This window comes from Xyrauchen texanus, chromosome 47, assembly GCF_025860055.1.
Source record: "Xyrauchen texanus isolate HMW12.3.18 chromosome 47, RBS_HiC_50CHRs, whole genome shotgun sequence".
Classification (NCBI taxonomy): Eukaryota; Metazoa; Chordata; class Actinopteri; order Cypriniformes; family Catostomidae; genus Xyrauchen; species Xyrauchen texanus.
The window spans coordinates 9805522-10022151 of record NC_068322.1 but is presented as its reverse complement, the minus strand read 5'-3'; the positions used below and the strand labels follow the sequence as shown (position 1 = coordinate 10022151).

At 38.1% G+C, this 216630-nt stretch overlaps 7 protein-coding genes across 8 annotated transcripts; 4 read left to right on the top strand and 3 right to left on the bottom strand.

The window, feature by feature from the left end:
- The first annotated feature begins 2496 nt into the window (after positions 1-2496).
- Positions 2497-7268, top strand: LOC127639216 (ras-related and estrogen-regulated growth inhibitor-like protein). The gene is made up of 5 exons (XM_052121123.1): positions 2497-2725; positions 2830-2886; positions 3479-3552; positions 4805-4953; positions 5853-7268. Exons 1-5 carry the CDS (start codon positions 2674-2676, stop codon positions 6136-6138), a joined length of 618 nt encoding a protein of 205 aa, XP_051977083.1. The 5' UTR covers positions 2497-2673; the 3' UTR covers positions 6139-7268.
- A 13074-nt stretch (positions 7269-20342) lies between these two features.
- On the top strand, positions 20343-28399 carry LOC127638998 (interleukin-17 receptor A-like). Its single transcript, XM_052120794.1, has 11 exons — positions 20343-20846; positions 21022-21046; positions 21236-21382; positions 23251-23375; positions 23479-23605; positions 23696-23743; positions 23910-24064; positions 24258-24332; positions 24485-24557; positions 24661-24780; positions 24949-28399. The coding sequence occupies exons 1-11, from the start codon at positions 20742-20744 to the stop codon at positions 26451-26453; spliced, it is 2505 nt and encodes an 834-aa protein (XP_051976754.1). The 5' UTR covers positions 20343-20741; the 3' UTR covers positions 26454-28399.
- Positions 28400-30552: 2153 nt separating this feature from the next.
- Positions 30553-31884, bottom strand: LOC127638850 (transmembrane protein 121B-like). Its single transcript, XM_052120589.1, has one exon. The coding sequence runs from the start codon at positions 31882-31884 to the stop codon at positions 30691-30693; it is 1194 nt and encodes a 397-aa protein (XP_051976549.1). The 3' UTR covers positions 30553-30690.
- Positions 31885-35346: 3462 nt separating this feature from the next.
- LOC127639013 (probable E3 ubiquitin-protein ligase makorin-1) lies at positions 35347-44969 on the bottom strand. The gene is made up of 8 exons (XM_052120820.1): positions 44874-44969; positions 43858-43986; positions 40069-40280; positions 37920-38140; positions 37609-37823; positions 37309-37419; positions 36725-36869; positions 35347-36562 (listed from the first exon to the last, which is right to left on the bottom strand). Exons 1-8 carry the CDS (start codon positions 44945-44947, stop codon positions 36350-36352), a joined length of 1320 nt encoding a protein of 439 aa, XP_051976780.1. The 5' UTR covers positions 44948-44969; the 3' UTR covers positions 35347-36349.
- Positions 44970-48700: 3731 nt separating this feature from the next.
- On the top strand, positions 48701-51538 carry LOC127639210 (toll-like receptor 1). Its single transcript, XM_052121114.1, has 2 exons — positions 48701-48788; positions 49053-51538. Exon 2 carries the CDS (start codon positions 49054-49056, stop codon positions 51511-51513), a length of 2460 nt encoding a protein of 819 aa, XP_051977074.1. The 5' UTR covers positions 48701-48788; position 49053; the 3' UTR covers positions 51514-51538.
- Positions 51539-52645: 1107 nt separating this feature from the next.
- LOC127639249 (CCR4-NOT transcription complex subunit 4-like) lies at positions 52646-85552 on the top strand. Of its 2 annotated transcripts, XM_052121161.1 has the most exons (13): positions 52646-52831; positions 62169-62397; positions 64664-64861; positions 68809-68895; positions 69136-69237; positions 69343-69468; positions 69551-69675; positions 70067-70252; positions 70788-70842; positions 71049-71304; positions 71869-72402; positions 80767-80973; positions 83188-85552. In XM_052121161.1, the coding sequence occupies exons 2-13, from the start codon at positions 62224-62226 to the stop codon at positions 83499-83501; spliced, it is 2364 nt and encodes a 787-aa protein (XP_051977121.1). In that variant the 5' UTR covers positions 52646-52831; positions 62169-62223; the 3' UTR covers positions 83502-85552. The 2 variants fall into 2 exon arrangements, with proteins under 2 accessions (XP_051977121.1, XP_051977122.1); XM_052121162.1 differs by lacking the exon at positions 70067-70252.
- Positions 85553-95571: 10019 nt separating this feature from the next.
- Positions 95572-208683, bottom strand: LOC127639219 (transmembrane protein 178B). The gene is made up of 4 exons (XM_052121127.1): positions 208282-208683; positions 146679-146792; positions 98096-98233; positions 95572-95822 (listed from the first exon to the last, which is right to left on the bottom strand). Exons 1-4 carry the CDS (start codon positions 208661-208663, stop codon positions 95572-95574), a joined length of 885 nt encoding a protein of 294 aa, XP_051977087.1. The 5' UTR covers positions 208664-208683.
- Between the last annotated feature and the right edge of the window lie 7947 nt (positions 208684-216630).

Sequence of the window (216630 nt, the reverse complement as noted above, 5' to 3'; positions counted from 1 at the left end):
TTCACGTCATCCAACCATTCTTTAAATTTTGATGGGCAAGGCACTATGGAGTCAAATGCTTTTTTGAAAAATGCTTTACACATTTATTATGCTAAATATCACATTATCCGCTAAGAACATACGCCAATGCCAGTGAAAACACTGGAGACCAGAAATTGAAAACAGGTGTCTGTTAAGAATAGTGGAAAACTTCTGCATTCAGGAAAAATGTGCATAGCACTTAATAAGTACCATTTGGGCCACTTTTTGTGGCTATTTCTAACATACAACAAACAGTAGTTATGCCAACACAGGAAATGTAAGTGTAAGCGTAGTTCTAGTAGGAAGATCTCTGGATTCATTCATCAGGCATCACATCCAATCACAATACAGCCTCCACTTTTAAGCCTACCAGGTGCTTCTGTATTTTCACCCCCCACCACCAGGTGTCCACCAGTTTAGGTCCCGCCTGGGCAGTGGTAAGCTCCGATCCCCTGCCGTCATAACCTCCGGGCAGGATCTGACAGTTCAAGCAACATCAGAGCACTGAACTATTGCACGGGGCTTACGCCAAATGATAGAAGTATCTTTTCGTTCATATTATTCAAATAACCTCAAGTCTTTCTGATAGAACTTTATAATACTCTATTTCCTTTCATTAATGTGCACATGTTCTGAACCGCACATGAATGTTTCAGAAGACTGCTGCAAGGCTTTTGACTGGTGTTCGAAAATGTGAACACATCACCCCTATTTTAATTTCTCTGCAATTATTGCGATCCGTTACAGAATTTATTTGAAAGTGTCACTCCTTGATTTTAAACCCGTAAATGGATTAGCACCTTCTTACCTCTCTGATGTATTGTCTGAACACCATCCAATCCCTTAGGTCATCCAACCAGAGATTACTTATTGTCCCAAAATCTAGATTGAAACTAAGTGACCGTGCTTTTGCTGTTGCTTCACCCAAGCTCTAGAATAGTCTACCTGTTCTTATTAGAACCACCCCAAGTTAAAAACATATCTCTTTTCCTTATAATCAATGCTTATACACTGTGTTATGTTTTATGTTGTTATAAATTTGCTATTTTGTGTATGTTCTTATATTTTTTTACTTGAAATTGTTGTACAGCATATTAGTCAACTGATGATGTTTTAAAATGTGCTTTATAAAAAACTGACCATGACATGTTGCAGGAAGTACATTTGCATATTTCTCTCAAAATCTATCAGAAATCTATAAATTTGCTGATACGAGAACATTTGTATGAGATTATGCCACAGCTATGCTTTGAGCTGCATTCGACTGGTAAATGTTGATTATTATGTGTGTGACTCATAATGTGGGGGATAAGCTTATGTAACTGATTCAAATACACTCCATTAATGGTGTAAAATCAACACCCACAGACTATGGACAGAGCATTTCTGAACTAATAATACAGTAACTGTATGAACATTTGCTGCTAGCAGTATGGGGTTCCTCTTGGGTGAAATATTAAAATGTGATGTACTTGAAATATGAATGATTTTGCAGGCAATACTGTTATAGAATATACGAGGAGTATATATTTTGCGTCTGCTCTTTTCCTGTGCTTGCACAATTGGCAGAGAAAAAAAATCCTGTTTTATTTATTTATTCATTTTTATGTCTATGCAAATTAATTGTGCAGCATGACATCACATTATCATGCACTGATCTCATAGGTATTCATTGATTATTTGATCATTCTTTCTTAAAGACTATGTGACTTTAGTGCAGTTTTCTTTGCTGTGCATTTCTTACTGAAACAGCAAATTGAACAGAACATATCGACGTGTGCTTCCCTTTATTTTAAATTGCCAGTAGCCTTTTGTTTACATCATACCCAAGAACCACGATTAGCTACTTGCTATTGCTAGTCAGAGGCAGGTTGTAGCTACCAGGAGGAATTGGTATTCTTATTCTAGAGAATTTGATTGGACAAACTTTGGATACACCCCTGAGTAAAAAAATGAGTTATCGATATTTTTAGGCCTGTGAATTTTATTTTTGTAAAGCTGCTAAAAGTTCATTTTAACAAAGGACTGCTTTGTTGTAGGTAAAGTGACACCTCATACAGAAATCTGATGTAAACATGTAGCCTACTGTATGTATAATTATAGTTCACATATTTAACCACATAATTCAAATTGTACTAGGCTATTATTTGGGAAAATATGTTACATACAGTAGCTATATGAAAAATGTTGTAGGGAATGAAAGGCTCTTTTAAGGATTGTGCGTTGTGTTTCTCTCAAATCTCTTTGAGGAGCAAAGTCTTGGTAAACCTTGTCATATAACCAAATTTAGACGTCCAGTCCTACGCAAGAGCAGATTGAGAAAAAAATAGAAACAAAGATCAAGACCTTTCAAACATCCGCATAAATAGACCACTCATTCATTAATATTTTGCTCCACCTGTGGCTGTCGTCACTGCCGAGGATGCTCGAACAGTGCTGCGCTCGCGCCGAGCCGCGCAGTGGTGAGTCGGACAAACACCTGCACGAGATCAACAAGCGAAACGCGTCAGTCCATTTTGCCTCTCCATCCGCACTATTATTAAAAGCGTGCCCGACATAGACGCTAAATGTGGAGCATGCATTGAACTGAGAAGACGTATTTGAGTTTCATTCCTTTGCGATATTTTTCAAGACGTGTTTCAACGAAGGATAATGAACGATATAAAAGTTACCGTTCTGGGATCAGAGGGTGTCGGAAAATCAGGTATGTTTTCTTTTACTTTTCATTCCTTTTGTTCGTTGAGCAATGCAACTTACAAAAATGTGTTTTAATTCAACATTGTCCACTTTTACGCTTTACTTCCACAGCGCTTATTGTTCGATTTCTAACCAGACGATTTATTGGAGAATATGCATCATCATCTGGTATTTGTGATGTTTTTATCTTCCATTCATATGTCATTTATCATGCATTCACTGGGTAACACTTCATTGGAAGGTTCTATTCGTTAATATTCGTTCATGCATGGGCATCATAATCTAACAATGAACATTGATTTGTTATAGCATTTATGATTATTCGTATCTAATGTTCATTTATCAATATGCTATTGCTCATGTTAGTTCATAGTGCATTAACTAATGTTAATGTATATACATTATAATATAAAAATGTTAAGATATGCATTGATTAACATTTAACCCAGATTCATATTAGATTACTTATTCTTTTGAAGAGTTTTGTTAGGGGTTGAAGAGATATTCAGGAACATTTGATGTGTAATGTTTTGAGTTATTAAATTTGTATAGCAAGTATGACTACCTGTTTTAAAATATGATGCAATGTTTTTTTATATCTGCATGTCTTTTATTTGTGAGACCACCCAGCAGTCCTTCACAGTACAGAACTATGGCACTAATGTGTGCTGTACCAAGTAGGCTACTGTACACCAATTGTGCTAATGAATGTGAATTTACCTGTGTGAATCTTACATGTGATCTGTTTTTGCCTTTACAGAGTGCATTTATAGAAAACGCATGTCTATTGATGGAAGGCAGCTTAATCTTGAACTTTACGATCCCTGTTCACAGGTAGGTGTTTGAGCATGTAAAAACTCAGAATATGGTTTTATAAAATGAACTCCCTACAATGTGGACTTGTTTAGTGTGTCGATGTATGGCTGTGTGAGTGCAGTTCCCTGTTCATTGTAGCTATATTCCAGTGTTAAATTGTTACATAATGTATCTTTCCTCATGAGTATTCAACATTCGTCTGTTTGCACAGGAAGATCAAGTTTTATTACAAACACATGGATTTGAGTTGAAACCATTGTATGTGTATACATACATCTTATCTGATCTCATTAGGTTACATTATGCTTATAAAGGAGTTGCATTATTTTGCAGTGGTTTTTACTGTATGCAGCCTCCTTTTCATATTGCTGATTTAGAGGTTTTTTCAGAGAGCCTGGCCTAATCAAAAGCAAACGAGTTGACCTACTAACCATTAGTGCATGCCCAGGAGAAAGCCAGTATCATGTGTGTCTTGCTGGCATTAGTAAGTATTGCAGACCTGCATGTCTTATATAATCATCCCACAAGCTCCCAGACACAGCCAGCAGTGTTTAATTCACCAATCAGCACTGCTCAGTATCCCATTTGCCCTGTAAGGCTATATTATGTTGCCTGTGCACTTCTATTATTCCTAAGATACACCTCTTACATAGCCATGCTAAAAATGCACAAGAGTGAGTTTGAGGGTTGTTTTGACTTTAAATGCACATGTATTATGTTTATAAAACATATATTTGATATGTATATGTATCCTTGTATAAGTGTATTTCAAAACCAGGTAAATACTGTCAACAGTTAGACTGGTCATTGGGGAAACCCAAGGGGTTTGAGATGGAACTGCATGGTATTCTTGAGATTGTAAATTAAATGTATAGTATTTACAACATATATGTATATAACTAAAACTTTCAAAATAAAACATTTGAAGAAAATTAATTATATGTATTAATAGGTTAGCATTACTTTAAACTCGGTCGGGGGGGGGGTACTTCAATTAAATCCTTTATGTCATAGGGGATGGGCTGGCTAAAATGTTTTAGGAACCCCTGGTCTAAGAGGATCACCATGTTTTCAGTTTGGATAGAATCCAATTATTTCATCAAATCTGCTGGCCATTATGTGATTGGATACCATCTGTGCATTAGTCTCTTGGGGGTCCAGTTGAAAAGCTTGTTTTTCCTCTCAATCCCATATTGTCTAATCAGTGATGTTTACTGTAGTTCAGGACCATCAAGAATGTTTGGATGTCAGATTTTTTTTTTTTGTGCAGCCATGTGAGGGGAAGTCCAATCTTAAGGAGCAGATCCACTGGGCTGATGGTTTTGTGGTCATTTACGACATCAGCGATCGTTCCTCCTTCCTTACGGCCACAGCTATCGTGCACCTGATCAGAGATCTTCACTTGGGAGTGGCTAAAAGGTACCCATCTTTCTCTGTACATGCTGTTCACAAAAATAGCCGTGGGCATGAAATGGAAAGTGGAGAGGAAATGGCTATTTCTGTCCACATACAAGTGTTTCTCTTATGTTGGTGTCCATAATTGACCAGCTTCAGTTCAGTGAGGATGATGGGTGGATGAGCTGGTGGCTTAAGGACTAAGCTCTTTATTTATTTATTTTTTCATTGGAAACTATCTTAAATTTTTCAGTCTGTAGTTTAGCCTTGAATATTGAGAAATCCTATTTGAGGGATTTTGTGGAAATCAAATAAATGCACTGTGGATAAATCTGACTGAATAGCAGAAATAAGTGGAATATTGAGTGCCCTCTGTTTTCAGTTAAGATGTTTTTTATTCATCATCTAAATGGATTGGGCTTGCAGACTTTTCTTGCTGGTCCTTTTTCAAAACTGTTTACTTTGGTCTTAGTAAATCAATCCAAGTGTTGCCAGACGGAGCCAAACACAAGGAGAAATATCACCCAATCAAATTAAACATCTCTTAATCTGATCAACAGAAACATTCCACTGCATTCTGAATTTGGTGGCTCTTTAGAGGAAATTTAGATATCCACTTAAATACCTAATTTAATGTGTTCTGTAGTCCATGTCTATTAGCATTGAATCAATCTATATGCTTGTGTACACCTTAAATTTGAAAGTGTAAAATGGAGCAATAATGTTTTTGACTCATCTTGCACTACAGCAATTTTTGTCCAATCAGATACTCTCAAGAATGAGAATGTCCCTCTCCCTAATTCCACCTGACAGTCACTAGCAAGTAGCAAATCTTAATTCATGGCTGTGATGTAACTGAAGCCTATTTGAAAAACTAAATCCTGTTGAATGTTGTTTTGATGTTTTTACCTCTGTGACTACAGGGACACAGACTCTGTGATTTTCTTGGTGGGCAATAAGCAAGACTTGTGCCACATGAGGGAGGTCGATAGGGAGGAAGGCCAGAGGCTGGCATCCGAGTGCCGATGCCAGTTTTACGAGTTGTCTGCGGCAGAGCACTACCAGGAGGTTGTGCTCATGTTTTCCAAGATTGTGCGCAATGCCAGTCTGGGAGTCAAGGGCAAGGAGCGTCGCCGGCGCCCCAGTGGCTCCAAGTCCATGGCTAAGCTCATCAACAATGTCTTTGGAAAACGGCGGAAATCCGTTTGATGCAAACCTGAAAATGGACAATGGTAGCAGGATGCACATGAGATGGCAGGTGGCAGCACGTCAAACATGTTTAAATGGATGAATCTCACAACACCTGTGAAGAACATTTCCAAGTCATACTGCACCCCAAAATCAAAGGAACGAAATAAGAATATATATTATGCTTAAAGAAAATGAAGCCTTGGGACCATTAATATCTTTTCCATTGTGGAATTATTTTCAGTTCAGCACCCCAACAATTATTATTACTACCATAATGCTAAATAAAATATTATTTGAATGAATGTAATGTGAATTGTTTTTAAATTGTAAAATATTTAAATATAATGGTAGTATTTGTTGAACTGCCTTTAATCTAAATAGAAAATGTAAAGTCATTAATGCAATGTTATTTTTTTACTGTAGTATGCAACAAAAAAGTACTGTATTTTAATAATGTGAATCTAATGAGAATCACCATTTAGAATAATGGCAATTATAAATAATACAAATAAAAAAGCTCTAAAGTGAAATGTCAGGACACATTATGGTAATTTGGGGCAAAAATGTGCTTAATTGTCATGAAAAGAATCTCATAGAGCAAAAAATAAAATAAAAATAATTAAATAAATGTAATGGTCCCAAAATAAACTTCAGTTTCTTCTTGCAAAATATATTTTATTTTTATATGGGACATGTTTTCATGAAATTCACAAAAATAGTTCTTCACTGCTTAGTGTTCTCAAAGAGAGTCTTTGCCATGCATTACTGGAGGACTGTGTGCAACTGTGCTTTCTGTTCCTGTACATCTCTTCTATTTGCCTTAAATGTTTCTTTGATCACTTCTTTGGATGTTTCAAAAACAGCTCATGTTAAAGCTGAGGACACCACTTCAGTTTGAGGAATGACAAAAAGACTTAAAGCCAAAGTCAACTCTGAACTTGTGAAATATGGATTAGCTTACTATGTAATCATAGAGAAACTCTTTCATGTGGTTCACTTACAATTTTTGTAAGAAACTATTCACTCACTGTTTCATGTAAAATCATCACTTTCAACATATATGATGACAATGACTGTCTAATGGCGTCATTCGGGGTTTTGGTATATAAAATCTGTCAGAGAACTTCAAAATAATGTAAATAAAAATCTGTGCATTAAAATTATACAAGAATGTTGATAAAGCATCTTTTTATCTTCTTGGAATTCACATCTGTATAGGGATTTATTTCCTCAAAATTAGGCAACGACTGAGCTATACAGGAAAATGTGATCAGTATGTAGTATTGAACACTTTATCTGAAACTCTGGCCAGAAATGCCATTACCGTTAATGCTGTGCAAGAGTTTTAGGAAGCAAGTAAATTCAGGAGATCATTTTGAACAGACTAAAAGCATTGATGGTAAAAGAGATAGAAAACAAAATTAATTAAACTGGCCTACAAATGGAAATATGCAAACAAGCCTAGTTAAAACATATTATATTGTTGTTACATGACCTTACTACTTTATGGCATCCAGTAATCATCTAAAAAATAAATACAGTTTATTTGCATTTCTTATATAATTTTGTGTCAAAATTTATAATTTTTTGTCAGTCATTTAATAATGGGTTAAGAAAATGATGAACATGTTAAAATATAAAAATATTGTAGTTGACCCCAAAGTGCCTTCTGTTTGTCTTCTCCATGCCATAAAAAAAAACATAAGTGTCCAACTCCACCTCTAATTTAAAGACACTAGATATTTAGATTCACTTAAATTAGTTAAAAGTGGAGGTGTAGCACTTCAGATAAGATAATAATGGCATGCTTAAGGCCGAACCTTAAAAATAAAAAATCCTAAAATTGGTTGATAGTAACGTTGCTCCTGGCAAAATTAGGATGTTGATCCAGGAATATGTGCTACTCTGCTAAAGTGGTCACCATGTAGACATGTACAGTACCTTTCTGTTTATCATGATTTCACCAAGTAGTTGTAGTTTACTAGATCAACATCCTTGATACTGGAACAATACATATTCCTATCAACCAAACAGATATTAGAGTTTGGTTAGGCTTAGGGCAGGGGTTTTGTGTTGGGGCTTACAAAAAATATCTCGAGCTACCCTTTACCTTTAGTCTACTGATAAACATCCAAAATAATGTGTATAATTACTGTGCCACTAACGACACCAAACAGAATTGAAATCGGTTTGTTGGAGTGGCTCAACTGGTCACACAACAACATAGGTGCAACCAGTGGCATGAGTTTGGGGTAGAACCACCTGTTTGGCGAACAATGGAAGATGAGGGGAGTGTTTGAAAATAGTTTGCTAATATTATTACTTTATTTTAATATATATATATATATATATATATATATATATATATATATATATATATATTTTTATATATATATTATTATTATTATTGTGGTGCTAGTGGCACAGTAATTACACAAATTACTTCAATCTTGATGTTTAGTGTGAGTGTCGGCTATAGATATAGGACTATAAGAACTTTTCCACCATCTAGTAGCATTTCCACTTGAGCACGGTTCAGTACAGTATGGTTCCAAACCATTCCTGGCCCGGATTTCTCATCACGGTTAGCTAACATTCTTAAGACAGTGAACCATGCTGGTGACATGCTGACTCCTGATTGGTAACTGCCCTCGTCAGTCCATTCTAATCCAAATTTCACAGAACCACATTGGAAAAAGAAACTGTGACAAGAAAATGAGTCCAGATCAGTACACTAAACATTTACGCCATTGATGGAAAATCACTTTGTTTGTTTGACAGGAATGTTGTTCAAGCACCAACAAAAAAAAAATCTAGGGACACATGTCCTAATCACGGTCACCGTATGTGTACGCCAGCACTCATTTTAGATTTTGTTGATTTTTCACTGGTTTGAGTAATCTTCATAAAGTTCCAGATGGGATTTTTTTTTTCTCATGGCAGGTTAGTCCACCGTGACCTAGCTCTATATTGTTTATGTCTTTAGTTTAAAGTGTTACCTGGAGAGCAGCTTAACAGGCACATTTGATAAGAGTTGCCATCAACCCATATTTCTTTGTTAATCACAGCTGTCATGTCAGACAGTCTTAGCTATGGGGATTAAAACTCCATGGCCAGCCATCTAATACTCTATTTTTGCTTTGTTGTAAAATGAACGAGGTAGAAAGAAAACAAAGCTTTCTGTTAAACCTTCTCCAACCTAGACCTCCCACCTTAAGCTCTTGCTAAATTGGCCCATGAGACAGAATGAATAAAATTGTTTACCACACTATGTTCTTGTATCATCATTCACCCAGAAAAGGCACTGAAAGCATCTGAAAGCAGTGGATGGGTGGGTTGGTATATGCATGTGTGTTTACATGTGCAAACAAGCGGAAGAATAATCCATAGACAGAGGTATTGATGGATAGCAAAAGACTGGCTGTGAGAGTTGGATTCTATGCATCAGATGTGAACGCACTTTTGACCTGTCTTCAGGTGTTCTTGGCAAACGTTGTATCTTCAGCAATCACAACACCTGACCAAAGCAAAGTATGATCTTGTCCGGCATGCAGAATTACCTAACTGCAGCAGACCGTATACACATCAGTATACACATAAAAAAAGTGTGTTGATGTGAGCAGGAGACTGATATAAGATTGATTCTCATATTTCCATTTAGTGCTTCCAAATGAATGAATGATGAGCATCTGATCAAACAATTGTTGAATACATTAATGCTTAAGTGTTTTTACAAAGCTTTCTAGCTTTTACATGGTATGATATATACCAGTGTTTCTCAACTGGTTTTGCTTCAAGACCCAGATTTTACATTGGAAATAAAGTGGTGACCCAACATAATACAAAACCCATACCCCAAATTTAATGTAGCCTGGATAGTACGTTCTTTTCAACCTCAACATGTTGGCATCTAATCTGGCTAGCTTCTACCAAGTAACAGAGGAAGTTGCGCCAAAATACAGAAGAGTTTTATTGGACCCTCAGCCTTTAATGTAGCAAACAGTCTATAAGCCAATTTATTTTCTATTATAAATGCATTTTATAATATTCATTTTATTATTTGCATCCTAACATTTGTTTTTTTATGAAATAATTTTTGTGACCCAACAATTGAGAACCACTCTTTGTACCAGTGCCATATATTCTGCCCCCATTTTCAGACGTTTCTTGTGTTGTCGTGTTAGCATGAATACTTTAGTTCATCTGTTCCATTTAGTCTTCCATTTACCACCCACTACCCACAACTGGTAGCCCATGGGATACTTAGTTGCCGATTAGCTAACAGATAATGTACTGTATGTATGTTGACTTATTCCACAATGACATTTACAGAATGCAAATGTATAAACATATAGTTGTGAGGCACATTCTAAATTGGATGCAAAAGCAAAAGTGTCTAATTTTGTAATTCTGAATTACCCCCTTCTTTTAGAGTTTTGTATTTTCTTTCGAAGTAGTGGTTTCATTTTCCACTTGAATTAATCTAATTTAGTTTGGTCATGCAGGAAAATACATTTTTACATGATAATAAAATCATCTTTATGCTTAGACATGTAATCAGTGCTGTCTAGCCATACATACTGAATATAGTATATCCACTGAAATTCAGACAGAGGTGAGTTGGTTGCCATGAGAAATCATATACTGCTAGAGATTTATTGCAAGGAGAGACATGAAATTATATTATTGTTTCCACAGTTGTTTTTACAAAAACAACACATTGCCTGAGAAGGAGATCCAGGGAAAGTGGCATGCACTCCATAAACCATAATAACCGAAAGCTAACCCATATCTGGGCCAAGGGATTGTCTTGCGGCAGCACACTGGAATCTCTTTGATGAGGCCAGGAATGAGCAAAAGGCCTAACATATGGATGTGATTAGCAGAGCAAAAATTTGATTAATTACTGTAAACAAGACCAGTGTCTGGATGTTGTAGGTTGTGATCCTAATGTTACACATAGTCTTAATCTTTGCACTATGTGTTTAAACTCATTCAGACTATCAACTAAACTATGGTGCGCACTTTGTGATTTTTTTCCATCCTTTACCATTGTTGCTTCTGACATTGTATATGACCCAGTGAGATCTTGGTAAAAGTCAAGGCAGAATGTACAGTATGACATCCATTGTCAGTTGGACTAGACAGCATTGGCAAAAAATTGTCACATTCTGACATCCTTATTGACACATAAAAAAATGGTACTGCACAAATCCAAACAAACCCTAGCGCTAATGTTGGCAATGTTGCTGAGTGTAAAAAGTCTTATTATTGCTCAGAGCGGACTTGAGTTCATTTTAATAGTATGATCATGATGTCACAACTTCATCTGAGACTAAGATTGAATACAAAGGCAATTAGTTGACTATCAGTGACCCTTTCACACTGACTACGACAAATTAAATTTTTCCAATTCTTGAAATTTGCCCCATATGGCAAAATTGTGGCCAAAATCACATGTGTGCAACCAGCAATATGCTAAAGGGGGCGACAGATTTTGGCCTCCACTTCAAAAAGATTGGACTTGGGTGTAAACTTCTATTGACCCACAAGTATTTGGCATGAATATATGACATTTACGAATATTACAGTGCAGTTGATATATTTTAAGTTTAGTGGGAGGGAGATTTGTTTAAGACACATTATCACATTAGCACACATGTATGGAACGCACAGAGGAGACAAGGATATGTGCATTTGTGCATGCTCACATGTCAAGAAGAAGATATAGAGGTTGGTGAGGAATACCCGAGGAGATTACATATTCTCTCACTACATAGCACTGTTTAATTTATAGCCTAATGGCACTAATATGCTTCACAAAATGAAATATGCTTCACAAAGTGTATATTTTCACAAAATATGTTACACTCAAAAATTTACATTGCTCAGAATTTGCCATCCAGTCAGACACACCAACTTTGGCTCAACCAATGTCGTAAGTTTGGGATAGGACTATCTGTTTGTCCAACCATGGAAGACAGGGAGATTGTCTTAAAACAGGATGAAAACTGTCATATGTTTTGCAGTTCCATTTTTAAATACATCTATAATTCTGCTTCAGTGGGCAGAACACATGGAGTTGGATGCATGGTGTTTTTTGGGCAAAATGACACCATCAGAAGTGTTTGTTATAAACACAAACTTGTGGTGTGATGGTCTAGTAGTTTGTCTATTGAGCATACCATTCCTGTTAAATCAGACCGATTACACAACATATTTATACAGTATCTGCTCTATTGTACTGAAAAGGGAGGTTTGAATACCCTGCTATAAAAGGCACCTCCAAAAACCTTCTTTCTAGTTATTCTTTGGTGTATCAGGAGGACATATCTCAACAATTTATCACCATTTTGACATACTGTATACTGTATCACAGTGGCTTATAATGCTGAAGACCCTTATGAAATTAAAGTTTTGTGGCTATTAATGCATGTGTCAAATAAGCCCATCTATATGTGTCTATATGAACAAAATTCACTTTTAGTAGATAATGCATTTAAAATAAATTGTAAATGAACACTTTTTCCTCTTTTGAGAAAAATACCACCTACAACCTACTAGCAAGTAACAAATCATCGTTCGTAGCTGTAACAAATCTAAGGCCTATTAGCTATATTAAGGCCTTCAAAATTACCCATAAAAGCTTCATGTTTCAATAGAAAATACGTCAACAATTTTGCCAGCGATTTCATGGGATCTTTAATAGATCTGGTCTTACAAACACAAAAAGACCATGAACCTCCCAGCTGGAAGAATCTCAGCCCCATTTTACGGCACTCAGATTTAAAGGGAAAGACTTGGCACCTAGCTGTGTTTAAGCTACCTCACTGATGGGAACTGAGCACAGAGATGGCACAGATATCCCACTGCCATTCAGGCCCAGTCGAAAGTGGAGCATACTGGCAGAGCCGAACATTCAGACTGCAGATATCTGAGCAGTGATAAGGAGCAGTGGCTTTCGTCCCAGCGCTATTGGCCCTGCCATTTCAGCAGTACCATTGAGGGTTTAACCCAGCTCAGGTATGTTGGAAATATACCAGAGCGTTCCTTTAAGTAGTTAGTCTGGTGCAACTTCACTAACTGGGAATGGCAAAAACACATGTAAGGAAAGTAAATCCAACAAAACTTGTTGATTGTAGAGATTTATTTAAACCAAACAATGCATTTACATGGATTGCAACATATAAAATAGCTAAAACGTCTATGAATTCTTAATGACAACTATTCAAATGCCCCCACATGTCCTCTTCAACCAAGGAAACAATGAAATAATTCAAGAGTAAGGCATTGTGGGTATTCCCCATAGCCTCAATTTTGTACTCAATTGTTTGAGATATTAACACTTAAAATCTAAAGTCTAGGGATTTTTAAGAAGAAAAAAAAGGAACTTCAAGTAATGTTTAATTAAGACAGCTTGATTTTACCACTTATTGGAGACCTTTGAGAAACTTTCTGTATTTGCTTTGATTTATGTCTGAAAGAATAAAAATTACACATAATTTATTTTCCCTTCAAATGTCGCAACATGCTTTCAATGTTGTGTTGTTTTTTTTATGCCAGCGTTGCCCACAATATTATGTCACAAAAACAGTCTGATAATCACTAAATATTCCAAAAGGTCTTAGCTGCAACTTGGGTCAAGATGAAGTTGTTTGAAAACACTTGCGTACAATATGGTGCCAGCGGTAACGTTATAGCTCGACACTTTGCTTGGATTAGTTCAATGTATTGGGAAACATTGACTTAAATCATGTCAAAGGGCCTAAAAGGTCAAAAGTAATTTATAAAGCTTTTTCCTGACAACTCCCCCTGTATTTCATTGGTTTGACAAACAAGTAGTACTATCCTAAACTCTCGCAATTGGCTGAATGAATGAGCTATTATGAATGAGTTGTTTCAAACAAACAGCAATGTTTTGAAAGTGCCACTGTGTTAAGACTATTTGGAGAAATCAACCTATGGCTTACTTGTAAATGTTGCTGCATATTAAGATGGGATAGGAGAAAATACAGTAGATAAATCATCATTTGATAGAGCCTCAGGTGTGATGGCATAAAACAGACTTTTTTTTTTTTAATTCATCATTTTGATATTTGTCCATTACTTTGCCCCCTAAACTAGGGAAGGAATTATGTAAGCTTGTGTGTGTGTTGAAGGGCCATAGAGTTTACTGGAGCTGTGTGAGCTGTCCTATCCAATTCTGCCATCACTGCCAAGTCTCCTTCAAGAGACAAGGTTTACTTTCAGAAGACCTTGTGGGTCTCCATTCTTCTCTAGCCCCTGAGCAGAGTCAGGGGGGAGGCAACAATTCAGAGATTACAGCAGTCCACTCTGACCCATCATGAAAATATTCAGTTCTGTTCCAGGTGAAAATGAGCATGCAAACAACTGTACAGAGGAAATAGCAGTGATGTACCTGACAGTATTGAGACTTTTTCCTGGAATTTAGTGCTATTTCACATAAATGAAAAATGCATGTAGTGTATTTGATTTGATTGTAGCACATTAATCAGATAATTAGAATAACTGTGACTTGTTTTTGATTAAACAAATATCTGACATATTTCTGGTTGCATAACGGAGTGTACTGATGGAAATCAGGAAACTAGCTTTGGCTCCTCAACCCCTTGTTTTGTTCTAATTTCTTGTCCTTCCTAGAAAAAGAACAGAGTTATAAACAATTTATATAACATAATTAACATAAATGATGTCTTCATTCTCTCTCTCTCTCTCTCGTGTGCTCTTTACTCTGAATATAAATGTTATTTTGAGATAAAAGTTAAGGATATGTTCCACTTTGGCAACCAGAAAGTGTCCAAATACTAAAAGTTCTTCTTTATTTTGAATATTTTTTAGAATTTCGAACTTTAAATAATTACTTGTAAAGTGAACTTGTGATATATATAAATGCTATTTTGTTTGATATTTTGTTAGCTAATGCAATGACATTTACATTTTAATTTGTGGCTTAAGTGTCCAAATACATTTGGGGTCAGTTTATGTGTACAGTATATGTGTGAATGTGTCAGAATGAGTCAGTTGCTATTTTTACACTCAGTTGTGTCATTCAATGAAATTAAATTTATTTTAAACTGAGTATTTTTTTTTTTTCTGTGGTGTGCAGGCACAGATTCAACCTATTAAGGTTTTGTGATAAATTCACTGCTCCTATGGCATTATTCATACTTATCACCCAATATAACAATTAACCTTATCTTTGACACATGAAGTCATGGCATATGCATCTAGAAAATAATCACAGCTACATTTTTCATACTTCATCTACACCTTTCAGAGGTAAAATCACTGTTGGCACTGTTTTGAACATGCAAGGGTACTTAGAAAGAAAATGGAAAATGGAAAGCTTCCATTTTGTCTGAGTGCCAGTGACACTCTAAGTGCACTTCTGGCATTACTGAACAATCACAGCATCTGTGATTCTGACATTTTCCACATCTCATCTGTACAATGCTGAGCTGGAGCAGAAGTTTACAAATCTGTGGTCAACTCCTTTGACAGATGAAACTATTGTTCACCCAAAAATGAACACAATCAGAATCAGCTTTATTGCCAAGTATGCTTACACATACAAGGAATTTGTCTTGGTGACAGAAGCTTCCAGTGCATAAACAAAACAACAAGACAGAGATAAGAATAAACAAAAAAAATGATAAAATAAAGAAGACACATTTAGCAGATTGTTGACACTGCTCTTTTCCATACATTGAAATGTAATGGTGACAAGAGGCAAGGGTGTAGATTTGGCTTGAACATTTGGGGGGGTTGCAGCGTGAAGCTTTTACATACTTCCCATTGATCATGGTATAAATAATGGGGGTGTATTTGCTTGTTTTAATTATTGGGGGGGGAACCTACCCCCCATCCCTCCTGGAATCCATACACGTGACAAGAGGCTTTCAATCTCAAAAAAAGAAAACAACAAAACATTCCTTTTCTCCTTAAAATTACGTGGCTGTAGCAAAATCTTTGCAAAAGGAAATTACGTGGTTCATCAAACGTATTACGGCAGATCCGAGGTAAAATATCTACTGCATAGTTCTAAAAGCGAGTTTAATGTTCTCCAAAACAATTGCGTTTTTAAAGGTAAGTGCTCTATTGAGTTTTAAATAAACAAAGCCAATGTCCCAACTCTAAACCTTAAACCTAAACTAACTTATAGTGTCATAAAAAGCAAATGTGTGGTGAAAGATGCAATTACTGAAGCACCCACGTTATTTTATGATGCTTCTATGAAAATTTTGGTTCACGTGTCGACTTTCATGCTCTTCTGGGCTCATAAAACACTCGATCGGTTGAGCTACAGTGCAACTTGATCATAATTGAATTAAAATGTATCAAGGCATGCGCTGTAGTCAACATTTTTGATGTCATGAAATAGCATTGCGAGAGGAACAGGAAGTAAAGTGAACTTATAATCTGCCATCTTACTCGCGATTTATGTGAAAAGGAATAAAAGTCGTTGTTTTAGAGCCTCTAGTGATTATTTTACAAGGGAACTGCCAGGATACATAGAACAAGCCATGTACAATAATTTTTCCAAAATGACGTATTGTAACGTGATTTTATGAGACGATGTTGGAGAAAACAGCATAAAAGCACCATAAAATTAGTCAAGCATATATTCCAAGTCTTCTGAAGACACAAGATAGTTTTGTGTGTGGAAAAGCTCTAAATGTAGGTAAATATTTCAGCCTGGTCTCATGAAATTTAAGTGAGCATAGCAATGTTTTTGCAAAACTAAAATTACATGCTTCATTACACGTTTGGATGCCATTTCCGCAGTTCAATGTCCAGCAGGGGGCCCTAAAACCAAACACTTTGTTTTAACAACATAGCAATACATTAGTGTAATTTAGTAGCGCCCTGAGCTAGAACTGTTTTTGCAATTATTGTGGGATTTTCTTGAAATTCTTTTCGGCTTTAAAAAGTCCAAGTTTACTATGTTCACGCCCTTGCTACTCCCACAAGATGACCTTGCTCTTAACCTTAACCATAAGAGTAACCTTAACCATTACTCATATGGTTCAGGTTAAGACCCTGTTGACATACCACTGGAAAATATTTAGTCATTGGTCAGATTCAGTTTTCTGGTGTTGTGTTGGTTGTGTCATTTTCCAAAATGTCTTTGAACCCAGCTACAGTCATTTGACTTTCAAGAAACCCTTATTTCAGAAAGATAAGCATGAAATGGTTTCACCAGTGTTTGACATGACTTGTCTTTGCTCCGTTTTCAGACAGGTTTGGTATATATGCCATGCTGTTGGATATGTGCTAGGAAAGTCTCGTTCTGTTCGACTTGTCAGCCCTAATGACTTTTAGTGTTTCCTCAATATTCTGCCTCAATCTCTCCACTATTCTCTCTCTCTCTCTCTCTCTCTCTCTCTCTCTCTCTCTCTCTCTCTCTCTCTCTCTCTCTCTATTTATCAAAACAAGTGATCTCATTCCTGACAAGTGATATATCTGACCTGCTTTAACCAGACGTTTTTAAAAGGTGCAATATTTTACAGAGCAGATATAGTAATCATTGCATCCATAGCGGTTATAATATAGCAAAGTCTGGTTATTTGTTGATGTTTGGAAAATATGTTTTATCTCTGATGCTGCAGTGTTACGCTTGGTCACTTGGTGAAATAGTGTAGAATCTAACATAGTGCTCTATACATTTCAAAATAAATGTTATTTGTCTTTGTTTTCAGTACTACAATTTTATTTTTGACTTGTTCAAATGACATTTTGAATCCCAGATTTTCAATGTGGAGCCCTTGTGTAACAGTTCAACTTCAGCCACAATTATTTAATGGTGAATCCGTTTCCTTCAGTGTAGCTATAATGAGATTGTATAGGTAGATATGTGTTTTTTGAGATTACCGCAAAGTTTGATTAGAACCTTTGAGCTGGTGATGGATGAGACCGTATTCTTCTTTCATTTATTATAAAAGTCAACATCTTTGTCCATCTTTAAACCCTGGAAGTGTCCAAACAATTCACTTTAAATCCTCTGATACAAATGTTAGCACCCTAGATTCCTCTAATCTCTGTCCAGGACGTGAAAACAAGAGAGTGAACACCTGGGCTAGGTGTGGGTAGCCCTCATTTTGTCATGCAACTGTTCATGTGAGGATTTTGATACTGGGACCATGTGTTGTCTGACCCTCATAGACTGAGAGATCTGTACTGTGGGTCTGCATCATTAGCTTAGTATGGAGTACAGAGATCTGTCACTGTGACTGTTATAGATCACCTGAGCAGATGCTTTTTCCTTCTCATTTCAGTTCATTTGTTTCTCTTCATCATATAGAGACATTGAAATACCTTCTATCCTTCTATGTCAAACATTTGCATGCCTAAGTGTACTTGTTTTAAATAGCCAACACTATTTCATAATCAGGTGCCTTGTAGACTTAGTTGACATGCTGGTTTGATAATAGTGTTGCACTTGTTGTCTGTCTTTGTTTCAACAACGAATCTATAAGACTTTTTTTCAAAAACATTTGTGTATAGATTTAAAGTCTGCAAAAACCTACACATAAAAACACTTATATAGACACTCATATTGCTACAAAAATATTGATAGACATGTAATGCGCATAAGGGAAGGTGAAGGACCTGTAGTGTGAGGATTGGAAGGGGGGAAATCAAACATAAAAATACTGCCACCATGTGGAAACAGACAGAATGCTACAATATGAAGCAGTTCTATGTAATATTATTTTCATGCATACGTTTCCTAAGAAGGAATAATAGCCAAATTACTCATAATTAAATAGTGATATATATATATATATATATATATATATATATATATATATATATATATATATATATATATATATATATATAAACATTTATTCAAATCAATAAATACGTAATTGTGAATGTACCATTATGTGTTTAAAATTAACATAAATTTTGAGAAATTTGGCCCTTTATCAGGATTTACAGGATATATCTGACGGTGCATACTTAAGAATGCCACTGCCTGAACCTTGGATTAAGGATGGACCCCACCGAACCCAACAGAAATGACCTGCTGGTTGAACTGTGATGCACCTCATTAATCTCTGCCTGCGTCATCTTTGTTTATTGATGGACTACACTCTTGAAATGTATTACAGAGACTATAAATGAATTGCCAACACAAGCCTTCATCAGTCAACTAACAAAGGACAATACATCTATGTGAACTTCTGCAGTTAATCGAGGATACACTTCAAAGACATTAGTCATTAATCTTACAGTTCATACAAAATCGATGTTTAAACACTGACCCTTAACACTTACTTAGTTTACTCATTTTAAACCATGACCTGCACAGCACATAAATAACTAACATTGGCATTATATTTATGCTGGTTAGTCAGAGGGGAACTGGCCCCCACAGTGAGTCTGGTTTCTCCCAAAGTTATTTTTCTCCATTAATCAACATCTTATGGAGTTTTGTGTTCCTTACCACAGTCACCATCGGCTTGCTCACTGGGGATCTAAATACAATTATTATTTAATTACATATTTTTAAACACAATTCACAATCATATTTTTATCAAACTACACATTGATGACGAAGACTTTATAGATATTACAGTTTCATTTTCTGTTAATGCCTGATCTTCTGTAAAGCTGCTTTGAAACGATGTGTGTTGTGAAAAGAACTATATAAATAAAAATGACTTGACTTGATATCTATATAGGCTATTACTATTGATCTAAAATATAAACCAAAATAACTAGCGCCCTCCTGTGGAAAACAAGGGAAAGCAGGTTTCGGGGAAAGAAGGAAGACGGTGCAAAAGCCCCTTGTGATGAAATTATGTTAAAGTTTATGACGTCATCGTATGGCTTAGATCGGGTTGTTTTTAAGTGCCTGACATTCAGTGTCAGTCAGTGGAAGATGTTCAAACATTTTCCGTCTGGAACTAAATTATTTTATTAATTTTTTACAGTCAAAACAGTCACCTTGCAAGTACTGCAACTAACTATAACTAAACCCAAGAGGCACTTTCGTGTTTTTGTTCTGACTCCTAAAAACGTCTCAAATTTCTTAACACTAATTTGAGGACTCACTCGAAGTTTACAGCACTACTTTATTCACGTTAGTGGTCGTTCACAAAGAACACGTTATTACGTCAGTCGACTGCGAGACGCAGCGCAACGGATGGAACTGAAGCATTCGTTCCATCCGTTGCGCTGCGTCTCGCGGGTAATGGAGCCGCGTTTTTAAGACGCTGTGTTAGGTTAAAAGAACTACAACCGTAAAAACGCGTCTCTTTTCGTCTAAAACTGCGTCTAGACTTTTTAGCGCAAAAACGCGTTCCGTGTGAACAGACCCTACTAATGTTTAACAAAGACGCGACGCAATAAAACCAGGCGGCTGATTATAATGCCAGCGTTGTTTTCCATTGAAGAGGTGTGAGTCAGGCTGCTTTACATATTACCATCATTCCAGGAAGTTTTCTTTTTTATGTTCGCTGTTTCCTGCACCTACGCCACCTTGCTTACCGTACTTTGTTGCCGTCGATCTTACCTTTTCATTACAAAAGTGGCTTAAAACAAATATTTATCGACCTGTATTGAGATTTATGTAGGATTAAACGCGAATCATGAGTTTCTTGTACCTGAGAGGTGCGTTGATTTTCACCTTAGTACCTGTAGTGCTGAATCTGCGCGTTCTGGATGATGGACTTTCTCTAAACTGTACACAAGAGGTAAGATTCTGTTGTAAATAATAAACATAATTAGATATCCACACAAGTGTTTAATGTTATATGGGATCTGTGTGTTTTTCTATAACTTACATTTGTCACCTTTGTGGGTTTGAAACTTTAAATCACAGTGATAAATCTTCTCGTTGTTTTTGACTCTTTCTTTCTCTGTCAACAGGAAGTGCAATGTCAAGCAAACATTAGTAAGTGCTTTGTGTAGGCTATTATTGATTTGCAATAATGTATTTTTATACATTTGATGAAATATATATGATTAAAATGAATATGTGTGTAATTTTTAACCAGTTGTATTATTATTATTTTTTTTACTTTGTTGTTATTAAAAATGTGGGTTATATTTTTAACTGATTGTTTGATTGTTTTCCCTAAAGATAACTGCATGTATGATGGATGGCTCAAGCCTTCAAATTTCACTCCTAGTGGGCCAGATAATTTAACAGTTCGTGTTGATGTAAGAAATAATATGAAAGGTGATTTGGAGCCAGTGATTGTAGCGGAATCGACAGCAAAGGATGATGGTGGGTAAAGCTACACTAACACCGCAGCTGAATGTGGACCAAATCTGATTTTTTTCACTCACATGTGACACAGACCTGTTAATTGAATGACCATGTGAGCAGCCAAAAGTGCTTTGAATCTGACACTTTTAAGTCCGATTTGGGCCACTTTCATATGTGGAAATAAATTGGATACGTATCAAATTTTTTCCAAAGTGTCTTTCCATTAAAGGGTCTATTAAATCTGACCTGGCTGTTGAGACTGAAAGCACATCGGAAAAAATAAGATACATATCCGATTTATTTCCACATGTGAAAGTGGTCATCTTTTACACAAATCTACCTGAACGTTGCATGCTTAATTTATATTCTGACGTTTTTAATCATGGAATCGGTCGATCAATTTTCTGGTTTGGACGATTTTTTACTAGAGGGCGCCAAAAATTGCCTGCTTGCATGTGAAATGTCTGAGACATGTAAACGACCAGTCATGGTTAATTTTGCTGTAACATGCCATCGTGTTTCTACAATAATTGACCAATGTGCACACAGTTTCATTTAAACTGTCCGCATATCAGAGCCGCCCGCAGCAGTTGTGTTTGAGCACATAATGTTAAAGTGCTCACCTGTTTCATTCTCCCTCTCTTTCCTCAACAGTTCCCTGTAACTTTAAACTGTCTTGTCTAATGATAAAAAGTAATATCATATACCATCTGCAAATATGCTCATATCTCGTTTAAACAAACCTCACACAACTTCAGCAGATCCAGTGTCCTGTGGAATGCTCATATATCTTCCTCTGAAGCACGTATTCTAACAGTCTCTCCTCAACAGTTCCCTGTAATGTTTTTAAAATTTCTATGATATACCATTCACAAACCTCACAAAAATCCATCGTTTTCATTCATTCAAAGCAGTTGTCAGTTAAGCCATTAACTGATTAGGCAGCAAGGTAGCAAGTCAGCAGCCTACATTTTCGGATGCATCCCAAGGTCAAAGCGCTTCACATGTGCTATTAGTAAATGTCTTATTCACCATACGCTTTATGTACAATTGGTTTTATTCTGTATTTATTGAGTATATTCATTTATAGAATATATATATATATATAATATTTTAGCAATTTTATTTTTGTTATTTACTATATTAAATTGTGTGATATATCAGCATTGTATCTGCCTATCTGCCACCCTGCTCGCTGAATATCGACTTTGGCCATTAAAAAACCCACATCGGTAGACCACTACTTAATTTACAATGTGATATGCCTGTTATGAATTAAAACCTTTAATTTCAAATCATATCTTTTCTAGTTAATGCATTTAGTTCCTTTTTAAGAAAAGAAAGAAAATTATAGGCTTTAACAGATGGGTCTTTATCCATCTGGTCTTCCATGACTTGCTGATATTTCATTAAATAGTCATGAAGTGTCCTATTTGGAATAAAAAATGCTTATGTTTTCCTCTTTTGTAAGTCGCTTTGGATAAAAGCATCTGCCAAATGAATAAATGTAAATGTAACAATATTAATACATTAATTAATTACACATGTATTAAAGTAATGAACGTGGTATTTGTTATATGCATGCTCGGGGAGTGTTATACGCATGCAGGTCAGTTATCGACCATCCGCTGTTCAGACCAGTGACTGATATGGACTACATTTAAAGTGTTGTGTCTTACAAAAAAATCAGATTTGAGCAGAAAATCTGATTTGGGCCACATTCAGCTGCAGTGTGAATGTTTAAGCAGTGTCATGTGTTTCCTGTTTTTATGTAGAATTGTAGAATTTTGATTGGCATTAGATATGTATGTTATAGTTTGTGAACTTGAAAGATACACATAAACATGTCCTGTTGTCATCAAAGTTTAATTGTCCACTTGTTACAGGGAGCATCTTTTTTTTGAGTGGAACAGAGTTTAGTGTGATGAAGTCGTCTACCAATGAACACCTGTGTGTGCATTACAAGTTCCTCCAACAATTTAAGACCATGAGAAAAACTGATGATGAAAAGGTAAGATTCATTATTATTGATAATATTATTATAATTATATATACCCAAATGGGAATTTCTATCCATTTCACAAATACTTGATATATGATCTATTTTATTTTAGTGGTCTTTTTCTCTGGATAAAGTTGTGGTAGATCCAGGCAGTTCATATGTAGTGACAGTCTCCAACCTTCCAAAGCCGAATTTACAGCACACCGGTTACAACATAAACAAAATGGTTATTGTTCCAGGTTTGTGTCAAATGCACACTGAAATAGCTCAAGTGATGCTACATGATAATTGATATACAGATTGATATCTCACTTTTTCTGTAACCACAGGTTGTGAAGATCCTTTGATGCGACAAACTAAAATCTGTTTTGAGAGAGGTGAGAGAATAGGTTATGTAAGGTTATGTTATGTAATATATTATATATATATTCACATAGAAATAAGGAACCAGCCTGGTTAAGAATTTAATAGTGTGTTAACAATAACTTTTGTTGTTGTATGCACTAAACCTTTGAGATTCATTTGGCTTGACTTGAATCCTAGGGGAGACATGGCATCCCGATATTTCGTTGGAGAAATCCAAAGGTTTAGATGACAAGGATATTCTGCTTGTTGCATTTAAACCAGGAGAGAACGCACAAAAATACAACGTGTTTGTGATGTGCAAAAGGGACAACCAAATGCAGACTGTTTATAATGTAAGCTATTTTTTTCATGTTTGTTTGAATGTAATCATATCCGAATTAACATGGCTAAATAATTAAATTTTTCTGATAAAGCTGTGCTAAATTATTAGTCCCCCAAATAGACATAATGGAAAAGTTAAAGCAGACTTCACATCAAACTAAACAACTGTCTTCAGTGGGCAAAATATGTTTTCTTTGGATTTAGGAGAGCAAGACAATACTAAATTTGACATATGACCTGGAGCTCTGGCCAGTTACATGCTGCCATTTTGATGTTCAGGTGTGTAACATTATAATTACTTCTAAAAGAAAAAACTGTCATTAGCTACACTGTTAATGCAGTAATATTGTTGTAAAGGATTAGTATTTTATATTTAACTTACACAAAGAATCTTGATTTAAATAATGCTTTTTTAACCTCTTCTAATTTAGATCCAGCCATTTTTCCAAAGGTGTGCCAATGACTGTCTTCGAAAGCAACAGAATTTTAACATATGCTCAACTGGTGTGTATGGAAACAATTTCATACAGTTTTTGGCCACCATTTGTAGTACTTATACAGTAAAATACATAATGCTAATTTTCAAATACCCCCATTTGTTCCATAGAATCACCACCTCTTTCTGAGAAAAACACAATATTTTGGATCATTTGTGTTGGTTTATGCCTCCTTATTTGTGGCATCAGCCTTTGTGCCATTTATTTGTGCTGCAGGAAACCAAAAAAAGGTGAGCGATGATATTTAAGATGGATATTTATCTTTAAAGACTGCAATCTTTATAATATTTTACACAACAGTGGTACCTGTAGTTACCTTTTTTTAGGAAAACTTCCTGTTTTCAAGGTGTAATCCTGTTCCTGTTTTTTTTTTTTTTTATTTATTTGTTTTTTTTTAGGTCCAGAAATGCCAGCAAAAGACCATGTTGAGCAGCATGTACTAAGTGGCTCACGGTCTGTACTGATCATCTACTCCAGAGATCATCCCCTATACACAGACATAGTCCTGAAGCTCTGTGCCTTTCTGCGGGCCAAATGTGGTACTGAGGTTGTGCTGGACCTACTTGACACTGCTTGGCTAGGCACTATTGGCCAGCTAGCGTGGATTGAACAACAAAAGCGACGTATTGAGCAGTCTTCAGACAAGATCCTGGTCCTCTGCTCCCGAGGAGTGCAAGCCAAGTGGGGGGCCATCTGTGGCGAGCCTCCAATTCTTTTAAGGGAAGACGTGCGCTCTCCAGAGGGTGACATGCTAACCCTTGCCCTTCAGCTAATTACACCTGATATGCAGCGTCCGGCTTCCTACGGGAAGTATTTGGTGGCATACTTTGATGACATAAGCAGAGAAGGTGATGTGCCATCAATGTTTGACATTGCAGTCAAGTACAAGCTGATGAAGCATTTCGAAGAGCTCTACTTCCGAATCCTTGATATGGAGAAATATCAACAGGGGATGGTGCATTGTATCGAAGGTATCGGCAAGGATGAGTACTTTTGTTGCCCCTCAGGCAAGGCCTTGAGGGATGCAATAGAAACCTTCCAGGCCTATCAAATAGAGAATCCAGACTGGTTTGATAAAGAGTGCGTAAACAGTGAAGAGGAGGTGAGAGGAGAAACAAGCACACTTCTTGATATTCCCATGGCACCAATCTATGAGTTACAACCGTTATGTAATGACGGACTCCAAATCTTTGTGAACGAGGTGGAAATCCATCAAGAGTCCCAGAGTGTTTGTGCCGTAATTCCCCAAATTCATGACAAGCCCGAGGAGTCTTCTGTGATGATTGTTAATCCCAGGGTCCAACCAGAGCACAGCTCAGTACTTTCTCTTTATCCAACAGTGGTACCCCCTATTAAAACATCCACAGTTGGTATGATACCAGTTGGCCCAGAAAGCTACCCTTATCTGCTTGTAGAACCTGTACCAGTGCAACTCACACATCCTTCAATTGAGTCAAGATGGAATGAAGCATTTCCAATGGGAGAACTGTCAGAAAATTGTCTGACAGCAAGCAATGAATGCCAGACTCAAGCATCCTTTTCCATGCCTTCTGAAAATGCTGTCCAACAACTGGTGGCCCTGCAGCGTTATTTGACTCCTTTTGAGATCATAGCACCTCCTCCTTCAATGGAAGATAGCTTAGATTTTGACCAGGAGATGGACATGTCTCAGCCAGTGGAGATGGACGAAAATGAAATGGAGGGAGCCTCTGAGACAAGACCATCACGAGGGTCAGATCAGGGATACAGTTCCAGGTATTCCATTGTAAGGGAAGTGCCCCAAGTCTCCACAGTGCCCAAGAAGGAAGAACTGAATTCTCTAGCCAAGTTGCAAATGGATCTCTACCTGAACAGTCCAGTCTCTTCGGGTTTTTGCACTCAAACAATAGAGAATGGATTTTGACTGTGTTAATCAGCTTCACCAGAAAGACCATGGGTCCCTGCTAAATGCGAAGTCACATTTACATTCGCATTGGGAAATTTCTGCAGGCGAAATACAGTTATCTCAATGGGATTCCTTGCAAAAGTGAATTTCTTGAGATGGACATCCGGTGGCAAATAATTTCCCCTTGCTATTTCGTGTGAAGTTCATGTTTGTTGAACTTTGACTGATGACTTTGCCACATTGACCAATATAAAGTTGCTTGGTTTGGCAGTGACCTCTGTGTGGGCAGTGCTTCCTACATGGCTACACTAAATATTCACAATATAAAAGGATATCATTTCAGCGGCGAGTATCTTTTTAAGCTTCACTCTCCTGGAGTAAAAAGTACAGCTTTTAAAACAGGCTGCTTGGCAATTCGTTTTTTGCTAGTTTTGACACACTCAACATCCGCCTACACCTTCTTCACCTGCTAAATTTCGCTGTGCAGAGGTAAATGTGACTACGTCTAAAGACATAAATTATTTGTATGTCAGTGACACTGGAGAATATCATCTGGCATTTGTCATTACAATTAGCAACAGGAAACAGACCAAATGAATAATTTTCCAGACATGGTTATGAGGTAAATGATCAACTGTTTTATAAATGAGGTCAAGGAACAATGCTAACAATTTAGTCATCTGAAATGCAAGCTTGCAGCTTTAACACAACCTCAGGAATGGGAATTACTGTGCCAGTACTTACTTCAAACAACAATTTTTGTCAAGTCAATGTAGATATTTATAACCAGTAATTACACATTAGCTCAAGGGTGTAATAAGTTCACTTTTACTGTGGAGAAGCACAAGTGCCTTGTTAATAAGCTTGATGTAGAACAGCACAGTGCACAATTTCTAAGCAATTCAAAGTAAATTGATTGGGCTTGTAATGTTATGTGTTGTATCATATTGCACTAGAATTGTTTTTATATTTGTAGTTTATTAATGTTTATCATCTATCATAACCCTCTACTATATGGGGCCTTGTATATAATGTTAGTTGAGTTGGCCTTTATTTCAGAATTCATAAAGCAGCATTTTTCTTTGGTAATTATCTGTTATGTGCTTTTACTCAGGAATGTTTGTAAATGTTTGTCAATAAGAATGAATTAACTTGTATTTAATTTCATCCAGCTTTGGACCTTTAACTATACTGTGTATATATAGTGTGTGTGTGTGTGTGTGTATACAGTATATGCACAAATTTTAGCAGGATATATTGAGTGCAAGTCTTATGTAAACATAACAGTAACACAACTTGCAAATTAAAGCCCTTGTAATAAAATTCTCTGTAAAACATGAATGTGGATAAATAGAGATATGTGGGGTTGGAAATAGCTTACCTTATCAAAAGATTATGTACATACACTAAAACCTCTTTTAAAAAGCATGTAGTGGTGTTATATATATATATATATTTGTTGGGTTATACATTTTGCAATGAGGCACAAAAATCCCATAATGCACTTTCGGCCTGCATATTTAACACATTTAGGTCAACCTGTACCTCATCCTCAAAGCATTATAATATGTTAGCCTAAGGATGCACAGTTGTTAGTACATAGTTATTTCTAAGTTACTCTAGAATATATAATACTCTGCTCTTACAACAATACTGAAACTGTATTTCTATCCTTGATGACTAAGTGTTAGGACAAGTTTGCCTCACAGATAAGCTGGAGAATTGGAGCCAGATATGAATAGAAAGCAAATGGCTATGTTGACATGATATGTTAGAATTCTTGCTGTAATTCCTAGTGTAACGATTTTGACCCTGCAATATACATATATGAATTCTCATTTAGACACATCTGCACTGCATGTAGAGGTGAATTAATGGATAATGGCCTCTTACATTCTAGCAATGCTAGCAAAATGGTCACAGCCAGTCAAAATGTTATGAACTGTGATAATATCTTTTCTTAACCACACCTCATTTACTGGCATTAATGATAAAGCATCTGGATTGGTTCAAAATGATCTGTAAGGTGTAAAGAGAGGTAGCCTTGTACAAACTGATGAGACTCCACTGTGGCCTGGTTGAAGCCATGCATGTTTGATTTTTAAAGGTGGAAAACAGTTCATAGATTCTATACTTAAAGTGGTTCTATACCTAAAGTATTAACATTTCCTAACCTCATCAATCCACATGATAACACTTTGTAGCAGTTTCCATTCCTAAGTACCACTGCCAATGACAAGTATTTAAAATAGGAAAGGATCACAACACATTCACGATTTGAAGTGTACACCAAGCTTAACAAGTACAAGGCATATTTACACTTTTGACAAGTGCATTTAGGAACATCTTTTGATAAGGTGTCTGAAAACACCAAATACACCATTCTATATCGTTCTATACATTAAATTTATACCAGAAAGGACATTTCTTACATAGAAAAAATATATATACTGTACAACATTGCACTTATAACATTTCCTTAGTTGAACAGATCTCACATACTGTAATTAAAGTGCCTCACAAAACAAGTGCAAATAAAAGATTCTTGTATCATAATAAAAGCACTAGTTTACAGTTACACCCAGTACATTAAGTATATACCACAGAGGTCAACGGCGGGAAGGTTTTTCATCGGCACTGTGAGCGGTTTTGTTGTAGCACCTGTTAAGAGTGGAGGAGAATGACAGATCATCCTTTAGGGAAGGTACAACAGGCATAAATGAGGATTTTGCTTGAATTTAATAATTTCTAGTTTTTTTTTTTATTATTATGAAATGGGCTATATTTGGGGGCGGCACGGTGGTGCAGCGGTTAGCACTGTCGCCTCACAGCAAGAAGGTCGTGGGTTCAAACCCTGGTTGCCCCGGCCTTTCTGTGTGGAGTTTGCATGTTCTCCCTGTGTCTGCGTGGGTTCTCTCTGGGTACTCTGACTTCCTCCCACCATCCAAAAGACATGCAGGCTAGGTTAATTGGTGTCTCCAAAAAAAAAATTGCCCTAGGTGTGGATGTGGAGGTGAGTGTGAGTGTGTGAGTGTGAGTGTATGTCTGTCTATGTGTGGCCCTGCGATGGACTGGCGACCTGTCCAGGGTGTCCCCCGCCTTTCGCCCAATGTTAGCTGGGATAGGCTCCAGCCCCCCGCGACCCTGTACACAGGATAAGCGGTTGACGATGGATGGATGGATGGATGGATGGATGGGCTATATTTGGCAACTTCAAACTTTTAGAATACTAACTAACCAAAAAAATATCCAACAACATTTTGAAACTTTTCATTTTACAGATCATTTCACATCACCTAAGTCAAGTAAACAAAGTATTTAATTTGCATCAGTTGGCATCTTTCAACTGCCATCTTTAGGTGACATTTTGCATACAGTAACAAATACAAAGTCTCATGTTTCTTAATATGCAGAGACCCCAAAATGATTGATTGATTGATTGATCAATTGATTGATTGGGTTTTGTTGCCTAAATAATATTGCTGTTTTTGAAAATCCTACACACTTTGTTGAACAACCTTTTGAACAAAAGAGGCTGACGATTACCAACCACTGAGTTTATCATTTAAAAGATGTTATGAAAATTTCTGTGGAGTCTGTAGACTATCACTTTTGTTATAATATGCCAATTAGTGCATATTTAGGTGATGCCTACTTTTCATCATTTAAAACTGAAACGGGTAGCCACACAACCCTACAGAAATCGGATAATGCAGCCATTAAACTAAATATATAGTTTTCTTTCATTTAAAATAATAATGTTTACATTTTAAAATAACAATACAAATTGAGTGTGTATGAACATCAAGCAATCTATCTATCTATCTATCTATCTATCTATGTCTGTCTCATCAATCTAATATTTTTCCAAACATGTAACATGTAGGAATTCACAGAATGTTCACATATGTGTTACTGATTAAAAATGATGTATATGAAAACTTTATTTTTCTTGTAGTATTTGGAAATATATGTTGCATGTAGGCCTATGCGTGTGCGATGTGACATTTTTTGTATTAAAACCATACATGAACATACATATTCAAGGCCTATATGTGTATTGCATGTCTATTATTTCAGATGTCTGTATAGGATTAAGATTATTATTGTTGCTTCGTGTATTTTCATTTATGTCAAGTAAGTTTTTTTATAAAAAGGAAGGTGTTTAACATTTGCACCTGTAGTACCTCCCCTTAAAAGGACTGATGCACTGATGTAAGTGGCCTCCGGTAAACGCCTGTCCTAATGAGCGCATCTAAGACTGATTATTTACTGCCAGCGTGTTCACATAGCCGTGAGGACACATGTCGTTTTCCGAAACGCAATGGGAGAACTGGGCTGGGTTGCCCCCCCGTCCACGTGCGAACCTCCGGACACCTTTTAAGGACACGCACTGCTCAATTAGCTCTAGGCACTTGCACACCAAAAAAAACATGTTTTTGAACATGAAAACCGATATGGGCGTTTTGTAAACGAAGACGGTGAAACATCTGACCACCAGCAACGGTGCGTTGACCAGCACGCCGGTGAAGAACCTCGCCCAGATCCAGCGACAGTTCATCTCCGAGGCCGTCAACTCGTAAAGCCATATAACGGGAACGCCCAGTGCGATGAAATACACAGATATCACCGTGTACTTGAGGTAAAGGTTGGGTATCTCGTTCTTAAGGAGCAGTTCCACCAGGGTGAAGCTGTCGAGGAGGTCTATGCAGGTGCTCATGAAGCAGCCTTGGGAGTGGAAGCGCGTGGCACCGTTGGGATCTTCAATGATAGAGTTGATGAGACAGAAAAGCAAAGGCGCGCAGAGCAGCATTGTTATTTTGAAACCGGTGATGCCGAACGGCACCTTCAGTGCGATGAGGTCCAGGATGGATGTTTCCAAAACGAGCACCACTTTCGGGGTAGAGGCGATAACGTAGATGAGCCAAGCCAGGTATGCGAAGGTGAACTCTCCAAGATTGCAACCGAAGATGGAGCTCTTCTGGTGGAAGCCACATGCTCGTTCTCGTTTGCTCCTGGCGTTTTTCACGAAGAAGATCCCCCATCCCGATATAACCACCAAATCCGTGGCTATCCACGAGCACCAGTAGAGATCTGTGAAGACGATGAGGTAGAAATCCAGCATGCCACCTTGGAGGACGAGCACGAGGAAACACAGGATCTTATAAAATAGGTTCTTCTTTGACCTCTGCACGAACAGAGGCGTGGATTGCATGAATTCGCCCGATGTCATGGTGTACGACTGGGGTTCAGCTGTGGTTGAAGAGGATACCAGGGGCTGGGAGCTGCCCTCCTCGAGGTTGGCACTGCCGCTTGTGGTCTGTGTGTCCCTCCTGGCCGCGACGTTTCGGATGAATAACAGCTGTCCGTTTTCTGGTGCTGACGAGACAGGTGAGTCGGGTTGGGGGAAGCTGGACACGGAGATGTCTTTTATGATTTCAGCAGTCATTGTATTCATGCCTTCGCCACCAGAATTGTTTCTGCTTTGCTAGTGTAATGATAGCGGCTCAGGAGGGCAGAGGAAGAATCCCGTTATGGAGTTACACTGGAATGGAATGTGCACTTGGAGGAGGGAGGTTGCAAGCAGTCAAAATGAAAAATAAAAATAAATAGAAAACACTTATTATTTTAAACCCCCTTTTACAAATGTAGATTGCTCCATTTAAATCTTTTTTTAGAATAAAAAAAATAGTATTTTCATTTGCCATTTTCGTAATAATAGACACATTCTTTACACGTTTCCAAATATTATGCTGATTTTTTTTTTCTTTCATAGTATTAAATGTTTTCAGGATATATGTGTTGATTGCATGTGGAGTACTTTGGTCATTCATATACTTAAAGAGTGATTATTTATTGAATGTAATTCGCCATCAATTAAATAAAACTGTATATATAAATACTTGTAATTTACAGCCTATATAATAATACAAATATATGCAATGCATTTGAACACAATGTCGTCCATAAATATATTAAACAAAATCTGAAAATGCATTGTCAAAAATGTTTCTATTGTTAGCAATCTGCATGTAGTCTGTCCAACTACACATTTGTTCTTAAGATTCTGTGCATTCAAGCATGATTACTTACAGAAGCCTAATGTAGGACATCAGTTGCCTAGTTTCAACATGATGAGTATCATTATTATTTATAATGGGCCTGGAGATGAGAGCTCTTTTGTAATGTACTTTTATAATACAAAAAAAGTTTGCAGTATTATATACAAGTTGTATATGATTGTTAGGATTTGGGAAGTCAGGAGAAGGCAGACGGGAGGTGCGGATCCAACTGCGGTTTTATTTAACGAGCATAGACAAATAAACAAACACGGGAACAAAAGAAAAGTCCACGATGGGAAAATAAACGAAAACACGGAAGAACATTAAGGGGCTACACAGGTTGGGGAAACATCCATGAAGGGCAAGGAAACCTCGAACGAACACGGAAAACCTAAGGGACATGAATAGCGAACATGAAACGATAATGATTGACCAAGGAAGGGGGAAACAGCGGAGTTTAAATAAACAGACACGATGATGACAAAATAACAATCAGGTGTGGACAATAACGCAGTGCTAGCAGTGAGGGCCGGGAATGATGGGAAATGTAGTTTTTACAAGGACAGTGAAACACGGGGCGGACAACACGGAAAACATGACATGGAACGTGATCAGTGACGAGTGAATCAGAAAACACGGGGCAGACAACAAGGGATCATAACATAGCCCCCCCTCAAAAGGACCGGATTCCAGACGGTCCTAAATAACGAAACAATAACAAAAACGACAAAACAACAACTAAAATGTTCAAAGAGAGAGGGGCTAGAACCGACAGACAAAAGGGAGCACAAGGGGCAATTAGGCAGTCCACGGAGGCACAAGGGGCGGACAGGGAGGCCGAGGGGGCAGACAGGCAGTCCACGGAGGCACAAGGGGCAGACAGGTAGACCAGGGAGGCCGAGAGGACAGGCAGGCAGTCTATGGGGGTGTGAGACGGGGCCAGGGTCAGGTGGCCTGGGGGGCATCCACCAGGTAAGGACAGCTTTAGGAGGCCAGGGAGGTGGCCACAAGGCAAGGACCGGTTCAGGGGAACTGGGAGGAGGAGTGGCCACTGGGGGAGCTGGTGGAGCCAAGGAGGACTTCTGAGGCGGAGCAGTCGAAGACTTGGGTGGCGGCGCCGAAGGAGGCGTAGGCAAGGCCGCAAGAGACCCTGGGGGCGGAGCAAAGACAGGCAGAGCTGTGGGAGACACTGAGGGCAGAGCAGAGGCAGGCTGAGCCATGGCGGGCTCTGGAGACGGGGACGAAGGTGGCTCAATAGACGGAGCCGTGGTAGGCGGAGCCGAGGGAGGCTCGGGAGGCAGAGCTGAGGGAGGCAATGGCGTAGAAGCCTCAGAAGGCGGAGCTGAGAGAGCCACTGGAGGCGGAGCTGAGGGAGGCTCAGGAGGTGGAGCTGAAGGAGGCTCTGGAGGCGGAGCCGAGGGAAGTTCAGGAGGCGGAGCCGAAGGAGGCGAGGGCGTAGAAGGCTCCAAAAGGTGGAGCCAGGAGAGGCTCCGGAGGCGGAGCCGTGGTTGGCGGAACCATAGAAGGCTCTGTAGGCAGGGCCGAGGGAGGCTCCGGGGGCGGAGCTGTGGTTGACGGAGCCGTGGGAGGCTCAGGAGGCGGAACTGAGGGGGGCTCTGAAGGCAGAGCTGAGGGAGGCTCCGGAGACAGAGCTGTGGGAGGCTCAGGAGGCGGAGCCGGGAGAGGCTCGGGAGGCTCCGGAGGCGGAGCCGTAGTTGGCGGAACCATAGAAGGCTCATAAAGTATATATGCATACTCGATATACCTGCAAACCTCAGCAAGGCTAATTATCAGGGTTGGGGAGTAATGGAATACATGTAATGGGATTATGTATTTACTGACATCTTTAAACGGATCAGGTATCGGTCCGACGAGCCTATGCAATCCTTGATTAGACGCTAATGATATGAAGGTGCATGTAGAGAGTGAGCGCTGTGACGGCAGTGAGGGAGAGAGAGAGACCGGTGGATCCGTGACAAAAGGTTTGAATGATTGAGCTATATTACTATATAATAGACTATTATTATAATTAAACAAATTTGAATGTTGAAAGTTGAATGGTTTCCAAAAAATAACAGTGTGAATGAAAAGTGAGCTGATATCTTACAACTAAATTGAACAAAAGAGAGATCTACTTTAAAATCCAGATACAAGCTGAAAATCTTTGGAGAAAAAAAAAAGAAAAAAAGGCTTCTTTTCTACTGATGACTTGGAATTACTGTTAAATTTGCTGCTACATTATCCAGTATGCTAGTTAATAATAAAGTGCTTCTTAAGCTATACATTTATATTAAAATAATGCGTAGTTTGAGGTTTGTGTTTCTTTACATATTAAAAGAGCACACCCAATTAGTTCCACACAATAATGTAAAAATATTCTAAACAGACTATGCAAAAAAACACTGGTATCGGATCGGCCGATACTTAGATGTCCGATATAGGAATCGGAAGAGAAAGTGGTACCAGTGCATGTTGTTTGATAAAATAAAATATTATTATTTTCCTGTCAAAATATCAAAGAAATTCTTAAAACAAGATCAGTTTGATTGATCTCGTTTTAGAAACAACACTGTCAGTACAGTAAGACAAAATACGGAATATGCAGAGCTTTTATAGTCAATTCAATTGAAAACAAATCTACCAGTTCTGAACCTGTTCTGAAGAAGTAATCCAAAGTATTTAGAATACATTACTGACCTTGAGTATTATGTTACAAATGACATTTTACAGCATATATTGCTAATCTGTCATGCATTTATAAAGTAACCCTCCCAACCCTGATAATTATGAATATGTAAGTGATACAGTTCAGATTAAATGCCACACAAACTGAATATTTTGATAATAAACTTTAATTTCAAGTTACATTGGATGGTTCTGAACCATAGAAAATGAGCACATCTGTATAAACATATGCATATCAACCAAGTTCGACAAGAACTGAATAACAATTGGGTGTTTGTGGTTTGACTACATCCAGCTGAGCTTAATATGCAATACTTACTGAAGCAAAACAGATTTACAATGAATAGACAGTTAAACCGATGAAACATTCAGCTTCATATTCAAATGCATTTAAGTCTGCTTTTGGAGTCCAGATTCACAAAACTATCGGTGCAATTTCCTAGGTGGGACTTCCATTGGATACCACAGCTAATCAGGTACAGCTAAACAAGTACAAAACAACTTGGTGGATAATTTAATAAAAAGGAATAAAAGGACATTACATTAAGGATGTGGAGTTGCCCCTGTGTACATTAACAAGTGCATTTGTGACATCAAGGAAGCTCACCACCACGTCCCACCCAGTAAGAATCAGTGCATGAGAATAAGGGATATTTCTGAAATATCACAAGCATCTACAGCCACCAGTAAGTTAACTCATATACAGTTGCTGTATCCTCACAATCAATGATAAACATTTCAAACCCACACATGATAATAAACTCAGTGAGGTTCATTAGCTATATCTTTTTCAATTTTATATATAACTTAGTGTCCTTTCTTGCAATTTTTAAATTACATACTATTTTGTTGCTCTTTTATATGTTATTTCTAGCACATTAACCAGACATGGACTGACTCACAGAATTGAGAAGGCGTTCTAGAAAAAAATTTAGCACATACCTTTATGTCTTTTGACTTCGGTTTTATATTCATTAATTGAATTTGAAATGAATTCATTGTTTTTAATGGCCTGTTGAAAGGCACTGCCACAACAGAGGGGAAAAAGACACTACTGCCCATCAGACACACAAGACAGTCCTGTCTAGTTTCTATTAGGGATAGAAATAGAGTAAACAGGGAAAGGTTAGTCTAGGAGACAGTCAGGGAAATTTAGAGAAAGGGGTGCTATAGGTAAAGCTCGTAGTAATCGTCCAGCTCTTCGTGGAACAAGTCCCACTCATCTTCAGAGTCGGTGACATCATCGTCGGTACCGGCAGCCAGAAGCATGAGAAGCATCTCGCTAAGCTCAAATGTCACCATCTCCTCGTCTTCATTGTCAAAGGAGTCACTGTGCTCCCGCCCGTCCAAAAGATCCCAGAGTGGCGTCCTTCTTGAGTTCTGCATACATGGACAGATTTTGTTAATGGCTCAATAGAGTTCCCTTGATCAAATACTTTTTACGTCATTGCACATTTTAGTAAAATGATATGCTTTCACAAACGCCAAGACTGAATCTGGCACTAATGTCAAAAGACTGTTAGACTTCAGTAGAAGCTTTACCCGGTTTCTTCCACTGGAGCCAGTCTTTCTCCGCTGGGGTTGAGGTTCCTCCAGACGTCCATCAGGAAACGCATGCTTATAAAAGCAGTTGGCCCCAAATGGACATGTCCCACGGCCTTCATCAAAATATCGACATGGTTTAGTCCTGGTAAGGACACAGATAAAAATTATTTAGCTAACTGATCACTACATAAACATGCACGTTTTGGCCACTCTCACAACAGTGCTTCGGCCTTAAGGCAATAGTCATTATATACCCTCAGTCTCTCACCAATGTTGTCCTCCATCAAAGCACTGAAATGGACTACAAAAATGGTGTGTTGACACTATTTGATGGCAAACATCATCGGTTCTTGCATGACTCATGACCAAACGTCACTGATGTCAACTGCGATGCACTTCGTTTAATAGTGCCATATTTTATTTTAAAACTAAAGATTAACAACAACTTACACTTCTGTCGGTGCATCACACAAAGCTACGAATTGTCATATGGTACACTTTTATGATACATTTGTTGCTTTTTTGTCATTTGGCAGTCAAATTTAATTATTTGTGTTAAAAATGAATCCTCATTCATGTACCCCATGCCATCCTTGTACTTCTGAATGAGTTGCTTCTTCTCCTCCTTGTCTTCCACCCAGTATTCGCTTGGTATGACAAAGTTGGATGTGATTCGACACTCTGGGCAGGACCTGACAAAGAAAAAAATTAAGTGAACCCTCAAATGTCTCTTCAAAGGAATTTTCCATGTCCAAGACAAATTAAACTCAATCTAAGTTTAATAAAATTAGTACAATAATCGTACAATTATTTTTTTTAAGAGCCTCCCCAGAGTCCCTTTCATCTTAATACACGTTTAATTATCCTAAGGATAGACTTACTTTATGATCTTGCTCTCGAACTGCTTGGCGCTCCGCCATTTCCTGATGCACTTGAGGCAATAACAGTGGCTGCAGTTGGAGAGAATGCCGAAACGGCGTTCACTGGGATTGGTTTTCTCGAACACCACCTCCATGCACACACCACACATCATGTCCTTACTACGCTGGATGGCAAACGAGATCTCCATGTCCTTCTCGTGAGCCTCAATGCAAGCCTGCCGTTTATAAATAGTACAGCACATTTTTACTCTTAAATGCTGTGCAGACTTAAAAAAAAAATTCACAAAATGGGAATTTAATCCACGACTCACCCTGATGTGTTGCGAGCGCTGAGAGGTGTCGGTAGGGTGGAGCACCTGCAGACCGCACATGTCGCAAACGTCACCGTGGAGATAGGCACAGTTAAGGCCATAGCGACATTCGCCAACGGCGGCATATGGGCAAAGCTGTTTCTTCAGTTCTTTGTTAGCTAGTTCTTTCTCATACTCCTCTTCAATGAGGGGACCAGGCACCTCGAACAGCTCTGGGTCAGCTAAGGGGTAACCAAAAGGAAAAGATGTTAGGGTTTTGTGACCACTTTTCAAACCAGGTGCAACGCAACAAAACTCTAGCGGCAAGCAATTTGTTTGTCCACACTAAACTTAAAACTTCTGTGTGACATGACTCAATTCCACCTAATTGGAAGATATTTGATGTTGTTTAATGTATTGTTATGAGGAGCAGGATCTTTGACTAATGAGTTTTCAAAATGGGCAAGGCTACCATTTGTTGCCACGGCCGTGGCTGGGTAGGTCAAAAACTAATTAACATAGAAGACATACAGTACTGTGCAAAAGTTTTAGGCACTTGGTAAAAATGTTGCATAATGAGGATGTCTTAAAAAATAATGCCATAAATAGTTTTAATTTATCAATTAACATCATACAAAGAAAAAGCTAAATCAATATTTGGCGTGACCATCTTTGCCTTCAAAACAGCACCAATTCTCCTAGGTACACCTGGACACAGTTTTTCTTGGTTGTAGGCAGATAGGATGTTCCAAGCTTTTTGGAGGATGTTCCAAGCTTTTTGGTGAATTTGCCACAGTTCTTCCAACTATTTTGACTGTCTCAACTGCTTCTGTCTCTTCATGTGATCTCAGACTGACTCAATATTCAGAGGGGGGCTCTGTTATTCTATTATATTTGCAAAAGAAATGAACGAGAGTCTAAAATGTATATTTCCTATTGACACACCAAGCTGAAAATATAATTAACCATCTTAAGACAAATGTTTTTGTGAAGCATCTTATGTGTCTAAGACTTTTGCACAGTACTGTAGCTTTTATCGTTTAGTTTTTATATTGTTTTATGTTGCATTTTGGTAAGATATGGTGCAAGGCATATAGATGGGAAACAACCGTTTAAAGATGTATGGTTTGAGGCATATCATATTTATCGTTTAAGTGCCTTTAAGCATGAATTCATATACTTTTGAATTCATATCCTGTGATATGGTGCTACTATCTCCGAGACGATAGCACCAAATCACAGGATATGAATCCAAAGAGCGTTAAGGTCACAATTTAGATACGGTTGCGATTTCTGCAATTCAGTCCCTCCTTTTTTAAAGGTATCAATTACCTGAAAGTGAACTGAACTATATAGTAAGATTTATTGATGTATTTGGCTGCAGTCACATTCGGTTTCTGAATATACTCTGGTTTACTGCAGTAAAGCTGAAAAAAAAGCACCTGCTTGCCTGCTCATGTAGAAGCTTTTGGCTGCCATCCAAAGACTATAAAAAACAATAGTATTCCTTCAGCTCTTCGCTGATTAAGTCACCACTTAAGATGAATTTAAGTGGGTCTGGGCCAGCATGAACAAGAGAATACACTTGTAGAGCACAGCCTGAGATTTGCTTTGAGTGCCGGGTCAGTCTAATTTTAGGATGGAAACCATTAAAGTGTGTTAATCCAAATATCAAGGAAAAAGGTGACTTTTTCACCACTTTATTTCAAGTTAAAAAAGCTCAATCAGATTAGAGTCAGAGAATCCAAACAGATATTTTGTCATTAATGTTTCAAGAAGTGAGAATACAGTAAGCCCCTTTGGCTCTTGTGTACAACAAACAAAAAGCATGCCACCAAAACAGAATACCATTATAATAAGAAACCAGAAAACACTGACTACAAGCACAATACAATTTATTTTCAGTTTTTCTTAAGAAAATGTGAATGATGTATGCAAAGAATGCTTGCCTTAATAAGCACCAACAACAAACCTGAATGTCTAAATTACAATGTGTGATTGGTCAGACAAATTAATTATAAAATGGTAGTCAAATTAAAAGCTTTATCGTAAAACAGTATCCATGCCCATTTTAAACATTGAATGCTTAGCTCAGCCACTGGCAACATGTGCTTAAATTCACAGATTTTCTTTGCAATGAGAACTGCACATCTTTGTCTGCCACACTCACCCCTCCCACAGTAGGGCTGCCCTGGCACAAACTCTGCAGCATTCACCCAGTCCACTGCCCCCGAGCTTTGGGGCTTCTCCTGGGTGCCAGTCGTGCCACCTGTCCCATCAGACACAGGGTCAGGAGTGCTAGCAAGGGGAGCAGCGGTCAGCGGCACCGACGGCTTTGAACTGGGGACTTCGTCTTGCTTGGCAGGTTTGGTATGTTCGTACCTGGGGCACAATGCAAATGTATTTTTTAATTTAATAAAACGTACACTGCTGTAACTACTAGACATTCTATGCTTACCTACAGTTTTATAATATTCTAATATTTACATCGTCTTATACATGCAGTTTTTATTATTTAAGGACCGACTACATGGACTATTTGTACTTTTCATTTGTCACACCACATGGTCACTAACGTGAGCTACAAAAATCTAAAAGGTGAAAAACTGAGAAAACTGTTTTGTAAATGATGTTGAAAAAAAATTTATGGTTTATTTGGGTTATTAATGAGTTACTTGTCAACTAGCCTGTTGCAAATCTCAATTATGAGTAAAAGTACTTTACGAGGGAACACACACTACAAAACAGTACTGCTTGGTTTAGATCTTTGCTTTATATTTTATATACTGGGAGACAGTTTTGAAAGTTTCTGATGTCTGTAATAGAAATGCAACTAAGTTCAAACTGCAAACATTAATACCCAGACACAACATAGTCAAATGGCTGAGGTTAAGCAAGTAGTTGATTATATGAATACACAGTCAAAGTATTAGTTATGCTGCTAAGTGTTTCTTCTCTGTCTTAGGTGTTTGAGCATCTCCCACTGGTGATATTTTTCAACAGCTGATGGTCACAAACTTCCAGTTTATGGTTACCATGGTGAGTATATCTTGTTCACAGTAATGAAGCAATTAGCTTCTTACAGAAGAGATGCAATTTGCTTACAATAGAGACCAGGCTACTTCCTGTACAAGAAATGGTTTTAATGTATCTCAGGGTGATATTCCACAGAACACAGAAGTTGCTTTGTTTAATCTGTTACTATGGAACAGGTTAGTTCTCAGGTTTTTCTCATTATCGTTTTAGAAAACATTTGATCAGGCAAAAGTCTGTGTAGTGCAATACGAGACGTCAATATTTTTGGTCTGTTATGGTCTGACCTGTCATTTTATGTTATATAATATATAAAGGCTGACTATGTAAAGGATTAATTAAGTGTGGTTGAATACAAATAAAAACCACACAAAAAATGCAATGAATCATCCCCCCTGATCTGTATGTAAATTCCATAATACAGAATTTTCCTACCAGAGATGATCAAAGTACCACTTTTATTTTTTTGCATTTCCTTTTCAGCAGGGGGCTGTCAGTGCAACTCCAGTTGTGCAGATAATGCACAGCTGTACAGGAGACAAACCGACAGCTGTTTAAAAACAGCTGGACAGAGCAGAGTGCAGGTGTCTTGAGACGTGATTTTCAAAGTTTAAACAACAATTAATTTGACAAAGCATCTGAAAAAAACATGGTGTTTATGACTAGAGATGCTGAAAACTAGTGAAACGCACATTATACTACTGATATTTAAAGTGGAGTTGCACCTGTAAAGGGGTATTATTTAGGGAGCATATTATTATTATATTATTGTGTTACAATGCAGTTACAGAAATACTCAAACCAGTCTGTCTGGCACCAACAATCATTCCATGATCCAAATTACTGAGATTACATTTTTCCCCCATTCTGATGGTTGATGTGAACGTTAACTGAAGCTCCGGACCCATATCTGCAGCCACACAATTGGCTGATAAGATAATCGCACAGATGATTGTTGGTGCCAGACAGGCTGGTTTGAGTATTTCTGTAACTGCTGATTTCCTGGGATTTTCACACACAACAGTCTCTAGAATTTACTCGAATGGTGCCAAAAACAAAAAACATCCAGTGAGCAGCAGTTCTGTGGACGGAAAAGCCTTGTTTATTAGAGAGGTCAACAGAGAATGGCCAGACTGGTTTGAACTAACAAAGTCTACGGTAACTCATATAACCACTCTGTACAATTGTTATGAGAAGAATATAATCTCAGAAAGGTATTCTGACATGCGGGTTGGTGCTGTTTTGGCAGCATGATGGAGACCTACCCAATATTAGGCAGGTGGTTTTAATGTTGTGGCTGATTGGTTGGTTGGTCGGTCTGTCTTTCTATCTATCCATCCATCCATCCAATTTAAAGCTAACAACACACATGGAATTAATGCCAATTACAGATAAAAATATTACAAGACACCCACACCCCCTTTACACATTATCACTAACAAGCCTGATTGAATTGCCTTAGTGTATATTTTTGTATTTTAAGCTTATCCTTTCCATTATACCCAAACACGCTTGAAATCATGCCTCAATGCTTTCCTTCAGCATCCACAGACCCTCCATCCTCAAACACCTTGAGTCACTCCGTCGTGTTCCAGCCTAGTGCGTATTTGACGGTCTTTATGTGGGTGTGGGGGTCGCATAAATAAATGACACAGTGGTGGAAGCATAAGTGAACATGCTGCAGAATGGCAGTGTGAACTGAATGAACCTGACGGCAGTAGCAACAGCAGCAAGAGAGTGGGGAGGGGAGAGAGAGAGAGAGAGAGAGAGAGAATGCATGTTAACACACTGGGGTTATGTAATTGCAGCTGCAGTGTGCTCTGTTTGGCCCCCAGAGTGGTGGTGGTGGGGGGCACATAGTAGAAAGTGAGAAGATAGACACAAAGCAGCAATGAGGAATCCATACATAATGAAGCATACATTGAGGCCCTTTCTATGGACACTTAATGAAAGCTGGATGACCCCTCCCCTCCCATAGCAACAATAATGCCATAAAGCCCCCATATGGGGACAAAAGCCCCTCAGACAGGCGCAACAATCTCTACAATAACAATACAGCTCTGTCAGCCATCAATCCAGATTCCAGACGTCAGATATTTAATCTCAAGCCGGTGAAACCCCAGGAACCGTCTTCTCAATCCGAGCAAGAGGGAGCTCTTAATGAGATGTAATGCTGTCATAGAACAGGCTTCACAAACAAAGACATTCCCATACTGCTGAGCTGGGGGCAACAGTTACTACGGGGATACACTTGACTGCAGACAGATATGAGACAAACATTGTCTGCACTCTCTGGCTCGCAGGCTGATTTTTACACTGCTTCAAGCACTTGACTACAATGGCTTTTGCAAAGTCGTCTAAAGGTGGCCCTTGTAGCCCATTTTGTTTAGATTATATTTGTTGTATCTATATGTATGGCCATACTTTCCAGGAAATAACAACATGAACTAGATTAAAAAAAAGTGTTCCTAGCTCAACTGTCATAGCATGGCATGTACTTATAAAATGCACTGTCTAGCTTGAATTCTTTGGATGAAAGTATGTACAATCAGCAAATACATAATAAATTGTATTTCCTTGAAATAAAGAATAAAAAAAAATAACAAAAAGACATCAAAAGACACAGACACTCAAAAACTTCTTTACAGAAAATTGAGTGTCTCTATCATCACGGGTGATGAAGCAACTCACAACACAACAGTTCTCAGAAGCCCTGCTGCTACTACATTTAAAGAAACTCCCATGTTACAGTCCCAAACATGGAAAATACAGATTACATTACAATTGACATTGTTATATCAGTATAGATCTAGTCAAGAGTCAGTGGTTGTTTTAAGTATATTCTGAGGACAAAGGCCTAGTCCTATTCCAATAGCAGTTATCACATAATGTTTCTTCATTATATAGCTACTGTATTTTTTTTTACCTGCAACGGTCCCCAAAAGCACAGTATCCTTTTTGGAAGAACTTGCAGGTCATGGTTGGCTTGCAGCTGCTGAGGTCATGTAAATATCGACAGTTGTCACCCTCTTTGCAAAGGCCGTGCATGAAATACCTACAAATGAAGTAAACGGGTCAACCAACTTGTTTTGCGCTTATCAAAACAGTTGTTTGCTATTTGACAAAACCCAGACAGATTCATTTGCAGGCTTTTATAAATTAACCAAACACCCAGAAGCTTTGGTTATCCGTTTATAGCTTGAATAAATGTAGGTATATAACTATCCTAATATGCAGTCAATCCTAAACAAAAATAATTGTTATGCATTTCATGGTAGACACAGACATACTAGAGGTTATTGTTTTTTTTTTTTTAAAGCATATTCTTAATGATGCAGGTAACAGCATGTCCTAAATAACCGATTATAAGCGCATGTTATTCTTGACAACAATGCAAATGTCAACTGTGCATACTATACGTGTCTGAAATTCCCCCATAATCTCTGCTTTCAACAATTTGAGCCTAAAGTGTGTGTGTGTGTGTGTGTGTGTGTGTGTGTGTGTGTGTATATATATATATATATATATATATTTTTTATTATTATTATTATTTTTTTTAAGTCATGAGTAGACCAGCAATAAAGACTGTTAAATTAATTCCTAGATACATAAATAATCAAATGGAAAAATTGGCTGGTACCAAGACTGATAAACTCGCTTCCCTGAACATTTCCTGCTGTCAAACTGAATGTCAGATGTGGTGCCTTACTGCTTTTAATAAACACGGATGTTGCAGTGAAACAATCACAGAGAGAGAAAAACAAAAGATCGCAAATAGCAACCACAGTCTTGCTGATCGCTGGTCGGAATATTACAACAACAAACACAAAGACAGCAGCGGTGCTCAGTGTCTCTCGGTCGACGAACAGACAGGCGTTTAAGCTTTAAATTTATGGACACTTGATATTGGGGGGAAATGTTCTTATATTAATTTTCACTAACCTGCAGGTTACGTGCTTCGTCCAGCCTCCGATAACTGCTGGAGCCGCTGTTGACGCTGCCGCTGCCTCCGCCATTGCTGTTTATGTTGAAGCCGCAGCACCCGGATCTTCCGGAAAGCGGCCGTTTGCACTCGGGGGTTTTCGTGGAAAACCGAAGGTGCTTCCGTGATTGAGTGTTTTCGGAAAGCAAAAGACGCATCGTAATCGGGTGTTTTCGGAAAACCGAAGTAGTACTAACAAAAATGTAAAAACTCACTGCCAGAGGACAAGCGTGTACTGCTTCACTCAACTACAACTACAACATTTCAAACAATTTTTAGACTGTTAATTACATAAATAAATAATAAATAAAATTGAACACCACGTTTCACCTAATGACTGTTTAATACAATTTTGAAAGTTGTGATCTCCCTTACTTTGTTTGGTATGTCTTGTGGAAAGATTTTAATCATCGGATGACTAAATTGACAAATGGATAAATAAAAAGTTGTCACTGAAAAGTGTCATGCCATGCACTGTATTGTTTTTGGACACCTTTTTAAATGTTGGTGCCCCCAACTAACAATGACAACTGTGCGAACTTCTGCAGTTAATCCAGGATAAACTTCAAAGACATTAGTCATTAATCTTACAGTTCATACAAAATCGATGTTTAAACACTGACCCTTAACACTTACTTAGTTTAACAATTGTAAACCATGACTTGCACTATACATAACTAATATTGGCATTATAATCATGATGTTAGCCAGAGGGGAACTGGCCCCCACAGTGAGTCTGGTTTCTCACAAGGTTATTTTTCTACATTAATCAACATCATGAGTTTTGTGTTCCTTGCCATAGTCGCCTTCTGCTTGCTCACTGGGGATCTAAATACAATTATTATTTAATTACTTATTTTTAAACACAATTCACAATCGTATTTTATCAAACTACACAATGATGATTCATCGACATTATAGACTTCACAGTTTCATTTTCTGTTGCAAAAGATATGTGTTGCGAAAGGCACTAAAAATGACTTGAATTGACTTACCCTTGGGAACAGATTGTAAACCTAACTAAAACAAAACATTAATGTCTGTTGTTTTTGCTTTTAATGTGATAATATTTTATGATTATTTTTTTCCCTGAATAGCAACTACTCAAACAACTATTCAAAAATGCATTACTCTTAGATATCACTAAATTAAAGTAAACAGTTTATAAGATCATACCCAAATTACTGGCAGCTTTTAGAATAATCAGACCCACTAATTTAGCTAAACATTTTGAAAGATGATCACAGAATTTGGTAGATTAACAAGTTTAGTTTGAACTAGGTTTAATCAGTGCCCTTAAAATGAGTAATTTGTTATTTTCTCTCTCAAATATATACAGTAAGTGATATCATCTGTTCCATATTTAAGCTACATATTGATGTTTCATTAGCTCTTATAAGAGTGAGATGCCACCTTTCCTTGTTTCATGTTTATCAACCAAACCTCTCTGCCACCACTTCCCCTTAAACTGAAGGGAAATATCAAAGGCAACAACCTAGTGCTTGGTTACCAAATATTACACACTTCAAACAGAAAGAGTAAAGACAAGAGCAGGGTTAAAGCAGACAGACACTGTAATGTTTTGCTGGGATTTCTTGAAAAGAACTGAGAGACTTTAATTCCAAAATGAACAGATACAATGTCATGTGTGTGGAATTCAACTTTTTAAGAAATATTCCTAGTCTTTATTGTTTTTAATGACTGTCACTAAGGGGGATCATACTCATCAATATTTACTCAAATATAGTGTCATTTATGGCAACTAATAATCCTGCACGGTTTTGTGTTTTTAAAACACAGAGGTATGGCCATCTATAAATAATCAAAGAGCAAAACCAACATGATGAAAGTTAGACAGTGGTTATCCCTTATAAGCAGCTGGTTGAGAAGGTCTCTGTGCTCTTGCAGGGGTTTTAGGAGTATGAACTAATCAATTATGAAACACATCTGGATACTTTTTCTTCTTCTGTCACAAACAACTAAGATTAAGATTCAACTTTATTGTCATTGTGCAGAGTACAGGTACAAAGCCAATGAAATGCAGTTGTTTTCACATATCCCAACTAAGCTGGGGTCAGAGCGCAGGGTCAGCCATGAAACAGCACCCCTTGGCCTTGCTCAAGGGCCCAACAGTGGTATCTTGGCAGTGCTGGAACCCTTTCGGTCAGTAACCCAGAGCGTTAACCGCTGAGCTTCTTAGGAATGAAATTTAGAAAAGTTGGTAGAGTCTGGAGTATTGATAATGCAAAGAAAACATGTGCCACACAACTTGAATAACCTGAATAACAATGAATTTGAGAGTAGTGGAATATTTGTCCCTGATTCTTTTGGAGGTTTCCGCTCAGGGCTTAATGATGTTTATCAGCAACTCAGATACATAAGAAATTTGATAAATGTGTGTGATTGTCTTTGGAAATCACAATAATCTTAACAAAAACCTTGTGTTATTATTTCATTCTGTTATTCATTTACAAATAATTGTTTATAGAACTTTTTGCTGAATTCTTATTTTGTCTACAGTCTGGCTGCAGTGCTATTGAGTCAAGGAAATGTAGTAACCAGGTGCACTTCACAGGGTGTCTGGGATTGTATTCCTGCAATGGTTCCCTTGGTAAGTGTTGAAAGGACTGTCAAAGTAACCATGTGTGTCAACAGCTTACGCTAAATGTTCAGGGGTCGGATACATACATTTGCTGAATTATATTTAAACGATTTAAAGCTATAGTCACAATAAACAATTACATTCTACTGAATGTCTAAATCTGTTGATTGCTGAAGTTTTATTTATGTATTTACATCACAGTTGAGCAGTGAATGGACAGTTTTATAATATACTGTTTATGACATGCTGCTCATACATAGCACTACTAGACAGTACAACAATATACTTTATCATTGCATGTGGATTCCACTGGAGTCTTATAGATGCCTGATAGTACAAAAAAAAGAAGCTTTTTTTAAGTATTTAACATGTTCTTTTGCTATTAGCCAATATCATATTTTTAAACAAAAGTGCTTAATCACCAGCTTTTCTTGTAAGGATGTGGGGAGGAAAGTCCCTCTGCCCTGACCTTAAAAAATTTGTCATTGCCCACAGCACCTCAAAGTGAAAGACTGGGTATTCCTCCCTCCTAAAACCATTGACATTGTGACTTCTGTTAAATACTCCTTAAATCTTACTAACAAAACAAATCCCTGACATTCCCTGTTATGTTTTTTATTTTATTTTATGAATCGCAGTGATATTGAGACATGACTCATTTGTGTATTCGAATTTTCTGTAAAATGTTTGTTTTGTGGTGTTCTATGTTTATCTTTATTATTAATAATTGTCATACTGGAATGTAGCATTCTAACTGTTAGAGAACTAACAGAGCAAACTTAACTTGACCATAAACTATTGCTTGATAAACTTAACTTTTCATTCAAATGTATGATTTCTTATTCTCGTCATTAAAAGCATGAAATGCAGTGCTGTCAAAAAGATTAAATAATAAACAGTTTAAACTAAAAGAGGTTACTGCAAAAATAAATTATGAATACAATATTTTTCAATGCATTAATACTTATTAAAGAGTCATATAGCTTTGAACACTATTCTCTATATTAGGAATTCCCCTCTAGGCATTAAAGTTCAGAATTGCACATTTAGAGAAGTTCAGGTGCTAAGAAAAAAATAACTTGGCCATTGTGTAAATTTTTATGGTGATTACCATGTGAAGGGCTGTCTTAATAAGGCTATATAATCATGCACACAGTGGAGCTCAAGCTGCTTAAATGCACAGACGGAGATTCAGTGAATTCGTTATTGTGCATGATATTGAGTGATTTTCATGTTTTATTTTCACATCTAAGGCAGACGAGTGAAAGTGAAGGTAAATGACCATTTTCTTGTCAAAGAAGAAGTACTGTACAACAATAGTGAAATAGATTTCAATAGTGTTATGATGGTAACTGTAAAAATAAATACAGTACATTCTGAAAAAAAAACATTGTAAGATACAAGCAACATAACATATTTGTTTTATTTATTTAGCTGTTTAGGCAAAATAATAATGACCAATTAACTATTTCTGAAATGCCAGCTGAAATTCAGCACATATACATTCAGTTGATTCTTAACATTTTCATTTTCACAGGATGTCAACCAATACCTGGCCTATTGCAATTTCATATCTCTTAGTGTTTCTGTTTAAAGCACATGGTGAAGATGGAAAATTTGGATTTTGTTCCATGCTGACAGAGAACACAAAAGATCTTTCCTATAGTAACCTAAGAAGGATACCATCAGATTTACCAGATGGCACAGTATACTTAGATGTTTCACACAACAATATCTCCAGCATTGTTCGTAATGACTTGAATGGTCTAACCCATCTCTGCTTCCTGAAAGTTTCACATTGTGGACTTCAATACATCTCTTCTGATGCCTTCAGCGGCAACTCTGAAATCAAAGTTCTGAACATCTCTTACAACCATCTAACAACCATTCCTAATTTACCATTGCCCCAGCTTAGGATCCTGGACCTTTCCAGCAATCTGTATCCTAGTTATGCTCTCCCCGATTTTTTTGGTAACTTAAGTTACCTTTCTGTCCTTGCGATTGGCAGTCAAAATGCTACATCTGTTAGTGTGAAAGACTTTGTTCCTCTTCAAAATGTCCTTTTGAAGAAAATCATATTTGGAGATGGCACTGAATTGCAAAACTATGAAAACGGCTCCTTTTCGCAACTAAAATCAATACAGGAAGTGGTTCTGAAAGTTACTTTTTGTGAACGTTTTGACATTTTCAAAAACATGATTATGGACTTTGACCAAATCCAAACAAAACAAATTCAGCTCATTAAATTATTTCCAGATCAGTGTTCTATCACAAGTGACCCATTTGAGACCTTTACAGATTTGCATGTCCTCCGTAATCTAAGCATTATAGACACCTGGATAAACAGCTCAGTGGTTGTAAAACTTTTCAAAAATGTCTGGAAGTCATCAGTGGAAGAAATTGCTTTTTTAAATATCACATATAATGAGGACACCCCTGATGGCTTCCAGTTACCAATGCAGAACCACACAACAAATCTACGAGCATTTATACTTGATGGCGTGCACCACTACCAGTACCGGTACCCCATTATTAATGCAAGCATGGAATTAATCAATCAGCTAACTTATCTGAAGTTTTCTGGCACAGGGATGAATATCCTACCATGTAATCTCATTTCAGCCATAAAATCGCTACAGATCTTGGATCTGTCAAACAATCTCTTGGATGATACTGGTTTCTGGTGGAGTTTTTGTTCATCACAAAAAGTGTTTCCAGCCTTGAGGCATCTTTCACTAAGCCATAATCGATTTGGTGACCTTGCCTTCATTGCGAAAAATGTTAATGAAATGAAGTTCTTAGAGTCTCTTGACTTGAGTTTCAACTCCATATTCATAGACAATCCATGTTTTTGGCCTTCCCACTTGACTGAGTTGAGTCTTAGCCACAACAATCTAGGAAATACCGTATTCAGCTACTTGTCGCCTCACTTCAAGAAAATTGACCTCTCAAAAACAGGCATAAGTGTTATTCCCCAAGATATTACATCACAGTTTCCTAGACTAACACACCTCTATCTAAGTTTCAATAGCATACAGGCCATCCCAGCAGATCTCCATGCACCTACATTGGTAAGCCTGTACACTGACCAGAATGCAATTACTTTCATTAGCCAGCGTGCAATGGAAGGTCTCCCCAACCTGAAGACTTTAAAAGCAGGACACAATCCATTTAGCTGTGACTGTGATTCATTTTGGTTCATGACAGCGTTAAATAAGTCACTTCTCCCTGATTGGCCCCAGGGTTACACTTGCAGTACACCTCCACCATTTTCCGGGAAGCTCTTGGAGAGATATGAGCTTGGGTGGCTGTCTTGTCAACAAGGCCTGCAGGCTGCTGTGGTTCTGCCATTATTATTAACTGTTGTAGCTGCTCTGGTCATCACCTTCTATGCTTGTGATGGTATGTGGTACACTAAAATGCTTTGGGTGTGGATAAGAGTAAAAAGGAGAGGCTACAAAAGGGTTGATAGATTGATGAATGCCACCTTCCGCTATCATGCCTTCATTTCCTACAGTCAACATGACTCAACTTGGGTGGAATCACAGCTGGTACCAAAATTAGAAGGGTCAGGTCTGTCCCTTTGCGTCCACGAGCGAGACTTTGAACCTGGAAAGTGGATTGTGGACAATATAATCAATTGCGTGGAGGGTAGCTACAAGAGCCTCTTTATCCTATCCAAAAACTTTGTTCAAAGTGAATGGTGCAACTATGAACTTTTCTTTGCTCAACACAGGGCTATCAGTGTGAATGATGACTCTTTGGTCTTCATTTTGTTGGAGCCCGTACCAACAGACTCTCTTCCCAAGAAGTTCCTAAAGTTAAGAACATTGCTGAGGCGGAAAACTTACCTGGAGTGGCCCACAGATGAGCGCAAGAAGCAAATATTCTGGTGTAATCTTAGAACAATTCTGCAGACGGTGGACCAGAGCAAGATTCTAAAGGATGTGGCCACAGACATTGCTGAAATATGTCCTCTATTGTCTGTTAAGAAATGAGGATCTGCTTATCACATTGGAAGTTTGATTGCACCATAACCATGTAAATAAAAATATGATTTAAAAATAATCTTCATTTACTGTGTTTCATTAACCAATAATAGATACAGAACAAATTAGATAGCATTAGCGGCATTTCTATTACTCTATTTAGTGCTTGGATATTTAGAGTGTATATATATATATATATATATATATATATATATATATATATATAATTTTATTTTATTTTTTTTAAACGTTAATTTGTTTTCAGTTTAGCCTGGAAAAGACACCCCTGTTAATGTGTACATGAGATTTATTCTTTTTGAAAACCTTGGCCTATGTCTCCATCTACTGTCAAACGACAGGATTGGTAAGGTCACGTGCACTGATTTTTAAGGTCTTTTTAGAAGCTTATATGAGAATTTCTACATGTTTGGAAATGCATCTCAATCTTACTGGCCTGTAATGTCTAAATATAATAATAACATTGTAGAGTTATGTGTGGATGCTCAGGAAATCAGTTGAGAATTTAGTCCAGTGCACAATCAATGTTATAATTTTAAACTGAAAAGTGGAATTTACCGATAGTGCACCCTCAAGTACAACCTCCTTACATCCTGTGGCTGATATATTTGTAGTGGAATAATTTTTGAAAATCAGATATTTTTGACCAGATAATACATTTTACTTTACACTTTTGCTTTATAAATTTGTGTGATTTTGGTTAAGCCTAACTGAATGATCAAAAAGGTACCTTAAAGGACAAATCGCAGATTTGCTTACAAATTTACGTCACGGTTGAAAAGCTTGACCTTATTCATAGTAGCGCCAAATTAATATTATTATTTTGACAGGCTTGAACACAAGGATCTGGGGGACAGAAATAGGCTTGCAGTCGTTTCCATGAGTTGGTACTGTTGTTTAAATTGCTTTTGAAAAGCATCTAATTCCCGTCAAACATGTTTTTGGCGCTACTTAGAATAGTGTCTATATATATATATATCACATTCTCTAAGTTCTTAAAACCTAACGAAGTGACATGAGAACTGAGTTACAGTGCAAAAAACAATAATAATAATAAAAATACAAATACTCAATCCCAAAATCATCTGCGCCTGCGCTGAAAAGTCACTAGTTGACGCGCCCCCTCCCTATTTCTATGTAAGATGGTGGTTTAGGAGGCACTCTCGCTATCCAAAGAGGCAATAAGAAAAAAAGGCTTGGTGTTTTCGCATCAAATCACCCGGGAAACAATTCAAAGCACCAATTTTGCTAGATCTGGGACGTTTAGATTGATTTTATTGGAGTAAATCAGTCTTTACAGATAGACAAGGTGAGTATCACACTAAAGGCCTCTTCTCTCCACCGCCTCCACATTCAATTGTCTTTAATCATTAAGTCACCTCTATATAACATAGCTCATCTCTGTTTCAATCTTACACATCAATTTCATGTGAACATATCTGTTTTGTCCAGGTTTTGTGTCTCTTATGTCAGTCTGACAGACGCATTACAGTTAGCCGACTAGCAGCTAGCCGCTCTGTTTGACCGGCTTTTGGTAAAATACTTGAATATTAATCACCAGATTGCCAAACACTGACTTCTTTGTTGTTATTGACACTTTAGGACAGGTTTTAGAGTATGTACGCTGTTTTAAGTGTATTATTCTGACTGGGGTAAAAACTTCCATATGCGTTAGCTTAGCAGGTATTCTTAAAGGCAATAACAAGGAAACATCTAATTTCTCCACAAGCGTTCTTGCTGATCATGCTTTGAATCAAGAGGGAATTTCCAACTCATTGGAGTAGGAAGTGCTGTTAGTTTGCTCTCTGAGCTTCATCACCCTTAATTGACAAAGAAGCTTAGTATTCCGTTTACATTACTAAAGCACAGTTACAGGCACTGTCATTGCAGTTCAATTCCTTAACTTTGTCCAAACTCTTTAAAACCATGTGTGATGTATGCTTCAGAATGCATAGCTCTGTTATTATGTGCTTGGTACAGGTTGTGATGTAGCAGATTAACATCTTTCTTTTGTTAAAATTCTGTATCTCCAAAGAGTATTTTTGTGTTTGGTTGCAGTATTGTGTTCCTGTACTGTGCAGTTACTGTTGTCACTGTGTTGAGTGTGCAATTTTAATACTGTTTTGTCAGCATCCTTTTGCGCTTACCATCTGCTTTCCCCATCAAATGTGAGCATAATATTTACTGTATTCGTTATGCTGTTATGTTGCATGGCATGATTTGACAGCTTACCCCTTTATCGGTCCTGTTTGTTGATAGATTAAAGTGATATCAGTGTTGTAACAGCTATAAAAGGGCCATATTTATACAGTTGTGTATTAAATATTCTTCTAAACTTTAGAATCTAAAGGGAACACAAGGTGAGTTTTAGGAAAATCTGCTTTGATTGTCATTGTTGTTTGGGAGCAATATCAAGTGCTTGGCAGGAAAATGATTAAGTGGTCCAGACCGAAGGGGGGAGAGCTGGGGAGAGTAAATAGACTGGGATTTCTAGGCCTGGTTCCAGTGCACTGTCAGGCATTGTTTTGTATGTGCCAGACACAACGTTTGCGAGACAATTTTCTGGTAAAGGGCACCACTGCTATATGATACTATTACAAAAAGGCATTTGCTTTGGTGTTAGGTTGCATAGAAATGACTCTCTTATGGCTGCATGCTTGTTGCATAAATGTATTTGGCTTGAAAAGTTAAATTGCTCCCGTACATTTTGTTAGAACAGGTCAGCCAAAATCCGGCCAGTGTGCGAAGAAAAACATATTTTCTTTAATTTATTCAAATTCAGCTCTGAAATGACCGGAAAGACTCCTTCGACCATGGTTAGGACTGCGTTTAATCCGTGATTTGAATCCCTTGATTAAAAAGTTATCCTCATTCACTGAAAAATTATAATTCTCTCATAATTTACTTGCCGTCATGCCATTCCAGATGTATGATTTCCTTTCTTCTGCAGAACACAAACAAAGGGTTTTAGAGTATGTCAGCTCTGTGGGTCCATATTACAATACAAATGAATGGTGAAAACAGCAGATACAAGGAGCATTAAAGTAATTCAAAAGACTCCAGTGGTTTAATCAAGGTATTCTGAAGCAATCCAATTGGTTTTGGGTGAGAACAGACCAAAATATAACTCCTTTTTCACACTAAATCTTGACAGCAGTCTCCTTGGTGATTGTGATTTAAAGCTCGTTTGCACTCTCTATAGTGCCATCTATCTATCTATATGTCAAGCACTAGGAAATGTGATCGTGCTTGAAATCATGATCGTGCCTATTGACTGCAATAGCAAAATGTACAGTGAAAAGGTGTATTTTTTTTGGTTCTCACCTAAAACCAACTGGATTGCTTCAGAAGACATTGATTAAACTACTGGAGACGTATGGATTACCTTTATGATGCCTTCATCTGCTTTCTGGAGCTTCAAAGGTCTGGTCACCGTTCACTTGCATTGAAATGACCTACAGAGCTGAGATATTATTCTAAAAATATTTGTTTGTGTTCTTCAGAAGAAAGTCAGACACATCTGGCATGAGGGTGAGTAAATTATGAGAGACTTTAAAAACTGTCAGTATTATATATTAGCTAATCATGTCGGCATACTGCACACACATAGGCTAAATGTTTGGGAACTGTTTTTGCAATTCATTATTACAGTTCTGATTTATTAGAAATTGAATTTCAGTCTGTTTTTACAAACCTTTCAAGCTTAAATTAGCGCAGCTGTTTCTTTGGTGTTACTATGTTTAATTGGAGTGAATTGACCGTTGTTGCATGTAAGGGTGTTTAACTGATATTAGGGATGCCACTGTGTGCGTTTTTGATGGCTCAATTACATCAAAGAAAGAAAAAAAAAAAAGAAACCTGGTTAACTAGTTTTACAATTATTTGCTGTTTGGAGCCCTGAACAGGGTCTAAAATGTTTTGTGATTGAATCAGAGAAAGGAGACAAAAAAACCCATGTGACCACATTGTATTTGAGGTGTAAATGCTTATCCATTCTGAATGTGTCCCATGCAGGCAGCAGTGAGATGTCATTGTCTGATTGAGGTATATTTGCAAAATTGTGACATTGGTCTCCGTCGCTCTGTTTTCAGGGCTTTAGGATTTGTGTTTTTGTTGAAAAGCAAAATGGCAGTTTATAGTGTTGCACATGGTTGTTATTTTCACCCTCTCAGTTTTGTGAGGGTCACCATAAAGTGCTACTCTGTAGTAATATGACTTTAACAGCCCATACAATTGAAACGCATAGATCTTGTTGCTAGATTGCACAAATTAATTTCTGAGAGCACTGAGTATTTGGACTTTAAAACGGAGGTTTTAAATTTTCTGAATTATTTCGACCAGCAAAAATGAATATTTGAAGAGTTAAAAAATATATATATGCTTGCTCTGGCACTGTAAGTTCACTTTTATTGAAATTACATTTTTTTTGTGTCCAAGGCGAATAATGCATTATGGTGAAATGATTGGTATTCCATTGATTATGTTTCATGTTTCTGTGCTTTGAAAGGGTGTGCCAGGGATTTTGAGGTGCAGAAAACATTGACAACCCTTCTGTTAATTCTGGTTTCTCGAATCATGTTTGATATCAGGAAACAAACCATCCATACATCAAATATTTTATGTTATTTATATAGATTACTAAAAACACAAAGCCTAATTAAGTGTTTTGTGTATGGATAATTTTTGTATTTATATGCTATTTAACTTTTTGCATTGTTTGAGAAGATGTTTAGTTTCTTGTGGAAAGTTATAATTCTGAAAATAATAATAAAAATAAAATTGGTGCACATCATCAGACTGAAATGCAGCATTTTTTTTTTTTACTTTGACTATGTTTGTCAAGTTAAAAAAAAAAGAGAAACTGTTAGAAGATGAAGTTTTCATTTATAAAGTATTTAATTCACTGACTGGATTACTCAAAATTACACATTACGACATAGCTTAATATATAATAAAATTGTATATATTTTTCAGAAAAATTTAACTAGGAGGTTATCTCTGACTGTATTTATCCTAGCTGGTTTGACAATCTTAAAGTCTTATACTGATGTCAATTTGCTGTCAGTATGAGCCTGTTAATGTATACTATTTACATTCATTACTATACTTTATTTAGATGGCAATTGCACCAGTCCCCTATTTATATAGTGCCAAACTAATGTTAAGTAAATGTCAGCCCGTTAAAATGTATGCACATTAGTCACATTCTACATTATCTTTTTTACAATTTTGAGACATTTACCGTAGTATTTAACCTCTTGATGGTAGTTCAAATATAAACCGTGGAAAGTTAGTAAGTTAGTTTGTATATATTGATATCTACACCTAAAATTATCATGTTCTGTTGAGTTAAGCTTTTATCTAGTAGTTTCCCTATTATAAGCACATTGCGCAGATGTTGTTACATTGGAGAGAAGGTCCAACCCAGTTAGGATGGATAGGAAGCTTCTTCCCTTCATTTGGAATAAACCGTGCCCCCTTACACGCAAAGCGATACTACAGAGTCCACACCAGCAGCAAATATTTGGCTTATTTGACTCTTGAGCAGATTGTTCAAAAATGCAATATCCCCCAGTCACACTTCTTTAGATATCTACAAATTTTCAGCTTCATATAAAATATCACAAATTTCCTTTCACAGCCCCCAGACACACTCCTAGACTCAATCAGTGACATCACATCATCCAGAAGGATAGGTGACTCTATTAATGAGAGTAAACATGATAAGTCTTATTTCCCTTAAAAGCCAGTGGGAGGGAGATCTGGGCATTGACATTTCAGAACCCATTTGTTCAAAGATGATAGGGGGAATATATTAATCTTCAGTATAACTATATCAATAAACTGTTATGCAGTTTAAACTGTACCACTGACTGCACTAGACCAAAGTTAAATGATCCCAATTCACACCTAATATAGACCCCATGTGCGATTGTTGCAAGCAGACCAAAGCCACTTTAATTCATGTTTTGGGAGTGTTCCAAGTTATCCAATATTTGGCAATTAATATTTGATATGCTTTCTAAAACTATTGATAAAGCCTTGGAACTATCGTTCTCCTTTGCTTTATGTGGTGTGGTGACACAATCTTACTTTGAATAACGATAAACTTAAGTCTTTTTTCTTTTGCCACACTGGTAGCCATTGCAATCCTCCAATATTTGTTAAATTGGAGAAGATTAGATATACTGTTAGAGGGTCAGCTGACAAATTTACATTGATATGGCAACCTTAGACATGTTGAAGCTTTAGGCTCTGATAATGTTATGGCTGTGTAAAGTCTTTGATGTAACTAGGAGTGTCCGAAAGAGGTAATTAAAAGACCCCTAATAACCTCTTGTCAACTTCCTTTCTTTTTTTTTATGAAATATTACTTTTCATCTATATTTATTACTATTTTATATAATTTGTATATTTATGTTTCCCTATAGTCTAAGTTGTATGCCCTTTGAATGTTACCATGGGTGTGGGAAGGGGGATATCTATTAATCAAATATGTTCATACAGTGAATTGTTAAAGGTGTATTGGCAAAAGTTCAGAAATAAACTTTATAAAAATATAAAATTACTCCTATCTAGTGTTGTTAAAAATACCGGTGCTCCGGTACCATGTTGGTACTGAAACCAAATTTTTTTTTACGGTACCAGAATTTCTGAAATCCTAAACAGAGTCGGGAACTTTTGAATGCTCACCACAACAAGCAAAAGATGGCGACAAGTGAAGCTGCTGCGGAGCCTCAACTGAATCTTGTCGAAAAGAAAAGTGGAAAAAGCCAGGTTTGGAAATTCTTTGTATTTGAGACTGATGAAAAGGGGAAACATCATAGATCAGCAAAAACCTATTCGTAAATGGTGCTTTTGCAATTTTCTGACGAAAGGAGGAAACGCATCAAATTTAATAAAGCACCTAAAAGACAATTCACCCGGATTAATTCAAGCAACCAAAGCAGGTTAGTTTAAAAGCATATTATCATTTGCATTAGGGCTGAAACGATTAGTTGACATTATCAACAACGTTGAAAATAACAAAATGACGATAAAAATGTACATTTTCATAGTCGTTTGATCTCATTTAACGTAAAATGAAATCATATTAAACTAATGAGGCGCGAGAGCAGCACTGCTTCACGCCTGACTGAGGAGAGGAATAATTACACAGATCACAGTCCAGATGCACTCTAAACTTTCACAGCTTCTTTTTATGTAGATCCCAAAGTATTAGGGAATTATATAAAAAAAAAAAAGTAAATTCAGAAGCAGTCTCGTTTTGGAAAAAGCGGAGCCGGAGCTCTTTAAAGGAAACATACCGGCGTTACAAATGCAGTTATATTTAATGTGTTATAGCTTTATTAAAGTTCAAATAATACAGAATACTTTAAACTCAGAAACTGTCATTTCTCTGTGTGGTAAGCGCATCTTCAATGAGTTGCGCGAATGTCCCGATCTAAGGGGGAGATATTGAAACTGCACCCGGCTGAGAGAGACTCTGACTCGGGGACGCTCATCCCTCGAGCACGGAAGCTTAATGCAGCTAGATTAGAACGTGATTGCTCGCGACTTATTAAATCATAATATGTCACTGTGCATTTCTTATCGTAATTATTGATACAAGAGCACTTTGCACATTAGTTTGGCAATTGTTTTTTATTAATTCTATTGTATGCTTGTTTATTTAGGGTTTTTTTTAGTGCTTGGTAAAAACTTAAAGTTGAAGCAAATCTTATATAAGTGCTCAAAAATACTTTAAGCATACATTTGTACAGTTTTGTTATAATTCAAAATAATATATTTAAAGTGTTGCTCAATGGCATATTTCTGTTCTTAGTTCTGCTGCTAATGTTTTGTTAACTTTGTTAATAAAAGAGTGTTGTTTAATAACCTTTTTTTTTTGCTTTGGTATCGAAAATGGTATTGAGTACTGTGAAATTTCAATGGTATTGGTACCGACTACTGAAATTTTGGTACCGTGACAACACTACTCCTATTGTGATATAGGATTTTGGTTATATCGCCCACCCCTACTCTCAGCATTCATCTCTGAGTTCTGCCTCTTTCAAACTTGTTTTGGTGTTTGTGTGTCTGATCAGAAAAGACTTGTGGATAATATCCAGCCTTTGTGGACAATGCAGTTGCAATCAGTCCTCATTTCAGTTTAGTTGAATCCAGTTTGATTTGTTTACACAAGAAGAATAATTAGGAACATCAATTCTGATATCAGTTTAGTTTAATCCACTTTGATTTATTTTTGCACTGGAAGTCAAATTAGAATCAGCGTTCTGGTTCCAGTTTGATTTAGATTTACACTGGAAATAAAATTGTATTCAGCATTCTGCTTGCAGTTTATTCCAGTCTGAATTAGATTTACACTGGAAGTTAGAATCAGTACGCTTTGACAGTTGTAGTTGTTCTAATAACTGAACTGTAATAATCTGAGACAAGAGATTGAAATGTCATCATTCTGTCTTTTAAAGCTTAGCACATAGCTCTTGAGTTCAAAGGTCATCCTGTGACTTTATTGCCCTGTTCCGTTCCATATTATGCATCACTCTTTTACAACATAAGCTTGAGATATTGGAAGCCAGAAGAATCAAGCCCACCACAGCTTGATGTGTAATGGGATTGTGATCATTATATTTGAATCAAATGCCTTTTCCGAGAGTGATGGTTCAAGTTTTGTTTTGCAGCATCTTCAGCAGGGGCCAGAGCAAAGCTTTTATTACCCAGAAATATTGATATCTGCCTCTGCTGGAAAGGAATCCCATCTTCTGTGACACTGGGAATTTCTTTTTCAAACAGATGTGACTGGGGCCTGCAAAAAAAAAAACTCACACCCTGTGTCTAATTTCATTTTGGCATGCTAAGGACATTGCATTTTGACCCTTCCCCACGTCCCACCCTTCTCCTCTAGTCAGGGTCAGACCTTGCTGATTCGAGGAAGAACGGTTACCATACATGTAGAGCAGACTGCCCCATGCATTCAATCGCCATTTCCCTTTTAAAGGGAGATTCAGGGGCTTGGCTCCTCCTGTTACACTCTGCCTGCCCAGGATGGGATATTTTTAGACAGCTCCCTTTTCCTCATCCCCACCCGCTCACCCCTCTTCCCTACTGACAGAGTGACCATTAATCCACCCCACCTGCTTGAACTGAATACACTTTAGGAAGTACTACTTGAAGTGACAAAATAATTGCCAGCGTCATGCCCACCATATCCTGGACATATCATTGGCTGTTCTGTAGGGGCATTGAGAGCAAAGTGTGACATTAAGGTTCAGATCTCCCTGTGAAAATGTTCCATTACAATTATATGAATTTCATATGTTTCCCTTTGCTTTATGTCAGCATGTACTTGAGCCGACATGAACTTGGAAATGGTAAAGAATCTTAAATACTTATTTTTCATTTTCCTACTTCACATCACTTTTTTTTTTTTTTTCAAATACAAAAATTTTACTTCAAGGGTTAAATGTTTTGAATCCCAGAATTTGAATGTGGACTTAGACTTTTGAACCCCCACTGTGTTAGCTCTATGGAAGCGTCTTATTTAGGTTTGTTTGTCCTGTATTTATTCCCATTCAGGAACTTTGTTCAGACCATTGTTTTGATAAATTAACCTCACTGGGAAGTGATGCAAGGAAACTGAACTATTTTGGACAAACTATTATGTATGTGTTTGTTGTGTATTTGCAGAGACAAACTAATAACGAAGCTGTATTAACTCAAAATTAACCCTCTTAACCAGATCACAAGAACAAATATGGGCTAAAAGAAAATGATTTCTTTTGTGGGTTTCCTGATGCTTGTTCTAGTCCTCAAGTACATTAGGCCTTATTCATCTCTTGAGTAAATCTAATAAATATTACACATTTTCTTCTGCATTACATTTATACAAAGGATACAAATGTTACTTTTCATTAGGCTCTTAATTGTAGGTAGTAGCAAACTCACATTTCCTCATTGAAACCCAAATTATTTTTGATTGAATCTCAGTCGGTGCATCCTGTGTTCTAGCAGCAAACCTTGCCATGAGCCCCCTGATCTTCTATGTTCTATACGAGACTCCAAAACCTAATTTTCAGTCATTTCTGAATTTATACCTACACGTTTAGGCAACAGGTTCACTGGATGATCCCTTGTGAATAGGTCTACCTGTTAATGATCCAGTTATTACTGCTTGTGTGGGTGGTTGTTCTTGTTGATTCCAATTATACCATCAATGTCTCTTAACCTGAGTTACAAACTCCCCCAGTACACACATACTCCTATTACTAGCATTCTGATTGTACAGTCATCCTGTTATTGTTGCAAAATTAACCTCAGCAAGGTGATCATCAGGATATGTGTCATTCTTTGCATTAACCGGCTTTTTACATGGCTACTTTTACTTTTACCAAATGCATGAATTGACTTTGAAAGAGGTTGCAGAATGATACGAGAGACATGAACTAGCCCAGCTATGTAGGGTGAAGGTTGTCTGGGACAATGGTCAGTTATACAGTTTAGCATCATTGTACACAAGTTTTTGTCTGCAGAATGCTGCTATTGATCAATCAGAATCAAGTATTCCAGAGAGCCCTGTAATACATTGCTACTAATGCATGTGACCCAACACACTGTTGTTAAAGATCTTTTCCCTTCCTTATCAGCTCTCCCTCTGACCTGTGAGAAAGCCCCCCTCTTCTCTCCGCGTCGTGCCATAGGATGTCTCACAGCCCTGAGGTGAAGGAAGACCCCATGGAGTGCCCACTTTGCATGGAATCATTAGAGATTGATGACATCAATTTCTTCCCCTGCACCTGCGGCTACCAGATATGCCGCTTCTGCTGGCACCGTATACGCACAGATGAGAATGGCCTCTGCCCTGCCTGCAGAAAGGTAATTAGTGAGCCTGTACAACAGAAACAATATGTTCATAGTCTCAGAAGTGAATTCTGAGACCGACCGTAAGAGCGGAGTTTGTCATTTGGGACAGGGCCTATGATCTCACTAAGTTGACAGGAATAGTACACTTGACAGGGTACATAAACCACTGGGGTTCACTCGTACATTGTTAACTTTACCCGAGAGCTGAAGAACTTGTGAGGCATTACTTTTATTTGTAAGAAATAACTATGTAGCTGGGCTTTTGGAGAAGGGCGTTTTAGCTACTGTAGCATTCAGCATCTCCAGGAGCTTTGATGGAATAATTCACTCTCCTTTTTTTTTTACCTCCGGGCATTTGATTCCATTGCTGCTGTACAGTTGTCTAGGTGGAACGCGCAAGCACAACATGCCTTCTGTGCTTGTATTCTTTTTATAAACACTTCCAGCTAATCACTTCTATTAGTCCCTCTAGTTTTCAGTTTACTATAGCTCCTTGGCTTTAATTTGCAAACCATTATGATGCTGTTATTGTTTTCATATTAAAGGCGCTGATATACAGCATCATATATTTTATGGGTCGGACTTCATTATGCTCATAATTCCTGTAGGTGATTTAAGAGTTTATGTTTTTGTGATCAAATATGCATGTGCCTATCATCACAAATAATAATTCTCGGCTAGGGGTGGGCGATAAACAGTTAAAATGATAAACCAGTTGAATGTATTGTTTATATGTTGTCTAAAACTCTTATGCATGGGAGGGAATAGGTGTTCCAGTCACTTTACATTCAGCTCTCATGCATTGTCTGTGGTGTGGAAGTGACCATCTGCTAAGCTGCCCATGGTTACTTTTGCCAATGCTGTCATGCTTTCCAACTAGTGCTTGTTCTGCCATAGCCAAACATGGACAGAGAAGTGTTTGGACTGAGTTAATTAATAATAATTGAGTGAATTAATAATTAATAGAAGCTATTAAAAAAATATGGTGCAAGCACATAAAAAATATTGGTTTTATACATTTATTTTTTGCATGACTTTTTAAATGAAAACTAGACTAAACTAACTAAAATAAACTAGTAAAACTTAAATACTTTAAAGAAAAACAAAAAAAAATTCCCAGTATTTTATAAATATTTTCTTTTCCATTTAAAAATCAGTTTGTGGTATATATTGAGCAAAACTTTGAAAATATCATGATTATAAATTGTATTGTCACCCAACCTTAGTCCTGGCTCTAGAACAGTAACATATTCCCTCACTGAGCACTTTATTAGGAACTCTATACTAATATTGGTAGGGCCTCTCTTTGCTCTGAAAACTTCAGAAATTCTTCGTGGCATGGATTTCACAAGATTCCTTTGAAAAATTCCTTTGAGATTCTGGCCCATGTTGACATGATTTCATCATGCAATTTCTGCAGATTTGTCAACACACACAGTAATCTCCCTTTGTACCACATCGCAAAGTTGTTGTTCTATTGGATTCAGATGAGGTGACTGGGAAGGCCACTGAAGATGAAACCAGTTTGAGAGTACTTTTATATTGTGACATGGTGCATATTCATGCAGGAAGTATCTATTAGAAAATGGGTAAATTGCGGCCATGTAGGGATGCACATGGTCACCAACAATACTTGAATAATAAATTTTGACCCTACCATCTGTGTGCCTCAGCACAGGCCTGACATGGTCTTCTACTGTTCCCATCCGCCTCAAGGTTCGACATGATGTGCATTCTGAGATGCTCTTCTGTTTACTACAATTGTACAGAGTGGTTATCTGAGTTACCCTTGCCATTCTGTTAGCTTGAACCAATCTGCCCATTCTTCGTTGACCTCTCTTATCAACAATGATCATCTTATTGCGTCTGCAGGACTGCCACTCACTGGATATTTTTTTGTTTTTGTTTTTGGCACTTTTCTGAGTTAACTAGAGACTGTTGTGTGTGGAAAATCCCAGGAGATCAGCAGTTACAGAAATAATCAGCCCAGCCCTTTTGGCACCAACAATCATGCTACGGTCAAAATCGCAGAGATAAAATTCTTCCCCATTCTGATGGTTGATGTGACTATTAACTGAAGCTCATGACCCATATCTGCATGATTTTATGCATTGCACTGCTGCTACAATAATTGGCTGATTAGATAATCGCATGAATAAATGGGTGTACAGGTGTTCCTAATAAAGTGCTATGCGAGTGTAATTTTACAGTATGACTAGGGTTATTTCTGGAACTTTCAATGTAACTACTAACATTTTATGACTTGTATTGGTTGCAGCCCTATCCAGAAGACCCTGCAGTCTACAAACCTCTATCTCAAGAGGAGCTACAGAGGATAAAGAACGAGAAGAAGCAGAAGCAGAACGAGCGGAAGCAGAAGGTCACAGAGAATCGCAAACACCTTTCTAGTGTGCGTGTAGTCCAGAGAAACTTGGTGTTTGTTGTGGGCCTTTCTCAGAGACTCGCCGACACGGAGGTGATTGAACAAGTTTGCAAACGAAAATCACATGCTTCCAAAACTGTTAGCTGGAGCCAATTCTAACCGATGTTCAATCATGCTTTCTCTAGAACATCCCTTTTATGTGCACACACTATTTAATGCAGTAATTTCCAGTAAAGGCTTGATATTCGTCTTGTTTGTCTTTAGCAGTAGACCATAAATTAAACTCTGTACATATATTGTTTCAGGAGCATGCTGTATAGATGTTTCTCTCCGATCCGGGTATGACAAGAATACTGTTTGATTCATAGTTGGAAGCATACTTTCTCTTTGTCTGGGCCTCATAAAGGTCTTATCTATTTGTTAACTGTTGAAATATGAAGGTTAAGGAGTGTTTGTCCTAGTTGCTGAGCAAGACGTTCCTGAGCGAGTGAAAAGAACACGAGACTGTTTGAGTTCACATTTTTCTAAGAAGACCCGTCCGTCTCTGACTGGTTACTGGTATGAACATGTGAATGTGTGCATTCTGGCAACTCACTCTAACTTTATATTTAGTGTCATATATTTAATTAGAAATTAATTGGAAAATATTTAATTAGTGTTACTTGCTAAGCAGTTTCTAAACGCTATTGCTTATACTGAGAATTAGGGATTTGAATAAATCCTTAACCCTACATATTGAACTTTGGTGCATATCTCGTCTCGCACATTTGTGTTACAGATTTGAATGATACCTTAATTAAGGTGAGCTGTGATATTTTTTTTAAAGCTGTGGAACTTATGATTTTTTTTTACCTGCTGGATGATAAAATAGGTGAAATTTTTTATGGCATTGAAGGAGGATCCTAACCCATATCTTGGGGCCAGAATATCATATACATTTTCGGATGGGCTGTTTTGACTTAGGACAGTAAACAACCACCCATAACAACCTAGCAACTGCATAGCAACTTGCTTAAATCCATTCAATACACCATTGCAATACCCTGGCATTGACTCACAGCACCCTGACATTGTGGCAGCGAGTTTTACTGGCACTACTCAAATTTTCTTTAGAAAATGTAATATAGAATTCCCAATTGTTATTATATAGCTTAGGTATGAGTTTATGGTTTAGAGGCTTACTTCCATCTGACTTGGATGTATTTGCATGAAACCGCTTAAAGACATTATTTAATAGAGGTGGGTAAAAATATTGTTTTTACGATTAATCGCGATCTTCATTTGAGCTATGTCTATATCAATCGATCTTTCACTCAATGCACAACCCTCTACTAAAATAAGAGGAAATCACTAATTTCCTACCACATTATGCACTATGCTACTAAAATATATCTGGCAACTGGCTGTTAAATGATTACGTTTCACTTAACAGTAATCATGTAGTTTAGTCGTGAAGTGTTCAGCATCGAGATCCTTTCACAGCATGTTGAGAGTAAAAGTTATAATAATAATTTAAGTAATAAATGAAGGTGGAAGGTAATAATAGTAATAATTTTTATATTCAAGCAAAAGGGACATTATAACTGAAGTAAACCCAAATTAATTGATATTTATTGAATCGAGAGCTTGTGAATCAAATTTAATCTGGAAATCTGTATCAATACCCAGCACTATTATTTAATGTATAGATTTGATTTTTATGTCATGCATCATGAAAAGGATATTAAAAATTTAGATAAAATGGTTTCTTGGGAAATGGGAGAAAGCTGCCTCTCCACCAGCTCCACTTAAGCCTGTAGTAGCAACTCACAAAAACAGCTCTTCCTTTCTCTCCTTCTCATCCTGATGTCCTTTATCTCCCTCTATTTGCCACCATTGCTGGCGTCATATGCCCTGTTCACGGCAGAGAACAACTTATTCAGTGTGAAAAACACAAAGAATAAAAGCACGCCGTCACAATCCAAAACAGTTAGAATGAGATTAGGAGCACAAAGCTGAAAAAAAGAAAAAAAACCCTCTTCGCCCAGAGGCACGTGAAATGCTTTTTGTCAAAGAACACAGCTTAACCTTGTGCTTTGAGAAAATCCATATTGACAGGGGTGTTTTTCAGGGGGTCTAAGTCAGTGCTCGCAAAGGAGAGACTTTGCTTGATGGAATTTGTCTGTCTGAATTTCATTTACTCTCATGCCATCCCTGTCAGACGTCAGTGTCTGAAATTCTTTCTCCTGCTGAACACAAATGAAGATTTTTAGAAGAAATGTCATCTTTGTAGGTCAGAACAATAAAATTGAATAGTGACAAACTTTTTGAAGCTCCAAAAAGTACATAAAGGCAGCATAAATGTAATCCATACGACTCCAGTGGTTTATCCATATCATTGTAAGCGATCCAATTGGTTTTGGGTGAGGACAGACCAAAATATAACTCCTTTTTACTCTAAATCTTGACATCAGCAGTCTCCTTGGCGATCATGATTTCAAGCTTGGTTACACTTCCTAGCACCATATAGTACTCGGTCCATGCATCAAGCCTTGGACGTGTAATCAAGCTTGGAATCATGATCGTACCTAGAGACTGCAATGGCCAGGTGTTCAGTGAAAAGGAGTTGTATTTTGATCTGTTCTCACCCAAAACTGATTGGAGTGCTTCAGAAGACATTGATTAGACCACTGGAGTCTTATGGATTACTATTTATGCTGACATCATGTGCTTTTTTTGAGCTTAAACGTCTTAAAGAATTTAGACCGCAGTTCCTCTGTGTTTTGTGAATCAAGTGTATGAGAACATTGACACAATGTGAAGGTGTTTTCAAAGAATATATTATTTAGTCTTCAGTCATATTTATATAAGTTACATTATAACTTCAGTCATGCAAACAGAATAAGAGTTGGTAAGTTTGAGTCATTTTTCTGAATTGGTTTCAATGATTTAATTAAAAACTCTGATTCAACAATTAGTTTGCAATGTTCACAGAAGTCTCCATGTAGCATCATTAAAATATTTTGGTTATAATATATGTATAATATACATGTTCATGTATAGAAATACATTGTGGGAAAACATGCATTGATTATTTTTAACTAGACTTTTGCTGCATTTTACTTCTAAACGGTATGAATTTTTTTACCCGCAATATCTGTTTGGCGGAAAAAATAACTTTCAAGCCATTAATGAGTAAATACAGAAATGTAGTAAAGAGGCCTACATTATATTTAATCCAGTCAAAAGTCTGAAAAATGCCACAATGTTTGTAGCTGTATTGGCTAGTCCCACATCTTATTATGTTGTTTTTGAGCCTATGGTTTGTTTCTGACATGCAATAGAAGGAAAAAAAAAGAGCTGAATGGAGCTGCTTCACTCAAAGACCACGAAGTAATATCAGAATCAGAATGAGCTTTATTGTTTATAAGTGTTCTCACGTACACACATTTTTTTTTTTGTGATGGGAAAATTGAGTGCACTGAACATTACAGTGAGACACAGAATATAAAACAGTATAAGGGGATAATTAGACATACACATAATAGGACATATCAAAGAATGGCATATGTACATGTGCAAGTAGTAATATATGTGCAAGGTAGGGGTACGAACAGTTATTTAATTAAATGTATGAATTTTCATATATACATGAGATGTATTTACATTATTAATAAAAGCAATTTAATTGTTCATGAGGATAATGGCCTGAGGGTAAAAACTGTTCTTGTGACTGGATGTCCTGGTGCTCAGTGCTCTTCAAATAGTTCAAATAGGAAGTGGGCAGGGTGTGTGGGGTCCAGAGTGATTCTACCTGCACATTTCCTCACTCTGTAGACAAATAGGTCTTGGAGGGTGGGCATGGGGGCAACAATAATCCTCTCAGCAGTCCTGACTGTCTGGTGGCTGAACCAAACCAGACAGTTATAGATGTACACAGGACAGACTCAATGATGGCAGAGTTGAACTGTGTCAGCAGCTCCTGTGGCAGGTTGAACTTCCTCCAGATCTGGTGGTAGCATTAACATATTTTTAAATATATAATTGGTTTCTAATTGCAGGTCTTAAAAAGGCCAGAATACTTTGGGAAGTTTGGGAAAATCCATAAGGTGGTCATCAATAACAGCACTTCATATGCTGGCTCACAGGTGAGCTTCACTTTGTTCTCAATTTATCTCTTCCTATATCACACTTGAATAAGCCAATATAAAACAACTTAATCTTCATTAAGAACAAGAAAATGTTTTCTTCAATACAGTAAAAATACCTTAATTTCTGATTTGTTTTGCTGATATAGTTTTCTCTCTGTCTCTTGGCTGTCTTGCCAAGCTTCTTTATATTTCACCCATTGCATAACTGTAAAAATCCATTCATCTTTTTGGTATCAGGGTCCAAGCGCTAGTGCCTATGTCACTTACGTTCGATCAGAAGATGCCCTCAGAGCGATACAGTGTGTTAACAATGTTGTTGTAGACAGCAGAACACTCAAGGTAAACTGACCAAAAAAGATCAATGTTGTGCATGTAATATAATAAATAGTTTGTGTTTCCAGTTTATTTGCCTAAAAAATGTGCCCAATGTGCTTTGTCCTCTAGGCTTCTTTAGGTACAACAAAATACTGCAGCTATTTTCTAAAAAGCATGCAGTGCCCCAAACCAGACTGCATGTATCTTCATGAGCTGGGAGATGAATCGGCTAGTTTCACAAAAGAAGAAATGCAGGTAACATTGCAGCCTCCAGCTTTTTAACTTATTTATTGTTATATCTACAAACTTGAATCTGAACTCTTTGTCTTCACTGCAGGCAGGGAAACACCAGGAATATGAGCAGAAACTCTTACAGGAACTCTACAAAACAAATCCCAACTTCCTGCAGAACTCAACAGGCACAGGGGAGAAGTCAAAGAGCAAATCAAGCACATCACAGAGGTTTGTAGTTAAAAATCACCTTTCACAGTAGCTGATGAAATGGATATTTGTTTCAACTTGCAAATGGCTGAACAATGCCTGTGACATGTCACTGAGCAAATACCTGCAACATTTTTATTATTCTTATTATTGTTGTTTGAATGTTTGGATTCAACATGCATTATCTTTTAATAGCGAATGACATGATTTTACATTACACAGCTTTGCATGTCAATAGATTGCTCATGAGGTCTAGTCATTTATCTTCTCATTATGGATGGAAATGATTAGTGCTGCTTGCTAATGCACTAAAGCGTCACTATAATCACCATTAATCTTCTATCAATAAAAGTATGTTTTTGTCATGTCTCTCTTGTTTCTATTGTACCATGCACTTCTCACATATCCACAGTTCCAACTATAACAACAAAGATGCGTGGCCTTCGTTACAAACCACAGGGAAGACACCCAATGGGCTTCCAGAACACCATAAGACCCCGCCCCCAGATGGCGGCTCAGACTCTGAAAACATGACTTCAGACGTACCGGACACAGAGTTGGGCCTGCCCCCCTTCATGTCAAACTGTGACCATGTTAGGTAGCCAACCTGTCAACTGTTGTACTTATACCGAGAGATGCAATAAGTAGGAGTACTGATACTTACTTTTTCGCTCTTGCAGATACAGATATCAGTATTACAGTAATGCTGTAATTGTCAAGTAAAGTGGTACTAATGATTTGAGGAGGAACAAGGAAGCTTACTGTCTGCTCTCACTTATGTGTTCTAATTCTCATAGTGGCTTTGGGATGTGTATGCGTTCTTTTTTTTTCTGTACAAACCAATTCATAACATAAGCAAAACATCAGACCCACTACAGATACCAGCTTTTTTCCTCTGCCAATTTAACTGAAACACTTTAATCATAAAGATTTATGAGTATCAAGTTTACAGTGTTATTCAAGGCATTGCAAGAAATTTCCTCTTTCACTATGAAGTGTGATGAATGGTTGCATGGCAACAATATAAACGCTGAATACTCCAGGAGGAGAGAATGTTCAGAACAGTCCTTCTCTAGGCTGTTACACTTCCTAAATTTTGGCATGAGTCTCACATTTGGACTCTTTTCTTGCAGCCCTTGCAACAAACCTTCAGACGGCATCAGCATAGGTAACGGGGAAACATCACAAGTAAGCTCATGATCACGTTATTGAATGTTCTTTACACTTTATTAACATTATTTTTGCTGACACTATTGGTGCATAAATGACACACTTCACCTTTTAAATACAAACTGTACACTTAGAAATGTGAACCAAGAATCACACAGTCAATATTGTCTCTGCTTGGGGCCATCTTATTTAGATCATCATTCTTTCCATACTAAACCCCTCAGATTTCCTACAACGACTCTCCATCGCCCCCTCCTGGCTTGACCAAGCCACCTCTAGTGGTGCCTATCTGTGTAGCAGGACTGACAGCACAGTCTCCTTTTGAGGGAGCAGCAGCCGAGTCACAGTCACTCTTTTCAGACAACAGCAACTTCAGACACCCTAACCCCATCCCTAGCGGCATGCCCGGTTTTCCTAGTTCCCTTCACTGCAACTCAGACTGGCCCACAGCCCCAGAACCTCAGAGCCTCTTCACATCAGGTAACCTGCTATGCTTCAGTTCGACAACTGTCCACATTTTTATGTTGTTTAAGATTGGGATCTTTTTTTTTTTTTTTTCATTATAAATTGCTCCAGTTAATAGCAAAATTGTTTAACTTTTGTACATTTGGTGCTGATTGTGATTGGTCCATATTTATAATGCAAAGAAGTTTACAATTGATTTGCTGTTTCTTTGTGGCAAACATGAAATACTTGGGTAGTTGACGTGTCCTACTCCATATATAAACAATTTGAAATGGCATTTTTCTTATTTATAATTGTCATGCATGCAGTTTTAATGACCGCATTAGTTGAGAAATGAGTCAACATAGAATATTTGAACTTTTAAAAAGTTTATTTGTCATACTGCAGGATTACTAAAAATCAAAGGCCAAAATGTGCTGGAAAATCTTTTAAAAAATGTTAAAGAAATGGTGACCAGTCACAGCACCATAAATGTAAAAATGTTCATATACATTTTAACCTAAAATCTTTTGTTTTACCCAATTGAATGAGTGAATTATTTTTTTTAAAATGCACTACAATTTGTCCTCATTCCAACAGATACCATACCAGTATCGTCCTCCACGGACTGGCAAGCGGCCTTTGGCTTTGGCTCTTCGACCAAGCAACATGATGATGACCTTGGCTTTGACCCCTTTGACATCACCCGAAAGGCGCTGGCTGACCTCATAGAGAAAGAACTCTCTGTAGAAGACAACGCCTCCTTTCCCACATCCACTGTTACGTCAGCGCCAGGCTTCCCTCATGGGACGTTACTGGGCCCCTCCATGAAAAGCATACTTCAGCCTCCAACATCCTCACATTTCCCCCTGAACTCCAGCCTACCCTCGCAGGGCTTTTCCCAGCTCCCACACCGTGCCATCTTCAATTCTTTTAGCTTTCCCGGACAGACGCAGAGCTCCCGGCACAGTTGGATGGGCATGCCCATGCGCAATAACCTTCCGCACTTGAATCACACGGCTGGTCACGGTGCCCCTTCCTCTGCTACAAAACACAGCAGCTTTTTGGACTTTAATTTGGCGGCACAACAACAGCAACATCACAGTACGGGGCTTGGAGGTATCCCCATCACAGGTATGTACAGACAGGTGCTGGGAGACTGAAACCTGAGTGTTTTGTTCAATAATGATTCTTTTTCAGGAAAGAAGACAGCTGATTAGAGTTCTTATGCAGAACAGAACTGTGCCATTTCAGGTGTGAAGCAATTATGATACGTATTGAAATATATGGAATCATGACGTATGCATCTCAATATGTATTGTGTCATGAGGTGGTTGTGATGTCCAGCCATAATGTGTAAACTACACATCAGAGCCAACTTAAAATTTTGGTTCTGTTATCGCTATCTTTAATTCGCATTATGTTTTCTGTCCACAAGAATAAACTTTTTAGAGCGAATGAAATTCTCAATTTTAAAAGTGTATGTAAAGGTGTCTTTTCATGGTATATTTGCCATTTTGTGGATGTGGTTCACATAACATTCCTCTTAGACCGGGGGGCCTGGGTAGCTCTAGCGAGTAAAGACACTTTTTTTGTTGTAAATGAGAAAATAAGAAGAAAATATTGGTAAAGAATAATTTTACTCTTGAATGCTTTGTGAATCAGACTCATATTGAATCAGAAATTACTTGAGATTTGCACATCCCTACAGCTGATATTTAAACTGCAGCAAGTTCTGAACGAGTCCTTAGTCAGATGTGATGACTCATTTGCCATATACACTTTAATGAGCACCATTTTGGAAATGTAAACTGCCTTAGGAATTGGTCACATAAAAATGGAAATTCTCTCATCGTTTATGCACCCTCACCATTCCAGATGTGGATGAATGTTTTTCTTCTGCAGAACTCAAATTAAGATTTTTAAAAGAATATTTCAGCTCTGTTGGTTCTCACAATGCAAGTGAATGATGACCAGAACTCTGAAGGTCCAAAAAGGACATAAAGGCAGCATAAAATTAATCCATTACACTCCAGTGGTTAAATCTTCAGAAATGATATGATACTGTGGGTGAGAAACAGATACATATTTGATACTGTGGGTGAGAAACAGATAAATATTTAAGTACTTTTTACTATAAATCTTTTTGGTGTGTAAGTGACTTTCACATTCAGCCACCAACTGGTCAGGGCTGATAAAAAAAAGACTTTAAATATTGATCTGTTTCTCACCCACATCTATCATATCACTTTTGAAGATATGGATTCAACCACTGGAGTGGGATGGATTACGTTTATGCTGCCTTTGTGCTTTTTGGACCTTCTGAGTTCTGGTCACCATTCACTTGCATTATGAGGACCTACAGAGCTGAAATATTCTTCTGAAAATCTTCATTTGAGTTCTGCAGAAGAAAGTAAGTCATACAAATCTGGAATGGTCTGAGGGTGAGTAAATTATAAGGCAATTACAATTTTTGGATGAACTATCCCTTTAATAATTGCATTATGGGTAACTGTCAAAGCAAAACCAGCCACTAAAGGGCACTGTGGTGCTGTTTTGGCAGCATGCAGAAATTGTCAGACGACTTTCATCGAATGTTCTGGTGATTGCCAAGTGCTCTGTCATCAAAAGCATCCTCATGATTTAAAGTTTTGCATTGAATACAAATTGTACAGCATATAACCATCATTCACTGAGATCAGTTTAAGACAGTACTCATTCTGGATAATGCATGAAGGGCCTTCTACATCTGCACACTTTTCTCTCTTACATTTGTCCCTGAGGGTATTTTATTGTCTTTCATAGGGCTGCACAAATATGACATAATTGCCAATTATAGTAATTGCGATTATTAGTATTAACGTTAAAATCCTTATTTTGTATGGGGCAGCTGCATGCCATATTCTTTGTGGGAAATGCATCAAAACAAGCTGAGAACAGTGTTCCAGAATTGCATTATTATTTTAATTACTAGAAAAACAAAGTGATATTCACATTTTGGATTATTATACACAGTATAATTTAGATTTAGATAATTTTGACTAATTTAAACGCATCTGATTTGCCTTTGCATTAATGCACACAACGGCCCAAAACATTTTTGTATTTGTGTTGCCCTAGTCTTTGAGGTTGAGCATGCATGCCCACATAGGACAATAAGTTATTTTATTAAAAGTTGCCAGGCTAGCCTGTATAATTGAATTTTAATGGAAAAGGCAGACAACCTTTTCTCCTAACATGATCTCTAAGAAAGCCAAACAAAGACACAGTCTAGATTTATGCTTACTCTTTGGATCCCAGAAGAGCCCATAACTCACAGAAAATATCATCAAATACCAATACTGTCAGTTTGAAGAGAAAGTTCTCCAACAAGGGCAAGAGGCTTCAGTTTGACATTTTACTCGAGCCCTAACCTGAACCCGTCAACGAAAAGCAAAGCTGTAAAATTCGGATCTCAAATATCATAACACGGCCTCTGTTCATTTCAAATATATTTGATAAAAAATATCAAATGAAATATACTTGATAAAAAGTATTAAATTGCCTTAGTTCTGTTTGGCACAAAAAAAACATGGACAAGAAAATGTTGGTTAATTTTGGCAACTATTTTGGCAAATAGTTATAAAATGTTTGTCCACATATGTGGACAGCAGGAACTAAGTTTTAAATGATACCAATTATTATTTGAAATATGTTCTTTTATTGCAATCTTGACCAATCATTTTGGAGATTTTGGTCTTTCCCCATTTAAGTAGATTGGAGCTGCACTTTCATGATGCTTGTTAACATAGAAAATAGCTGCTCAAACTGCTCAAGAGAATTCCAAATACGGCAGCCGAGTGGACTGATTTTCCTTGAAAAGACGCTTTGTTGAAAGGATCCGGAAATGCGTTTGGAGCTTTCTAATTATTTTGTTTACATTCTTGAAATGGTGTATAGAAAGTCCTTGTTTCCAGGAGTGTTGGTTATTCATATTTTTGAGACATTACAGCTAATTTACTGTAAAGTTGAATAAATAATTATTTACAGTAATTGTCTGCATCATCCAATCATTGCCAACCATGTTAAAATAAAATGTAGCATTATACATTCTGAATCTAAGTACTGATTTCCATTGTCACATGTCTGCCAAACGTGTTGTGGTCCAAACATCATCTGCAGCCTGAAACTGAAACTTTAAGCCTGATTTTAGAAGCTGCATAGAAAGCCCTAGGATGTCCCCTTGCTCCCTTGCCTCCTATTTAGTGAATTACTTCACCTTGACTGCTGTCTGTCTGCACTGGTCTTACAATAGTTCAAAATGCAATATAAAGCTTGTGAAACCAACATTTTCAGCTTTCAAATGAATACATTTATTCTCAATGCGGAAATGCACCGTAGATATAGGAATGCGTTTACTAATGTTAATTAATAGAACAATATTGTACAGTGATGACAAAATAAAATATATATAATTTTTTTATTAAAATGAAGTGAAATGACCCACTGGATGTGTTTGTTGAAAGTTATTTATATATATATATATATATATATATATATATATATAAAAAAAAATGCAAGAAATGTATATTTATATGAAATTTTATTTTTCATCTGAATTTGACTTCAAAACAAAGTATTGTGCTTATTCGATAGCCACCAGAATGACAGTAAGTGTTTACATGTGGAGTAAAATTGGGGTAAAAGGGCAAAAATCTACATTTGCCAATGTTTTTTTATTTATGACTTATCTGATTTAAAAAAACATCTGATTATGAAGCGTAATATCAAGCATAAAGATTTAATTTAAACACTTAATTTCTACACCCAGAACGGTTAATGCTAATCTGAACATTGGTAAGAACGGTAGGGCTCTTATTTGAAACCACAGACCTCCACCTAATACGCTGACACCGCTAAGTATAGCATTTGTGCTAAAATGCTGTTTGTTTCTCACCATGACTTCACTCCTACATTTTAAAGATTTAAATTCAGTTTGATTTCAGTTAGTGAAAAAGAAGGGAAGGGAAAAATGGAAGCGACTGACTGACAGACTGTCTAGCATGACACCTTTTTTTTTATTATTATTTTGCTGGTTCCACTTCTCTCCAGAGGATGCAGCTGTGCATGACCTGGGAGGAAGATGTTGCATTTTTTTACGAGACGAGTCGAGATACCACAATAGGCTAGAAGGCCAACACATACAGTCTTCTAACTTGTACGATGTGTGTTTGTGTGAGAGAAGGGAGTGTCAAGTAATATACTTAGCACACAGCCTAATACAGTGAAAGAGCCTGTGCTTGTACTACGATTATTTTATTTTTGTATAACTCATTAGCATTCTTAAAGTAGCCAATGTCTCCTAGATAAAGAAATTCAGGCATGTGCGCAAACAGGAGAAATTGAACCAAATGAACACATTAGCAGAACAAAAATATCAGTGGATGCATTTCAGCCAAATTTTCAATTGTCAAACCCGACTCATTTTAAAGAACCTTTATGCAGCTCTTGACATGCAATGACATTTCATCATGAAAATGGCTGTGGGGGGAAAAGAAAGCTGCAAAAGCACCATAAAATTAGTTTAGTTTATGGAATTATTCTTTATACAGAATTAAACTGTATGTGATCCCAGAAGTGTGTCTGTTGACCGTGTTACAAAAGCTTGCAACCTGGCTCATCTTATCAGAATTTAAATCCAGAAGCCAGAACTATCAGTTTTATAACATTTTAGATTTGTCAGTGTCACTGAAGTGAACAAATGTCAAGAAAAATCTGACAAATATCATAAACAAGACAAAGTGAACTGTATAGCGCGCATAACCTCAAAGACGTATGATCAAAAGAAACTTGCTCCACAAACTCTACAGCTATGCAAGAAACATTTGGTTCCTTGGCTTTGCTGATATGATTCTGAGTTTAGCTGTTGTCCCATTTGCATTAATAAAACATGATGACACTTGTTTATCTGTGTAAGCAAAAGGAGCACGAGTGGCTGTGTTAATGTCTGCCATACTTTGCTAGACTATGGCTTTTCAATCTGAAGGAAGAACTGTGGATTGGTCTAAAAAGATCTCCTTATTCATTGCATTCAACACCTTATTCGTCTTATCTCCTTTCAGAGGTGTTCTATTAAACCCAGTCCCCCTCAAGTGTTGATATTGAGTGTCTAGATCCTTATATTGGCTCTTTCTCACACTTGACTTGTTTATCACCACAGGGTTGACCATATTGAGTAGAGAACCAATTCAGCCGTGCCCAAGTGAGCATGTCACTTCCTCTGTTTGTCCTGATAACCATTGATCCATTGTGGGTTGATTTGCTTATTGGTTGTCATATTATGTTGAGTTCACTTACTGACTAACTGAATAATTAACTTCAATTGGATGGGTGGATCGTTCTTGAAACACAAAGTGTTTTTTGAACTACTAATTTTATTGAAAATTAACATTTACTGTATAAGAAGATATGACGTGGAATAATCTACTCATTATTTACATAAACTCTGAAACACGTCATCTACACGAAATAACCATTAAGTAACATTATAATAACATTACATTTATAATAAATGCATATTTTTTTAAAATATTTGTTATTGTATGTTTTTTTTATAATTAAAAGTCTTTTAATGATCGATCATGCTCTGTAATTGTTAAAAAGGAAAAAGAGAATGTAATTGTCTACATGTAGTTAAATGTTTATATTTTATTTTTATTTCCCTCTCAGAAATCACAAAAATGTTGGCCTTGATAGTATTTTTTTTATCGGATGAAAGGAAAATAAGTCCATAACTAGTCCATACTCTGAAGATTGAAAATATGGTATCAGAGGGGGAGGTCCGTCTGCCCCTGAAATTCCCATATTGCAAAATAATGAAATTACAAGCATGACCTGTTTGGTAGCATCAATGCCGTTGGTGTCTTGGCAGGGTTCAACTCTCTTGTCTGAAGACCTTTTAGCTGCATGCTGTCCTAAATGACTCCGGTCTTGATGCTAGCCAACTTTATGTGGATTATGCCTGGGTGAAAAGAAAAAGAACGCCCAGCCCTAATCCACACACACACACAGGTTTGTTTCACCATATAAGTGAGCACATCTTATAGACTCCCATTGATTCCATAACCCACACAGAAACCTGTGCACATCAGTAGATTTACAGCTAAACATGATTCGGCTGAACTATAAAAAAAATTGGCACTCACAAGTGTGTGTGTGTGTGTGTGTGTGTACTTACACGGTATTTGCAAGTCTTTCAATGATTATCTTTCCCTCTCATTTTCAAGATATTAGTTTATATCAAAAATATTTTATATATATCGCCCAGCCCTAATGTTGATTTATTTCTGTAAAACCTCCACCAACTTCCCAAAGTGTCATCTATTTATATTTTAGATGAGTCAGTGAGGGAATCTGGGATAGGAGAAGGGCATCAAGGGATTTTGCTGAATTTTAAGTCCGATTTAGAGGCTAAATACTTGACTTATCCCTGCCAGGGTTGTTATCTAATTCACTCCATTCCTCTGTCTTTGCCATTCTTCCTTGTTTCTTCCTCTCTGCGTACAGAATTAAACCTTAGGTTAATACTGCCTTGAGAAGAGAAGAGAAGGTTTATTTTGGCCTCAGTCCAGTTGAAAGAGGCTCTTCATTATTGAAGCTGCACGTCTCCTCTATTTTGATGCATAGAAGAATAAATTAGAAGCTAATTGAAAAATAACGGAACAGTAAAAAGCTTTATAATGATTGTTCTTCCATTAGAAAGGGCAAGTAGACTCTGAAGGGACCCAAAGATCACCTGTTGTATTTGCTGAAAAGAATATGAATCTTCATTACTGTAGTTGCTGTTAATTTGCATTCTGGCTTGATTAATCAGTTTCTACCAAACTGATTTGATTTGAAATGACAAATGAATGCCAGAATGATTTAATTAACAGCACAATGTATAGATGACTTTCAATAGAATGCACATGAATGACCCGAGATTCAATTAGATGCATATTCATTTAACGGGACTCTCAAATAAATGGTTTAGTCAATTAAAATACAATTTAATAATAGTGTGTATGTACTTGGCTAAAATTTGGGGACGTTCTGTGATGTCCTCCATTTGGAAAATGGATTCGTAAATAAAAAAATTGTCGCATTTGATAAATGCATCTGTGAAAAAAGTGAAACGTTTTCTTTTAGAGATATTAGTTCTTTTTAAAATAGAAGTTTTGTTTATGTCCCCAATTTAGATGGTAAACGTCTGTGAGTGTGTTTTGGGATGTGTGTAGGTGTATTACCTCTGCTCTACCTCTGAATGTCACTATAATAATTGTACTGGCACTATAAATTGCTATGGATACAGCATCTGCCAATTGGCAGCTTATTCACTTTCCTACTAAATATAAATACTGAAAGTCTGTCAAGTCATTTTTGTTTCTATAGCGCTTTTCACAATACACATAGGTTCAAACAGAAAATAATGTTTTAATGTCATAAAGTCCCCATTTAGTAGTTGTATTGAAATTTTCATTGGAAGTCATGCCTTAAAATTTGTTGTCTTTAGGCCCCCAGTGAGTAAGCAAAAAGTGACTGTGGTATGGCTTGTTTGTTTGTGTTGGGGGGGGAACCCTTAGGAGAAAACGGGCTTCCCTTCTGGCTAATAAATATGAAAAACGTATGATGTAAAAAAAACATTTACATTTAAATATGTTAATCTGAATCTGAACCTAATCATTGTAATTACACAAAGATGTACCAAAAAAATATATAAAGTCAAGTGGTTTTTATTGTTGTTTCAACCATATACAGTTAGTACAGTACACAGCAAAACGAGACAACGTTCCTCCAGGACCATGGTGCTACATAAAAACAACAAAGGACCAACACAGGACCACATGAGACAACACAACGAAATAAAATGCCTATATAAAATACCTATATTATACCTATATAAAGTGCACGTGCAAACATGCGCAAAGTACGGTACAGTACAACAAATTACTGACAATGAACAGGACAATAGACACAGTGCAGCGCCGACCAGTACTCAGTAGTGCAAAAAGATGACGGTTTCTAAAAACGTAAACATAACATATTATGAGTGTTCTATGCAAATAGCAGTTATTGAGGTAGCAGACCGTTATAAAGTGACATATATGGAAACCAGGGGTTTTAATAGTCAGTAGTAATTGTGAAAACAGTTAGTTCACATAATTAAAGACACGTTAGTTGAGGAATTCCTGGAATATCAACTGAAAATACTTCATTTGAAAAAAAACAACAAAAAAGATGTACTCCTTTTTATGGTAACATTGTGTTTCTGTTTTGCAAGTAAGATTTTGAAACTGACCAAACATTTTCCTTTTTTCAATTTTCTGTTTGTCTGTCCTGTCACTTTGCTGCCATCCCACATCTCTCTCTCTCTCTATCCCCCCCCTCTCTCACTCTCTCTCTCGCTCTCGCTCTCCCTCTCCATTGCTGGTGTAATCAAACACATGGGCATTTGGATTCCCCACCTCCCTCTCCAAACAGAAAACGGCAGATCAGTAGAAAGTCTAAATGTGAAGGAATGGCAGGATGGGCTCAGAGCACTTTTACCTAACATCAACATCAACTTCGGTGGACTGCCCAGCTCCTCATCTTCCTCGTCTTCTTCATCCTCTTCATCCTCCAATATGAAACACACAGGCGGGATCTCACATGGCACAGCCAGCTGGATGGACCCTGCCATCATCACAGGTGCAGTCAGTGTGCCTGTTCTTACTAATCGACTAGTCGTCCAACAACCAGCTAGTTAATTTGTGAGGTTAGCTAGTTTATCTAGACTGTTTTTGTAATTTTCAGTTTTTAATTTTTTCTGTGCTCTAGTGTGCTGACTGTGTGCTGCTGAAAGACAGTTTGCACTGTAAAAACCCCTTGGAAATTTCCAGAGGTTGTATCAGCTTGTACTAATTTCATCAGACCTCATTCTCGGTCTTTTAGTCACTTGTCTCTTGGGCACAGAAATGAGATTAAAGATCCCTTTTCCCTATAGTTAATCAAAATATAAAAAATTTCTTCTGTCATTCAGCATTACTTTCAGAACAAATAAGATGCACATACATTTTACGGGAGATGAATAATGCATTTAGACATTTAAAACTTTTATTCTGTTACCTTTTCACTAAAATGTCAGAGATGTAAAGCCATTTTAAGGGTCACAGAAGAGGGCGCACATTTCAGATCGATTTTCTTAAAGCATCTATGTGGACTAAATCTGACACCACACAGCAATACTTTACAAGTACCAACAATCAATAAACGGTGAATGTGCAGATATGCAGTGCAAATTTGCTGCTTGTTTGTGATCCGTTACTTGAACATTCAAGCAATTTCTTTATCTGTGTAAAATGTATGAGTGTGTAACAGTTAAAGGACAGGCAAGGGGGAGGCGGGAACCGGCTGAACAGTCAACAAAGTTTAATGGCAAACTCAACTTAAAACAACATAAAGCAAACATGCACACACACGCATGCAGCGCAGCCACGTGCGTCTTTCGAACTGGCGCCTCCGGCCCCCCTTTTTCTCTCTTTCCAGCTTACCAGCTGATTCAGCGCCACCCGTGCACCCTCACGACCCGGACACGCCCTCCTCCTCATCACAGAGTGGTTTACGAGTGACATTTTTTTATCAACATTTATATGAATATATTAAAAACATAATAAGTATATAAATAAACAGTTAATGTATTTAAATGTACAGGTATATGAATGTATGAGGGAAACCTTTCTGCTTCATTTATTTTAAATGGTCTTGGAGTGAAAAATGAATTTTTAATGGTGCAAAATAATTGTAGTTATGATTATTAGATGGACTAGGACTAGGCTATATATCTCAGTGTTTATAAAGAGAGCAACGAGGAAAAACTAAATGGCAGAGCTGTTGTAAGTAACCAAAACTTCTGCAAAGTTTTGCCATTTTTCTCTGCCAGAGAGAGGGAGAAAAGCAACGTCTTATCTCTATAGCTCCATAAGGTTAAAGTTGCAATCTGTATGGACGTCACGACTGTCTTCTGGGTGCTCACGGCAGCTGCCAGCAGCATCCTTCATCTGCAGGGGGTGTGGGATTAATAGCTCGCAGCAGGCTGTGATGCTTTAAGTGTCACAAAAAGCACCCCTAAATGCTCTGTTTCCATGGTAATTAATGCCATCATGACTATTGATTTAAGAATGTCATCAATATTGTCTATGTTATGAATGGTTTCCTCAATGGCACCAACTGATCAACAGTGGATTTGTCGGCAGAAAGAAAAATGTTTGCTCTGTTGTAGCCACTGTATGTCACCCTGTATGAAGTTTGTGTTTTCAGATCATGTTTTTAGAGAAAATTCCAATCAGCTGTATTGATGTACAGCAACTCCCTTTGATTTTAAACATAAACATTTCCTTAGGCTTGTTTTTAACACTAGACACTAGCTTTTTTTTGTTCATTAAACCCTTCATTTTGAGCAAAAAAAAAAAAGATGGTGATGAAAATACTATGACTTTTACTCAACCTTTTTTATTTCATAATATAAACGTCTGCCTGGCAGATAAAAAATTAGACAAAATTCCCAAAGACATTCATTTGAAAAGGTTCCTACACATATTTAGTGATCAGGATGTCATAGAGTCTTTGGGATGTTCTCTTTTTACTTGGGTAAGTAAGCAACCATCTTACAACCATTTAGTAAAGCCCTTTCAAGGCCCTGGTCATCACACAAAACACCCTGACATTATATAAATATAAAACATATAAGAATAATAATGTATTAATTGTATTCTTTCATTGAGAACCTAAAGGCATTTTGACCAAAAAGGATTAAAATTAGTTTTTTAACTGTTCAACGGATTAAAAATGATCTGAACGCAGTTGGAAGATTTCTTTAACATGCTGAAATGGTTATAGCAATTATATTCACTTTGTCTCCTCCAGGTATCCCAGCTTCTTCAGGCAACAGTCTGGACTCTCTGCATGATGAGTATCCCCCACATTGGCTCAAATCATTACAGGCACTCACAGAGATGGATGTCCCTTCCAGCTCCACAGTGCTGCCACAGCCCCCCCACACAGGGCCCTTCGGGGCCCAGTTCCCACACAGAGCCGGCTGGGCCCCTTATCCAACCACAGCCTTGCCTAACCCCGCCATCCAGTTCCACTCACCTCCTCCAGGGTTCCAGTCTGCCTTCAGACCCTCAGCCAAGGCCTCTACAGATCTGCTACAGAGTGCTGGCATGGACCGCCTTTAGAAACTGTGAATTCTGATCCCTACCCCCCGTTTTCCAGGAACACCCAGCAAACACAACAGTCGAATCAGTACAAACCTATTAACAAAATTACAAGATTATGTAATACTTTGCGGTCATTTTATCCCATTTCTGGATTTGTTTCTGTTTATTTAGTCTATTCTTTGTTGCCCTAGTGTTCTGTTCCAGCTTTCCATTATGAAACCATCCAGTTGTCACAGAAAAGCATACGAAGAACGTTTTTGACATGTAGGACGTCTTTAGAGGCTTAATGCAACTTGTTAGAACATAGTACTTAAAAGAATAGTTCACCCAAAGATGAATAGTCTATCATCATTTAATGTATGGCTTGCTTTCTTGCATGTATCTAAAGATTTGATGTTTGGCAGAACAACCATCTCAGTCACCAATTCTGCCTAACATCTTTTGGGTTCTTTGGAAGAAACAAACACATCTCATGACAGATGTTTTTTTTAGATGAATTATCTCTTTAATTTTGGACTACATACCAATGCTCAAAAACAAAATTGTCTTTTTTTTTTTTTTTTACAATTCCATTGAAAGAAAATGGAAAGAATCAAAAGAAAGTGTATTGATTAGAAACAAATTTGCCTTAAAAGCTAAACCAAAAAGAACAGCACATGTTCAACATCTGCACAACAAAGGTGCTACTTCCTGTGTGGGCCCTTCGAGCCATGCCACTCTAAGCAATCAAGTAGATATCAAAAAGGAAAAAAAGAAATACAGGGCTTATTCTTTTTTTATATATTATTGATCAAAAGGGTACTTGACTTCTATTATTCCAAAGGATCAAAGGCATAATGATGAGGAAGCAAAAAGCATAAGCACTTTTTCTGTGGATCTTTGGCCTTTAACTTTGTTTTGCCTTTCTGTTCCCTTGTTAAAAGGGAGATGCAGTTTTAGGGGTCAGAAATGTGGCGCCAGCTCTGAAAACTGTTATGGTTCGAATGAGCCATACCAGTTAAAAAGGCCATGTCAGAGTCTCTAGCAGAATTTTGCCTGTGTTTTGCCAAATTTGCTTGGTTGGTGAGGGGGTCTTCCACTTAAATTGCGACACCGCATTTAACCTCTGTATCAGACGGCGGTGCATTGCAAAATTATGAGGAAGGCTGTTATATTGAAGAGCTCTGAGACACTGACCCCTTTCAAGTGCAGGGCTTGAGTAGAATATGAGGTGCCACCATGTGGCATCTTTAAAAGCTATGCTAGCTTAGTGGGCAGACGTATGCATGTGGCCTAATCAGTGTTTATGCTCCGACTATGCTCCCTGAAGAAACTTGAAAGTATGCAAGAAATTGATGGATTTAGGCAGTGTTTTGAGTGTGAATGTTTAGCAGGAAACTATAGTTAAAGCTGTAATTTAGATGGGTGTATGAACAAAATCAGGGTTTAAGGGCACTTTCAAATGATGGAAGAGAAATTGATTGTTTTTTAATCAGTAGTTTGACATCTGTTCATAAAAGGACAGTTTGTGATGAGGGGAAAAAGGTTGCGGAGTGGGTGTCATCTTGCTGTTTGTATGTCTAGCAATTAATTCGCACGTTGACATTTTCTACTGGCCATGCCAAAGTGACTGTGATTGGGTGCTATAATGCTGGTGAAAGCTGGGATGGCAATGCTACTTGGCAACAGAGGTATTGGCAATGCTCAAGGTCTCTTCTAGGACTGTTAACACTGTCACTTCTTCTGCCCCTCCTTGCCTTCATAGGTTTCTTTTAATGGTCTTAATCCTGTATAATCTGTAGGTTGCTGCCGACTGCTCCGTGTTCAACAGTATTCAAAAGGAAATAATAATAAATAAAAATCTTAAGAAACCAGTACAATTTAACTTTGGGTTTACACAATGCTAAAATGTAAGAAAATTAAAAATGCAGATCTGAAGGAATTGTACCTCTCTACAGGTCTGGGGGACAATAAAAACGAAATCTTAAATAAAAGAAAAATTTGATGCTTGAGTTGGAAGTTGTTTCTCAGTCTTCATGCCTTTTGTCTATAGGGTTAAAACAGTAATGGAAACCTGACAGTATATTCTATATCAGGTCATTTTAAAATCGTAATTTGATTTCCAGGCTTGGAAATGAAATGAAAATTAATAAAATATAAGAAAAGTAATGGAACTTTCTGTAGTGGATATACATTTTTTTAGTTATGATTGGCTCTGAAATATTTTTAGATTAGAAGTTGTTCTTTGTGAGCTCAATCTCTATGTACTGTATTTATACAAATTCTAATCTGGTAACTGAATGATTGTGAAAATCATGGAAAAGGAGATGTTTTTGCAGAGTTACTTTCACTATCCACTTTTATTGTACAGAAAAAGTTGCTGTACAAGTAGGGATGTATCGCTGCCCATTATTTATCGGACAGTTATTGACCAAATTCAAACCGTCGCCATGACGTTCAGAAGTATGAAAACGCTAATATGAAAAACAGATGGCTGTCAATATATAAAAAAATATTTCATTGAATGGTATGCTGATTAATTAATCATATTAATCACATGTCTATATATTTGCTTAGCCCTTCAAATAACAATAAAATACATTTTATAAGAAAATAGAAATATATATAAGTAAAATTCATTTCATTGTGCCAGACGAGTAAAGCATTGATAAGACAATACAAAAATTGGCTTTAGAATCCAATGGATTGTTTATTTCAGTATACAGAAGCCATTGACAGTCCACAGCAATTCATTTTCCAATTTAATTCATAAATCTGTCTGAGATGAATTTGATGTAAGGGCTTTTCTAAAGATTCATTAATGTATACAGTACATGCGTAAGACATGCTTTTAGAGCTTCTAACCTTGGTTGCTTCGCGTCTTAAATGTACTGTTTTTAGGTCTCTGTGTCAAGTTAAACGTAGTTTGAAACTTAGAAAAACACGATTTGAGATCTCCGTGTTTGGATTTGCACAACAACGAGCTGTGTTTGAAATGCAAGGACACGTTCTCATCTTGTGCTGTCTGCTGTGGGTAAGTGTTGTTTGTTCTCCATAGAGCTGTGCGTTGCTTAACGGGAAACTCAATGTGCACATGAACCGGGATAACCGGGCTGCAGGATAACTATCTCTAATTGTATATTTATTTTTTTTTACTCTCCTTTTTTCTCCCCAATTTTGGAATTCCCAATGCACTCTTAAGGCCTCGTGGTGGCGTAGTGACTCGCCTTAATCCAGGTAGTCGAGGACAACTCTCAGTTGCCTCTGCGTCTGAGACCGTCAATCTGCGCATTTTATCACGTGGCTTGTTGAGTGTGTTACGCACAACTCCCCAAGTGCCCCACTGAGAGCGAGAACCACATTATAGTGACCAAGAGTAGGTTACCCCATGTGACTCTACCCTCCCTAGCAACCGGGCCAGTTTGGTTGCTTAGGAGACCTGGCTGGAGTCACTCAGCAAACTGTATAATATTTTTTCATATTTTCTATTTATCTTTTATTTTCACTCCTAAAATGTTTGCCTTCCATGTGTTAAACTGAAATAATCCATGTTCAATGGACACGTCCTCCTTTTGTATCAGTGATTTTTCAACAATTGCTCCTGCAAATTGTATTCCACTGGCCCTGTTAGAGATTGAGGAAGAAATGGGGCCAGAAAGGGTCTGTGGCACTTTTTGAATTTTTTGTTCTCTATAGTGGGTGTCAATACCAACCTTCAGTCCACAATCCTGTTCAGTGCAGACCAATTTACTTTATCTCAGTAAAGAGGCAGCAGCTCCCAGATAATGTCAAGAGTGCATTAGGTGTTCGCTGTGAGCTTACAGAGTGCTCTGCTTTCAAATGCTCAGCAGAGCCACTCTGTCATGCTGTTGTGTGTAAATTACTGCAATGCTGATCTAATTGGCAGTAGAAGCTGCAAGCAAATATGTGTTACTGAAACAATATCAACAGGGCATGCATTTTCTCTGGGGCCTTACTTGCATTAACCCAAAAAATATCATGTATTTCCAGGTGGTAAATGCAGAATTGACAGCTGATTTGAGTATATATATATCAATATATGGAGACCGAACAACCAACTGCCTTGAAATCGTCATAGTATACAGGTGAAACTCGAAAAATTAGAATATCGTGCAAAAGTTCATTAATTCAACTTAAAAGGTGAAACTAATATATTATATAGACTCATTACAATCAAAGTAAGATATTTCAAGCCTTTATTTGATATAATTTTGATGATTATGGCTTACAGCTTATAAAAACCCCAAATTCAGAATCTCAGAAAATTTGAATATTACATGAAATCAATAAAAAAAAAGGATTTTAAATACAGAAATGTCGGCCCTCTGAAAAGTATAATCATGCATATGTACTCAGTACTTGGTTTGGGCCCCTTTTGCATTAATTACTGCCTCAATGGGGCGTGGCATGGATGCTATCAGCCTGTGGCACTGCTGAGGTGTTATGGAAGACCAAGATGCTTCAATAGCGGCCTTCAGCTCTTCTGCATTGTTTGGTCTCATGTCTCTCATCTTTCTCTTGGCAATGCCCCATAGATTCTCTATGGGGTTCAGGTCAGGCGAGTGTGCTGGCCAATAAAGCACAGTAATACCATGGTCATTGAACCAGGTTTTGGTACTTTTGGCAGTGTGGGCAGGTGCCAAGTCCTGCTGGAAAATGAAGTCAGCATCTCCATAAAGCTTGTCTGCTGAAGGAAGCATGAAGTGCTCTAAAATGTCCCGGTAGACGGCTGCGTTGACTCTGGACTTAATAAAGCACAGTAGACCAACACCAGCCGATGACATGGCTCCCCAAACCAACACAGACTGTGGAAACTTCACACTGGACTTCAAGCATCTTGGATTGTGTGCCTCTCCATTCTTCCTCCAGACTCTGGGACCTTGGTTTCCAAATGAGATGCAAAATTTGCTCTCATCAGAAAAGAGGACTTTGGACCACTGAGCAACAGACCAGTTCTTTTTTTCTTTAGCCCAGGTAAGATGTTTGACATTTGAAGCCCATGTCCAGGACCCGTCTGTGTGTGGTGGCTCTTGATGCAGTAACACCAGCCTCAGTCCACTCCTTGTGACGCTCCCCCACACATTTGAATGGCCTTTTCCTGACAATCCTCTCCAGGCTACGGTCATCCCTGCTGCTTGTGCACCTTTTTCTTCCACACTTTTCCCTTCCACTTAACTTTCTATTAATGTGCTTTTGATACAGCACTTTGAGAACATCCAACTTCTTTTGCGATTACCTTTTGAGGCTTTCCCTCCTTGTGGAGGGTGTCAATGATGGTTTTCTGCACAACTGTCAGGTCAGCAGTCTTCCCCATGATTGTGAATTCAACTGAACCAGACTGAGAGACCATTTAAAGGCTCAGGAACCCTTTGCAGGTGTTTAGCTGATTAGAGTGTGACACTTTGAGCCTACAATACTGAACCTTTTCACAATATTCTAATTTTCTGAGATTCTGAATTTGGGGTTTTCATAAGCTGTAAGCCATAATCATCAAAATTATATCAAATAAAGGCTTGAAATATCTTACTTTGCTTGTAATGAGTCTATATAATATATTAGTTTCACCTTTTAAGTTGAATTACTGAAATTAATGAACTTTTGCATGATATTCTAATTTTTCGAGTTTCACCTGTAGACATACGTGAGTACTGTGAACTAAATGCTTGATTTATGTTAGTGCCACCATTTCTGTCACTCGCCCATCAAAAGCAGGGTCAGTATTCATTGTCTCTAAGATATCTGATGGTCCTTGCCCTTTTAAACACAAGCTGTTCCTTCTTAATCAGAGGTTCATCATAGTGCACAACCTCTAAATGCATCCATGAAGTATTCATCAAGCCTTGAACACGTGCCTTTCATCTTTAAGAGAGCCTGTTAGTTGTTTTTGTCTTGATCCAAGAGCTAGTTATTAATTGCCTCTATCGTCACGGATTCCCGTGGACCTGATTCGCTGTCATCACATTTGATGAATTTGCCCTCTATTTTTCATCCTTGTACTTTTTTTTTATTATTTTTTTTTATCTGTTTTCATCGGTTTGCACAGTTGAAATGGAGATATTAATCTCATCATATTTGTTGCCATGGTGATTTTACTTGCCTTTAATATCAGGACACACTCTAAGTCTTGCTTGACCATCCTGTGCGATTATACTGTATATTATCGTTTTGTGAACCCTTAATTATTATTATTATTTTTTTTTAAAGTTTATTCACTCGAAAAATTATAATATTTGTCCAATTTTACAATTTTTGCATTTTAATTTCAAAACAAAGTCCCATCAAATTGAATTTTGTGATTTACATTACATTAAATTTGATGGAATTTTTTTTTTTTAATTATAATGCATAAATCTTAAAATAAATAATCACATGTGTCAATATTACACACTGAATAGTCACAAGTGCAATTCAATTTGTGATCCCTAAAATATGTCATCAAAATGTTGAATGTTAAGTGGTTGTACTAATAAAAGTAAGTATGCAATACAAGTGAACACAACAATGAGATTTTTATTTTGTAATGATATTACATTCCAAATGTTTTACATTTTCCAGGATTTTATTTCATTTTATATTTAAATATTTGTACTTTTCTTTTTCAGGTACTCAACAGACACATTACGGATGAAAAAGATTCAATAAATCTTTTAGGCTTCAGTGTCCCATAAAAATGAAAGTTGATTCTGCTACCTTTTTTTCATTTATATTTGTACATTTGAAGAGAGAAAAATATATTTCCACTCACTTTCAATCCAACCCACCCCTAAAAAAACAACAACAAAGGCTAACAACTGTTAGCTGAAATGTAAACACATTTGTATGAACTGAACATATGTGTGTTTTTATGATTTCTTGCCAATCTCAATGAAGTAAATGTTAATCCTGAGCCCCTTCACACATGCCAAACTTTCAGAAGTTATTAAAATGGATTATGTGATGGTGAATTTTGTTAATTTTCAATCATTACAAGAAGTTTTGGCTGAAATTATTTGCATAAGAATTACAATGATCCATACAAAGCTTATGAATTACAGCTTCCAACCTGCTTTCTGTCAAACCTCACTTTGTATGAGAAGTATGTCAATGAACTGTCACTAAATACCTGTCTGCTATCTCAATAACTGCTATGTGCGTAGAACACTATCTCATAGTATGTTATGTTTACATTTGGCATTTGTAGAAACCGTCATCTTTTTGCACTACTTTGTACTGGTCAGCGCTGCACTTTCTCTAACTGTGCCTATTGTCCTGTTCACTTTTAGTAATTTATTGTACTGTCCTGTACTTTTTGCACACGTTTGCACGTGCACTTTATATAGCTATGTTATTTAGTTATTTAGAAATGCATTTTGGAAAGATATGGCGTGGACATGTTGTGTAGTCTTATGTGGTTCTGTTTTTGTCCCATGTTGTTTTATGTACCACCATGGTCCTGGAGGAACATTGTCTTGTTTCGCTGTTTACTGTACTAACTGTATATGGTTGAACGACAATAAAAACCACTTGACTTGAAGTAATTGAAAGTGTTTACTATTGGCATCTGATGAGCGCATCTGCCATTCACTCTGATATCTTAATACTCTGTAATGGAACAATGCTCTTTGCCTTGTGGAAATATAGTCTTTGAGGTAAGGAATGACTTGAAGATATAAGTGTTTAAAAATGATTAAAGTTTACATCTCAAGGAGGACCATGAAAGGATGGTGATTAGTTTGTTTTAATTTGCGAGAAATGTGTGACTGACCCCATTTACATCTACGCTTAGATGCATAATCAGTGCACTGAAGTAATAGTATTTTCTGCCTAAGTGTGTCAAGGAACACTATCTTATATAAGGCCAGATGGCTTATTGCAAAGAAAACACATTGTTATTGTTTTTTATTATACGGGTGTTTTCTGTTGTGTGCGCATAGTAATTAAGAACTCCGTAATAAGAGCTGGTTTGACTGGAGTTTCTGGACTGTGTTTTGTGACAGCAGGGTAGATTTGTCTTCAGTTTCTGCTTCTACGAGGTGTGACAAATCTTCAGGAGTTCTATAATGGGGCTTTTCCACTGCACGGTACGACCCGACTCCGCTCGCTTATTGGGGGTTTTCCACTGTGGATGGTACCTGGTACTTTTTTAGTACCACCTCGGTCGAGGTTCCAAGCGAGCCGAGCCGATACTAAATGTGATGTCAAAACCCTGCAGATCACTGATTTGTCAGAGAGAATCGTCACTATCCACCTTCACTGGATTTTTGACAGGGACCCGCTAGTTTTAAAGCTAGCTACAGCGATAACAGTATCATTAATTCACGTGACTTTCGAATTGTAAAAATAAATGGCTATGCGCAAAACAACGTCGTGGTCAATAAAGGTGGTGTAGATGTTCCTCACGTTAGTGATGAGCGAAATGAAAAAGTCTTACAGGAAATGTTTCTGTTGTTGGCCGCACACGGCTACCACCAGACCTACCAACAGTGTAGGGAAAAGTAAAAAAAACTTCAAAAGTGACTACAGAACCATCAAGGAAAAGTGGAAGTGGTTCGACCAGATGGACGCTATCTAGACCGGCGAGCAATGGGAGAGAGAGTGCCCTGGTTATTTTAACTCTCTACTCTGCTTGAAAGCTTCTCTTTATTTAGTTGACCAGCTACTGTAAAGCTTGCTTCTAAAACAACCTGGCCAATTTAACTATTACACCTGTGTAAAATCACAATGCAACAACTGCTTTATGCAGCACAATGAGCTAGTAGCTAACAGCTAGCGGTCATGTTATTGTTTGTTTATTGTTTTGTGTCGCGTTTAAGATGATGTCACGGCAGTAGAGGCGGCGCAACTATGACGATCAGCCTATAATCCCACCCACTTTGAGGTGGCACTAAACTGCAGTGGAAAAGCAAACTCAGAAAAGTCAAGCGAGTTGAGTTTAATCGTAACATGCTGTGGAAAAGTGCCATAAGTGTGGCTGGATGAGTTCATGTAATTTCATGGCTAATTGCATTATCAGTAATAATCCCTTGCAACAAAGTCCTTTCACTTCAATGTCCCTTGGCAAAAAACCACTAATAAATCATTTAGTGCTTTCTGAAAGATTGCAGAACCCAAACTTGATAAATACAGAGGCAAAACTGTAAGAGGGAGTGAATTTAGAGCATTTGGTTACCAGCTCAGTTTGACTGTTGCATCAACTGGCTTGCATTGACATGTTTACGGTTAAAGAACCCATGAAATGGTTTGACATTTTCCCTGTTGAAACAGTGAAAAGATATGGGCTGGGACATATCGAAGGTCTTTGCCCTATTTGTTTACATTAAAGCCCTGTAAAATCTAGCCTGACAACTTGTACCATGAATAAGGGCAATTCAATGTTTTCTAAAATGAAAATGCCATTTCCTTCACAATCAACTGATGGTTGTGAAAAGAAATAAAGAACAAGTATTGGCATTGCTAGTTGGAGGTTGGTGGTATTTATAATTCAGTAGGAGGGGACATGTATTTTATTTGACAACAAATTGTACACGCACGTGTGCTGAGAATTTTGTCCACTTTTATTTGTCCACTATAATTGACCTCAAAGATGTAGACTAAAAGCCACAAATCTTAATTTTCATGTTTTTTTTTTTTGTTTTTTTTAAATATCAAAGTGTCCATTCATGGCTGTAACATGGACTAACTGCATACCAGAACTTTACCAACCTACAGTACTCTTTAACATCACAGAGGACAACGTTCCATGATATGACAACATCTCTTTGGACATGCTTTGTCTGAAAACTTTTTAAAAGTTGGGAATAAGAGACCGGGTACATGCTTTTTGGCAAATTTCCCCTTCTGGAAATCTGTAAACATGGTCTTCCAACATTTCTTAATATCCTTGTTGAAAAACAATTGGCATGGTTAAATGAGTGTGATAACTGATTTGCCAGTGACCCTTGATGCATGCGTCACATTGCAATATGGCTGCTTAGCTGGATGTTTACTTATTTATTGCATGTGAAATGGATATTAAAATAGGCTTTTATTTATGAAGTGAATGCTATAGTGATCAGGGGCGCATGTAATAAATAATGCCATCAGATCACTGATTCCCTCAGATTAGGGCTCAAGTTTCGATGCTCACAATCACATACCAGCTTAGAGATTGTATTAAATGAATAGTTGACCCAAAAATGAAAATTGTGTCATTTACTAATGTTTAGAAAACTGTATGACTTTAATAGAAATCAAAAGTAAAATATCCAAGCTGTTCTTTTCCATATAAGCGAATTGTGACCACTGTTGTCAGGCAAGATTTGCAGTGAATAAATATGTAAATTTCAGTCCAGTGACTTCAGAACACTTCGAATATAGTGCATATTTTAAATGTGCATATGCATATAGTTTTATGGTGCTTGGTTTTTTTTCTCTGGATCCCATCTATTTCGTTTTATAGATAAAATCAATCTAAACGCTATTCAAAACTTCTTTCGCGTTCCTTTAAAGCGAGTGTGATAAATGTTTGGTACGACGTGAGGGTGAGAAAGTGACCAAATTTTATTTTTTGGGTGAGCTATCCCTTCAAGCTTGTGCTTCACTCAACGTTAGCGCTCATCCGCCATTCTGAGGTCATGATACCAATGAGGTGGCTTTTTTTGTGCATCAGTGCTGTCTCATGTAGAGGCACTTACATACTACATCCAGTTTTGTGAGTTCCCTTCAAGTCAAAAGAGACGAATGTTAAACAGAGCAGGTAGCTGGATTCAAATGAAGATTTCTTTTGTCAGCACATCGATGCTTTCAAAAGAAAGTATGCATGCGTTTCCATCAAATGGAATAAATGCCTCCTTCCAGACAAGCTTAAGGCCGTAACAGTGCGATGTTGAGTTGTCTTGGTCTCTTTGCATACTATGTCAGTTGTGTCTACAGGGACTAAGTGTTCATCTGTCTAAAACAGGATATGGCATATTTCCTTGCCAGAACCTCTTGAATCTACAAAAAGCCTACCTGATTTCCCTCAAGAAAGGGTTTTCATTTTATACTTTGCATTAATTTTACATTAGAACACTTGTTTTAAACAAAAAAACAAAACAAAAAAAAAAGATAATCTCTGTGGAGACTGCAAAGTACTCACACATGTTTATCAATGAGAATAATGGGTAAAGAATTTACACACGCTCCCTAATCACTCATTCACATAACTGTAATTACTAGCAAACCAAAAATGCACATAATAAAATGGAAAGCGTGTTCTGACACCTTGGACTAAAAAAACAAGAATGGAAAAACAAGTAAATGCTCAAAAATGTGTCCCAGTTTAGCTTTTTTTTTCCTCTTGTGGAATATTATAGGAATTCTTTTTTTCTTTACAATTTGCTGTACAGCAAAAGCAATATAATGCCATGAGCGGGCATGTCCCATTCCTAATATCTTCCAGAGATGCTCCTTCACGCTTGAGCAGATCCTTCAGCCTGATCCAAAGAGGCATTTTAATAGTCTTCAGGGCCCAACTGAACAATTCAAACACAACCGATCACAATCACATCTAAGTTGTTGACCTCTCACGTGAAAGAATGCTGTGGTCCTTGTGGTTCAGAACTGTCAGAGCTCCTGGGCTTAAAACATTGAACGGGACCTCCATACACTGGTTATATAGCTGCACGTGGTGTTTTCCAGACACAATTACCATTGACTCCAAAGAGAGAGGACATTTGGCATTTTCTAGGTATCGGTCTACGTGTCCATATCTATCCATGTGTCAAATGGCATCAAAATGAGCAATATTTTCTCTTTGTTGCTGAACAATGTGCAAGTAGCTTCTTCATTTCATGTTGCCTTGTTCTTGTCCTCATAATGTCTTAACTTTTAATTTTCTTGTGTAGTGTCTCAACAACAGAAAGGCTAAACCACATAATCTTTACAATGAACCATGTAGCCTTCATTTTTGTCTTTTTTGTTTTCTTTTAAATGATCAGGACACTCACACGTGGCTAAAATGGCATTTATGGCCTGGTTGGTGAGATTAGAAATGATTCTATATGAATTCACGATTTTAATCTTCAGTTATAGTCTATTTTTTGTATGTGTTTATTTCCCCCACTGTCCAGCTGCATGTAGGGTTCGGGGATTAACACACAGTGCCATTTTCTTGACGGGACTTGGGGCACGTGGAGCGGGGGATTGGCTGTACAGAGGGAGCCAGTGTACAGAAGAAGCCAGCGATGAGTGACAAGCCCAAACCGCCCCAAGCGCAGAACATGGACCAGCCATAACCGTGGCTGATGTCATCTGGGAGACCGTATATGTAACGTGGATAACGGGACAGCTCGAAGTTGATGCCTGCTACACAGGTGCACAAGGAAATGATGCAAAATGTGCCTGAAAAAGAGAGGGAGGACAATCATGAATTAATATAAAAGTCAATGTTATTACATATTATAAATGTATAGATGTGTTATTACATAGCTATTATATCATGATTTTGGAGATGAGACATAAATAATCAAATGCAACTAAAAATATAATTGTGTATAGTTCAAATAGCAAAATAAATACGCTTATTAACTTAAACACTTCCCATTTTTTCTGTTGTCGACATTAAAGGGATAGTTCACCCAAAAATGAAAAGTCTCATCATTTACTCACCTTCATGACATCCCAGATGTGTTTGTCACTCTTTCTTCTGCTGATCACAAACAAAGACTTTTAGAAGAATATCTCAGCTCTGAAGGACCATACAATGCAAGTAAACTTGCAAGGTCCACAACTTTGAAGCTCAAAAGCAGCATAAAGGAATTGGTGTGGGTGAGAAGCAGATATTTATATTTAAAGTTTACTATCATTTTTTTTTTACTATAAATTAACCTTCCTGCCCAGTAGGTGGCGATATACACTACGAAATCAAAATAAGAACTCTTAGGCGAGAAGAGTGCTTCGGATCGCTGTTTGAAAGTGGAGATTTATAGTATAAAAAAGGATCTGTTCTCACCCACACCTATCATATCGCTTCTGAAGACATGGATTTAACCATCTGAGTCATATGGATTACTTTTATGCTGGCTTTATGTGTTTTTTGAGATTCAAAGTTTTGGAACCTGTTGACTTGCATTGTATGGACCTATAGAGCTGAGAAATCTGTCTAATAATCATAATTTGTGTTCTGCAGATTAAAGTTCTGGGATTGCATGAGGGTGAATAAATGATTAGAGAATTTTTGGATGAACTCTTCCTTTAAATTTTAATTATATAATTTTTTAAAGCATTATTTACATCCACAGTTAAATCAACAGCCCTAATATACTATAATATATAACTGTGATTTTGAGCCTATGTCATTAAGGGTAATATAATTATTTCAATGTTTGATTTTAAGAACATTTGTAGCTATTTTAGAACAGTTGTTGGTCACAATTTAAAGCCTAATATTAAACCTGGGTCCTGAAGCAAAACCAGCCGATAACACTATCAAGCTTGTCTGTAAAGTGCTTTAGCCTAGCAGAGACATTTACTGCTTGTTTTAACCCAACGAACATTCAGAGCAGATTCAACCTGCCATATTCTGACCCTCGGTGCTCCTGCCTTTATAATTTAGCATCTTAATTGGCTTTTTAATTGCCATCTCATTATTCAGGCACAGGGAATCACATTAATCCTGCACACATCTTAATTGTGTCTCTGCTTTGCGCTCTATGGTGACAGCACCACACTTATGGGAGTGGAGAGAGTGATGCAAAACAAGTCAGTTGCTTCCTCTGCTTGGCAGCCATTAACAGAATATAAAAATGTGCAATAATGAGGCAACGGACTGTGTTGATTGATTTGAGCATCTGCGAAGTAAGGTGATGAGCTTGCGGGTGCGTTTCAAAAGATCGGGAGGCACCAATACCACAGCCTCTGTCAACAATATTAGTCCCGTAAAGTGAGATGAGAGACTGGGAGATAATTGAGATTACATAATTACTTAAATGCAGGCTTCCTGGCTGTCAGTCATTAATTAATGCAGTCTCGGAGTGATTTGCGTAGGAATTATTGAGGACTGCACTGTGATCAGCATACAGTATGCGAGGCCTGAGTGTGGGTGTTAGTAGACTGACTTTAGTACCCTGAGAGCATTTCAGGGCTGTATATTTTCTGGCAAGACAGCATTGCTTGCAATTTCTAAGCCATATATGAGTGCATAATGTGCAGTTTTATGAATTCTATATTGATTATAACATCTCAAGCATTTCTGTTTGTCCGTCTTTATTGCATTTGGAAGTATCTGTGAAATAACCCAATGGATACAATTTGCATAACGGCAAACCTTTAAAGTTTAAAGCAATTTGTTTAAACCATTTGCTGCTTAGTAGCAAGTTTCCCCTCCTTTGTTATACTTTCTCCAATCCACCTTTTAGTCATAGTGTTTAAAATTTTCTGAAGAAACTGTGTGTGATGCTTGCTCATGCATGGTTTGAAATAACATGAGGCTCACTGAATAATGACAGAATTTGTATTTTTTGTTAACTATACCTTTAAGCAACTTACATTTTTACATTTGTTATGCCATGAGTGTCCCAGCATCTTATCACTCAAAGTTGTAAATACTATGCACTGTCTTGATTGCATTTTCCTCAAAACAGCCTCTACTGTCCATGCCTGTTGAATGGACTCACCGCCCATGAGGAAGAGCAGTCCTGCCACATACTGCATGAGGCCACGATCCCAGCAGCAGCCCAGCATCCCAATGATCCATCCAAACAGAATGATGGCCACTGCCATACCCATGAAGCCTGCCGTCATCCTCCGCAGATCTGTGGGTGTCAAGAAATTAGGAAAGTCAAACATCGTGACTCAGAGCTGATAAGGGCACAGCTTGGACTATGTTGGAACGATGATGCATTTTGAATAAATGTTTTGGGCTTTCAAACTTGAAATTGTCAATCCAGGGTCATCCATTTTTCTAAACCCCGGGTAAACGTAATCCTGGTTTATCTTTTTCCATGTTTCACACTGTTTATACTTTACCATAGGTTGGTAATCAATCCTGAGTATTCAAGTTTTCAAGCTTTAAAATTGGCATTAACCTTGTTGATGCAGGGTTAAGCTCAGTGTGAAAAGACACAGAGTGCTTCAGTGAGCCCCAGATGTGTTTTTCATGTAAAACTTTTCCTGGGTGAGACTTCAAATATCTTCTAGTGCTGAAAACTAATCAAAAATGAATATAGCTCAGTAAATATAAAGTATCTGAAGTTCATAAATCATGCAATAGTACTGATCCCACACACATGTCCTACTGTGTGTGTATGAGTGTGTGGCCACACTTTGTGTGGCAGGAGTTGACTGTGCTGGCTAGAGGGTAGGTCACAGTATTTGTGTTGGTTTGCTTTTTTAATCTCACAGTTGAGTTCTCACAGTACAGGAGAAGTGGCTGGCCCAAAATGCCAGGTATGGTAGCTTACACCAGACAACAATGAAAGTGTCAGAGTTCAACACCAGGGCAGACACATTTTCAGAATAATTTATTACTTTCAAATAGGGATTAGTTCAAAACTAATTTGATTTTCTTTTCATCACAGAAATATCAAAGCGATCTTTATGAAACTACAATTCATCGTTCCTGTCACAAAGCTGTGGGAAAATTTCAATAGATTCATGCGTTTGTTATTATTTAAATAGAAAGTGTCAAATTTCATAATACCTGTCTGTAGTGCCTCCTAGTCTTGTACAATTTTGCATGAATAGTTGTTTTGCTTGTTTCATAGACACCTACTATCTAAAACCTTGTGATGAATGTCAATTACTCATACTTAAAAGGGTTGATATAACCGTTTTACTTTGTAGTCCTATGAGAGAATGTGTTTATGACTCTTCAGATATCTTTTACTGCAATATTACTGCAATAAATGAACATTTTCATTGGCAAAATACTAGGGAATCCTGGACCAAATTATAAATTACCAGGCAAAGGTTTGAAGGTACCTGACTGAATTTGTTTCTCATGGTCTTAAAAAAAGTTATTGTTAATTTGAGCGACCGTTCTTTGGTTTTGTTTAAGTTCTCATTCGCTGGTTTGTTCCATGGATCAATCTTTGGTTTGTTTGTGTGATCGTTCTTGGATTTGTTTGAGGGATTGTTCTTTGGTTTGTTCAAACAATAATTCTAGGCTCATTCAAGCTATTTGTTCAAGCAACAGTTACAGTAAGTTAGTTTGAGAGATCGTTGGTTGGTTGGTTTGCTCAAGTGACCATTAGTTTGAGTGATAATCCTTTGGTTTGTTCGAGCGATCATTTTGTTTGAGCAATTGTTCGAGTGATCATTCATTTGAGTGTTGGTTAGTTTAAGTGATCCTTCATCCATTCGAGCAATCGTTTTTTCATTCAAGCGCTCCAGCATGCGAGCGTTCAAGCATTCTTTTTTTTTAGATCATAAGATTTTGATAATATGCGAAACAAATTCTATTTTTATTATAAGCTTTTGCTCAATTATTTGTTGTTCAAGGTCTGTGTTTAATGGATTTTAACTGAATAGTGTAGGAAAGCAGCCCACAAGTGCCCAGCAAACATGAGAAATCCATCAATACTCTTTTAAAAACCCTTCCAGGTGGCTCCTCTTGTAGTTTATTAAGAGTAGCAGAGCTGTAATATAGGCAAAGCATGGTGTTGACTGTTTTGATCCATAATTCCCATACCTTCATTTGTTATTTCATATTTTGATGACTTCACTATTATTCTAAAATGTGGAAAAGAGTAACAATAAAGAATTAATAATCATCTTCAATAGAGAAGATGATAAAGTCATCTACAGTCCAAATTGGACATATTGTGTGGCTGAACAACAAAAGAGAAAAGGCATTACTTCTGACCACATACAAGAGTGTTACTCAAAGACTGCGTCAGGCTACAAACACTTCAACACACATTTCAGGGAGCAATTACTCTGGAACAGCCTTATTTTAGTTTCTTGTGGCAAAACCCACATAGTATTAATTACATAATAATATTGCCTCTGTTTTTGTGGAAACTGATTTGCGTCATCTAGTGCGTAAGCAACTATATGGGTTCTGAATCAATAGGTAAGTACCAGCATGTAAATTGCAATAGATTATGCAGGGATTACATCCAAAGCAGGCATCATGCATCTTGAGAAATGAGAAAGAGGAACCGCTGGTGCCTTCCATTCTCAGCTATGTGCAAATTATGGAACACCATTTGTTACATGTATGACAGAGTTTGACTCATGTTGAGTGAAACATTTAAAGGCTGTTTCGCCTGTAGAGAATAGCCCTCCCGTGTGCTTTCCCTGGAGTCTATCTGGCATTAGTTGTGTGGAAGTTTTGGAAAGGTTCTGAAGCAATCTGCAGTCTGATACTGAACAAAACTGTCAGAATCTTTTGAAATCTGTTAATTGTGTTTTAAAGACAAAAGGAGGAAGAGGCTACAAGAGTATAAAATACTAGACAGTCAGCTAGTATTCTGGAAACAGGCCTCAAAACGTTTGTGTAGTTGGCCTCTAATGTGTGTGATAATCTTGTCATTTCTTGTATATCCGTGTTTCTTAACCTGCTGGGCTTACAGATGTGTCAAGATCTGCCAGTTCTTTGTTTCCCTTGTTCCTTTGTGTGCTGAATTGCTCTACTGCAAGCGAATTTGTGCTTTGAAAATGAAAAGGAAAATGGACTGTACTCAAACTTGTGGATTCTCAGCATCCACCAACTACAATGTGGGATTTTTCAAATTCAGAGTTTCTTGAATATGCCATTGTAACGCAGTTCAATGGAAAGGAGGAGGCAAGAACCGGCTTGTCAATATAAATAATATTTGAATGCTTAACTTAAACAAAAGACAAACACACACACATGACGAACATGTCCGTAAACTATCTCTCTCTCCCGCACCATCCTCCGCAGTCGGCCTTTATCCCTCTCGGAGGCTTGATTAGCCTGATAAGGGACTGTGTATGTAGAATCACGACCCAGCCCCGCCCTCCGCCCTGCCACAGCCATGAATGCTCAAAATAATGGACTGCTCCCTCAGGGTTGGACCTGACATCATCACACTTCCTCAAAATGAAACCGACTGTAGTTTAGTCAATGACTCAGAGCTAGTGCTGATCCATATGATCAACTCCTGTTTTTAGGGGTGAATAATATAAGGATATGCTCAAGATTACTTTGGACAAACTAAATCGACAAAATATCTTTTTAAAGTCAACATGAAATGGAATTCACATCCCTTTTACATCCATATTGCAACATACATCCGAGTGAAACAGTGAGGTTCTTCCCTTTTCTCCCCAATTTGGTATACCCAATTCTTAATGCACTCCAAGTCCTCCTGGTGGCATAGTGACTTGCCTCAATCCAGGTGACGGAAGATGAATTTCAGTTGCCTCCATGCCTGAGACCAGAGACCGGAGACCGGAGACATAGAGCGGAGACATAATGCTATTCTCCATGGCATCCCCGCACAACTCACCACACCCCCCCCCCACCGAGAGCAAGGACCACATTATAGCAACCATGAGGAGGTTACCCCATGTGATTCTACCCTCCCTATTAACTGGGCCAATTTGGTTGCTTAGGAGGTCTGACTGAAGTCACTCAGCACACCCTGGATTCAAACTCGCAACTCCAAGTTTGGTAGTCAGCGTCTTTACTCACTGAGCTACCCTGGCCCCCACAGGGCAGGATTTTATCCATCTAGACTAAAGGGATTAAATAAGGCCTTGTGGAAGCTGAAAAGGTAAAGCGTTTCAGAGCAATTTATTACATTTTGGTAAAAGATTTTTTTATTCCAAACATTTTTTGTCTTTGGAATAAAGTACATGATGAATCGAGCATATTAATATAAGGAACATGTAATAAGAAAGTAAATAGTTCATTTTGATTTCTTATTGACCTAATTTATGTTCCAAATATGGCAGAGATAAGGAAAGTCCTTTTTAAGCACATTATAATTTTTTTCCCTTCCCAGTTTGAGCTCTTTTAGCAGCAGAGTTTCTTGTTCAAATTTGTAGACAATTCCCTAAATGATCACAGACCTCATGCTTATTTGTAAATCCATTTCAACATCCGCATCAGGCCCCAGCGCTGTCTGTAAACATCCTCTGATAAATCACATTACTCTTTCATTTTAAGGGTTTTTAATCCATGTAATAAAACTATGTTTAGTCTCATCCATTACCTAATGCATAGTCGGTTTGCCATCTTAGACTAATGTGAAACATGATTGATTATAGAATCTTCATGATGGATAACATCATGTATGAATTGGAAATTACATTGTATTGTAATCAAATTGGGATTATACAGCTCTGGTATATGAACTAAGAAAGGGTCAATATAGTCGACCAGAGGACCAGTCCAACCACTGACAAGTTGATTAGTGAGGTTGACTATATTATCTACAATTGTTTTTTTTTTTTGTTTTTGTTCTTTCATATAAAGATATGCCAAAATAATTAATTCCATTGGAATTAATGGTACCTGAAGGCTCACCTTATGAATAACAGGTAGAGGAGAAATGACCATGTGTTGAGACCTGACAGGTAATTAATGGTTGCATCTGCTTGGGAAAACGAAGTGTGTTTACAAGCACACCGACACACCAATAACAATCATCCAACCACGGAAGAAAATCGCATTTATATGAGATTTGAAATCATCAGTTTATTCTCTGCTTTTGATTTAAAAACAAAACAGCCATTGGCACAGCACTTGTGTACTTTGGATAAGCCTGTAAAAATGGCAGTAAAGGTGTTTACATGCAACATCTTACAAGCAAAAATCTACCTATGTCGAGTGGTTTGTACTTAAACAGTGTTCTTTTATGAGGGTGAGGTCATAAACAGTTTTAGACATTTACATTACCAAACACTTAGTCAGCTTGTTAACCATAACCGCTTTAAGAATGTGCATGTGAACATGCTCGTTGGCAAATCCAGTGATAATTTTATTTTTTAAAAAGTGTTCAAAGATTTTTAGGTTAGTGAAATTAAATCTTTTAAAGGTTTTCTAAGTTGTGTTTGAGGCACATAGTAGCAAGTAAACTAGATATCCACAAGCAGAACTGTGTATCTTGCTTTGTTTTCTCAGTGAAGTCTATGATAAATGGTCTTCATTTATTCGTTTTTTTTGGCCTCAAAAGTCTTGGCTAAGTGAGACTTCTAACCAATAGGCTTGAGGATCCAAACAGATCAACACTCCCCTCGGCTACCACAATAAAGAGCCAATTCAACAAACCTGCTTGGAAAATCTGCTCCCCTTCACAAAGGTGTCCTTTGACAATATGTTAACAAAATGCAAATGTTTGGCTAAAAAAAGGTTGTGTATTGTCTTAGCCAAGCTAGCCAGTGGCCCATGCCACTATCCCATTCAGATGATGTCAAACATGTATCAAGTCATATGGCAGCATTGTTTACAGGCAATAGAATCAGAGGGGGAAACAAGACTGTTTTCATCACTGACCTTTTCATGATGGTGCTTTGGAGAGTTGCATCATTGTTAGAGGAAGGACTTTGACTGGAAATTAGATGTTTGACAGGGAGAAAATACCAATTTGAATGCTCATGAACAAATTAAATAATACTGGGGAGCGCAGTTTTCATACACTTATCAGCCACAACATTAAAACCACCTGCCTAATATTGTGTAGGCCCCCCTCATGCCGCCAAAACCTTAATTGCTTACTGTCTGTAAGCTGTTAGTGTCTTAACAACCGTTCCACAGGTGCATGTTCATGAATTGTTTATGGTTCATTGAACAATCATGGAAAACAGTGTTTAAACCCTTTACAATAAACTATGAAATGTTATTTGGATTTTTACAAAATTATCTTTAAAATACAGTGTCCTGAAAAAGGGACGTTTCTAGTGGGTGGGGTGTATTTTGGGGCCATAGCTCTTCTGATATCATGAGGTCAATGGCGAATGATCAGATTCCAATCGCTGCCATCTCACTTGATGCAGAAAAGGCGTTTGATATGGTAGAATGGGATTATCTTTTTAAGGTTTTGGAAATATATGGGTTATAGATATACTTTTATTGAATGGATTAAGTTACTTTATAGACACCCGGTAGCTGTGGTGCAAACAAATGGATTAATTTCAGATTATTTTACTCTGGATAGGGGCACCCGGCAGGGTTGCCCTCTTTCCCCATTATTATTATATCTTGCCCTGGAACCAGTAGCAGCCATGATCCAGGGGTGATGGCAGGAGGGGTGGTGAATAAGCTTTTGTTTTACACAGATGATATTTTGTTATTTGTCTCCAACCCCACTAGATCTATGCCTTGCCTCCACAGGATTATTAATTCCTTCTCTAAATTCTCGGGATACAGAGTTAATTGGCCTAAATCTGAAGCTTTGGCTCAGACAGGGTACTACCTAGTAACAGCTTTTCAACCAGTCATCTTCCAGTGGCCCAAACAGGGCATTAAGTATTTGGGCATTTTATTTCCAGCAAATTTGGGTGATTTAGAGTAAATTTTTCGAGCGATGTTGGCAGGTGTGCTTCATTACATTTATCTATGATTGGGAAGGTTAATGTTATAAAAATGAATTGTATTCAAAATTCATATATCTGCTACATTCTCTCCCTGTAGATGTCACCTTCTCTTATTTCAAGCAATATGATAGCATAGCGAAGTCCTTCATTTGGAATGGTAAACATCCCAGATTACATTTCAGTAAGTTGCATAGGCCAATTGACAAAGGTGGGCAAGGCATACCCAAAATTTTGTTTTATTATTATGCATTCGGTCTCAGACATTTGGCTCATTGGTCGCTTCCACCTGAGAGACCCTCAATGGTTTAGTATCGAATAGGAAGTTATTGCCCCTATTTCGCCATTGCAAAGACTTTCTATCAAACTAATCGGAGAAGTCGCACCCTGTTATCTTGCATTTGCACTCTGTGTGGACAAATGTGTCCAGAGTGTTTAATTCTGACATTTATTTAAATGTTGCCTTGAGCATATGGAAGAATCTAAAATGATGTATTAATAAGTCCACTTTCTGCTGGTCGGAGTGGATTGTGAGGGGGGTTACTACACTCAGTGACCTGTATGAGAGTGGAGTGTTGAGATCTTTTGAAAATATGGTTCAACAATTAGGATTCCCAGATCTCAGTTCTTTAGGTATTTACATCTGTGCCACCTGCTCTTTACTATTTTTGGGGGTAGCATACACCCCAGATACTCTGGAAGTGGTGATTACTGCATTTGGAAAAGGCCATGAGGCATCCAGAGTTTTATGGGTCCAGAGGTCCAGAGTTTTATGGGTGACGTATTAGTCACCCATAAATCTCATTTTGCCCCAGACTCTGTATTTTAGGTGATGGGGCGATCATTGATGTAGGAGATAAGAACATTAAGAATTGGATTCTGACCAATGTTATGTTAAGCAGACAGGTCATCCTTAGAGAATGGAAGTCAGCTGAAGCACCCTTGTTTCATGAGTGGTATGGGGAGATGGGCAGGGTAGCGACATTTGAAGATTTTACACATAGAAGGCTAGGCAAAATTGATTTATTCAATAAGAAATGGGGCAGCTATGTAGCCACTTTAGATGGAGATGTGTTGGTTTAAATGTGTGTGTTGTAGCGTTTTTGATTTTGAACTTATACTTTTTATGTTTTTTTATTTAATTAAATTTTTTATATCTATATACATATATATTTTGTACTGTTTATTGTCTGTTTGTGTGTATTGGTCAATTGGCATTTGACCACTGGTGTATCTGTTTCTGTTGGGTGGGGGTTATTTTTTGGATGAAGGGTTGTAAATTTCATAAAGTGATTCCAAATATTCTGTTAATTTAAAAAAAAATTATGTTATATGGAATCAATAAAATTGCTAGTAACAAAAAAGAAATAGCCAAACTCTTCTTTGACTATCTGCACAGCAATATAGCTAATGTATGTCTTGGTGTCCTATCATTCTATGTTATGCTAATAAAAAAAAATAAGTTAAATAAAATTAATATAAGTTTAAGCTTAATATAATAAACTTGGTAAAATAATTTAGCTTTTAGCCACAAGGCTTAGGTTTTGTTTTTCTCTGTTTTAGTACATCATCATTCTTGGCAGGACTTACCCTCATGAATTTACTGGAAATGTATTTCTGAGTCCCAAAAGTGTTTGTATTTTCCAGAAGCTAATAGGTCAAATTGATTCCAAAAGTCTATAAAAGCATGTTGTGTGTTTTTGGTTCAAGTTTTCATTGAAATGAGTCAGCATGTTTCAGGGCTGCATTGTTGTTGCTTCACTCTTCTGGCTTTGAGAATAGACAACTTTTTCTTTGTCATTGTGTTTTCTCTCTATCTGGAATGGCCCCTGAAGGTAACCAAGCTTAATTCCATTACCCAGTGTCAACTGCCACTAGGGAGAAATCAATTGAAAGCTAAAATTAGATTACAGAAGATGGCTAGGAGAAGTTGGGAGAACATCATACTTGTTTGCTGTATGCTCAAGAGGAGCAAGTGTGCAACTGTTTTCAAGGTGACATGTAATCAGTGACTATGTTAGGTATATAAGATTACCATACAGCCGTGGCCAAAAGTATTGGCAGTGAAATACATTGTGTTTTGCTGTTTCAGTATTTGTAGAATATATTTTCACATGTTTCTATGGTATACTGGAAAACAACGACAAGCATTTCATGAGTTTTAAAGGCTTTTATTGGCAAAAACATTCACTATATGCAAAGAGTTAATATTTAGTCAATATTTGGATGAAAAGCAACCCCACACGGAAGGTCTCAGGATGCTTCACTGCTGACCTGACACAGGACTCATGTTCACCTTTTCTTCTCAGATATCCCAAACAGTCAGAAGAAGGATTCATCTGAGAAAATATCTTTGCACCAGTCTTCTGCGGTCCAATCCTTGTACTTCCTGCAGAATTTCAGTCTGTCCTTGAAGTTATTCTTGGAGAAGTGGCTTCTTTGCTGCCCTTCTTGACACCAGGCCATTGTCCAAAAGTCTTCTCCTCACTGTGCATGCAGATGCACTCACACAAACCGGCTGCCAATGTTGAGCAAGCTCTGCACTGGTGGTGACACGATTCCATAGTGGACTCTTCAGGAGGAGATGGTCCTGGTGCTTGCTGGACACTCTGGGACATCCTGAAGTCTTCTTCACTGCAGTTGAACCTCTCTCCTTGAAGTTCTTGATGATCCGGTAATGGTTCTTTCAGGTGCAATATTCTTTGCAGCAATTTCCTTGCATGTGAGGCCATTTTGATGCAAAGCGATGATGGCTGCACATCTTTCTTTAGAGGTAACCATTGCTAACAAAAACACAATGACTGGAAGCATTTCTTCCCTCCTTTTATAGCAATCAGTCTGCTCTTATAATCCAATCAGAATGATAGAGTGATTTCACCTGACTAGTACTCGTTCACACTTTCCCAGGTGCTGCTGATAAGATTAGTGAAATATTTGCTGGTCATTTTGTGCCAGGGCCAAAAAACAGTGAAATTTGGGTTTTTGTGATAAAGTAAATGTTTTTGTCCAATTAAGCTTTTTGCAATTATTTAAAATGCATCTGATCACTCTGCACAATAATCTAGAAACAATGTGAATCAACACCACAACAGCTAAAGCAGAAAACTTTGCAAAACACAATTTATGTCACTGAAAGTCTTTGATTAATAAAGGGTCCAATTTTACAGACCAGAAGGTCAAACTGAACATCCACAAACAAGTAATTCTGTAAAATGATCTCAATCCATATCTCTGCTGTCATAAAGCATGTGGTCAGTGCTTGAATAAGTAGACCAAAAATTCTGTCTAGATGTAAAATGTCCTCTCCGACCTCAAGACTTTAGATTGCTTAAAGGGATAGTAATGAATACTCTTTCATCATTTACAACCTGCATGGCTTGCTTTATTTCTGTGAAACAGAAAAGGTGATGTTATGCACTGATTACCATTCATAGCATGAAAAAAACATTCCGCCTAACATTTCCTATTGCATTCCCTATAAATAAGAAAGCCATATGAGTTTGGAACAACACAAGGGTAAGTAAATGATGACAGAAATTTCATTTTTAGGTGCACTAACCCTTTAAAAAGATAGTATTAAGCAGGAAGCACACATGTAATTAGATGATTCTAGAACCGACTCACCTTGTGAATTAATTCAACCAAACAACATTCCCATTGAAGGGAGTACTGAAAGAGGAGAGTAGGAGAGATGAAAAGAATAGAAATGTTTTTTTAATTAAGTTTCGAGGTTGAGCAGTTTTATGGAGTAGTGCGGATGGCAGGAGACCAATGACAGTCTATCATTCAGACAGCGCTGCATCCCCGTGCATTACATCAATAGAGTGTCGAATTGTGTGATGCCACATGAAGGCAGTGGTAAGTATGTTTTTTGTCCTTTATCAGGATTGCTGACAGGCACTGCACAACAGTAAAGAAGGCGAGAAGACATGTAACTCAGCACTTTTAAAGGCAGACCTTTTGATTTAATTTCCTACGCTTTTGAATAACTCAAGAAAATAAATTTTTCATTTATGTTCTGTGATTTCAACGTGGGTGGAATGTTAATATGATTAAGAATGCTGCTTTGTAAACCATGCAAGGGCATTTTAAAGACCCCATTTAATCACTTGACAAGTGCATTTATATACCGCGTTAGTCTACTTTATATGGTCAAATTGAAGGCGGCCTTGTGGGTCCCAGGCACCCCATACGACTTAAGGGACCCCACACATGAAGTCAACATAATCAAGTCAGTGAAATCAACTGAACAAAAACTAAAACAAAACAAGACTGGGATCTTATTTTGTTCCAATATATACACTGGTATAGAGTTTAAATGTTATGAAAAATAAATAAAAAAAAGATTACAAAAATATTTTCATTTATTCCAGAAGCAACTAGCCTGACGTAACATCACAGCTATGATTCATTATTTGCTACTTTGCCATTTGGTTCCAGGTTGTATTAGGGGGAAGGACTTTCTCGTTGTTCATTAATATGGGACTTTTAAAAGTTGTTATTGGACTTTAAAAGTTGTTATTGGAAAAAGTACACTAGAATAAAGATGTCTTAAAATCTACTAAACATGGACCAAAAGCCAAAAGCTCTGATTTCATAGTGTTTTAAAAAGCAACATCTTGATCATCAAATTTTTACTCCTGTCACATACATTAGAATATAATTTCAAAGCACTGTGAACCAGTGAATAAACATACTCTATATATAATCAGCAGAATGGCACAGCTATTGAAAATGCTGAGTGCAACAGAGAAGTCTCTGCCAGCTGTCAATCATTGCATCTGTCTCTCCATGCCGTCATCACAAACCAAACAGCAGGGGACAGAACAGGCAGAGGGGCTGCTATTTGATGTGACAGGTGCTTGACATTGTTTATGTACATATAAAAGCTATTCTGCACTCTCGTTTGCAAGGGTACGTGCAGAGACACGCTCGCAACCACAAACGTGTTTACCGCTAGGGGCTTAAAGCAAATGCATCCTGGTCAGTCACCTCTCCTCCTCTTTACTGCCACTCATTCCTGTTTGTCTACTGTGGCGACAGACGACAGCTGCAACCCCTTTTGTCTTGTGTTGGGATTATGGGACGACACATTTACATGCTGCTGTCAACTGGTCTGACGCATTAGCACCCGCACATAGCAGTGGATTTGCTTAGTGAGCATCAGGCTAAGCTGTGAGAAAATGATAGACGGGGAATGCTGGCAACAGAGATTGCTAAAAATCTGCTAAATTGATTATTTTTTAATAAATCTTTGGATTGTCATCGGGATCACTCCTGTGTCATTCTGTAACTTTCAAAAAATGAATATGCTTGTGTTTTAAACACATTGTGTTTCCTCCTCCAGGAAGTGACATCATTTTTGGTGGGAAAACAACAGCACAGACATCAGCAAGTATTAGCAATGGGTTCTATATTGTTTTAAGGTATTAATTGGTTTGTCTCACGCTAAATCATTACATTCTGATTAAAAAAAGATTACATCAATCTGTCTGATAATTATAATGAAACATTTTAAAAAGTTTGGTTAGCAAAATATCTGTCACGAACCCCGCTCCCTCGCTCCGCCCCCTCGAGCTTCCACGCTCGTTCCGCCCCCTCGAGCTCGCACACTCGTTTTGCTCCCTCGAGCTTCCATGCTCGTTTTGCTCCTACGAGCACTTATGCTCGTACACTATCTCCCCTCGGGCTCACATGCCCACTTCTATCGCCAGAACATTATGTACACCTGCACTCGCGTCATCTGCACTCCTGTTCATTGTATACACCTGCACTCGTCCCTATCACCTGGCATTGTTTACACCTGCACTCGTCTCTTAAATATCACAGCACATTCGTCTCCCGCAGGTTGGTTATTGTATTTAGTTTCCCGTGTCCTTGCCCCCCGCTAGTCTCGTCTAGTTTAGCACTCCTCTTGTCTTCCTCTTAGCTTGCCAGCTCCCCTTGTTCCCCTGTCTTTTGCTCCCACTAGTCTCGTCATTCTCATCTTGATTCCCCGGCTTTTGACCCTACGCTCCCCTCGACAACTCTCAGTTGGATTTGCCCTTTTTGTACTGTTGCACGCTTTGTATTTAATAAAGCTGTTTGTATCCGACATTGTGACTGTCTCTTCTTGTGCGGGTAACAATATCAAAATTACCAAGTTGACACCCTCATGTTTTCACATGTTTTTCATATTTCTATCAGCCAATCCCTCAATTAGCAGTGGATATCTTTAGCTATTTACTATCATCCTGTTAGATTTCATTAAATCTTACATCCAAAATGTTCGAGTTTGACCATCAGAGCACATTTTTGAAATTTTGGTAAGAATAAATTTTTTTATAGAATTTTTACAATATAGCAAGTCTTATAGAAACACCTTACTATACCTACATTTTTGCAAAATAATTTTTGTCATACTTTTCACAGCAATTTCCTTGTGAAATAAACACGAGTTGCTACAACAACAATTACTTTTTTACTTGCACACAAATCAAGTAAAACGGCAGATAATCGGTTTGTTAATACTTACAGTATTTTTAGCCCTGTTCCTCACTCAACACTATCTTATGATATAGTCCATGAATTGTAAGGCAGTATATTTTAACATCTCCAATGCATAACCAACTATAATTATGATCTTATTATTACATTGTCTTAAACTGATAGAGCTTTGCACATGCATGCTCTTCCGGACTAGTATCGTGGCCCTGTGCATCTCAAGTCGACACGTGAGCCAAAGTGTCATAGAAGCACCACAAAATAATTTGGTAGAATAGGCCTATATTTGAATATATAAAATGTTATACATATACTGTGTTTAGATACATATGATGAGGACTTGACTTCCGTTAAACCCTTTGGCCGTTCCTTCCACAGCACATCTAGTAAAGTCAAAGAGAAAAGGCTCAATTAATTGGTTTACAGTCATGATGTATGACAGAAAATTCAGCACTCCCCATCTGTGATATTTCTTTATGCCCTCATGAACACAAGAATAAGACTAAGCACCATGCTTAGATTAAAATCCTATTGTTGGCATTTAGATCATGCAAAATCTTTATTTACTTGTATGCATTGTGGCTTTGCATCATTTGGTTTAGCAAATTTGTTGCTATTGACTATGCATCTGTATTAACTAATCGTTTTAAAATAATTGTTAAACTGTGACATCTTAATTCTTAACCTGTATCCGAATATCTCGATTCAAAATGCTTAGAAACAATGCCAAGCTCAAGGAACTCAGTAGATACAATTTATATGTCATTCAGGCAAATGGCAGATGAACACACACAAACGCACACACACTCCTTAATTGAGGTGAAATCTCAGAGGAGGTTCGGCCCTGTGGTGTGTTTCGATGTCTGTTAGCATCTGCATTGTGCAGTCTGGCTCTGTAGACATCACAGCACAGCTTTAAAGTAGGCTGGCTAAAAGGATGGCCAAAGGATAGCCAAAGCCCACACGACAGAAAGACATAAATGCAGAGAGCCAGGACTGGGAGGGAGGCGAAATCAGAGAAACAGAGCAGCTTCTACATCTAAGCTCTCACTTGACCAATTGAGGTAACTTGGTTTAGAGCTGTACATTTTTGCATGCACAGCTGGCAGATGGCGCGTCGTCTTCTCTTGTTTGGTTGTTTATGAAGAAAACTGAAAGTCAATTGAAACTGAAAATGTTAGTGCTCAGAGGTTGCTCTTTCATAGGAGTCTCCAAGGGGAAGCTAGTCATGTGTACAGCACTGCCAAAAAGTTGCAAAAATAAAGTATAAAGTGAGCTTACAGTCTCCTGAATTACAGGTTAGCCTTTTGATTAAGAGACGACCACTGTTTTCACCCCATTCAAATACCTCTCGACTATACATTTCTACTGTCTGAATCATTTTCCCATGCACACTTGACTCGTAGGACCTTTAGTCCCCTTTCAAAAGACCTGAGCATACATTGGAGTCCTTTCTGTTCTGTTTTATTAACTGATTATGCATCTTATATGGGTTAAGACCAGGAGGACAAAGTAATTACACCTTAAGTTTGTAAAACAGGTTAAGGCAGCCAAAGTCAAGGAACACGTTCCTCCCAGCTGTCCTATATGATTGCAGTCTAGATATTTGACTTTAAGGCAAGTGAGTGGTTTTACATCTAACAACTGACATCCTTTTATAATGCTGTGTTTACTACATATTTGAAGATCAATTAAAAGTGCTAATGTATGTTAGTGAACACAAATATAATTTTATGAAGTAGGGTGTAGATATAATGGCCTGAAAGGAGTATTTCGAGTTAAATTCAAGTTCAGTTCATTCAATTTTTGTGCTGAACTAACATCTCTTTTTGTGTTCAACTTAAGTAAGTAATTGTGGCAGCAGGTGCAAAGTGGAAAGGGTGCTTACACCTGAGCTAAATTATGTCTAACGCCTGTCTCTAATTCCAGTGAGCTTGGGGAGAGCGGCATATAAATGGCCACGCCACCGCCAGAGAGAGAGAGAATGAAGAGGGCTCTTCCGCCCTCGGGTATGCTGCCATATGGTCCTCCGCAAGCTGGACAGCTTCCTCCAGTGATGCCGGGCGGTGGCACTGGACCCACTCCGCCATTCCCTTTGGCAGATGAAGGATTAGCTGCTCCAGTACCACCTGATCGACTACTCCCACGACATCGCGGTTCCCCACCAGCAACCATTCCCGGCACGCATCTTGGAGCTGTTGGGAGAAGGCAAACGGGCGGTCGAACGTCCCCAGATTCAGGGACCGGAAGAGCTGCCGGTAATGCTTCAGATTCTGACCCACCTGCTGTAGGATGGCCTTTTTCAGGTTGGAATAGGCCAGGAGGTTAGCTGCCGGTAGTTGTTGAGCAGCAAGCTGGGCTTCCCCGGAAAGAGCGGAAGGAGCCGGGCCGCCTACTGGTCCAGCTCCAGATCTCAGCGGTCTGCTTGAACAGATCGAGGAAAGCCTCCGCGTCATCTTCTTCCCCCATCTTCAGGAGCGAGGGAGGGGGCAGGGGACTGTGGTTGTCCGGGGTCGTGGCTCTTACCTGGCCGAGAAGGCTCTGGATCGCATGTCGGTCCTCTGCTTGAGCTTGCATGATCTCAAAGAATCGTCGATCCTGGTCCTGGCACAGCTCAAGCAGGGATTGTTGGTGGCTCTGATGTAGGCCGGCGAGGAACTGGAGGGCCTCGGCCAACTGGGAGGACACCATGGGGTGTACTTCCAGGTTCTGTGTTTCGGCACCAGTGTAAGAACTCCAAGTTCAGAGATGGAAGGGAGAAGACGGAGAGCAATGATGCAGTCAAGTAAGGCTCTTTATTTCTCTGCCTTCAACACTCTGCATGCACTCTTCTCAGAGCTTTTCTCAGTTCAATCAGATCAGTGTCACACAAATTTTGTCAACATAAACTTCTCTGAGACTTCAGCTTCACAGTATGTATAAACTTCAATATTAACTCTTCAGCTTCACGATAAACATTTAATAAGACACGCCAGTCACTGGTCACTCTTGTCGTTTTCTCTCTCTCTCTCTCTCTCTCTCTCTCTCTCTCTCTCTCTCTCTCTCTCTCTCTCTGGTGGTGGTGGCGGTGGCGTGGCCGTTTATTTGCCGCTTTCCACATGCTCACTGGAATTAGAGACAGGTGTTAGACATAATTTAGCTCAGGTGTAAGTGCCTTTACTGCTTTCTCTCTCTCTCCGGATGGACGCTTGACCACGCCCCCGCTGCCACAGTCATACAGGTTTGGAACAACATAACGGTGAGTAAATAATGACAATTTTCATTTTTGGGCAAATTATCCCTTTAAGTTGTATTTAACCTATAATATCCCTTGAATTTCACTAGTGGGATTTTTCAGACACCATGACCATTGTACTTCTCAGTTCATTTTCCTCTTCCCACACAATCACTCATCTGTGCCTTGCATTCCTGCATTATTTATTCTCTTAAATTTCCAATGCCTTATGTTACCATATTTGCCTCAGGCTAATGTCACATGTCAATGCAACACCAAATTGGCTAAACCAAACATTCAGCAAGCAGTTCAAGGAGCTGGGTGCTGCTGTTATGCTTGTTGCTGATGCTGAGAGGGACTAAGGGAAGAGTGACGGGGGCAGTGTCACTCCACTTGTCACATGTCATAACAGAAGTGAGAGATGCTGACATCGGTGCAAATGATTTGTCACCAGTTGCACAGGTGTGAAAGCCCACCAATGTCCCATGACAGGCCCTGTGTGACAGAACGTGTCTCAGCCCTGTAGCTGAAAAACTTGATGTTCTTCAGAACGATACTGGGTCAGGTTTGTGGCATCTTCCGTCTTTTATAAAGCTCAGGGCCACAGAGCAAAATCCCTTTAGCCTCAAGAGATATACTCCAAAGTTTTATTGTAAATCTGTTATATTAATGAGGAAAATAAATTATGGCCACATCCACACTAAGTTTTTTGTTTTAAAACCACATTGATTTTGATACATTCATACCTCTCAACCACACTGGAACAGCATTTCCCTACCCCGAAACTGAATACTTTTGAAAACACTCTCCATAACTTCATATTTGAAACAATGACATAATGAAACTGAAAAATTAGTGTTGATGCTGTACAACCAACATTTCATATTACTGAATGAGTAATTTTGTATCACTTTAACGGTACATATCCTGGACTGGCATAGTTATGTTTGCTGTAAAATATTTTGATATTCCCTAAACATGTAGCATTGGCTTTAGTAATGGCTTTTTAATATATCATGTAATGATTTAAAAACTCTCCAAATAATAGAAAAATAATCAAATGAGAAAAAGTTTTATTGTATTTGTAACTTGAATATTTTTTTTCTTTTAGTTTATGTCCATCACAAATGAGTAAGTCTTGCTTCAGTGCAAGAATGGCTTCACATGAAGTAACACTTGAGTTAAAAACAAAAGACTCAAAACACTTAATACACTAAATGCAGCTCATCCAACCAGATTTAAAGTTGTTTTAAAATATCAAATATTTGAACACCTGGAACTGCATGTCAGTTGAATTATATATACAAAAAAATGCAGCAAGTTGCAACATTGCTTGGCAATCTACAATTACACCGTGTTAATGCTTCGCACTTTAAAACTAAGTCACTCTCATCATAATCAATGAAGTTGCGATTCAGTTTGCAGAGTAGACAAAAAATCTGACAGCAAAGCATTAAACTATTAATGAAATAGTATACAATAATTTCTTCCAATAATGACTTGAGGGTCTTTGGGTCTATGCAGTCTTTGGGAGTAAAGTAAAGATTTATGTTAGGCAAACAGCTGCCAATAAGTTATGCAAAAACAACCATATTCTACCTTCATCTTGCCTGCAACACCTGTACATAAGTCTTACCAAAGGAAGTTAGTTGGTATTTTTGAAATAAATAAATAAACCCTTAAGCCGAAACATAGCTCCACATTTTATCAATATGAGAAAAGAAGCATCCAAAACACTTTTTCCTGCTGTATCTGTTCTTTGTGGTGACCTTGGGTGTTCTAGACTGTTCCTCGACTGCGTGCACTGAGCTGATAAGACGCCAACTGCTGATGCTTGTTCCTCCAAACACCAGCCAGAAGCTCCAGCAGAGTGGCACACACAATATTTCCATCTCAGAGATGAAAAAATGCGAGAGATGATGAAGCTATAAGAATTCTCAACAAGATGCCGGTGGAAGCCAGACAGCCGTGTCCAGCTCAAATGACTTTGTTTGGTGTCTTGCTGTTTTAACGAGGAAACCTTCTTATCTTTGGCTCACTACAGTGACTTTATGCTGACAAACAATCTCTATCAGAACATAAAGCAATACAGTACATGACCAAAAGTACGTGGACACCCAGCCTGATCTCATTATTATATGTAGATATTTGAATGTTAATAATTGTAGTATTTAAACATTCATTTGTTTACGTTTAGCTAGATGCTAAAATGTAAACTATTTATGTTTTGAAAGCATCTAAAACAAAAGAAATTGTGTATTTACAGCTGTAAATCCATTACAAATATATATATATATATATATATATATATATATATATATATATATATATATGAATACATGAATCCCCATATTTGTATAAATTATTATATACTGAAACTAAATAAATAAATACATTTATATATATTTATTTTTAATACTAAGATCCCTTACGTCCCTTTACAACCATATAAAAAGATATAACAGTCAGAGTAATGTACAGTGACTAATTTGTTACAATATATTAATTTATATATATTTTACAGCCACTAATCCCAACATATCCCAAACCATAACCATTTCTAAACCATATAAAAATGTCCAAAAAAAAGAAATGCAAAAATCCAGTACAAAAATGTCTTAAGGACAATGTGCTGCATCCGATGTGCTCTCTGATGGCACACAATAGCTTTGTTTGAGGTAGAGAGTGGAATTTAAGTTATTAATTGCTGGAAATCTTCTTCTCATTCATTCACGCTGTGCAAGCGCTGTTTCATTCAAGCCAAAACATGATGCACCACGAAATGTTGCAATTAGTGAGGAGACACCTGAGAGCCAATGAGCATTGGAAATCGCTGCCATAAAACCAATGCAGGTTGATGGTCACTGCAGCGCTACGGCAGATGGAGATCGACCTATCCTCACTCACATATCTCTCTAACTCTCACACACACACACACATACAGCCATGGCTAAAAGTGTTGGCAGTGACATAAATTTTGTGATTTGCAAAGTTTGCTGCTTCAGTATTTGTAGATTATTTTTTCACATGTATCTATGGTATACTGGAAAACAATGATAAGCATTTCATGAGTTTTAAAGGCTTTTATTGGCAAAAACATTCAATATATCCAAAGAGTCAATATTTACAGTGTTGACCCTTGTTCTTCATAACCTCTGCAATTCGCTCTGGCATGCTGGAGTTGATCACAATTTGTGGGCTTCTGCTTGTCCCCTCACCTTTTGAGGATTGACCACAGGTTCTCTATGGGATTAAGATCCGGGGAGTTGCCTGGCCACGGATCCAAAATTGTATATAATGATCTCAGAGCCACTTCATTGTCACTCTTGCCTTGTGACATGGTGCTCCATCATGCTGGAAAATGCACGGATCATCACCACCGAAGTTGCTCTTGCAAGACTTTTTGATACCATTCTTTATTCATTGCAGTGTTTTTGGGCAGAATTGTGAAAGAGCCCACTCCCTTGGATGAAAAGCAACCCCACACATGGATGGTCTCAGGATGCTTCACTATTGGCATGACACAGGACTCATGGTAGCGTTCACCTTTTCTTCTCCAGACTATCGATTTTCCAGGTGTCCCAAACAGTCGGAAGGGGGCTTCATCAGAGAAAATAACTTTGCACCAGTCTTCTGCTGTCCAATCCTTGTACGTCCTGCAGAATTTCAGTCTGTCCTTGATGTTTTTCTTGGAGAGAAGTGGCTTCTTTGCTGCCCTTCTTGACACCAGGCCATTGTCCAAAAGTATTCGCCTCACTTTGCGTGCAGATGCACTCACACAAACCGGCTGCCAATGTTGAGCAAGCTCTGCACTGGTGGTGACACGAATCCGTAACTGACTCCTCAGAAAGAGACGGTCCTGGCACTTGCTGGACACTCTGGGATGTCCTGAAGCCTTCTTAACTGCAGTTGAACCTCTCTCCTTGAAGTTCTTGATGATCCGGTAAATGGTTCTTTCAGGTGCAATATTCTTTGCAGCAATTTCCTTGCATGTGAGGCCATTTTGTTGCAAAGCAATGATGGCTGCACATCTTTCTTTAGAGGTAACCATTGTAAACAAGAACACAATGACTGGAAGCATTTCTTCCCTCCTTTTAAAGCAATCAGTCTGCTCTTATAATACAATCAGAATGATAGAGTGATTTCACCTGACTAGTACTCGTTCACACTTTCTCAGGTGCTGCTGATTTGATTAGTGAAATGATGTTAGCTGGTATTTTTGTGCCATGGCCAAAAAACAGTGACATTTTGAAAATTATTAACACCTTGGGGTGTTCATTATTTTTAAATAATTCAACAATCCGTCATCAGTTGTTCCTTACATATATTAATCTATTAATCTTATTAATATGGAAATCATTTTAATACAGGCTGAAATAAACCGCAACACAAAACATACTATGTTGTGTATCATTGTTGCAAATTAACTCTTATAATGTAGTTGGAGCTGTTTACATTTGCCTTACATAGCTTTGTTCATTTTGGCATCTGCCTTTTAGGCGAGCATCTAAAAAGTGAATTTCCAGCAGTATACTGTAGAGTTTGATTGGAAGCATACATAGACTTTGGTATCTATTACAAAAGATATGGGTAGCATTTTCTCCACTCTTTAAAAAGGTAATAATCCCTTGTTATTTTCTGTCATAAATATATATGCACGATTATATGGTGAGTTGCACTATATTATTTACATTTAGCATAGTTGTTCCCTGCTGTCCAAGACCATATCAGAATAGACCTGTGTCTCATCTTCTATACTGTACCTATAGTATAAAGGCAGCCATGTTTTCATTGTAATGAGATGGTTAAATGGACATGTGCCTTTGCCTCTTTTCCTATAGCCTCAGGAATCTCCATCATCTACCAAACATAATCTGATTATTATCAAACAAGACTGTGAAACATGGATGCTTTAGGTATAATCTTGACTCTCTTTGGCCTACATCAAGCAGTCATAATCCCTAATCCACAGACAGCTCCCTGCCAGCTATATGGGCAAAGAATGAAGCGGTATATAATACCACAGCAGGAGGGATGGTGCTCTTTGACAGAGTTTCATGACTCATTTGGTCGAAAAGTGTTTTGAACAAAAAGGCTCAAATGTGTACACATTGTGTTTGGTGTGTCAAAGCTTAAACATAGACAAAACATGCCAAATGTGCACACAAAAGACTGATTCTTGCTTTCAACAACAGCAAGACACAGCACAACAGTACAAAACTGAAGTGTCTCAGTTGTATTTTTAAAGTTGAACTTCTTTTAAATTGCTCTGTGAGACATCTTAATTTTTAAGACATTTTCAATTAATTAATTTATTTTTAAAGCACAATGGGACGCTAGAACGCATCTTAAGTTCTTTGATGATTGAAAACACTCAGTGATCTACTGCGTTTGGCATTTAGAAACGACTCAATTCTGGCTCAGCAAGAAAAGTATTTTGTTTCAAAACAAACCGACAGGAATCTCTGTGGATTTAGCTTCATATTTCCTTGAAAAATTACATCTTAATATTTGTCAGTACTAAATATTTCTCCTTGGGTACATTTTTTACATACTGTAGGACTTCACGGCAGAAGAAAACTAAGAGAAATGTAACATGCAGAACAATTTAACGATGGACTGGTTCCAGGAAGTTGCATCTGGCAAATTTCAACGGCCTTAAGAACAGAGGTGAATTGGGGGAAGTACAACAAAACCCCTCTCTCCAATTTGTGTTAATCAGATAAAACCGTTACTCATTACATGACTGATGAGACCATTTGCTCATGGTGGCCGTGGCAACCCATGAAATCACAGAACGAAGGCCACCATATTCTTCAATATAACCAACATTCTACACTTGAAATTATTATCCTAATCATGAGGCATGTTTCTGTCTTACCATCTCACATGAAGCTTAATTCATGAAAATTTGGGCTTCTCTTATTTCACTACTATCCAATATCCGATTTAGAGTAGGATTTTACCAAAAATGTACAAATGCATCTTATGCAGATTATAACCCTAACCTCTCATAATGTGTAATGTTTTATCCATGTTGTAAAACCAATGAATTAACGATTATGGTTTTTATTCAGGTATTTTCATGTTTTGTAACTAGCACGTTGAATATTCATGAAAGTATGTCAAATTTCTGATCGTTGAGTTTCATTTTGCATGTCTCGAATGCTAATGAAGGTTATTTCCTAATATTCCTTAGTGTAAATATGATATTCAGGTTCATGATTAAGCATTGCCTTATTTTGAGTAGTAGTAATTATCTGGAGGGGAGGACAGAAATGACCATGTGACCCAGCAAAAGACACTTCTGATTGGTTAGAATTCCTTTGGGGGTCGGACTATACAGAGAGGGTTAAAAGGCCAAACCTGACCACCATCACTCTCTCTTCTCTGCTTGGCTTTCAAACACTTTGACTACTGTCCCAGTTTCACAGCCAGCTCGAAAGCCACAACAATAAGGGAGACTACACGTTGGATATCTCGCTCAAAGAAAAGTAATTTATTTAAAGAAGAATATTTACATGAAATTAACAGCTTAAAAAAAGTAACAAGAACCAAAAGAGTCTGAATGGGGAAGTGGCGGTGAAGACTGGGAGCGTGCCGCTTAAATGCCACGCAGTGATCAGCGGCAGAGGTGCATCCCATCAACACTGTCATGCATAACGACCCCATTCACCACCACCAGTGGAACCCCAACTGGTCCCACATGAACCTCAAAATGTTGTAGAGCCCAAATCAAAGCCACACCTCCTTCCTAATAACTCAATAATTCAGTTGGTAAGAAGAGAACTTCTTTGAAAAATAACTAATGTGACGATCAACGCCTTCATCAGCCTGCAATAATACAGCCCTTGCAACCACATTACTGGCATCCACGCACAGTTTGAAAGGCCTATCACATCACAGTGCTGCAAGGACTGGAGCAGAGTTGAGAAGTAATTTAACCTCATCAAAAGCTCGCTGACAGATGGGCATCCAAATGAACTCCATCTTAACCTGTAGCAGGTCGGTCAAAGGGGCTAAAACAGTAGAAACGTTTTTACAAAAGTTACGATAGTAACCAACTACGCCTAGGAAATGCATTAACTCTTCGATTTGGGGAAGTGTAAAAGAATCAGGCTTGGTCACAACTGTTATCCTATCAATAATCAGTACAAAAACAATAGATACTATCAAATTTATTTAGGTCATGTCCACCTTGAGAATGAAGGTTTTGCAATATCATTATCAGGCGTCTCCACCTGTCTCCACTTTTGGTAATTTTGACTTTTTACCACAGATGAAATGTGCCAAATGACTACTTACTGCTGTTTGAATTGTGCATCGAAATGATTTTTTGGAGATACGTATTTTTCATCAGACAGCGAATGGGCTCAACATCCCCAACGTCAATATCGTGCCCCACATTGTGGGTACGAGAAGGTACATCAGAAAATAAAGTACTGTGACGACTTAGCAGCCTTTTTAAATCCACACGATGAGATACATTTAAAAAACACAACATCCAAATTCGCAAGAGATTCTAAATATTTTAGTCTAACAAGCAGCACAGCATCATCTGGAGTTTCAACTAACAGCATTGGTTTAGCATCAGTCAACTAGAATGACAAAAATAGGGCTTTAACAAATTAACATGGCACAACTCCATGGATTAGGAATGAGTTTCAGTCACAATGCACAGTATGTAGTTTATATAGCACAGTTTGTAGAGATGATTACGAAACATTTAGAATGTTACAAATGGCTATTTCTATTTAAATAAATGTTGTATTCTTAAAGTTTTCAGTTTGCCCAACAATTCTCTTGCAGCAATGTAGGTCTTTGGCATTTAGAAGCTGCTAGTTTAGGACCTGTAAGGAGTATGTTTCTCAAACTAGACACTGTGATTTACTTCCCAGACACTGCCATCCACTTCCCTCTCTATCCTGGTTAGATTCTTTTTTCAAAACAGTAATGTGTGCAATAGCCTTCAGCTCTAAAAACACTAGACTTAAGAAGAAAATAGAATTTCAGGAGAAATGTGTTTCTTTTTGCCTATATTTAAAAACAAAGCTTGACTTGAAGTGTAAAGTAACTTGTAAGAACTCAATACCTCAGCAAATGCATAAAAAACCCATTGTATTGGGATTTCTGCATAATAGCACAACCATTTTCAATTGTTCTAATAATAAGAACATTTTCTTGAATGCCAAATTTGCACTTTAGAATGCTTTTGTAAGGAATAGGTGACATATTATATGTTTGACATCATGGGTAAAGAAAAAAATTAAATAAATACCAATTCAAACAATTATTTGAAACCGTAATAATCATTTGCAATTAATGATTTGAGATTTTTTTTAATCAATTGAATGCGTCCTTGGTGAAAGGAAGAATCAATTTCTTTCAAGAACAAAAATGTCTATGTGTTCTAAAAATGGAAGTTTATACAGGTATACTATATATAATAGACTTTTCATAAAGTAACTTGTAATGTAATTACTTGAGCAGTTTTTTGGCAGACTACTTATTTACTCTTATTTGAATTATAATATTTATCAGTACTTCTACTTACATTTATGCATTTGACAGACGCTTTTATCCAAAGCAACTTATAGTGGACTTATTACAGGGATAATTCCCCTGGAGCAACCTGGAGTTATGTGCCTTGCTCAAGGACACAATGGTGGTGGCAGTTATGTGCTTTAGCCACTATGCCACCATCACACCATACTTGTACTCAAGTTAATTATTTCTTCAGTTTCAGTTCTTTTACTTAAGTGAAAAAAATCAGTACTCTTTCCACCACTGTTCAGAGAGCACAGCAGCATCCGCAGCAGTGTTAAATTGATGCTCACTTATATACGTAGCGATTCGAGCGGGCCCAGAATTTTTGAATTGTTCAAGCATAATTAAATCACACAATTCCTCAAACACTTGTACCTCAGATGAACTGGGTGGTGAGCTCTCTGGCAAACTCACCGTGAGCTACATTCACCCCTTTGGACAAAGTTCTAAACTTTTGGTGGTATGCTTCTGGTACCAGTTCATAATCTTTTAAAACAACGTCTTTAACCTTAGTGTATTTTTCACTCTCTGATACTGTCAAAGCGGAGTAAGAATCTTGAGCCTTACCAGTAAAAACTGGTTTGTAAAAGCAGTGTTCGCTCTTTATCAGACCAAACTTTTGCATCAGCCACATGCTCAAATATTTCAGGATTTCTTTCAATAAATGTTGATAACAACCGCAAATTTACAATGGTGTCGAATAAAGGATCACGCTGAGAAAAATCAGCAGGAAACTCATTAACAAGTTTACCCTTTCTTACCAGACCTAAACAATATCTCTGGAGATCGAGGTTTACACTTTTCACGTTAAAGTTCTAACTTCATACGCTCTTGTTCAAGCTGCAACATTAAAAGTCTCTCTTGCTGCTCAAACATTAAAGAGCATGCCGAACTTCCAGAGGGAGGAGAAGTTATTTTAGTAACTGCTTGCCCTGACTCTATGGCTAAAAGTACACCATCCATTATATTATACACTATCCATTAGATTAGCTTTGAGTATTTCTTTAACAGTGTCTTTGAATCACTTGTCACCTACTTCAATCTCATAATGCTCAGCAATTTTCAACAACTGATCTTTTGTACACAACACAAGCAACGCTTCAGACAGCGAATTAATAAAATCTTGTAACAAGTTAGCCATAATATGAAAGTTAGCAGATAAAGTGATCATATAGGCCAAAACAGGAGGGATTAAGAAAATAACAAGGTTCTCCACTCCTACCTAGACACAAGACACTAACTAACTTTACCCTAGTCTTCATGCAGTTGCTGGTGGGGTGTATTTATGCACTAAATCCCACTGGCACAGAAAAAGGAACCAGCAAGCTGACGACTGTCCCTTGCCACGGATGTGCTCTTGAGACAACTGCTCTGCCCACGGTGACCACAAAAAAATAACAAACAAATGACAATGAGCTCATCTTATCCTAAAAGGGGATCAAGTTGCTTAAGCCTAAAAGGGACACAAACCGTAACAAAAAGGCAGCTACTGCTACCATACAAGACTTCAGCCTAGGCTAAAGATGAAGTCCAAACCACTGCAATCCCCTCCCCGAAACATAACAAATGAAGAATTTTCAAGCAAAAGCTCCCACAAAATCTCAAATTAGGAGTAACAAATAAATGAGAAAATGCTTACCCAAACAAAGCCAACGAGTGTTTCCCAAACAACGACGGATACAAATGTTCAAAACAATAGTGTAACAAGTTTGTAGTCATTTGGCTGACAAAATAAATGTGAGCAACGAACACCCTCCAAATAGCCAATGACTACAAACTAGCAAAAGCGCTTAACAAATTAAATTCACAAATCACGCCAAAAACAAAGGGATCGTTCTAAATCTATAAAGATCACGGACAAGTGCCCATTTGTCATGCCGTAACAATAAGGGAAACATTACACATTGGATAACTTGCTCAAAGAAAATGTATATATTTAAAGAAGAATATTTACATGAAATTAACAGTGCAAAAAAAAAAAAAAGAAACAAGAACCAAAAGAACACGAATCTGAATGGGGAAGAGGCAGTGAGGACTGGGAGAGAGCCGCTTAAATGCCATGCAGAGATTACTGGCAAAGGACCTGCAGACTTTCCCTGAAATCTGGTGATTTCAAAAATATAATTTGAGTAACCCCATCTCAAATCAAAGCATACTCACAGCATACTTAAGTTCTCAGGGTTTGTTCAAGGCAAGGTCTATAGACTCCATAGAGTACATTTTTCTGTTACAGATAATTTTCCATTCATCTTTGTGTGTTTATGTTTGTTTGTCTATGTGTGTTAGTTTAGTTGATTGTTGTAGATTAGTTAATAAAGTCTTGTTTGTATTCAATGAGAAGTTGACTATGTTTCTGATTTAATCATATAGATCTCTTGAAATCTATCGATCCTAAGCTACATACTCATAAACAGTATTTTAATCTATTTGTGATATTATTTTCAATGGCCATGAAAGTAGCATTACTATAAGAATCAATCTTGCATTCCGATCAACTCCTCGCTGGCCCAAGACTTTGATCGGACGTAATCAATGATTCCCCAAATCAATCACTAATTCCCTTATTGAGCTAAATACCTTGCATATAAATTTATTAGCAGATACAACGAGCATTTATATTACATATTTAATGGTGGAAAATTATCAGATTTCTAATCTGCTCGGGTGTCATTTATCTTGCATATAATTCCATACATTATTTTGGTAGTCGAACACGGACAAGATTCTTAAACTAATCATTTAAATATAAAATCCTACAATACACTGAAGATTTTTACATCTCTAGAGCCAAATAGAGTAGTTTTTGTCTGACAAATGCTTAGTGACCCATTTCAGTTCTACATAGTCCACAAACAGATGGTTAGGGGATTCAAGCTTTTTGATGTAACAGTGGCAGAAATCCTCTCTTCATTCAACTCCTAGCCAGGCTAGTCTGCTAAAGTACTCTGACAGCAAGCTCTTCAGAGGCAAGGTGCCAAAAGAAAATTTCACACAAGGACCTTTGACAAATGAGAAAAGATGATAAAAATGTGTGACTGCATTCCGAGTCTGCAGGATGTGTTAAGCTAAATAGGCTTGTTTAAGCTGCTTTCTACTTCACCGGTGCTTCACCAAGATTGTGGAAGGATGACTTGCAAACAACAAATTTAAGTTTGAGGGTTTCAAATCCTCATAAAACCGCAATTGGAATATATTGAAAAGAATATATTTGTCTAAAGCCTTAATTGTTACACATTATTGATCAATTTTAATATTCATTAAAAGTAACCTCCTGAGACCCCCACATGACTGCTGTGTGCATTTTCCATTTCCCTTTTTAATTTTTAACTAATAGCACCAAATACACAAGCAAAAAAGTAATAATTCTAGAGAAAATAGTTTTCCTAAAAATGTATGTCCACATATGTGGACAGTGGGACTAAGTTGGGAAATTTTAAGTAATACCAAGCTATAGAAAGTGAGATGTTTTTTAAATCAAATATTTTATTATGTTTTCAGGAATGTTGGTAATTCATGTTTTTGAGACTATGCAAACTTAACATCTGATTTTCTATAAAGCTGAATAAATAATTCTGAATAAAATTAATGGCTAGGAGCATCAATTCATTGCCAACCATGTTAAAATAACATTTTGCATTATACAATTCTGAATCTATGTACTGATTATCATTGTCCCATGTCTGCCAACCAGGTTGAGTGGTCCAAACATCATCTGCATCCTGAATCTGAACTTTTGGTCTGATTTTTGGAGTGAATGCACTTAGCTGCATTGAAAGTTATAGGATGCACCCTTGCTTCCTATTTTGTGAATGACTTAACCTACAGTGTGCTGTCTGTCTGCGTTGGTCTCAGAACAGTTCAAAATGCACCTTATTTTCATCCTAACTCCATACATCCTCTGAAAGCAACATTTTTCAGCTTTTGCATGAACACATTTATCCTTGATGTGAAAATACATAGTAAATACTGTATATAGGATAGCATAAACAAATGTTAATGAATAGAACCGTATTGTACAGCGAAAAGAAAAAAAAATATATAACAAAATATATGTTAACATGAAGTGAAATGATCCACTGGTGTTATACAGTACTTGAAAATTATTCAAAATAACTAAATATTTTCTACATATGTGGACTTCATTTTTATCAGTGCTCTGACATGTGAAAAATTGGTGGATTTTTTAAAGCGGCATATCAAACAAAACTAGAGAAGCTACTCTTAACATCCAAACAGGTTTCAATATATTTTTTTTTTTTTAGAGTTTTCATTTCAGAGGCACTTTTATTGGCGCTGCACCTGTAGGTGCTCATTTAGATTCATTTAGATTATATGTAGCGTATAGTGAAGCCAAAGTCACACTTTTTGTGGATGTGGGGTGGCACAAATTGTAATAATAAAAATAAACTATTCTTTGGCAGAGTAACTGTTTATTACTCTACTTGATTGCCCAAGCACTATCTCATTCTTTCCACAGTCATCAAAGCAAATATTTCTCAGACAGAGTCACAGCAGTTACATGTACAATGCATTTTATTGAAATATTATGCATAAAATTCTTTGTAAACCAACTCTGTAAATATTCACTTTCAGCACTGCTTTTCATTGCATTTGTTGCATCATGTGATTATGACAGCTATTGCTCCTAGGCTAAAGGTTGCTGAATTTTAATGAGCATTAATGTCAGATTAAGTAGGGTGTTGAAGGGGCTGTTTTGCACCCTGTTTAACCCTTTTAACACAGTGGAGAGTCTCTAGCAGGCTCAAGCTAAAGCGGGATTTGATCTAATGACAGTAAACAGAGGAGCATTACAAAACACTGAGGTGTGAAATTCTATGTGGCAGCCAGTCACGGCAGCATAAACCACCTCCTCTTCTTTTAAGTCTAAATTACTTTGGGATTTTGCCAGGCAGTGGACAGAAAGACTGTGCAATGTGACTAACTAGATTATTACTGCACTTTAGGGGAGAAGATGGAGCCTTGAGTATGGTGCTGCTATTACTGGGGATAGCACTGAGTGTCAATACTTAGTGTTAGGTCATAATGAGGCAGGAAGGCAATTTATATAAGCATTTGGTAAATAAATCAGGCCTTGTATGGCACTGCAGGAAATTGTTGGGTTTAATCAATGAATCCTGGAAACCAAGGATCATACTGTATATAGGCTTTTTATTTATTGGCATAGTAGAGATATATGACTAGAAATGTTGCAAGCTGGATTTGAACTCAAAATATTTTCACAATACACTTTCATTAAAAGGGATTAACTCTTTTAGCTGAAAGGCAGGACTTCCAACCCTATATCCACCAATATTGAGAGAACACAATTTCTTCCATGTGAAAATAAGAACAATTTTATAAATGTCTACATATATGTATTAGTAAGATCTCATATAAGTATTAATCGGTAACATTTTATATTAAGATTAACATTAGCTAATGCTATGGAGTAATACTTTTTCTTAGCATTTATTAATTTTGGTTAATGCTGAGGGTTGTAAAGTGTTACCAATTTTATTTTCACAGGAACTGCTGATGTATTTCATATAGGCTGATCATTTAGAGGGACTAAATGAAAAGTGTGACACATTTATTAAAAAAGATGATCAATAAGAGGAGATGGCCACAGCAGGACCACAACAATTGCCATCAAATATATCACAGCCTGTGTCAAATTTCTCCGAAGGGATCCTTCAAAGCCACGCTTATTAAATTCTGCCAACCGTATTAATCTCATGAATGGAACTACAAGTTCAGAGAGGTAAATGTTTGCATTTTATATGTTTTTTATTATTGCTATGACAACCTATTTGCCACCATCTTTGCTAAATTTTTTATATAGATTCCAGTTTAGAGCTATAATAAGCCTTACAGCAAAGCAACACATCAGTACCTATTCTGTGTTGGTTTACGCATATTTTAAGGGCATAGCTGAAAGTGATCACAATACAAATTCAGATATTATGAATAAAAACCCTTTATGTGTTTGCACAGGACCATAAGTGTCAACTGTAAATGTCATGTGTTGTCAGAATGGACTGTTAGTCGTGGGAGTGCATGAACTGTTGGAGCTCCATTAGAGATAATGTCTATGCATGACAGGTTTATTGTAAAGGTCTCCACAAACAGCACCAATGGTTTGCTTTTACTTGCATTTACATTCATTGCATCAATGAACTGCAAAGCTAAAAAGCTTTTTCATTAACTATAGTGATGTTGAGATGAATTATGAATGTGGTTTTGGTCCATATCTAAAAAAGAAAAAAAAAGAAACAGAAAACGGTCTCCTAATTTTTTTTTTCCAAAGAAGATTAATTGGCAGTTATAGGCAGTTAATTGGTAACAGCAAATAAAGCAAAAGGCACGAGTGCTTAAAACCCCCTGTGGAGCGGAGGGGGGCGGGGCCGGTCGGAATATCGCACGCCCGGTCCCCAATCAGCCTGATGAGGCGCGCGAGGGATAAAGGCGGCCGGTGACGATTGTTCGAGAGAGAGAGAATTACGGGCATGTCCGCATGTGTGTTTGTTTATGTTGTGTTTTAAGTTTCTTATTAAATTATTATTTATGTTGACAAGCCGGTTCTCGCCTCCTCCTTGCCCATCCTTTAACTGTTTTACACCCCCTTAACCTTGGAAAATGACTGTAACACAATGGCCTCAATTGGATTAATGCTGTTGCTGCTGTTTTTGAAAAGCAATATGATAAAATCCGAGACAGTTTAGCAGAGACGGTCCACTGGTATTAAATTGCATGGAAGAAATTGAAACGGCCAACAGATGTAGAAAAGTGAGTGTCGCCTTACAGGTAAAAGAGCCAATCACCTTTTAGATAAAGACTTCGACTGTCTGTCAACTTGAGAACACGCATATGCATTTGCTGAACCAGCCTGAAAAATAGTGTTTATATTTAGCGTGATCTAAGAAAAAGATGCACAATTTATTATACCTGTGTTGTATCTGCTGATTTTAAATATGTTTATAATTCAAGTAGATGGGAGGTGTAATTTTATGCAAATTGTTTGCAGTAAAAACAGCTGCCCAGGAATGTTCCAAAGATGCCCGCTGAGTGGACTGACTTGCCTTGAAAGGAACTTTGGATAAAATACAACAAAGTTCAATAGTAATTAAATTGATTAATGTTAATAATCAGAATAAACTACTCTTTTGTCAAGAAACATTAGAAGGCTAATTATGATTGACAATCAAGTACAGTTCATATATTGATATTTGAATATTACTGAACTACTGATCTGTGAATAATATAATACTGTATATTATATGGTATTATGTTACGTTATGTTATGTTTTGTTATACGGCTCTCTGGAATACTCTATTCTGATTCTGTGTGTTTTCAATGGCACCATATAGTGGTCTAATATTTTTCTGTAACAACCATACATTCACATATCAGACCATTCATCTTGGTATTTGTGAGACATTTTTCCTGCTTCTCGGATCACTGTGCATTCTCTGCATGTAAGCGGATAAAATAATTTCAACTTAAATCAATGTATTATGTGCATTTATTGATTTATTTGGCAAGCAGTCTTGTAATAAGATACACAATGAGCAGTCAGACATTAATTAATTACAAAAATAAACACCAACAGAATTCTGACACAATCCGAAGGTGGATTTCAGCTGTTCAGTGATTTATTTCTTCTCACATTATTACATAAATCATGTCCATTTATTTATTTATTTGGTTAATTGCCATGTAATAAGCGGGATAATGTACAGTCAGCCAGTCGTTATCGCAAAATAAACCCCTTCAGGTTGATACAAGACCCCTCTGCTTTTTTAAATATTATTAGTATGCCTGATTAATAATATAACACAAACAACATCTGTGAACAACATGTCTATTTAATATAGACAATATTATATGAAATAAAAAAATAAATAAAAAGAATTGATGTTGCTTAATGGTGTCTATAAAAATTCCGTATTCTGTAGCCTGCAGACTTTTCTATTTTCTGTGTTTGGTGAGTACAGTAATGTTTGTATATCTTCTCTCTCTAGTGCCTTAAGAGAACAGGCATTGTGGGGGATGCTGAGCCAACATGTGGCACACCTCCAACTTCCTTCTCTTAGTCGTTTCAGGCAGTATGCACAAATATACACACATTCTCATTCACACAACAATTTCCTTTACCGCCCATCCTAAGGTCATTTAATCTCTTTGCCTCTTACTCTGAAAGTGGATGGGGCATTTGCAGAGAAATTCTGATTAAACTCAATGTAAGGGCTGAATTTGAGGCATGTCAAATTAAACAACGGCATGCTTGATGGCGTTTTCAAATGGGAAGTTGTTATTTGGCAGTTTGGTCTTCACAGGAGGGCAGAGGGCTGTATTTTTAATGTCACATGTATTCTCACTTTAGCTAACCTTTACCTTGCCTTGAAGACCCCATCAATTAAAGGTGCAGTATGTAAGCTTCAGAACCCCTTGTTATTAATGACACTTGTGGCCGTTAAGTGAAGCTGCAGCCAGCTACCAGTTGCTCGTGCACACACTCCATAGGGACGCGAGCACCGACCAAAAACAATGACGTAACGTACAAAGAGGCTGAACGTGATTCACCGGCATCATGCTGACAGACGAGGTAGCATATTTAAAATGACACAGTTATGATTGTTTTAATACAAACTTTGAGACTGCATATTATATTTGACTCTCCAGTGCTGGAACAGATTTAAAACAAAGTGTGGATATAGGTCTGATTATGCAAGACTAGTCTGAAGTAATCACTTTTGGATTCGAAGATAACGAAGATAACGAAGATAACGTTACCTAGTGTTGCAGTTTGTTGTTGACGCTGTTGAATAGCGGAAGAGAAGCTACTGTCTGAGGCAAGGCTTTCGGAAGCACGCATAACGTCACATCCTTTGGATTTTCCCGGCAAAAGCGACCTGCTCCCTTCCCATGAAAATCAGTCTACAGGCTTTAATAGAAAACCTAGGAAGTCCGGGAAGGGCTAATTTTTTAAGTTGCATTACAAGGTGTTCACACATTGGCAAAATATTTTGCATTCACTATCAATTAACTTATTTTATATTTGATAGTTATATTTCAGTTGTAATGACCATTTCACTTACGTAGGCTACAGCATGAAAGTAATTCTCTTTCAGCTAATGCTTTTATTTTTTATACAGGTGATCTGTATTATTATAATTTTTTTAATATAGTCCAAATAAATGATTTCTTGAAAATGCATATATTAAATTGCATATATATATATATATATTATAAAACAAGTGCTAAAACGGTACTGCATCTTTAAGACTAGCGGCAGGGACTTTGAAAGTAGTGTTTGTTTGTTCGAATGGCTTCTTTACAGAATCCATGCTATGTATGATTAGAATTAAATGTTTCTTTTGTTGTTTTTGATAAATAACTGACTGTAGAGAACAGAAAGGATATTAAAGACATTATTTAACAGCAAATGTATCTCATCTTTGGATTCACATTAAACGGAAAGAGTTAAAATGTTACTCTCAGCACGCAGTGAAAAGATATCAGTGAATGAACTTCGCCACTACACCACTCAAACACTGGTGAGTGAAATCTAAAAAATGAACAGGCAGTGGCTAATCACAGACATTTTTAGTCACATATGGGAAGCATTTACACACATATGATAGCAGGGGATTGCAGATAGAAAGAAGGAGAGATCTTGGCATTTTAAGAATCGACATTGGGATCATACAAATGAAGATTAAGCAGAAAATCTATATTTTTGTCAGGCCCTAAACACATGAGAGTGGCCCAGCTTGGTGTGTCCACTAGAGAAAAAAAGAATCCTAAAGGCTCAGTTTCAGTCACTGAGGAACACCACTTTCAGATTTTGTACTTATTTAGATGACCTGTTTCTTTTTGAGATGCTGGACATGATATGAATACACAAATAGTTGAAAATACCGTAAATATCACGATCCATGGACCTAAGAAACAATACAACATTGTGAGAAAAAGTATGGCGATATATTGATGTTTGATCGACACGGCTCTAGTCAGCACAGTAAAGTGATTTCATCCAGTCTAAAACACAAACATCTATTCATACATATTATCAGTGCCAGGCTTCAAGGTGACGGAGGACATGATGCTAGATGTAGACTGCTAGACTATAAATTATTAAAGAATCTGAATTTGTCTGCATGAAATATTCAGTTTATATACCCCACAAAATCACCCCACAGATGTTAAGAGTTGCTAATGTTCTCAGCATCGTGAACCGACTATATAAATATATTAATAAATTATGGTTTAATATTAATCGTTTAATTATTTTTTGTTGCCTACGAACATATATGATGTCCCTTCCATGGCATGCTTAAAGTCAACATGAAACTGAAAAAATTTGAATAATTAGTTTAGGTGACTAAGCACCAGATACTTACTGTGGTGATGGGGTGTGACCGATGGTGTGTGTCACCTACGGCTCTACCACACATCACGCTGATGAAGATGGGACCTCAAGATGACCCGGAGGCATTTCTTCGAGCGGATGGCTGTAGCATGGAACTGGCCCAACGCTCAGTGGGCGGCCTACCTCTTGCCGCTGTTGTCCGGGGAATTCCAACTCACGGCCCACCAACTTCCTCCATCCAACCTCCTGGTGTACGAAGATCTGAAGAATGTCATTCTGCAACGGGTTGGCCAAAGCCCAGAGCAAAAATACCAACACTTCAGCTTGCTGATGCATGGTGAGCTCGGTCGCCCGTTCGCATTCGCGTGACAGCTCTGTGACACCTGCCGAAAGTGGCTACTGGCTGAAGATCGTGGTGCCGAGGATGTACTCGATCAGGTGGTACTGGAACAGTTAAGTGCTTGGCTACCAAAAGGGACAGTGGAGTGGGTCCAGTGCCACCGACCTGCATCGCTGGATGGGTCGGACCAGCTGGCTGAGGAACATATGGTGGCGTATTTGGGGGCCGGAGAGCCATGTTTTTCTCTCTCTCCCTCTCTCTCTCCTCCCTCCCCCTCTCCTTCCCTTAATCCTGTCACAGGTCCCTGGAAACTGGGACCCCAGTCCTGTGAGCTGTTCTAACCCTCTCTGCTCTCCCCCACAGTCTGGGGAATTTGCTGCCGCGTGTGTGGCCGTGAAATCTAGGCTGACCGAGCAGGAGCTTGCCAGATACCTGTGAGTATTAAGGGGGTATATATCAAGTCTTGGATTCAGGTTGTAATCAAACCTACATTCACCAAAGCTTGGTTCAATCTGAGGCTTTGGATACAAGCCGGTGGGTGTGTACACAGGGATATCCAAAATTACCCTGTAGTGATGGTTACTATTCAATTTCGGGGACAAAAACATAGTGTCATGGCTGTGGTTAATTTCCATCCACTAGTCTTGGGAACGAATTGGCTGGCATTTACTACCTCATTAAGGGGAATGTGTATGGATGTGTTCTGCAACAAAGCTTATCCGGAGCAGATGTGAAACGAGACCCGTAGGCACGCCTTTGATCAAGTGAAAGTGATTGATGGTCAACACATCCAGCCAGATGTTGCACTTGCATATCCGTATTTTTCAATTATTAAGGATCGTTATATCGAGTGATGCACAGACAGAGGATACAACCCAATCGTTAGTCCCGAAGAGCCGTCGGGAAATGTTATTCCAGATGGCTCATTATAATCCAATGGCGGGTCATTTATGGCAGGGAAAAACACTAGACCATCTGATGGCCATTTCTATTGGCCGGGCATTCGCGGGGATGTTCGCAGGTGGTGTGCGGCATGCGTGAATGTCTATTGGTGAATCCCGCAGCAACCCCAAAAGTGCCATTGCACCCCTTCCTATTGATCATGGTCCCCTTTGAAAGTATTGGCATGGACCTTGTTGGGCCATTAGAGCGTACGGCACATGGGCATCGCTTTGTGTTGTTCTGGTGGACTACACAACACGATATCCAGAAGCAGTACCTCAGTGCAACATCTCAGCACGTAGTGTTGGCGGAGGCACTCTTCAGAATAATCTCCTAATCAGGGCACAATATTTATGTCACGAACAATACGTGAACTGTACAAATTATTGAGGATTAAACCGAATCGGACCAGCGTTTACCACCTCCAAAAACATGGCTTGGTCGAATGTTTTAATTAGACACTAAAGAATATGATTCATAAGTTAGTGCATGAAGACGCTCCTGCTTCCTCCTTTACAAGAGAGCTAAGAACCTGTCACACTTACTTTCTCATGTTTACTGAAATGCTGAATCTTATGGACAACATTGCTCTAGGGAGAATTGCTTTTTCTTAAAAGACCCTTTAATGCAGTGCAATGAGTTTTTGTGAATTTGTTTGGCAAAGAGGGACTGAAAGTACATTTAAAGTAAAGCTTGGCTGTCCAAGGAACTGATTGCACTCATCTGGATGTCTAAAGGTTGGATATTGGGGCTAGTTAGTCATCATTGTGACTACACAAGGAGAAATAGAGTTGGATTTTTGCTCAGTCCCTCCAAGGCAAAGCTGAAGAGAATAAAGCTATTTATGAGGCAGAGAGAAAAACTGAGGCATAGCAAAAAGAGGGATTATCCACACAGACAAATTTAGATATGTGCCAGGTGGATTAACGACTGTGATTATGAGACACTAATGCTTTTTGAACTCCTATTTTTCAATCATTCAATCAACATCTTTTAGTCCTCACATTCTGAATGTTCTGTGCTTTCTGCATCTGTTTGTTCATTTAATTCATGTATTTGTTCCTTCAAGTTAATAAAATATATATATATATCAAAATAAGGCTTAATTATGAATATTTTGGCTTAAAAGCAAAGGGAAAAAATTAAAAAAATTATATAATATTTTTTATTTTTTATTTATGTATTTTGGTTTTGGGATTAAATGTGACCTGGACATGCTTTAGTGATACACAAATAAAGATAATAGAAATTGTTATTTAATTTTGTTTGATTTTGTATTAATTTGTTTGTTTGTTTTATTCTTAAAAGTCATTTTTGGAAGAATTTTTGCATTGACATTATTTTCATGACATTTAAGCAAGTTTTAAGACCACAATTGTTATTACTATATTGTAAGAAAATACAACATTTAAATAAGTATTTGTACACTATATTATTTATACATCATGTGAGTATTTGTTGTGCTGCCTTTAATTTAATTTAATTTTAATCAGTAAAAAGTGAATTGTTTGACTAAACTTTGTCCTGTATATTTCCTGTTTTTCTTTTTTCTTTTACTGTAAATACTATATTACAGTCAATAATAATTTCCTTTGAGAAAAATGAGATATTAAAACATTCAAAAGTAAAATATACTGATGTATACAGTAATGAGAATTTGATTATTTTTTCCATTAAGGTGTGAATTTGGGGGGATATGGTCATTGTTGTAAAAAAAATTAGAGCAAATCATTTTCAAAGAGCATCAAATCCTCAAAATATCATGTAATCTACAAATTTCATTCCCGAGGCACACAGCTCAAAGTTAACCTGTACTTCAATACTGTTAAAAAACAGTCCTGATATACACCACTATGAAGCAGGGGCCAGGCCAGAAATCTCCAAATGAGTGGACACTGGTGAAACAGGGTGGACCTCTATTCTGTGCTTAATTTCATAGTGAATATAATAAAGTGTGCACTTTCCCATAGTCAATATTTGCTTTTTTAATTATTACGTTAATAGGTCGTATTGATGCAATGAAAAATTAAATGGCCATATACATTAATATAATAAATTAAAATAAGAGATGTGATGCAGTAAACATTATTATTAGACATTTTTCAGTCCTCCTGCTTTGCACTGGTGTTGGCTATTTCCCCAAAGATCGAATCTATAATTAAGCTGACAAATCTCCTTTGCTGATGTTCTGGGCTTCATGGAGCTGCTGCAATGTTGCAAAATATTTCTTTTGATTGGTAGTCTTTGTAAAATAAGAGGTTAGGTGAAAATTCGAGTGAAACAGATGTCCTATAGAGTTTGGGAATGTTACATTCAAATGGAGGCTAAAGAGTAGACAAGCACAGAAGAGAAACTTCTTGTTCAAGAACCATTTCTGTGGTTGTAGTTACTGAATTAAGATACATATTGCAGTTCACCTGTCGTTCCAATGTCCTTGCATCCTGGGATGGTCTGAGATCCTATTCAGCGTTCTCATAGACAACACTATTTCTGTGAATTGTTCCCAGATTACGGACAGAGAAGGAATAGTGAGAACTGGCCATATGCTCGACATTCTCGCTGCGCACGTGAGCGCCAATGCGGCAATAAACCTCTGAACACGCAGCAAATCAGAGACGAGCATCGACGGCTTTTCTTTCGTCTGTTTTTCCAAATATGATGAAGTGTGCTTCTTCAAATGTGTGTATTTGTGTCTAACAGCGTTTCTTGTCATTTGTCACTTCAAGACTTCTTACAGGTCGCCTGCCACTGTTGATGGGTAGATGACGAGCAAAAATTATTAAAACGTGGATAAATTATCTTGGTGCTAATCGGATTTGTTTATAAGCATGACTCTAGAGAGTTGCGCAGTGCAGAGAAAATGAGCGACTCATTGAGAAGATTTCAGTTCACTATAATCATATAAAACTTTCTATTTGAAATAAAACAGATTTTTCGAACTATATTTATAACAGGAATATGATTATTATCTTGCATGTGAGATTTTACGTGCGACAAAATGCAGTTTCTTTTTACTATATTCCTGCAGTTTTGATTGGGTGGATCAGCTGTCAGTCTGCGTGGACCAGTGCCACTCTGGCCCTTATGTGGGCTCGCGCCTGCTCTGAAGGATGTCAATGCATTTGAATCAAGCCATTAATGTTTTGGATATGCATATTTAAATTCCAAGCTGCTATTTTTAGGTCAGACATGACAGAAAAACAAAAAAGGAAAATAAAATATTATCTTAGGCCTCCAAAGAGCTAGATCCATCCCTTTCCCCAAAGCGTATGTTGTGGAAGGACCATTAGAGCGTTTGTCATTAAGCAGCTCCCAGTGAAGCGCTTAATGAACTGAGAGCCTCAGCCACAGTCCAACTAATCCAGAAGAGTCTCTATGGATGCCATCACCTACCACTCTTGTGAGACAGAACATGCAAATTCAGGCTCTATTACAGTGTCCTCTCTCTTCCCTCCCTGTTGTAATTGGCTACAGCCCTCTGTTCTGCGGTGTGCTCATCTAAAGGACAGGAAGTACTCTCTAGAGAACACAAGGCATAGATGGTGACAGTGACAGCTCTTAGATCAGTTTGTTATTCCGTTTGAAGAGAGTGCAATTGATTTAAAACTGATGGGTTCTTTACCATGAATAGGATAGCAAAATAAATAAGTTTAAGGGTATATATAAAAGAAAATTGGGGTGCAAGTTAATTTATTTTGTATTAAGGATTTTTTTTTTAAAGAAAATTGTATCTATGCTACCATTTTAGATGTTATGCAAGCTTATTGCAAAGTACAGAGTGTTCAAATCTGAAGTGGATGGATGGATGGATGGATGGATGGATGGATGGATGGATGGATGGATATTTCTATGGAGATTAAAACAGTGTTGTAGATTCTGCTCCATCATGTGGCATAGTGAGTGTAAACTCTTATTGCAATAGCAGGGCAGCTTTCTTTTCATTTAAGCTCAGAGATCAAAGTAAGCCATTGCTTTGTGGCCACTGGGCAACTTCTGCTTGGCCATCCACAGACTAATCACTAGGCAGTCGTCTGTCAGATTAGAGCCCTTTAAGGCATGCCGGTCACACAGCCAAACCCAAAGGAAACTCTGGCTAATCTGAAACGAAGAGCATATGTGTAAAGTGCATCAATTTATGGCTCCAAGCTTTGCATGACTGTTGTGTTGTAGTCTTTCCTATCATTTTTAGTCTGTTTATTGTACTTCCCATCAATCACCATGCAAATAAAGGGTGTGCTGCCGTGATCTGCCATAGCATTATCTTTTAGGGATATAGTGTGCATGTCAGTGATGACTATTGCAAATCAAAATGATGCAATCACTAAAACAAGCACAACAAATAAATCATGGTTTGTGATTAATAGCAAAGAGATTAACAACACGCTGGATGTACTACTTAAAAAGGGCTGTGAATTACTCTTCAGAAATTATCATTTTTTTCTTATACAATTTCCTCTTGCTACTGATAAAAATAAAATGCATTGTTTTGGTTTGGTTTATATAACCAGCTGCAAAAAGACCCAAGGTTTTTACTACACATTTTACATGTCGATGAGGTTATGTGGTACATAAAGGATTAATGTTGTAATAAGGATTTGAATAATGAACAGTATGGTGGAGTGTTTGGTGCTTGATAATACAACATTTATTTAGCACTGGCTTTCTTTGTTTGTCAATGGTAATTTATTGATGTTAGTTTCATTCCATGAGATTATCATCCTTGTTTTTCCAAGCCTGCAAGGTCATATTTGCAATATTAACGGCCTTAGATTTTCCATTAGCCAAAAATGTAGTGTTTAGTTTACTGTATATGTAGTCTTTCAAAAAACTGGAAACCAATTCCAAGTGTGCTTTATCTAATAAATTGTAATATTTTTCCTATAACCATTTAAATCTTTGTGAAGGACTGAGTCATGTACCAAGAAGAAACAATGATCCTTCACAATGATATCAAAACTGGTCCTATTTGCTTTTTCCTCATACCTTCTACCTTTTCTCATAGTCATGTTACTATACCTACATTACTGCTCATTTACATTTGCGTGATGAAATAAACTCTATAGACATTACTACAAAAATTCTGTTCACACAAATCATGAGAAAAACAGCAAATGATCAGTTCATAAACAATACTCTTTGACCTGTTCCCCACATAATGATATATTTTGACACCAAAACACTTTACAATAGTGCATGACTTTCTGGCAATTCATTTAAAGATTTGCATTACATAACCAACAACAGTTAAAAGTAGGACTGGATATCACCAGCCACCTCACAACACGATACATATTGCGATACACCTGTCACGATTCAATACATTTCGCGAAACATCAAAATATCATGATTAGATTTTGCTTTTAATTTAAATTAATTTGGGTATATTTCAGTTATAATGTCCATTTTGAAAATATCACAATATATCACGATACATGGATCTAAGTATCGATTCAAAATCATGAGAAAAATGATCGCTATATATTGCTATTTGAATGTATCGACACAGCCCAAGTTACAAGCTCTTTCAAATACAATCAAATTGCACGGTAGCTCGGCTAATGTATTAGTATTGGAATTGCAGCACAAAGAATCAGAGTTTGAGTCCTGAAGAGCACATTTGCCGAAAGTATCAGAGAAGCACCAATAAATGACATGGTTGATTCTGCCAATCGCAAAATTGCTTGTTATGCCACCATTAGGGAATTGCTTTTTATGCCACCAGATTGGGGAAGGGAGTTAGGTTTTGGTGATTTAAAACTTGAGCAATAACCTTTAAAATATCATCTGTTTAGGATTTTTTTTTTTACTTACTTTTAGCATCACTCAGTGGACACTTCATCTCAGAACTGCTGAGATCTGTGTAAGTCAACTGATAATATACTTTAATCTGGCAAATATGTTGCCTCAGATCAACCCATAAAATGTGTTGTTAACACTGTTTTATGTGACTTTAATCTTTAAGCTGTATAGGCATATGCCTGTAAATGTATTGCAATTTTGTGCCTCTCTGCTCTATAATGGATGAGTTTAAGAAAATCAGAGTCCCGATGTCAAAGTCTCCAACTGTCAGATTGGAGAGGAAAAGGTCTCTCCGCTTTTGAAAGAAAATATAGTTATAATGGATGTCAAAATGGCAAATCATAGCTGAGAGATTTCTCTAACACTTCCTCCTCCTCCCCTATGCCCTGTGACTGGCTGATTTGTGCCGTCCTTGTTAATGTCAGGCTCAGATGGTTTGCATGATGACACTATTACCAATTTCCATTTATTAATGCTTAGACACATGGAAATGTCTCATATAGGAGCAATTAAATCTATTGTGTATAAAGAGTAAATTATGCGTTGTGACCATTTTCGAACTCCACATTCTAAAAAGTACAATTAAAAGCATTCCATCCATTGAATGTTAATAATCATACAGTTTAAATGTAAGTACAGCGACGATACAAATAGCTCCATCCTACCTTAATAATATCTGATTATAACAGTAAACGTTAATTACTCTTAACAATTCATTTCCTCTGTGTATCCCACTCTGGGGTAGCACAGATCCTGTTTTTAGTAGGGTCCCAAGACAACAGCAATTAAACAATCAAACTCCCATTTTAGGTAACAAATTACTTCAGTAAAGGATGGACATATAAAAGTTTGTATATTTAAGCAATATTACACAAGTAAGAGTTTGGACTCTCAGCACGAAATGACTAAAGTTAATGGATAATAGCTAGATGTTAAAGTTTGACACATAATGGCCAGTTATTTAGTCTGTGTTTTCTCTGCTGACAAAAACACTTCCAAACGAAGGCAAAGCAGGCTCAGAGGTTGTCGCTTTCTTACCCAGATCACTGCAGTTCTGAGGTGAAATGCCCACTGAGTAACACTATTTCCCAAACAAATGATATTTTAAAGGTTAATGCTCAAGTTTTAAATCAGCAAAACCTACCTTCCTAACCTATTCTGGATAGTGGCATAAAAAGTAACTGTGATATTTGCAGAAGCAACCATGTCAGTTTTTGGTGCTTCTCTGACACTTTCGGCCCATTTCAGATTGACAGCATGTCTAAAACAATGTGAATTCATACAAGTGGAGTTTTACAAACAGTGAAGCATCTGAGTATTTTTATACTGAATATCAGCACTCCTGGAACACCTCTTGTCCAATCAGATTTAAGGACCAAAACAAATTGTTGTATTAAAAAAGAGATTTTAGAAATGGGCTTTTTAAGGCTAAATTCTTTATTCTACCTCCATGGTTCTAACTCTTACTTTGTGGTCCCTGAAACACTAAGAGCCGAATGCACTGAAATCTAAAGGATTTGGCAACTAAGAGAATAATTGTCTGTAATGAATAAATTATGGAGGTGGGAACTGGCAGAACAGTCAACAAAACTTTGATGACATAAACAAACTTAAACAACATAAAACACACAGACAGCATGGCCGCGTGTCTCTCTCTCTCGAACTGGCGTCCCCTCCTCCTCTTTATCCCTCTCCTGCTGATTGGGCTGATTCAGCACATTCAGTCCATTGTTACGGCCTGGCCACGCCCTCCTCCTCATCACATTCGCTTCTTTGGGTACCTTTACACATCACAGCAGATCATTTTCTGTCATGTTCATTGAAAGCTATTCCTGCAGCTAATTTTTGGTGCTTCCTTTTGATGTTAAAAAATCCTTAAGATGCCGAAGTTACTGAACTAGGCCAGAGACAGGATAAGGAAGAGGAGACATGAGTAAATGTAAAAAAATTCATGGGAGAAATTAAAACGTCAATATGGCGGCTGTAGGAAAGGAAGTCTCACCTTTCAGTTAAAAAAGTTTGTTTTTAGCATTAGCTGTATCGGCCTGAAAAATCGAGTTTTTAGGTTGTTTTGAGCAAAGAAGCTATTCCATTCCATTGCTGTCAGTTTTTATTGAAGACTTGAAATATGTTATTGATATATTGTTCTATTATTTCAGTCTTTCCCCTCTTTCAAGTATAGGAGCTGCATTATATGCATAGCTACATAGAAAATAGCTTGCCAGGGGGAGTTACCTTCATCCAAAGATGAAAAGCCCAAAAGCATTCATTAAGTTGAATTGAATATGCTGTCCGTAGCTAAAAACAAATGGTTTAGGCTTCTGTGGAGTCTTATCTTTGCTTTGATACTATAATCGAAGTAGTGTCTTTATTTGTAACTTTCTTGCTGGTGTAGTCGGTTTCCACGGTTTTGACTGACAGGTACAAATGAGTGCTGTGTACACCCCACAGCCTTGTGAAGTTTTGCTGATGTCATTTGCAAGCAGATAAGCATTATGAGAGCATACAGTAGGAAATGTTCTAACCCGCCTTTGTTCAATTTCACACTCTTTATGAAATGTCATGCCAGGGCTCTCATCTGAGCGGAACACAAGCTAAAGCAACAAAAGCTGCAGTGACACTAGAACGTTACCTATTCTGTTAGTTCGAGACATCAAATCACAACAAAAGCTTTTATCTACCTTTTTTTCCTCCCCTTTTCTCCCCAATTTGGAATGCCCAATTCCCAATGCGCTCTAGGTCCTTGTGGTGGCGTAGTGACTCTCAGTTGCCTCCGAGTATAAGAGTCTTATTGCGTTGCTTGTTGAGGTTGTTTCTGCGGAAACGCAGCATGTGTTGAGGCCCAAGTTATTCTCCGCGGCATCCATGCACAGCGCACCACAGAGAGCGAGAACCACACATTATAGCGACCATGAGGAGGTTACCCCATGTGACTCTACCCTCCATAGCAACCGGGCCAATTTGGTTGCTTAGGAGACCTGGCTGGAGTCACTCAGCACACCCTGGATTCGAACTTGCGTCTCCAGGGGTGGTAGTCATCAACGTCATTACTCGCTGAGCTACACAGGCCCCCAATATTAAAGTTCTTATTAATTATTGCAGTGTCTAAAAATGGGATGGTCCTGAGTTGTGGCATGGCGCAACGTGAACAGCCGGTAACTCACCCTTAGACCCGAACCTGGCCCAAAACCTGTAGGTTTGTCGGGTACTGTCGGACTCAGATCGGGTTGAAGGACTCTATACACATGCAGAATAACCAAATACTGATTTTGATATTTGAATATCGTGCACATCCCTGTTTATAACGCATGATTTTGAATCAAGGTATCTAGGTGTACGCACATTTGTTATGCAACCAGCCCTGCTCGACCCTCTCTGAGTGGTATTCGAACTGGCATCAGCCAGAATGGGAGGTGGGCGTGCTAACGAAGACGCTAAAGGGTACAGCCTCTAGTGCACCCCTTGAGGCCAGGGGAGTAAGGTTTTCACATACTGCACAGCTTTCATGTACCAGCTGGCTCCCGTTACACTCACCCCCCTAAACCTCACTTCCATCCGGGTCATGGCACCATTGCAACTGCTCCTGCTCAACCTGCTCAGAATGGGATTTGATCTAGCATCAGCTGGGATGGGAGGTAGGCACGCTTACGAGGAGGCTAAAGGCTACAGGCTCAAGTGTCAGTCACTAGTGCGTCTCTTGAAGCCAGGGGAGTCAGGTTTACACATAACGTACAGCTATCATGTACCAGCGGGCTCCCATTACACTCAACCCCCTAAACCTCACTCCCATCCAGGTCACCAAATAAATAAATATTTTTCATCCTTTCATTCTCAATCACCTTTTTGCCTATGTATTTTAAATCGCTTTCCACTCTTAATTAATTCACAAACAAATACAAAAATAGAGAAAATTATTTATGTATTCCTTGATGCGTATTCGTTGATTACAAGCAAAGCCAGTCAGATTGATTTATTGATTTTGATTGATTGATTTCTTTGTTCTTGTTGGGTGTGATATTTAGGATATGTCCTGGTCAAGGCCTTCTAGCTGGCCTTGAATGATGCAATCACTCTTTAAGTGATGTAATTTGAAAGCGAAGAGTGCAAGATCTTGCTGATGAGTCGTTTGTCATCACTGCTGGTATTGCCATTGAGAAAGAGATCCTTATGGATTTACAAACCTGAGATGTTCTGCGTGATCGTGCGATTGATTAAATAAACAGGAAAGGAGGACTGATTTTAACCTCAAGTAAATTGGTAAGTGTTTTTTGCATTGTTAAAGCAACATCAGGAGTTTTCTAAGTGTAAATTATACTGCTTGAGCATTCAGTGTCAGATCAAGTTTTGAAAAGTCTGCATTCCATTCTACTCAGAAAGTCAGATTTTACGACTTCCTACTAGGAAAGGCACAATGGAATGCATCTTGAAGTCAGAATAACAATTTGCAGGCTTGTGTAAAAATTCTAAACTCAGATTTCGCCGAGATGCAGGGGCATGATGTCACACAAACATGTTGACACTCAGGGAGATTTACAAAGTAAGTGATAAACATTCACTTTATGAAGTAATATCGATAAAGGAGTTCACTTCCACATTACATAAGGTTAAAGCTAAAATCATAAATATTATTAGATAGATTTTTACAGGTATTATAGACCTCCTTGGTAGATTCATATGAAACTTCAGATTTTTCAATGTCTGTTTGGTAGAGACGTTCATTTCACAAAACAGTCATGCTGCAGTTAAAATTCGGCTTGCTTGAGCATTAAGTGCCATTTCAAGTTGTGGCTTTCGTGTGTTGATGTGTTTTTAAAATGTCAATTGGTATTACTAGTTAGCTGCGACATAATATATGATGTCCAAAGGCATATAGTGTGTCTTATTCATTGCGAAACTGTGTTTCCTTAATGGCATGAATCACATTTTAAGGCGTAGACTTAAAATGCACGGCCCACCTCTGATTGTTATCATTTATTTATCTATTTCTTTCTAATGACTAGGGAATGGGCAACAACTGTCAATCAAAAATTCTAATAGTTTATCTAGATTTTTTTGTAAATTTGTTTTTGTTTTGTTTTGTTTAATTAGGTTGCTGACAGCATGCTGCGATTTAGCTGTTAGAAAGTTTCCATGGTAAAACCCTCTTGGAGAAGTTGCAACTTTAAATGCTTCCCATTTAATGCACTGTCAGTGTAACCTTTCACATGCAGATGGATGTTTTTGGCCATTGTACTGCATCTTATGCTTTTTTTAGTACCCCAATTGTTTTGGATATTCCTACTAGTGACTAGGCACAAACAGATACAGATTGTTACATATTCTGCAAGTGATTTTGTAAAATCTACTTGAATGGAGGAATATGGAGGAATGCACCAAAATATTGAATAAACAAATATGCAAAAGTATACAACTTTGTGAATTTTATGTTTTCTGATTCTACTTAGCTTTCTGTGGAGTTCTGGGGGCAATGATACGCTAATGGTCCGCTTTAAGTGTTAGAGCATTTCTCCAACATTACTCCAAACAAAGCATCTTTATAATTTCCATCTTATGTGGTGGGGAGAGTGGGACCAGAGCAAAACTGGGTCAACAAGGTATCCCGTATCTGACTTTGAGATATGTACCCTACTTACTCTTTCTACAAAGCAACAACAAATTTCTTTATCTCTATATTTAGGTCTACAGAGAGCTTGCTCAAGAAAAATAAATGGAATATAATCAAATTTTTTTGCTTTACTCTTTCTGTATTTGAACTTAAGTGTTCCGTCTGATCAGGGGAGGTCACTAGGCTGTTAATGATTACTGTTTGTGCTATTTAGAGAGTGCTTTTCTCAGCATCAGTTGGGAGAATAACTGATTTGTACCACAGATGTAAATTAGTCAAGCTATAATGGCAGCTCTTTGTCAATCAGTTATGATGTATGTGCCTTGTGGAAAACTTTGAAATACCAATGCTTTAGATGTAATACAAGGCAAATAATCCTGTGGTCCATCGCTTATGACAATTGTTGTATTTCTTGAGTGTGTCTTCATAAAAGTGAAGTCAGGGTACTCACGCAAAGAGTGCCACTCATCCTGACGTATGGTCTTAGTGATGTTGTAGGAGAGATTCTTGGGTATTGTGGCTGAGGAGTAGTGGTACTTGATATAGGAGCATCTTTCAATCGACCCTGCAAAAGAGGAAGAGATAAAGAGGTTGAGAGACTTGCACTCAGTTGTATTTTCTTAGATAATCTATGAATGAGTAAACCTGTCAGATACAAGAAAGAGCAAACCAGAAGTGATGTCTGTTTATAGTGAAATGCTTTCTGAATTACATGTCTCATAATGCTGTTTGCATTTAATGAGATTCTGTAAGTATACATTTACATTGGCAAGGACAGTAATAGTAGAGAAGCACCCTTCTGTTTTGACTGATTTACTTCAATGGATCTTTCACACACTGAGGCGCTGTTTCAAAAAACCTTTTGAGCAGCCTACATAGGTAGCATTTTAAGGCAATATAGGTGGGCTCCAAATGGGAAGGCTGTTCCAAAAGTCAGGAAATTTTATTTTGCTGCCTCCTAAGATACCTAGTATTAGCCCACATGGTTTCATAACAATTAGTAATAACAGTACAAGATGGCAAAATCAGAATAAATCGTAGGAGTTGCCTCATACCACAATGTATGGTTTTTACTCACAAAGAGAAAAACTATGATATTACAGGTTTTCCTAAGTTAAACCCCTAATCCAAACATAACTATAAAGTCTAACACATTTTATAAGGAAAATCATGGTTGTGGACCATGGATGAAATAAAACATTGGGGATTAAAACGAGAAGTGGAAAATATATTAAAGGTTAATTGTGAATCCGTCATTTGTATTGCATAAAAAATATGGAATGAGTAACCAAAATAAAGTGTTCGATGGGAGCCTTTCTAAAATTTGATGCTGTATTGTATGTTTTGAAATTCTATTTGTTGATTGGTTGGTCTCTATGGGAGTCAAAGTTTGAACCTTTTTGCACTCGCAAAGTCATATGATATCTTACAATTTCGCCATCTCACATCCAGGATGGCAATTCATTTAAAAGGTTTCTTCACCCAAAATTGAAAATTCCCTCATCATTTACTAATGCCATCCTAAATGTGAATGACTTTTTGGAATAATATACTTTTTGGAATAAATTATATTTGGAATAATATCTCAGCTCAGCCCATACAAAACATGTGGATTGTGATCAGTACTTTAAAGCTCCAAAGTTGTAGTAAAGGTAATCCATATGACTCCAGTGGTTAAATTAATGGCTTTTAAAGCCACACGGTTGCTTTTGGTGAAAACAGATAAATATTTAAACCCTTTTCACTATAAGTGTTTACTTCCGGTCGCTCTCCAATGCACATCCATGAAGGCAATCAGTTCACGCTGCCTCTCGCTTGTTGGGATGTTCACACGAGACACGACAAAAACCAAAAGTGAAACTAGATTTGTTTACAAGAGAATGCTGTTCACAAGCTTCATTGGTTTTGCTTCAATTTGAACACGCCAGCATGCTTGTATCATGCGAGAGGCAGCGTTTACTGTTTACTGACCTCATACGCGCATTGGAGAGCAACCAGAAGTAAACCGTTATTGTGAAAAGGACTTATTGATCTGTTTCTCACCCAAAGCAATCAGGTGAGAATGGATTACTATGATTGTCTGTGCTTTTTGGAGCTTTAAAAGTTTGATTACCATCCACTTGCATAGTATGGACCTACAGAGCTGAGATATTCTTCTAAACATCTTCCTTTGTTCCTTTCCCCTGCTCTGCTGAAGAAAGAAAGTCATATTCATCTGGGATGGCATGAGCTCTAAAATGGTATGAGGTTGAGTAAATGATGAATTTTCCTTTTTGGGTGAAATATACATTTAATACCAAAAACAATTGATAAAAAATTGTTTAATATAATTAAAAAGTGGCTATTTTGCCTAATATTTGTGTGCATTTTCATGCTTATTAGGACTTTGTGCCTGACAGGCTTATATATTCAGCTTAGCAACATGCAAACATCAGATTCTGAGCTTACTATGTTTTGGAATGGTGCTTGTGTATTTTCGAGGTATACCCACTATACACTGCTGCGAGAGATATTTATTTAATTGTCTGTGTGTTCTGCAAGATCAGAGTTCAAATTTCCACACCTATTTGTTGTTGTCTTTTTCATTTTCTCTTAAGATTGAACTCTTTTATAGTGGAGGTCTCATTTGTTAACATCCCAGGGGGCTTTTCTGACATCAACAAAGTAATGTGATTGTGTTTCTCTTTTCTTTTACATCAAATAGTGGTTTCCCACAGTCTGTTTTTCATCTGAAATCCCACTCAATCTCCAACAATGGATTTTGTCAAATTGTATAACCTATCTGTGCTTTGGGCAGAGAGATATACTGCTTTGTGACTGAAATTATTTCTTCTGAGAATACTCTGAATTATATTGCTTTTAAAATTAGGCCTGAACACAAGCTTCCCCTTAGACAGGAAGGTGATGTGCCCATATGTCCTTAAGTCTCATGCATGCACAGACCAGCAGTGAAAATTGGCACTGGCAAAGATAATGATCCATATTTCATTGTCCTAATGGCACATTCCAGCAGTCTTTCAAGCTTGTCTATTTTCTAAGGCCTAATTTCCTGTTGATTATGAAACTCTGTTGATAGAAAATGGCAGCCTCTTTTCATCGTGAAACGAGAACTGCAGTCCCAGCATTTGTCCCGGTTTTCCATTATTGCATTCTTTCAGGAACCAGTAGACCAGCTAAAATCTATGTTGTGTTACTAGGGGAAGTTCCAATGTCACATTGATAAGCGAATCATTAGTGTCATGAGTTGGAAATGGACACGCTATAGTGAGTGATCACCTTCTATATTGCATACTCAAAATAATATTGAAAAACTTATGAACATTAGATGTTGAGATAAAATTAATTGTATGAATTTTTTACGAAAGCTAGTAAACCATGTCTTGGATATAAAATATAAACTAGGTCTCTTTGCATATAAAAACTAGAATTTCTGAAGAAAATTATTTGTGCTTGTGGAACGGGAGCCAGCTGGTAGATAGCTGTGGAGTGTGTAAATCTCTCTAAAGAGGTGCACTAGCGACTGATGCTAGAGGCTGTAGCCTTCAGCCTCCTTGTTAGTGCACCCGCCAGTTCGAGTCCCGTTCGGAGTGGGGAGACCAGGGCAGTTACACTTACCAGTGAAAAAAATCTGTTGCAATGCTAGGGTGTTGTGGGTGTTTGCCAGGGCATTGCAATGTTGTTGCTAAGGTGTTCTGAGTGGTTGCTGGGTAGTTGCTTTCTGGCCCCCATCAATAGAGCCAATGGTAACATGATAACTGAGTGGGCATGTAATCCTTTTGAGGGAAATAAAAAAATGTTTTCTTAATTTATAAGATGGTTAATTTATAGATCTTTAGATCTCTTTTCAGATAAGTATGTCACTACAGTTAGTGCTCATTCAAAATTGCATACGCTGAGCTTAACAGAATTTATACGGTTATGTAACAGTTACACGGGCATGTAAGACAGATCATCCTGTGCCCTGTGCATCCCTTTGGAGTTAAAGCTGATCGGGTCAGCGACCGAGTGTAAACCAAAACCATCTTTCTTCCAGGCTGACAAGACAGCAATGTTCCTGTGTATAGATTTTCTGATGGCCTGCCAAGCCTGTGAGAGTTGAATAGATTTTAAATACGCTAAGAAGCCTAAAGGCTTCACAGGAAAAAAAAGAAGGTTGTAAAGTGTCACTGAGACCACAGTACTGATTTTAGTTTGGATGTGTGACATAAATACAAAGCTGTTTACTTCAGTTAGTCATTTACTTTAGAGATTTCCTGGCATTTAACACCATGAAATCAAAATAAAAAAATTATTTTAGTCCATCTGTTTGCTGTTAACCCATTTACAGTATATGCTAGTGTAGACCTAAAAGATGACTAAATGAAATTTTAGCATATTAATTGCATTAATTAACATTTTAATTATTTTATTGATTTAATCTCTAAATTGACAGACCTAATATATATATATATATATATATATATATATATATATATATATATATATATATATATATATATATACTGGCAGCAAAAAGAACGGATTTTGCTGTTTTGGAAGGAAATTGGTACTTTAATTCACAAAAGTGGCATTCAACTGATCACAAAGTATAGTCAGGAAATACTGATGTAAAAAACAGCACCATCACTATTTTTTTTATTTTATTATTATTATTTTTTTTAATCAAATCTAGACATACCCCATTTCCAGCAGCCATAACTCCAACACCTTATCCTTGAGTAATCATGCTAAATTGCTAATTTGGTACTAGAAAATCACTTGCCATATCAAACAAGGCTGAAAGCTATTTGGTTTATTAAATGAATCTTAACATTGTCTTTGTGTTTGTTTTTGAATTGCCATAGTGTGCAATAGACTGGTATGTCTTAAGGTTAATACTAGGTCAAAAATGCAAAAAAGAAACAGCTTTCCCTAGAAACTCATCAGTCAATCATTGTCTTGAGGAATGAAGTCTATACAATGCTTGAAATTGCCAAAAAATAAACGGAAGATTTCATACAAAGGTGTACACTACAGTTTTCAAAGATAAATTGACAAGTGGCTCTAACAAGGACAAAAAGAGATGTGGAAGGCCAGATGTACAACTAAACAAGTGGATAATTTCATCAGAGTCTCTAGTTTGAGAAATAGATGCCTCACATGTCCTCAGCTGACAGCTTCATTGAATTCTACCCGCACAACACCAGTTTCATGTACAACAGTAAAGAGAAGACTCAGGGGTGCAGGCCTTATGGGAAGAATTGCAAAGAAAAAGTCACTTTTGAAACAGAAAAACAAACAAAAAAAACTATTGGTAAGGGCAAAGAAACACAGACATTGGACAACAGATAATTGGAAAAGAGTGTTATGGATCTTAACAACATTGAGCTTTCGTGGGATCAGTTAGACTGTAAGGTGCCCGACAAGACAGACACATCTATGGCAAGTGCTACAGGAAGTGGGGGGTGAAATGTCACCTGAGTATCTGGACAAACTTACAGCTAGAATGCCAAGAATCTGCAAATCTGGACAATTAATTTTTTAAATTGTAATAGTAATTTTTCATGTTATTAATGTCCTGACTATACATTGTGATCAGTTAAATGCCACTTTGGTGAATACAAGTACCAATTTCTTAATCTAAATCTGTCCATTATTCCAAACTTTTGGCAACCAGTGTATATTGTATAATTATCAGCAAGTGCCATTCCTTTGCAGATAACAGACTCCCCTGTGTAATCTTTTTTACTATTCATTGTACTGATTTGGCAGACTGGAAGAGTCTCTTATTTATTTATGACTTTCCAGCCCCTCTCGCTTTGCTTTAACTGTCATAGATTGAGACATTTTACTTTTAGTTTTTTATTTCTTATAAGTTGAATTTGATGGTGTTTATCACAAGTGCATTTTCAGCTGTTTGCACCAGAATTAATCACTGCCATTATCCCCAGCTAATGTGGCTGCTTAGCCAAATTTACAAATAAATAAATAAGTGCATTTTAAATAATCCATTTGCAACACATTTTGCACGTTGCCAACTGAAGTGCATAGGCGCCATTGCAAAATGAATCACCCTTGAATTTCCTCTGGAACCTTTGGAATGTTACGTTGTGATATTTCTAATGTCTTTTTTGTCAATAATGCATGAGCCCTTAGCTTCATTTTTTCAGTCCCTCTAGTTGATTCATGTCTCCTATTGAGTGAATACCTTTCTAAGAAAAAGCTCTGATCCACAATATTGACAACAGTGTGAGATAGGACTGCTCAACATGTGGAAGGTCTGCATGTCAATAAGGTAACAGATTACAAATACAATAGCCTGATTTCTGGCTTGGCCTGAGATCAATTATGTGTGTCCAGTATCCTCTTTTAATGTAATCTGGATCAATGCTTCACTACTCTTGTGTGGTGTACCATAACATCTCAAAAAGAAGATATTTGCACATCATTGCCGGCCACTGACTCTGTCAGAAGTGCAGTGCAGTGCAGTGCATACATACTACTGAACTTAGTTTCTATTCTAGTGATATAGTTAAGTTTAGTACTAGGCAAGAGTGATCAGATGCTGAAGCCAATGTGATGCTTTTCATATTTATTTCCATTAATCATAATCTCCCCTCTCTGCTACAGGCCTTAGCTGTGCTGCTACCATGTGGTGCATGGCATTCATTAGTCATTAAGTTTATCTTGTTGCCCATGTGTTCAGGTCAAATACACTGCTGAAGCTGTTTCATAGAAGAATGACAGATTCTACATGCTTTGGCATTCTAGTGATAATAATGTATTATTTGATGATTCACTTATAGATATGAGTGAGCAAGAGACAGACCTAGTGGGTGTGGCGTCAAGCCTTGGAGAGGCATTATTGAAATAATAATAAGCATAACATTTTCATAAATGGGGAAAATAGTGTCCAGGAGGAATGGTGATCAAAACGAAGGGGAATCTGGCATCCTTGTGGTGAAACAGGGCTTTTTGAAGGGTGGGGAAGGGTCCGTGGAATGGCCCAGGCATGACGGCCACACACACTCCCCTCCTGGATACGTAGCACATGGGTCGGTGGATCTTCCCAGGCCCGCGGCAGGTGTGAAGGAAAGGCGGACCGGCCTCTAGCCCGTCGGCTGCAACGCATGCTGCCCCCCCCGGCAACACATCTAACTCGCGCTGGGTGTCTGAGGATCGGGTCCAGTGGCACATCTAATTCGGTCTAAGCCTCCCCACTCTGGTCCTGGCCATACAAAGATGCCAGTTTGTGCACACGTGGAGAATAAAAGCCGGCTCCCCGAGAAGAGCCGCGCTCTGCGTTTATTTGGCCCAATCTAGGCTTACAATTTATGCACCCCTTCTCTCTCCTGCCCACTCGCGTCATGAGCCTGGCTGAAGGATGGCCCTCACAGGCGGGGTGACGATGACGAGAGGGAGGGGTGGGTCGTTCCACCGCAGTCTAATAATTACGATGGAAAAGTTTCAGTTGGACAGAACTCCAGTGCTTTTTTGTTCATTTTTCTTTCCTCTAAAGCTGGCGCTACACTAGTCGTTTTTTACCAGTCAGGTGTGAGCTTCATTTACATAATCGCTGGCCCGGTGGAGGGAGACGAAGCACGTATTAGCATCTGTCATTGGGATTTCATTAATCACTTGACTGTCAGGACTCACTGCTGAGTTAATGGCTTCAAAAACTGAAAAAGCACATTAGGATTGCTTGAAAAAATTGTTTTGTTGCTGGGGCGAGTTCTTGTGTTGTGACCAATGAGCTTCTTCTTTAATTGAAGAACTGACAAGACGTCAAGCTGATCTAAATGTTTTCATCTGTGATCACACTGCATATCATCACAAACACTGATTGTAAAACATAGTGATTCAGCCACCAAGCATTTTTCCTGCATTTTCCTTTTACCCTAAAATTACTTGTGAAATCAAAAAGCAGAGGTACAACATTCTGTTTTTATTGGACGTAATTCCTTTACTCACTAAAAGCTATGCATATGGACATGTATTCTATGGCAAGCCTCGAGGGGATCACATATCACACACTTGCACAAGGTAAAGTTACTTCTTGAAGACCCCTAATCTTAACTGCATAGTATCTTACAGAATATTAATTGGACTTTATTTTTACTTCCCTCTGAGGAGTGTTGTAATTCGAAATGCATTGTGCTCGTGCAGACCGTTGTCACACAGCAAAAGAGCAACAAAAGCCATGATATGAGTGCTTTATCAAAGCTAGAGTAAGCCGTGCTTCAAGCTAACAGTCCTATAGTGGCGTTTTCATCTAGCTGACTCATAGGTTTTGACCCAACACTCGATAATCTAATTATAAATGTGCCTTGTGGTGCTCTCTGTCCTTATGATGTAGATAAAGACAGATAGAGGCTTTTGGCATAACTCTGTCTATGATTCAACAATCTGCTTGTGTCCACTGTGTTCTGTCACCCACACACATATGCACATCAAAGATCCCTGTCATTGTTTGGCATGGTATACAATCTGTTTTTTTCTTTGCCCTCAGGATGCAATGGTTCACATACAGTAAATGTATGTGTGGCTTTATTTTCAGTTGGGAGCATTGCTAGAATTGCAGCTTGCTAATGGCTATGTACATCCGAGTTAATTTCCATTTATTTTTAATTGCAATTCATTCTAGTGGTTTCTGTGCAAGCTAAGCAGCCCATTACTTGCATCATAATCTAGTCCATAAAATAAGCCTATAAAAGTGTGTAAAAGGAAATATGGATGTAGATTATTCGAGAGCTTTATTTGCACAGAAAAAAAAATCTGTATTATAGGGTTTGTATTATAGAAGACATATAGGGTTTGTATAATAGAAATAGCTTAATTAATTAACCAATAAACCAAGAATTAACCAAGCAACAAAAATAAAATAAAAATTTCTCAGAATAAATGTATTGAGCTATGATATAATGATACGATATCACTAACAAAATAAATGTATTCATATTGCATCATGAAAATAAAGGTCCTTCCTATTACAATTTTACCAACAAAAAAAATGTCCACAGTTCAGCTCTGATCTAGTTTTAGTACCACTCTGGTTTACTCTTGAAATTTCGTATTGTGTAATGCTAATATTGTTGGCTCCTTTATGATAAATTGCTTGTGTTTTTCCTCATTTGTAAGTTGCTAAATTCATTTCAGACATTTAACATCTGCTAATTCAATAAATGTAAAATAACAAATAATAGATTAACTATGATGATAATAATAATAATAATAATAATCAAATAATATTATTAGATCATACACTGGCAGCCCAAAATTTGTAATAATTTCTAGGTTTTGCTGTTTGGTATTAGAAAATCACTTGTTGAAAGCTATTTGGTTTGTTAAATGAAGCTTAACATTTTCTTTTTTTAGTTGCCACAGAATGTAATCGACTGGCATGTCTTAAGGTCAATATTAGGTCAAAAATGGCACACAAAAAAAAAGAAACCGCTTTCTCTAGAAACTCATCAGTCAATCATTGTTTTGAGGAATGAAGGATATACAATGCTTGATAAGTTTTCATACAAAGGTGTACACTACAGTCTTCAAAGACAAAGGACAACTGGCTCTAACAAGGACATAAAGAGATGTGGAACTAAACAAGAGGATACGTACATCAGAGAATCTAGTTTGCGAAATAGATGCATCACATGTGCTGACAGCTTCATTGAATTCTACCTGCTCAACACCAGTTTCATGTACAACAGTAAAGAGAAGACACAGGGGTGCAGGCCTTATGGGAAGAATTGCAAAGAAAAGCCACTTTTGAAACAGAAAAACCAAAAGAAAAGGTTAGAGTGGGCAAAGAAACACAGACATTGAACAACATATAATTGGAAAAGAGTGTTATGGATCTTAATCCCATTGAGCTTTTGTGGGATCAGCTAGACTTTTTTCTGTGCGTGAGAAGTGCCCGACAAGACAGCCACGTCTATGGCAAGTGCTACAGGAAGTGTGGGGTGAGATGTCTCCTGAGTATCTGGACAAACTTACAGCTAGAATGCCAAGAATCTGCAAACCTGTCATTGCTGCAGGTGGAGGATTTTTTAAAGTAGTTTAAGATGTTCTGAGCATTGTTTTTTTTCAAATTGCAATAGTAATTTTTCATGTTATTAATGTCCTGACTATACATTGTGATCAGTTGAATGGCACTTTGGGGAATAAAAGTACCAATTTCTTTCCATTAGAATAAGTAAAATCTACTTAAAATTCATGACATAATATTGAATAAAGTGAGTAAATCTATGAACTAGAGAATATATAAATTAACATTTAACATTTTCAAGTTAAACTAACTTACTCAATGTAGAAAGTACTATATTCTTTTCTTTTTGACTGTACATATTCCCATATGTGGCACATAACCAACAAACATAAAAAGCTAAAATAACTTCTCTAGTAAACATGGGCTACAGTCTCAATGCTCTAAGAGATGTTTAGTCTTATGCTTTTGTTCCAAATTCCATAAGAAAAGATTTTCACGCCCACTTTCATCCAAAGCCAGGCACAAACATTTTCTTTGTGTGCCAACCCTGTTTATTCGTCCAGGTCTGCATATTGCTGGCAAAGACAGTTATGTGGAGTTGCCAGATGGATGATACAGTGTGGTACGTGCTCTGGCCTCATTAATTGTTGACCCAGATTTCTGTCTATCCCTCCCCAAACCCAAGCCAGACTGGATTAATGGGTGAGAGACACCAGTTAAATGCATGGGTTGGAGGGGGGTTGGGATGATTTAATGGCTGTGGATTCATTGACCCATCTGATATGTTCCATTGTTTCCATAATTACAACACAACAGAGATGCTTTCTGCAGGTAGATCAGCCAGTTACTGCAGGGAAAATGGTGAGGGATGTATGTCTCTACTTTACAAGCACAGTGAAATTAATTCAGAGATGCTCTGTGGAGACAAAGAGCATGTCACAATGATGAATGTAATATGCAGTTAATTTTTCCAATATTGAGACATTACTGAGGCTATACATTAGGACAATCTTGTTTACAGGCCTGGAGTGGGAGCTGGAGACCTGTGCATGTCCTTTAAACTTACATGAAGCTTGAATCTTTATCACAGATTGTAGATGTATGGGAATAGCACACATTGTTTTTTAATCCTATGATGGTCATTTTATGCAATAAACAGAAAATGCAAATTTCTTTGTGACAGGTCAGGCAGTGCTCATTGCTTTTATATTTGGAGAGTTCAATGCATCCATTTCTATGAAAGGCATTTTATTGTGCCACATTTAAGAACACAAAATGAGATGTAATGCAGAATGTTACAATTCGCCATTCAATTTCATTCCACCTTTTTTTCCCCTACACAATGAAAGTGAATGGTGACTGTCTGCCTAACATCTTTTTTGTTCTGCATAAGAAAGTCAAATGGGTTTTGAACAACATGTGGGTGAGTAAATGATTATGGAATTTTGATTTGTGGTAGAAATATCCCTTTAAGGGAGTCATGTTGGTGGTATAGAATGCGATTGTGTTGGGCCTCATGTATTCAGATACAAAACAAAGGCAGGCCTAACACAGTCGTAAATCTTACTGATAAAAAACGCGCAAAATCAAAAAGGGAGTACAAAACAGACTACAAATCCCAAGAAGCCTTGCTCACTTTACAACTGTGTGAAATTCCAAAGGATCGAACTCTCAACTGATTTTGGATGAGGCGCTCAACAGAACGCCCCTAAACCATGATGTCATCGGGAGTAGAAATACCTCGGAAATCCTTCTGTGCATTGCTTCCAGTGACTTTGCTTGCCATATGTAGACGTAGCTCATAGCTGCTCTCAGGTGTAGCCTCGTTGCACAAGGAAGTAACGTACAACTTGAAACTGTCGCTATACAATCTTTATCTCGCTGGACAAGATCAGATTACTCTGTGTTCCACCAAACACTTTAACGGATCCGAAGGAGACCGCCGAGCAATCTGCATCTTCATCCGTTTGCCTGCAGAAGTGAAGAAATTAGGTTTCTCCTCCCTCTTCAACCAAGTCGACGTCGCTGATTTCTCAGCCAGCCCTCTGAGAATCAGCAGCCGTACCGCCCGCCGACAGAGCAAGGAAACGGACTCCCGTCATCACCCGGGCCTCGAGGAACTGAGTCGGAGTCAAACGAAGGATGAACACACATTCTACATGCGTCCTCATGCGATCCAAGTAAGAGGTTAACGTCTGGGCAGAGATAGAATATTTAGGTGTGTTATTCTTGTGTATCAAGGTTATAGGCTTGTACAGTTTATGGACCGCAGAGTCCGCTCATTGTTGCTTATAATTCTCAAGGTATTAATGTAACATACTGCTATCACAAATTAGATTTGCTGTGTTGTAATCCACCCACGTTGGTCTGTTGTGTATTTACGCCATCACGGATGAGACCGGCACACTTAGTTTATCAATTAAAGAACCAAAGACTGTGGGATGGGTTAAGAGCCGTTCACTGCGTCTCTGAGTGATAAACTAACAGCTGCCTTCTCTCCAATGATTGCAAACCTGGCTTCGACGCCACCACTTTATTCTCTCTCTCTGTCGTACTAACCGCACGCACACATGACCCCTCACAAACATTTGGCTAGTAGATAACTTTGCGATAAAGCTCACCTTTGTCCCCAAGTTATCTTACAAGTGGAGACACGTGGTACATGGGCAGACGACATTAACCTGCTTCTATCTGCCCACATTCGTGGCCATATACACTGGTCGGAATCTCCACGAGAGTCACGTCAGCCATTTTGTGTGTGTCACTCCTTATACACACACACACACACACACACACACACACACACACCCACACACATACATTCCTCTCGTGTGTTATAGGCTTATTTTTGTTACCATATCTAATCATGTCACTGTTTAGTTTGTAGTTTTAAGTCGGAAGTTTAGTGACTGCATTGTATTGATTATTAATTGATATTACTGCATCAACAAACTTTGTTATATTTGAAAGGCTGGCAGGGGATGCCAGTGCTCGCATTCAAGCCTTCGTTGTTTCCTTTTGAATACTGATACTCTCTGGACATCGATTTTCCTAAGAGACTGTTATACTGTCTAGTTATTAGTCCCTGATTCCAGGGTGGTGCCCCGGCAATATTAATCTTTATTAATATTCTATTGATTTTGATAACTGAAAATTATCTTTGATTACTGAATTTGAAGGATCAAAAAGCTAGTGTTCAGTCTAATCAATGTTCCATTAATTTTAAGAATTAATGATTATCTTTGATAATAACTAATATTCTATTATAATTGATGGTTGTCTTAGATGATTGTTGATTTAAAGGATTAAAAAGCTAACATTGGTTCTAATCAGTGTTCTATTTATTTTAATAATTGATAATTATCTATGATAATTATTAATTATTGCTAAAAACCAAACCTGCTCCTAAACATAGACTGCTCCTACAGTTGTAACTCTCAAAACTACCCAAACTCTGTATGAAAAAATCCAAAATGGATTGACAACCCTCTTTTGAAGTAAAAATTCAAAATTTGAATTTCCTATGTGTGATTACACTGCTGTATTCTTAATATTCAGCGTTTGCAAGAGAATATACCTCAGTAACCTCGGTGCAGCATGCCTTTAGGAATTTGTGATAGGGAACATTGATCCTGGTTTGCTATGGCTCTGAATAGCTATGGATCATATAGAAAGTTCCACACTCTGCAGCATCACACAGTCTTTGAAGGGCCATGGAAGTTTCCCTCGGGAGTAGCTTGTCTTTAGTAATTCACTAGAATCAGTATGTACGTGGTAGAAGCCCTCATGCCACAGTGTTAGAGAATGAAGATAGATTAATCCAGTCTGGTGTGAGGTCCACTTCACCCTGCTGTTCAGGCTCAGACAGGATGGTGGATCTCACCCGGAGCCAGTGGAAAAATAAGTAGTCAAAGAGTTTGCACTTCAAACTCTGTAGGTGTGCAACAGCATTTATCTATCTTCCATAACATGTGAAAGCTGTATTTTTCTTTGTATTTTGATTGTAAACTGTGTAGTCAAGGGAATACGCAAGCACTTGCCACCTATTTTTCAGAGGATTTTGCATTTACCCACATAAAAATACAGAAACACTGTGTCCTAATCAGACATGGTGCAATATATTTCCATCAACAAGTAATTTGTCCACACTGAAAGCGTTAATACTGCATAATTAGACACAGTCACAACCAATCAGAACATATTTGATGTTTAACATGCAGCTATGCAAAACAAGATGTTGGACCAATGAGATTTCACTGTGGGTGGGGCTACCCAGTGCAAGACCAGAGAAATAAAAACCAAGCGAGTGACGTAATGCTGTAATGCTTGTAACTTTTTGTGCTTTATGCAATCATATTTTATGAAAATATTGAACGTGCTAGTGCTTTAACTTGATAACATGATCGCTGGCCAAGTTAACTGAATTATCCGACAATTACAGTATATCGAATTTAAAAAATCTTTCTTTTGTATTACATTGTGGTCATAGGGTCACACATTGCCTTCAATACAGGACTTTTAACCTGTTTGGTCATTTTAATCTTTATAACTAGGCAACAGTGTTGTTTATCATGTTAATCATCACTCATTTAAAGTAAATATTCAGTCTTTGAAAAGCTTTTAGAAAGTGTTGACGTATTAGTCTCAGTCACATTGCACATTGCGAAGGACAAGATAATTAAAAAGAAGCATTATCATTATCTATTGTGTGCTACAGATGAAAACATAGGCAGAGATTAGTGACCGATATTATCTAGACACACTGACAGTGAACTGCTTAATTAAAGGCCTGAAAATGGCTGCCAACACACTGTCCTTCAGAAAACCTAACACTGCCATTAAATATTTTGCTGACGTTCACAGCAAATGGATAATGGCAGTCTCAACACCATGCGGAGTTTCCCATGAGATGCATTCAGTTTGAGAAGTCTTTTTCCAAAGGTTACATCTGGAAAGTTCCAAAGCTCAAGGTGTCAGCTACCTCTTCTGTATAGTTAACTATAAATTCTGGGGATGCTAACGTTGGTAACAAACAACACAAGTTACACATTCACACAAAAGCGTTGAGAACCATTGTTATTTTGTTCTTCAAATTTCGTTTTGGTGCGACGTAGGGTTGGGAGTCGATTCCAAAGCATTGGGAATCGAAAGTCAATTCCACTCAGGGGTGTGAGATGATCTTTTGTCATTCATAATATTCATAAATATGCATAATATTGCACTGTTTATTGTTAGATTTCACTTTGTTTTTACTTAAGAACATAAAAAATTTGTTTAGAATCTAATTTTGGAATCAGTTCCCAAAAACCTGCAATCAGAGTCGATTTTTGAACATTTCTGGACTCTTAACAGCTCTAGTGCAATGTGTCTCCACATAGAGTTCTTAATTTTTGCTGATCATTTTTCACTTAGGTAGAAATTGCCAATGTAGATGGTTTAAATATATTTGATTTGCTTTGGTAATGAGGGTCAGACTGTTGTTCTTAAATTACGATAAAAAAAAACAATTCTGAAGTCATTCCTAATACTGCCAACTGTCCAGTATTAGTATTTACTTCCAAAAGTCAGGTTTTACTAATTATGCATTTGGCACTTAACAAGTATTAACTTTGCATCTGTGTACACATTATCAAAAGATAAAACAGTGGAGCATATTGTAACGTTGCTGAACGAAGAGATGATGACGTGAAGAACCCAAGTGCAGTTTTATTATAAAACGTGATATCCAAAATCCTGACTACAAACGTGAAACGAAACAAAACAAAACCATGCATGACTAGACATAAACAAAACATGACTAGACTAAAACTTGACTATGGCTTGGCTTGGCTTGACAAGTTAACAAGACCACCAATGAAAATACAAGACTGATCACAATATAACAAGACAATGAAACATGAACCAATAACAAGACAAGACTAATAAACAAAGGAACCAATGAGAACAAAACCAATGAATCATGACGGGAACAGGATAATCACATGACTAGACAAGGAAGTGAACAAATTTCTAAATGAAGGACCTGAAGACATGAACAGGACTAACTTTTCAAAATAAAAGACACAAAAAAACAGGAACCGACAGAATAAACATGACACATTTGAATGCTGGATAAATTCTCAAGTAGTAAAGCAAAGTTGCTTAACCTTTCGTATCTATCAAGCTATTGACTGGAAATCCTTGTTGAGTGAGGATAATTAGTGGGTCCAGAAATGGATTGTTTGGACAGAAAGTGTTGGTATTTCTCACAGAAAAGCAAACAGATACCCAGCCATCCTTAATATTGCCTGTAAATAATAAATGAGAATGTACAATGTAGCTCAAGATTGGCATCAGCCTCAATGAAACAGAGGTGAGTGATGTTATGAGACATGGCCAATCTGCCATCAGCCACAGAATCTATTTGTTAAGTAGACTATTGATGAAGCATGTTACTTATGATCTACTGATAATGCCACTTTAGGGATGGGCTTGAGCTTTCTGTCTTCAGGGTTAAGGATTGGGTACACAAGAGACCAGGGAGTCAGGTTTTTCATTTGCTGTTGTCAGCTGATTACATAATCAGACATGTAGTAATGTGGGACTTTACTAAACTGCCCATGTAAATTAATTGGATAGTGTTGCTTGTTCAGGGTTGGAGTTTAAATATTTCTGGTGTAACTTAGTTATTCACTCGCTCTCATGGTTCCTTAAGACCCCATGAAATCTAAATTGGATTTCTGTCTATTAGCTTTTAAGCCCTATAAACTTGCATACTCCTATAAGTTGAAAAATAAATTTTACTATTAAATTGACTCTTTCTCTTTCAGGAAAATGGAAGAAGTTTATTGCTCTTTGGAGTCAGCACGTATGTTTTTATGACAGACCATTAAAAGAAAAAAAGTTGTCGGAGGTCGCTGCCGAACTCAATATATATGGTAAGGAACCATTTAAATATACAATATCTAGGTTGAAATTAATATTTATACTACAGTGATAAGGCACAGAACAAAGTCAAAGGCAGTCGCTAAGTACAGTATGTCACCTTCCCTTTGTTTTTAATTGGTAAATGTGACAGGCTCACAGACGAGGGCAAGATTAGCGAAAACAGTCATTAAGTGTAACACCCCCGAACCAATTCAATTTGTTCTGTGTCTGCTAGTGTATAGCCAGATTAAACCTTGAAAATTCCTGGCAAGCACGTAATCGATTGTCCATGATTTTTTGACCGGGATCCGCTCCATATTTGTGACCCCCTCTGTGAAATCTGATGTCTGTGGAGATTTTTCCATGTCATCGCCGATATTTTAGGAACATCTTATTTTTTGTAGCTCAACATTCTGTCAATAATAATCAGCTTATTTTAAGGACATTTTAGGCCTGCTACATGTATAATTCGTGATGCTAATGTGTCGGGTTGACGAACGAATTATCTGACATGGCACCTATGAAGCGCGAGCAAGAACTGAAAATAGCTGATCGCTTAAACAGCTTGTGTAGTCTCTGCTTATGTACACACTCCCATGACCAGGGGTCCCCAAACTTTTTTCTATGAGGGCCACATAATTTTTCCTTTCTATAATGGAGGGCCGTAGTCTAACAGAAAATGGCATGGGCCGGAGTGATTTATTGTGGAGATTTTATTATGATTTTAAATGGATTTACAGTATTATGCCTCCTAATGCTAGATTAATTTATTATTTATGCACCATACATATCAAGTGATATATAGCCTATTAAAAGAGCATTATTACTATCGTAATGACATTTTTTCATATTCATTGCTATTGAAATCAAATTATTTACTTACTCATGCGTATTAGGCTAATCAGTGTGAACTATGTCCCCTTGACGCGCCAACCATACTAGGAGCTCCGTCAGTCGTGATGCTGGCCAGCTTAGACCAGTCTAGATCCAACTCTTCTATCGTTTGGCACACTTTACCAAAAATATCCTCCCCTGTCGTAGTACCTTTGAGACTTTTTAGGGCTGCCAGCTCCTCGGACACTTCAAAGTTTGAGCTAACTCCGCGAAGAAAAATGAGCAGCTGTGCCGTGTCCTGCACGTCATTACTTTCATCCAGCGCTAATGCAAAAAAATCACTTTCACTTTTTCCTTCAGCTGGGCATTTACATTATACCCCATTTCTTCAATTCGTCTGGTGATTGTACTTGCGGACAGACTCACCGCATTTAAGACGTCTTTCTTATCGGGGCACACCTCCTCCGCAACAGCATTCATACATTTCTTTACGAACTCACCATCACTGAATGGCCTACCGCAGGTTGCAATCAGTTTAGCTACCTGAAAGCTAGCTCGAATGGATGACTGGTTCAACTGGGTTTGCCGTACAAACGTATTTTGCTGAGCAGATAGTCCACTTTTTAGCTTCGACACTTTGTCTGCTCTCATTTGGCCTTGTAAACTCGCATACTTGTCTCTGTGGCGGGTTTCATAGTGTCGGCGCAGATTGTATTCTTTGAACACGGAGGCTGTTTCTTGACAGATGAGGCAAACAGCCATTTCTTTGCATTGAACAAAAAAATTATCACTTGTCCACTTTTGGTTAAATACCCTGCATTCTGAATCAACTTTTCTCTTTCCCAACCGTTTGGCCATTTTGTTGTCACTTTAAATTTTCTTGCTGGATCGCGTGCACCCGCTCGATCACAATGGAACGTTAATCCGGGTGAATCTAACAAATAATTTGGCTACTTTAATAATTATAACTAAGGGAAATTTTATTTTGAAAGCCAATATGTATTATCAAATACAAATATGATATGATATGATTAAAACATATTTAAAATTAAATTGTAAAAATATTTCTCTGCATGGCATTGTTCAGAGGGCCGGTCCAAATGTGGGGGCGGGCCGTATTCGGCCCGCGGGCCGTAGTTTGGGGACCCCTGCCCATGACAATCACTTCTCAATCACTAATTTTAGACTTTTTAAAACCAAAATTGACATTTTTTTGTGAATAGAATCCCTGAGATTATCAAATATTTTGGATCTAGACAATTTTAGAATGTGTGGTTCTGTGTATACAAAGTTTGAGACTGACCTGTTAAAGGGTAGTTCACCCAAAAATGAAAATTCTGTCATTTACTCACCCTCATTTTGTTCCAAACCTGCATGAGTTGACACATTTTCATTTTTGGGTGAACTATCCCTTGAACGCATTTAGTTATTTTTTACTCCAAATGTTACACAGTAGCTCAGTAAGAGAATGATATTTTCTACCAAAATGTTGTACATTAATTATTATAAGCACGAAATTCAGCAACTTTTTGACATAGCCTTACTCAGTCAATATTAAAGATATCAAGGTTGTATTTTCACAGAATGTTCTTTTCATTAAAATTCTTTACATTTTGTAGAGAACAGTGAATCACAAAAAAAATTACTTTAACTGGGTTTTCACAGACGGTATCACATTTTTTGCTGTGTAGACAATGCAGGATCACACAGTGTCAAATATATGTCTGGGAAAAATATTTTCATCTCAGCAACTCCAAGATTTCCCATCCAAATATATTGAGCATGCTAAGGGGGGATATTTCATGTTTTTGTGGAGGGAAATGTCAAACCTGGCCCTTAGGTAGAGGCAACCTTTCCTGTCTCAAACCTCAACTCTGCATAGACATGGGATTGCCTGGATTTGCCTCAATTAAGTTAATGGGAATAGGCAGAGAACTGGAGTTTTGACCTTTTGGCAAGCTGTGGATAAAGAGGCAAATCAACTTTCATTCCTCCTCCTTGACTAAACACTCACACTTTTATTTTTTGCATCTGTAAATAAGTCAAATTTACTTTGGAGTGCTTTGAGAGAGCGTGAGAAAGAGGAAGCAGACATTTGCTCAGTCTTCCGGGACTTTTTTGTAGGCTCTGATCCAAGAGAGTGAAAGAGCTGCAGAGTGGATAAACAAATAAAGTATATTCTATTCACTAGGCACACACAGATGTCACGAGAAGCTGGAAGAGAGGTATAGGTGCCTATAGAGCAGCAGGTCTGGCGGAGGTGTATGTATTCATGATAGATTCGCAAGCTCTTGAACTGCAATCCTGCAAGTGTGTAGGGCAACTGCAAATTTCCATCCTGCAAGCAATGTCAGTATTACTTTTACCACACTCGTCTTTACACCTTTAGTTACACCTTTACTTTAACGATATATAGCATTGTAAATCTATGCTGATTTGGGAGGCACATAAAACCCCCCACAGGGGTAATTGAAGTGCAAGACCCTACAAAAGGTTGATGTATAAGAAAGCTGGCACATTGTGGCTCAAACATGAGCATGGCACTCCTACAGTAAATCAAGCAGTGAGATGAAAATCTGAGTTAGAGAAAGGTTTTCAGATCCAATCCTTTACCATTCCATCTGCTTACTGCGGCCGCTGCAAAAACAGAAATACATCTCAGCTGCTTACCATACACTTCCATTTCACAAGTCATCTCGAAGACTGTGTCACCATCTTGTATCTCCCAAAAGCTCACTCTCAGCTGCAGGCAACGAATCACAATGTTTCCTCCCTCAAAGATGAAGTTGGTCGAATTGAAGGAGCTTTCTGAGCCTAGACTAATAGCTGGATTGTGTCATCAGCTCATAAGCTTTACGAATGACAGGTTTGTATTGTAAATCCACAGACTGCAGTAAGTGACCTCATATTCCTGTAATTTAAACAGGCCTTTCAACAGTATTTGACTAGTAACTCTCATCTTCGTTGATGCATATCTTACGGCCCCTCTGTAAATTCACTTGGTCATGTGACCACACATGGATTAGTTCATAAGGAATAATTGCTCCAATTCCTAGTGAGCTGCCTTGATTTCTACTGTCTGATTAGGCAGCTACCTAAGGCAGTATCCTAGCCTTAATGGAACCTTATAAGTGACTGATTAGAACTGCACAACGTAAACAGCAATACAAATGGTACTGCTGTCATGAAGTGAATGGGAGGTTTCACTTACAACTTATTTCAATAAAGTTTGGCATTAGTACATGTTGCTAAGCTAATAATGCAGTGCTCTAAGCATTAAAAATGCATAGCATTTACAACTATTAGTTAAAATAACTGATTTAAAATTAGGTTGATCTGTTTCATAGATACTGATACCTCAACCAAAAACGCTCTCCATAACCACATACTTTGAAAAACTATGATGTAAGTAAACTTTCAAACATAATGGATTAGTGTAGACATGGCCTTAGATGACAGAATAATTTTTGTGACCTATAGTACCTTTAGGAACATTCTTTGCATCTGGAGCGTAGGCCTAATACAATAAAATAGTGTCTACTGTAGGCAGGCAGCTCACCATGTTTTGGAAATGCTAAGGAGTATTATTGTTCAAATTCTGTCAGAATGTGTCTCCAGAGACAGATCACTTCTATTTAAATTAATGGGAGAAATTGGAATGTCCAACAGCCAACAGATGTTGAAAAGGAAGTCCACCTCACAGGTAAAAGAGCCAATCAGCTTTTAGATTGAAAGATCTTCTGTCAATTAGCTTGAGAATGTGCATGTGCTGAACCAGCCTGAAAAACAGCGTTTTTTGTGTGTGATCCAAGCAAAAGAACCTCAATTAATGATACCATTGTTGACAGATTTTACTGCTGAGTTGAAATGTATTCTTTGATCGTAATCTTCAACAACCATCTTGGAGATTTTAGTCTTTCCCCATTCTAGAAGATGGGAGCTGCACTTTCATGCCACTTGTTTACATAGAAAAATAGCTGCCCAGATTGCCTGGAAGCATTCCAAAGTTGGACATTGAGTGGACTGACTTCCCTTGAAAAAGGGACTTTGGTGCCCCACAGACAATTATTTTGGCCTCCATCTAGAGTACTAATACATGCCTAACAACACAGACTGGTTCTGCACAGCATGCCATGCTGCCATGCCAATTTAATTATGCCCTCATGCTGAAAGGCCATCTTGCTATTAAGAGAGAGTAAGATGGACAAAGGCAGGAAAAGAGAAGACATATGTAACTAATTCACTCGTTGCCATTTCATATTGCCAGAAAGCATGCAATCACATCTGCCCCTGGTAGCTACAGGGGCCATTTAACTAATTTATACTGTGCAGCCAGAAATGAAGGAAGCTATCCCATATAAATCTCTTTCAACAGTGCTGAAAAGAGCATTGACCCCACTGCTCTGAGCAGAGCACAAGTATAAACACCTTCAAATTGAGGCCTGTCAACCCCAAGAGATCTTTAATTGATTGATTGGCTTGCAAATTTCCAGGGCAAGAGACCTGGGCAGGCCACTCAATCAATTCCTCTGCTATAGGAGTCACGTTACTACTGGACTTGATGACCAGTCTTGTCTCTTGGGAGGATCTGTCTATCACTACTCTAATTTATGCAAACAGAGCTTCTATATCTCAATTTGACATTTCACCAGCCCATTTTACATGGTACCATATTGTCAATATGCATTTGCATAGCAGAATAATTTGGATGCATGTCCCCTAGAACTAAATAAAGTTATTTTCACACATGTTATGGTTATGAACTGAAGTAACTCCCTTTTTTGCTAATTGCTGAACTTTCAAACAGAAAGCAATAATACTAGTCATATAGAATTTCTCTTCTCTTTTTTTATGATGTACACAAACATGAGATAAAGAGTCTAGTCATATTAGTCTTTGAGCAAAATATGTTTTATTCTTCATATTATGGTGCTAGGCGCACATTCATGAGCGCCACCATGTAGAGTTCATATGACCAGCTAAGGTGCTCAAGGTGATAATCTGACATGGTGCGAGCTGCGAGGCGGTCGTCTGTGTTCTGAGACTTCTGTCGGGTCCTTGATTACGAAGGCATTTCAACGGCATTAATCTGCGCATGTTATTGACGCCCGCGTGTGCGACAGATTAAAGCCACGGTAGGAAAAACAGATTAAGACAGATTAAACCCTCGCGCGCATTACTGAAACTTGTGCACACTAGTTCATTGCCGTATGAGGAAAGGGGAAGATCCCGCAATACAAGTCCTCATATAACAGGCATCCAATCACAACAGACTTCTGGAAATGGGCAACATATCTGGTGTTAATTTAGAAGGGAATCAATTTATTGTCAGTCAGTTTGCTGATGACACTTCTATTTATTTTTTATTTTTTTAATGAATAGCAAATACCCCTAACACTTCAGTTTATTAAGATTTTCTCAAAAACGTAATTTCTCAAAATATTTGGGTTATTGGCCATCCATGATCATCCTAATAGAACATTGTATAATATCCCAGTTAAAAACAAAGTTACATATTTAGGTATCTGAATATAAGTCAGTGGATAATTTAGAAACAGTTCATTTTGATAACAATGTAGAGAAAAGTAAATTAATTATGAATACTTGGCTGCAGAGAGAGACAACGATTTTCGGAAGAATTCTATTGATGAAAGTAGAGAGTCTTTCTAGATTCATTTAAGTGATTCTAGAAAGTTTTCATAAGTGAATCCTAAGTTTTATGTTACAGTGTGACTTTGAAATTTCTAATATCCCTGTAAAACTTTCTGCTTTTCACCAACAAGTAATGTTATTTTGGAAATTGATTTTCAAACATAATTTTAGCCCACATAACATGTCAGTCTGGAATAACAGCTGTATAACAGTGAGCAGAAAATCTTTGTTTATTGATGAGTGGTGGCAGAAAGGCTTATGATCAGTGACACATGTTATGATAACTTTGGGAGTATAATGAGTCTCAATAATTTTAAATAAAAAGTTGCTCCCCTAAAGTGTATGATAAAATTATTAAAAGTATCCCATTGCCGATGATTAAATTAGTTAAGGAACAATTAAAATATTCAGTGGTAAAACTTAAATTGCATGATCTCATGATAGAAAATGTAAACTTTAGAGATAAAAAATGCTATAACAGATTTTTGAGAGATGTTTTACTACAACAATGTTTTCCAGGTCCTGTAAAAAGATCTTACATTTTTCATAATTTGGAGGAGAAAGAAGTGAGTGAAATTAGAACCAATTTCTTTTCATTTCCTGTTGCCCCTTAAATCTGTCAAATATACAAGTCAGAAACAGCTGATCACTTGTTTTTACAATGTAATTTGATGTCTATTCATTCTGGAAGGATGCATTTAGCTGGATGCAACAAGAAATACCTGCGGGACTGATAATTTCGTGGGAAATTGTTACATTTGGTTTATTAATTAAGGATACAAATGTATCTTATGTTATTAATAATGTATTGCTTTTGTTTAAATTTTACATACACAGTAGTATATTTTTAAAAATTCCTCCCGGATTACTTGCGTTTAAAGAGGAATTTTCAATGTATTTAAAGACATTGAGTGGGATGAAAAGTCTCAAAGCAAAATATTTATATTCTTTGTTGAAGGATTGGTTTTGTAATGGAAGAATATCCTACTCCCCTACTTTATTTTTATTTATTTGACTTATTTACTTATTTTTTTGTAATTTATTGTTTGGTATGTTGTGGAGAATGTGATGTGTAAATTGAATAGTAATATCAGTCTTTTTTGTAAATCTTTTTCAGGTATGACTGCCTTTCTTTTGATGTTCATACAAGAAAATAAAAACAATAATAAAAAAAAACAGACTTCCAGAAAAGGGTAAGTAACCAATGACATTTTAGTTTTCAAAGTGTTTGAATGACAAAAGCAGCAGATGGGATTAGATAGAGGGAATTGTCTTGCGCGTGCTGTCAGGCATTTCCTTGCGTGCGAGATCTTGTATTGCGCGCGCAGAAGGTGTCATGAGCGCACGGGAACTTCCCGTTTCCTCGCCCGGCAATGAACTACTGTTCATTGCCGGGCGAGGAAGTGCAAGTGTCAATAATGCGCGTGAGGGTTTAAAACCCGCAATTAATTGTGATTAATTGCGTTGAAATGCCTTCATAAAATGCAATCAGATGGTTATTTAATAATCACGACAGGCTTATGAACACCAAAATGTTCTTTGCATTCAGAACAGGTCCAGACAGATTTCAGCCTAATAGTGATACTTAATTGAATGGCCAATTTTACATGTATTTTGTGTATTTTGAAGAAATACTGTATTTTATTTTGATTAAAAAAAAAATTCCACACAATATTTGGTGTTTTATTTTGGTCCATTTAAACTGAGGTATGTCATATTTTATTTGAAATATTTTTTAATGTATTTGTGTCCATCACTGTGTATAGGGAGCGCCGGTACTGGACGCAATTGAGTCGGTCTCCCTATATACACTTGAACTACCCGTATTTTTTTATATCTGAATGTTTGCAATAAACTTAAAATATATTCTTTCTATACTTATAATCAACCATTTAAAATGGATAGTTTTATATATTTCATTGTTTTGAATTCAATTCCACCATTCACAATGCTTCACTCATTCCCTCATTAAAGGTGTTAATTGCATAGTCTTGTACCTTCATCTTTTTGTCAGATTTTCAAAAACGTATTTGTTTCAAATCAAAGCTTGTAATCTTGTGATTCATCTTGGAGATGGTTGCTTTGGTTCATGGCTTACAATGCTTTAAGAAGACTTTATGAAGACCCTATGGAAAAAAATGATTGGGAAAAACACTTCAAGAGTCGCACTTGTTATTGAATATGGCTGTTACTTCCAAACACATACTGTGTGAAATTAAATGTATTTCATTTCAATGCAACTATGATCTAAGACATATGCAATGTGAACAACTGTTTTGTGCCAATATGTTTATGTCAGTATGCATAACCCATCCTTTTCTGATTTTTCTGAAGGACTGTGTTCCCTCCCTTTTCACCTCTTTCCTCTGCCTCTCACTATTTTAGTAAAGCTGGGTCGGCCAGCCATTTAATTAATGTGAATGGAACACTACTCTCTCCATCCATCTTTCTGTGTGCTTTGCGCAGGGTTTGAGTAGTACGTTATCTTCCTCTTTCCCAGGGCAAACCTTGTTAATTAAAAGCTGCCAAGTCCCACTTCGGTGAAGTCGTTTGAAATTAAGCCTTTCTCTGAACTACATTGCATGCTCTCCCCCTGAAGAGGGCTGAATATCCTACGAACATCCATCTCTATCAGAGTATGCGCATTAGCCACTCAAATGTAAAATAACTGCTTTAAAATGGCGGCAGGGCAAAATGCCCATAGATTAACTTTTGAGTCATTTCTGAGCAAAAATGATATCCGATACCAATCAAAACTCACACAACGTGGCAAGACTATCGATAGTAGTTTTATGCCTGAGCTAATTAGTGCTTATAACAAGCTAAGCTGGCCTTTGGAGCACAAAACAACTCAATGTCAGTGAAAATCATCTATCAATGCACGTGCAAATGAGATGAGTAAAAGGAAACGCCAGCCGGTCTCTGCACAAAGCCAAGACTTTCAAGCTAGAGGGGGGGAAACAAAAAGAAATGCTGTTTGTTTTTAATACTTCATAGCCAGTGGGCTTTGGCGAACAGCATTGCCACACATTAATCAAGTTATTTCAGTCTCGGGCTTCCCTACTGACTGCCTGAGAGGAATAGCCTCACACTGGTCTCCAAACTGGTACAGCAGATGTTGTTGGTGCAATTTTACCTCTGTCTTCTCATTAGACAAGAAGTACTAAATTAATCTCAGTTATTAACATATTTATACATGATGAAATACAAGAAGCTTTAATTCAGTTCTGTCTCCCAGGTTGGATATTTAATCAAATGGATAATTCTTGTGAGCTAGTTACCAGAAGACATGTGGTAGTACATTTTAGTTTTTCCGCCTTTTTGTTTGTTTCCTCAGCATTCTAGTAGAGACCATTTCTTTTGTTTATTACTTGGGCTGCCAAAGTTAGTGCATTAACTTTTTAAGTAAAGCTCCGGAATGCATTTAATTATTTATTTTACAATATTTAATTCATTTTCTGAATATCCCACAACATAAGACACATATTAAATATCCAATAAAAACAAATTCTACCTCAGCTATTAAAGAGACAGTTCACACAAAAATGACAATTCATACCAATTTCAAATAAAATGAAGGTAAAAAATGACCTTCAAACAATTTTGGGTCAAACCATGCCTTTAAAGCTTACATTTTCTGACATGGATAACTTTCATCTTCCACTCTGTTATGATAAACGCAGTTGTCTCATAATTTCTATAAAGGATTATGTTAAAATACTTGTTAAAAAAAAATCACTAGCTATAATACTTACAGTATTTGTCCCTCAAACCAGATTTATGAGGACAAATTTAAATTGTATGTAAATACAGCCAATTCAAAAATTCAGATGAATCGCATTACCGCAAAGAAAATCTCCAGATTATGGAAATGCATACTTATTTTAAGACAGCCCCTAGTTATTACACATGCAGCAATATGCTCACATTTTCTTATCTTGGATCTTGCACTCTCTGAGCAGGGAGGTAAATGTAGGAATATCTGACAAATGTTCCATAAATACAGTCACTTTGTGGGCTGGCACCATGGTGCATGCCATCTTTATCCACAATCTGGTTTTACTGCTTGCTTCCTGTATGTCACCTCACAGATGGGATGATTACTACGGTGCTGTCAGTCCATTTGTTCACTGTAACTACTTCACAAACTAACATCTCATTCAAGGCAAAAGCTGCCTGCTTGCCAAACAAACTTATTTTTGTTGTTATGACTTCGAAATGTCCATTTTAGTCTTAATATTTTACATAACACTACAGTGTATTGTTGAATATTGTATAATGGTGTGTTTCCTCTAGAATGAGACAGTATTCAACTTCTAATGATTGGCCTAGAGTGCGACTAGGTTGCCAATTGTTGATGATAGGATTTGGATTGTTAGAAAGTAAAGCAAATCCATGTAGGTCGGTTGCTGTGGTTTTCAACTAGTTTTGCTTAAGGAACCAGATTTCCCCTTCTGTCACTCACTCGACGTTGTGTCGATGTAGTGACACTAGGGGTCGCTCTTGAGAGCAAAATGAGACCAGCCGCCCTCACGGCCTGCATGACGTCTTTTTTGGGGACATTCATCAGCGTCCGCTTCACTTCAGTGCAGGGCGAAAATGGCACCACCTTGCGTGCGAAGGTCGCGACCCTTCCTTGCAAGGGCGCGATAGAGCCTGTCCCTCCAGGTGAGATGCGGAAAGGATTCTACAGCCTACAGGTTCTATGAAGTCGTGGACACTGGACGTCCTTCCTCCCTAGCCCTGTGGCTCGCGATCTGGGCGGAGGAGTTCGCAGCCAGCCCCTTTACGGGGTCTAATATGCCCTGTACTGTGATAGGTGCTCCACAGGTGCCGATTACTCCGGTAACCCCCTGTGATGTATTTTCCGCAGTACGGTCTCCCTGTCGGCTGACCCACATCTCCCTTGGGAAGAGCTCTTTCTGCCCTGGTCGCTGTGTTTGTAGAGCTCCTCCCCTATACTGCAGGACCTACCACCACACCTCTTCAATGTGCGACTCTCGAGCCCACATGACGTAACGCCACATGTTAACCTCCCTTCTGGGCAGGGTGTGGCCTCCATGGGGTCTTTTCCCCCTGAAAGAATAGGAAAGGAAAAGAACACCCCGGCGCATACAATAGCGTTAACAGGCCCCAGCCGAATCTTATACTCACTGGAGAGAAAAACATAGAGTGAAAAGGCAGTGGCTGGCTCCCATGCTAGTTACGTTGCTTTACCCCCTCAGGGATGTGGGGAACTACATGATATCTTTTGGGGCATTGGGGAGGTTACATGCAGACTGATGCTCCAGCTATTACGCACGCAGCAGCTTGCTTGCACCTGCATCAGCAGTTCACATAACACGGTTCAGCTGTTGTGGCGTTTTTCTATAGGGAACCCTAGTGTCACTACATCGACACAATGTCGAGTGACTGACAGAAGGGGAACATCATGGTTACTGTCGTAACCTCCGTTCCCTTATGGAGGGAACGAGACTTTGTGTCCCTCTTGCAACAACGCTGTACTAGCCACTGAAATGGCCGGACCTTGTCTCGGCTCCTCAGCACAAAACCTGAATGGAGTGGGCATTCTAGCTCCTTTTATACCCGTATGTCCGGGGGAGTGGCATGCAAATTCCACTCGCCAATTCTCATTGGCCTTTTCTCAAAGAATGGGAGGTGTTCGGGGCTCTCAAGAGCGACCCCTAGTGTCACTAGATCGACACAACATCTCATTCCCTCCATCAGGGAAAGGAGGTTATGACAGTAACCATGACTTTTAATTGGACATAAATTGGCAATCCAATCCAACACAATACCAAAACCATAAATCATGAATAATGCAGTCTGGCTAGTATTATCTTTTACTTTGCATAGTTTTGTTTATGGTTTTTGGGAATGAGATTTGTCATGCAAAAACTGCCCATGTTGGCATCTTCTTAATTTGGAAAGTTGACATAGACTATCAATTGACGAATTGCAAAGTGTGATGAATTTCCACCAAAATATCATAGAGTTTGATTGGTTGCATGACCATTGACGTGAATAACTAAAGAAATGGGAAGCGTATCAACTCCCATTTAAAAGTTGCTGAGCCTATTGATTTTGCTATGCTAAATGCATTTTATTGTTTGCATTTAGCTTATTTTTCCTTGCTGCTACCCTTCAGTTGAGAACAATTGCTCTATAGCACTATTCTCATGAGACTTGGAGAAGCAGTGCATAAAAATCAAGAGAGATAGATAGAAGAATATATTTTCTATTCTTGCTTTTGCATCAAAATACATGCAAAAGCATGACATCCTCCTGTGAAGTTAATTATCTGCAATCATTCTGTACCAGTTATCTATGAATTTGTATCCCACTGAAAAAGCAGTCCATATTCTCTTCTCCTCAGTATCCGTCATGCAGTGTCAGTTCTGTGCTCTTCCATAACACATCTTACACACTCCAGTGTACTTCAGCACACAGCTCACAGCACACACCGCATTAACACAACCCTGTGCCCGCTGTTAAGAGGAATGCAAATGCAGACCTGGTGTGGAGATGGAGAAAGAGCAGTGACAGGCTTACTGAGTCTCGTGATCACATCATACTGGGCTCAAATTAAAGAATCCTATTCCTGGGGAAACTCTGAGGAGGAGAATAGGTGAAAGTATTAATCTCTCAACTTTTTAGGAAGAGCAGGAGACTATGCAACTACTAATGGTTTGAGTGCAGCCGGACCGCCATTAGCTGACAACAAGATTCGGATGTCAAATGTGGATTCTGTTGCCAGTTGATATAGTACCAGGCTAAAGTATAAAATATTACAAGTCTGTTTTGGCTCTAGTGTAGATAATTTACACTGGAGACCAGGGTAGCATACTGGTAATTTAACATGGAATGTAATGCTTTTTAAACCATTCACTCTAAACTGCACGTCATGGGTGATTACGAGGCTACGTCCACACTATTAAGTTTTAATTTGAAATGAATAGATTTCACTACGTTTATGCCTCTCATTCACACTAGAAGAGTAGTATCCTTTTTGAAAATGGTCTACCTTACTGCATACTTTGGAAAACTATGACAATAGGAAACTGAAAATGGAGGCTTCAAACGTAAATGGATTAGTGTGGACCCAGCCTGAGCCTTTTGCTCTCTGAATTTGTCATCATGAAATTTGTTAATGCAAAAATGTACCCTATTTACTTTCTTAATGCACATTCTTGGACTTGTTTTATTTAAAAGAAAAAAATACTTTCATTATCTTGATTAAAAAAGTTATAACTTTGCTATGGCACTGAAATATGTTTTCTTTTTAGCGGACATCCCCAAGACTTTTTATGCAACCTTTTTTGTGTGTGTGTTCAACAACGCGTTTCACGAGGAAATACATCTCATTAGAGAAGTAAATTGTGTGAATGCCATTTCATGCTGAATTTATGGATTTTATTCATGTACCCAAATCAAGCTGGGTAAACCCATTGTGGTGGGGAGAAAAAAATACAACAGTACTTCCAGTAATCTGAAAATGAAATTTGTCGGACTAGATATGCGAGCACCAAAAGGCGATTCTAATCACGTAAACTCCTCCTGGCAAAAGTGAAATGTGCTGGGGGGAAAAATCAATGTCTTCCACACATCAAGGATCATTATTAATTTTTATCAACTCTCAAGTCCGTCCTCCACAACCCACCTGATAATTGTGTCTCTTTATTCTTTAGCCTGAGCCAATGTGACAGACTTAAATACCGTAAATGGGGTTTGTAATGTATCATTAGCCGAGTAGGGACCTTGTCTGGTTGAAAGCCCAATTGCTGATTGATCAAACAAAAAACAACTGAATTGTAGTAAACAACAGTCAATCATATGCCAGGATTATGCCACAAAACTAATGGTTGTCCAGATTAGATGGCCAATTTTAATCTTTGATTGATGACAATTATGGTCCTGGCACTGGGGGAATGTTTGCTCGAAATATGTGAGAGGTTTGTTCCTTAATGTGTTTGTGTTTGAATGCCTTTGCAAAATGCACTTGATGAAAGCAAAACGCAATCAGACCAAATTAGCCGTGTTCTGGCAGTTTGTTATTTCACTGGGGCGCCACCTAAGTTTTTGCAGATTGGATCTAAGCACATTCAATTGAAAGCATACTGGTGGGCACACATACTGTCGATTTAATCTGGGATTTGAAATTCCAAAAGATTCTGCCTACATTTCCTCTGAAAGACATTTTTTTAAGTCAGTGAGAACACTTTGCGAGCTGTAATTCTTTCATGAATGAAACAATATGAATCAAAGTTGAATTGGAAAAATTTACATAACTTAAAAAAATTATAATTATATGTTTTATGTCTGCCTTTTGCTTAATTGACTGCATGCTGTTTGTTTGTGCAAAACCTAATGATCCATGTTAACTTGACATGATTTGAAAAAGTTCCAAAGAGCCTAGCTTCCAACTAGAGATGTTCTGGACGACTAATTTAATTGAAGTTGACTAATTGACTAGTCTAAAAAGTGCATTGTGTTCATAGTACATTAAAACATTTTTATGTGACCCATTTAAAATACTTAATCAGACACTAAATTCAGCTGAAAAGGGGCATTTATCTACAATGTGCTTGCCTTGCATTATCATTATGCATTCAATATTGAACATGACATGCCTTCACTCAATCAATGTTAGCAAAAGCAAATATAGGCATATATATTGAAAACAATTTAATAAATAGTGGAACCAATACATGCAATAATATTGCAGGACCAATAGAGCAACCCTAATAGCCTTTTCTAATTGGAATGCATCAAGTAAAATTTACTTAACATATTTAAATAGTCAGGGCATTGTTGAAAATAGTTAAGCTAAATCTACAAGAAAAAAAAATGCATGTATTTCACACAAAAATGCACTTATTTAGCCTGTGATCTAATTTGACAGCTGTTCTGTAAAGAATGTTAAACAATAACAGTTACAATGTAAAAACAAAAATACAAAACAGCTAGGATAGAAGAATAGGCCTTTGAGAAATGTACATTAAACCAAATTTATTGTTTTAATCAAGACTTGCATACAGAATAAAAGATAATGTAACCAGTTAAGCAGCCGGCACATCATTGAAAATAGTCAGGGTAAATATAATAATAATTTTTTTAAACATTGCCATATCTTGCCTAAAATAATCATTTTCAAGGCTACGTACTCGGTGCATACATTTTTTATGAGAAAAATGTATGTGTCAACCTGGTCTGGTGAAAGGTGGGACATGATTCACCTGTAGCGATTATCCTGCACTTGAAAAAGCCAGCTCGGCGGAGAAATTACTTTTTCACAGAAGACTTAAATGTGAAAATATCCATTGCGACTTACAAGCCAATGTTTTGGAAATCCGCTTCCCGCACCACCACCAAAGTGATTTTCATAGCTAATTTGGTTGTCTTGTGAGAGGAAATTTTTATGCCCCTGCTGAGTGTACAGTAAGAGAGGGAAGAAGCACTAACCCTGAGGTGAAATTAAACTTTGTATACATCTGTTCCAGATACTCTCATTTTAAATAATTGTATTATTCATTGTTTATAAAATGTAACATTAACGTGACAGTAATTTAAGTGCATCCTTTGTAAAAAAACTATATATATATATATATATATATATATATGCCAAAGTAAATGTGTAAAAATGTTGAACAGTTTAATGGGGAAAATATTGACTGACTAGTAATTTCAGTGTCAAAAATACTCAAAACAGACACAAGCAGCATATCTATCAACCACAAATAATATGACATTGAACAGCAGCCGTTGCAGTTGCATTGGAGTGACCTCAACTCCCCTCTTCAAATGATTGGCTAAAGGAGGAACTGTCGATCAAGAACTAGTGGACCAATAGGGACACAAAACGCCCCCTGATTTACATGAAACTCTACTTACAAGTTTTGGAAAATCAAGCGCAGAACATGGAAACAAAAGCAAAACAAAATACAGCTTAAGCATACAAAAATGAAAAAATTAGCAAAATTGTCAGAGCACAAAAAACAGTAATATAACCAAGGAAAACATGATTTCTTTTGCAATTCTGATGCTTTAGATTTTCTATTGTTTTTTTACAGCATATTTTAAATGTGTTAATATATTTTTGATTCATGCTTGTTATTTTTTGGTCTGCGCTTATTATTTTTTGATTTTAATATATTTGATGGGATTTTGATCCCATATAACCTTCCTGCTTTTTATTGGGTGTCCAAACCCATTCACATTCCACGTGGAGAGAGACAATCCACTCATATTAACATTTGACATTTTGACATTTTATAAAAAATAGATTTTGTGTCAAAAACAAAATTATAAAGACCACATTCCAACATTAGTGCAACAATCAAAGCCTTAACTTCCCCCAGAACCAAACAAACAGAAAAAAGAAAAACGTGCGCACTAACCCTGTGCATGACAGAGCCAACCGGCATCCATCCCTCTAAACTCAAACAGTTCATGTATGCCTACGAGATCCTCTGTCTACGAAAACTTTGCCATCAGATTGCTCAAGTCCAGTGTTTCTATACAAATGTTGTGAGACAGTATTACATAACATAAGAAAATCTCTAAAACAAAATCCAGCCAATAGGCATAACTGTCACGAAATGCGTTCCTCCAAAAAAACAAGCTTCAGCCGCTAGCGGAACCAGCACACACACACACAGAAATGCAGTTCAGATTGCTCAGACAGTCAAACGAATGTTCAGTGAGCCAGCTGTTACATGAGTGCAGCAGATGACCTAATCCTTCCAATATCCTGGAAAAGATACTCCACTAAACAAACTCCAGCCAATAGGAGGCAAAAGCACAAAGAACGTGCAGATTCATCCACAACACTGTCCCGAAGCAGTATTACTACACAAAACAAACTCCAGCCGCTAGACGTAACCAGCACAAAAAAAAACAAATAATGCGCCCAGTCTCCTCGGACGGTCAAGTGAATATTCAATGAGTCAGACCCAATCGGTTGCAACGCAAGCACCACACAAAGACTTACTCATTCCAATGACTTTATGAAGGACACTGCTTGTTGAGGACAAGCAAATACTTTGCGGCCATCCTTAGAATCTATTGTCAATTTGTCCGGGAACATCATTGCAAAAGCAACCTTCCGTTGATGTTGGAGTTTATTACATTCTTTGAATCAATCACGTTTCTCTCTTGTCAAATTCGCAATGTCTGGGAACAAGAAAATGTTGTGGTTCTTCCAAGATAGACTTCCTTTACTCCTTGCCCCACGTAACACAAGATCTTTATCAGATGATCTCAGAAATTTGGCCAGAATTGTGGAGCCCTGTGAGCTCGCTTGATTTCCAGCTTATGGCCTGTTATGTTGAGCAGACTCAGAAAGTGCCCATCTGGAAATTCCACCATATTCTGACCCTCTGGTCGCTCAGGAATTCAAACAATTCGACCATTGTTTCGCCGGTTATGATTCTCATGGTCTTCCAACTTTTCACAAACGTGTTGAAAGTCCGCCTTGGTCGCTAGTGGATTAGCAGCTAACTCCCTCTCAAATGACTCCAGATAATCGATTTGTTTCTCAACATCCGCAACTCTTGTAACCAACTGAATGAATTTCGTCTCCAAGTCAGCGACGACCTTCGTCACATTACCGACATGTTCGACAGTTGACGCTGAATCTCTTTCACAGCACCGTCCCTGGTCCGAGGCCTGTTGCTTAAGTGTCTTTTAATGTCTCCAGAGCATGAGGATTTTGAATTCTTTGACATATTGTCTTCATAGAACAGTTATGGAACAGGGTGTATCAAATCTCACCGGTTTATGACACAAAAAGTGCGCAGAGCTCATCATTCACACGTCCAAACCTCGCATGGCATCTTGCGACTCGCCTAATAATGCAGAATCTTAAATATTTCTTCATTAATTTGTTTCATAATAAACTTTCTTTTTATTTCCAAGTTTAAATTAAATCCTAGATTTTCAACGTGGACACAGACCTCTGAACCCCAATGCACATTTCAGTTAAAATTGAAACACAATTTTAAAGCTGCACTGTGTTGGAACTCTGAAGATTGGTGCTATTACAAGTGGTTGTGTGTCAGTGTTTATGTAAGTGTGTTTTCATGCTGGTGTATATGCATGAGAAAGAGAGCAATAAAGAGTGGGAGCAGCAGAGGCATTACAGAGCGCCCAGGGGAAAGGCAATTAGCCAGAGGGCACCATGCGGCATCCAGTCTCAGAGCGATGCTAGCAGCCAAACAGTTATCATCATCTCCCCTCATCACACCAGTGGAGAGAGAACTGCCACTGTGGCAACCTACAAAACTTCTCTAGCCTCTCCACCCCCCCCACCCCTTGATTTCACAGTTAGATATGCAGCTGACACAGCAGAGGTCAAAGAGAAATGACATAAAAATCAGTTTCTATATCAGGCATTCACAGCTGATCTCACTGGCAGTATAATGAGGAGTGATGGCTGCTGGTTTATCGGCATAGTTCAGTAATTTTGTATGAGCAATGATTTAATGATACTGAAACTGAGGGCAAAGGGTGCTGATATATTTACTTATTTTAAATTTGCTTTAACGTCAACATGAAAACAAAATTAACCCTATTAACTATATATCTTAATGCATGGTCCTGTTTTGAATGATTCGTTAATGTGAATTGATTAAACTTTAATCAAAAGTTAATAACATCCTCTTCCTCTGAAATGATTATTTTCAGTGATGTCACCTAGGCCAAGCGAGCTATTAGATAATGTTAATGAAAGCTTTTTAAGCATTGTTTTAGCAAACTTACATTAAAGTCTGGCAAAATTCTGGCATGGAACATCAACTTTACACAATCCAATCAAATCAAGTCACGATGGATGAAATTATGTCCCAATCAGGGGCGTTGCTAGCATTGGATAAGGTGAAGGTCTAGCTTTGCCATTGGTCCTGGGAGCATCAGGGGCTAAAGCCCAGCTGTTGCGACACCACTGGTCCTGCCCAAAATGTTTTAACATTAAATATATGGTTTTACTTGTACATCTCACGTAACAGAAGCAAGAATGTGTTGCAAATGTTTTGCGTTGGCTTTAAGGCACAAATGACAACATTTACAATTCTACAGATAATGCCAAATGCCTTTTAACATAATTGTTTTTGATTGTATGCCTTATAATGTGCTATTCGTGCATGTTTGTGTCTGAATGTAACCTTTTGATGGTATTTGTTGTTAAAGGGTAAAACGGATAATTTAGTTTGTGTTTGTGTTTATGTTATGTGCTTATAACTTCAGACAGTAATAATATCCCTATGGTGTTTGCTGCAGGTTGACTGGCAGCCTGCAAATAAGCATAGATGAGAAGATTTCGGGCCAAGTATCTGGCACATAATCCTAAAAATAGATTTTAGTCTTTTTTGTGGAAAAGTAATAAGAAATTACATATTAAATTTTTTTTTAACCAGTGCAAAACTTGCCATCACATCCCATTCACAAACTATGTAGGATGATGATGTTATGTGCAGAACTTTAAGTAATGGCCTTGCTGGTAATGATTTGAAGAAACTGTAGTTATAGAAAAAAGATGATCCATTAAAAAAAATTAAATAAAACATATCTAGACCAAGTCTTTTCCAAAAAAAAAAAAAAAAAGAAAAACCATCAGCTTCAGTAAATTCAGTATCATTTTGACCTTTTTAAAAAATTGACTTTGCTTTAATGTTAAGTTAATTCAAAATTAATTTTATTGTCAAGTTAAACGTTTTTATTATTATAAAATAACTCAGCCAAAAGAGTTAGGGTTTTTGAAAGACTTTTAACATGATTTGTGCCAGGGTTTCTTTTTTTAAACTGGCTATGGGGACAAGGGGGTAATCTGAAAAATGGTAAGTGTAAAATGTTTAGCAAAACCAGATTGGACATTATTTAATTTGGTTTTCTAAAGACTGGCTGGAAATCATGACATTAATTATGATTGGCTGATGTCAATAGAATAAAACATACATATTATGGTTTTTAACCATAAAAAAATAATAGTTTGTGATAAATATTGTTCATGCATCTTAAGCTGTCACATTTAGCTTACTTAAAGTCTTAGTAAAGCTACTTTAGAACAATATTTATTGTTAAAGCACTATAAAAGAAGTACATTTTAATACAATAAAAAAATATATATATATATATATATACTGTAAAATGATTGTAAAATATTTTACAGATAATATTTTAATTATTCCTTTTGGGTTTAGTACAAAGACAGTATTAAAGCCAGTAATCCAGTTATTGATTCACTATCATGCTATATTTATAATGTATATAATATTACACTGTATTTCTCACACAGTAAAAATTTTAAAGGAAGGGGTATCTTCATATTTGGGGGTTCTTGGCGTCGTAAAGTTTGAAAACCACTGATTTAAGTTATCATTTATGTCTGTAACACAAACAGTGCAGAATTAGTTATGCCCTAAGATGCCTCCCTTGTAGCAAGCACCACAAACTCAATGGCAATCTGGCTTTCTGTCTCAGCAGGTCAAAGATTTCACACCATTTGGGGATTTTAGTATAGTTGCCGGAAGGAACAGGAGGTTTTGCTCTTATGAGCCCAAGAGAAGTGTGTACCTAGCAACAGTTGCATGACCGCCTGCCTATTACAGCCCAGTGATTTAATGGCAGCTCCCTCAGGCAAGAGCAAATTCCATCTCCCCTCTCCGCATGAGTATTCTCGTTGCCTCCTCCATCTCTCCAGGTAAAAATGGAAACGTGTTGCTGATCTTACTCCACACCTTCTATGTTCCTCAGCTTCTGTGCAGACATCCATCCCTCACCACATGTGTCATGAGTCATCGGCTCATGGCCTGGGGCTCTTAATCTGATGAAGGTGTGGTGAGACGGACATAAACTCCTGGCTGTATATACTGTATACATATTAAACTTCAGACTTAAACTGTATAAGTTAACTGTGATAATTATGTCAAGCCAAATTTAGCTTCTGGTAGGCTAATTAGATCCATTGGAGGTGTACCTGTGGATGTATTTTAAGGCCTACCTTCAAACTCAGTGCCTCTTTGCTTGACATTATGGGAAAATCAAAAGAAATCAACCAGGACCTCAGAAATAAAACCGTGGACCTTCACAAGTCTGGTTCATCCAGGGAGAAATTTCCAAATTCCTGAAGGTACCACATTCATCTATACAAACAATAGTATGCAAGTATAAATGTATATTACAATCTGAAAAAAATCTTCAGAGCTTAAACTACTTCAAAGAGTTCTCATCAAAAACGTCCCGGTTACTGTAGTACCCTCCATTCCCTGATGGAGGGAAGGAGACTTTGTGTCGATGTAATGACCCTAGGGGTCACTCTTGGGAGCCCCAAACACCTCAGATCTTTGAGAAAAGGCCAATGAGAATTGGCGACTGGCATTTGCATCCCACTCCCCTGTACATACGGTTATAAAACGAGCTGTAATACATCCATTCATTCAGGTTTTTTGCTGAGGAGACGAGACAAGGTCCCGGACATTTCAAGTACTACCGGGACAAGGTCAAGGTCCCGGTAGTACAGCATTGTGGCAAGAGGGACACAATGTCTCGTTCCCTCCATCAGGGAACGGATGTTAAGACAGTGACCGTGATGTTCCCCTTCTGTCACTCATTTGATGTTGTGTCGATGTAGTGGCACTAAGGTTACCTATGAAAAACGCCACAACAGCTGAACTGTGTTACATGAACCGATGCAGGTGCCAAGTACGTGCAAGAAGGCTCACTGGGGGGAACGCGCATTTGCGAAGCCCCCCCGGGGCCAGCTGTGTGCCAGTGCATCTGTCCCGAGGGGGGCTCCTGTCAGGGAATACCAGAGAGGTCAGTAGGAGGTTTCCCAGAAAGCAAACAGGTCTACCTGTGCTTTGCCGAATCGACTCCAAATCAGCTGGACCACCTGGGGTTGGAGTCTCCATTCTCCCCTGAGTGTCACCTGCCGTGACAGCCCTTCCACTGTGGCGTTGAGGCTGCCCGGGATGTGAGTGGCCCGCAGCGACCTCAGCTCCTTCTGACTCCAAAGGAGGAGATGGCGGGCGAGTTGTGACATGGGACGGGAATGTAAGCCGCATTGGCGGTTCATATACGCTACTGTCACTGTGTTGTCCGTCCGGACCAACACGTGCTTGCCCTGGATCAACGGCAATAGCCTCTGCAGGGCGAGCTGTACTGCCAGCAACTCAAGGCAGTTGATGTGCCAACGCTGCCACGGTCCTGTCCAGGTATAATTCAGATCATTAAATTGCATTACATTATTGTGGCAGATAAGCAGCGATGGACTGGCCATCTGGTCATTTTCCCGGAAGGCCGGTCGAGCATTGGGCCAGTCAATTGTCAAATTCTTATTTATAAAGTGTTGCCATTTACAGTTGAGCATGGAAAACACCAAATACTCGAAAACTATCATGAAATGCTGCTGCCTGATTAAACTGTGCTAGAGCAGAACAGGACCGGCCCTTCTGCGCAACGCATCTACTGGCCACCGTGTGAGAGCCAATTGGGACCGACCATGCTGTGCAGTGCTGACTAACCTGCTCTGCGCTCACACCACGCAGTCCTGTGTTGAACACAGCGTGAGATATGAAAACCTTAAAGGATCCATGCAAAACTCTCTGAAACCAGATTAAACAGCCTGGCCCCGGACATTCTAAACAGCAGTGACGAGGAAACTGGTAAACAGGAAACCATTTTCTCATTCACAGATGTAATTATATTCTTTTCAATCAACAGATTACCATTCTTATTTCATTGCAGGTAGTAACTAACAGTAGAAATTACAGTGTTTTGGCAGAAATATTGTATACATTTGAAATATTTTACTTTATATATATATTAAATATTGTATATTAGGAAACTGTAATTTTATTTCAGGTCTCTACTGAACTTGGATATTGATTTTCATCATTATAAAATCCATAGAAAGCATAATTACATCTGGTAATAAGGAGCATGGTTTTACCTGTCATCACCATCCTCTTACTAATACCATGGATACTATGCAAGAACTATGGTAAATGTTCATAGTACAAGTACAAAGGAGAATTTAACAAGAGCTTTAAAGCCTGGACCCCCATGAATTAAGAATAAAGCAATGATCCCGTGTGGGCAGCTTGGGCTGAATAGTTCCAGGGCTGATTTTTTTTGTCCCAGTCCAGCCCTGCAGATGAGTAAAGCATAGATAAGACAATACAAAACTTGCTTTGGAAACCAATATATTGTATATGTCCATATTATTCAACACAGTTCACAGCAATCCATTTTGCATTTAATTTGCCAGTCAGTCCAAGATTTATTATAAGGGCTTGTCTAAGGACGTGCCAATGTACACCTGCATCATACAGGTGCTTTTGGAGCATCTCATTTTGTTTGTGTCACGTCAAAACATCCCATTTTTAGCTCGCTGTGTCAGTTTAAAACTTTAGAAAACACTTCTTGAAATCCCTGCATTCAGATTTGCGCTCAATAGAGCTGGGTATATACTAGTTAATAATAAAGTGTTTCTTAATAAGATATACATTTATATTGAAATTATGTGTAGTTTGAGGTTTGTGTTTCTATACATTTTAAGAGTACTCCCACAAAATAACTAGTTCCACAAAATAATGTAAAGATATTCTAAACTGATTATGCAAAAAAAAACAAAAAAACACTGGTATCGGATTGGGATTGGGATTGGTATTGGTATTGGCCGATAGTGAGATCTCTGGTATCGGAAGTGAAAAAGTGGTAACGTGTATCCCTACTTTAAATGTTGTTTTTCATTCAGTATCAATTTTTAAAACTATCGGCCAAATAATCGGTTATCGGCTTGTCTTCCCAACTTAGTTATCGGTATCGGCAAAATCCTATATCGGTCGACCTCTATTGGTAAGTGTAGTTTGTTCTCTCGATAAGATGTGCATTGCCTGTACAGCTGGAGTTTTACTTGTATTTGTACTCATATTCACCTCCATAAGCAGTTGTTAGTTGACAACTTTGACAGAATTGAGCAAAACTGTCACTGGCAAAACATTTACTATAATATACTGAAATATTTGCAATTTATATTTGCTTGAAAATTTTTATTTGGCTACTTTTGAATAGTCGTCAATGAAGAAAGATACTTTTATCCCGCAGAATAGTGTAGTTACGGCATCTACCAGCAGGCATTAACTGTGTCATACTAACCACCCAAACCTTGACCCCTTTATATGAGGTGCAACTGAATTACCTGCTCAGCCACTTTAAATACGTCTTCTGTTTGGAGAAAATTGTGGATCCTTCATTTAGACATCAGTGTTGAACTAAACTACTGCATTCAAGCAGCCCTTTAACACTTGGCAATGCCTAATATATGACACAGTCTCCATAGACTTTAGAGGGTGGATATCAGAAGCTGAATTTTATAGCTTACTCAAGTTATAGTAGCTGAGAGGGTTTGAGACTGGATCCACGGTGCACTATAGCTTTGCTTAGAAGATCAAAGCCTCTTTGATCCTTAATCGTTTGTGATCAGATGCGTATTCACATTTAAAGTGGTTACGCGCCATGATCTCAGCCCATGTTTCTATAAGCAAGCTTGAAATGCTAATATTGCTATCACTGCTGCATCTCTAAGGCCTGGGAGAGAGCAGGCTTTACTTATCCAGCTTCCTGGTGTTGATTACATTGGCATTTTCAGACTGTGAAGAGGGGAGCTTAAATGCACTCACATGAATAGAAGATAGAGCGCTGGTGGAGAACTTGCCCTCTGTTGATTCCTTTAAGTTTTGGCATGGTCCTAATGCCTCTCTAAAGGCATTTAGTCCACATCTAAGGCATTTGTTTTGAGGTTATATTGCACTTTCCAACTTAAGCCCCGGTCACATTACCAGTTGAGCATGCAAAATGTTTTCGAACATTACATCGGACCAGGATATGATGTAACATGCAATCGCTTCTGGTTTTAATAAATAATAAATCACAAATAACAAATTATATTATATTACAAATCTTATAAAATACATTCTACTAAATTTCCAGCAAAAATCAAAACAAGTAGCTTTGAAATGTGAATTGCTTGAATTTAGCCAAGAGGTCAGGATCTTCGCACACCAATATGAGCCTTTATCAATTATAAAAACAATTAAAAGCTCTGCACTCCTTTTTTCAACTTTTTTTCAGCAGTCTCACAAATTTCCTCAGTGTGATCTTCAGCGTTGTGCTACATTTCTTTCTATGAGCTATTGTTTCCGGTCTCCCACATTCGGTTGCATTTCAATGACACTACAGTCAAAGCGCTTTACACAGTGAACAGGGGACACTCCTAAACCACCACCAGTGTGCAGCATCCACCTGGATGATGCGACGGCAGCCATAGTGCACCAGTACGCTCACCACACACCAGCTATTGGTGGAGAGGAGAGAGTAGAGTGATACAGCCAATTAATGGATGGGAATTATTAGGAAGCTATGATTGATAAGGGCCAATGGGGGAACCTGGCCAGGACACCAGGGTTACACCCCTACTCTTCGAGAATTGTCCTGGGACTTTGAATGGAGCACAAAGTGTAGTGTGACCGCTCCTTTACTACAGCACCAGATGCAGTGCCTGATAGAGTGTGAAAATGTGCTTACACAGTAAAATGCGAGTAAATAAAGTATAAAGGAACATTTCAACTGTGACAGCAGTGAAAACAGTTTGCAGTTTACAATCTATTTATTTTGTTAACAGCACATTAGTTTGTCTGGGATGATTTCCCACCTTGCCTGCTCTCCTTTTAACACCTTTTGAGTGTCCTGTGACCCAGTAACTATTTAACAAGCATTCAAGGACAGAGAGGATTTTTTTCAGAATTACCAATGTGTTATCCATTTCAGATCATCATGTTATCCATTTGCTAGAAACTAGCAAAGCAACCTGATCTCATTAGAAGTTGTACAAATCCTGAGTTGGCTACAAGTTCGTTCATATGAATTCGTTTGAATTCTAGATATGCAAATATCCGGATGTGTAATGCAGATGTAAGCGAAAGGTCTGCATAGCAGACGTTGTGAACGTGTTTATTAATTGTCTGCCCAAACCCCAATTTTACCATATAGTAAAGTCTGTAAGGATGATTTGAAGTGTACAGAGTATGTTTTGTATGTTTAGAATGAGACCAGGCAGAGTCACCTCACTGGCTGTTGCAAAGGTTGTATGAATTTGTATGAATCAACTTGTACGATTTCAAAGGATTTAGCCAACTTGTACAAATCTGTAACATTTCTTCATGAGAGTGTGTTGGGTAAAACCTTTTCAGTGAACACCTGAACTGCACTACATTTCTTGTGCAGTTATGTGTGTGTGCATCCTAAGGTATTAAAAAGATCCCCTTTGTTGAATTGATTACTTTTTTGATCCTTAGTTTTTGTGCATGTGCGTGTGTGTGTTTGTGTGGGCATGTCAATAAGAATTAAAGCTGTTCTACTTTTTCCCTAGGGTCTCTTCTTCTTTCACTTAAACCCATGCCTTTTACTTCTCATCTGTGAAGACAATCTAAGCAACTTTCTCTCTCACATACATAAATAAACACACATGGGTGAATCTCATGAAAATTAGTTTGGACCACATTCCACAGCAATATCAAAGAAAAAGCATATTTTATTGCCATTTAAACACGTTTCCCCCCAAGGTCTCATTACCGTAATGAGTCCAGGTTTTGTACTTTTTTTTAATTTATTATTCCCATTATTCTCAGTGCTGATTCTCTAGATTATCATTACTGTAATAATTACTGTAAAACCTTTTTTTTTTTTTTAAATCAGTATTAATTAAGGGAAGTTCAACAAATACTATCTTGCTGTTTAATAATTTTTAAATAATATATTACAGAAAAATAAAATTATAATATACAATCAAATTTAAGTAATACAATATTTTTTTCCACACTGTTGTTATAATTTTTTTTAGATGCCATTAATACAAATTTACCATGCATCGGGTTGCTTAATGCCATAAAATAATGTTATTTTATAATGATAAATAATGATCTTGCAAATATATTTATCTAATGAAATATGACCCGGACATGTTCTTCACAGGTTTTCACCTGCACATAGACTGAAGAAACAGATTTTTCCAACACAGTAGGTTAGTGTATCGCTTGTAAAAGATCTGCAGTCAGCGTTATGACTCCCTATTTCTGCCAGATAACAGTCAACAGAAAAACAGTCAAAGTCATGTTTTCAGATTGGAGATGTTTGCACTTTCACTGGCATTTCATGAGAAAATTAAACACACATGTCTTTTCTAGTCTCTCCTGAGCCCATTCTTCAAATACCAAAGCAATTAGAAAGCAGGGGGAAAAAAAATGCTTGCTTCAAAGAGCAGAATAACATTTGTCAAACGTGTCCCCACGTTGCCACGACAACAAAAGCGAGAGAATTATTCCACAGATCTTGACAGATGACGTCATGTAGCCTTCTGCCAGTGCCTTATCTGTCTGCCTCTGTGAGAGAGACGAAAAACAAACAACTGCCTCCATCCGTCAGCCACTCAGAGCATTAAACACCTTAACACAACAGCATCTCACACACTTGTCCAATCAGATCAGAGGACTGGAACTGACAGTTGTATAATATACTACATATAAACTATGCTACATATTACAAAGAACAAAGACATTTATCATGGGTGCATTTTATTTTTATTTTATTGCCCCAACGTTGTAAAAATCAGCGGCATTTTGTCACTTTCAATAGCATTTTTGCCCCAAGCCCTTGTTCCTGTATGTCCTTGTTTCACACTCTCAGTCCAAGAGGCAGAAGCAGCTGTGCGACTCCTCTGTCTGCCATAATTCTTGCTTTGTTGACTTCCTGAAAGCTCTCCATTCAGCTTGGCAGCTGCAGTGGACGTGGCTCCCATCAGAATCATTCGGCTCTTTCCCGTAGAGCTTTTAACAAGCGTCTTGTCTTTCTCAGGCCTGAATGGAAGGCTGATTGCTGTCATTGCTGTATGAGATGAACCCCACTGAAGTCCAGCTCTTCTGATGAACCATTGATCAAATCCGAGGATGAGAGGAAGAGGGGATGAGAGAGAGGAAGGGCGGCCACCAGGGAGCAGAGAAGGAGAGGTTGTACATCAGAGATCAGGTCTGGATACCAGCTTTCCCTCAATCAACCCTTTTGACATGTGTTAACATAACAGGATTGAGGTTCCTTTGAGGGTAATAGAAATTGTCAGTGTGTAGTGTATGATTAATTCATTATGGTTTTGAGATTAGGATTTTGTGCATTAGTTTTAAGATGTTGTAAATGTAAACTTAGCTTATCATCTGTATCATTTGTCATCTGTATCATTTGTCATAACTGACCCTGTTAACATTCTTAAAGGAATATTCCGGGTTCAGTACAAGTTCAATCGACAGCATTTGTGACAATGTTTATTACCACAAAAAAATATATAATTTCCCTAATTGTTTTTTTTAAAAAAAGCAAATATTTAGGTTACAGTGAGGCACTTACAATGGAAGTGAATGGGGCCAATTTTTGGAGGGTTTAAAGGCAGAAATGTGAAGCTTATAATTTTATAAAAGCACTCACATTAATTATTCTGTTAAAACTCATGTATTATTTGAGCTGTGAAGTTTAAATCATCATTTCAGCTGGATAACAGGGCATTACATCGTCATAGCAACAAAGTTGTGAAATTGGATATATCTTTACACAGAAAAGAGATTTTATCACACTAAAATCATGTTAACACACATATTGTTTATGTCTTGTGGCTGTACTTTTGAAATGGTGAGAGATTGGCCCCATTCACTTCCACTGTAAGTGCCTCACTGTAACCCAGATTTTTGTTTTTTTTTTAAGAAAAGGAGGGACATGTCTAAATTAATTTTGGTGGAAATCAGCATAATGCCTAAAATGCTGTAGATTGAGCTTAACATGTATTGAACCAGGAGCTTTCCTTTAAGACATGCTCCTGCTCTTTTTGTGCATGATTCATCAGCGCATGTTCATAACGCCCACTTTTCCAGCCTGGTCTCCTGAAATGTATGTAAACATGACAACATTTTTGCAATTCAAAATGTATGTGCTCTATATTACATTTAGCTGCAGGTTTTCAGTGAAATGTCCTGCTGGGGGCCCTTAAAGCAAGTAAAATGATGTTCAATTCAGATGTGGTTAAAACAATGTTTTAAACATACCTCCTTAACCTAACACTTTTGCCTGAATCTAACCAATAATGCTTTAAAATGCAGAAGTGAAATGAAAAAGCACATGTCTTGAGTTCATGGCTGGACTTGATCCTCCGTCTCCAAGTCCAATGCTCTATCAAGTGAACTACTGCGCAAGCTATTCATGTTGGAATAAGTGTATATATGTATATCTGTAATAAAAGCATTAAAATGTGTTGTTTTTCAAAAGATCTGTTTGAGTAAAAGTGTGTCAATATCATAAAATAGTATGGTCTGAGTAATAGAGAGAAAAGTATCTATAAAGTCATATTCAGCCATTGAAGTCATGATTTGAGTGAAAGTGAATAAAACACAGTTGTTGTAGCGCTCTTGTGTTAATTTCTCCTGGAAACTGAAGGGAATTGTACCTGGAGAAAAGTTTAACAAGTTTTGCCAAAAATATATATAGTCACGTTTTCACTATGAGACCAGGTTGCACTTTTTATGATTTAGTAAGTCAACGTATGAATTCAACTTGCGACCTACATGTTTTTTAATGTGTTTTTTTATATATATCCTTTTTCACTCGGAAATACATCACATTACGGAAGCAAAATAGGTTGCAAATGTAATTTCATGCTGACTTTAAGACTTATGCTTTTGGATTTGAGTACTGAGTGAAGCTCATCTTGTGTTTATCACACTCTTGCAAATTCAATGGCAAACTGATGAGCAACGGATGTCTGTCTCACTCTCTCAAATGCATTACTTGCCTTGTGACTCAAGTCAAAGAAACTTAAGAAGGTACCTAATGACTGATCTGCTTCCAAGAACCATTTCCTAGTCAACGAATCACCATGGAGATGTTATGATATTAGGTGAAATAGCTTCGAAAAAGTGTTTTGGCTTTTGAGTGGAGGGAATATTGGGCCATTTCTAGATGACTTCTATAAAGGAATCTCCATTGATGAGGTGTACATAAATGGCGAGATGTGTGAGAAAGCAATAGATAGTAAAACACATGATTTTCAGTCTTATTTTACCTCTTTCTATCCTTCACTTCACTGTAATCCTTTCATGGTGAAATCATCAGCACTCCGTTTTCGGGAAACTAATCTGCGTTCCAGAATATAAATTGGGCTGCGAGAAGGAGAGAGACAAATCGAGCGAGGGGGAGGGGTGAGGGAAGACAGTGTCATTTCCTCTTGACTAACAGCTTGCACTGTCTATTCTTCATCCCTCCACTTCTGCTTGTAATTGCACAAACCAGCTGCATTCATCTGACTGGACGTTTTACCAATAATTCCACATGCTCCGTTCCAAAACTCAGTGAACTGCCTATGGAGGTGGCTTTTTAGAAATTCTATCGTAACTTATTTTCTCTCATGTTGTTTCAAACCCATATGACTGACTGTTTTCTATGGAACACAAAAAGATATATTAGGCAGAAAATAGCCTCAGTCACCATTCACTTTTATTACTTCTTATATCCACACAATGAATGTGAATGGTAACTGAGTATTACTTACATTCTTACATCTTCTTTTGTGTTCTACGGTATAAAGTCATGTAAGTTTAGAAAACATTGGGGTGAGTAAATTATATTCTAATTGTCATTTTTGGATGAGCTATGATGTTCCAAAAGCTTAATTAAGCTGCCTCCTAAGACACCTTTTTTAAGCTAAATTTTAAGGCTTTAACCTTCATGGGGAAGATAATTCCAGAATTTATTGTGACAACCCTAAATCTAAGATGGTGAAAATGTTTTATAATCGGTTAGAAGTTCATTCAATACTGAAAATGATTGAAAAAATAGTTCAGTATACAGTAATTGATCATTTTATTCAATATCTGTGTGCTCTTTGTATTTGTATGCATATTTGTGTACCATACTGTTAGTTTAGCAATATGTTAACATCAAACTCTTTTGCTAATAAGGTTTCTTGACAGTATGGTGTAGGGTTGCCAACTTTGGCATCCTGGTTGGAGTGAGATTTCAATGACATGGGCTGAATCAATCACACATGCATTTTTTGTGTTAGTAGGCTTACAATCTTAAATATTTATCACCAAACACGATCTAATTAAACACAACAATAAAACTCATTATCAGTTTTTGTGCACACTTACATCAATTAAACCTGGCATTGATCAATTCAAAAGACACAAATACACGATGACACAACCAAGTATTTTTCTGGGTCACAAATGTTGTTCAATGGTCATCCACATGCTCGAAGTTGGTTGATTACATAATTAGTGCGATTCATTATTTTTATAATACATTATTTCTTAATTACATGTTTAGAGTTATTTTGATAACCTAATTTTGATTAACCCTTTAGAATTATTATTCTAAATGTGCTATGGGAAATCAAACTATTCTATAGTAATCAAATTTAATTTAAATATTGAATTAGCACTTTATTTTTATATGCTAGTTATAATGCTCTGACACTTTACTGAGTTGGGACTGTGGTTCTACTGAAACGTTTGTTTTCCTTACAACAGGCTTAATTATTTAATAAGTAGTCTCTTGAAATATCTTAAGGCAAACATGGACATTTACAGGTTATCAGACATCATTAGACTTTTAACTGTTCTTTCATTGTACTTGGTTAAAGTTTACTATAGATCTTCCACAAGGCCATCCTCATTACCATGGTTAGTCCAGCTAGTCATTCTAAACAATAAACTAGTATTTCTTTATGAAAACACTTATAGTCTACACAGTTAAACACAGTTGTAGTTAAATACATTTAAATAAACATTTCATAGTTGGAAAGAGTCTAATAGTTTGTCCTTAATAGATTTCATATGAAACTATAATATTACTGTTACAATACCAGTTACTGTAACTACAGTGAAAGCATGATACGTTTTAGTAATTGTGATCTTTGAAAGCCCTGTAATCGATGTTGATGCGTGACACGTTGTTGTGGTAATTTTTCCTCGTCAGTAGGCATTCGGATAATAATGTTCAGGCTGTATAGCCGTTTAAGAAATTTGCTTCTTCCATAGCGTTTAAAGAATATTAATTTCTGTAGAATTCGAATGGATTGCTCTACGGATTTGCACTATTCTATCCATCTCTGAAGCACACTAGTGTGAGCGATGCGCTGGCCTGCGCGACACATGATAGAAGTTTTGCATTTAGGTACGGATGGATATTTAGCGCTAATAAATGGTGAATGCAAAATGAATGCAACTAAATTTGCTTTGCCGGTCCAAATTCGCCATGCTGATGGAAAAAAAGTAATACGAGCATATATGTAGCTATTTTTATTCACTTTACGTTGAATGACATTGTCTTGTTGTTTGGCGTGAGATTTACTTGGGTAGAGTGAGAGCGTGAAACAGAGCTTGAAAGCGTGAGAGTTGGCAACCCTGGTATGGTGCTTTAGAAGGTAGGTGCCAATGTTGGCAATGGGCAAAGAGGCAGCTTGCTAGATTTGGAACAAAGCTATATTCTCTGTCCTCTGTGCTCTTTCTTTCATTTGCAGCATTACTATTGTTGTTTTGTTATTTCTTAGCATCTATGCTACTTCCAACAATCCTCCTACACTTTTCTGCATGGCAACCCCCATGTCTCCTAATGCAATGCTCATTCTGAGGGGAGACCTGTGCCAAGTTTCATCAAGGAAACAAATCAAGGCAAACAACAAGGAACAGATCAATTTGAGGTCATTCTCAGAAATCAATTCTGTGGCTAGTGGCCTTGTGAAACAGCAACATATATCAGTCCTCTTCTGCACTTGTGTCTTCTGAACAGAGATGAAGCAGGGCATGAGCATTCTAGCATTCTAGCATTCAGAGGGACATATTGTATCAACCATACACTAGTTTTAATCTCTTTCCATGATAAACTAGTTAATACAGTGAATGCCAGCATTCTAAATGCATGCAATTAGGAAACACTAAGCTTTGATTAGCATAGCAATTGCTTACTGAGTAAAGCAACATAGAGCTTTCTTAATGTGTACCTGTCCAAAATCTAAGCTCAAGCTCCACTCTTCACCATGATGGTAAGCACAAAAACTCCAACACAACAGAAAATCTTCTAAATTTCAACACAACAAAAAATGTAACACTGGCAAAGCAATTAAAAGTCTTTACATTCTTCTTACACATAGACACATAAAATAAAACTTAGTTTTAACATTTTCAAATGCCATGCAAAGCATATTTGAAATTAGCAATTTACCGCCCAGTTTTAGTTAACAAATCAAAACATATTCATGTTGTCTCAACAAAAAAAAATTAGTTTCAAAGCATTGAAATAATTCAGTTAATTTAAGTTCCCTTGGTTGCATAAACATTTTCAGTAAATGAACAAAGGAGGATTCAGTAAAACTCACAATGGTTAAAGTTTATTTTTTGAGTGCATACATCAGTGGCGGGCCTTGCATTTAAAGTCTAGGCCTTAAGTGGGATTCATGCCATTAAGAAAACACAGTTTCACAATGAAAAAGACACATTATGCCTTTGAGCATCATACATTATGTCGAAGCTAACTAGTAAGAATTTACATTTAAAAAACACATCCAGGCATGAAAGCCAGAACTTGAAGCGACATTTAATGCTCAAGCAAGCCTAATTTTAACTGTAGCATGACTGTTTTGTGAAATGAATGTCTCCTGAACAGACATTCAAGAATCATAATTTTGCTTATGAATCTGCCGAGGAGGTCTATAACACATGGAAAAATCTATCTAATAATATTTGTGATTTAAATGTTGCTTGCAATAAATTTCGTTTCGTCAGGATACACAGTTATGCTGCGTTCAATTCAAGTTGGATGTGGGATATTCCTACTTGATATCTCCGACCATAAATGCATTCCATTCCACAATATTCGGAAGATGATGTCTAAGAAAAAAAAACTGCTACACTCTTGTTAGTTTAGCAGGTGTTTGACCCTCATTAGAGATGTCTCCTAGCAACCCAAGTGATACACAATGCTGCAGCACTACCATTTGTGCTTCAGGTATACGGTTATCAAAAGAGATTATAAAGTTTTATACAGCTGTTTCTGCAGGCGTTTGTTAAACAAGCTTTAATATCATGTAATGTGGAAACAAACTCATTTATCAATATTACTTCATAAAGTGAATGTGTATTACGTACTTAGTATATCTCTCTCTGAGTGTCAACATGTTTGTGTGACATAATGCCCCTGCATCTCTGCAAAATTGGAGTTGAGAATTTCTGCATGAGCCTACAAGTTGTAATTCTGACTTCAAGATACATTCCATTGCACTTTTACTAGTAGGAAATTGTAAAATGCGACTTTCTGAGTTTAATTGAACACAGCACTCCTTTTCAAACCTTGATCTGACGCTGAATGCTCAAGCAGCATAATTTACACTTAGAAAACTCCTGATGTTGCTTTAACAATGCAAAAAGCACTTACCAATTTACTTTAAGTGAAAAATCAGTCCTTTTATGTTTAATAAATTAAGCAATCACATAGTCATGCAGAACATCTTGTGTTTTTAAATCCATAAGGATATCTTTCTCATTGGTGATGTGGCAGTGACAGCCGACTCATCAGACAGCTTGATCTTATGCTTTTCCTTCTTGAATTACGTACATCACTTAAAGTGTGATTGTATCACTCAAGGCCAGCCAGAAGGCCTCGACTGGGGCATATCCTAAAGATCACACCCACCAAGAACAAATAAATCAGTCTGATTGGCTGATGAATCTGACAATCTGATTTTAGCTGCTCATTCATTTGCACTGTTGAGAGATTCTGTAAAGATTCTGAAGGACTGGGGGGGTGGAGCTCAGTCTCACGTGCTGCTTCGGCTTCAGGCTTTGGCCATGCGATTTGTGAAGCAGTTGTCAAGCTTCGCTTTAATCATCAAGGAATAAATTCTGACTGGATAAACTTTTCATTTTTCTCTATTTGTTTGTAGATTAATTAAGAGTGGAAAGCGATTCGAAATACATGTGAGTGAGAATGAAAGGATGAAAAATATTTATTTATTTGGCATGTTAGGCCAGCATAGAAGGCTTTGCTGGCCCTGAGAAATCACCACTGGTATACATATACCGGTAAGCATATAGGGTGAATTCTTTCTGAGCATCTAAAATTGGGTTCAAACCAACTCAATATTTAGTTATACAGTAGGCATAAAATTCCAAGATATATTCCCCATGGGATTTCAAAACACCTTGTAATAAAATTCATAATGAATTTTTTTGATGTTATTTCATCAAGGTGATACATATCATATCAGTCAACCTAAATGTGTATTTTGTTACCCATACTTTCCAGACAATTGATCAAGGGGTGTTAAAAATTAGCTTTTAGTGCCATTATACAATAATTAGCACCATTATAGCATATTTACTCACTTAACTGCAGCAACCTGTTAATGTGAGAAAAAAGGAAAACTAATTTAATATTCTTATGAGTGCACCAATTTTACGCCATTGTCTCAATCACTCAGACTAGTGCACTCCATGCAAACTTCCAGGTTCATAACATCTTATAAATCCACTGAAGAACCATGTAAGATCTCCTCAGTCCTGAGAGCTCTCATGGTGTGATGAAAATGTCAATATGTGCCAACATGGTGGCCAATGATCATATTAGCATAATTTCAAACAGAAGGGCAGAGGGGATTATACTCAAGCTGTTATCAAGCAGGGTACTAATTTCAAGTCCATCATATCTTAAATGTGCAACTACACATCTTATTCCAAGTGAGACGTTCCCTGCATACTAATGAAGACAGTTTCCAGGCCAAATCATAATCTGATAGTTGTGGGCTGAGCCCTAGCACTCTGTCAAGTCGCATTTTGCAATTTGGATATATGTAAAATAAAATTGGTGTTTAATGCACCACAATCCACAAACAGTTTACTTAAAGTTGTCTCTGCGTATGTAACCAGTCCTGCTCAACCCACTCCGAACTTGAAGGACTCAAAGCATTGTCTCCTGCATGGGAGGTGGGCACGATAACAAGGAGGATAAAGGCTACAGCCTCTAAGTGCACCTCTTGAGGCCAGGGGAGTGAGGTTTACACACACTGCACAGCACGTACCAGCTGGCTAACATTACACATATCAACATGGGATAGGATAAGGTTTTTTTTTTTTTTAACATCAATAAAATTACACACTTTCCCTTTAAGTATAAAGCCTCCTAGCCCTGAACATTTCTGAAGACTTTTCCCTTTCACTCAACTATACTGAAAATCACACCCAATATCTGTGATCTAATATGCCTTGGAATAAAATCATAGTCAAAGGGTATTCAAAGCAATAAAAGCTGTATTGCACATGGTACTCTTTGTTCCTAAGAGATGTACCCAGCATCCCACCTCAACACCTGTCTATTTGATTAGTGTCAGCGCCCGAGTTCCAGTGAGACTTGCTTCTTGAATCGTGAAGGCGTGGCATCCTTCTCCCATGGCTTCCAATTTATATACTGAAAACAAGAAAGCCAGAGCCTTTGAGAACCAGAGCATAATCATATCCTTGTCTTCGCTGTGTGTGTGTGTGTGTGTGTGTGTGTGTGTGTGTGTGTGTGTGTGTGTGTGTGTAACCCGCACACACACACACAAGATGAGACAGTCACAATGTCGGATGAAACTGCTTTATTAATAGAAAGCTGTGCATGCAAAAGTACAAAGGGCAAATCCAGTGAAGAGTTGTCGAGGGAAGCGTAGGGTCAAAAGCCGGGGAATCAAAGTATCGTAAGGGGCAAATCCGGGAGAGAGTGGTAAACGAGAGCGGGAGGTCGAAGCCGGGAAAACAGTTAACAATTAGGGCGAAGAACTAGACGGGACTAGCGGGATCAAAGACAGGGGAACAAGGGGAGCTGGCAAGCTAAGGGGTAAACAAGAGGAGGTCAGAACTAGACGAGACTAGCGGGGGGCAAAGATACGGGAAACTAAACACAATAACCAACACCCGTGAACCGGATGTGCTGTGGTATTTATAGGGGAAGGTGCAGGTGTAAACAATGAAAGGTGATGAGATGAGTGCAGGTGAAACTAATGTGCAGGAGGATTGGAAGCGCGTGAGAAACTCGAGGAAGGGAGATAACCTATGAGCATGTGAGCGAGTAGGAGCAAAGTGGGCGTGAGGGCTCGAGCGAGCAAATTGTGAAAACCTTGAGGGGGCGGAGCGAGGGAGTGAGGTCGAGGGAGTGAGTGTGTGTGCGACGAAGCGGGGATGGGGCAGAGGAGCGGGGTTCGTGACAGTACTCCCCCCCTCTGAATAGGACGGCTCCTGACGGCCGCGGGAGGCGGTGCAGGATGATCGGGGGACAGACAAAGGGAAGTGAGACAGTCCATGGGCAGTTCAAGGTAAGGTCAGGGGGAACATAGTGGACAGGCGGGTGGTCGGGAGATCTAGGGGGCAGCCATAGGGCAGAGACTGGGTCAGGGGGTCTGGAAGGCGACAGGAGGACAGGGACTGGGTCCGGGGGTCTGGAAGGTGACCAGACCAGGCCAGGGAAGAGGCCACAGGACAGGGAGAGTTTCAGGGGGCCACCGGACAGGGTCAGGGGGCCAGGGAAGAGCCGTGAAAGGCGGAGCCATGGAGGACTTGGGAGACGGAGCCTTGGAAGACGGAGCCGTGAGAGACTCCGCAGGCGGGGTACTGAGAGGCTGAGGAGGCAGCGCCATGGGGAGCCCAAGAGACAGGGCAGAGGGAGGTGGTGCTGCAGGAGGCTCTAGAGGCGGAGGCCTGGAAGGCTCTGGAGGTGGAGCCGAAGGAGGCTTTAGGGGCGAAGGCCTGGAAGGCTTAGGAGGCGGAGCCAATGACGGTGGCGCCGTGGGCGGCTCTAGCGAGGTAGGCCTGGAAGGCTCTGGAGGTGGAGCCAAAGGAGGCTTTAGGGGCGAAGGCCTGGAAGGCTCAGGAGGTGGAGCCAAGGGAGGTGGCGCCGTGGGAGGTCCCCGAGGCGACGACCTGGCAGGCTCTGTAGTCTCGGGGGGTAGAGCCGTAGCAGGCTCGAGGGGCGGAGCTCTAGAAAGCTCTGGAGTCTTTGGGATCAGAGCCGTGAGAGGCTCGGGAGGTGGAGCCGTGGGAGGCTCTGGAGGGGGAGCCGTAGGAGGCCCGAGAGGCGGAGCCGTAGAAAGCTCTGGAGTCTTTGGGAGCAGAGCCGTGAGAGGCTCGGGAGGTGGAGCCGTGGGAGGCTCTGGAGGGGGAGCCGTAGGAGGCCCGAGAGGCGGAGCCGTAGGAGGCTCTAGAGGCAGAGTCCTGGAAGGCTCGAGAGGCTTGGGGGATGGAGCCCTGAGAGGCTCGAGAGGAGGAGCCCTAAGAGACTCGAGAGACGAAGCCGTGAGAGGCTTGAGGGGTGGAGCCATGAAAGACTCGAGGGGTGGAGCCCTGAGAGTCTCGAGGGGAGGAGGAGCCTTCAGAGGCTTGAGGGGAGGAGGAGCCCTGAGAGGCTCGAGGGGAGGAGGAGCCCTGAGAGGCTCGAGGGGAGGAGGAGCCCTGAGAGGCTTGAGAGGGGGAGGAGCCCTGAGAGACTTGAGAGGGGGAGGAGCCCTGAGAGACTCGAGAGGCGAAGCCGTGAGAGGCTTGAGGGGTGGAGCCATGAAAGACTCGAGGGACGGGGCCCTGAGAGGCTCGAGGGGAGGAGGAGCCCTGAAAGACTCGTGAGGAGAAGCCCTAGGAGGCTTGAGAGGGGGAGGAGCCCTGAGAGACTCGAGAGGCGAAGCCGTGAGAGGCTTGAGGGGGGGAGGAGCCCTGAGAGACTCGAGAGGCGAAGCCGTGAGAGGCTTGAGGGGTGGAGCCATGAAAGACTCGAGGGGCGGAGCCCTGAGAGGCTCGAGGGGAGGAGGAGCCCTGAAAGACTCGAGAGGCGAAGCCGTGAGAGGCTTGAGGGATGGAGCCATGAAAGACTAGAGGAGAAGCCCTGAGAGGCTTGGAAGGAGGCGGAGCTCTGGGAGGCTCGAGAGGAGGAGCCTTGGGAGGCTCGTGAGGCGGAGGCCGCGAGGGCTCTGAGGGGCGAGCAGAGGCTGGCAGAGCCGTGGAAGACTCTGGGGGTGGAGCAGAACCCGGCAGAGCCGTGGAAGACTCTGGGAGCGGAGCAGAACCCGGCAGAGCCGTGGAAGACTCTGGGGGCGGAGCAGAACCCAGCAGAGCCGTGGAAGACTCTGGGGGCGGAGCAGAACCCGGCAGAGCCGTGGAAGACTCTGGGAGCGGAGCAGAACCCGGCAGAGCCGTGGAAGACTCTGGGGGCGGAGCAGAACCCGGCAGAGCCGTGGAAGACTCTGGGGGCAGAGCAGAACCCGGCAGAGCCGTGGAGCCAGGGGACGTGGCCATGGGGACGGTCGAGGCTACAGGCGCTGGCTCTGGGGCGGTCGAGGTAACAGGCGCTGGCTCGCTGACCGTGGCAGACATGGGTGCTGGCTCGCCGGCCGTGGCGGGCATGGGCACTGGCTCATTGGCCGTGGCGGGCATGGGCGCTTGCTCGTTGGCCTTGACGGGCATGGGCGCTGGCTCGTTGGCCGTGGCGGGCATGGGCGCTGGCTCGTTGGCCGTGGCGGGCATGGGCGCTGGCTCGTTGGCCGTGGCGGGCATGGGCGCTGGCTCGTGGGCCATGGGCGCTGGCTCGTTGGCCGTGGCAGGCATGGGCGTTGACTCGCTGGCCGTGCCAGGCTTCGAGGCTGGGGCCGTGACAGGCTTCGGGACTAGGGCCGTGTCCGGCTTCGAGACTGGGGCCGTGACAGGCCTCGAGACGGGGGCCATGGTGTGGAGCGCTGGTTCAGTGTCTGCCTCCCCCACAGTAAACAAGGAACCAGCGTACAGTAGGGCGAGGTCAATAAACTGAGCCAGGTTGAGAGAGCAGCGACCACCAGGCATGAATGATGAGGTTGGCTCATTCAGTCCAAATTGAAAAATGGTTTTCAGAGCCACCTCATTAAAATTCACCTGGTTGGCCAGGGCACAAAAATCCACAACATAAACCTCCAAGGGTTGACTCCCCTGACACAACCCCACGAGTCGGGCCGCTGGCTCCATAATGTCGAGGGCGGGGTTATGAGTTACACAACCGCTGCCTCACATAAAAAACCCTTGGTCAGCGTCCGAAGAGCCATAAAACCTCTCCGGGGGTGGAGAGTGCATGGCGCTCAGAAATGCACTGGAGGCATAAACGGGCTCAGGGGCAGACACAGGTGAAATAGGGTGAAACAAATCAGAAATAGCGCATACCTGCTGCCCCTGGGCCGTGAGCGCGTGGTCATCTCTCCACACTGTAGCTCCTCGCGCCGAATGTGACGTGCTTCTCCGCTCTAGTGAGCTGTGCGAATCCTTAGCGCGGGGCATTGTGACTGTCAACGGTGGGGTTGGTTATTTTGTAACAAGCACACACACACACAAGATGAGACAGTCACAATGTCGGATGAAACTGCTTTATTAATAGAAAGCAGTGCATGCAAAAGTACAAAGGGCAAATCCAGTGAAGAGTTGTCGAGGGAAGCGTAGGGTCAAAAGCCGGGGAATCAAAGTATCGTAAGGGGCAAATCCGGGAGAGAGTGGTAAATGAGAGCGGGAGGTCGAAGCCGGGAAAACAGTTAACAATTAGGGCTAAGAACTAGACGGGACTAGCGGGATCAAATACAGGGGAACAAGGGAGCTGGCAAGCTAAGGGGTAAACAAGAGGAGGTCAGAACTAGACGAGACTAGCAGGGGGCAAAGATACGGAAACTAAACACAATAACCAACACCCGTGAACCGGATGTGCTGTGGTATTTATAGGGAAGGTGCAGGTGTAAACAATGAAAGGTGATGAGACGAGTGCAGGTGAAACTAATGTGCAGGAGGATTGGAAGCGTGAGAAACTCGAGGAAGGGAGATAACCTACGAGCATGTGAGCGAGTAGGAGCAAAGTGGGCGTGAGGGCTCGAGCGAGCAAAAAGAGCGTGAAAAGCTCGAGGGGGCGGAGCGAGGGAGTGAGGTCGAGGGAGTGAGTGTGAGTGCGACGAAGCGGGGATGGGGCAGAGGAGCGGGGTTCGTGACGTGTGTGTGTGTGTGTGTGTGTGTGTGTGTGTGTGTGTGTGTGTGTGTGTGTGTGTGTGTGTATCTCTATTCTCTCTCATTCTCTGAATCTCATCCCCAAGGCCACAATATGTCCTAGCATTAGGTTTGCGTGTATTAATGGTGAAAGGGTTGGCTGTCTCACTCTCTGGTCTCTCCTCTCTGTGATTGTGTCCATGGCCTAAAATGTCTTCATCATGCCTGATGGGTGTCCCGCTGGGAGGCAGGGAGAGATGGTGGACAATGAGATGGGTTGGCTCTTTCTGCATGATCTCACTCTCACTCAAATACACTTTCTCAATTTTCCACAAACTCCAGATGCCACAATATCTCACATCATTTCCTATGTCTGGTCATCCTGAACTTTCCTCAAGTCAAATATTTGTCTTTTCACATTACTAAACATGTAAATTTAAATTTTTAATTTTAGCTATTTTATGGACAACTTATTTACCATCATTAAATTTGATTACATATTAGAATTACATCAGCTACTCTCTACTGTACACAATAGTATTGGCATTTGCCATTAAACCTATAACAGGCAACCACTTGTTACAATGTAAAATCTAAACTGAATACATCATCGTGGTGTGAATGCACAAGAAAGGGGTGCTAATAAATTGTTAAAGGAATAGTTCACCCAAAAATTATAATTCTCTCATTATTTACTCACCCTTATGCCATCTCAAACTTGTATAACTCTCAAGCTTCAAAATGTGAATAAAGGCAGCATAGAAGTAATCCAAACAATTTGAGTGGTTTGATCCATGTCTTCTGAAGAGATGAGACTGCTGATGACTAGTGGGTAAGGAGTCACATTTTGGTCTGTTTCTCACCCAAAACTGGTTGTATCGCTTCAGAAGACATGGATTAAACCACTTAAATTGTTTGGATTACTTTTATTCTGCCTTTACGTCCTTTTGGAACCCATTGACCTGCACTGATGTGATAAAAAACACATCATACAACCTACCAAATATCATTTTTTTGTATTCCGCAGAAGGAAAAAAAAAGTCAAGCAAGTTTGAGATGGGATAAGGATGAGAGAAAATGATGAGAGAATTAAATATGTCTGGGTGAACTATCCCTTTATTATTAGTGAGATTAAAGTGGTTTTCATTTTCTCTGTCTTTCGAATTTCCCTTCCTTAAGTTTTGACCCCTTACCTTTCCACTACTGTTCTGCTCTCTCATACATCGTTCTATTCCCCCCTTTCTCCCAAGAGAAGACACTGGGTTGAGACAGAGTATAAGATTCATCTGAGAGACGGCAATGAGCATGAGCACACTCAGCACATTTCATAAAACCATGTGCCTGCAACCCAGATAATGATATGAATAACATAAAAGATACATTCACACGTTTATTTTTAAACATGCATGGGTATTGTCTATTACTTACCAAACAAAGCATGCAAGCTGTTTATTTGAGCTATACAATACTGTATGTGTTTTGAAAATACACAAACATAAGCTGACAACTAATGACCAATTATTCTTTGCATATCTCAAAAACACAAGCAAGCAACAGTTCTACTTGCATTCACGTCCCACTTCACCCAAGGTGAAAGGCAGATATGGTGTAGAATAACACAGCACTGTTTTTTCAATGCAATTCCAAATCAACACAGAGAATGTACTGTATCTGGCAGTTGCCCCAGAGAGTGTATGCACTTTTGCTGATGAGGTGATACACAATGCACACAGTCTTGTAACACACCACACTACAGGGGCACCTCTCCACCAAAAAATCCCTGTTACGTAATAAGACACCAATACCAGTGGAGTCTACAAAATTCACATAACCAGTTTTTTGCTTTTCTTATTTTAGAGGCTATTTTGTGCTGCTGCTGTGCACAGAAACATGCACTCATTTTGCACTCAGAGGTTAGAGTGTTACTGGAGAGAATGCAACCCTCAGCAACTCTGGAGCAATTGTTTGTTTTGCCATGACAGAAAGTGAATAAAAAACAGCCTATGATGTTTGGGCTAGCACAGCTTTAGACTCGAGATCTATTTATAGCCTTGTGTGTGCATCTATTAATATAGTCATCAAATATGCCTTGACTAAATGAGGAGTAAATTAGCCTAGTTTAGTGGAAGATAATAAGGCCCAGAGTGTGAGACTAGCCATAGGGCTTCACACCTTTATATGCAAGTGACTAGTCACTCCAGCTAACAGATAAACTCTGAGTGAGCTCTCAGTTTTTTTATCATCTCGGTTTTATTGCCCATCATTTTATGTCAGTAGACATAAACAAAGCGGTATTGTCTAACACAAGCCTCCAGTTGTGTGGGCTGACGTCAGTTTGTGTATGGAAACATTTCAGTGTTTTCCATGATATTCCAATGCAAACTAGATATCAACAACACTTCTTAGCATTGGTTTGCCAAGTGACAATAATTTTGTATATGCAATATCAGTGTTGGGTAGTAAAGGGCTACTTGTAATCTGGATTGTCTAATCAGATTACAAAAATCAAGAACTTGTAATTACATTACATGCGTGTAAGTGCTGTTTGATTTCATGTTTCCTAATGTTTAATGAAAGGAGTGTAAATACTTATATTCCAGGGTCAATACAAGATAAACTCAATCGACAGATTTGATGGTATCATGCTGTTTACCACAAACATTTATTTAGATTTTCCCTCTTTAAAAAAACGAACATTTTGGTTACAGTGAATATGGCTAATCTGTCAATGTAAAAAACACACTGTTTCAAAAGTATATCCACAAGACATAAACAATATGCATGGTATATTGTCTAAAGATATCATTTAAATGTTTTAAAATTGCTGTGTAAGGTTGTATCCTATATTTACAACTTTGTTGCCATGATGATGTGATGCTGTAAACCCTAACTTGATTAAACTAACAAACTTGCAGCTCAAATAATACATGTTTTAATGCTTTATTAAAATTCTAAGCACACTTCTGCCTTTAAACCCTCCAAAAATGGCCCCAATCAATTCTATTGAATGTGCCTCACTGTAACCTTGATTACTTTTTATTAATTGTTTTAAAAGAAAAGGATGGACGAGTCAAAATTAGTTTTATTGGTACTACAAATATTGTCAATTGAGCTTAACTTGTATTGAACCCGGAATATTCTATTAATACACTTCCTTGCTGGAAAAACTTGCTGGAAAACAGTCAAAACCAGCCTAAACTGGTTAGTTGGTCTTAGCTGGTCACCGGGAATTGTCAGTTGGCTGGTTTTAAAGGGATTTGGGGCACTTTTTAGCTAATCAGGCTGGGAAACCAGCATCTAAACCAAATGAGCAATAGTCCGGCCAGGCTGTGAGACCATCTTAGACCATCTTGAACCAGCTTAGGTTGGTTTAAACCGTTTTTTTTTCTCAGCAGGGTAAAAATTTGATTTTCATTTCAACTTGCAAGAAATCCAAAAGTAACCAGATTTGATGACTTGAAATTCCTAAAAGATTATGTTACTGATTAATAATATGTTAGTCGTTTTATTTATTATCAGTAGCCAACCAGATTGCAGAAGAAGCTCATACCAAAGACTGACAATTATCGACATTCACAATAGTAATAAGCAGCTGTGTCCCCTACCTTTGCGAATGAGGTCCTCGATGTCTTGATCAAATCCCAGGCGATGGCATTTGCTCCACAGCCCCATGTTGGTGGAGTTATACTGCCTGCTGCACTCATCGGCGGCGCTCATGGCGAACAGCTGCCGTCTGTTCCGCGCCAGCAGCAGCTTCTCCTCCCAGCGGTCCAGGCGCGAGCGGCTCGCGCGCAGAGGGAGGCTGTTGTTGGGGATGTAAATAAAGCCCGGGTCTTTCCGGCGACTAGAGAAACTTCGGCACCGCTCCCGGTACCTCCGCGCGTCCGTCTCGTACCAGTGGTCGGAGCAGATAGCCACGGCCAGCATTCCGAGAGCGCAGAGGGAGAGAGATAGACCGGCGTAGAGCAGCAACTTTCCGGCAGCCATGCTCGCGTGCGCTCAGAGCCGCATCAGCACCACAACAGCTCGGACAGCTCCTGGACGTGCACCCGCATCCCGCCGGGCACGCGGACAGAGAGAATGAATATCAGGCGGTGCAGCGGAATTCGTTTGTTCTTGAGAGCTCAAGTTGAGTCCACTCTATGCTTATTTGACGAACAAAATAATTATTTAACTCCCAACTCAACGTCCATACGTTGCGCTTGTAATACGAGTGAATGAATTCAGTCCAATCTTCGCTCACCGGAACCGCGCTTTAAAAAAAAAGACAGAAAAAAAAAATATATGAAACCTTAAACACTAGTTTAAATTTAAATATGATATAATAGTCTCTATTTTAGCCTTCTGCTTCAGTTGAAACTGTGTTACGAAAAAGCCTAATACTAAGGTGTCACACTAAATGTTTTAGAGAATCTATCCAAATTAAAGGGACATGTTTGGTTTAGACATATGCCCACCCACACCACTCCCTATCAAATTTACCTGACTGAATCTAGATGTTTTCTTTTCGGTTAATATTCCTTATCTATTACATAGAAATTCACAATAGTTTATTTTCTCATGCATTTCAGATTATGTAGGATGCATTGAAAAAAAACCATGAATCACATTACTGGCTGTTAAAGGAAAACGTTTAAAAACATCGAGATTAATGCAATTCTAATTAACCGAATTTAAAGTAATTAGAAAATGTAACTGTTTAACCCAATTATTGTAGCTCATTACCGCAAAGAAATAGCATGCTCTTATAGCGTCAAGTGCTCGGAAATCTATGGGCCGACATTTAAAGAACCGATAAAGTAAATTAAATGGTGCACTTACCACAATTAAAGCTGCACTCCACTGAAAAAAAAGCATCCCCAGCCCATGTTACGTTTGCAGTCACTGAAGCCTATGTTACGCTATTCAACGATGCTCTGCCAAATAATCCTGCATTTGAAAATGGTCAGCGTAATCAAAACGTTCGACGACGCAGCATCACAAAAGCTTGACGTTTAAATGAGTGTGTGGACATTACAACATTTGGCAGATGGTGCATCCTACTCGGACATCCTCTGTGCATGTTGCCTCTGTCTGGGTGATGTCATGCTGTCAATATGAGATGTTCATTGTTTATTAAAGCGCTTTCTTAAAGGAGTCGTAGTGCTGCCATTAGCTCCATGTCGAACTGGATTTGCCTTTTTTGACAGTGTTATCTTAGATTCACACAGATTCAAATTTACTGTAATTGTGTGTTTCATCAATAAAAACCTAAATGTTGCCATAGAACCTTTCATTTTATAATTCATCAAAACAGATGTGGAATTATATTTTACCAGACCAACTCTTTCTCTCATATAAAGGTTGGTTATTTGAAACTTCTACACACTGTCCAGAGACAGCAGCAGTCAGGTATATTGCTGAATAATGAATGAGAGTGTGAGCACAGTCTGTGTGGCCATAGTAAATGATTGAATTGTTATTGGGTTGCCAATTGTTGGGGCTGTCCTCCTGTACTTCTCCTATTTGTGTGCAGTGTTTGGTGTTATCTGATAGCAAAGACTTGTTTTTTTTTACTTTATGTAGCCAAGTGGAGAAATTGCATTCAATTTAACTGGTATCATAAATTGGACGTGGCCCCTTTAAGAACCGGAGTCTTGCGACACCTGTTTTCCGGCACTCTCTCATGTTGCACGTGTGTGCTGGTTAGAAATAAGAGAACATGTATTGAGCATGAGAGCTTTCAGTTTTGTTCATCAGTTTAGAATTCTTGGCTATCACATTTTACACAAAATGCTTATAAATTGCATTAAAGATGTGTTCAGAAGAGTCGTATGCTAAAATTGAGTGTTGTTATATATAATTCTTGAAGGATGCATATGGATTACATGTGTGGAGTTTGACCACGTTTTGTGCACATGCGTGGACTGGCTAAGTAAATGTATAATAAATCATATCTCATTTAATGATTTATAGCCTCTACATGCAAAGTTATGAACGTTTGCTCCTATTTTATGTGCGTTTCCCAAACATGCTCTTAGGTAGAACGTGCGATGATGCTTTTAAGTGCTATTTGTGAGAGTAGCTATCCAGTGCTGAAATGTCACCTTATATAATGGCTCGAATTTGTAACATACCCTTGTATTCCTAAATTATTAACCTAATTATCTTCATCTGATGTGCATTTGCTATCAAGCCAACAGTCTATATAAGGCACCTACTTACAGGTGAAAACACTGGCTTTATGGCGGAAATTAAAAACAAAGAAAAGCTGTTGTTTTTTCAAAAAGATTAAATTAATGTTATTTTAGATGAGGTGGAGGAAAACAAAGATATCATTTTCAGCAGGTTTAAAGGAAGCCATACAAATAAGCAAAAACACAAATGTGGGAGGATATTGCAACATAATTAACTGCAACCAGGGGCATTAAAAGTTCAGGGAAGGAGGTCCCTCATCCTCAAAGGGACAATCATTTTCACCTCTCGTTGGCAGATACCTATCTCCCAGTCCTCAAAACAGCCCACAGAGAATGTCTTTGGTTGTAGTACAACTGGAGAGGGAGAAACTGAAGGTCTTAAAAGACATTAGACAATGCCTTAAAGAGGCCAATGAGAGGGACAACACATTTCAGAAGCAGGTTATTGACCTCAAGATGGTCAAACTGGCTTTGTAAGAAAGGAGACTTGCACTGGAGGAATTGAGGTTTGCAAGGCCCTTAATTTCTGTGCCAGTCATCTTTGTAAATGGTGTAGTATGGTTTAATCAAGACTAATGAGATATATTTTTTTATAATTTTTAGTAATTTGTTTTATAATTTCTTGTGCAATAATCTTTTCCATATGAAGTTAGGATTTATCCCAATGTGCAATGTGTTTTGCAGGTCCTGGGAAAGAAATAGCAAACCCAAATCAATAAAAGCAGTTTTGTTTCAATGCTCTAATCAATAATGTGTTTGTTGAACCATACAAGGCCTAAGGCCCTATGAAATACTATTCAAGTATTCTGACTGTCCTAATAAGTGTTCCAAAGTGAATGGCTAATGGCTGATTATTAAAATAAAGTTATTTTCAAATATACATTAAAACAAAAGCATGCACACCCTACACACTTATTACATCTTGAATCTGGGGGGGTTTCTGGCTATTTGCAATGAAGTATATATTATTCAGGGTGAGAGTAGCACAAATATATTTTCTTAGCCTATACATTTATACCGGTGCAGACAATGTTTATTGTAGTAGTTTAATAATAGTTTCACCATTACTGTTTTATGTATACGTTTTTGTAATAAGTTCAACCATGGTCATTATGAGCATTACAATCAGAGAATAAATTGAAGGGAGAGATAATCCGTATGATTTCTCAGTAAATCAGGCATTCAGTTTCTATCTTCAAGGTAGGGCCTAATGCAGTTAGTGGAACAGATGATAGGTAGTGTGTGATATGTGAATATTATCACAACCTAATTATTTTTAATCACATAGTTCCTATAAGAAATTAGGATAGAGCTCACACTTCAGTAGACTTGCAAAGGAAATTATGTCTGGACTACAGCGTGTTCTTCAATTGCGAGAGAGAGAAAGAGAAAGACAGAGGACCACGAAGCAGACTGGTTGCTATAAATGCCTTCATCAGGCAGCATCAAAATCCTCTGGATATACTAGATGACATGGCTGTCATTGAGAGATACCATCTGCTGTGCCACCAGGAGGAATTTTGCCTTATCCCACCAAGTGCAACTCCTAGCCGCTCTGAGATTTTATGCAACATGCAGTTTTCTCTAGGTACTTGGTGATGAGCTTGGACTAAGTAAGGCATCGGCTTCAAGATCTGTACAAGCAGTCACTAACGCATTGCTTCCACTTGCTGCTGAGCATGTTCAATTCCCAGCATCAAGACAGTACATCTCAGATATACAGCAGCACTTTTTAACACATCACCATGATACCACAGGTCAGTGGAGCGATTGATGGCACCTTGATCCCCATCCTTACACCATCTGTGGATGGCCATATATGCAACAAAGGCTACACAGCTATCAACTACCAGGTGATCTGTGACCATAAGGTTTTGATCACAGACAGTGGCGAGATGACTCGTTCATCTTCACCTTTTCATCTGTGGGTCAAGATGTGCAAGACTCTCAGGGGCAGTGGAGACTGCTTGGGGACAGTGGTTACCCACTGAGGCCATATCTGTTCACCCCTGTAGCTAATCCTGCCACTAGCAGGGACTCAGATTTCAATGAAGGTGACTGTGTTGCCCGTAGTATTGCGGAGCGCACTTTAGGGAGGTGGAAGCTGCACTTTCAGGCTATTCACCGGTCCAGTGGTGGTCTTCTCTTTGATCCACAAAAGTGCTGTGCTGTAATAACAGTAACAGCAATGCTGCACAACATTGTGGTGTGGGCGAGAGTGCCCTTGGTTTCAGGGAGGAAGACGAGGAGGAGGAGGAGGAAGATGGCATGGGACGACATGCTGACCAATCAAGACATGTTCAATACATGGCTGGTTTTCATGCACGCCAGCAAGTCATTGACACATTTTTTTTAGTTCCTCCTGTATTTGCCCAGTCTTTGAAGCACACTGTCCATTTCCCTCTTAAACATAACATTTTCATAACATTTCAGCAGTTGTTATAGCATCAATCAATCTGTGTTAATGTCCATATACAGCAGTGTTCTTTTTCCTTCCTTAATTTATTCATTTCTGTGTTCAGTCATTTAAATTTGATGATTGTGAATGATGATGATGAAATGATTTGTTATTTTAATTCATATTTAAAAAATAAAATTGTATTATCTTAAGTTATATAAACTAGAAATCTAAATAAAGAAAAGTAAACACAAAACCTTATGTTGAAGTCACATTGCACATGCATAAGGTTTTGGTGCGATTTGCCAGATGGTTAGCAGGTGACTGTCTGCTTACGATGCACATACGCCTTTACGATTACTCCAGAGCACTCGTAGATCTACGACCATTTTCAAGTGCTACTTAACTTACAATGCTTTTGGGAAACAGCCCTTTGTTCTAAGATGATTTGTACGATCGTTTCTACTATCTACTTCAGCGTACAATGCTTTTGGGAAATGCAGCCCAGAGTTTTTTTCCAATTAAGTGAACATGTGTGATGAGAATTTGTATTGTTTAAACTGTTATACATGTCCTTTAAGCCTGGTTACATTTACATAAAAAGTGATTTAAGTAAACATGTATTAAGGTGATGTATGCTGAAGCATATGGTTAATACCCTGTTTGTATTTTCATTTAGCATTAGCCTCTACCATAATTAATTTCCATATTTAATTTATTTGTATTTAATTGTTGTATTTCTTGTACAATATTTCTTTCTACTGAGTTACATTTTGCTGAAATGTAACACCATTCTTTTTATTATATATATATATATATATATATATATATATATATATATATATATATATACGCCCTGCATAAAACCCCCAGGATGTAGTTTGTGTCCTGTGTGTTTGTTTACAACCCACTGGCTACATTTGGCATGTCCCCCTCAATGTTTATGGTGGTTACGGCCCTGCTAAGGGTATGATTTTTGTATGTGTCAATGGACGAGGAAAAAAGTTTTTTTGTGAAAAGTGTTTACGAAAGTAACTTCAAAGTAATTAGTAATGTGATCACTTTGTCATGAAGATGAAACTATTTTAGATCAGTTATAATTTGTCGATGAATTATATTTTGAGTAACTTAACACTGTTTGTGTGTATATATGGGCAACGGCAATGTTTGCGGGATTGTGTATTAATGTATTTTCCACAACAATAGTAATGTAAAAATGCAGTTTAATTATAGTGTCAAATCAAAGGTATACATAATAAAAAGTATAGATTTTTATATGTTTTTTTCACACAAAGAAATAAAAATAAATAATAATAAGATATTTGCATTTCAGTTTTGTAACAAAATTCCATCTAAAAGCTTTGTATTTTGCTAGAAATTTTGAGAACAAAAATAAGTGGATCTACTCAAGCACTTGGTCTTTAAAATCCACATTTTAGGCCATGTCACATGCACATGAGATTTAATGTGACATGATTAGCTAAATGAGTCTGAAAACTGCATAATATTGGCCTTGATTAATTGGATTGACATTAGATTTTCTATATTCTACCAGACTGCAATTGTCTCCAGGATAGTGTGAATGACAGCTTGACAGCTACATTGAAATAACATTTTAAGGGAAGCAAAGTTTGTTTGGAACTTATTTGCAGCTAACAGTGAGAACTGAACAATGTAATCTAAAAATGCAGCCGATGCGCAAGGCAATTTGTCTTGTGCTGTTTGAGGATGTGTTATCTTCTTGTTCCTTTATGTTGTCCACAGAATTGTGTTAATATACATCATCTGGAAGGAAAGGGAAAACGTGATTGTCATGGTAATCCAACTGTCCATCAATTGATTTATTTAAATGTGTTTCTGCAGCTTTCTTTTTACATTTATTTAATGCAGATATCGCCATCTAGTGAACAAAGATATAACAGCAAATCTGCCAAACGTCACGCAGCCCTTATTATCATACGTATTTACATATACACTGACCAGTTTATGATGTTTGTGTTTGTACACCATCTGTGAAGATATTTGGTTGCGTTAATTATCAAGACTATTGCACTACACAATTAGTTTTATTATAATTAAATTTAAACTTTTTTTCTGACAGGAAGTTTTTTTTCTTTTAACTTCGTGTGTGTGTGTGTGTGTGTGTGTGTGTGTGTGTGTGTGTGTGTGTGTGTGTGTGTGTGTGTGTGTGTGTGTGTGTGTGTGTGTGTTGGTTCTATTTTTGATCATTTTGATCAACATTAGCCTAATATTGGCAGTTTTTCCCACAATTGGAATCGTTCACCCCAAAAAATAAAATGATCTCATCTTTTACTCGCCCTTATGCCATCCCAGATGTGAATGACTTACTTTCTTCTGCTGAACACAAACAAAGATTTTAAGAAGAATATCTCAGCTCTGTAGGTCCAAACAAATTCAACAGGGTCAAAAAATGTAAAGTTAAAAAAGGACATAAAAGCAGCATAAAAGTAATCCATACAACACCGGTGGTTAAATCTATATCTTCATAAGCGATACCATAAGTGTAGGTGAGAAACAGATACTGTTATTATTTAAGTCCTATTTTACAATAAAAGTTTAGGCCTATTATTAAACATGTCAGTGAGGATGTCTGGGATGTCAATAAGAAATCTGGCAGTTGTCTGTGAGCCGTTTATGATTCAGATAGTTACTTTGCAAATCTGATTTTTTTTAAAGATGTTTAGCAGATGCGAATTAGATTGTGATGCTTTACAGATGAATATATTTAAAACAGTCAGATGTAAATATGCCATCTGGGTAGTATAAAAGGATTTAAATATTGATCTGTTTCATATGATATGGCTTCAGAAATGGATTCCGTATGGATTCCTTTCATGCTGCCTTTACGTGCTTTTTGAATGGCATGAAAGTGAGTAAATAATTAAAGAATTTTCCTTTCTGGGTAAATTTTACCGTTAACAGAGAATTACATATTTCGATATTAAACTTAAAGAAAGATAAAACAGTTAAAGATATAATAATAATAATAATAATAATAATAATTATTATTATTATTATTATTTTACAATTATCAAATCATAACGTAACGCCAGATTCATGATTAGCGCTGGACAGGTACTTAAAGCAGAAGTATTTCAACTAATGAAAGTAATTTGAAATGCACATAAATCCTATTATAATCGGTAAATCCTGTCTTTAATTAAATATTTTATCCCCTTGGAAATTTGGAAGACTGGGTACAACGCACAGTAGTGTAAATATAAAACCACATATTACTATTATATTGAGGACCTGAGCGACTGCTTGAATGAAAAAGAGCTTGGCTGATCTGCGCATGCGCATTATTCACGTTCTCCAACGAGCGTTTGAGCGTATATAGGTAGAACTGTCAGCTTACC

Excerpts from the sequence above, each read along its gene's own strand:
- LOC127639216 (XM_052121123.1), top strand. The coding sequence starts at position 2,674 with ATGAACGATATAAAAGTTACCGTTCTGGGATCAGAGGGTGTCGGAAAA. Across the intron at positions 2,726-2,829 it reads AGAGGGTGTCGGAAAATCAG|CGCTTATTGTTCGATTTCTA; the intron begins GTATGTTTTCTT and ends TTACTTCCACAG. Across the intron at positions 3,553-4,804 it reads TTTACGATCCCTGTTCACAG|CCATGTGAGGGGAAGTCCAA; the intron begins GTAGGTGTTTGA and ends TTTTTTGTGCAG.
- LOC127638998 (XM_052120794.1), top strand. The coding sequence starts at position 20,742 with ATGAGTTTCTTGTACCTGAGAGGTGCGTTGATTTTCACCTTAGTACCT. Across the intron at positions 23,606-23,695 it reads CAAAATGGTTATTGTTCCAG|GTTGTGAAGATCCTTTGATG; the intron begins GTTTGTGTCAAA and ends CTGTAACCACAG. Across the intron at positions 24,558-24,660 it reads TTTTAACATATGCTCAACTG|AATCACCACCTCTTTCTGAG; the intron begins GTGTGTATGGAA and ends TTTGTTCCATAG.
- LOC127638850 (XM_052120589.1), bottom strand. The coding sequence starts at position 31,884 with ATGACTGCTGAAATCATAAAAGACATCTCCGTGTCCAGCTTCCCCCAA.
- LOC127639013 (XM_052120820.1), bottom strand. The coding sequence starts at position 44,947 with ATGGCGGAGGCAGCGGCAGCGTCAACAGCGGCTCCAGCAGTTATCGGA. Across the intron at positions 38,141-40,068 it reads GCAGCCCTACTGTGGGAGGG|CTGACCCAGAGCTGTTCGAG; the intron begins GTGAGTGTGGCA and ends GTTACCCCTTAG. Across the intron at positions 36,563-36,724 it reads GCTCCAGTGGAAGAAACCGG|AACTCAAGAAGGACGCCACT; the intron begins GTAAAGCTTCTA and ends CCATGTATGCAG.
- LOC127639210 (XM_052121114.1), top strand. The coding sequence starts at position 49,054 with ATGTCAACCAATACCTGGCCTATTGCAATTTCATATCTCTTAGTGTTT.
- LOC127639249 (XM_052121161.1), top strand. The coding sequence starts at position 62,224 with ATGTCTCACAGCCCTGAGGTGAAGGAAGACCCCATGGAGTGCCCACTT. Across the intron at positions 71,305-71,868 it reads TCAGAGCCTCTTCACATCAG|ATACCATACCAGTATCGTCC; the intron begins GTAACCTGCTAT and ends TCATTCCAACAG. Across the intron at positions 80,974-83,187 it reads GGACCCTGCCATCATCACAG|GTATCCCAGCTTCTTCAGGC; the intron begins GTGCAGTCAGTG and ends TGTCTCCTCCAG.
- LOC127639219 (XM_052121127.1), bottom strand. The coding sequence starts at position 208,663 with ATGGCTGCCGGAAAGTTGCTGCTCTACGCCGGTCTATCTCTCTCCCTC. Across the intron at positions 146,793-208,281 it reads CGAGGACCTCATTCGCAAAG|GGTCGATTGAAAGATGCTCC; the intron begins GTAGGGGACACA and ends CCTCTTTTGCAG. Across the intron at positions 95,823-98,095 it reads ACTGCTCTTCCTCATGGGCG|GCACATTTTGCATCATTTCC; the intron begins GTGAGTCCATTC and ends TCTCTTTTTCAG.